The 274,603-nt window shown below is 52.3% G+C and overlaps 13 protein-coding genes and 3 long non-coding RNA genes across 24 annotated transcripts; 12 read left to right on the top strand and 4 right to left on the bottom strand.

Moving 5' to 3' along the window:
* The first annotated feature begins 1,028 nt into the window (after positions 1 to 1,028).
* CCM2L (CCM2 like scaffold protein) lies at positions 1,029 to 4,771 on the top strand. Its single transcript, XM_021527438.2, has 10 exons — positions 1,029 to 1,082; positions 1,345 to 1,512; positions 1,807 to 1,890; positions 1,982 to 2,165; positions 2,503 to 2,954; positions 3,040 to 3,175; positions 3,299 to 3,362; positions 3,584 to 3,731; positions 3,915 to 4,053; positions 4,256 to 4,771. The coding sequence occupies exons 1-10, from the start codon at positions 1,053 to 1,055 to the stop codon at positions 4,531 to 4,533; spliced, it is 1,683 nt and encodes a 560-aa protein (XP_021383113.1). The 5' UTR covers positions 1,029 to 1,052; the 3' UTR covers positions 4,534 to 4,771.
* Positions 4,772 to 7,619: 2,848 nt separating this feature from the next.
* HCK (HCK proto-oncogene, Src family tyrosine kinase) lies at positions 7,620 to 14,718 on the top strand. The gene is made up of 12 exons (XM_031506506.2): positions 7,620 to 7,860; positions 8,262 to 8,304; positions 8,568 to 8,667; positions 8,818 to 8,916; positions 9,058 to 9,161; positions 9,545 to 9,694; positions 9,997 to 10,149; positions 10,456 to 10,638; positions 11,073 to 11,149; positions 13,457 to 13,610; positions 13,834 to 13,965; positions 14,516 to 14,718. Exons 1-12 carry the CDS (start codon positions 7,732 to 7,734, stop codon positions 14,716 to 14,718), a joined length of 1,527 nt encoding a protein of 508 aa, XP_031362366.2. The 5' UTR covers positions 7,620 to 7,731.
* Positions 14,719 to 16,173: 1,455 nt separating this feature from the next.
* TM9SF4 (transmembrane 9 superfamily member 4) lies at positions 16,174 to 33,313 on the top strand. The gene is made up of 18 exons (XM_021527382.3): positions 16,174 to 16,257; positions 21,287 to 21,400; positions 22,854 to 22,953; positions 23,319 to 23,487; positions 23,566 to 23,695; positions 24,077 to 24,200; positions 25,017 to 25,135; positions 25,248 to 25,359; positions 25,779 to 25,849; positions 26,276 to 26,408; positions 26,908 to 26,989; positions 27,080 to 27,155; positions 27,492 to 27,575; positions 27,757 to 27,932; positions 28,248 to 28,311; positions 28,840 to 28,959; positions 29,409 to 29,498; positions 29,817 to 33,313. Exons 1-18 carry the CDS (start codon positions 16,174 to 16,176, stop codon positions 29,964 to 29,966), a joined length of 1,998 nt encoding a protein of 665 aa, XP_021383057.3. The 3' UTR covers positions 29,967 to 33,313.
* A 3,630-nt stretch (positions 33,314 to 36,943) lies between these two features.
* On the bottom strand, positions 36,944 to 43,916 carry PLAGL2 (PLAG1 like zinc finger 2). 3 transcript variants are annotated; one of them, XM_021527385.3, is made up of 3 exons: positions 43,855 to 43,916; positions 43,316 to 43,425; positions 36,944 to 40,677 (listed from the first exon to the last, which is right to left on the bottom strand). In XM_021527385.3, the coding sequence occupies exons 2-3, from the start codon at positions 43,402 to 43,404 to the stop codon at positions 39,456 to 39,458; spliced, it is 1,311 nt and encodes a 436-aa protein (XP_021383060.1). In that variant the 5' UTR covers positions 43,405 to 43,425; positions 43,855 to 43,916; the 3' UTR covers positions 36,944 to 39,455. The 3 variants fall into 3 exon arrangements, with proteins under 3 accessions (XP_021383060.1, XP_021383058.1, XP_021383059.1); XM_021527383.3 differs by lacking the exon at positions 43,855 to 43,916 and adding an exon at positions 41,476 to 41,871 and having other exon boundaries at positions 43,316 to 43,426; XM_021527384.3 differs by lacking the exon at positions 43,855 to 43,916 and having other exon boundaries at positions 43,316 to 43,508.
* A 68-nt stretch (positions 43,917 to 43,984) lies between these two features.
* Positions 43,985 to 49,444, top strand: POFUT1 (protein O-fucosyltransferase 1). The gene is made up of 7 exons (XM_021527439.3): positions 43,985 to 44,139; positions 44,670 to 44,791; positions 44,880 to 45,062; positions 45,536 to 45,648; positions 46,292 to 46,484; positions 46,996 to 47,238; positions 47,672 to 49,444. Exons 1-7 carry the CDS (start codon positions 43,986 to 43,988, stop codon positions 47,858 to 47,860), a joined length of 1,197 nt encoding a protein of 398 aa, XP_021383114.3. The 5' UTR covers position 43,985; the 3' UTR covers positions 47,861 to 49,444.
* Positions 49,445 to 49,783: 339 nt separating this feature from the next.
* Positions 49,784 to 61,625, top strand: KIF3B (kinesin family member 3B). The gene is made up of 9 exons (XM_021527386.2): positions 49,784 to 49,852; positions 53,033 to 54,471; positions 55,045 to 55,146; positions 55,781 to 55,903; positions 56,016 to 56,134; positions 56,364 to 56,477; positions 56,928 to 57,033; positions 57,241 to 57,419; positions 58,005 to 61,625. The coding sequence occupies exons 2-9, from the start codon at positions 53,089 to 53,091 to the stop codon at positions 58,099 to 58,101; spliced, it is 2,223 nt and encodes a 740-aa protein (XP_021383061.2). The 5' UTR covers positions 49,784 to 49,852; positions 53,033 to 53,088; the 3' UTR covers positions 58,102 to 61,625.
* Positions 61,626 to 62,904: 1,279 nt separating this feature from the next.
* ASXL1 (ASXL transcriptional regulator 1) lies at positions 62,905 to 80,792 on the top strand. The gene is made up of 12 exons (XM_021527388.3): positions 62,905 to 63,049; positions 67,599 to 67,681; positions 70,622 to 70,730; positions 71,807 to 71,927; positions 72,002 to 72,096; positions 72,435 to 72,528; positions 72,806 to 72,958; positions 73,354 to 73,517; positions 73,615 to 73,711; positions 74,160 to 74,265; positions 74,666 to 75,281; positions 75,990 to 80,792. The coding sequence occupies exons 1-12, from the start codon at positions 62,990 to 62,992 to the stop codon at positions 78,840 to 78,842; spliced, it is 4,551 nt and encodes a 1,516-aa protein (XP_021383063.2). The 5' UTR covers positions 62,905 to 62,989; the 3' UTR covers positions 78,843 to 80,792.
* A 1,538-nt stretch (positions 80,793 to 82,330) lies between these two features.
* Positions 82,331 to 146,146, bottom strand: NOL4L (nucleolar protein 4 like). Of its 3 annotated transcripts, XM_021527390.3 has the most exons (11): positions 145,778 to 146,146; positions 128,000 to 128,155; positions 124,312 to 124,423; positions 119,677 to 119,786; positions 103,366 to 103,507; positions 91,826 to 92,097; positions 91,234 to 91,419; positions 90,963 to 91,154; positions 90,753 to 90,875; positions 90,284 to 90,485; positions 82,331 to 87,475 (listed from the first exon to the last, which is right to left on the bottom strand). In XM_021527390.3, exons 1-11 carry the CDS (start codon positions 146,084 to 146,086, stop codon positions 87,276 to 87,278), a joined length of 2,004 nt encoding a protein of 667 aa, XP_021383065.1. In that variant the 5' UTR covers positions 146,087 to 146,146; the 3' UTR covers positions 82,331 to 87,275. The 3 variants fall into 3 exon arrangements, with proteins under 3 accessions (XP_021383065.1, XP_021383066.1, XP_021383067.1); XM_021527391.3 differs by lacking the exons at positions 119,677 to 119,786; positions 124,312 to 124,423; positions 128,000 to 128,155; positions 145,778 to 146,146 and adding an exon at positions 109,488 to 109,589; XM_021527392.3 differs by lacking the exons at positions 119,677 to 119,786; positions 124,312 to 124,423; positions 128,000 to 128,155; positions 145,778 to 146,146 and adding an exon at positions 109,019 to 109,185.
* Positions 146,147 to 153,135: 6,989 nt separating this feature from the next.
* On the top strand, positions 153,136 to 163,202 carry LOC110469041 (uncharacterized). Of its 4 annotated transcripts, none has more exons than XR_013340897.1 (3): positions 153,136 to 153,366; positions 160,946 to 161,056; positions 162,851 to 163,202. It is a non-coding gene; the product is annotated as an uncharacterized LOC110469041 (long non-coding RNA). The 4 variants fall into 4 exon arrangements; XR_004149134.1 differs by lacking the exon at positions 153,136 to 153,366 and adding an exon at positions 160,585 to 160,760; XR_004149135.2 differs by lacking the exons at positions 153,136 to 153,366; positions 160,946 to 161,056 and adding an exon at positions 160,585 to 160,891.
* LOC144247187 (uncharacterized) lies at positions 153,585 to 154,636 on the top strand. The gene is made up of 2 exons (XR_013340899.1): positions 153,585 to 153,762; positions 154,443 to 154,636. It is a non-coding gene; the product is annotated as an uncharacterized LOC144247187 (long non-coding RNA).
* A 993-nt stretch (positions 163,203 to 164,195) lies between the features above and the next one.
* LOC144247186 (uncharacterized) lies at positions 164,196 to 164,971 on the top strand. Its single transcript, XR_013340898.1, has 3 exons — positions 164,196 to 164,263; positions 164,647 to 164,768; positions 164,891 to 164,971. It is a non-coding gene; the product is annotated as an uncharacterized LOC144247186 (long non-coding RNA).
* A 2,772-nt stretch (positions 164,972 to 167,743) lies between these two features.
* Positions 167,744 to 173,316, bottom strand: COMMD7 (COMM domain containing 7). The gene is made up of 9 exons (XM_021527441.3): positions 173,180 to 173,316; positions 171,927 to 171,980; positions 171,741 to 171,843; positions 170,157 to 170,213; positions 170,039 to 170,076; positions 169,389 to 169,479; positions 169,221 to 169,270; positions 168,691 to 168,739; positions 167,744 to 168,144 (listed from the first exon to the last, which is right to left on the bottom strand). The coding sequence occupies exons 1-9, from the start codon at positions 173,261 to 173,263 to the stop codon at positions 168,068 to 168,070; spliced, it is 603 nt and encodes a 200-aa protein (XP_021383116.1). The 5' UTR covers positions 173,264 to 173,316; the 3' UTR covers positions 167,744 to 168,067.
* A 7,997-nt stretch (positions 173,317 to 181,313) lies between these two features.
* Positions 181,314 to 196,714, top strand: DNMT3B (DNA methyltransferase 3 beta). Its single transcript, XM_077787010.1, is given in 20 exon segments — positions 181,314 to 181,450; positions 184,984 to 185,110; positions 185,786 to 185,880; positions 186,907 to 187,065; positions 187,549 to 187,737; positions 188,840 to 188,998; positions 189,714 to 189,821; positions 190,562 to 190,703; positions 191,047 to 191,175; positions 191,589 to 191,633; positions 191,999 to 192,078; positions 192,362 to 192,474; positions 192,853 to 193,036; positions 193,279 to 193,363; positions 193,907 to 194,052; positions 194,201 to 194,291; positions 194,439 to 194,465; positions 194,468 to 194,652; positions 195,280 to 195,365; positions 196,507 to 196,714. Coding segments are annotated over 20 exon segments (2,397 nt in total). The 5' UTR covers positions 181,314 to 181,345; the 3' UTR covers positions 196,649 to 196,714.
* A 3,882-nt stretch (positions 196,715 to 200,596) lies between these two features.
* On the top strand, positions 200,597 to 210,553 carry MAPRE1 (microtubule associated protein RP/EB family member 1). The gene is made up of 7 exons (XM_021527394.2): positions 200,597 to 200,698; positions 201,320 to 201,443; positions 204,079 to 204,224; positions 205,436 to 205,640; positions 205,987 to 206,096; positions 206,780 to 206,932; positions 207,307 to 210,553. The coding sequence occupies exons 2-7, from the start codon at positions 201,323 to 201,325 to the stop codon at positions 207,361 to 207,363; spliced, it is 792 nt and encodes a 263-aa protein (XP_021383069.1). The 5' UTR covers positions 200,597 to 200,698; positions 201,320 to 201,322; the 3' UTR covers positions 207,364 to 210,553.
* Positions 210,554 to 243,369: 32,816 nt separating this feature from the next.
* LOC110469019 (BPI fold-containing family B member 4) lies at positions 243,370 to 253,859 on the top strand. Of its 2 annotated transcripts, XM_021527410.3 has the most exons (15): positions 243,370 to 243,496; positions 244,259 to 244,373; positions 244,810 to 244,914; positions 245,157 to 245,312; positions 246,874 to 246,937; positions 247,293 to 247,356; positions 247,789 to 247,880; positions 248,834 to 249,007; positions 249,761 to 249,814; positions 250,406 to 250,573; positions 250,675 to 250,742; positions 251,804 to 251,846; positions 252,333 to 252,396; positions 252,748 to 252,824; positions 253,375 to 253,859. In XM_021527410.3, exons 1-15 carry the CDS (start codon positions 243,385 to 243,387, stop codon positions 253,396 to 253,398), a joined length of 1,380 nt encoding a protein of 459 aa, XP_021383085.3. In that variant the 5' UTR covers positions 243,370 to 243,384; the 3' UTR covers positions 253,399 to 253,859. The 2 variants fall into 2 exon arrangements, with proteins under 2 accessions (XP_021383085.3, XP_077643206.1); XM_077787080.1 differs by lacking the exon at positions 253,375 to 253,859 and having other exon boundaries at positions 252,748 to 252,892.
* Positions 253,860 to 257,322: 3,463 nt separating this feature from the next.
* Positions 257,323 to 266,792, bottom strand: LOC110469020 (protein TENP). Its single transcript, XM_077787087.1, has 21 exons — positions 266,695 to 266,792; positions 265,188 to 265,274; positions 265,036 to 265,099; positions 264,329 to 264,397; positions 264,038 to 264,101; positions 263,066 to 263,161; positions 262,129 to 262,245; positions 261,822 to 261,915; positions 261,449 to 261,553; positions 261,168 to 261,305; positions 260,697 to 260,742; positions 260,385 to 260,445; positions 260,050 to 260,141; positions 259,753 to 259,929; positions 259,363 to 259,404; positions 259,074 to 259,238; positions 258,737 to 258,804; positions 258,414 to 258,459; positions 258,082 to 258,145; positions 257,907 to 257,983; positions 257,323 to 257,648 (listed from the first exon to the last, which is right to left on the bottom strand). Exons 1-21 carry the CDS (start codon positions 266,790 to 266,792, stop codon positions 257,580 to 257,582), a joined length of 1,839 nt encoding a protein of 612 aa, XP_077643213.1. The 3' UTR covers positions 257,323 to 257,579.
* Positions 266,793 to 274,603: the final 7,811 nt, after the last annotated feature.

Below are 274,603 nucleotides of genomic sequence, written 5' to 3' on the forward strand. Positions count from 1 at the left end.
ATTTTTAATTTTGCTGCAACATGAGATATTAAATTCATTTCAATAAGCCCTGCCTGTGGGATCCTGTCCTTGTTGGCACCTCCAGCTCACAGCTGGAGCTCCAAAGCAGGGCAGGATGATGCCTCTCTGTCCCGGACTGCTTGGGGGCATCATTAGCAGAGCAGGGTGGCTGTAGCAGCGCTGGTGTCGGTGGCCCTGGCCGGTGCCTGGCCCTGGCGTGGTGGCCGGCAGGGAAGGGGTGCACAGGCAGGATGCAGCATCTCGGGGAGGAAAAGCTGCCGGACGTGGCCACTGCTGGGCCAGCCTCCTCCCTGCCAGAGGCCCTGATCCCCCCCACCAAGCCCCAGACTCACGGTGGGTTTAGGCCCCGTGGGCAGCTGTGGGGATGGAGTGCAGGATGCAGCTGTGTGAGCTCCTGCCAGTGCTGTTCCCAGTGCCAGGGCCATTCCCAGTGCCAGGGATGTACAGTAAAGTGCCAGGGCCCCGTGTAAGCAGGACAGGATGTGGGCAGCGAGGGGTGGGAGCCCCCAGGGTTGCCCCATGTGGATGTGGCTGATGTGGGGTGATAGGGAAGCAGAACCAGCCCCAGCCCCACGAAAGAGCCCCACAGTGAGGGGTAGGGGCTGCTCCATAGCAAAGTCCCACAGGCACCTGCTTTGGTCCCAGCACCTGCTCCAGTCCCATCTCATCAGCCCACTTCAACCCCAGTCTGCCAAATCCCAGCCCCAGTCTCGGTATAAGTATCAACCCCAGTCCCAGCACCAGTCTCAGCACCAGCACAGTCCAAGTCCCTGCTCCAGTCCCATCTCAGCCAAATTCAGCCCCTGCTTCTGCCCAAGTAACAGATCATCCCATACCCAAGTCCCAGTCCTGTCCCAGTTCCGGTCCCAGTCCTGTCCCAGTCCCAGTGCCAGGCCAGCCCAGCCCGGTCCCAGCAGCCCCCAGGAGAGGCAGGAACTCACATCCCAGCTATCCTGGTGGAGTTTCCGACACAGGAAAGCGCCGCGGCGCCGAGCGGGGCAGTGGGAGCGGCCGCAGCACCGCGTCCTGCCATGGACAGCGAGGCCAAGAAGGGGAAGAAGGTGCGTGGGGCTGGGGCTGGTGTCCCGGGGGGTGGCAGGAGGGTGGGAGGGCGGGTGAGACACACAGGTTTGAGAGGCTCCGCACCCCTCCCACAGCACAGTGGGGAGAAGCGGAGCCACCCAAACAGTGCGAAGAGCCAGCAGAGAGGTGCTCAGCTGTTACCGCCCCCCCTCCCAGGGGCTGGGTGCCACGAACGCCGTGTGTGGGGGCCAGGGTTGGGTGCCCGGTGCTGACCCGTCCCCATGCCCGTTCCCCTGCCAGGGTTTCGTGTCGCCCATCAAGCGGCTGGTTTTCCCGAAGGCTGCGCGGAGGGCAGCGCTCCGCAGCAGCGTCTATCGGCGCCCGCTGCACTCCGTGCCCCTCTACCCCCCCGACTACCTGATCGACCCCCAGATCCTGCTGCATGACTACGTGGAGAAGGAGGTGAAGGTAAAGGGATCCCCAAAAACGCCCGGGGTCATTGCTTGCTTGAAGTGGGGTAATGAGGCCACCACACCATGCTGAGAGCCACACACAGAGTGGCCAGAAGGGTCCGAGTCTCTCCCTGCCCAGGCAAACACCCAGAGAGGAGGAGGGTGTGCTGGCGGTGCAGGGAGGACCCTCTAACTGCGGGGTGTCCCTGAACCCCAGGGAGATGTGTCCTGACCTTGGGGCCATGGTGGGGAGAGGGGGAGGGTGCATGCCCCAACTTCCCCAAGCTGCCCTGGGCTTTTCCCTCCCCAGTTTTTAGGTCATCTGACATGGGTGACATCGTCCCTGAACCCCTCCAGCCGGGATGAGGTGCTGCAGCTGCTGGACACGGCCAGGGTAAAAGGGGTCCCCACTCCCCAGAGGGTGGGCACCGGGTACCCCACACTGCCGGGTGCCCCACGCACACCCCCGCACTCTGTCCATGCAGCAGCTGAAGGAGCTGCCGCTGCAGACGACGCCAGAGCAGGACAGCATCCTCAGCCTCTCTGCGCGCTGCCTCCTGCTCACCTGGCGCGACAACGAGGAGCTGATCCTGCGAATCCCCACACACGAGATCGCAGCGGCCTCCTACCTGCGCGACGATGCCCTGCACCTCCTCATCCTTAAAACCGGTGCGGGGGTCGGGCCGGGGGCCACCAGCCGAGGCACAGCCGGCCCCGAGTGGCTGTGAGGGGCTGGAGCACTGCGGGTGATGGGTGTCAGAGTCTACAGGGCGGCAAAATCCCGCGTTGTCCCTGTCTTGGTGTGTGTGTCCCATCCTCTCCTACAGAGTCCCGGAGGGGTGTCCCCAACCCACTGGGCCTCCCACATTCCCATCCCACACCCCCATCCCTCTGCATCTCATTGGGCTGGAGGGACAGGGAGGCCAGGGCAGGGGCTGGGGAGGGACCAGGCAGGGTGGGCAGCGCAGCCCCCGCCCTGACGCGCTGCCTGTCCCCGTCCCCTCAGGCCTGGGAGTGGACCCGGTCCCCGCCGGGGCGCACCCCGAGGCAGCCCCGGCCGGCTTGCCGGAGGCGTTTCCCGCAGAGAAGCGTGCGGGGGGCTCGTGGCCGGAGGGGCGGCTCGGGGGCCCGATGGAGCGGCGGCACACGATCTGCAGCCTGGACTGGCGGGCGGCGCGGGGCGGGCAGGAGGGCCGGCAGGGCGGCAGCCTGGAGCGGCGGCGGGGCGGCAGCTGGGAGCGGCGGCAGCGCGGGCGGCCCTCGGGCAGCTGGGAGCGGCGGCAGCCGTGCGGCGGCAGCTGGGAGCGGCGGCGGGCCGGCACCGCCGGCGGCAGCTGGGAGCGCGGCACCGGCTTCGGCAGCTGGGAGCGGCGGCACGCCGGCAGCAACCCCCTGGACCCCCAGGAGCCCTGCCCTGACGCTTACTCCAACCTCATTATCCTCGCCGTGCCCAACAGGGTGAGAGGTCCCGGCGTGTGCCACCCGCCCGCCGGCCGCTCGCCCGCCCACCGGCACTGACTGGCCGCGTCCCTTCCCGCTGCAGGATGCTGGGGAGGAATCCTGTGCGCTCATCTGCCAGGTGTTCCAGATCATCTACGGCGACCAGAGCATCGAGTGCGTGGACCGCGCCGGGTACCACTACACCTCCACGCCCACACGGCCCTGGCTCTCCAGCAGGAGTGAGTGGCTGCAGATAGGAGTGGGAACATCAAATGGGATGTCATGGGGATGATGGGTGGGGGTACATGGACACATCGTGGGGGGTTTGTCTCTGCTATGAGGTCTCAGCTCTCCCTCCCCAGGCGAGAGCTGCCGCACAGATGGGACATACGGCTACGATGCTGACTACAGCTGCTGCAGCTCTTTGTGAGTCTGGCTCCCCTGGAGTGTCCTTGGACTGGGGTGGGCTCCACTGAACCGGTGTGGGATCCCCCTGCCCCTGGGTGGGTACCCCTGCTCTTGGCTAGGTGCCAGTCCCCACTGCAGTGATGCCCCAGCCCTACCTGATGGTGGGTGCTGTGCAGTGGGTGGGGGGCAGCAGAGCACATGAGGGGTGCAGGGACCCACTCATCCGTGTCCTCCCACAGCAATGGCTCCCACGAGACCTTTGAAGCGTATTATAGTGGCACCTCCTCGCCCTCCTTCCACCGCTCCCACCACAGCCTGGCCACTGCCTGCAGTGGCAGTGACCAGAGTGGCACAGGACTGGAGCAGCTGCAGGACTACATGGTGACGGTGAGGGCACAGGGATGGGCACAGGGACAAGCAGCAGGAAAGCAGTGCCAGCAGCTGGGGCAGGGGCAGGAGGCAGGTGTGGGCTCCCTGTGCCAGAAAGCAGCAGCAGAACACAGGGCAGGGGGCTGGGGGCTGTGTGCAGCTGGTGTCCCAAAGCCCAAACCTGTCCCTGTGTCACCACAGCTGCGCAACAAGTTGTCACCACAGGAGATCCAGCAGTTTGCCATCCTGCTCCGCGAGTACCGTCTGGGCACGCCGGTGCAGGAATACTGCACGGAGCTCCTGCGCCTCTACGGGGACCGCAGGAAGTTCCTCCTCCTGGGTGAGTGTCTGCAGCCACTCTGTGTCACCCTGGTGATGTCTGTGCATCCCTTGGGGCCATGAGGCTGGTGCTGGGTGTGCTTCAGGGGATGTCAGGACCCTGTTGCTTGCTGGGGCAGGATGGGACAAACCAGTAGGGCTGGCCTTGCACCCCAGTACTGCCCAGCTGGGCAGCCTCCCGAGGCTTACGGTGCCTATGACAGGAATGAGGCCCTTCATCCCTGACCAAGACATCGGGTACTTTGAGACCTTCCTGGAGAGCATCGGGATCCGGGAGGGTGGGATCCTCACCGACAGCTTCGGCCGCATCAAGCGCAGCATGAGCAACACGTCGGCCTCGGCCGTGCGCAGCTACGACAGCTGGTCCCTGCGCTCCGAGTCCGAGTCCTTCAACCGCATGATCACGGACATCACCCACGACATCGAGGCGCTGGCACGCGATGAGGAAGAGGAGGAGGAGGAAGAGGACAACTACCTGTGAGCCAGTGCCAAAACCCAGCTCGTTGGTGTGGTGCTGCACCTCCAGGACCAGACTCAGCAGGTGCCCAGCTCTGCCCCAGAACCAGGGGGGGTGAATTTGTCACCATGGGAGGGGACAGGCCTCTGCACTGCCCTGCCAGCTATTGTCAAGGCTGTTGGAATCACAGGGTAGCCATGGCTGTGGGAGAGACACATGTGCTGTAATTTCTGCAAATTTCAATTAAATGCTGGGACTGGGAGTGGAGCAGAGCAGTTTCTTCTGCAGCGGTTGCTGCAGTATGGGGGTGAGCTGGGGCAGGGGACTGCTGGGCTGGGCTGGGCTGGGCTGGGCTGAGCACCTGCCCACTCCAGTGTCACCTGGAGGTCACCACCATGTCAGGGTGCTGTTCCTGGCTGGCTCCAGGGGATGCTCAGAGCAATGGAGGGGGTCAGCGGGAATGTGCTGCGAGAGGAAAGGGCTGGTGGCTGCAGCTGGCCCTCTGCTGCCTGCGAGGCCTGTGCGAGACTCGTCCGGCAGCGGGCTGCGGGTGTTTCACAAAAGGAAGTTCCTGCCCCGGACCAGCTTCCTGCAGTCCCGCCCTGCAGCCCCTCCGCCGCCGAGGGACGGGGCCGTGCTCCCCGGCCCCCGGTGGACCTCAGCTGATGTTCCCTGGCCACCGTCCCCGAGCCGATTCCCCCTGGCCACTGTACCCCAATATCCCACGGCTGCTGGCCCGTGGCTGATGGCCCCGAGCCAACATTCCCTGGCCCAATGTCCCTTGGTGGGGACCGGGGTTCGGCGCTGCAGCTCCAGGGCGCTCTGTGGGCAGCAGACGCTGGGGTTATCGGAGCAATTTATTTTTTCTACCAAAAAAAATTTACATATGCAAACCCTCCTGGGGTGGGACGCTCTCCCACCCCGGCTGCTTCCTCTGAACGCGAGCAGCCCATGGTCAGGGTCACACAGAGCCGTGGGTCCCCTTGCTGATGCTGCCTCCATCCCGAATTCAGGGGTTGTCCGGGCAATCCAGGAGAAAAGCTGGAACATGCCGGGCTGGGTAGGAGCTTTGGCACGGGAATACCAGGGCCAGCAGGGACACCACAAAGCGCAGGGACACCCGGACCTCTCTGAGCTGTGCTTCACAAAGCCAGTCCCATGCACCCCAGTGTGTCCTGGATGCCCTCATGTCCTGCACCCCACCACGGATGCTCAGGGCTTTCTTTTCTCCTTCTTGGGACAGAAAACCGGGCTGACTCCGGGTCCTGTGCTCCCCCCGTGCCCCCCGCTCTCCGTGACCCTGCACCAGGCGGGGAAACATCCTAGGGGCTGCTCTGGGGAGCGGGACCCAAACTCGTCCGGTGTCCCGGGGACGGCGGATGGACAGACGGGCTCTGGCACCCCTCGGGGGTCCCTAAAGGCAATGGGGTCACCCAAAGCTGGGATGTCCTTGCTGGTGCGATTTGTGGGATGCTGATCCCCGTTCCCAGCGCCGCAGAGGAGGCACCGGCCGCACCCTCCCAGTCGGAGTCGGGGGCGGGGCCGCACCGGGAGGGGCGGGGCCGCACCGGGAGGGGCGGGGCCGCACCGGGAGGGGCGGGGCCGCACCGGGAGGGGCGGGGCCGCACCGGGAGGGGCGGGGCCGCACCGGGAGGGGCGGGGCCGCACCGGGAGGGGCGGGGCCGCACCGGGCGGGCGGCGGGAGAGCACCGGGCAGAGCGGAGCGGCAGCGGCAGCCGGGGCTCCGCGACGGGACTGGCAGCGGGACCGGCCACGGGGACGTGCCTCGGGGCGCAGCGAAGGTGAGAAGGGTCGGAGCCGTGCGCGGAGCTCCGAGGGCGGCGAGGGAGCCCCGCCGCCAGTCCCGGGCAGCCCGGAAGGTCCGACCCCCCCCGGGCCGGTCGCGGTCAGAGCGGCGGACCCCGGGTGCCCGGGATGAGGCGATGGCCGGGAATCTCACGGGTCCCGGTGCAGCCCCGGTTGGACACAGTGTAGCTCCGACGAGGGGTCCCTGCCGGTGGCTTTGCAGGGGCTGTCGGGGACCGAAGGCACGGGCAAGGGCAGCAAGGGCAGGGGGCTGCGGGCATCCTTGCTCTGGGAACGAAGGGCATCCTCATCCAACCTGGTCCTCATGGCTGGGGACAGCGCATGAGCCTTGGGACCTGGTTCTCCAGGGTGGGACACATCAGGAATGCCAGCTATGCCACAGGAGCCAGTGGGAATGACCCTTGGACTGCCCCGGGTGATTGTGCTCTGTAGGGCTGGATGCGCTGAGGCGGTGTGGGACGGGAACAGCAAATACCTGCAGTGGTGATGGTGTGAGCCATGTCTGAGTTTAAGCTGGGCCCCAGTGCGTTTGCCAGGATGGATCTGGCACAGTCCCCAGGCTGTGCCCAGTGAGGGAGATGAGCTGTCGTGGCTGCTCCTGCTCTGCCCTTGGGAGCAAGGCTGGCCCAGGCTTTGGAAAGACCAGGAGTGACCATGGTGTGTTATGTGACAGTGATGTTCCTCAAGAGCTGTGCTATGCACATCGAGGGTTCAGCCCTGAGCTTCCTCCTTCACTGTGACCACCAGCACCTTCTGCTTTCTCTGCACCCAGGTCCCCCTGGCCAAGGGAAGTACATTTGCAAGGGGTTTACCACTCTTGCTGCTTCTTGCAGCTTTTTTTTCCACTGAATTTCTTGGGGTGCTGGAGAAAGTTGAGCATTTGTCATTGCCCCGGACTGGATGTTTGGGGCAGCTCCCACCCAGCAGAGATCAGGGGAGCACAGTGTGGAGTGGTGGCCTGTGGTGGTGGTGGGGGCCATGGGCACCAGGGGTGCTCTGTGGGGACCCCCAAGCTGCAGCAAAGCTCACCAGGATCAGGGCCCCTCTTTGCAGAAGATTCTGAGTGTGACTCTCTGCTGCCATGGTGCCCAGTGCCTGCACCTTGTCCTGCATCCCACAAGGGCAGGGAAGCTGCTCCGTGGCTGCTGCTGGTGTCTCCCCAAACTTTACCTGCTATGACATCTCCAGGAGATCCTTTTTCCTCTGGAGTGTCCCTGGGCACCCCAGTACCCTGAAGCTTGGGAGGAGCAAAGTTTCTCTGTCCCAGCAGAGCACTGGGTTGGGCTCTGGGGCCCTGTGCTGGGTGGGAGCTGATGGGAACAGGGCTGGACTGGGGTTGGAGTGGGGCTTTCACCTCTGTTGCAATGGCCTCACTTCCCCTTCCTTGGCAGCAGCATGGGTTGTGTGAAGTCAAAGAAAGCCGGTGTCCAAGAGAAGATGATAAAAACTGATCCTGGTCCTGATCCTGGCCCCACCATCCAGCAGGGCCACTATGTGAGGGACCCCACAGCCACCAACAAGCGGGTGAGTGATGAGAGATTTCAGGGCTGAGCTGTCACAGGGGGTTCAGCCCCTCTTCTCAGCAGTGCCGCCAACGCTGAGAGTGGAGCCGGCTGAGGGCATTGGCAGTGCCCATGCCCCGGGACAGGGACTTGGCTATTGGGTGGGAGCCCAGGCCACACTGAGACAAAGCACAGAGTGGACCTGATGGGAATGCAGGAATTATGGAGAAAGAGAGAGAAAAATGAAGGTGTTGGGAGGGGGTGGAGATGCTGGTGCTGGCTGGGTTGTCGTGTCAGGTGGTGCTGGTGCTGCCCCTCGGGTGCCCTCCTGCTCCTGCCATTGCTGTTGGGGCCAAGACCCACCATGGGAAACGGGTCTCTGCCACCTGTGATGTCACTCTGTGGTCTTGTTGCACTTTCCAGAACAATCATGTCCCCAGCATGGCTGTGTCCCTGCCTGAGGCTGGTAGGTACAAAGGGGCTGCAAGTGGGTGCAGGGGGTTGGAGTGTGTGGGGGCAGTGTGGCCCAATCCTCTCTGAGCTAGGGTGAACATCTTGGAGGGATGGGAGCTCAGGGTTTCCCTGAAGGGCCAGATGTGACATGATGAAGATGGAGGTGCTGGGTGCTGTAGGGGTCCTGGCAATGTCCTGGCCAGTGTTCATGGCAGGAGTGGCCAGGCACCCCATCCCAGCATGGGGAGGGGTGCCCAGGGACCTCCCTTGCTGCAGGCCTGGGGGACAGCGTGGTGCTGGCACTCTACGACTACGAGGCGATGAACGCTGGGGACCTCAGCTTCCAGAAGGGGGAGAGGATGAAGATCCTGGAGAAGTAAGTGCTGCTGGCAGCCTCCTGTCCACAGTCTCCTGATGGCTTGTGTGGCCCTGTTGGGATTTTTTTCTGGAATTTGCCCTGGAGGAGCACCCTGCTGGTGCCCAGGTCCAGGTGCCAGGAGCCAGCCCAATGCCACTTCTGTCATAGGTCAGGGGAATGGTGGCAAGCACGGTCGCTGGTGACAGGATGTGAAGGCTTCATCCCAAGCAACTACGTTGCCCAAGAAAACTCGCTGGAGACAGAGGAGTGAGTCCATCCCTGCATGCCAGATCCTGGCTCCATGCTGTCCCACACTTCCCCACTGCCGCTGTTCCCGCTCCTGCCTCATGTCCTGCCCCCAGCCCTGACCCACTCCAGCATTCCTTGGATCATTTGGTTCTGCTGCAGGTGGTTTTTCAAGGACATCAGCCGGAAGGACGCGGAGCGGCAGCTCCTTGGCCCTGGGAACATGATTGGGTCCTTCATGATAAGGGACAGCGAGACAACGAAAGGTGTGGAGAGGTGTCCATAGCACAGTGGTGGGGAACAGCTGCCCAAAGGGCTTCCCTCATCCACCTTGGCCTGGAAGAGGAGCTCCTTCCCCAGCCCTGGGGATCTTCTGTGCTGCAGGGAGGGACTGGGAGGCCCATGCCCTGGCTGGAAGTGCCCCTGCCATAGCCTGTGGCACTGCCACATGTCTGAATCCCACGGCAGGGACAGGGGGATGTGTCCCTTTGAGGCTGCTTTGGGTGTTTGGTGGCTGAAGGGGTGGTGGCAGCAGCGTGGGATGGGTGCTGCTGGCTCTGCTGGGCGATGGCTCTGTGCGTGCCAGGATGGCCAGGTGCAGCAGGAATGTGCTCCCGTGGGAGATGCCAGCTCAGCCCTCCCTGCCCAGGCTCTTACTCGCTCTCGGTGCGGGACGGGGACGAGCTGCGGGGCGGGGCAGTGAAGCACTACAAGATCCGCACTCTGGACAGCGGTGGCTTCTACATCTCCCCACGGAACAACTTCAACACGCTGCAGGAGCTGGTCCAGCACTACAAAGGTGAGCCCTGGGGTGCTTGGCCGCCCTTCCCAAATGGAGCTTTGTCCCTGAGCCAAGCAGTCAGGCAGCTGGGGGTGTGCAGAGGCTGAGGGGCTCCTGCCCATCACCCCTGGGCTCCTGCTGCGGCTCTGACTGCAACATGCAGTGACTTCCAGACCTCCCCCTATTGCCATGGCTGGCCTGCTGGCTGTCACAGCTGTGGTGCTGGTGTCCTTGAACGCCCATGGTGGCCAGAAGTCCCCCGTGAAGCACAGTGTGGCCAGTGAGACAGGCTGGCTGATGGCCCTGGATGCTCTCCTCAGGTCAGAGTGATGGGCTGTGCCAGAAGCTCACCCACCCCTGCCGTGTACCCAAACCAGAGAAGCCCTGGGAGAAAGATGCCTGGGAGATCCCTCGGGAGTCACTGAGTCTGGAGAGGAAGCTGGGAGCCGGGCAGTTCGGAGAAGTGTGGATGGGTGAGAGAGAGGGGGAGGTGGCAGGGAGGATGATGAAGGTGACGGTGGAGGAGGAAGGGTGAGGGATGTGTGAGAAGGCAGAGGGATGGTGGGGTGGGAAAGACAAGGAGGGAGAGAAGCAGAGGGACATGGAAGTGACCCTGCCTTAATGCAGGGGCTGGTTGGGGCTGGGCAGGTGGGGACAGCCTTGGGCTGTGTGTGGCCTCCAACCTTCCCACAGCAGCTGTGTCTGCAGGGCTGGGACTTTGGCTCCAAAGCTCAGTGCTCGCAGGGCAGGGTGGGAATGATCTGTTGTGGCACCCCCAGCTACCTACAACAAGCACACCAAGGTGGCGGTGAAGACGATGAAGCCGGGCAGCATGTCCGTGGAAGCCTTCCTGGAGGAGGCAAACCTGATGAAGACACTGCAGCACGACAAGCTGGTGAAGCTGCACGCCGTGGTCACCAGGGAGGAGCCCATCTTCATCATCACTGAATTCATGGAGAAAGGTGCAATCCGCATCCCTGAGTGATGTCTGTGGCCAGGCCAACTGGCAGCACTCAGGTTCTCTGGGCTGGTGCAGGATCAATCCCCCAGGCTCAGCTGTGGGCTCTGAACCAGCTCCCAGGACTCTGGGAACAGTTCTGGCTCCTACCACAGCGTGCCAGTGCTCTGGGTCTGGGTGTTGGGAGAGGGGATGTGGTGACAGCACTGGGAGAGGAGGGACACCTAAGAGGGGACAAATGAGTACAGGCACTCTGCAAGGCAGGAGGGAGCCTGCAGAGGTGTTCCCTCATGGACTATCCATGGGAGTGGGATGGGGGATCAGGTGTGTTTCCAGAGTCCTCTTGTCCTGCTTGGCTCCTCAGGACCCTGTGCCACCCTAAGGGTGGGTGCAGGCTCCAGCTAAACCAACAGCCCTGGCACCATTCCCTGTCTGCAGGGAGCTTACTGGATTTCCTGAAGAGTGATGAGGGGAACAAGCTGCTGCTCCCAAAGCTGATTGACTTCTCTGCCCAGGTGAGGAAGGAGCAGACATTCCCCAGCTCCCAGTGCCCCTTTTCCCCCTGAAAAGGGTGAGTGAGGAGCCTGGGAACTTACCTGGGGCTTGTGCAGCATCAGCCAGGAGCCTGGACTGAGCAGTGCTGGGGGTGCAGTGAGGTTTTCCTGTGGGCAGCCGCTGCCTGCTCACCATCCTCATCCCGCTGACCTCGCAGGAGCAGGGGCGTGTGAAAGGAGAAGTGGCAGCTTCCCCCTCACCACACCAATATCTGCAGCACTCAGCTAGCCCACCTGCACCTGAGCAGTGCACAGCAGAGCTGCACAGATCCTGGAGAGGATTGGCTATTGACTTCTATGTGTGCCATGGTTCCTGTAGCCCTCACAGCCCGTGGGGTGACTGTGCTTTGAGGAGAAAGTGAGGAAGAGGATGGGGCTTGTTTCCACAGCTCACATTTGCACAGTCCCTTCTCTGGAACGTGCCAGTGCTGGTTGGTGTGGCCCAGCCAAGCCTAAGGCAATGTTATCAATTTCTATAATTGATAACTATTGATACTGCTAACTATAATTTCTAATTTGCTGCTGCTGTGACAGTTACCTACAAACCTTACCTGCAAACTTGGCCAAAGCCCCACAAACCCAGCATGGCCACACACCCACCCCATCCCACCCCCCCAGCACTGCTTCAGGACAGTGCCACGGTGGTGTGAAGCTCTGTGGGTTTAACAGGAATCCTGCAGCATGATCCTGTGTGCTGCCAATACCCGAGAGGCTGAGCCAGGCACAGTTCCCGGTCTCCTGGAGAGAGCACAGCAGGCTGTGTGGCCCCAGGGGAATGCCTACGGGAGGGCTGTGGTTCAGTAAAGTCACCAGAGGGCTGTCATGGGCAGGGGAAGGCAGCTGGAGAGGCAGGAGGACTCAGAGATCATTATTTCTGAGCTGACTTTGAGTACAGCAGAAGGGTTGCTGAGCACCTCACTCTATGTGCAACCATTTGCACAACCATTGAGTCCCTGCTGCCTCTCCAGTGCCCCTGGGTGAGGACTGAACCCAGGGACCCTTTGTGCTGAGCTCAAATATTTCACAGAGGCACCTGAGCAATTGGAAAGCCAGGATGGGAGCCCTGTGGGCTTAGACCAGGTCACTGTCTGCTGGAGCTGGCTGTGCTGGGGTCTGTGGATCAGCTGTGCCCTCCTGCACCATCTGTTCTCAGCAAGCTGGCTCGTGCCAACCCCAGCTCGGCCCAGGGCTCTGAGGGGCTGCTCGGAGAAGCTCAGGGGAGCAAAGGCTGAAGGGCTGTCACGGGCAGGCAGCAGCCTGGCCCTGTGCTGGGGCTGAGTCACTGCGGGCAGAAATGCATCTGCAGGCATGGAAATGATCCTTCCGCTCTTGCGCTGCCTGGTTACTTCTGTATTTAGTGGGGAGAGCTCTGTGAGAGCTGCACCTCACCCAGGCCAGCTTGTGTGGGTGTGATAAGGAGGGGAGGGTTTCCTCTCTGGCTGCTCCAGCCCCTTCACATTCTGGATTCTGGTTTGGGGTTTGGATGTGCACACACTGAGTCACCTCTGCCTGATCAGGGCTGAGACCTGCACACACAGTACTGAGTGCAGACTTCAGAAGGCAGAAGGTGAGGGGGATTGTCAGGGGCCATCCTGTCCACAGGCAGAGATGACTCTTCAAAAACTAGTCTGGAAGAACTCAGGCATCTTCCCCTATGCTTTTCTGCCCTGGCTAAGGAAGCTCTGGAATGCTGACTTTCACTGCAGCAATTAGTGAGCCATTGTGGGTGTATTGGAGACCCACATTATATCTTTCCTGAGCAAAGAATTATTTGCTCCTCCTCCACATCCTCATGGCTGTGGATGAAGCACTTACACCTTGCCCTGCAAACACTCACAGGCACTCTCTGGTGATCACATGAGCTCCTCAGCTGTCAATTCTCACAGATTTTCTCACACAGCAGCTTAAAGATGTCATGCTGGGCTGGTCACCCAAACCCCAACCTCTTCTGCAAGGGATTCCCTGCTCTGAGAGCAGTTTCCATGCAGGAAAGTCACAGAATGGTTTGGGCTGGAAGGAGCCTTAAAGCTCATCTCATTCCAACTCCTTGCCATGGGCAGGAACACTTTCTACTAGACCAGGTTGCTCCATGCCCTGTCCAGCCTGACCTTGAACACTTCCAGGGATGGATATCCATCTTCTGCTGTGGCTCAGCCTCCTTTCACCATTTTCTGAGCGCTGGCCAGAAGCAGTTGACTTCTTTGGTGCTGAGGGGGTGTGTGTTATTTCAAGCAGCCTGTTTGCATTTACTTTTTTCCCCTGTGACAGATTGCAGAAGGAATGGCTTTTATTGAGAAGAGGAACTACATCCACAGAGACCTGAGAGCTGCCAACATCCTGGTGTCAGCAGCACTGGTGTGCAAGATTGCAGACTTTGGGCTGGCCAGGGTGATCGAGGACACCGAGTACACGGCCCGGGAAGGTGCTGGGGGCAAAAGGTTGGGGGGTTCCCCTAGAGCCACTTGCCACCTTGGTGGTCCCAGCCCTGGGAGGGATGTGCTGGGTACATGGGCAGAGGGAAGCTCCTCTCATTTGCATCACTTCATTTGTTCCTCTTCTGCTTGTTTCTTGTTCCCCGTATTTCACCACCCATTTCTCAGCAGTTGGGGTTGAGCTCATGTTTCCCATTGGATGTCTTTGTCCAGGTGCCAAGTTTCCCATTAAATGGACTGCACCTGAAGCCATCAACTACGGATCTTTCACTATAAAATCGGATGTCTGGTCCTTTGGGATCCTCCTGACTGAGATCATTACCTATGGACGCATCCCTTACCCAGGTAAGGAGGTGAAATGCCTCCTCTAATCTGGTTCCAAAAGACACATCCCACCTTTTAGGCCCCATGCATGTGATCTGAGCTTCTCCAGCTCCATGGGAAAACACTGTAAATCCTTATCATTAGGGACCATCCTGTATCTTATTAATTATTTTGGTACCTTTTCTTCAATGGGAAATTACTCTGTAAATGCTACCACAAATGGACCATGAAGGATCTGGGGTGGCACAACAGGTTGTTCTGAGGTGCTCTGCCCCCACACTGACTTGTGTTCATTGGAAGCAATGGATCATCACAGACTTAGCATTTTAATTTATACAAAGTGATTATAAACCCCATGTGACCCGGGCCACAAAACTCCATCCTACAATAACCCAGCATCTCCTTTGTCCTTATTTTCCTGACCAGGAACAGCAGTTCCCCTTCCCAGCTCCTCTAACCCCTTTTCCCTTCCTGGAAACACTGCCCAAATGGAGAGAAGTTTTGGGTTTGGGGATTTTATGACTTTTAAAGACAGCGGGTGATGTTCAGCTGTCCCACCCTGTCTCCCCAGGGATGTCGAGTGTGGAGGTGATCAGGGCGCTGGAGCACGGATACCGGATGCCACGCACGGACAACTGCCCTGAGGAGCTGTACGACATCATGATGAGGTGCTGGAAGATCAAACCCGAGGATCGCCCCACTTTTGAGTACATACAAAGTGTTTTGGAGGATTTCTTCACTGCCACAGAGAGCCAGTACCAGCAGCAGCCATAGCACGGGATGCTCGGGGTGGACATTGCCAGCTCTTCCCTGTCTCACCTGTGCCCTGTGTCCTCTGCCAGCCTGGCCCAGGTACCACAGCCCTGCTGGAGTGGCTGGGCTGGAGGAAGCACACGATGGAGGGAGAAGAGATTTGGCCATACCTTGTGCCTTTCCCAGGAGCTTGATTGTCCGTGGGGCAGTGGCTTCAGGAAGTGCTGGCTGGACAGTGGATGCTCAGGCCCCAGGAGGATGGACAGGGATGAGGCCAGGCCTGCTTTTGCTGCAAGGAAAAACCCAGATCGATATTTTTTTTAATCCTTCTGAGATCTTATCACATCATTCTGCAGAAGTGCCTTAGTGTGCTGGCCTTGGCAAAATGCCCTGCAGTGCCTGTCTGTGCTCTCTGTGTGATTGATCCCAGGGGATCTCCCCGGGGCACGCTGCAGTGCAGCCCGTGGGCTCATCATCAGCAGGATCCTGGGTTTGGATGTTGAGTGTCAGGGTCCCTTGATCTCCTCTCTCCCTCCTGGGTTTCCTTCCCCAGTATTTTCATGGCAGCCCCTGTGCAAAGTGCAGGTTTGGTGAGGCTGTGCCGCAGGGGCAGATGGACATAGACAGCGCTTTTCCAGTCCATCCCTGCATGGATCCCCCTCCACTTGCCTTGGGAGGAACCTCTGGAGCCCAAAGCCATGGCAAAAGGAGCCCTCTTCCCCATGTCAAAGCTTACAGGCAACATTTGTTGTCTGCTGGGGCATTTGCAGTGTCAGCAAGGGCCAGGTGCTCCCTGCACTCTCACTTGATCTTATTGTTTATTTTTAGTATTTCATGAGGTTACTTGGGGAAAAGGAATAAACAATATTTTTTTAAGATAGCCGTGTACAGCAGGGAGACTGGTACCTGTGATTATTTTTGATACCAAGAGGCAAATGCCTTCGCTTCTGCTTTGGGATATTTTTTAATTTTTTTTTTTCTTTTTTGTAATCAATAAAGTATTTATCAACCTTTCCTCTCCGGGCCGTTCCTGCTGCTCCGCAGCCCGGCCGGGGGAGACGAGGATCAGTTGAGGTCCGGGGGCTCCAGAGCCGCGCAGACCCGCAGCGCCCTCTGAGCACGCCCCGGGCCGCAGGGACCGGGAGTTCCGGGACGGTCCGGGAGTTCCGGGACGGTCCGGGAGCTTCAGGACGGTCCGGGCGCCTCTCGGCCCCGCCGCCTCGTGCCCTCACCAAACATGGCGGCCGCAGCGTCGCGCCCGCTGTCCATGCAAAGGCCGCTGCCCTCAGCAAAGATGTCGGTGCGGACCGCCCCTTTCCCGGCCGGCTTCGCGGAGCGAACACCCCCGGGAGCGGAGACCCCCGCCAGAGCCCGTCCGGCAGGAGAGCTGTGCCGATCCGGGGCTGCGCTGGGCCCGGCCCCGGCGGCGCGGAGCGCGGCCGCCCGGCGCGGTGCTGCCCGGCCGCCGCGGTCGCCATGGCGATCGGCCCCGCAGCCAACCGCGCGCCGCTTCCGGTGGCGTCAGCGCCGACACGTGGATCCAAGATGGCGGCGGCGATGGTGAGTGCGGCGGGGCCCGGCCCGGCCCCGCTCCCGCCCGCTGTGCCCGGCCCGGCCCGGCGGGGCCTGCGCCCAGCGCGGTTCGGGGGCTGCGGTCGGGCCCGCACCGCGCTGGGGGGGATGCGGGCCCGGCCCCTGGGCGCAGGAGGCTGCTCGGTCCCGGCCGGGGCCTTGCAGCTGCCCCGCGTCTCCCGGAGGTGCCGCCTGTGGAGCGCAGAGCTCGGGCCGCTGCTCGGTGCCCAAGGGAGCCCAGCGGGTTCCTGTCCCGCCTGCCCCGCGCTCCCTCGGCTGCAAAATTGGCTCCTTTATGCGGTTCACGGCGGTGTCTGGGCAGGAGGGGCCGGGCGGGGGCTCGGAGCGTGTGGGATGCAGGGAGCACCGGCAGGTCCTTCTGCCTTCCCTCCCGAGGTGTCAGCGTGGGCCCGGGGCTGGTAAAAGCGCGGAGGCTGTTGCTGTATGTGGTTTTCACAAATGTTTGGTGGTGGTTGTCAGGTCCGGGTTTGAGCCGCTGCTTCAGTTTCCCGCGTCCCAGCATCTCTGTTATTCTTTGATTCATTGAATCCTCAGAGAACTGAAGGTGTTCCGGGTGAGCATCAGTGCTACCTCACAGAGGAGAAAACGAGCTGCTGAGATATTTGTTATCTGCTTTGAAGTCTTGTAGGAGTCAAACGGATTTCCTCCTTGCTTTCACAGGAGGATATTTTTGTGGCAGTGCATTGCAGGAATAGTGATGTGGATAAAGGATGTGTACTGATGCAAAGGTCGCTGCTGGCTGGGCTGTGAGGTGACTCATGGAGAGATTGGGAGAGCCAAGGTCTTCCTTTAATTTGCTTTAAGCATCTTCACACCCTGCTGGCTTTCCCCCAGGCAGGAGGGAGGGAGTGCTCAGCTGGCTCTGAGAGCTGGGGATGGTTCTACTGGGAATTTCCTCGTGGCTCTCAGTTATGTGAAGGGCAGAGAAGGCTGCCAGCAGCTCTCCTGGTGTCAAAGGAGCTCTGAAGTCAATGTGAATGCAGCACTTGCCTCCTTCTGAAGGGCTCTTGGTGTCTCCTCCAGGACAGGGATGTAATAAAGATGAGCTTATCCAAATAGTTGTCAGGATCATCCCAGGAGCCAGCCCCTGGAAGAGGGGATGAGTGTCAGGGTGCCATTATTTCTGTCCTGCTAATGTGCCTGAGGGCAGAATTAAAGTTACATGTGTGAGAGAGCGTGTTGGTTTTTTTGCTCCCACAGAGTAGTGGGTTGTAGCTTTCCTCCCTTTCTGTCACCACCATAAAAAAAGTTTCAGTAAATTGAATGGGATAGCTGTGTGAATCCATTTGGACAAATGGCTCTGCACAGGTAGTTTTCCCTGTTTTTCTTCAAAGCTGTCTTTGAAAGTTAAACAGCTCTTGATTATGGTTCTTTGATGCCCCCCCTGCCTTTCTTTGCCAAAAAGTGATGGGACAATGAATGATATCCATCACTGTCACTGTCTCTTTGAACAAATCCTGTGTTCAGTTCTTCAGTTCCTGTGTGGATTGGGAAACTCTTAAGACCTAAACCAATCGTGGTATAGCACCAGCTCTGTTCAGATGCTTGAAATTGCTGCTGCTTGAGGGTTTTGTCAAGTTGTTGGCAGTAGCCTGGGCAGGGATGTCCTGGGTGCACATGGCCAGGCCATGGAGCCTCTGAAGCACGCTGGAACTGTTTCAGAGTGCCCCAGGGAACAGCTGCTGCTTCCCCTTTCCCTTAAATAAATGTCAGACTCTGGCAGTGGTAGCTGGAGGGGCCACGAGTCCTAGGGAGGGACAATTGTGGTAATAACTGGATGTTTTAGGGCTTCTTCATGCTGAGGTTTAGAGAACAAGTCCTCTGTTCTGGCAGCGTGGTTTGTGAACCTTCTGCAAATTCACAGAAAGTGGCAACATTGTTATAAATCTTTCTAAATGGGATAAATCTGGGATTGTCTGCAAGCCCCAAGACTGACTCCAGAAGGGCTTTCTTGGAGAGGGTTTTTGTGTGAACTTTTGATCTGAGGAACAGGAATGGGTGATTGTGCTCCTGTAGTTACTTCTATTATTTAGATCATATTCTCCTAAGAAAGGGTGTCTCTACATGTCTGCATGTAGGAAAATATTAAGGCTTGGACAATCTGAACTATTTTTGCCTACTTGCAGCTGGGTTTTTCTCAGTCTGGGATTGTGCATATTTGTTGTGCTACTTCTGGCACCATTACAAGATTTCCTAGCACTTCAGATACAAGACTGTCATTTGTGAGGTTTTTTTTTTGCATGTTTTTGAAATGTAAATGGAAAAGGCTGTGAAGCTGTGTGTCCTGTTTGCTGGGCCTTGCCAGGGCTCTGTGGCTGCACTGAAACAGAGCTCCCTTCTGGAAATTCTGACCTGGCACAGGAGAGAACCCAGCTTGCAGCCATCCCCCGTGTGAGGCAATCACCTGGCCAGGCCCATGAGCTCCACAGATGTTTTGGGGGGTGTCCGTGTTGCCATTTCTAAGCTGCTGCCTTTGTTTGGAGAAAATGAGGCACATTTGTCAGTACAAGAGCAAAGGTCCTCATGAGTAATGCCCCTGGCTTCAGCTTCCCTGTGCTCTGCCAGCTCAGGAGCCTGCACTGGGCATTTCCTTCATATTTAACTTCCAAAGCTTCCCACACCTGTTGCATAGCAGCTTCCCCCTTTCTTGCTACCAACTGTTCTTTCCTGGCAAGGCTTTACAGAGTCGCCCTCTTGTCTTTCCTGTTGCCTGGTGCTGCCTGAGTCATCGTCATCTGTATGCAAAGACAGCCTGATTTCTGCCAAAATTGTCATCAAAAATGTCATCTTCTTCATGCTCATGTGTCTCCTGGGTGTCTGCCAAAGTTTTGTCCCGGTTTTTTCACCTCCCAGCCTGCTGGGGCACAGGTGGCAGTGGTGTGGTTTTGATTTTTGAGTGACATTGTGTAGGCCTGTCACTTCAGTGACAAATGAGATAAGGGCTGCAGGTTGCTGGAGTGCAGTGTGGGACAAGAGTGCAGATTCCTTCCACTGCTTCCCCTGTGCAGGAGACCTTTTCCTATTCTGTGGAGAGCCACTGAACGCTCCCTTTAAAGACTGGAAAGGCAGAATTTAGTGGAGTACAGAAAATAAGCCCCATGTTGCCTCAAGGCAGATCAGTATTGAAGGTCAGGCAGTTTTAACAAGAGTGTTTCCAAGCTGGGGCTTTATGCCTGCTCCAAGTGTATTTGGCTATGCTTAGAATAGATCTGAAAATCCCCTTTGTAAGAAAAAAAGATCACAGAATCACAGCATGGTGTGGGTTGGCAGGGTCCTTAAAACTCATCTCGTTCCATGGACAGGGAAACCTTCCACTATCCCAGGTTGCTACAAACTCCATCCAACCTGCTCTTGAACAATTCCAGGGATGAGGTAGCCACAGCTTCTCTGAGCAGTCTGTGCCAATGCCTCACCACCATCACAAGGAAGAATTTCTTCCTAATATACGATTGAACCCTACTCTGTCACTTTAAAGCTGTTCCCCCTTGTTCTGTACTCCATGGTCTTGTAAATAGTCTCTCTCCGTTTTTCTTGTAGGTTCCTTTTAGGTACTAGAAGGCCACATATGTCTGATGATTCAGTATTCATATTTTCTGTAGGTGCTAGCATTTGCATCTTAATTACATTTTAGACTTTCAACCCCCTGATACTTCGGCTTTTTTTTTTTGCTTTTTTTTTTTTTTTTTTTTTTTTTTTTTTTTTTTTATCCTGTTCAATTCCATTAATTCTGCGTGCTCTGGTTGGCTCTCACAGGTGTCTGGGTCAAACATACTTTCCTTGCCTCAGAATGAGACAGGAGGAAGGTGATGAAGAAGAGGTGTGGGGACAGTAAACACAGATTTTATTTTTTTTTTTCCTCTCCAGCCTGATGAAAGATGTCCATGGTAGAGCTGCTCTTTGTCACACTTGGCCTGTGGTGTGTTCCCTCTGGTATTGTCAAACTAACTGCTGGTGCTGAGGACACACAGGAAGAGTGGGGATTTGGTTTCCTACATCTGCAGCATTAGCTCAAGAGTTGTCCCAAACCCAACCAGGTTTTGTGTGGTTTTCCAGTGGTGCCATACACACAGGGAATTCAAGAGAAAGGACTGAAACTAGTAGTGCTGTGAGATTATACCAGAGCTGATGTCCTAATCCAGGCAAGCTGCTGGTGGCTAATACTCTTTAAAGATTGATTTTCATTTCACGGCCTTCCTGCCCATGCTCAGCTGGGTTACCTGAGGTAATGGGAGGGGCTGAGGAGGCAGCAAGGTGTGTTAAATAAAGGGTTTGCTGTGGCTGTGTTAGGGTCTGGGTTTTCCTGGAGTCCTGATAGAGTTAATTGAACCTTCCAGCCTGACTTGTCACCTTGCTCCCTAAAAAACGGCTGAAAAAGTTTTTGCCATGTTCCTGAGCTGTGCTGTGGCCTGGAGGGGCAAGGAAAGCAGAGTGGTAATGGAGCAGAGGGGTGAGGAGCAGGAGGGAGGGGTGATGTGCCTGTCCCTTTGGGTGCAGTCACTGGTGGCACACCTGACTCCACAGCAATTACTTTTCTGCAGGTAGTGGCCTGTGAGCATCTATCTGTAATCAGCTCCAGGGTAACTGCTGCTGTGCAGAGCTGACACACACCCAGTGCCAGGGCTACCTACAGCCCTCTTCTCTACTAGTCCATGGAGTTTTCTAACACAGGAAGCTTAGTGGGGGTGAGCAGAAAAGTAAAGTGATGGCCTGCTTGATGCCCCATGGTGCAGATAAAAGTGGCATTTTTCTTGTGGTTGAGCAAAGCCAAAGTTTTCCTAATTGCAGATGAAGAGGCAGAGACATGCTGAGTGGAAAGTGACTTGATGAGGGTCTCAAAACAAAGCTAAGAACAGCTTTTGTGAATTTAATTTCTGTTTAATCACCTGACTGTGCAGCCTTTCTAATGTCTGGGATGAACATTTCCAGTGTTATTGCAGATCTCTAATGTTGTTCCAGTGTTTCTGTTGTGTTTTACTGTTCCTTCTCCTTCTTGCAGGAAAGGCTGAGATACATGCTGGGCCTGCTGTTGTTGCTGCACAGCACAGACTCGTTCTATGTACCTGGGGTGGCTCCCATCAACTTCCACCGCAATGATCCCGTAGAAATAAAGGTAGGATAAACTCAGTGCTGTTAGTCTGTTTGGTTTGGGGTATTTTTATCTTTTGGGGGTTTTGTTTTTTATACCATAGCAGCTAAGATGGGCTAGAAAGTTAAATTTGGGGATCCTGTTGCTCAAATTTTGTGTTCAGATATGTCCTCTGCTTCACAGCACTTGGGTCTCAACATGATTTGTGTTCTTGCCCCTGATCTCTTCTACCAAATCCCTTCAGTAGTTGCACCAAAGTCCTCAAGTTGTTGCTCTGTTTGGGAAAAGGGTTCCTTTCTCACTGTGGCTTTGAAGTGAATTTAATTTCTCCAGCTTTATACTGACTCTAAAAGTGCTTATGCAGAGTGTGCCTTTAGGTGGAAGGTGAATGGTGGAATAAGGTCTGAATCAAACTTTCTCAATACCCAGTTTGCTCATGTTGTGCCTTCAGGGAAATCCATGAGAAGCTCTTCCCAGGTGGAGGTGTTTGTCCTTGAGCCTTGCAGATCTTTCAGCCCAGCCTTGCTGAGAGCTGTTCCTGTGCAGCATTGCTAGTACTCGATGACAGGGCTGCTGCACCTAGCCACGAGGAAGCCAGGCTTTGCTTTCAGACATCAGTGATTTATAGCTAATTTCATTTATTTTTCTAAAGCTGTGGCTTCTGTCTCAGCAAATCCAACACCCTTGGGACTGCTGAGGTTGGCTGCTCTCACATGAAGCCCCGGCACAGTTTTCTCTTTGGCCACAGACTGCCAGACATAGGCTATTTTTAAGCAAATGAGACTTGCCTGTGGCTACAGTAAGCTTCCCAGCAGAAGAGGGTTTTGGAATAGCTGTTCTCAGAGGGATTTCAGGAGCTAAATGCTTCCTCAAGTGCTTAGGCAAGTCAGTGTGTTTGCCAGCACTCTTCCAATAAACAAACTTGGCTGTGTTACAAAACACTTCTGTTTTTCAGAGGAACTGTGGTCTTGGCTGTTGTGGTATGTCTCTGCCCTTCCCTTGTACCCTGTGATTTGTGGAAACTCTCCAGGAATGTTTGTGATTGGTCACCTTGTTTTCCCAGACTGATGGCTCTCTGGCTTTCCTCGCACAGATTAAAATTGCTGAACTCTTCATAGCACTGGAGGCCAGACCTCTAGGTCCAGTGGGATATGAATTTTTGAGGAAATCTTGTATGAAATGTGACTCTTGAATCTCTTTTGAACTCTTTGTTGTTTCTTAGGACTCCACTGAGATACAAATTTGTGAAACCACCATGTTTTGTTCTTTGAGTGTTTCTCTGTGAATGAATTGCTACTGGAAAGTCTCTCAGGAACATCTGTTACTATTTTTAATAGTAGTAGTAGAAGTAGTATCTTCTGGAAGTGAGCTTTATGGAAGGTGTCTTGAAGAAAGCATCAGCTTCTGGATGATGCTGAGAGGACAGGAAAGTATCTGGAGTTTTTTCCTGGGGATAATCCTTTCATTCTTCTTGCAGGCTGTGAAGCTGACAAGCTCCCGGACCCAGCTGCCCTATGAGTACTACTCACTGCCCTTCTGCCAGCCCAGCGAGATCACATACAAGGCTGAGAACCTCGGTGTGTACCTGTCAGAGAGCGTGGGGGGGTGTTTAAAGGGGTAAAAGCAATTGCAAGTGTCACTTCTGCTGAGCTGAGAGAAGCTGCTTCTTCTGATTCACTGCGTGCTGGCTGTCTGCAAATGGCAGTGCCCATGTGTTGGACAGAGGAAGTGCCTGTCCTGAAGGAGAGCATGTAACCTGCTTCATAAGCAGGGCTTGATACTTCCAACAAAGTAGCTATTCTGACTTGCAATCTTATCCTTGTGGCTGGGCTAGCAGAGGACTTGCTGTGCAAGTCTCTGCAGCTGCACAATGCCTGGCAGCAGGATCAGCAGCAGGAAGCCTGGCAGTCTCCAGCCCTGCTCATGTTTTCCTGTTTTCCAGGTGAGGTTCTTCGAGGGGACCGAATTGTAAATACACCTTTCCAGGTTTCCATGAATGTGGAGAAGAAATGTGAAGTTCTGTGCAACTTTCCCAACAAGCCAGTCATCCTGAATGTGGAGAAGAGCAAGCTCATCGCCGAGCGCATCAGGGAGGATTACTACGTCCACCTGTGAGTCACTCGAGTATGGGTTTGTGTCAGGGGAGTTTGGTGCTGTGGACAAAATTGATCTGAAATCTGTGTTTTCAGCATTGCTGATAACCTCCCTGTGGCAACGCGGCTGGAGTTTTATTCCAATCGTGAGGAAGAGGAGAAGAAGAAGGAGAAGGATGTGCAGTTCGAGCATGGATATAGGCTTGGGTTTATGGATGGTAACAAGGTAGAGAACTGAGATGCTGTGTGAGGGTGCTTGGGGGGGATCTGGGTGTCTGTTAGAGGTCTGCCAGAGAGTATCAGAATTGGGAATACAACCGAAAGGTTTTATTAATAGTAGAAATATGAGAGAGGGGTCTCTTGTGGGCAGGAGAGGGTGGGTGGGAAGGTGGGAAAGCCAGGAGTCCTTGCTTTTATTCACTGTGTAACTTTGGACAGTGGTTTCCCCTCAGCAGAGCAAAGGCACCGTGCCCCCAAGACTGGCTGGTCTCTGGTGTTGGAGTCTTTAGTTTTCCCTCACCAAAGCTGTTTTCTGCAGTTGTTGCTTCTCAGCTTTGCCCCTTCCTCCCATAGGGTGCTGATGTTTTATTTTATGTCACTATTTCAGTTCTACCTGCACAACCACCTCTCCTTCATCCTTTACTACCACAGAGAGGATGTGGAAGAGAGCCAGGAGCACACCTACAGGGTGGTTCGCTTTGAGGTGATTCCCCAAAGCATTAAACTGGAAGGTAAGAGACCCTTGAGGAGGGGAGCAAGGGGAAGAATCGCCTGTATGGACAAAAGGCAGATGCCACTGATGTATCAGGGTGCCAGTTGTTGCCTCACAGGGCACAGAAATGAGTCTAAATTACAAGAATAATAAACCACTTTGTTATTAAGGAAGTACCAACAATATCCATGAACTGCAATCCATAGAAAATCAATTCCTGTAAAAAGATCTAAGTTTGAGGTTTTGGGGTTGGATTTTTTTGCACTGTGTCATCTGGTATGAGGCATGTCTGGCATTCTAGCTCTTGCTGTGGCACAGATCTCCCTGACTGGGACACTCTGTGCTGGTTCAGGGACACATAGGATATTTGGAACTGTTCTGGGGGATTGAAATTTAAAAATAATGCTTAGGGGAAAACACTCCTACCTCAGTGAGCCCAGTGGATAAGGGTGTCTAGAAGGGCAGTTGCTTATGGTGTGGAACACCCCATGCAGCTCCCCTCTGGCAGTGCAAGCACTGCTGTAGAGCTCTTGTTTCTCACCATATCATGTGGAATAGAGGATTTGTTCAAGGATTTGTCTAGATCCTTGGCTTCAGAACCTTTGGCTTTTATCCTTCCAGTTAAGGGGAGCCCTGTGCATAGCTTTCCTGAAAGCTTCTTAATGGTGCTCCACTGTTGGTCAGGAGAATAGTTTTGCAAACTGCAGAGCAGGTGAGCAAGGAGCAACTGCTTCCCCACCTGGAATTACTGCAACCAATGCCCTCAGAGTGATGCTCAGTGGGAGAGGTGGTGCCTGAGGGAAGGGCTCACTGTGTGCTCTGCTTTCCCTTACAGACTTGAAGGCTGATGAGAAGAGCATGTGCACCCTGCCTGAAGCCACGGGCTCTGCCCCTCAGGAAATAGATCCTACTAAAGAGAACCGGTTGCTCTTCACCTACTCTGTGCACTGGGAGGTGAGGCAGTACTGGGGAGCTGGCTGGCAGTGATGCTCCAAGTGTCTGCCACTGGAGTTGTGGAAGACATTGGGAATGTGCTGGTGTGAGAAGAACTCTCCTGTTCTTTCAGGAAAGTGACATTAAGTGGGCTTCCCGCTGGGACACGTACCTGACCATGAGTGACGTGCAGATCCACTGGTTTTCTATCATTAACTCGGTTGTGGTTGTGTTTTTCCTTTCAGGTGAGTGAATGTGTGGGGAGAGGAAGGCTTTACCATTATCTGCATGGAATTTTCTTTAAGGCTTAGCTGCAGGTAGCTTGAGGAGCATGTGGCCACATCTGAACCTGGTCAGAAGGAGCAGGAAACAAATTTAAAGCCTCCCAGTTCAATCAGTGTCCTGTGGGGTCAGGCAGTTACCAGCCTTTCTCATTCTGGGGTTATTGAGGGAGTAAAAAAACCCACAAGAAAGCCACAGTGCCCCATTTCTGCTGGAATACTGCCTTCCCTGCTCCTTGGGGTTTTGTTTCTGTCTTTGCTGATGACTCAAGACCTCCTCTCCCAGCCAGAACAGAATGTTGGTGGGAGCTGTGTAGTTGCACAGCGTGAAAGCAGCACAGCCATGTGGGAGCCTCTGAGCTGAACTCTGTGCTTGTTTTCAGGGATTCTCAGCATGATCATCATCCGGACTCTGCGGAAGGACATTGCCAACTACAACAAAGAAGATGACATTGTACGTGTTTGTTCCTTGGGCTGGGATTAGAGATGGGGAAGCAGAGGCCAGGAGGGATCTGATGTGCAGATTTGGCTGTATTGTCTCTTCCCTTGCTTCATGTTTTCCTTTGAGCCCTGGCCATGGTAATTGTGCTGTCACACACCTTCTGCCTGAACAATAACATACTAGTTAGGATGTCTTCAGGCCTAAGGAGTGACTGCAAATGTAAATGTTCAAGCTCTCTAAATGTGTGTCCTGGCACTGACAATTCAGGTGTCGACTGTTTTTTAGCCCAAGAGCAAAGAAGTTTCTTGGCTAGAGTGGTAAAATTCAGTAGAAAAACAGGATCCAGGAAAGTTAACCTCTTAGGGTGGCTGTGGTAGGACCTTAATTTCCACTGGTGTATCACATCTAAATAACCTCCTTTTTCTGTTGTTGCTATAGGAAGATACCATGGAGGAATCTGGTTGGAAACTTGTGCATGGAGATGTCTTCAGGCCTCCACAGTATCCTATGATCCTCAGCTCTCTCCTGGGTTCTGGAATTCAGCTCTTCTGTATGATCCTGATTGTCATCTGTAAGTGGCACATGTTGCATGGGGTGGCTGTAACATGAATGATGCTCGGGGATGTTTGACTTCACCCTGTGCTCACCTTAGCTGGAGTGAGGCCCATAGAGCTGCTTCCTGTTGCCATCAGCCTGGGCTGCAGAGCTGCTGGATGACATTGCCCAGCTAAAGGCAGCTTTGTGTGATTTTATTTCCTTTGCCAAGATGTGAGCCCTGGCTCATAGTGGGCTGGGAGACTTTTGTACAGGTGTGCCTTGCCTGCTGAGCTGCACCTGCTCCCATCCCTGGGGAGGCTGAGGCTGAAGCATGGTCTGTAGCTGAGATCAAAGCTGTGCCTTCCTCTCTGGCTGGTGCTGGAGGCTATGGATACGTTATGCTGTGGAGGAAATCAGGCCTGTGCAGGGATTGCAGGCAGCTATGGGCTGCAGATGGGACAGGCCCCTGTCCTTGAGCTGCTGCAGCACTTGTCCCTCAAAGCTGCTGTTCCTTGTCCTGTTTCCCTCTGCAGTTGTTGCTATGCTGGGGATGCTGTCACCTTCAAGCCGGGGCGCGCTGATGACAACTGCCTGCTTCCTCTTCATGTTCATGGGGTAGGTGCCTCCATGGCTTCCCCCAGTGCTGTCCTGCCTCTGCCCAGCAACATCAGCTCAGTGTTGCTGACTTGTCCTGTTTCTCTCCAGGGTTTTTGGTGGATTCTTTGCTGGCCGCTTATATCGGACTCTGAAAGGCCATCGATGGAAGAAGGGAGCATTTTGTGTGAGTCTTGGATGTTCTGTGCTGTTTATCCAAGTCTGCTGATGGCAAAAACGTGTGGCTAAGCTCCACATGTTTGTGCTAGCTGGACACAGTCTGGCTGTGCTGCATATTTACTGTGGGTTGAGTCCTTGTAGCTGTACAGAAAAGGCACCACCAGAGCACATACTAAAACAAAGATTGTCCAAGATCCTCCCCACAGCGCAGCTCTGTGTCCTTGTCCTATAACAAAAGGGACACTTCTCCACATGTGCCTTCTTTCAGGGATGGACTCATTCCATAGGAACATGTGGCTGATGAACCAGGTGCTTTCTCTTATGCTGTGGTTTCCTCTTGCAGACAGCGACACTGTACCCGGGTGTTGTCTTTGGCATCTGCTTTGTTCTCAACTGCTTCATCTGGGGGAAACACTCCTCTGGTGCGGTAGGTGCCACCCTCAGCCTGGGGCCTGCTGGGTGGGAGAGGTCACTGGGCGGACAGGGACTCACTTGGCTTCCCAGACCTTTCCAAGTGGGTGACTGGAGGGTTGACTGGGCCAATGACATCTGTCCCCAGTGCAAGAGAGCTGTCAGCCTCACTTCTGTGGCTCTTGCTGTGATTCCAGGTGCCTTTCCCTACCATGGTGGCCTTGCTCTGCATGTGGTTTGGGATCTCCTTGCCCTTGGTCTACCTGGGTTACTACTTTGGATTTCGCAAGCAGCCGTATGACAATCCTGTACGGACAAATCAGATTCCCAGGCAGATCCCGGAGCAGAGGTGGTATATGAACAAATTTGTGGGGTGAGTGATGAGTGTCTGGGAAATATGGTGAGTTAAGCCCCCTCCCTTTGGTCCTCTTGCGTTGCTGAGTGTCACCTGCTGCTCTCTGGACATGGAAAGATGGCAGATGGGGTTCCTTGAGACCACATTGATAATTTGGATGTGGTATGAGGGGAACTTGTAGCCGTGGTACGTGCTCAACAGTGGGAGCAGCTGTGCCATTGCCTGTGAAATGTAGTCATCTGGAAATGTAGAGCCTTTGCTTGGAGTTCAAGGAATTTTTAATGTCCAGACAGTTATATTGTGCTGCTTATGGTTTTTGTTTCTGCTCTGTAGGATCCTCATGGCTGGTATTCTGCCTTTCGGAGCCATGTTCATCGAACTGTTCTTCATTTTCAGTGTAAGCATTTAACCCACTTTCCTCCTCAATAGGATTCCTTTCATGCCAAAGCTTTTGAAAGGGAGGGAGCTTCCACTGGAGCAGTCTCCTATTCCTGTGTTCTCTGAAGGGGGTAGCTGGTTTCTTTCAGGCCATTCAGTAGTTTCCAGAGAGAGCTGTGGGACTCTCCTGGTGGTTTTGTAAAGACAAAATTTACTGTAACATTACATCAGGGAGGGGTCCTGGTCTTGAGACAGTCACTGTTCTGCTGCTACACCTTTTCACCTTGTATGGATGGGGAAGAATTTGCTGTTCCATTGCTTGGGAGATGCTGGGGAATGAACAAGCTATCTCAGAGGTGTCCTTGTGCACCTTTTTGCAACCTGAATCCTCTGAACTGACATTGTGAAATGCATTAGATCTGCGGTTTCATCTAGGTGAGGCTGAGGGGCTCCTCCTTTTCCCCTGGCTGGCTGCCAGAAGTTGGTCCCGTGTTCAGTGATAGATGACAGTAATATGGAAATAATTCCTTCTGTGTGTTTATTTCAGGCAATCTGGGAGAACCAGTTCTATTACCTTTTTGGCTTCCTCTTCCTGGTGTTTATAATTCTGGTGGTATCCTGCTCCCAGATCAGCATTGTCATGGTGTATTTCCAGCTCTGTGCTGAGGTGAGATTTCCGTGTTTGTAATTTGATTCGTGTGGCCCAGCTTCACAGGTGTGATTGTTCCCAATGTCTCTTCACTCTAAAGGGAATTAAAACTCCTTGGTTATCTGTTAGGCTGGGAACTGTGGTTCCATACCAGGAATTTTTCTGGGCACAGGGTGTTTTGTGCTGTTCCCAACCTGTTCCATTCCATCCACATACAAAACAAAATGCAGGACCGAAGGTGAGCCATGCCATTGTGCAGCAGGTGCTTTGAGCCTGAGTGTCAGCAATCACATCTCTTGGTTTGGAAACACTTCTGTGACAGAAAAAGATCCCCAGTCCCAAATTGTGGATTTCCTTTGAAGGAAGATGGGTGGTGTTCTCCCTGCCCTGGAATGGTCACAGCTTCCCTGAGGCAGTGCCTGGGGAGAAGAAAGTCAAGGGGATAATGAGTCTCTTTATCCTGTCAGGATTACCGCTGGTGGTGGAGGACCTTCCTGGTGTCTGGAGGATCTGCCTTCTATGTGCTGATCTATGCTGTCTTCTACTTTGTGAACAAGGTATTCCTCCTGGGTGAAAGTGCCACGTTCTTGGGGGTGACTGTGGGATTTGGGAAAGGAAATGGTGGGTCTGCTAAGTCCCAGTCTGCCTATGCCAGCCCAAGGCAGAACTCACAGCCCTTCCAGACAGGAGAGGAGGGTGTCAGTGCCCCGGGACTTGTGCAGAGCAGCATTCCCTGACCCCACCTCAAAGGGGCTCTCCCTTCAGCTGGACAAAAATGAAAGTTTTCCTCCCTTTGCCAGAGCTTCCCTTGCAGAGGTTGGTTTGTCATCTGTGTGTGTTATTTCGCTGACTTTTTTCATCCTCTTCTATTTCAGCTGGATATTGTTGAGTTCATTCCCTCCTTACTGTACTTTGGCTACACTGCCCTCATGGTCCTGTCCTTCTGGCTCCTGACGGGCACCATTGGCTTCTACGCAGCCTACATGTTCGTGCGGAAGATCTACGCCGCCGTGAAAATCGACTGAAGCTGGAATCCCCCAGCAGGAATCAGACACCTCTGAACACGTGTCCTCCCAGGAGGGACAGGGGCATCTTCTCCCAGCTCTTTTTAAGGAAACAAAAATCCAGTGGGAGAGTCACAAGAGAAATAATTAACTCCTCGATTTGGAATGTAACTTTGGCACAGTGTACATGGATTCTGGGCTACTTCTGCGGGGAAAAGGGGTCTGTAGATAACTTACATTTTAACTTTATTATCCTGTTCCATATTTGAGGGAGTTTTTTAGCAGAGAAATATCCCTCTGTATAAGTAAACCCCCTTTTTGCTAATCCATCCTTTTTTTTATGTTGATGATGAACGGATTTGAGACAGCAGTGGAAACACTTGTGAAATAATTTTCTTCCAGCCCCTGGGGTGCTCTAGGATTCAGGGAGACTCTTCAGACAAGTATCAGACTGGGTTTTTTTCTCCTGCCTTCGTGTCTGCACAGAAGAGGGAGCTTGACTATGGCAGAATAACCGGAGCCTAAAGGCTCACCCAGCGGGAGTCCGGCGCACTCCGGTCCCGGCTTCGGCTTGTTTACAATTTGCTGGAGGTGCCATCCAGAGCCTGGGAAGTGCAATTTCACCCTGAGAGAGCTTGAGCAACCTTCAGCATCACTTCTTCCTCCCTCCAGCCTCGGACAGCACAGGCCGCTGTGGAAGGGTGGGATTGCCTCTCCAGAAGGCAGGACGAAAGGTCCTGGTGGAAGTGACGGGGTTGTGCTGGAATACAGGACTGGAAGGATGCGTGAGGTAACTACAAGAGTTTGTTCTGTCAATAGCTCTGCTCTGGATGTGAGGAATCAGGGCAGGCTCCTTCCTGGGAATGCCACTGGGATCCTGAAGAGCCTGCAGGAGATGGCTGTGGTGCCGTGGTGTTAGTGCCAAGTGATGTGAGGCAGAGTTGGGCCCGAGCTGCCCAAGGGCAGTGCAGGCCATGCTGAGGGGGCTGGCACAGGCAGGAGGCCCCGTGAGCTGTCCCATGGCTGGGAGCGGGGCTCTCTCACTGGCCCTGTGCTTCAGCTGCCCTTGCTGCTCTCTGCTCCTCCTCTGAAATTCTCTACCTCCAGGGAACAGGAAAAGTGTACACCCCATAGCTGTATTTTGTTCTTCTCCACAAAAAACAGTCCAGGCTCTCCTGGATAGCTGACATGGGTTCTTCTTTTCCCATGGCTTGATGCCTGAATCGGCCCATGGGAAGCTCTTTTTAAAAGAGGTTAAAGTTGGGTTGTGGTTTGGTGTTTTTTTTTTTTTGTTTTCTTTTTTTTTGTTTTTTTTGTTTTTTTTGTTGTTTTGGTTTTTTTTTGCTCACTTCAGTGATGTTTATCAGTAAAAAGGTTCCATGTTGCAGTGAAGGCTCCCTCCACCCCAGACTTGCTGGATTCAGCCAGGACTACAATGGAGAGGGTTTTTTTGTGAGATCTATGAAAATTTTTCTTCTTGGAGTAAGGTCTTCCAATGACCAGCTGCCACAGGTCACATCATTCCAACCCAAAACTGTCCAAAGCCCTCCTTGCTCCCAGGGAGGGCTTTGGGGCCTTTTTAAACCCCAATTGCCATAAGATTCCACCAGGTCCGTGCAAGGGCCTGTGTCCCTTTCTGTCAGCCCTGCCTGTCATGCCAGTCTAATCAGCCAAGGATCATGGATTGAAAAAAAGAGGGGATGTGTGAGCCAACTGTGATGTGGAATCCTGTGTCAGTTCTGATTTGAGGTCCCTCTCTGAGATTTTCATTGATTTTTTTTTTCTTTTTTTCTTTTGCCCCTGCCCCAGTGGAGAGGCTCAGACAGCATTGATTTCTCTCCCTTCCCTGAAGTGTTTTCTCTGTATTCTTTGTAATTTTTAATTAATGTATGTATTCTTTGTGTCCTATTGTAAATAAATCTGCCATTGTCCTGTCATCCTGCTCTCTTGGATTCTCCTAAGCCACTTCTGGAGAATTTTTTTTTGTAACACTTGGCCTGTTTGACATCTGTGTCTGTGATGTGCATCTTCAGCCAGAAGCAGAGCTTGGAATACTCTGGCTTTCTTTGTAATATTTTTCTCCTGGTAAGCTAAGTTTCTCCCAGTGTGGCATGCCTTGAATGCTGCCATATATAGTAATTATGCCACCAGCTGAGATATTTGGATCTGCTGCTGCTGTGCTGCTGGGTAAGATCACTTGAGCAACTCGTGTCTTGTGTGAGGCATTGTTTGATGTGTGGCACTGATGGATGAGTGGCAGAACTGTTGGATGGCAGTGCTGGGCAGGGCTTTAGAGCAGCAGAGGGGAGAGGACAGCTCGGCAGGGAGTTTGAGGAGTGCTGCTGTGGAAGCTGAGCCCTCAGCGTTGGCTTCCAGCTCCATTGGCTTCCCAGGGCTCGTGTGTTTCTGCAGGGGGGTCTGTGGCAGGAGATCAGTGAGCCTCTGCTGGAGTGCTGGCTGAGGGAGGCAAAGCAAATTCCCTTCTCCTGAGATGGTTTGCCTGGCAGAGCAATGGATGTGATTCCCTCAGGTTACAGAGACTAGTGTCAGGGGCTGCTGAGTGTCTGTGAGTGAGACCAGAGCTGGCAAATACTTGAATCAAAACTCAGAAATTATCAGAATAGTCCCTTCTCCCTTTAAAAAGGCAAAGGAAGCTTCAGCTCCAGCACCAGGACAATCCATGTTGAACTTATTTCTCATTTTTGGCAGATGAGTGTATTCATGTTCTTTCACAGTTCTCAGCACCAGGGGAAAGCTACTGAGGAAAGGTCACGTTTTAATGGTGGCTGAATTAGGAATGAAAACTAGAACTGAAAACTAGATCATTCTTAGACAAGCACCTAACACTGATCATGGCTGTCAGCTTTTAATCCGTGTTCTGAAGGAGAATCCCCAGAGGGCCCTGTGTGCTTTGCCCTGTTTCATCTTCAAATGCTGCTGGTGTCTGCAGCCAGTTGTAGCTTGAGGTTTGGTCCTGGTTCTCCTGCCTGTGGGGAGCAGAGCATGTTGGGTTTTTTTGGGAGGGGGAGTGGGCTGAACTTGTCTGAAATGCTGCCACATGGGCTGGAAATTTTAGTGAAACCAAGTGACCAGAACTTTCTGTCTAACAAACATTATTCTCCTTGACAGGGGATAATGGTGTCTGCTGTGGCTGCCTCCCCAGTGGGGTGCTGGGTTTTTTTCTTGTGGGTCTAATTCTTTGCTTGGCAGAAATTTAAAAACCTCTGTGGCTTCATGTAGAGAACTGTGTCTTTGACCTGCCTTATGATTCTATTCTGTCTTAATCCAATCAAAACCCAAACTCCCCTCCATGAAGACATCTGGGGTAGGTGATCCAAATGCTTTTAATAAACAACTTCATTATAAAAGATGCTTTCAATTTGAACTTCATTTTGCAAGAGCTAATTTTAGTGATGAACCATACATTTCCTAATGGCACTTAATTACAATTTAAAAACCTTGTTTACAGCCCCCAAAACACTCCTTTAAAAGAGGTTATTCACTCTATGTAAAAGTGCTAGAAAGTTTGTTTTTAGAAAACCAGTTGAGCTTTAACAATGAGAAGTTTCTGGCTTTGGCAGCTGTAGCTGCAGGGAGGGAGGTCAGGCACGGGGCCTGTCCAGAACCAGAGCAAGAAGGGACAGTGTGAACGGAGGGACACTGTGGCTTTCCCATCCCCTGCCATGGCTAATCCCAAACCTTTCACCTTCCCATGTTTACAGACTCCTGTGGGAGATGGCAGAGCTTGTGCTGGAAGAGGATTATTGGCCTGACTTGTGGCTGCCAAGGCCACTCGGTAGCTTTTCTTCCAGCAGCAGTTTTGGAGCTTGGCTGCTCCCAGGGGTTCCACAGGTTCTTCTTTGTCCTTGTAGCACCCTGGGTCTCAAGAGTACATCAGCAGACAGCTCCGTGTTCTTCAATATCCTCATTTATGGAAAACACTGGTTCAAATGTTACAAATTCTAAAAATTGCTCCTAGATATCAGGAACCACTAAAGTGGGAAAGCTCAACAAAGCATCAAGGCTGAGGCACTCAGTAGGGTGAGGAGATCTGAAACTCCAGGGCAGCTTCTAATAGAAGTTCTGGGATGTGCTGCAGTGTGCAGGCTGCTACATCCTCACGTGGCATCCTGAAGTGGGCTCTGAGGGCTGTGAGCAAAGCTCATGTGTTACCTTCCAGTGCAAGACACTGACCACAGAGGGAGATGGGCTGCAGGGAGGTCCCTGGCCTGTTCACCTGGACACTCAGCCACACTGGCCTGTCCCAGGTGTTGGAGGCTGTCCCTGTTCTGCAGACCCTGGAGCTGTCCCCAGTCCACTCTACATTCCATGCTAGAGCTGGTTATCCCCTTGCACAGTAGTTCAAAACAAAGACACAAAAGTGAAGGATGGTTGGTTTGTAACAAGACACTTCAATATTGAGGATTCTTCCCCCAGCTGAAGAGCTGACCTATATGTAGTAATAAAAAAATTAATTCCAACTTCCCTAGTTATCTTTTGCAATGATTTTAACTTCCCTTGTCAGTGTGATCTGATAGAGAGAAGCTCCCTCTGTGTCATGTATCCTCTATTTCCATGCTGGTATTTAGGCACTGGTGGAAAGGACCACGCAGACCTGGCTTCAACCACAAGCAGAGAGTGAGGAAGATGCTTCAGACTCCTCCTGCAACCCACCTGTGCACATGGAAACAAAATGTACCTTGAACAGGAAAGCCAAGCTCATCTCCTGGTGTGGATTTGTGAGCAGCAGAATGTGATCTATTTTCTGGTCTCATTTCTGAACACCAGTTTTTGCTTGACCTGTCTGCATGCTATTGTGATTAGAGGTGTGTGGCCTGTGAGAAAACAGAGCTGGCTCCAGGTGGAGATTGCAGACAGTACCCCAGGAGAAAATTCCTTACCTGCAGCCACAAGAATAGCTCAGACCTGTAGGATTCCTAGGGGATCCCAGTTATTCACTAGAAGGAAGCAACTCCATCACTGGGTATAGCCAGAAGTGAGCCTAATGTGAGTGTGCATGGATTGTGCAGGGACAACAGAACCTGAGAGGTGGTGGGGAATAGGAATAGTGGTCCTGTAAGGCAGCTGGATTATTAGTAATGGCATTACCCTGGAAGCTTCCAGCTGCTTTCCAAGACAAGTTTAGTATGGCTGTGGCATGTTGGGTAAACAGGCATGGAAAGGGTGAGAGGTGCCAGAGCTGGGGATTCGGGTGAAAAGATTCTGGGCTTCCCAGATCCAGCAGACCAGGCAAAACCAAACCACCTTCTCTTGCTGCACAGGGGTTGGCCAGGATAGGATTCAGAGCTTCAGGTGGCAGCTCCCATCTCTAGGAACTGGGAAAAATAAAAGAAATAACTTATTGAAAAGACACAAATTTTGGATGAGGATGGGAACCTGAAGTGGTTCTGTTTGAACCATTCATTTCACTGTTCAGTGGCAGAACAGCTCCAGGGCTTGGGCAGGCAATTAACTAAAAATAGGCACCTGAGGGAGAATTCAGTCAGCCTGACTAACTGGGATTACAGGATAAGCAAGAAGGTAGAGTGATGGGAAGCACATCTTTGAAGATTTATTTGTGGAAATTTTAATTGCAGGCAGCAGAAAATGCCTCTGTGGAGTTGTTCTGTCCAGAGAACAAAGGTGGTGCAATGGTAGAGAAAGGAAAAGGGGATTTTTTCAGTGAACTGCAGGAAATCTTCCCAGCAGCTGCTGTTCACCTGTCAGCAAGGAAGGAATTAAAGAACAAAGAGCTGAGCTCAACAAAAGTACTGAAATCATCAATCTACCAGAGGCAAAAAGAGGATTCCAGTTGAAGTGACACCATTTTTCAACACTGAAGCTAAAGAGCAGCAGTGTTGTGAGACAGAGAACGGGGTCTGTCACAACGTGGTGTGTGGGTATTCTGTCACATAAAATTCAGTGGAAGCAAATGCAAGATAACATGTTGTTCTTTCCTACAAATTGATTTTGAGTGAGCTGTAATCCCAAGGGGAAAAAAGATCTTCAGCTTTTCACAGGATTCTGGCAATCTGAGCCTGGAAGGATGGGCAAGAGTTAACCCTCTGCTGCCAGGGAGTGGCTTGGCTATTCATTAGTTTTTATTTCTAGGGGGCATTAGGTCCTTGGCTTTCTGAGAATCCAGGGTCTGATTTATAAGGGCTGGCAAGTTCATGCTCTGCTCTTTTACAGACTGGAGGTCTATGGGTTTATTATCTTAGTTGACTGCACTGTTCCTATTGCTTTGGACACCCCCCAAGCCAGCCAGTTTAAAACATTCCTTTATTTAACTAAACCCTCCTGTATAATTACATGCTGTAGTTGCTGCCCTTGGGCTCAATCTGGTGCAGTTTTCCTTTTACAGGTGTGCCAGGAGCAGGGATCACAGTGGAATGGTTTGCTGGGTTCTGTCTGCCTGACTCACAGCCATGTCCTGGACCTGCAGCCCCAAACTCATGGTCCAAAACAAAAACCAAACCCAAACTCTTTCTGGGATGATTTTTTTATATCATATAAGCAGCAGAGTGGCTGCCACAAAGCCCTGCACATAACAGCACAGTACAGATTGCAGGCTGTGCTGCAGTCTCACAGCATGCCAGAGTTACCCTTGTCCCTCACCTCCAGCTGCATCAGCAGGAGCTTGGCTAAGCTGACTTTCACTGACTTTCACTGACTTGCCTGAGAGCTTGGTACACATGTCCTAGTGGACTGGGATTCTCAAGTGCTGTAAGCTTGGATGCTCAAAGTATTTACTTATGAACAGCTAAAAGTTGTTCACTATAATTTGTTCTGTGCATTGCATACTTGCTATTTCAAATGGAATTAGTCGTTGTGGTAGAGGAACTTTGAATCCATTTTCCTGTGCAAACACCTGGAATCAGCTCCAATGCTGTCTCTGACCACGCTGCCCTTGCTGGGTTAGATTTCCCTTATATTGACAAAGGTTACTGCAGTTCTGCTTGTTAAAGTAGCTGTGGAAAGCAAATCACACGTGCAAATCATAGCAAAATGAATTCCATTTATTCTTTGACAGACTACTGGTAGGAAAAAGATGCCTGGCTCTAAGTTTAGCTACCACTGCTAAAGAAATTCCAGTGATGACATCTGTTCAGAGTACAATGCAGGCAGGAAGCAAAAAAAGCTGAATGTTCTGCAGTAGGAGAAGGTGTGTGATGGCATTGCATAAATCTGATAATCCTCACTGGCAGTGAGTGATCAGTTATCACCATTTATTTCTCAAAAAATAATCCTCTCAACTGAAGACAGGGATAAGGCTTGCATATAATTGATAACAGTGTGAAACTCCTCTTTTAATTTGCAAAGAGCAAAGCAATAGAAGACAGGCCTGAGGTATTCAATGCTGGTAAACAGACTGGCTGCAATGCCCTGTTTACCTTTGCTAGGTTAGAGAACAAGAAGGCACTCGTTGGACTTGGAAAGGCAACATTTTTCCAGTGGAGAAAAGGAAAAAGTACTGCATTCAACTCGGGGAGATCATTGCCACAGGATATTGCTGAGGTAAATAAATCTTATATTACATTTTGATACAAAAGTCTTATTTGCAGCATTGCTGGCTAATCTAAAACAACCGATCTATGTTCTGGAGAATCAATGGATTGCTAAAGAGTCATTCTGGGAAGAATTACTAAGCTAAATTAAAATTAAAATTCTGGAGTAAAATGGAAGGGGGACAAGCTTGTGACCAAAAGAGGCACAGCTGATGTCACACAGTGGGATCATGGCTCAGCAGGAAGGAATCTGCATCAACTGAGGTGGATGTGCTCTGGGGAGACAAGGGAGGACAGCATCTGCCTTCACCCAAGGAGCTGAGATAACAGAGTAGAGGTAGATTTTGCATTTCCTAGATTTATGGAGAACAATATTGACAGATTTCCTGGTTTATATTGGCCTACAATGGTTCCTCCATGCTGAGGTATGAAGATCTGCCCATACATAGTCAAAAACATGCACCAGTGCAGAGTGACCTCCATATGTCCCCATCTGCAGTATAAGTGCCCAGGAAAACAGAAGCAGGAGACAATACAGGTGCTAAGTGACACCAGCAGCTGGCTGCCTCTTCCCAGTATAATAACCCTTCTGCCCTGGTAGGTAGACAGCCCATGAAAGAGTTGAAGAGGTAGGGCAGGGAGCAAGGGAAGCAGGACTTTAACTTCAGGAGGCAAGGCTTAAGCAGGAGAGAACAAAAAAAGCCAGTGGAACCAAATCCAAAGTGAAAAGTTGACTGCACGCCCCAAACCTCAGCATTTGTTAGAACTATTGGTGTTGGGAGAAGTGCTTCAAATACTCTGACAGTGAAGCTGGGACCAATTTTTCCTTGATTCTTGGATGTTATCACCATTGAGGTTAAAATATATCTTTGAGATTGCTTCCTGGATAAGCCAAAAAGGGTGCTGACCTCAATGAGTGCATAAAAAACTCCAAACCCCAGAAACTCATACTCTGTTCCTCATCCCAAGGGATCCTGTGGAGCAGGGCCTGCAGCTTGTTCTCACCCACGCCTGGTACGCCAGTGCTCGGTGTCCCGAGCTCCTCACCCAGCTCTCTCAGTGCTTTGGTTTCCAGATCTGTTTGCCTGGGGGAGATATTTAAAAGAGCTCTGTCCATACATCACACACCAAGCTAAGCTGTGAGAGCTGCTCCATCCCCTTCACTCGGGACAGCCAGCGAGAAAAGGCAGGAAGCTGCTGCCTGCAGGGGCAGAGGCTGAAGTGGTCCGAAAGCAGTGTATTTCCCCATGGGGGAAGAACATGATAAGTGAAGAGAAATCAGTGCAACCTGACTTCATTGTGTAAACAGTGTTCTAGCTACACCAGAGATGAACCCAGTGTATTCTGGTGCCTCTTATTTTTGCAATGGCAGAAACAGATTTGTGTTGTGTAAACAATGTTCACCATAACGAGTTTATCCTAACAGCTCCAAAGAGGTGATGTTGAATTCACAATGTAAACGGGCTTGTTGCTTAACACTGATGTGGAGTAAGCGGTGTTGGGTGATGGGATGAGAGGTAGCAGGGAAGGACAGCCTCTTCCCCATTGGCTTCATACAGAGTGGTATCCTGACTTCTTCTCCATGTGGAGGTGTTGGCTGGTTTGCCAGAATTGCAGTGTGGTAACATGAAATGGAAGCTGGACTCTTCAAAAGTTTAGCCCAGGATGAAAGAGTCTCAACTCCTTCTGAGGGACAGTCCCTTCCCAGAGAGGAATACAGCTCCAGCATTCTCAGGGAAGGTCAGTGCTAAGCGCGGCTCCTGATTCACAGATTAAAAATTAGATAAAATATATCCAGTCTATCAGCTGTAATCTTTTTGCTGTACAGGACTGGGACTTGCACAGGTTCCAGTCTACAAGTGCTCCCTCCGAGATCAGAAACCTCCTGTCTGACCCAGCTCTGCCAGAGCTTTCACACCCCCAAGGAAGGAAGAGTTGTGCGTTTTTAAGGCTCTCCACAAAAGGGTGACTGAAAGATCTGTTCTCCAGTGCTATTTCCAGCTTATTGGAATGCCTGGTGGAACCGTGGCAGCGTGGTTGTGCTCAAGCTGGAGGTGAAGACGGGGGGCAATGAATGAAGGGGCCCAAAGTTCAGCGAGGCCCCGGCTCCGGGAGACTCTTGAGGTTGATGTTGCAAAGTGGTGAGCAGTGGCTGCGCCTCCCCCTGCGAGTAGCCCATGACCAATCCCCCCGATGAGACAGGTGGATTGCAAGGAGGAAGATTTAGGGGAAGGAAGCCAAGAAGATGAGAAAAGTCCATGTTAGCAGCACAGAGAGCCTCTGAGAGGTTAGCAGGGCTCTTGGAAAGCAAAGCCTCATCCAGGGCGGGTGGCTGAGGCGAAGAGGACTGAGGATCACCAGATGAGAGAGACAGACTGCCAGGGAAGTCTGACAAAAAGCTGTCCACCTCTACTTTGGGTAGTTTCTCAGGCAAATATGAGGTAGATCCAAGCTGATACTTTGGAGGAGGTTGCGGTGGAGAGGAGATGGGAGAAGAAGACTCCAGAGGATAGCTCATTCCCATTGGAAGAGAATTAGGAACCAAAGAATGGGGCATCCCTGAGCTTGGCATGGTTTGGAGATGTGTGCTGTACATGCCCACGGGCAGCATGCCAGGGAAGCTCTTACCACCCATCATGTCTCTGGATGCCATACACAGGACAGGACTCAGCTCTTCCTTCACTGCCACAGAGGAGCTGCAGCTGAGCAGACCCAACATGTCCACTGGCTCCGTCTTAATCTTCAGCAATTCCTGGGAGTGGCTTTTCTTCATGTGCCTGGTCAAGTGGTCTTTCCTCCCAAACCTCTGAGCACAGTACTGGCACAAGAAGTCCTTCCGCCCCGTGTGCACGACCAGGTGTCTCCTCACGTCCTTGCGGGTGTAGAAGCGCCGATCGCAGTGGTCGCACGGGTGCTTCTTCTCCTTCGCCCCGCCGGAAGCCCGCCTGGAATGAGCTTTGAGGTGCTCCAGCAGGACCTGGGTGCTCTCGAAGGTCTGGAGGCACACCTTGCAGCTGAGGTCCCCGCTGGCAGCCGCATGCATGGCCAGGTGTCGCCTGAAGCCCAGTTTGGTGTTGTAGTTCTTGCCGCACTCGGGACAGTGCAGGGCCTCCTTGTTGGGATCGTGGGTCTGCAGATGGTTCCGAAGGTGATCCTTGCGGTGGAACATCTTCTCGCAGTACATGCACTGGTGGGGCTTCTGAGCAGAGTGCGTGGCCATATGCCTGAGGGGAGGAAAGCAGGGAAGGTCAGACAAACATCCAGCCCCTGAGGGAACACATGCTAGTTTTCCAACATTTTCCTTGTCTCCTACACTTTATGCCACAAAAATCCCAGATTTACCTCCATTAAACAAGGAGCACAATGCTTCAGGCAAAACCTACAGTCTGTCCCTGCAGCTGTCTCTCCTCAGCTCCTGCTCTCTGCTGAGGCTGACAAAGAAAACCTCCCTAGTTTGTGACACTAGGTGAGAAAACTTCAGTTCATCAGGGGGATCAGGCTGTGCCCAAGTCTGCTGACAGCCACTGTGGTCTGTCCACAGTGTTCCACCTTAGTATCTCATACTCTCCCACACTGTGGTTCACCTGGTTTCAAGTTCTCAGCTATCACTGTTTAATTATTTTTGTGTTGTACTTCACTACATAAATGAGAACTCAACTTCTCCATACTGGAGCAACAGCTGCCATGGAATTATCCCTGTGGTTAGAAGTAGGATTTATGAATGCAAACGCCATTCTTGCTTTTCATTTTGTTTTTTAATCTGTGAACTTCACTTTCTGTTTCTGTTTCCTCCTCAGTGAAACATAAAACAGCATGAGCTCAGGATATAGCATTAGCTGAAGTTCTCTGGAAGGCACCTAAAGAGATGCCAAGTACGGTAATGTCTAGGACTCAACCGCTTTGCAAGGTAAAAGGGCATTTCCCCTCCTCCAGCTTCTCAGAAATTCAAGCAAAGACACATGAGGGAGGGGATTTCCCCTCTCTTCTGGCACTTCTGAGCAGAGGCACTTAGAGATACCTACCTATAGAGCTTGTACTTGGAGGCAAAGGCCTTGCCACAGTGCAGCTGGGGGCAGTTGTAGGGCCTCTGCTCCGAATGGGAAAGTGTGTGAGTTCTCAGCTTGTCCCCGTGAGGGAAGGAGGGCTCTGATAGTTCACACTGGCATTTTCCCTGACTTTCGGTTTCTTCACCTCTTGGTCTGGGGACTAATTTCCAGCCTGTCTCTTCCTCCTCCTGCTTTGCATCTTGAATCCAGTTGGGAACACTGGGAAAAAATGCCGTCATGGCAGGTCTAGTAGAACATGGCCATGTCAAGCAGAACTCGAGCCTGTGGGTGTCTCGCTGTGATGTTGTCCTGGTGCAGTTTTCTGCTGGAGCCTCCTGTGACCAAACTGCTTTAATAGCAAAACTTCTTCATCTGAAATCACAGAAGGCTGGTGGTAAGATACTGCAACCTTCACCTGTGTACACAATGAACGTGTGGAGATGTGTGTTCCCAATCAATCAGTAAAATTTTGGGATAATATTGGGACCTCCAAGCAATAATATTTTTCTGTCTCTTCCCCCTTAACCTGCTACCTGAATAAAATTATGTTAAACTTTTCCTGAATTGCATTTTTTTTCCACTATTATGAGCCAGTGTTACGTCTTGGATGTCTTTTCTCCTGAAATATCATAAAAGGTGTCTCTCTGTAGCTCTAAATACCTTTCCCTGTGTGATTTGCAGATCATTTCTCATCCCAGTTTTTATATTCTCACTTGCTCTTGGTCTCTGCCTACATGGAATTCCCTCTCAGAGATTCTCACACAAACCATGGTTCTCTTGTATTTTCTTTTCCCATCCTTTCTGCTACCAACCTGGTGCACTGGGCAAAACCATCTCCAGAGCAAATCATTCTGAACCCCCACATGTGGCTGAACAGGGCTGAGGAAGAAAACTCACAATTATCATCAACATCACACCTTTTTCTGGAAGGCTGCTCCTCTTCAGGGTGGGATTACTCATTGTATTTTCACTTTCGATTGTGAGGCAGATTCTGCCTCTCTGGATCAGCAAGTTTTCTACCGTAATGAGCAATTTTAACACTTTTTTTTTTAACTTTGACGCTCTCATCCATTAATAAAGGAAGCTCAAACTGTTTCCTGTTCAACAAAATACACCTCCTGTAAGCTTTTCTGGCTTTCATGTTGAGGAGGTGCTGCAATAATCTCTCTTAGCAGGTTGCTCTTGAGTTGTGTGTTGGTTTTTATAGGGTTTTACTGCCAGCTTGACTGGTAAACGGTCAGCTGAAATAAAACCAACTTCTTTCACTCAATTTGGCCGCCTGAGAAACTCTACTTAAAATAGCATCAAACCCTCACTCCATGATTGCTTCAGAGGAGGAACTTCCTGCTGCACATCAACATGAGTGTGAGTTGTGGGCAGGATGTGCAACTGCGAGGGAACAAACCAACCCCCGAGAAAGTGCACAAGGAACGTTACGAAGAGCTGAAATAACAATTACTGTGACTGCACCATCACCCCAAATACCCTGGATGGCTCCCTCAGGGTGGAAAACACTGGGAAACAGGATGACTCTAAGAAAACCTATCACTGTGAGCTGTGGGAATGCCTGTTAAGAAAAAAAACTTGATTTTGTGCAGGCTAAATTGACGTGGTCAGAGCAGAACAATAAAGGACCAGAACTGCTGAGGTGCCACTTTGGGACAAACCAGCGTGGTGTGACAGCTGCTCTGACCCCTCAGGGTGCAGGAGGCCTGTGGTTCAGAGCAGTCTGTGTGCTAAAAATTTCTGTGTGCTAAAAGCATGACTATTTCACCTCTCTATGAAATATGTCCCAGAAAAGATCAGTGTTTTCTACCTCTTGCTCCAGAGCTGTGCAGGTATCCCGAGAGTCTCCACCACTTTCACCAGGGAACTGCTCCTTTCCCTCCGAAAAAGCTTGGCCATCTGGGCCAGTTTCAGAACTACCTGGAAGAAGACAAGAGTTCGAATGTTGATGTTTTTAACAGCAAGGTGCATAAACGATCACGCCGGAATTTTAGGGAATTCAGAGGTGCTGCTTCAACCGGCGGAGGTGCCGGGGGGTGGCCGCGAGGGGCAACTCGCTCTTCCCTCCGGCACCTCCGCCGCTCGCCTGGGAAGCCAACCGGGCGACCCGCACCCCCGGGAGCGCTCGGTGGAGAATGCAGCCCCGGTGGAGCGGGATCACACATCCCGCAGCCCTGAGGGCAGGGAGGCGGGCCCGGCCTACGCCCCCCCTCTACGTCCCGCATCCTCCTCCTCCTCCTCACACGCCCCCCTGTCCCCTGAGGGGACCCCGCCACCGAGGGGAGGGTACGGCCGTGCCGCCGCCCCTCGCTGCGGTGCCGCCTCCCAGGCTCGCCCCCCCGCGCTCACCCCGTTCCCCCGGGCCCCGCCAAGCGCGGCTCCGCTCCCGGCCCCGGCGGCGCCATTGCGCGGGGCCTTCTGGGAGTGACGTCACGGCCCGCGGCTGGCCGCCGGGGCGGCGCGCCGCGGGGCATGCCGGGATGGCGGCGCCGCGCTCTGCCCGCCCGCCCGCCGCCATGGCGGGGCCGCCGCCGCTCCTCGTCCTGCTCCTGCTGCTCCCGGTGGCGCCGGCGGGAGGCGGCGCGGCACCCGCCTGGGACGAGGCCGGGTACCTGCTCTACTGTCCCTGCATGGGTGAGGCTCTCCCGGTGCGGGCTCCCTGTGCAACTCCCGGTTGCAGAGCCTGGTGCTGCAGACCCCGGTTCACCCCCCGGCGCGGACCGCGGTCCGTTCCGCTCTGCATCCCCCGGTCCGTTCCCCGCTGCATCCCCCGGTCCCTGCCCCGCCGCATCCCCCGGTCCGTTCCCCGCTGCATCCTCCGGTCCCTGCCCCGCTGCCTCTCCCGGTCCATTTCTCGCTGCATCCCCCGGTCCGTTCCCCGCTGCATCCTCCGGTCCCTGCCCCGCCGCATCCCCCGGTCCCTGCCCCGCCGCATCCTCCGGTCCCTGCCCCGCTGCATCCCCCGGTCCCTGCCCCGCTGCATCCCCCGGTCCATTTCTCGCTGCATCCCCCGGTCCGACCCCGCTGCATCCCCCGGTCCATTTCTCGCTGCATCCCCCGGTCCCTGCCCCGCTGCATCCCCCGGGCCATTTCTCGCTGCATCTCCCGGTCCGTTCCCCGGTCCGTGCCCGGCGCGGTCCCCGCCTGAGCCCCGTCTCTCGCAGGTCGCTTCGGTAACCAAGCCGAGCACTTTCTGGGAGCCCTGGCCTTCGCCCGCGCCCTCAACCGGACCCTGGCCGTGCCTCCCTGGATCGAGTACCGGCACCACCGCCCGCCCTACACCAACGTGAGCCCCCGGCGGGGCGGGAGGGCAGGGCGGGGAGCTCTCCGGGATGAGCAGGGGACCGCCGGCTCACGGGCTCTGTCCCCCACAGCTGCACGTCCCCTATTCGGAGCACTTCAGGCTGGAGCCGCTCCGGCGGTACCACCGCGTGGTGAGCCTGGAGCAGTTCATGGAGCAGCTGGCGCCCCGGCACTGGCCGCCCGGCAGGAGAGTCGCTTATTGCTTCGAGGCTGCAGCGCAGCGGAGCGCGGACAAAAGCACGTGTCCCATGAAGGTGAGCTCCTCCTCAGCCCCGCGGGCACGGCTTTGTTCCTAAGGCCCTGACTGACTCATTCCGGTCGCCATTGATTTGCAAATTTAGGAGTTACCCACCGCAAGTTGCTCTGTGTGGCATTGCTTTCACCGCAATGGCTTGAGGATCAGGGATACAGTCTGTGCAAGCACACTTTATCACTTCAGATTTAATTGAAACAGTAGCTTATCTCCTGTTCGCTGTTTTCCAGCTGGTGTTTAAGCAACCTCTCTTAACTACAAGTTTGGAAGCTTTAAGACAAACTTTGCAACCTTCTCAGTGAACTTACCTTAATGTATTTCGCTGTCTCCTTCCTGTGGAGCTGGTGTGTCAAACAGGCTATTCCAGCTGCTTCCATCCTGGAACAGGCCTCTGCTTTGCTCTTCAGGATCTTGCTACATCCATCTTTCAGGTTCTCTGTGTGCACTAAATGAACACTTATCTTTTCTTTGCAGGATGGAAATCCGTTTGGTCCCTTCTGGGACCAGTTCCAAGTGGATTTTGATAAGTCTGAGCTCTTCAAGGGCATTTCCTTCAGTCCTGCATACAAGGACCATTGGATCCAAAGGTAGCAAAAAGATGGAAAAGTGCTGGCAGGTCATTGTGGGCATTTAGAGTCATTCATGAAAGCAGCTGGGACTTTACATTTTGGGGGAGAGATTGAAGTGGTTAGTTAGTAATATTAATGCTTTTTCTATTAAATATTTGCTGAGCACTTCATGTGGGTATTATTTTAGGTATGAACTCTGTTTAGGCTGATTGACTTCTGAGCCAGGAATATTTAATTAATCAAGTATTTATTAAATATGTAATTAATCGTCAAAAGATAATTTGGTTCTCATTTGGGGGTTATGAACTGTATTTGGCTGCTTACCTTGTGTTTTCAGAACCATGAGTGACTTTAGTGGTTGTCAGTAAGTTTGGGTGACAGAATTGGTCTAATTTGAGCTGAAAATGTAACATGAAGAGCTTGGTAGCTCCTCACTGCATGTTTGAGATTCGTCTCTTATTGTCTGTCAGATAAAAAGTCTGAGGTAAAATACAGTCCCTGAGATTTCTTCAGTTCAGATGGAAAACCAGCTAAAATTATCTCAGTTTGGAGCAATAAATGCTGCATTTTTTGGGGTGTTCCTGGTTTCTACTCTACCATTCACAGCAGCCTTCATGCGGGTAGGTCACATTTCACACTGCTGGGGTTTGGTTTTCTGTAGGTTTCCAGCCTCTGAGCACCCCGTTCTCGCCTTACCTGGAGCTCCAGCCCAGTTTCCTGTCCTGGAGGAGCACCGGCCCCTGCAGAAGTACATGGAGTGGTCGGATGCAATGGTGAAGAAGGGAGAAGCCTACATCCAGTCCCTGCTGCTCCGGCCCTACGTGGGAATTCACCTGAGGATCGGCTCCGACTGGGTACGGCAGCGGCTGGGGGCTGGTGACAACGGGGTGTGGACAAAGCTGCTCCAAAAGGAGCCATGCTGGGAGAGCCACCTGATCCCTGCTGGCATCCAGGAGCTCCCTGTGTGTTAGCAGTGGCGCTGGGATTCTTTCAGACAGGCAGAGCTGGGGGGACCTGGTGGTGTTTTCTCATGTGAATGTGGTATGAAAAAATGTTCTGGTGAGGTGGGGGTCAGCCTCTCCTCCCAGGGACAGAACAAAGGGAAATGGCCTCAGGTTTCATCAGGGGAGGTTCAGGTTGAATATTAGGGAAAAATTCTTCACTGAAAGAGTGCTTGAGCACTGGCCCAGCCTGACCAGGGCTGTGGTGGAATTGCCATTCCTGGAAGTATCCAGAACACAAGTAGAGGTGGTGCTTTCTGATAAAGCTTAGTAGGCATGGGGTATCTGTTCAAAGTTTGGAGTTGATAATTTCAGAGGTCTTCAGCTTTGATGATTCTGTGATTTTCTTCTCCTCTTCCAATAGAAAAATGCCTGCAACATGTTAAAGGATGGGACAGCCGGGCCACACTTCATGGCCTCACCGCAGTGTGTGGGCTACGACCGCAGTGCTGCGGTGCCTCTCACCATGGACATGTGCCTGCCAGACCTCCGAGAGATCAAACGGGCTCTCAAGCTCTGGGTGGCAAAGATTGAAGCTAAATCTGTTTATATTGCTACTGATTCCGAGCCCTACACAACAGAAATACAGCAGTTTTTCCAGGAAAAGGTGAGTCTTCCAGAAACCTCTTCTGGCAGGAATGCTTGGATAAAAATCTTCCTTGGCTTCTGGCCCGAGGCTGTCATGGATAGCAGACCAGCAGTTGTGGAATAGGTTATTCACAGCCAAATATTGGCATCTCAAAGTGAATTTGGCTCATAGTAATAAAAATCATCCTGTAAAATTCTTTTGTTTCCCCAGGAGATTGAAGAGCATTGTCTGGCATGGTAGTAAATATTTCCATGAAAAGGGTTTAAATTAAATAAACCTAAGTGATTTTCAGAAATGCTCTGACATTGATCTAATCATAAATGAGTTATAGGGCAGAGAAAGACAAAACTCATTCTCTTTCTGTTGTATATTCAATTTCTAATATTATGCCAAGACATTGGATTGTGATAATAGCTGACTGGATTCATCTGCTCTCCTCGTTTCTCTGCAGCTCAAGGTTGTCAGCTTGCAGCCAGAAGTGCCTCAGGTTGATCTGTACATCCTTGGCCAGTCTGACCACTTCATTGGGAACTGTGTTTCTTCCTTCACTGCCTTTGTGAAAAGAGAACGTGACATCCATGGGAAACCCTCCTCGTTTTTTGGCATGGACCACCCACCGAGGCTGCGGGATGAGTTCTGACCAGAGGAGGAAGAGTCTCCGTGGTTCCAGGGCTCTGAGCTGGGTCTTTGGTGCTGCAGCATTCCCTGTGGGAGAGCTCCTGCCCTCCAATGCTCCTCACAGTCCCTTCCAGACTGCTCTGTCTGATCTCTCCCGTGTTTCCAATGTGAGCTCAGACAGAAATTTAAATCATGTAGTTTATAGGAAACTATAAACTATATATAGTTTTTTAAGATGTAGCTTTTATAGCTCTCCATTCTTCCTACTTGGGATTCACCAGCAATCATGATGGAGCAGCTGCTCAGATTTCCTCCTCTTTTCTTTCTCTGTTAATTCTAAATTCTCACCTGGAGATGTTTTGAAGCCTCGTGTCCAAAACTGGCCATAATTGGTTCTCTTTGACTGTAAAACTTCTGTCAGGCATATCAAGTTCCCTGCAAAGGGCATGCAAGGTAAAGCTCAGGACATGAAATCTCTGGGGTTTATCAAGGACCACAATTTTCTTACCAGACTTGTGTCACCACAGTGTCTCAGTGTCCCTTCTCCTGTCCAAAGAGATTCCATCCCCCATGCTGTGGGGCTCTGGATCTCTTTGGTGGTGCTGGGGGAGTGCACTGGGACATGGTGTGACATGGTAGCTGCCTGTTCAGCTCCTCTGCATCAGCCTGGGGCAGGGTGTGTGCAGGGACATGGGAGGAGATCTGTCACAGCCAGGCCAGAACTGGAGATTGAGGGCTTGTAGCTTTGTAGCTGTTTATGTCTGTGGGAAGAGAAACTTTGAGCCAAGGTTATTAAAATAGCTGTAGTGGGGTTGGGTATGTCATACCTGGGTCTATGGTATTGTTTTGTATTTGTACTTTATAAGATGGCCCTTCTGAGAGCATTATCCTTGTCTGGGGCAGTTCTCGGTGGAGGTAATTCTGGAAAATTATTCATTGATGGGGAAACAACAGCCCAAACCCCTGTGTTTGGCCTGGTGTAGTTTGATGCTGGTAACACTGATAATCCCAACATGGTGAGGCTCAACTTGACCAACTTTTGGTGCTTCTGTAATTTCATTTTCTGGTCCAAAGACTTGAGTACAGAATGGTTCAATTTTCAAAAATGCCACTTGGGTGAGCCTGTGGTACCAGAGCTACTGCCTCCAGTGTACTGGTGCAGCCCAGCCAAGGCTGTTATGAACATTTAACTTCAAATGTCTCTTTATGGTGGTCTTATGGTGGTCTTTTCCTCCTTGAAATGTTTCTGAGCTTTGAAGGAGTTTGAGGGCTCAGGGGAGAGAGCAAAATGAGAAGGTCCCCAGCTGTCAGGATGGCAAAAACTCATCTCTTGTTTCCTCAGGGCTGGCTTCAAAAATCATGGGATTTGGGGGAAAATTACCCATTTTAGGGTCTTTGGAAGCTGGGCTTTTGAAGATTGAATCTCCTTGTGTCATACAGTTTACTGATCTTGTGTGATGCCCTTGGGGCTGCCTTGCCTTGCTGTGGAGCAGGGGAAGCCTTTCTCCACACTGTTGGGAAGACAAATATTAAATCAAAATGTTGGGTTGGGTTTTTTTTTAAATAAGGTATTTTTTGTACTAATAAAAACTTGATTTTTTACTCACTCGTAGTGCACCAACATTTCTTCCTCCATTGCAGGAACCTCTCGTACCAGAGCTGCAGCCTGCACTGCACTGCTGCGGTCCAGCTCTGATTAAGGGGTTTTACCTCTGAAACGTCTTTTTTATGATGGTCTTTTTCCCCTTGGAAATACTCCCGAGCTTCGGAGGATTTTCAAACCCGCAGCCTGGGTGCGGCAGAGCGGCGGGCCCCACCTGGCTGGGGCAAAACCCGGCATTTTCGGGATTGGCGGCGCGCGGGATGCCCGCGGCGGGGCCCCTTTGTCCCGGGAGCGGCGGCGCGGGGCGGGCGCGCCGGTTGCCGGGGAAGCGCGTCACGGGCGGGCGGAGCGGCCGCGCCGCTTCCGGGGCCGCGGCAGGAGCGGCCGGGCGGCTCCATGGTGACGGCGCAGGTGAGTCCGGCCCGGCCCCGCACCGCGCCCCGGGCTGGCACCCCGCGGGCCGCCGGCAGCCCGCTGCCCCCGGTGCCCCCGGTACCGGCCGCGGGCACGGCCCGGACCGCGCTGCGGCGGCAGGACCCGCCCGCGGCCGCGCTGCGGGGGCGATGCCGCGGGCGGGCGGCCCCGTTCCGGTGGCTGTCCGCCGCTCCCGGTGCTTCTCCCCCGCGGTCCTGCCCCCTCCCCACCGGCGCTGCTGTCCCCGGGCTCCGCTCCCTGCAGCGCCCGGTGTGGGTGATGCTCGCTCGGGTGAATCCGCGGACGAGCCCGCGGTCCCGGCTCCCCGGGGGAGGGAGCAGCCCTGGGGTGCCGTGCTGGGGTGACAGCGGTGACCAGAGGTGACCCCGAGTGAAATCAGGGCTCGCGGGTGGCACCGCCGGCCCGGCTCCAGCGGCAGCACCGGGATGCCCTGCCCGGCCTGCGGAGCGTTTGGCAGGGAGGAAAAGAGCAGCACGGAGGGTGGTTTGGCTCGGGACGGAGGGAAGGACATCATTCAACCGTGACATTATGAAACCACAAATATTTGAAAGATTTGAATGGCGAGAAGCAATGGAATGTTTTCAGTGGTACCTCGGGATGTGCAGAGATGCAAGGAAAGGGTTTGGGCAGTTCCAAGAAAATCTTTCAGAGATATTTAAGGCAGGAAGCAGAGCAGCTTCGGGATGTCACCTGTCAGGGCAGGTGGCTGGGTGAGCACAGTGCCTGGGGTACAGCTGTCCAAGACAGCACCTCCCAGTCCTGGAAGTTTTTGAGGAAAAGTGGTTGCCCCAGCTTGTATTCAGGTTGTGGCATTGCTCATTTTTTCAGGCATAACCTTTGTGTCGACTGAAATAAATAAAAATGCTTCAATTTCTGCCCGTCCTCCCCTCTTGGTCATCAGGGGCACATTTGCAAGTGCATCCATCTCAGCCTTGACCTTGACCTTGACTTGCAGAGACCTGGTGCAGATCACTTTAGGCTGAACTAATTTAATGAAAAAAATTCCCAGTTTTGATGGGGAAGAATGGGTGGCACAGCAGCATTCCCAGCTTTCTTGCCATTCATGTCCAGCCACTCTGGCAGTTCAAACATTGCCCAGGAGTTTCTGGGGAATACAAACACTGCCAACTAATTGGTTTTATTTTCCAGTTACACACTTGGATAAATCTGAGAAGAACCATAATTTGTTATGCTTCCAGTAAACTTCACTGCAGTAGCTAAAATAATTGGAGATGATTCAGGATGGGTTGTTATGAAAATAACCCACATCAGGGGTAAAATCAGTTGGTTGTGACTATAAAAAGAGGCTTGCAAGTGAAGTGGGGAAAGGTGTCAAAAGCTGATGGTGAGGAGGTACACCCAGAGGAGCAGCAAATGTGCAACATAATTTCCGTTCAAGTAATTTTGAACAGAAATAATTACCTCTGGCAAGACTGACTTAACTCTGATCATTTAATATTTGTCATAGTTGCTTACAAAAGCGGCACTTCTCACCAGAATAGTATTTTAGATATTCAATATATAAAACAAATCCTTGTCAGAACTTGTGCCTAATTCGAGTATTTGCCAGTGTGAACATGCAGATACGTGACACGGTGGCTGTCATGTGACCGTGTCAGAAAATTGTCTCTTGTGAACTTGAATTACTGGAATGTCTCTCAGAGCTGTGGAAGGGGAAGCGTGTGTTAATGTACACAACTCCTCAGGATGAACAGAGGGACAGTTGTTCTTTGTGATTCTGCCAAGATTTGTCCTCGTTTCACTTATTCTTTCTGTGTTTGTGCTCCAGAATTCGTGTTTGCTGTGGGTCAGACAGGAAGGTCACCTTTATCTGGAGCTGTCAATTAGGAGGGGAATGGTTTTGTTCAGTAGCTACCCAAAATTCCTGTAACAGTTTGAACTCACTGTACAGGGTGTGGAGGGAATTCTGAATGAGTGTCCAGTGTCCAGAGAAGCAATCCCCCCACAGACCCAAGGAAATTCCCAAGGCCATTTTGAGGTTTCTGTACAATTCTTAACCATGTTTATCTGTTACCTCTCTTTTACTTTTTGCCAGTCTGACTGTATATTGAGCTGGAATTGTGCTTCCTTTTCCATCCAATAGCTCTAGCCCTGCAGTTCTCTGCCACCTTGTTGGAGAAGCTCTCCTGAGACATGCAATTACCAAGTGAAAAACAATTAGAGAAAAATTCCTGTTTCCTGCTGATCCAGCTGGGAAGGGAACAGTGAACACATTCCAAGGAGGCCACACCTGAACCTGTGCCAGCACTGCCTGGGCTTCCCTGTGTGTATTAGTTTTACACTTAGTTCTAGTTGGCAGAGGGACCTCAGGGCTCTTCTTGGAAGACATTTTGGAAATAAAAAGGGTTCATAGAAATTGCATGGCATTCCAAGTTGTGCCATTGAGATCTGCCGTGTGAAGCTTTAGCAGACTGTTTCAGCAGTTTAGGAACACAGGCTTTTTGCTCCATTTTCAATGGCAGCTCATCTTGCTGATTGACTGGAGGATGCAGCAGTGTGTCCTCCCTCTCTACCCAGAGTCATGAACGAGCTGGATCTGTGATCTGGGTTTATGCAACATGAATTTAGGTTGATGGTGAGTCTTGTAAACCTGATGCAGCTGGAACACCAGAGCAGGAGTGATGTCAGTAGGTCAGCCTAGCTGAGCAGGGCTGGCTTTTTTGGGGAATCCTGATAGAAGTATATTGCCAGAAGAAAGGATAATAGCAGACTTGTGCTCCAGAGAGAGCAAGATTGTATAGATTTTCAGAATGGGAGACTTAAAACAAAAGGCCGGACTGCAAAGAAAATTATTGGCAAAGTACTTCTCATAAATAGTTTTTAAAGGTTTATTGGTATTTTTAAGGGTCAAGAAAAGGATCTTTACCAGCTGTAACGGTGTGATCTGATTCGTTTTTGCAGCAGAGCTTGTAAAAATGATACCATTTGATGCACAGCCTTTGGTAAAATAATTCAGTCGCAGTACAGGCCTTTACAGGGTTTTCATGTTGTACATTATTCTAGTACTTCAAAATCCCTTGAAACTTAATGAACACAAAATGCTGCTCAAATTGATGAGGTGATTCTTTGGCTTTGTGAAAAGCTGTCCCCTGCAGAAAACTGCCTTCAGACATCCTTGCTTTGTTTTTGTTTCAGCTTTGTAGCACGGGATCATCCATCAAGGGGATCACAGCAGCCACAGCCCCGCCGTCATGTCCAAGTCCAAGAGCTCCGAGTCCGTGCGGGTGGTCGTGCGCTGCCGGCCCATGAACAGCAAAGAGCAAACTGCTTCCTATGAAAAAGTTGTCAATGTGGATGTCAAGTTAGGGCAGGTCTCAGTGAAGAATCCACGGGGATCATCTCATGAACTGCCTAAAACGTTCACCTTTGATGCTGTGTATGACTGGAATTCCAAACAGGTCGAACTCTACGATGAGACCTTCAGACCTCTCGTGGACTCTGTTCTGCAAGGGTTTAATGGGACAATCTTTGCCTATGGGCAGACTGGGACAGGGAAAACATATACGATGGAAGGGGTACGTGGTGATCCCGAAAAAAGAGGGGTCATCCCCAATTCATTCGACCACATCTTCACCCATATCTCTAGATCTCAAAATCAGCAATACTTAGTTAGAGCGTCTTATTTGGAAATATACCAAGAAGAAATCAGAGACTTGTTATCAAAGGATCAGTCCAAGCGGCTGGAGTTGAAGGAGAGACCAGACACAGGGGTTTTTGTTAAGGATTTGACCACCATTGTTACGAAAAGTGTCAAAGAGATAGAGCACATCATGAATTTGGGAAACCAGAACCGCTCCGTTGGTGCCACCAACATGAACGAGCACAGCTCTCGATCTCACGCCATTTTCCAGATCACTATCGAGTGCAGTGAGTTGGGACTGGATGGAGAGAACCACATCCGTGTTGGGAAGCTCAACCTGGTCGACCTGGCAGGCAGCGAGCGGCAAGCAAAGACTGGAGCACAGGGGGAAAGGCTGAAGGAAGCCACAAAAATCAATCTGTCCCTCTCAGCTTTGGGCAATGTTATCTCTGCCCTGGTTGATGGCAAAAGCACACACATACCCTACCGGGACTCCAAGCTGACCAGGCTACTTCAGGACTCCTTAGGTGGCAATGCCAAAACTGTGATGGTGGCCAATATAGGCCCTGCCTCTTACAATGTAGAGGAGACCCTGACCACACTGAGATATGCCAACCGTGCCAAAAACATCAAGAACAAGCCACAAGTGAATGAGGATCCTAAGGAGGCTCTGCTGCGGGAATTCCAAGAAGAAATTGCTCGACTCAAGGCACAGCTGGAAAAACGGTCTATTGGCAAAAGAAAGAGGAGGGAAAGGAGGAGGGAGGGTGGGGAAGAGGAGGAGGATACTGAAGAGGGTGAGGATGAAGGAGATGACAAAGATGACTATTGGAGGGAGCAACAAGAAAAGCTGGAGATTGAGAAGAAAGCTATAGTCGAGGATCACAGCTTGGTAGCAGAAGAAAAGATGAGGCTGCTGAAAGAGAAGGAGAAGAAAATGGAGGACCTGAAGCGAGAGAAAGAAGCAACAGAGATGCTGAGTGCTAAAATCAAGGTAGAATTCTTCCTCGTCATACCCTTTGAAAGCAATTTCCTTAGGCTGTGGGGAAAATAAAGGGTTTCCCAATTTGGAAAGGTATTTCATAGAAAGTTTCCAGGATAGTGATTTGTGTTTAGGTTGGAAGATTTTGAAATAAACCTTTTCTAGCCAGAAGTTGAAATTTCCACCATTAATCACATATTTCAATATTCATGAGTTGTTTCATTGTTCTTATGTGCTGATCTTAAGCAATTGGCACTGTAAAAGACAACACATCTTTTCACAAGCTGTGGAACTAAAAATGTTTCCTTCTGTCACAGATCATTAACAAGTTATTTACAGGGGAGCACACATTTTGGTTCTCCTGCTTTGCCACACATTGCACTGGCGCGTTATTCTAAACAAGTAACTGTTGCATTAATTCCACAGTTTTATAGGAGTTTTAAGAAAAAGTGATTCATGTAGCAGCTGCCTTGAAAGAGAAGGTTAAATAAGGGAGCTACCCTGAAGACGTTGTATCCATAGGAGAGAAAGTTACCCTCTGAGTAGTTACTGAGACAAACTTCTGACCCTGGTTTTTCTTTTCAGACAATGGAAAGCAAGCTACTGGTGGGAGGGAAAAATATTGTGGATCACACAAATGAACAGCAGAAAATCCTGGAACAGAAACGACAGGAAATTGCAGAACAGGTACAAGGGAGGATATTTGTTACTTTATATAAAAAGCCTTGCTTCTGAACTTCTGTAAAACATTGTGTCAGGGAAATTACCAGAAAGTTTTCCCAGGGTAACCCAAAAATTGGTTTAATGGCAATCACTTATTGAAAAGAAGGGTGAAGGGCTTGTGTCATATTTGTCATTATTTGAAATATGTAAAGAAGGTTTTTAAAAGTTTTCTTGCAGTTCTTCATGGTAAAGATTTACCTTCTATCTTGATTGGAGCTCTTTGTAAGTGAAGAAATGTTCGTCAGACCTCTAAGAGTACCAGTTCAGCCTTTAGCTCAAGGGAGGGGTCTTTATTCTGTACTAAAAGTTTATTTTTTGTTATGATGATTCTTAAATATAATAACCAGTACAAACTGATAAAAAGGAAAGAAAAAAAATTCTAAAAATTACATTTTATTCCTTTAGTTGAAGCTTGAGCCTTGTTCACACTACCTGATTTTAATAGCAAAATAAGGACAAATAAGATGTCTCTGGTGTTTCTATGGCAAGAGATATGAAGAACTGGAAGGAAATCCATCCTGAGCATTGGTTTCACGTGTGTCAGCTGGAGTTGACAAGGTAATTGAGGTCTTTAATGCCATATTTTCACATTCTTCAGAAACGTCGGGAGCGAGAAATCCAGCAACAGATGGAAAGTCAGGATGAGGAAACACTAGAACTGAAGGAGACCTACAGTTCTCTTCAGCAAGAGGTGGACATAAAGACCAAAAAACTCAAAAAGGTAAATAGAAAATTATTCCCTGTCTACCAGGCTGGGAATAAAATCAGCCTGTGTGTGAAAGCGAGAGGAGCTTTGGCAAGTGATGGATTTTGGCTCTTGTTGTGTGTTCCAGTTATTTTCCAAGCTGCAAGCTGTGAAGGCAGAGATCCATGATCTCCAAGAAGAGCACATCAAGGGGCGCCAGGAAATGGAGCAGACCCAGAATGAACTCACCAGGGAACTAAAGCTAAAGTAAGCCCCATCACTTAAGTAAAGTAAGCTATTAACTGTAACAGAGAGGGTTTCTCAGGGCAGGAGTGGAGGGACTGCCTTGCACATACTTGTGGAATTAGAATTAACCATGAGAAAACAAAACCATTCCTCCTTTTCCAGGGTTGTATTACATCAGTGGGAGAGGAGCAGTGAGGAAAGTCATTGCTAATTCTGTTTCTTGTATATTTCTCATTTTTGTTGCATGTAGGCACCTGATTATTGAAAACTTTATTCCCTTGGAAGAAAAGAATAAGATCATGAACAGATCATTCCTTGATGAAGAGGAAGACAACTGGAAACTACATCCCATAACTCGTCTGGAGTGAGTGTACTTCTGCTCTTGGGGTGGAATTACAGGTCACAGGAAACCCTCTAGCTGTCAAGAACAAAAGAGGGATTGAACTGGCCATTTAAACTGACCCTCTAGAGTTCACAGCTTCTTGATGTGTAATAAAATAAAACAAATCAATTTATTCCTCTTAATAGGTGCTATAAAATACGAATGTACAGTTAGAAGAATTCTTAAGAGATTATGATTTTTCTAATAGACAAACCCAATAATTATATGTAAAATATATATAATAGTGCATTCACCCTTAAAATAGCAGTGCATTCCTATCATACTTCTTTCCTGCTCCTATAAACGCAGCCTGTGTGGTTTCTGCTGCGTTGAAACAGATTTCTGCATGGAATTTGCAGATGTTGTAGCTCATAAACTCCAAGAGGAGCCTTTGGTTTTAGGGTATAACAGCCTGAGTCTGTTTTTCTCTAGTAACCAGCAGATGATGAAAAGACCAGTATCTGCTGTGGGGTACAAAAGGCCCCTGAGCCAGCACGCCAGGACGTCCATGATGAATCACACAGCAGCTCGGTACAGGGTAAGCCCAGATGTGGTTGAACCTTTGCTTCTTCACCCTGTGATCAGGGGAATGTGAATTCCAGAGGGGATTGTGTGTTCTTCTTTGACATGTAAATTTGTAGTGTCCTGCATACATTTATAAAGTACTTCAGATTAAGTTTCTGGAGGGCAAAGTAACAGTTTGTGTGAAAATATGGAGACTTTGATACTGCTTTTCCTGTCTCAGGCAGAGAACATCGTGTTACTGGAAATGGACGTGCCCAGCCGGACAACGAGGAACTATGAAGGTCCAGCTATTGCTCCCAAGGTTCAGGCAGCTCTGGAAGCAGCTCTGCAGGACGAAGATGAGATCCAAGTGGATGCCTCAACCTTTGAGAGCTCTTCAAATAAAAAATCAAAAACCAGGTGAGTTGGACTTTCCCTGAGCAGACTGGCCCACAGGAGAGGTGCAAGTACAGTTGGCTATTGGTCAGCACTTCTCATCAGTGAAGTAAAGCTGAGCTTCATGGTAAAGCAGACAGAAAAAGGAACATAGAATCATTAAGGTTGGAAAAGACCTTTAAGATTTTAGTCCAACCTCCAACTGAATCCGACCATGCTACTAAACCTTATCTTGACGTGCTACTTCTACTCATTTTTTGAACACTGCAGGGGATGGAGATTCCACCCCTTCCTTGAGCAGCCTATGCCAGGGCTCAACCACTCTTGCAGTGAAGAAATTTTTCCTAATATCCAGCCTCAACCTCCCCTTGTAGAACTTGAGGCTGTTTAACCTTGGCCTGTCACTAGCTGCTTGGAAGAAGAGGCCAGCCCCTATCTCACCACAACCTTCTTTCAGGGTGTAGGACAGGACAGAAGAAAAAGCTGAAACTGTTTATTAGAGAATAACTCCAGTTAAAAAAAATCAGCTTTTTGCAGATTAATTTTGGAAAGTAACAGGTGACATTGTTAGAGCTTCTCTTGTTTATATATTAATTTTTCCTTCTTCAGACCGAAAACTGGAAGGAAATCAGTGGGATCCGCATCAGGATCAGGCACTCCCACTTCTCAGCTCTACCCACAGTCACGAGGGCTGGTTCCAAAATAAAATCAGCAATGGCTCTCCAGGGAGGGAACAGCCTTTACCTTCTGGGAGCAGAGACAAGGACAAACCTGCAGAGAGAGCTCCTGGCCAGCCTCCAGCCCCTTTCCCTGGAGATGGCCTTGTTGCTGTTTAACTGACTCAGGCCGGTCCAGGGGCACTGAGCCATGGGAAGATCCGTGCTTGCAATTCAGCATTTGGCCTCTGTGGGAAATGGATTTTAGTTAGGAAATCAAAAATGCATGAGGTATGTTACAGTGTGTTAGGAGCAGTGGGAAGCATGGGGAATCACCTCACAGCGTCACCGTCCTCCTCCTGCACCAGCCCTTCTGCTGCACAGCACGTTTTGCCTGTTGGGCACTAAGAAGACAGAGTTGAAAGTCACCTCCACAGAACCACCACTCTGCAGCTCCACAGTGAGAACCAAAAGAGGCTGAAAAGCAGAGGATCTGTTCAAACTCGACAAGGTGCATGGTTCTTCCTCTTCCTGCTGGAGAAACTGGCATCACCACGTGGGGTTCAGGCATTGGTCTGAACAGGATGGCAGTGGCCAGCGGGTCCTCACCACCACACAGCTGTGCCTCCCCAAGGGCTGTAGGACAGAAAAGGGTCTCAAAACTATGTGGTCTCTAGAAAGGAAGCAGTAGAATCTGAAGTCCTTTCTTTGTTTACAGGCATAAGTGAGAGCTCCTCTAAGCTGACCTACAGACCTCCCCTCTACCAACAGGAACCACCTTGTCAAGGAATACCTCTGCATGCCAGTGTTGGCTCCACAGCTTTCCTCCTCTCTCTTGCCTCCATCTTTACCCCTGGCATTTAAAACCAGTGTCCATATGACATCTTTAATGGCATTTGGCCATTTTTCTCATGCCTCCCACTGTCGATGGAAAACGTAGCATTGGCTCAGAGCTCTCCTTGCCAGGCTCAGACTCTCAGCTGGGCAGAGCACTGGAACTTGGAGCTGCCTTTGAGTGCACTCCTGGGAATTTGGTCCCTTCCCTTGGTGTCTAAGGAGGTTTAGCATTCAGTGCCTCTTGTGCCTCATCTGTTTCATGTTAAGCAGCTTTCTCTCTGCACCTCCCAGCCCACTCAGAGCCTGCTGGGAGTGAACCTGACCTAACCGAGGCTGGTGATGGAAGCTGGTGTTAATTCCAGGGGTTTTACTTTGAAAACAAGGGAGGGAGAACTCCTGCTTTCAACAGTCTCATTGCAAAGCTGCCCTATGACTAAAGCAGGCTCGTGTAGCAGGGCAGAGGGAGGTGGAACTCCACGCTAAGGACAGAGTAAGGTGTCCCAGTCTAGTGTCCCACAGCTCATCCGTAAGTTTTAGTTCACTGTATATTGAGACTTGGGATGTTACTTTTTCTGGTTGCTCTTGGCTGTCATCCTGTGAACATTTTTACCTGTTTTCCCTCACCGAGGACTCCCTCCAGACTGGCATGTGTGAGTGTGTGAGGACTTGCCTGGTTGTAGACATGCTCTGATGTGTGGATTCTGCCTTGTGCTCGTTAAGTGTCCACGGAGTGACTTCACCCAGGCTGGAGAGCTCCTTTCTACTGACCCCCTGAGCAGGAGGAACTGAGTGCTCAGCACAGCTCACCTGTGCATCCTGCAGGCACGGTGCCCAGGTGAGCCAGGTGGGCCCCTTAAACACCAACTTGGCTGCTGCATTCCACGGACTGCTTTCCTGGGCCACAAGGTTAAAGTATGTATACACATATATGCACACATACATATATATAATAGTTTTGGTGGAGGAAGGAGGGATTTACTTATAACTGAGAGAGCAGGCACATGACCAATTTCTTTCAACCTGAACGTGGAAACCCAGCATAATCTTTGTTTTCACAAAGCACTGTTTATATCCAGAGAGCCTTTTAACTGGCTTTTGTTGCATAGTATAACATCACCTTCTCTTCCCTCTCTTCCTTCTTTCTCTCCAGCACATAATCTTCTGTACTAGGATATTTTAAAAGATGATTGTATGGTTTAAGTGCTCAGAGAATTGAAATTAAATGGGGGAGGAGCTTTAAAACCCTGAGACAGCAGCACAATATATAACCACGTGTTTGTACATATCTATGTACACATGTTTTATGTGAATAATGCATACACAGACACATCTGTGTCCGCACATGTGCACACTTTTCCTCAGTTGCTACTATTCCACAGGGAATTCTATTCTATATTAAACTCATATGCTGGAAACTGCCTTTGTGGCAGGGCTGGTACCATGGAGCTCTGCAGTGCAAACCTGTTTTCATGTTGATGAGCCAGCGTCAGAAAGGCTCTTCTTTTAACTCTGTAGAAATTCATTAGCAAGGTAAAAGAAACTCAGTAGAGTGGAAAAGAATAAATCTGCATATTTAGTCATTGTATGTAGATTGGGGCTTCGGTGGAGATTTGGTCAATGTATTCATGGGCAATCTCGGCCTGTTACAGAAGCCTTTGGATTCTCATTCCAAAGGACTTAACCCTCACCAGATGCTCAGTGGCACTGATATTAAGATACATTGTCTTAAGCTGTACAAAACATACTGAGCTCTGGGTTGAAGCTTTTAAAAAACATTCCTGCTGAGTTTGCCCTTCTTTGGTGTTATCTGAACCATCTGGGCTTCCTGCTGGTTAACCAAAGGCAGGAAATCCAGCTGGACTCCTGGAAGAGGCCCTGGGACAGCCTTGCACCATCACCTTTTCTTCATAGGAATGTTTAACATTCAACATAATTGTCTTTGCTCTGATCTGTATAATGGAATCTTTTTTTTTAAAAAGTGGCATTGCAGCAGGAGTCAGCCGTGGGAGCAAGCGCCACCAGGCACTGAAGCATAGGAATTAAAGCACTTTCTTAAATCCTTAACTTAGGTCTAGAGCCTTTTTAAAAACATTTGCATGCTGCTTGAATCTTCTAAAACATACCTCTGCCAGAGCACCTGGGGCTGCGCCGGTGCCTTATACAGATCAGAGCAGGCAGTGTTCAGTCAGTTTGAGGTGTGTGAGTCTGGCCTCGCTCAACACGCAGCACTGGAGTTTCAGTGAAACACCTGTGTACCTGGACCTGTCCTCTCTCCTGTCTGTGCTGGGCAACGGGCACCAGTCTTTAAACGGTTCAGTGGAATTCTTGGGGGTCTGTTCCTGCTGTGTTCAAACACAGAGTGGAAAAGAGAACCTGCAAAAGCCATAATTAGTTACAGAGACGGAACTGAAATGAGAACGCTGGTGCTGCCTGCTGCACTGTGCAGTGGAGGGTTGACTTGCTGGGATCCAGGTGCTTACTGCCTTCTCCAGACTTTTGAAGAGGTGACCCAGGATCCTTCTATGGGCACAGCTGTCGGTGACAACTCTCAGCTCCTTGGAGATACGCCCACCTCCGCCTTCTCTTAGGTTATCTGTAGAAAAATAATCTGTCCATAGTTCTGTCCATAGTTTTACAGCTTATATTTATTTGTATCATCTCTTTTGTCTAGGAATGTAAAATGATCCTAAAATACAATGTGTAATAAAGTCAATAAGATTTATTGCATCTATCAAAACATGTGTTTTTCATTGTTATTTTGGGGCAGGACTCGGTGGCTTCATGTTTTACAAAGCGTCGCATTATTTTTCTTTCATTAAAAAAAAAAAAGTCTGCACAAAGTAAGTTGAAAAAATGTAATTATGAGTAGAACCACAATGAGTATTGTAATGTGTGTGTGTGTGTGTGTGTGTGTGTGTATACAAGGTGCTGATGCCTGCAAGTGGCACCTTGGGAACGAGAAGTGCTGGTGAAACCCTGCCAGAATCGCAGTTCAGGGTGTGCCCCTGACCTCGGTTTTATCTTGCTTGTAACTGCAATGGGTGGTGCTGATTTAAACCAGCCTTTTATTGGTGCCGTGGGAACAAGGAGCCTTGTAGTATAACCACGATGTCCAGGGAAGGGAAACGAAGGTGGGGAAGAGTCTGTAGCACATGTCCTGTGAGGAGCGGCTGAAAGAGCCGGGAGTGTTCACCCTGGAGAAGGAGGCTCCAGGGTGACATTAGCACTCCACCTCTGTGAAAGGAGACTGTGAAAGGAGCCAGATGTGAGTCAGGCTCTTCTGCCAGCCAGCAACAAGAGAACACAGTGTTCAACTGTGCCTGGGGAGGTTTAGTTGGACATCAGGAAGAATTTAACAGGAAGGGTCATTAGGTATTGGAAGGCGCTGCCCAGGGAGGCGGTGGGAGGCATTTAAGGAAAGACTGGACGTGGCCCTCAGCGCCCCGGTCTGGGGAACGTGGTGGTGTTGGGTCACCAACACTGATCTCAGAGGTCTTTTCCAGCCTAATTGATTCTGTGATAGCCGGGATGCTGGAACACCAATAGCCGCAGCCCTCAGCCGCGGGGGCTCAATCTCGAGCCCTCAGCTCCAGCTCGGTCCCTCAGCCGCCCCCGGCCCGGGCGGTGCCACTTCCCCACGGCGGCCATGCGGCGGCGGCGGCCTCTCCCGCCATGCGGCGCGGCGGCCGGCGGGACTTGTAGTCCGCGGGCTACAGCGGCGCTGCGCTGGAGCTACGCATGAAAACTACAACTCCCGGCGGTCCTTGCGGTTTGTTTTCCTTCAAACCAGCCCCAGGCCCGCCCCTCCAGGCCCTCCCCTCCGGTCCCTCCGTGTCCCGCCGCGGCCACCGTCGCCGGGCCCCGCCGCCCCGCCCCGCTCCCGGCCCTTTGACCCCGTTGTTATGCCGGGCCCGAGCCGCCGCCGCCGCCGCCGTCTCCCGTAGCGCCCGGAGCCGCCCCCGCCTCGCGCCCCGCCCGCCACGCCCGCCGCGCCCAGCCCGCCCCGGCCGCCGCCGCCCGCCTGCCGCCCGCGCGCCCAACGGTCCGCGCCCAACGGTCCGCGCCCGCCCGCGCGGGAGGAGGAGGAGGAGGAGGAGGAGGATGAAGGAGATGAAGCAGAGGAGGAAGAAGGAGCGCACGTGGGCCGAGGCCGCCCGCCTGGTGAGGCCGGGGGGGGCGTCCAGGGAGGGGGCGCGGGGGCCCCACCGTGCCCCGGGGCCTCCCCGCCGCGTCCGGCCCCTCCCCGAGTAACGGGGCGGGCGGCGCCGCCATCGCTCGTGAGGGGCTAAAAGCGGGGGCCGGGCCCGCCTGGAGGGCGCGGGCCGTGCTGCCGGTTCCCCGCCCGGTCCCGCGGCTCCCCCACCGGCCGCTGTGGCCGGGTGTCCTGCGCGGTTGTTTTCCCTCCCCAGCCCGGTGGGAAGGAGGCGCGCCCCGGGCGGGCGAGCGCGGCCCCCGGCCCTCGGTGGCGAGCTGCCCGCCCGCCGGGCGGGGCTGCAGCGGCTCCCGGGATGGGACGCGGGAGGTGCCGGCCCGCAGCGGTTCCCTGCGTGCCGGGCAGTGCTGTGGGGACGGTTCCGCTCATTCTCTGCCTTTCAGATGGTTTTAAAGCTCCGTGGGAGGGACGGGAGCCTCCGGAGAGGGCACGGCCGCTGTCAAAAGTTTCTGGTTTAATTACCGAGGGTGCGGGGTCTTTCTGTGCACCGGCAGCGCCCGAGGGCAGGCGGCGGGTGCTGGGCTGCCGCAGCAGCAGCTGGACTGAACATCCTTGAGTCAGCCTATATTTGGTCACTTTTGGGTTTAGGAGACGTGGCCATGGAGATGTCTCAGTCCTTTTGTCTTAAAGAATCTCCTTGTTGAAGGTTTCAACTTCCAAGCCCAGCTCTGCTCTGGTGGTGTCTGTGGGAATGCCGCTGTCATTGGACTGTTGCAGTGGGAGGAAGGTGACTTCCCTCTGCGAAGCCTTTGAGCCGGATGTGTCTTGAACCTCAGTTATGAAGTAGGAAATCTAAAAAAGAAAAATAACTTCAGTTTCTTTCAGTGAGTGAGTCAGAGGTTTGATTTAAGGGCTGCATGCCGAGGTGTCTAGGCTGGCTGGGTGGTGTTTGGGTGGAAGGAGCTGGCTCTCTCCTGGTGACCCAGTGACACAGGTACAGCAGTGCCAGGGATGGAGTGAGGGATGATCCAGCTACTTGGATGCGAGTGGATCCCATGGTTCCTCCGTAGCCCTGTCAGTGGTGTACAGACATGTGCTCCTTCTATGTAGCCCCTGGACTTCTGCAGAAATGGATTTATAGAGCTTGAGGGTGGTTTGTTTCCTTGTTTTTTCTGTGTTGGGTGTTTGTTTTGGTTTTGCCAGCCCAGGTTATGTATTGAAGCATGTAAACATTCAGAAGGAGCAGTGTGGCTGAGTCCAGTGAGGCTCATGTCTTGTACTGAGGATGTTCAGGATAACTCTTGGTGCTTCTAAGTAAGATTTTTTTGGCTATTGGAGTGTTTTCTTACTGCTTGCCAGGAGAAAACCTAATCAGACAAGCATCTGACTTCCAGCAACTTGCATCATCTTTTGTGTGTAAATGATAATATTTTAGACTCATGTGGCTTTGCTTGAAAAACTGGAGGAGGGCATAAGGCAACTACTGTGGAACTTCACAGCAGGAGCCTGGTGGTCTCATCCTCCATCCTGCATTTCTTCTTGGGATCCAGGTTCTTTGAACCAGGTGTGTCACTGCAGATGGCAGGGATGCTTTCCTGGCAGGTGACCCTGGGGGCAGAGGCTGTGTTATGTGACCTTGCACAAAGTCAGCTCACTGAAACCTCCCGAGCCCTGACAGGTGAAAAAAAAAATCAGTATTTGTAGGCTGCCTAAAGCAGCACATGAGACTGTAACTCTGAAGCAGTCACCTAATACATCTCCTCACCCTTGTGTGATGGGGAAGGCATTTCTTCACACAGTCCCTCTCACCTGTCTTCTGGCCAGGACCTTGGGCACGGTGGGTGCATGAGATGTCTAAGCCTCAACAGCATCTTACAGCCATTGATGAACCAGAAATAGAACGATCTCATACTAGATTATCCACTTAAAGAGACCTACAGTTGCGTAGCTGCACTCCAGCTTGCAGGACTGATTGTAAATCCACTAAAAATAGAACTTTATTTCACACTAGGCTTACACATGCTCCCTGTCAAATGCTTTTAATTTCCCTCTCTGACGTGTGCTGGTGTATTTTGTATTCTGCTCAACATTTCTGAGAATCACAGGCAAAAATGTTCTTCAGTGTTGCTCCTCCTACAGAGCCAAAACTCTGCACGTTCCATAAAATAAACTTCAAAGGTTCATCTGGATGCCCAAAGCCATGGCAGGATCCCACAAGTGCTGTCAGAGCTAGATGACCAGTAAATTGAGGAAGTGATATAAACTTCCATGATTAGGGGCATAGGAACCCTCAGCTACCACTGCTATAAATAGTGGAGGGGGAAAATTCTGTTTTGGGGTAAGGTATAGCCAATATTGAAGTTGTAGCTCTGGGTGGAAGGCTGATTTGGTGCTGGGAGTGTCAGGTTGGAGAGGGATAGAAGGCACAGTGCTGGAGACTGGGATTTGGTGTCTAAAGCTTGCAGGATCCTCTCCTCCAGTTCTTCCATTAAGTGCTCTGTATACTTAATACAGCTCTTGATTGGAAATTGTTCCCCTGAGCATAGATTCTTTTATCTGTATGTAAATGCTCCTTTGTGCTCAGTTTTAGGCCACATACTTCACTTGCTGTGTCTGTCACTGGAGAGAGGTTTGAATAATTCCCTGATTTTTTGCCACAGATATGTTGTATTTTGCAAATCTCACTGGCTCAGGAGCAATGAGTTTCCCCGTGTCAGCTGTCTGCAGCCTTTGAGTGATGGGGTGACAGCTCAGGAGGGAGACATGGAGACCTTGTAACCTGTGGAGGGAGAAAAAAGTGTGATGGAACTGTTTGGAATTTAATTAGTTTACTCTCTCTGAATATGGCTCATCACTTGCTTTGATTTTTCTTTACACTCTTTGTGTTTTCATTGGGTTTTAAATCAAGTTAATTCTCTAATTCTCTTCCCCATGAGATTCTTACCTCATTCTCAGAAGCTTGTGAGCTTCAGGCATCTGCAGAATACTTGTTGGGTGGATATGATTTGAGAAATTCCATTTATAGAATCAAGGTTTAGATTGGAAGGACCTTTAAAGATCATCTTGTTCCACGCCCCTGCCACAGGCAGGGACAATTTCCAGTAGTCCAGGCTGCTCCAAGCCCCATCCAGCTCAGCTGTATCACAAGACAAGTTGAAGTGCAGAACTGCATTTGGGTTTTTCATTACTTGTAGAGGGTGGAGATGGTCTGGGGTGTAAACGTTGGCCTGCACAACTTTGGGGTGGTTTTGCTCATGTCCCATTGGCATGGCTGCTGCAGTGACTCATTTCTAGATGTTACTGATAAGAAATGGGGCATCTAGGTCCTTCCTCTGGCTTCCCACACGAGTCAGACTGAGAGACAGCACCGTGTTGCTGACTCCTAAAACGTGGGGACAAATGACACCAGGGCTGTACATTGTGTGGCCATGATGCTGGGGGAATTCAGACCATGGTTATGATCAGGAAGTTGCTGTTTTCCATGTCTGTTCCAGGCTATGGCCTGTGCCTGTCTCAGCCTCTTTTTGCTCGTGGCCCCAGGTCTGTGGAGCTGGGTGCCTTTGCATTCCAAGAGCAGCACTGTCTGCTGCCGGGGAAGGCGCAGGAGCCGGCGCGTGGTCAGCAGCTGTAGGGTAATCTGCTCCCAAAGAAACTGCGTGGTTTACATCTACTGCAGCTTATTTTTGCTCATTGTTTCCTGTTTATGTGGATAATCTTCTTATCCACAGAAATGTCCGGTCCTCTCTTTGAATCCTTGAGTTTTTGCTTCTAGACATTTTGGAGCAGTAAGTTCCACAGGCTTAAAAAAAAGAAAGTAATAGCCTTTTTACTTATTTGTATATAACTGACAATTTTATTCTTGCTATAATATATGAAAGGATGAGTTGTTATTTATTGTGTTGCTTTTTAATATCTGATTTTCTTCATTTTATGTCAAAGGCAAGCCCTCAAGTCTTTTTAGTGTCTCTAGCCAGTTTTTTTTTTCCCAAATACTTTACTGTTTTTTTGTCCTTTTCTGAATTCTGTCCTTCTCTGACATGAATTCTGACTCTTAACTTGTGGTTCCCTTCTTGGGATGGAGTGAAGATGAAATTAATTCAGTAATCTAAGGAAGGTACAGTATTGGATTGTATAGCTGCACAGTAATACTTTTAGTGACAAAAAAACACTGGATGCTTTGTGGAGAGGTAGGAAAAGGTTTTACACTGTTACGGGTCACTGACCACTGTTCAGTTTGGAAGGTTTATGTGGCAGCAGCTCCATCTAATGTATAGTGAAGTCTGGTAAAGCTTCCATTGGGGTCAAGGCCCAATTCTGCTGCTTTTTCTCCTCCATGTTTGTATTTCAGTTAGTTGGGGAAGAGATGAAGGTGAAGCCTTTTGTGGCTTTGACTCATGTTCAGCAGATCTTGAGATAGCCTGAAACTTTCCTGTGTGTCTTTGCAAGTGAATCAAGTTTGAAGGGGCACATTATTTGGTCTAGGCCACAGCTGATGGAGTAGTTCTGGGAATGCACAAGCCAATTCTGTAATGACACTTGGTCTTTCTGTCTTTTCAGGTGCTGGAAAATTACTCAGATGCTCCTATGACCCCAAAACAGATTCTGCAGGTCATAGAGGCTGAAGGTCTAAAGGAAATGAGGTTAGTATTGATGATTTTGTCTAAACCAGTGTGCAGCATGGGGGAGGCAGTGTATGAAGGCTGGTGTTACTTCATACAGTTCTGCCTCATTCCCAGCCCACTTTGCTTCCCTTTTTTTCTTTTCAGCCTGGTAATTTCAGATGACAGTACAGACATTTATATACAGATTGTGAGCTTTTTTTTTTTTTTTTTTTCCACTGATAATAACTGGAAGATGTTCTTGGATTTTTAGATAATATACAGAGTCCCTTCATCCATCTATTGTGAAGTAAATGCCTCTTGCAGATCAGGCCTCTGCGTTGTGCTGTACTTACCACTCACTCTCATGGTTCTCACATAAGTAGCTCCCAGCAGTTTCTGCTATTGTGACTTGAGTTTGAGAGCAGTTTATCTCCTCTGATGCTTCATTTCCAGAGCAGACATTATATTTTAGAAGAGACTTGTCACTGGCTTGTGCTCAGATTCTTGAGCACCAGGAGAGTGCAGCTCACATCACATGGTTGTGGCTCTTGACATTGTAGGAAGAGATGCCCATCTCAGAGTGGATTTCATGTGGAAAAGAACCTGATATAAAGCCTTAGAAAGGGCAGAAGTGGGAGACTGCTTTCCTTGGTTAAGTTCCTGTGAGCTTCCATCTGTTTCCATGACAGTAGTAGAAATACAGAGTGTCTTGCAGCTCAAAGAAAGTGGGTAACTGTGATAGTCCAAATGCCTCAGTTACTGCTGCCTGGCAAAAAAAAAAAAAAGGAAGTTTGAAAAGCTGCTGTCCAGGGATAGACTTCTAACAAACCCAGATGCAAGGACTGTTTCTAGTCTTGCTTCTCCCTCCCTTTGGTTCTGTGGACTGTTTTTCACTGTGGTGTTTGCATTTCCCAAACCTGTATTTTACCCAGCTACAGAAGGTAAACTGATTTCTTCTGGGACCTAAATGTTAGCTTGTTTGTGCTCCTTGTTTGTGTGAAATCAGGAAACAGTTGGGGTGTTTTGAATAGTGAAAATCAGTGATGTCTACATAGGTGTTGGGTGTGGGACCTGCTGTTGTTTGGAGAGGAATGAGGCTGATGTGTGCTTCTGCATCAGATTTGGACCTGTTGGAACACCCACCTTGCATGGGCTTACAAGAAGACTGGGGAGGGACTTTTCACAGGCCCATGTAGTGGTAGGACAAGGGGCAATGGACTTAGGTGAAGGAGAGTAGATTTAGATTGGATATTAGGAAGAAACTCTTCCCTGTGAGGGTGATGAGGTCACGGTGCAAGTTGCCCAGAGATGCTGGGGCTACTCCATTCTTGGAAGTTTCCAAGGCCAGGCTGGACAGGGCTTGGAGCAACCTGATCTGGTGGAAGGTGTCCCCCCTGCTCTGTGATGCTTTCTGAGATCTTCTCTGGTTTGGATATGGGGAGTGGTTTCAGTAGAATTCAGACAGATTTTAATGAGGATCTTCGTAAGAGGAGCTTTGCTTTAATCAATCTTCTACATCTCTCTCATGTAAGTCCTATTACCTAAGCAGGCAGTTGAAGATCTCTGTGTGCAGGCTGTCCCCTGCCAAAGATAATAGCAGGGCTCTTCACACACATAAATTATCCTGTGCTTTCCCAGTTTTTACAAGTGACCTGTCACACTGTGTAAGTAAAGACCAGACTTTGGAACATGTGTCATGTTAAATCCCACAAACCTAACTCATTCCTTTAAAGGTTGATGGTTTCCCTTGGGATATCTGCTTTTCCTTCCCTGGCCATTAATTTTCTGCTTTAAGAAAAGATTGTTTTCTTCAGAGCATGATTGTTTGCAGAATAAAGGCAGTGAGCCTGCCTGGCTGAATGTGCAGCGGGCTTTGCTGGTGCTTGTATAGAAGCTCTTCCTGAAACTCCATTTCCTGAAGGAAATAGCTCAGTGCCTTGAGATGTTTTTCCTTCTGAATCAGTTCTGAGGTGGGGCTCCCTGGTTGGGGGGTCATGCTGCTCTGCTGGGAGGGCTGTGTTCCATACCAGGCACTGACGTTCCCATGAGCCAGTACTGTGCTGAGTTCAGCTCCTGGTAGAGTTTTAACTGCTTGGTTTTTTTTCTTGTTTTGGGGAAAATTACTTAGTGTGCTGTTTTAAGAGAGCTCTGTGGCTAGTGAGTGTGCTTGTAGTGTCTGGTAAACACAGAGGGGAAAATACTATCTTAACAGGAGAGAAGGCTGGAAATTTTGTTCACATGATCTGAAAGTGATACAGGGTAACTTTGCCTGTTGCTGTAGCATGTGAAGAAATATCTAAAACCTAAGAGCCTACAGTGTGGAAACAAATTGTTCTATGTTTTCAAACTGACAATGATTTTCTTTGAAATATTTTATCTCAGTCCAGTTTTCAGTTTCACTTTTAGTAGGAATGCAGTCAATAGTGCTGTAATGTGTCTTCCAGACAACTTTCTGCCCGTACATGTGGGACTTACTGGAAAACACCATATTACGTGGCATAGCAGTTCCATCATTGTGAGTGTAGGATGGGACTTTAACCAGGGAGTTATGTAGGAAGTAACAAATGAGAGCATCAGAGCCTTTGTATCGAGCTCTGCTCAAGTAGTTTGGTCAGTGACATATCAGGGAGACATTCCAGTAACAATAAATCTGGGGGTTTTATAAAGTCAATCCAACATTGAAGGATTCCAGGAGAGGAGGGGAGGAAACAGGTAGTAAAAGTTAGAAATGTCTGAAAACAGATGAGGATAGCTTTAAAATTAGTGTCACATTTGCTGTTTGCTGTGATGTGTAAGGCTGATGTACAGGTCAGAATGAAACCAGTGACACTGTTCTGACTGAAGTGCCTGTTCCATAAAGTTAATAGCATCACCTCTGTTCCCCTCATCAGCTAAAGGATGCCCATTTAACCAGATCTCTCAGGCTTTTTCTTGATAGTCTGTTTCTTAAGCTCTCTCCTTTCTCTGTCTCTGTTGCAGTGGCACATCTCCCCTGGCCTGCCTCAATGCCATGCTCCACTCCAATTCCCGGGGAGGGGATGGGCTCTTCTACAAGCTCCCTGGACGCATCAGCCTTTTCACACTCAAGGTAAATGCTGAGCTCTGCTCCCAGCTGAGGGTCCAGGGGTGAGTTCTGCTCCTTGTGCAGGGTTGAGTGTTACCCTGTCTTTGAGCATCACGAGCAGTGAGATCATCATGTGAGAGAGGGTCTGGAATTCATTATTTCCTTGGACCTTTCAGCTGTATTAAGCCATCCATGATGAATTCCTTAAAAAAAACCCCAAGTATTATTTCTTGAATTGCACAGGCAAGATGAATCCTCTTACTGCAGTACCTGGTGTCCAGCTCAGGTGGCTGCTCATCAGAACAGATCTGTGCACTCCCTTGCTGCCAGCCACAAGGGAAAACAGCCAACCAAGGATTTGGTCTAAGAGCTTGTAGTGACAAGTAAAATCTTGATAGGCAAATGTATTCTTCTGGCTGCTTGTTCTGTGTTCCGCTACATTCTGTGTTATTTTACATCAATATTTTCCTCAGATCTTGAGATCTCTCTGGAATACTTTTTTTATTTTTAGTTTACTGTTACAGTAATATTAAATATTGAAAATGTTTATGGTCTTGAGCTTTCCTTTTGCATTGTTTTGTACTGTTGGATTCCCTGATAAATATCAACTTGATAGATATTAGCTATTTAATTTCCATCTTTTTTCTGCTGTTAGAAAATGCTGTTGAATTGACACATTTTGCTGAAAATAGATGGCATTTAAATGACTTTTATTGTACAAGTAGGAAATACATCTCCTAAGCTTGCTGTCTTAGTGTTTGGCCACTCTGATGTTACTTGTTCTTTCATAGTGAGATGCTTCTCTTTAATGTGAAGTCATTACTTACAGAAAATTATGACATATTATGAACCTTTCTGTTACATTAATTATTATCAACCTGGTATTTTGGATATGTACTTGTCTAGGAAGGGGCTATGAAGTGCTTCTAATTTAGGTGACTTCTGTTCTGCCGTGAGCCCAAATATGCTTTAAAATACCTTCTGCATCAAGAATTAAAATAGGGAAAAACTTGAAGGTTAAAGGATATCCAGTTAACTGGTCCCATTGGCATTGGGAGAGAGGGAGGGCTGTAGCCACCCCAGTTCTGTTCCCCCTCTAGAAAGATGCCTTGCAGTGGTCCCGGAACCTGTCAGTGCCAGAAGGGGAGGAGCTGGAGGACACAGCAGATGCCGAAAGTTGTGGGTCCAACGAAGCCAGCACTGTGAGTGGTGACAATGATGGTAAGTGTCTGGTGACATTAACCTTAAACTCCAGGACCTACTTCTTTGTCTGACTGAGAGCTCATCTCTTTCAGTGTCTCTTGACGAAACTTCTTCTAACGCCTCGTGTTCCACTGAATCTCAGAGCAAGGGACCTGCTACCAGGGAGAGCTACAGAACTGCTTCCCAGGTAGGAAAAAGTGAGACTAATGGGAAAGATTAAGCCTCTCAAGGGGAGCTTTCATTACTGTTGGGGTGGTAGGACAGGGACTATTTGTGCATAAGTTCCTCAGAGATAAGTTACGAGTCTATCTCGTTGGACAAGAAGTGGCAGGATGATGAGGTATCATGTATAGGAAGACAATTTTGAATTCTCTGGTAGTCCTAAATGTAGTGTTGCCTGAAGATTCAGCTAGGAGGAGCCAGGCAGCTCTTTAACTGAGGAACATACTGCTTAGAAGATTACTATACTCTTCCATAATGCCTTCATTCCCTTGTTTTGTTTTTGATTTCTGTTACGGTCTGCAGACAACCAAACAGAAGAAAAAGACAGGTGTGATGCTGCCACGGGTGGTGTTAACCCCACTGAAAGTAAACGGGGCACACATGGAGTCTGCCTCAGGTGAGCATGGCTTTGGGGGGGCTCCTAATGACCTCAGAGATTTTTCTCAGTCAGTCCCCAGTCATTTGTGTTTGCCTGAGGATTTCTGTAACACCTTCTTGAGAATGAGTGAGATTGTAGAGCTGTGTGTATGTTTAACTCCCTCAAAATAGTTGGTACCTGGGCAATACCCTGTAGGAGATTTGTTAGTAACAGAGAATTCCTGTATGTTAAACTGCTCTCCCAGTTGGGTTTTGACTGTTCTTTGCATATTTTTATGATGTTGTTTTGCATTTAGGCTTCACAGGAAGGCATGCTGATGGGGAGAGCAGCAGTACATCCAGCAGCAGCAGCAGCTCCTTGGCGCTGTGCAAAACCAGCCTGCGCAGCAGGACAGAGATAAACAGGGATCCTCCACAGCTGCTGAGGGGCATCCGGAAGCCCACAGCTGGTATGTGCTCCTGGGTAAAGGTGGAAGAATAACTGGTCATGCTGAAGTCCATGAGTATCTGAGAAAAGAGCACCAGGAGGCATTTGATGACCTGAGGTCACAAGCCAGGCTTTCCACCTTGAGTGTTAGTGACAGAATTGTTTAAAAGTTTGCCGGGTCTGAAGAGCTGCATTAAGAATTGTACCTGAATGTGGCAGAACTGTGACCTCATGTCAGAATTCCAGATGTGGGTTTATTAATTACTGCGCTGGGGAGTCATTCTTCACACTTGAATACTGCAGTCTTTATCATCTCTCTCGCTTCTTTTGTTGTAGCTTGACACAAATTTCAGCCCATAATGCTGAAATACTTTTTTACAACAATGTTAATTTTATTTGCCTGTCCTTAAACTCCAGGACAAATGAAACGGAATAGGGGTGAGGATATTGATTTTGAAACCCCAGGCTCCATCCTTGTCAACACGAACCTGCGAGCGCTGATCAACTCCAGGACCTTTAACGCACTTCCATCACACTTCCAGCAGCAGCTGCTTTATCTCCTGCCTGAAGTCGATAGACAGGTACGAGCACTCAGGTGTTCTCCCTTCCCTGATTACCTCTTCAGTGTGGAACAGCTGGAGCAGATGTGTTCTGTTTGTCCTGGGTCTGTCCTGCTAGGTGGGGGCTGATGGGCTGATGCGCCTCAGTGGCAGCGCTCTGAACAACGAGTTCTTCACCCACGCTGCACAGAGCTGGAGGGAGCGGCTCGCTGATGGTGAGTGGCTTTGCTTTCCTGAGTGTCTGGGGAATAGCTGCTCATTTTGTAGAACTTTTGGTTTTCTTTTGCAGCTAATGAGTGGGAACTTAGTAGAGCTTTGCTTTGTATCTAGCTGTATTTCCCTCAACTTTTTCTTTTTTTGTATTTAAAATCAAAGATACAATTTCTTTTGGTACTATAGGACCTTCAGCATTAAGTGCTCAAGGTGTAAAGTAGTGCCAGGCTTATTTTGACTTATTTTTCCTTAAATGGTGGCCTGTCTGTTAAAACATGTTTTTTTCTGGAGCCAGAGGTAGCACATGGATCCAGAGTGGGATGGGGAGCAGGGTGTTAACAGTAGTCTGTCTTTCATATATTTAGCTGCAGTACTGTTCAAACACTAGAGGCTGTATTTGCAGAATGAGTTTTGTTTGGAACTGAATTCCAGTCTCTTGCTTACATGTAGGTGAATTCACCCACGAGATGCAAGTTCGAATCCGGCAGGAGATGGAAAAGGAAAAGAGAGTGGAGCAATGGAAAGAGAAGTTCTTCGAGGACTACTACGGGCAAAAGTGAGAAATGTCCTGTTTTATCCATGTTTTATGCAGGTGGCTGAGTTTCTGTTTGTGGATACCTGAGCAGATGTAGCATAAACTCCTTGAAAAACACAGGTTGTGGGATGAATTGTTCCAACTGTTGTTCTGGGAAAGTCCTTAGTGGAATTGGCTGAGTTCAGCAGAATTTTGTAGCCCATCTCTTTAGTTTCCAAGAAAAGTTGATGGTATTTTCCATCACAAATTTTTGGGACCTTTTTCTCATTCCATGTCATAGCAATGTGGAATGTGTGGGTTCTCCCCTTGCAGGGTGAGTTAATGAGGCTTTGATGACTCTCTGCCCATGTTGGCACTATTCAGTAACACTGAAATTGGGGTGAGCTTTAGCTTTTAGCTGACTTTTGTGTTTGCCTTATAGGTTGGGCTTGACCCAGGAAGAATCCCAGGCGCAGAATTCGGTGCAGGAGGACGCTGAGAACAGGACAGAGCTGTCTGTTAAAGGAGAGGCGAGGCTGCCGCGCGGGCCGACCACGCGCCAGAGGGACGGGCGCTTCCGGAAACGCTCCCGGGCCGACCTGCGGTGCCGGGCCAGGAGGAGCCTGTACAGACTGCGGGAACCTGAGCACACCGAGACTCCCAAAGAGCCTGCTCCCGTGGGGCCAGATCCCTCACTTCATAAAGAGCCAAAGCCTGAGACAGACCTAAAGAAAGATGATCTGACCAGCCCCTCGGCCGCAGGATTGAAGACACAGAGTACCGAACTGCACCTCTCTCCAGAGACTTCCAAATCAAACAGCAAATCAGAAGATCCATCATTGGCAGCTGCCAGCAGAATTCCCAGCTTGCCACAGGAGAGCTCTGCTCAGGAGTCCAAGGAGCAGAAGAGGAAAAGCTTTGAGGAGGCTGCCTCTGCGTCCTTCCCCGAAAAGAAGCCCCGGCTTGAAGATCGTCAGTCCTTTCGTAACACAATTGAAAGTGTTCACCCAGAAAAGCCACAGCCTACTAAAGAGGAGCCCAAAGTCCCACCCATCCGGGTAAGAAAGAGCTTTAGAGCTGCTGTGTCTCAGGGCTGCTGTGCTCAGTAGTATCAAAACATTATTAAAATGTCAAGTGTTGCCATCTTAAGGGAAGGAGTCAAAGGGTTTCATTGGTAGAGCTGGTGAAGTGCCTCTGACTGCCATGGTTTGCTGTAATATTTAGACAGGCAAAGAATGGAAAATCATCCCAAGGTCTTTGCACAAGAGCACAGGGTAACCTTGACTTACTCCCTTTATTTGCATTTCTGTGGCTACAGAAACACTGCCTGAAATGAGCTGACTGACTGCAAAAGACCTTGAAATCGTGTTCTTTATCCTGTATGGTTTCTGAGTTCTTTTCCTTTGCTTTTTGATAGAATCTTAGTGTTCCTCCTGACTTTTCCCATTTTGACCAGGATAACCATTTTGGTAGTTTCAGGGCAGTCATCCTGGTGTAGAGAAGACCAGTTTAATCTCTGAAGACATGAATATAAATAACTTATTTCATATTTGCCTGCAGGCTCTGGTAAAACAATATTAGTGTGAACTGAGCTTTACAGATCACAGAGCAGAGGTTGTGGGACCATGCTGCTTCTCTGTCCAAATTAGTTTCTAAGTTGAAATTTTTCTTGAATTTTTGTGCTAAGAATGGTGATGAGCAGTTGCCAGTAAAACACATTTCGCTGGAGATGGTGTTAGAACTTACCGCATTTCCCTTTCTTTCAGATTCAACTTTCACGTATTAAACCACCCTGGGTGGTTAAAGGTCAGCCCACTTACCAGATCTGCCCCCGGATCATCCCCAGCACGGAGCCCTCCGGCCGGGGCCGCCCCGGGGCCCGGACCCTCGCAGACATTAAGGCCCGTGCTCTGCAAGCCCGAGCCCAGCGCGAAGCCGCCACCGCCGCCATCGGAGGAGGGGGCGGCCCCGGCGGGGGGAGAGGCGCCGATGAAGGAGGCGGTGGAGGAGAATCCAGCGGCCGTTCCCAGCACAGAAGATCCAAGAGAGCTCATGGAAAACGTGCGTCAGATCTACAGCGAGCACAGCTACAGCTGTCTGTTCATCTGAGCGGAGGGAAGGCTGGCTCCAGAGGGGCTGCTCAGGAAGCCAGCGTGAATTCCTGCCTCTCTTCCAGACAAGATCACTCTTCCCCAAAAAGCGAAAGGAGCAGCATTCCGGGCTGTGCCACAGGGTCAGGGGACACTCAGCCTGGTGATGGGTCACCCAGGAGGCCATTCTGTGGTTCTCTGACTGTGTCATCCTTGGACAGTGCAACTCCTGAGGGGCAGGAGGAGAGTCCCGAGCAGCTCCTTCATGATCCAAGGACCGAGCTCCCATCTTGTGCTGCATCACAGGAGAGCACAAAGCTGGGATGTGTGGTTCCTGTGGCGACCAGTCTGTTATGTTCTGGGGGGCAGGGAGCTGGGGTCAGTCCCACGGAACACAGGGCTGTGGTGGAACCCAGAGATGTTGGTGCTCCCACCATACAGCTGGATGTAAAGCAGAATTCCTCCTGTTGTCCTTTTCCACCAGAATTGTCATCAGGTGTCACAGAACACCATGATCCAGAAAAGGTGTCTGGTTTTAGATATAACAACTCCCAAACATTTCTGGAAAAGTGTGGTGCTGATAATACTTCCAAAACGGTGACTGTTGGAGTGAAGAAAGTGATGCCTACAGTGTGTGATGCTGCACAGCTGCAGACAGGGAAAGGCAGTGATGGCAAGCAGAGTAATGAGGAACAAAAGGCAGAGGCTCTACTGCAGCCCTCTGTGCATGGTGACTTTATTTCTCAGAACAGGATAGATACCTCTGAAAAACTCCTGCAGCCAAGGGAGAGCTGCCCCAGAACTGAACCAGAAAACACACATCAGCCCATGGGAGAGACTCAGGAGTTGAAGAGACGTGGAGATGAAGAAATACGGAGTACACACAGTGAAACAACAGACACTGCTTCCGATTGGGAAGGGGACATGGCTGATGAGAATGTGGAGGTGGAGATGTGTTTCAGAAGTGTCAGCTGTAGGGAGGTGGCTGGGAAAGGCTCTTCCTGTCATAGCAGCAGTGAGAAGCACAGTGGGATTAGGTCAAAACCATCTGTGGAGACGGAGAGTTCAGCCTGTTCTGGGGACTTGGCTGCACCTCAGAGGTGGCGACTCCAAAAAACCGAGCGTCCAGCCAGCTCTGCTCAGCCCATGTCCTCCATCGAGACCAACAACCCTTTAGTGATGCAGTTGCTGAAAGGGAAGCTTCCACTGGAAGAAGTTCTCCCAGTGTCTCATGTCAACATCAAGCTGGAAATTGCACAGCCAGTGCTGCAGAAGCAGTCAGAAAGCCTCTCCCTACAACTGGACAGCAGTCGCTGTTTTGGCAAAGAATCTTCTCCAGATGCAGGAATAAAGACGAGTGCCCAAAGCAGGAGCGATGATGTTCACTCAGTGAGATCTTCCATAGATCCCCAGGAAAAAAACTGTGGATCAGGAGCAGCGTTGCCTAGAGCAGAGGGTGTAGAGGATCAGGCTGTCCCAGAAAAACATTCCAAAGTTAGTTCGACTTTAAGCTGCCAAGACCAACTGGCAAACGTGGCAAGTGCCTCTCTGAAGTCTGAAGATGTGGACCCTCAGGAAAGAACATTTTCTTCCTGTAGCTTTGAGGAGCAGAAAGAGTTGCCCAAGGTCCACCGGTTGCCACAACACAACCCATTAGGAGGTGTCACGGCAGGTAAAAGCCCAGAGAAGCTGAATGCCTCTGCAGAGCCTCGGTTTTTATCTCCAGGTGTAACTTCTCTTGGACCAAACCAGGCAGGAGGTGCATTAGTCAATAAAAATTATGGTGGGGTTCAAGGCAAAAAGCTCTTTGGTTCTGGTTTTCCTTCCAGCCCCAGCGTGAGGCTGCACCACTCCAGGGCTTTGGAACACAGTTCAGCCATGGAAACCTTGTCCCCTGGCAAACAGATTCCCTTGGACAAGGGCTGTGCACTGGGAGAAGGAATCCCAGCTGCCAGGGAGGAATGGACTTCAAAGCAGCACAGCAGCACCCCGGGAGGGATCAGAAGTGAGAAGGTGCTGGTGTGTGGCAGCCCAGCCAAGAGTAATGCGGAGAACCGGGGGGACGTGGCCCAGCAGCCCACGGAACTGGCCGGGCACACACAGAGAGAGCCACTGGTCGTGGACTGGCCCTTCTTTAAGTTTTCAAGGGATCCAGGAAAAGGACAGTGTCACCCTTTGGAGCCTTCATCCATCCCCTCTCAGCTCAATATCAAGCAAGCGTTTTATGGGAAGCTTTCAAAGCTGCAGCTTAATTCCACCAGCTTTAATTATTCATCCAACACTCCGGCTTTCCCCCGAGGCCTTGCTGGGAGCGTGGTGCAGCTCACCCACAAAGCGAACTTTGCTGCGAGCCGGAACACGGCCCTGGCTGTGCAGATGTTTGCTGACAGCAGCAGCGTCGACGAGATCTCGTTCCAGTGCTCCTGCAGCCTCAAAGCCATGATCATGTGCAAGGGCTGCGGCGCCTTCTGCCACGACGACTGTATAGGACCCTCTAAGCTCTGTGTATTGTGCCTTGTGGTGAGATAATAAATTATGGCCATGGGACAGGTTGTATATTCAGTGTGTGTATTTTGATAAGGACTGATCCTAATGCCTGTACACAAAGTACACAAAGTACTCTCTGTTCATAGTAGAAACGCTGTTACACTTTGTTTTGGTGAGGAACGTTGAGCTGCCTTCCCACGGAGGTCGACAGTGCAGAGCTCATTCCTGCTTATGGGGACACCCTGCTCTGGGTGGGCTGTGCCCCATGGGAGCGATCCTGCTGCTTCCTGCTGTCATGGAAATTCCAGCTGTGCTCTGGTATCACGCTGAGGCTGACGCCGGGGGGAGAGGCCGTTCGCTGTGGCAATCCCTGGACCTTCTGTGGAGGAAATCCTTACATCTAAAGGAACTGGAAGATGGTGTTTGCCATTTCAGGGCTGCACAAGGTGAGGCCCTACAGTCTTCCACTCTCCCCTTCTGCCATCTCCATTCCCAGTTCGTGTGGGAGGTGCTGCTGTGCAGTGAGTGTAAACAGAAGAGCTGCCCTGCAGGGATTATCCCATGCAGTCTTTGGATGCTACAGCAGGATGTGGTGCCCAGGGATGTGCTACAGCCCACCATGTGCCACATGGAACCCACGTGGAGGATGCAAGATGAAGAGGAAAAATAATGTTGGGGCAAGTGCCAAGCAAATGCCTTCTGCTGGCCTGCAGGAAGCTGTGTGGCTGGGGAACTGTTCCTGGCTGAACTGGCCCAGCAGCTGTGCCTGCCTCCTTTGGCCAGCTTCCACAAACTGCTGTGGAACACGGGAGGTTCCCTGGAGCTCAGTGATGGGGTCAGTGAGCTCTGCACTGCAGTTTTGTGGTGAGGACTTGAAACCCCACAGCAGCTGAGCACCTGCGAGCATCGAGCTGTGCATCTGTGTGACCATCACCTAACATTTAAAGCAGTGTTCTTTCCTATTTTTTACTTTCTTTCTTTTTTTTTTTTTTATATTTTCATTCTTGGATGTATAAAGTGAGTTACTTGGCTCCTGTAAGTATCCTCTCTGCATCTGTTTGATCATATATTTATATGTTGTACACAGTACTGGCCAACTCTGTAAATGGATGTAATGTACATAGAGCATAAAGGGTTCTTTTTTTTTTTCCTTGGATTTCCAGGCTCTACGGCAGATTTGCATTCAAGTGGTGTTAGTTATTGTCAGAGCCACTGTATTCCGTCTTGCCTGACGTGAGGCTCACCACGCTGGGGTCTTGGTTCCAGCAGCCTCCCCGTGCCCCTGGTGCCCGGGTGGACTGTGCTGTGCAGGCTCAAGGATGACCAGGTGGGATTTGCTGAGCCGAGCTCACTCCCCCATTGCTCATTTAAGCTCTTGCCAGTTTTTGCTGCACCTGAGCTCCCAGGGCATGGCTGTACCTGCACTGCAAGGAGGTGAATGAACATCTATGTGCATCCAGAGAGGGAGAGCAAAACTGCAGTTCTCTTCCTCTTTGGAGCAATTCCTAATCAAGAGTTAATTGCTTCAGTGAGGGGGAGAAGCCGCTGGCTTATTCAAGCGGGCAGTAGCAAGAATTTTAGGGAGTTTATTTTCATTTTTTTCTTGTCCCTTTTCCAGTTCCATCCTACCTCCCTTCACCATGCACTTTCTTTCAGCCGTGCAAGTTCCTCTTTCAGCCACAATCGTGAGGGGTGGAACAAGTTCAGTCCCCGAGATGGTTTTATCCTCAATGCATCCACCAGCCTCATCCCACGAGAATGAGAGCCCGGTGCAGCGGCACCCCGGCCTGGGCAGGGCTGCGGTGCCGGTGGGGGCGAGCAGAGGTGTGGAACCTGCTTACCAAAGATGGGGAGCAGAGCAGGGGGCTGGCTCTGCCTCCTGGGGGGCCACTGCAGTGTTCAGCTCGGACTGGTCTGGGGGGCAGAGCCCTCGGGGGGGCCTGCTCGTGTCTGTCCCTTGTGCTATTGGAAAAATAAACACTGTAAAATCTGCTTGCGTGGTTTCAGTCCTTTTTCTGAAATCCTCCTCCATTCTAAGGCAATGTGGCTTTTCCTTTCCTCTCTTTTAACTGCAGCTGTTCCAGAGGGGAGGGGCTGTGTTGCTGCTTGGCTTTGTTAAATCTGGTTTTATGCATTTAGAGAGCACTGAAGATGGTGCAGCTCCTGCAGAGATGCTGTGTGGCTCTTGGGGAACGGACACCCTGGAGGCTCTGAGAGCCACGGGGGTTGTGGGACACTGTGGGAGCCCTCCACAGTCACAGGGGCTCCCTGCCCTGCTGGGGTGACGCCTGTGGGCAGCAGCACTGAGACTTTTCCCAGTCTCAGGGCAGGTCCTGCTGTTACTGCCCTCATTGTTGGATAAATGGATCTAAAAATGTTTCTCGAGAGCATAAATATGATACCAATTACAGGTGATTGAAACTATTTGGAAACTCGCTTTATGGCCGAGTCCTTTCTCTTTTCTGGGCAGTAAGGAAATAACATGTATTATGATTCATGTGTCTGGGTTCTGCAGGGTGAGCAGGGTTCTCCTGCCTGGGGCTGTGGGAGTGCTGAGATCTGTGTGGTGACACAATCCCTGACTTCCTGGCATTCCACAGCGCTGCCATTGCAGAACAGCAGCGATGGCCTCGCACACGAGCTGGGGCTCAGGCAGCAGATGGTCCAGCACCAGTATTTGGGGTGAAAAAAGGCTTCTGTGGTTTTTGGTGGTTCATTGATGTTCTGACTCTGGCAGGCTGTCTGCACATAGAATACCTGGATAATCTAAAAAAGCTAAGTACAAGGAATGCAAAAAATGGGTAGAGTTGTTACTTAGCCAAGCTTTAAAACTCAGTATTTAATCCTTTCCTGATTTATTGGGGTGGGAGGTGATGGCATCAGGATTGGCTGCCTCTGGAATAGGGGAGCTTGGGGGTTTCAAGAGTAAAACCCATTAACATCAGAATTTCACAAAGAGCAATACACTTTTGTCCTTTTTTGTCTCTCTGTGATATTTATGTGCCAAGTAACAGATTTTGTTTCTCCCAGCCCGGCTGCTGTTCGGCTCTGGCTCTGCCGTGCTTGGTGGGGCCATCTGCAGGCATGGGGACATCCTGAGTCGGTCTGGCCAGGGGGCTGAGGAAGCCTCAGCAGGTGATGCCAACTGGTTTGCAGCTGGTGTGGCCCAGCACTGCTTATCCCTGTGGCTCCCATGCTCCCTGGGAAATCTGGAAGCAAAGGAGCCACAGGCTCAGTCAAACCGATGGTGTTGGACACAAAACTGCTGGTGCTGTGCTGTCAGACATCAGTGAATCCTGTGGATGCTCCATTTGGGATGTGCTGTCCCTGGTGATCGTTACAAGCACAAACATTCAGCTGGGTCCTCCTGGCCTCGCAGCAAATCCCAGAAAGGGGCAGCCCACCTGCCTGCCCCACCAGCATCCCCTGTGCAGCTGCATTTCCACAGAAGCTGCAAACCCCTTGGACCCTCTGGGTCTCCTGATGATCAAACCAGGAGATGGTATCTATACAGCGCTTGAAGAGGAACATTTATGGATGCAAAGGTTTATTATACTTAGTGAATAAAGCTGATAACGAAAAATCAGTATTTTCCATGAGGGAGAACTTTGCACAAACTTCAATGAAAACTTTTTTTTTTCTTTTTTCTTTTTTTTTTTTTTTCTCACAAAAACCAGACACTTCACAAAATTAATTTTGTCAAAATATAAGTTAAGCATAAAACTGGTGCCTTGCCCCCTTTGTGAGTGCTGCCACTGCTCTCTCTGGTACCCGCGCTGTTTGTTACAGAATGGAAAGCACAGCTTACGTCAACAGGAATGAGAGATGTTTTGGTTTGTTTTTTTTTTTTCTTTTAACACCTAAATTTAGATCCCGCTCTGGTGACTGATGGCACCAACCTCTCGCACAGGGCTTGGGGCGAGGGGCAGCACTGGGGCCAGCAGCACCCAGCGGGGCTCGACAGTGGAGGAGAAAGCCCTTTTTGTTATACAGTGTTTATTAAGTAGATTCAGTCTTATATATGATATACAGATTCAAAAGAAAAAAAAAAAAAGGATTCCACATACTTATGAAATCAGTGCATTTAGCAAGTAATACCATGGAGATAACAGCTCGATTAACAGCTCATTGGTCTTTGTTAAGTGAGGGGACAGGGAGTTGGCCTGTGCTAATCATTCCACAAACAGAACAGAATTAAGTTGCATCACATATATAATAGACACACATTCTAAGAATTAAAATATTAAGCCACATTTACTGGAAAAATCCACAGTATATAACACAAATAACTCTTATCAAGCTTGTTGAGGAGGAAGTGCTCATCTGCTTAAGAGCCACATGAAGTTGCATAGGTGCCTATCTGCAAAAATATCATTTCCAAATGAATCAATTGATTAAGCAATAAAGTGTCACCTTAGAAGCTGGATTAAGTGCCATACGCTTTCTATCTGAGCCCTCGGGAAAGCACCAGCTTCCCAAAGAGCCTCTTCTGCCTCGCTGGGAGCCTCCCATGGGACCGCGCTCCCACCTCCACCCCAAGCCAGCAGCCGGCTTGGGTGAGCTCACCCCCTTCCCTAAAGTATTCCCAATTCTGCTCGGGAGTGTTTTCCCCCTGCTCCCCCCACTGCTCCCCTACATCAGCTGGACCCTACGGGCAGCACCGCCCCCCTGCCCGTGTAGGAGGAGGAGGAGGAGGAGGATGAGGAGGCAGCAGCACTGCCCAGATCTGGTGCTTCAGAGCTCCAGATCAGCTTCCAATTGGAATTGCAGCCGATCTGTAAAATTACTGGGAGGAAAAAAAATACAACAGCTTGTGCAAAACCCAAAATTGCTTAAAGGGTGTCTGGGTTTGGTGGGGTGTCCCTCGGGGCGGGCGCGTGGCGGTGGGTGGGTGAGGCTGTGGCTGGGTTAAGCAGACGAACTGGGTGAGGGGCAGCTTCCTCTTCAACAGCAGGTCTGGCAGAACACACGGGGTCGGGAGTTCTGTACATGTAAACAGTACACTTTCACTGAGTCCAAAATTAGGAGCAAAAATACAAAGGTTCACATTGGTCTTAGGTAGATACAGGCGAAGAACTGAGCTGTGCAGCTCCGAAACAACCGAACAAAAGTTTCTAAAGCACCACTAAATTATATAAAAATCAGACCATGGACGGATTGTAGTTGGTGTCTGGTGAAATACTATGCTACCTTGTAAAAAGTTTTACAAAAAATTACAAATCAAAAGTATATTAACCCTCTGAGTTCAAAGCAGCATTTTTTTTTTTCATGAACTGGTACTAAATCCGATGGCCGCTCCGGGAGGGAAGTGGCCCTTGGGATCGGGGAGGTACAAGTTACATCTGCTCACAACCCTGGGAACGCTCTCCCATAGAGAAACAGCATCATGGGAACCGCACATCCAGGGCAGGATGGGTGTGTTGAAATAAAACAAAATTTAAAAAAAAAACCAAAACCAAACTCTTTGTTTTGACCAGTGATCAGCTTTTCTTAACCGAACCCAAGACCATCCAGACCATTTGCTAACCCAGCATTCTCCTTCCACCTCTCAGATATCCAGAAAGCCGGTGTATTCTGCTCCTGCTTCTTCCTCCTTCTTGAGAACCTGGACTAGCAATTCCTGACCCCGTCCTGCCCAGTGAGAGCACAGGAATGTGGCTGTGAATAGTCCTGGAGCACAGGGAGCCACTGGAGCACAGAGCAGCTGCAGAGCATGGAGATGTCTGTGGAGCTCATGCCAAAGGAACAAGAACGCTGTGGCTCACCAGAAAAAAAAAAAAAAAAAAAAAAAAAAAAAGAAAAGGGAAAAAAAAAAAGAAGGGGAAAAAAAAAAATCCCTGACAGAAATTCGGAGTCAATCCTGTTTGCTTTACAACTTGTCTCAGACGTGGCTGTCACCAGGGCTTTGGGAATCTGAGTCTACCATTCAGCTGCAGGTTATGAACATCAGGTGCTGGGCACCCTCCTTCGCGACGTGGCCTCGGTGTCCTCTACAGCAGTTTGACCACGTGTGAGAGCTCCTGAACTTCCACATGTGCTGAGACAGGTTCAGAGGTGATCAGGAATGACTCGGATAAATGAAACTTAACCCAACTGTGGCTGTTGGTGGTCTGTCCATGTGCCCCCGGGTTACCTCTGTTTCAGTACAAACTGATGGCAAAGTTATGGCTAAAGGTTCCGCTGCCTCTGCCGAGGAGGGAGGCGCCGGCGCGGGTGGGAGACCACGGAGAGGGAGAATCCCGGGACAGCGATTGTCTCTGCCTCTCCTGCCTGAACGGTAAGACTTTCACAAATGGCTGCAGTTACAGATTTTGTCAAAGGTTTGTTACTTCATGGTATTCACACAAAAATAAATATTTACATAAATTCCAAGTATGGGAGGATGCAGTGGACAAACCAAGCAGGCTTCTGAAGTGCTGGGGAAAGCGTTAAGTCTGAGCCCTGGCTGGGGGCTGGCATCCCCGGGGCCCCCTCCCCATGCTCCGCTGCTGCGGGCAGGAGGGGATGGGTGTGGCCACGATGCTCCCGGTTCCAGCATCGGGTCAGGTCTAAGAGCCACCACCACCTCGTCTCTGCACTGACCCCTCAGCTGCACCCCGTGGCGAGGGGCTGGGTCCCTTTTCTCCAAATGCTACGGAAAGTTTAAGGTTTGGGGAAAACAGTCAATGCAACGGTTGATCCCTTCTGCTGTGGGGCCAGGCACACTTGGCCTCAGGAGCCAGAAGCTTTTTCTGTTCTGAGACTAAGAGCAGGGTAAAGTTTTGCTTTTCTTCCAGTGTGTGGAGCATCATGGGGTACAGAGGATACAGGGGAACTGCCGGGGTCCGCTCCTGGCCAGACCAGCAGCTGCTCAAGCCTGTGCCACCAGTGTTGGCCCCTGGAGCAGCTGCCCCCAGCCGCTGGCTCCGAGTGGCCAAAAATAAGATAAAAACTGGCTCCAAACCAAGAAAGTTTCTACCTACAAAACAGCTTTACACTTATCAAATTTCTATCTCATGGTGTGGACTTCAGCCCAGCTGGGGGGGGGGCTGCACGGGACAGGGAGCAGCGGGACCCTCGCTGGTCTCTGCACAGCTCCAGAGCACGTTGCATTGCTGGGCTGGGCTCAGCACCCCTGGCCGGAGCGAGGTCCCTGGGTTAGCAGCACTGGCAGTAGGTATTGCACTGAGCAAAACGAAGTGCATCGTTGTGGGGAAGTGGAAACAGGGCAGAATGGTCATTGGACTACGGTTCTTCCACACTTTGGGAACTGTGGGCTTGTTCCAGGACTGTGAGCAGGGAGGGGGAAGGATCCTGGGCCCCAGAGAGGACTTTGTCAGTTCTGCTGCTCAATGCTGCCGGTGTCTCCCTCAGAAGCCGTCTGTCACCACCCCAGCTCACCTCAGGGTGAGCCCTGGGGCTGCCCTGCCTCACACCCCGCGGGACCCGGGCGGTTCATCCCCCGTGCTCCCGGGGCTGGCTGCAGACGGAGCGGAGCGCGCGGCCGGGCGCAGCAGGACCCAGCCGGAGGTTCCAGCCTCCTCGGCACGATCCCCATGTCTGCAACACTCACTGACCCCCAGGACCGGCGCCGCCAGTCCTGGAAGAAGCCCACAATGGAGTGTGAGGTAGAGTACGGATGGTGACCGCAATACAGTGTTTCTCAGGTATCTCCTTCCTTCCTTCTCTTATCTGCAATGACTTCAATGAGTGCGAGATGTCCTTCCAGCCGGAGGTCTGCTGAGCTTGCCGAGTCTCTGTGGGAGGTTCAGACCCCACTGCTGCTACGGGACCTCTTAGAACAAAGGCCTAAGCAGGACGCTTGCGCTGCTGTTCAGCTCCCACCTACGCTCACTGGAGGGTGAGCAGCCTCGATGTCAAGGGCTGGATGGTAAACTTGCTCCCTGTGGGACAAGGGTTAACCAGAGAAACAGGCAGAGCTGCCTGGAAATTAGTAGTGTAGTGATATGGAATGTGTTATTTCACAGGAATAAATTCCTTCAGACAGACAAAAAACTGGCAATCTGTACAAACTCAAAAGAATCCATTTTCAGAAAAATAAATTACTAAGGGGAGAGGAGGGTCCATTTCTCAATAAATATGTGATTCAGCTCACCTAAGACTTGGAAATTATCCAGGGATGGGAATCTAACATTTGGGTCCACAAAGGTTATTCTAAATACATCTGCAGCCCCAAACCTCCCCAGGCTCCCTTTTGCCCTTCAAAGTCCCACATCCTTCCAAGCTGCAGGGTTGGCTTCTGGTCGGCCGGAGGCACGGGTGTTGGTACGGTTCCAAAACGTGTCCTTGTGCCTGAAGTCCCAGGTGCTTGGAGTGTAAAAGAAAACAGGTCTTTTGGATCCCACCTTCTAAAACTACATGTGCCCACCACGTGGTGGGAGGACGATGGTGGTCCTGAGCAGGACACCGCTGGGAGCCTTTTTCTAGCAGGTATAAATTGTCTTGTCGACCGAGGAGCGACGCAGACGCGGGGAGTCAGTTCTGCTGTAAAATGAGGTTTTCCAGTTCGTCTGCAGAGCGCAGCAGGAACGCCGCCGACTCCCGGTAGCCGGCGATGAGCTGCCGCACGGCGCTGATCTCCGTGGGGCTGAGCTGGGCCGCCTGCATGCCCCGGCTGGTGCTGTTGGAGGGGGCTGTGCTGGAGGCCCCACCTTTCATGCTGAGATCGGTCGGACCTGCCAAGGAAAAGTGAGAGGGAAGCTCAGGCACAGCAACCTTTCCCATGCTCATCCTGTTGTGATTCCACACCTCTGCACCACTTGGAAGGTCCCCACAGCGCCCAGATAACGCGAGGAGCTCCCGCTCCCACAGACACCAGAGCAGCCACTCACTGCCTCTGCAACAGGAACACAGGTCCGGAGGAGCCCGCAGAGGTGCTCCAAAGGTTCGAGCACCTCTGCTAGGGAGACAGGCTGAGGGAATTGGGGTCGTTCAGCCTGGAGAAGAGAGGCTCTGGGGAGACCTCAGAGCTCCTTTCAGTGCCTAAAGGGGCTCTAAGAGAGCTGGAGAGCAACTTTGGACAAGGGCATGGAATGACAGAACAAGGGACAATGGCTTCAACCTCACAGAGGGCAGGCTTAGATGGGATACTGGGAATAAATTCTTCCCTGTGACATCGGTGAGTTTCTGGCACAGGTTGCCCACAGAACTGCGGCTGCCCCATCCCTGGAAATGTTCAAGGCTGGGTTGGACAGGGCTTGGAACAATCTGCTCTAGTGGAAAGTGTCCCTGCCTGTGGCAGGGGGTTGGACTGAAGTCAACTTCAAGGCTTCTTCCAAACCAAACAATTCTGTGATTCTATAAAGAGGTCTCAGAGCCAATATGACAAAAATCCCATCCTGCAGCCTGGCTCACAGCTCTGTGAAGAGAGGGTCTGCTGGGAGGCAAGCCAGCTCCTGTTGGCACCTGCACCATCAAAATCACCTTCCAGATTCTGGTTTTCCCTCTGCATATGGGGATTAATATCCCACAAGGGCTGTGCTTCCCTGGTTTATCTTGACAAGTGACCCCAGAAAGTTAAGGCAGGGGAAAGAGTGGACTTATTTCATGTTGGATTAAGTAAGAGAAGCAAAACAAAGAGCAAGAAACACACAATCAATTGGAAATGAGAAGTGCCAAGAGATGTAATAGAGATGTGATAGTAGTCAGGGAGAGGATGCTGCTGAGGCTGCAGCCTGGAGGGAAGGAGAGAAGACCCTGAACTTATCCCTGGGCTGTGAGCTGAAGTGCTGCAGGCGGATGGAGCAGTTGGTGATTCTGGAGAAAGGCTTTGGGATGGCTGTGCCCCTGCTGGGTGGCCTGATGCAGCCATGGGACACCAGGGACACGGAGCAAGGACTCAGTGTTGTGGCTGTTTGCAAACCAGGATGGGAGAATTCAGCTGCCTCCAAGTCCAGGCGGGGGGCACTGGTGATGGTGGCAGGGAGGGAAGCTCATTGCCCTGGGTGGAATGGAAAGCATTCAAGGAAAGCAATGCTGGAGCTGCGGGAGGAGCAGCACCAGCAGAAGTGTTCCATGCCAAGAGAACCAGAGCTTCAAAGTGGGGGAGGAGGAGGAGAAGGAGGAGGAGGAGAAGAAGGAGGAGGCTCTCATGCGAAAGCAATTTCACTGGGCAGAAAAGGCAGCAGTAAACTGTGCCTGAGCTTCTTTCCCAGCTCACCAAGGGGGAAGGAGCTGGGAGCAGGGATGTGGGCTTGAGCAAGAATTGCCTGAGGTGGGGGATGGAGGGTGAAGACACTTCTGGGCAGCAAAGCCCTGCGGGGCCTCTGCTCAGAGGGAGGAGAAGATGCAGCTCCTTGCAGAGTGCTCTTCCCTCTGAAGGACTGGGCAAGAGCTTGGGGAAAAGACAGCTGCAAAACAGAGATTTAAAAATCCCCTAGAAAGAAGGAAGGTGAGGTGTTGCTGGGTGCTGCACCCAGGGCCTGTTTGCTCTTCCAGGGACCTTCCTGCATGTTCAGTGTCTCACATGGAGCCGAAGGAGGGTGCCTGGCAGTGGGGACCGGGTGCCTGTGCTGTTCTGGGGAGGAACCATTGCTGTGAGGATTAGGTCTCAGCAGCTGGAGGCCGGGACAGGATCTTTATTCAGGGTTAAGAAGCATTAGGAAGGGATGATAAGAGTTAATCCCAGACAGGCATCTCTCAGGCCTCCGGAAATCACATCCTTCCAAATCCTGGCTCCCGTCGGGGTGGGCTGGGGCAGGAGCCCAGAGTGCACCAGGACAGGCAATGGCAACCCAGGGATTGCAGAAGGCCTGGACAAGGACTGGCAAGGGATCCAGCCCCTGCTGCCACCACTGTGCAGGACAGTGCCAGAAGGAGCACTTGGTCTCATCCCATACCTCTCTCTCCAGGTGTGGACGAGTCACCAGGTACCTTGAGGCCCTTCTGTGTGCCCTGCTCTGGCCCAGGATACTCTGCTCTGTTCACTTCCTCCTAATCTCAATCTCTGCCTACAAACCCCTTCCACCTTCCTGCCCTGCAGCATCAGTCCTGTTTTCTCAACTGTTCCCAGGCAGTCCCCAGCCCCTCAGAGCCCTCCTTAGCTATGGCTGTGCCCCCCACCCTGTCTCCATCCCTGAGAGCAGAATGGCTCATACCAGCACGAGATCGGGGCAGCGATAGGCGCCTGCCCCTGTTAATAATTAACAGAGAATCTGGTATGAATTCTCCTTTTTTTTAAGTGACACTCCTTCCCTCCACCAGTGCCACCCAAACCGTCCTTCCAAGTGCAGTTCAACAATTAACCACCTGCTGATGACGTGAGCAGAGCCACCAGACAGAAGGGACAAGAGGGGATTTTGGAGCAGTTCTGTGCAGCGGTGGGAGAGGTGCTGCCAGGACTGGGAGAGCTCTGTGGGAACAGCCCCTGCCTCTCCTCCAGCCACCAACTGAATCCCACCGTGGGGGATGCCAGGAGCCCCTGGTGCACTGGGGCAGAGGCGAAGGCAGGGTGGGCTCCCTGTGCCCCTGGCACAGCCACTCACCATTACTGTGGTTGCCCGTCTGGAGGGATGCAGGGGGCTGCAGGCTGCCCCCCAGGGACCCGTAGCCACGGTAGCTGTAGTTCAGGCTTCCATTGATGTAGACTGGGTCTTGGGAGTAAGATGAAGCTGGCAGTGAGTAGGAGGAGTGGGTGATGGCTGTGGAGTCTCTGGAGTGCTGCTTGTCTAGAGCGATGGGTTCGTCCTGCACAGGGGGAAACACAGATCTACTCCAGCGAGGAGCCTGGCTCTCCTGAGCCTGTGGCCAGCAGGATGGACAGTGCAGGGATGCCTGGTGTCCTGTGGCTGCAGTGTGCCCAATCCAAACCAGCATTGCCATCCCCATTGGCCCGAGTCTCAGGACACACCACAGGGTTCTGTTCTGCAGCCCCTCAGAATTTCAGGCTTCTGACCCCACCATAGGACACTACCAGTTCTGTTCCCTGCCCACCCCCAGCTGCCAGCACTGTACCTGGGAGGTCTGGTAGATCTCCAGCCGCATCCTCTTGGCTGCTTTCCGCGTTTCACTCTCGCAGGCGGCGGCCAGGATGTTCTCCGCCATGGCTGAGGTCAGGTGAGGCGGCGTGGGCCTGGTCTTCAGGGACACAAGCAGAGAGGATGCTCAGGGATGTGCTGCCCTGGGCACTGGGACTAAGGGCAGGGCACTGGGGTGGCCACTCACCATCTCCATCCCGTTCTTCTTCATGCGACGGCAGGACTTGAGGTAGGTGCGGATGCGCTTGCGTGCCCGCTCCTGGAACTCGGGGAACTGCCGGCTGCAGGACTCAATGATGGCCTGGATCTTCTCCTTGGGCTGCTTGGAGATGGGAACCATCCGGTCCAGGTTCTCATCCACAAAAAGGCGCACGAACATCTGCAAATGAGAAGACAGGTGGTGTGAACCCTGAGATGGAAGGCAGGTGGGCTCACCCTCCCTGTGGAGCTCTCCTTACATTGAAGGCCTTTAGCCTCTCCGGGTCCATCCCCTCCGAGTCATTGATCTTATCATTGTCTTCATGGTCGTCATGGTCATCATCATCTTCATCAGCTGTGGGGGCCCTGCCGACAGTCAGGTCCTCGGGACAGCCGCTCACCTCTGTCTTGATGGAGTCATAGCTGCCAGAGCTGTATGGTGGGGACTGAGAGGAGACAGGGGTTACCACCAGCAGCTCTCACCTCATGCACCTGCCCTTTCTCCTTGTCTCGCCATGTCTGTCCCCTCTCCTGAAGGTCCCCCTGCAACCCAGGGAGATGAACCCATGGCCAAGCTCCCCTGCGTGCCACCTCCTGCCTGCTTTGGGCAGGGGGAGCACGGTGACCTCAGCAAGCCTGTGATAACCTGGTGGCCCAATGACAGCTCTGGCTGCTGGGGCCACGGCTCTGCCTGATCCTGTGGGAAACACTGCCTGAGCCAGCATGAACGAGCTCCTGTCACATGGTGGCTGTGGCACAGCTGGTCAGGGGCGAGGTGAGCCCACTGCAGTGCCCAGCTCTGAGGCAGCTGGGGTGTGGGGCATGGCTCTCCCAGGGCACCCCAAGCCGTACCTCTGCTGTGGTCTTCACCCCGTACTTGACCCTGCTGCGCAGCCCGTCGGCACTGCAGCTGTCAGACTGGTAGGAAGGGGTGATGTGGGCAGGCGTGAGCTTGTCGCAGAGGTTGATGGGCTGGTCGTCAGCGGAGGCCGTGAAGTCCATGGGGGCTGTGGTGCCATTGCCGTTCATTTCGGGGAAGGCGCTGTCGCCCTGCGTGCTGCTGGAGGTGGAGGGGTTCAGGGTGGAGGAGCCATTCCCGCTGCAGCTCTCTGATGAGGAGTCATCTGCAAGGAAGGATGTTTGTCACCCCCTTGGCACCCTATGACCACCTTCCCGAAGCTGCTCTGGGCTCACTTGGTAGCTGAGTTGTCACTGGGAGCCAGACTGGCACTGCTGCACTTTGGGCCCTGGGATGCAGCAGATGGAAGTACAGGTGCTGGTGTCCATGCCTGCAAGACCATGGTCACAGGGATCCACTCCCCCATCCTCAAAGCACACCAGGTGCTGCTGTGCCCCACGCCTGAGCCACCCATCCCTCTGCAGGTGACAGTCCCCACGCCTCTGCCCTTGGCCATGGTGCCTGGGCTTGAATAAGAACTTTGGAATTTGGTCCTTTTCAGTTTCTGTTTGCATTGCAGGGAGGAGAAAGGGGCACTGCCTCTCCGTGCCAGGTCTCCTGCCATCCTCCTGGCCCAGTTTGGGGCTGGGTGCAGTGGGAAGTGACAAGTTCTAGCACTGCTGGTTAAGGGACATGCAGTTCTGCAGAGTGCTGGGTCATGGGGATGACACACAAGGACAGGCTCACTTGGGGTGGAAAACCCTGAATCCACGGTGTCTGGAAATAGCATTAGGAGCTCTGCTCACAGCTGGCACCACCCAGCAAGGTTCCTCCTTGGCATGCAGCTGCAGGGAGGGGACAGGGGCTGCACGATGTCCTTCCTGTCTCAATCAAAGCCCAAGTGACCTATACACTACATGGACACTCCTGTTTTCACATGCCCTAGAGCTATCACCACAGCACATACAAGACCTATTCCCCACCACACAAACAGGTCAGGGCCCTGACCATGGCGGTGCCATGCACACCCAGTGCACAGATCTTGGCTGCATTCACACCCCAGGCCCTGGCACCATCCCCCTGCCTGTGCCTGCTCCCACCACGGCGGCTCCCGAAGAACAACCCAGCAGTGGCAGAGAGCCCAGCACTGCCTACACCCACCCTGCCTGCACCTGGCCAGGGAGCCCAGCCCTGGGGCCAGGCACGACATTTCAAACTGCTCAGCCTGTTCCCTTCCCTCCCCCTCGCCGCAGTAAATCCTTTATTTCATTAGGTGCCTCCGCGAGAGGGAAAGGGCGAAGCACGTGGGAGCCGCTTCCTGCGCCAGCGTGCGCCGGGCGGTGAACAAAGAAGCTGTCGGCAGCGAGGAGCAGATGGCCGTCCCCGCGCCCGGCCCGGCCACCGTGGGACAATGGGCCGGGGCTGTGGGGTGGCCGCAGCCCCGCGCCGATGGCTCCTGGCCCACGAGCGCCAGGTCCAAAGGTGTGCAGGCGCAGGGCGGCGGGACGGTGCCCAGCTGCTGCCACCCACCCTCCTCCTCCTCCTCCTCCCCCTGCCAGCACCTGTGGGAAACTTTCCTGCGAGGCTGGGCGAGTGCTGCGGTGACCCTGCGGTGGCCCAGGACTTTGTATCCCTTAAAATAAACACACTTGAGGACACTCGGGCATCCCAGCTGACCGCGGGGCCGGCCGGGACTGCGGCCGCGTGTCCCCAGTCACCCCGCCACGGGCGCCAGTGCTCGCTGCCCAGCCTAGCGCCTACGCCAAGGCGGCTCCTGGCCCCATGAGCCCCTAAATTAAAAGGTCCCTACTGGAGTTCCCTGCTCAGCAGAGCTCCCTCCCCCTCCTTTCCCTTGTGCTGATCCACTTATTCGTCTGAGCGATGACCAGAGCTGACCTAATCCCGGGGTGGTGTTTATGTGCCGGGTGCTCCAGGCCGGTGGCAGGCGTCACCCGCCCCACCACGGGGCTGGGTCCTGGCAAAAGCCCTCGGTGCCAGTTCTCTGTGCCAGGGAGTGCAGGGCTCCAGCCAGCACTTTTCCAGGGGCACCCTCCCAGCCACCTATCCAAAATGAGCTCTCCTGTCCCAGTGTTTGCAATGGTGGGGCTGCAGTGGGTGGCTGCATCCCAGAGCACATCCACATGTTCCTGCTGCATCTGGAGGGGCAGGATGTTGGGGGCATTGCCACCTCCTGCCCCCACACCCCTCCTGGCCCAGGCACTGGTCTGGTGCTGAGTACCCCAGGATTTTGCTGTCCCTCAGCACAGGTGAAGGAGCAATGCTGGCTTGGCTGTGGCCCCAGCAGGAGCGGGCAGGTGGCCGGGGGCACAGAGGCCTCCCGGCCCAGGATGGCGGCTGTCCCTCCCCCAGCACTCCTCTCTGCGCCAGGGGAGATGGGGCTCCCAGAGGGAGGCTCCAGTCTCATCCAGCGATGCCTCTCAGAAGGATTAAGGAGAATTATTCCCATGCAGGGAGGCACGAGCTGTAGGCCAGGCCCTGCCATCGGCCTGGGCACAGCCACAGCAACAGCGCTGGGCCAATCGGCACCGTGGCCAGGATGATGGTGGGGACCTCCTCCCTCAGCTCCCCTGGCATGGCTGCCTGCGCCAGCAGGGCTGGGGCCCACCATGGCACAAAATCCCTGCCAGGCAAGGGCACCAAGAGAGGTGTTACCTGAGAGAAGAATGTGCAGGTGCCCTGAACATCCCCAACCTGATCTGCACATCCCCAAACCTGTCCTGGGCATCCCCAACCTCCTCTGGGCACCCCTGCAGGGATGAAAGCATCCTCAACCTGTATGAGCATCCCCAGACATCCCCAATCTGCCTTAACTACCCCCACTCCCTCTGGGCATCTCACTCTGCCCTTGCCCAAGCACCTCCAGCCTCCTCACAGCCTCCAACTCCGGGCCCCCCATTCCTGCAGGCAGTCCTGCACTGGCTGCTGACACCAGAGAGGATCCTGGGGGTGACACCTGGACCGCCCCGATTCCTCCACGTCTCAGGTTTTCTTTTGTGTCACACAAAACACACACAGCAGCAGCTGCACGTCAGGTTTCCACTCGATGCTGCTGCATTTATGAACCTTGGGTTTGCTACAGGCAAAAGATATTGCAAACAAAGAGGAAGATGCCTCTAGGAACCTGCTAGGTGGGATAAGAAAATTAAATGGGAATCTAATATCAGTAGTCAGCACCTACTAAAAGAACAATTTAATTTATACAAGGATGGATGTACGTAAATAATGAGGTTTTTAAACCCATGAGCTACAGTTGTTTTCTTACTCACATATTTTTACATGTTATGCTCTCCCAGAACTCCACACACAAAGTGGTAGGTTAATCTCACTATTGCGAGCAAAGAAATGGCCACAAATTCAAACTGGTGAGTCCTTGGGTCCAAGTGGGAATGGCCTCAGCCAGCTTGAAAATGCAGATGAGCTCAGGAGGGAGCTGCAGTCTCCTTGTTGGGATGGATTGGCCAGGGATGGGGATGGGGCTGCTCCCTGGGCAGCTTCACTGGGGTATCTCCAGCCCACAGTCATTCCTGAGAAGAGCTGGGGAGTGGGACCTGGGGGAGAGGGAGCAGGAACATTCCCACCTTGGGTGCTGGGACCAGATTTAGGCTCCTGCGTTGCTTTGGCAGCTGTGTCAGGACTCTGAGCAGTGGTGGGGCTGTGTTGACCACACTCCATTTCAGCAAAACCCGCCAAGCTCCGGAGCTTGGAAAGGTTTTCCGCATCTCCCAGCAGTGCCCAAAGCACATGTCAGGAGCAGGGCTCCAGCAGCAGCAGGCGAGCAAGGCCAGGCTGCGCAGCCATGAATATATTCATTATCAACCAGCACGAGCCTGGTGAGCTCCCTGCTCGCGGCTGGAGCTTGGCTGCACGAGGAGCCCCTCTAATGAGGATAATTGGGAGCCCCCCTGCTCCACCCCCGTGCCCTAATTGAAGCAGATGGAACTGCAAAAACAATGTCACTTCTAACCGGTTTGATCTTTCGGTTGGAAAACGGGACTATTTCGTTCTCCTGTTTAATCCCCTCGAGCTGGGGCTCCATGGGCTGCATGGAGCTGGAGCAGCCCCTGGCACTGTGCAGGAGAGGTGAGGCTGAAGAGCCCAGCAGAGGCAGCTGGTCCTGAGCTCCATGGAGTGCTGCCCTCTTTGGCCCCTCTGCAGAGGCCAGACCATGACAAGACACGTGGTGAGGCTGGTGAGGTGGCTGTGGGGGAGCAGCCTGGTGCCTCTGCTGCAGCCCCGGCATCTCCCCAGCATCAGCCCGGGAGAGCAAGAAGCAAAATGGCTCCTTGGGCCGCGGTGCTGGGGGAGGAGGGGATCAGTCACTTATTAAATGAATTAATCAGGGCTCAGCGTTTTCATTTTGAAGAGGCTGCTGGATTATCCTTGATTTCTGTGGCGCTGGATTTGAGGAGATCAGGAGGGGAAGGGGCGATTTCCAACACCTGCTCCCCGGGAGATTTTATGGTGGGGAAGTGGTTTGGGTTTAACGTCTCTGCCGGCACAGGGCACCACACCACTCTCCAGAGCAGAGTTAAAGATGAATGGGGCAAATTGTTCCTCCTCCTGTCACATCTCCAGAGCGGAGACAAAACCTCTTTTGACTCAGGAAACAATGAGCTTATGTAAGAGCCAGCGGCCCACGGAAACCTCGCCGCAGCCCCGCACCGTGCAGTGGGCCAGGGTCCACCCGGCTCTGCCCACATCCCGCTGCCATGGGACCCCTGGCTGGCCTTGGGGCAGCCCTCCCTCAGCTGCTGCCCACCTGCCTGGGCGGTTGTGGGTGTCACAGCCATGCCAGGTCCCACCAGTGACCCTTGGGGGCCCCATGGGCCATCATGGATCCACCAGCCATTGCCCTGCCTGCTATGGCTGCATGGGTGATGGCAGTGGTTCTGCCACACCTGAGTCTTCCTGTGGCTCACGGGTGGGTCTGTCCCATTTCCAGCCTGCCATGGCACCGGAAAAGGATGGAGCTGCACACCCAGCCTGGGAGTGGCCATCAGGAGGGCATAGAGCATCCCACCGCCGCCCGCCTGGAACAACAGCCAGGAAGATGAAAAGTGCCATAAATTATTCACTCACAAAAGAGACAAGAAGGGAGAAGAAGGGGAGGAGGAAAGCCTTCGAGGAAGGGATACTTAATACAAATTAGAGAAACCGAGTGGGAATGGGGGCCCCATGGGGGGGCCACTGCTGGGTGTTAGAGCCACACTCATTAGGGGCAAGGGACCACCACTGCAGGGATCCTACACCCATGACTGGGTGGTGAGTGGCAGCAGAGGTCCTGGCCCTGCACTGCTCACACAGTCAGAGCACGGAGCCCATTTTCTCCAGGTCCTGCCCAGCATTTGCCTCCAAGATGCATAAGAAGGAAAAAAGCAACGTGGCTGAGGGCTGCAGTGCACTGGGGCTGGCCAGGTTCCAGTTAAGACGCTTTATTTCCTGTCTTCCTTCGCTAAGGCAAACCTCGTTATGTCCCAGACAAAGTGTCCACCCTGCACACTCCCTCCCTGGGTCCCTGCCTCGACCAGAGCCCTTGACGAGCCAGACATCTGGCAGGGCCGGACACAATGCACGTCTGCAGGGAGAGCTTGGCCGGACAAGGCAGCGCTGTGCGGCCGCCTCCCTGTCCCCTGCCATGAAAGGTGCCCCCCAGTGCCGTCTCCCCCCGGCTCCACTGCCCAGCCCCAGGGAGCAGCTCCCTCCGGCACTGGGATCTCACCGCGCCAGCCCCGTGCTGGACGTTTTCCCATGCACCAAAGCTCGTCAGTTCCCGCTGCACAGAGCTGCCTTGTCACAAACACTCTCTGTCCCTCGGTTTTCCCTTCTCCTCCCAAACACTGTTCCTTCCCTCCCACTGCTGGTCCTCCAGCCACCTTGCAGCTCAAGGAATGCTTGAGCAAGGAGCTGGCCCTTGCTCACACTGAAGAAGGAGGTGGCACAGACCAAGCCTTTCCTTGTGCCACTGCTGCTGGCAGCCACCCGGATCCTGCTGCAGGGAGGGGACATGCCCTGGCCCCATGCTGCCTGGGCACTGCCTCTCCCCACGCCAAACAAACGAGTTTGGTGGGTCTGGGCCAGATTCATGCCAAGCTGGTGCCTCCAACACAGATCTACCACCAGAGAGACCATGCTGTGCACCCCCAGTCCTTGAGGGACTGTCCTCTAGCACTGTGGGGCTCACCCTGCTCTCTGCACTCACCCCTCTGGTTGGGGGCACTCAATTTGGGGAGGAAGGGAGGGGCACAAGTGGTGCTGGCTGCCCATAGCCTGGTGATCCTTTCTGCTCCAGATTAAGGAAGGGAGCCTCAAAATCCTGCTCTGTGCACCAGCAGGATGAACTGACTGACTCGGCAGTGCCTGCACCAGCCATGAGAGAGCTGGAGCCAAGCTCAGTGTACCAGGCTGGGAACACCACCACAGTCTCACAGCATCCCTGCTGCACTCCCCAGCCTGGCAGCAGGGAAGGACAACTTTCAAAGGACACCAAAAGGAGGGTGTTTATCATGGGCCAGGGCCTTTGCTTGGGAGGAGCAGATGTTGCCCCTGGAAGAGGTGACGGGAATGGAGTCACCAGCCCAGACTGCTCAGGTGAGCACGTTTGTTGACTCCTGCTGTGGAGCCAGCGTGGCAGGGGGACACCCTGGAGAAAGAGGAAATTTATCCTTAATGAAAATGAGATAAGATTGTGTCTAGCTGTAGTAAGGCCTGGCAGCTGATCCTAGACTTGTTTAAGCTGAGGCTTTAGGGGGCCAAAATTCAACACTGGCGAAAGAAGCCCTGGAAAGGATTTTGCATCCTGGGCTAAGCAAGTGTCTTGGGGCCCACAGGCCACCTCCTGCACTAGCCAGCCAACAGCTGCCCATGGTCTGCTGGGCTCTACCCTGTGCTTTACAAAGGGTATTTGTATTCATGTGGAGCAGGGCTAGGCTGGCTGAGGAAAGCCCTGGGAGCTGTGTGACACCCAATGCTGCAGCAGTGACCCTGTGAGGGCAGTGAGGTGGGCACCACTGCCCCATGGTCAGGTGCCAGCTGTCCGAAGTGCAGCTGTGGAGTGAGACATCACGTGGGAATGGAGCCTGGCTTCTGGTCAGCAGTGGGCAAGAGGCTGCTCCTCCCCAAAAAGCTTTGCTAGACTGGTGGTTCAGGGGAGCTGGTGATGTGCAGTACATCGTGGGCATCTCATCAAGTGCCAGCAGTGTGACCCAGAGCTGTGGGACATGTGCCATACCAGCAGAGTGCTGGGGGACAGCTCTATGCCATCCCTGATATCCCAAGGCAAGTTGTCCAGAGGAGTGACACACCCTACCAGCCCTTGGAACCGAATCTGGAAATAATGCTTGTCTACACGTCCTTGAGGTCCCTCCTTGTAGCACTCCTGAGGAATGTCCCCAACACCCAGAAGCCTTCCCAGCCAGCTGCCTCAAGGAATGCCTCCAAGAAGTGTGTGCCTTCACAGTTAAGTAGGTTAAGGAAGTCCTTTCTCCAAGGTCTGGATTAGCCACTGCTGCTCCGGGCAGAACAGACTCAGCAGGGATGCTGCCAGTCAAGCGAGGATGGCACGTGGTGGGAATGTCAGCAGAAGGGGATCAGTCCAACATGGTGCCATGAAGCAACCCCATGTTCCCCACACAGAGTAGCACAACATACACCCAGGAGTTTTCCCTGCTCTTCAAAAGAGGCTAGGGAGCAGCAAGCCCTGCCTGTCGGCTGAGCACTGCTCCTGGGCAGTAGAGCAAGATGTACAGCAGGATACACAGGGACAAGGCAAGGTGGATCCTGTTAGTGGGCAAGACAGAGGCTCTTCTGTATGAGTTCAAGCACTTTTCCATGTCACACACTGAAGTTTGGGGTCTGACTCCTGCTTTACTTTCAAGGGCATTGCACTCACCAGAAAGTCACAGCAGGCCTGGGGTGGAGCACCCAGCACCCCTGTGGTGGATATCCTGCTCAACCCCTCACACCAGATCGAACTGGGAGGTCTGTAATGCAGTGCTTGCCTGCGGAAGCAGACAGGCTCTGAAGATGGACAGAGCCCAGCTCAAACTGCCACAGCAGAACAGTGCCAGGGCCTAGGACCTGCACTCGTGCATGGGATGCCTTCAGGAATGGAGGTGGGCTCAGCCAGCAGGATGGCGCAGTATCCAAGGTCCCTTTGCTCCCGGTGTGTGCTGGCTCCCGCAGATGTGTCCCTCCAGGATGTCCGGCACAATAGCTCCGCTTCAGCAGCAGAGTTTGTGTTGATCTTGCTGCTGCTTTGGGCAGCCGTCGGCTTCCTGCGGGCACGTACGCTGTGAGCAACATCCGACTGGGAAGGGATGTTGCTGGGAGCTTCATGTTTTCCGTGCTGGGGCCCGCAGGATGAGTAACAAAGGAAAATGGAAGGAGCGAGCGTGTGTGTTCAGTGCTGCTGCTCAGGGCTGGCCGGTGTGTCCTAAGTCCCACCGTGTGCCCACTGACCCAGTAGGGACCCTGGCTCTCCTGACAGTGCCTGCTCTGTCCATGACCCACCCACGTCTTTTGATGTATTTTGCTCTCCCTGCAGTTCCAGGGCTGACACCAGCTGTAGCATGGCTGTACTGGGCCAAGGTTTCTGGGCACCCAGGACAATGAAGGTGTTGGCTTTTGTCCCAGCTGCTTTTTAGGCCTCCAATGATTTAGCAGGTACCTGTTTATCAAAGCATGGGACAACAATTCCCTGCTCTCCTGCCTCTCTGGATTTCAAACATCACTACTCCATGCCACAGAAGAACACTTGCCACTCCCAGGCCTTGAAAAGACATGGAGCTGGTGCTTTGGTCCTTTAAACAAGACTTTTTTAACAAGCGTGTCAGACGATACTGCTCTCCTACTAGGCAACTCTTCATTAAAACTTTATACTTTAGCAAGCCTTTCACTGAAGACACACTCCAAGCATTGCACCCATCAAACAGCAGCAGGCAGGACCAATTTAGTAACTCAAAAGGTTTTCCTGAAGGTGGAAAGTATCCAGTCCTGAACAAGCTTCCAACTGAAGGATGTGGTGTGCAACCAGATCCCTCTGCAGCTCTAGGATGCCCAGAGCTGAGCCTAGCCTGGCTGCAGGGGATGTGTGTGGCTCACTTTAGCACTGGTTGGAACTCCACAGGACTCCTGCGGGGAACAGGGGACAACTGGACACAGGAGATGTGGGCAAACCTCGAGCTTGGGAATACTGGGGCTGCCCCAGTGCAGGCACACTGTGCCAGCAGCTTGGCCAACTGGGCTCCAAGAAGGCTCCACAGCTTATGTGGGCTGATTACTCACATTTTTTTCACAGCTTTAGCAAGCTTGTGTGAACCCGGAAAACACATTTGTTTCCAAAAAAAAAAAAGAGCTTTCATAGGTTGAGAGAAAAGGAAACTGAAGCGTGGTGGAGACTTTGATTGTGCACATTCCTTTCCCCACAGCAGTAATCTGCTTTTCCTCTCACAACATGCTCCTCTGCTCCGTGCTCTTTTCCCTTAACCACCCACAGCCCTCCTGGGTTACTCCACTGTCCTTCCCTTCCCGCTCTTGTGTGTGCTCCATTCCTAGTGGGAGCACTGGTTTGGCAGAGGGACTGACAAGAGGCAGCATCAGTCTGTATTTAGAACTCTAATACAGATCATGGACATTCCCACAGGCACAAAACCTCAGTCCACAAAATGCTTCTGAAGTGTGACAGCCTGGTGAAAATTGCAATTCCTGTTTTTTTTTGCATGGGTCTCATTTGTCACCCTGGGCTTGGCTTGCTTATTTTTTTGACACCATCACTTCTGATCCACCAAAGTCTACCCAGTTCAGCTGATGCTGACACCAGGGACACTTGCATTCCTATGGGACTATTTCTGGTTTATTTCTCATCACTTAACCTTACAAAAGAAATTAAAGGAGCCAAGAAGAGCCCCAAAGAGGACACCTGCTTCTGAAGGAAAACCACAGGGCATGAAAAATTGGAAGCAATTCCTAAGAGGGCGCAGAGAGAGAGGATTTAGATTTAGTGAGAACATCTTGATTTGCCTAAATACCTGAGTCCCCTATTAAATTACTGTCCCGTTGAATAATAGTGTTCAGCAAAGGGATCAAAACTGTGTCATTCTAGACTGGAAATGAGACTTGGGAATTCAGTGGTGAGCGCTAAGTCACAAGCCTGAAATGTCCCAATGGGAGAATGGCAGAGTTCAGGGGGTACAGAGAGACCCAGTCAGGTTGCAGGGATGAGAGGCAGGGCTTCTTGGGGTAGAGGCTGCAGCCTAGCCCTGAAGAGCCAAAAGCTTCCATGGGAGCAACTGTGTCACCACCAAAACATTCTTCCTCCTGCCAAGACACAGGCCCCTGGGGCCCTGGGCAAGCAGAAGTGCCCGTCCCACTACCAGGATGCAGTGCTGTGCAGTCAGGTTTCACATCCTCACCAAGGCTGCCTGGCTCCGGGGCTGGGGCTGGCTAGGGAAAACCAGCACTTTCCCAAAAACTGCAGATTTGCAATGGAAATGCTACAACTCACCAGACTGAAGAAAGCAGTAGCCTTGCTGTCGCTGGGACTGAAGAGAGCAGCGTCCCTGTTGCCCCTTCGGTCTCTACCATCCCTGCCACTGGCCACACCACCAGCTAAAAGCCACCCCAGGGAGACCTGCTAGCACAAAAGCCTTTTCTTCCTTTAGGGGTGGTTTTCCAGTCCCCTTTCTTAAAGCAGGACCAACCCAGTTGCTCCTCAGATTCCTCTGCTCCTCCCTGCACTCCCAGCAGCAGCCAGGCTGGGACAATGAGGGATTCAACCTCTTGAGCAAAAGCCAGTAACAGCCCAACCACTGAATCCTCCCAAGCATCACAGCGATGAACTCTGACTTGAACTCGTACTTCTAGCACTTATTTACTTGCTCTTGTATTTTAAGTTTGCATGTTTCACAGACGCAACACACCACCGCTCTTCACAAAACTCTTCTTTCCCACCCAGCCCACGAGTGCTGCTTTCAGCCCTTCCAACCACCCGCCCCGAGGGAGGAGACACCCACGTTCACCCTGCACCACATCACTGTGGCTGCTGCAGATTATTCACAATTTCTTGCCTGGGGGATGCAAGACCTGTCAAAGGTGCAGTTTTCCAAACACAAAACCTGTGACTGCTGCAAAACCTTGGCATCCTCCCTGTGCTCAGAACTAATAGTGCTCTCCTCATCACCTGGGAAGAGGATATGTAGAACAGAATCCTCCATTTAGAAGGGGATTTAGTGACCACTTTCTGGAGGAGCTAGGAGACAGCTCCAGGCAGAAGGACCATCAGCGACAAGCTGGACAGAGCCCTGGCTGAGCAGGAACCCAGAGGCTAAATTGGAAGGACTAGAAGCCAGCTCTGAGCTGATATGAAATCCATCCCACAGGTGGGACACCTGATCAGAAAGGACTGGTTAATGTTTAATCAGTCACAAAAACATCCTGTGGCAGAGGCGTGGGGCTCTTCCCGCTGCGGGGGACTCACCATCCTCATGGCCGTGCAGGTTCTGCGGGCTGCGCATGCTCTCGTCCTGGCTGGGGCTCAGGCTGGAGTTCAGGTGCTGGTCAGCTGAGATCCATGTGGAGTCGTTCATATCAAAGTCCTCGCTGCTCACCGATGTCTCATCCTGGAGGCAAGCAGGAAAGGGTTAACTCATGGAGCTATTTCCTTTTCTCCTTTCTCTGGCTTTAACATCTCCTCACCACGCTCCTTCCTAAAAACAATTGGGTGGGCAGCTGCTGTTCCCCGCCCTGAGAAGCCTTGCTGGCCCCTTGGGCTTCCCAAGGCCACAGCAAGCAGCCTTTCCCTGTGCAGGGCGAGGTGGCTACCCCAGCGGGGACCAGGGCTCTGCTTCCTGCCTGAAGACTTGCCTGAGCAATGGCACTGTCTCTAATTGAGGACAATTAGAAAGAGCTCACATCCTGTAGGAGCGGATGGCTGAGCCCTGGAGTTTACCCTTTAATCTCCATCCACCCCAGCGTGCTCCTGGCGAGGCAGCGGTGTGGGGGAGCTGAGGACAGGCAAGAAATGGCTCCATAAAACAACTTGGACTTTTCTGAAGTCAAATCATCTGCTACACAAGGAATCACCAGAGCACTGGCAGCAGCAGGAGCTGCTTCTGGGGCATACCTGAACACAGGTATGGATCCCCAAAGATCCACACTGCCTAATGCTGCAGAGAAGGCTCCTCCAGACCTCTCCAGAGGGATATTGCCTCTGTTTCCTGATCAAAAATGACAGCACACACCTTGGGAAGGGGCTGGGGGAGTGAGGTCCCCAGTGAGACAAGGACACCCCAGTCAGGCCAGGGACCCCAGCCAGCCGCCTGTTCCCTGACGATGGCATAGATGACATTCCTCGCTCCCACTTCTGCAGCTCAAAGGACATTTTCTCTCTCCCTCTCTCCCTTCTCACTAACCTTTACAGTACTTCGAGACACAGCCCTTGGATTGCTTCCAGTGCCGGAAAGGTCAGCCACAGGATTTCAAAACCATCATCATAAAGGCAGCACTGAGATCCTGAATGAGAGGAGGGGCTGTGGGACCTCCCCAGGCTGAACTCTCCCAATGCAGAGCTCGGGAGGAAGCAGATACATGTTCCTGTATGGACACGGTCCTTCTGGTGATCCCTTTATCTGCCTTCCTCTCCCTGCTCCCCTCCCAAAGCCAGGGGCACAGACAGCCCTGGGGTGCAGAGGAACACCGAAAATGTTTCCAGTTTCCAGAACTGCTTTCAACTCTGCTTTCCTTTGATTGAAACATTTCAAAGGCTTGTAAACCTCTCTGCTCTTGTTTTTTTTTACCCTCCCCCTGGTCCTGAGATAAAATACAATCCCCGCTCCCTTTCCGTGTAAGCAGTAATTGGCAGCACCCCTCCAACCTACGCCTGCTCCTCATAAAAACGGCCCTGTCTGGCTGCCGCTGGCTGATAGTTTTTTATTGTGAACAAACAAATGTCTTTAAAGACAGGTTTGTGCTTTTCCTCCCAGCTCCTTGTCCCTGCAGACACATCTGCTGGCTCAGGGCTCGTGCTGGCCCCAGCCCGCTCCCTCCATGTGCCTCCCGGGGAGTTTCCTGGAATTTACAGCTTGTGAAACCCTGCACGCACCAAGGGACAGACTGATGGGCAGATGGACAGGGCTCAGCAGCCCCGTGCATGCCCCCCACAGGGACACCCTAACCCCAGACCCACCAGGTGTCCCTGAGCAGCCCCCCTGTACCCAGGTGGAGCTGAACAGGAGGTAGGGACAGGCACATTGTCCCTGGCTCAGCACAGCTCCATTGCCACACCAGCCACAACGCAATCCTGCCTCTCCAGAAACTCCATCTTGTACGTACAGGAACAGAACTGCAAAGGTCTCCCTGTTGCAAACTATAAATAGTCTCTTTATTGTAAGCATTTGCAGGGAAGCAGCCACCCTAATATCTGGCCTTCTTCACAAGGCTTACTCAAGATTACTGTCAGGCTTAAGAGACAAATGCAAATGCCAAGGTCCCTGCTGCCCACAGTCTCTCACCTGTCCGGTGAGGAGGAGGAGCCTGGGGAGCGACCCATGATGTTTTTGGGTTGTTCAGATTCAGGTGCAGAGGACATCCAGCCTCAGCACCCAAACCACAACCCAGGAGGCATCATGTTCTCCATGCACTCACACATGGGGGAGAAGCACTGACACAAAGGATGCCTCGCACGCACATGCGATGTAAAGTGCTTTATAAATGTGTACCATTCTCTTGAGGTGCAATAACATTTGCCTATTATTAGAAATACTCTGGCTATCAAACTAGAAACTGATAAGCTATAAATTACTCAAGTTAAACAAGGCTGTCACACATTCACCAGTCCAGGATTCAGCCACCAGCAGAAAGTCACCCCCTGCTTTCCAGCCAGAGCTTTCTGCTTTCCAACACTATTATCTGTGGCCAAAATGCCAACAGGATGAACTTCCCAGCATCTCGCAGCTCCCACTGCACAGCCCACCCCAACAGAATGCAAAGCCAAACGTGCAGGTGGCAGCAGGAGAACCCCTCCTGGCAGTGGGAAGTGTGGAGAGAGCATCCACTGCCTGCTGAGTCTGGGCAGCCACCCGGCTCTGCCCACACCACAGTGCTCCAGGAACTCCTCACACCTTTGTGCCTCTTTACTAAAGAAAGAGAAAAGCCCCAGCCTCAAGAGTGGCTCTGGCCATCCCCATCACTCCCGCTCTGGCATCCTGCACTAGCCCTTGGCTGCATTCCTCACTGTTTGTAGGGACACCAGAGGCCACCAGCAAACTCCTGTCTCAGCACACCCCTCGGAGACCAAAGGCTGAACACTGTGACCTCCAAGTGCTGCCCATGAACTGCTGGCACTGCCTCCTCATACCAGGGACAATCCCAGGGACAGGAGGCCCCAGCAGCAGCATCCAGAGCAGTGGCTGCCCAGCCACAGCCAGGAGCAGAGAGACAGCAGCACAGCACAGAACAAATCCAGCCTCAAAGCACAGGACACCAGAGCAGAACCAAAATTTCTGGCTAGGTGGGAGCTCTGAATCTCCCTGGATGCCAGTAACCTGGCTGAAGGCTGAGCCTTGCAGTGGGCTTCCCATCCAGCCAAACAAGGAAGCGTTTCTCAACAGCAGCAACAGCCACGACTCGGAGCAATACGGTAAATGTAATCTACCCTTCCACCCTCTTTTGGCTTGCAAGTCAGGCAGCTCATTCTTTTTCCTCTCTGGGTTCTCAGGAGAATTCCCTCTGCTAATTTCTTCTTTCCTGTAAACAAACTTCAAATGAAACTTTCATTAGAAAACAGAATGCAATCCATTACCAGTGCCTGTCTCAGGACCTGCTGCCTTTTCCCCAGTTCCACACCACTCGTGGCACAGATGGAAGTGCCAGTGGCACACCAAGACCAGAGCCAAACCCTGAACCCCAGCACTGCGGCTGCCGCCCTCGTCCTTCCTGCCTTTCCCAGCTCTCCAGAGAGATCTCCTCACCCCGCAGTAAAGTCCCATCGCTTTGTTTCCAATGTTCAAGGGACTGAGCGATCAAGGGTCAGGCAGCAGAGCTCCTCTCTGCAAGGGGAAGTCAGATCCTGCTGCTGCACGCACAGGGCACACCCAAACATCGGAGCAGGGCTCCCAGCACCACTCAGGGTTTGGAAAACAAAATCCTTGCTTCTCTCCTTATCTACAGTCCAACATTCACAGCTGCTCTACAGACATTCACAGCCAATATTTTCTACGCAGCAGAAGCAGACACTCACATGTGCAGGGCTCACACTCCACATTTCTGTCCCACTTTCCATTCACGATCTTCAAGCACTGTGCCTGCAAGTGTCCGCTAAGCTTCCCAACTTCGCTGCAAGTTAGAAAACTACTCCTTGTATTATAAAGCTGGAGATCCCGGGTACTGACAGCCACCTTAGCTGGTCCAAGAACACAGAGAGTCGCTGGCAGGTCCAGGAACCTAATCAAGCCCCCCAGACTGCAAGGCTGTAATTGCTATACAATGTTTCTTCACCGAAGCTCTTCCTCCTGGAGAACAACCTCCCACAGCAAGGGCTGGAGCAGGGCAGGGGGAGAAGAAGCTACTCTTATAACCTCGTAAATATATGCAAGACTATCGGTAACCTGCTTATTTTACAGCCAGGCTCAGTTTCTCGGGGACTGCCTTCCAATCTCTCTCCAGTCATTTACATGCTGTGCCTCATGTTTAATATTCCAAGCTCCGAGTCTCAGGACGGTTTATTTTCTCTCTTTAAGTCCTTTTATTTTAAAGCATGTCCTTTCACGCCACAGCCTACTATCCCGATGGGATTTCCTTCCGCGGAGCAGGAACCGAGGCTGTGTGCCGTGCAACCTCCCAGGCACAGAGCCACGCTCAGCTTCCCACCAGAACCAGCCGTGTTTTTAGAATCAACAAAAGGCAACGCGTGACTGCCAGCCCCCAGAGCTGCTCCACTGCCACGCCGGTGCCGTGCACGACCTGCCCGGCACAGGCAGCCCCCAGACCTGCCAAACCTGGCCAGGGCAGAGCTCCCTGCGCCTGACCCCCGGCAGCGGCGAGCAGGGACGAGCTCTCAGGAAGGCAGCCTCATCTCCGTCTCAGCCACTGTTTAAACCCAGCCCTCTGAGCATGCCAAGAAGGTATTGAACCAGATTTGACCCTAACTTAACCAGTTCCGCGCAGAGAAAGGCTTACTAATGGAAGATAAAACACTCCGGGTCAAAGATTGGTACTGCAGCCACAAATGCTGTGGTGGACATCGCTTCAAAGACCCGAGAAGCACACGGGTGTACGCGAGCTGTGGCGGCGGTGAGCTGTGACTGCGCTGCCTACTCGTGTGTACGATTCCCACACCAAAGAGAACATCCCCGGCGCTCTTTGTCAGGTCACTTACGTCCTTATTTACCGCGATTGCTGCTGATTTCTACGGGACCCGGCAAAACCCGAGTAATTTCTTAGTTCCCGAAAATGGGCAAAACAGTTAATTTTAACGGCAAACGGCAAATGGAAGAGGAAGGGAAGCTCATCCCTTCGCCCCCTCCCCCTTCCCTAAGAGCTCTTCTGGGAACCCCCCGAGCATTCCCACAGCCCCGAGGCGCGGGGAGCTGCCAGGGCGGGGGGCGGCCCCGCACCCCTTCCCGGAGCCGCTGCCCCGTTCCTGCTGTTCAGCGGGGAGGTGCTGAACGCGGGGCAGGGGGGACCGGGCTGCACGGCTCCCACCACCACCCTGGAGCCCCGCACCTGCCTCCCCCGCACCTGAACTTGCCCACAGGCGTTTGCTTTTCCGTGCGAGGTGGGGACGGTGACTGATACCGCGCGGTGTGAAAGGGCACTTTGCTCTTCCTCCAGCACCGGGAAGCGAGTGTCGGGGGGGGACGGACCCGGTTTTGGAGGCGGTGGCCAAGAGGAGCAGCGCTGTGGGCTGAGCGGCCGGGGGTGCCCCTGTCCCCACCCTCCCCGACGGCCACGGGACCCCGGTAGGACGCGGTTCCCACGCGTGTGTCCCCGCAACAGCGAGGTGCGAGGCGCCGGGCGAGAGTCCCCGTCCTACCCCCGCCCGCAGGTAAATAGATACACCCACGATGGAGCCCTGCCCGCGCGTGTGCGGAGCTCAGCGTGCGGCGAGGATTGACACGTAAGTAGGGCTTTACCTCCAGGGAGGCGGCTATTTCCAGCACAATCCCCTCCCGGGGTCGGGGTTGGTGGTGATGGCGGCGCGGGGCCGGTGCCCGGGGATGGCTGGGGCCGGTGCCCGGGGATGGCCGGGGACGGAGCGCTCCCGCCGACGCCTCCTCCCACTTTCTTCGGCGCTTTTGTGCTCTTCCGGGCGCGGGGGAGCCGCGCCGGGCGCGGGGAAGGACGCGCCGCCCTCCCCCCCCCGCCGCCGGGCAGCCGGGCGGGCGACCCGCAACTTCCCGGGGCCGCGGGGCGGCCGCTCCCCCCGGAGTTGGGGCCGGGCCCCGCGGCCACCGCCCCCCCCGCCCCGCCCCGCCCCGCCCGCCGGTGGCCCCCCCCTTCTCCCCAGCCCCGCAGCGCCGCGGCCGCGTGGAGCCCCCGCGCATCTCCCCCCGCCCGCCGCCCCGGGGCCGGTACCGGAGCCCCCCGCGGGCGGGCGCCTACCTGGAGCGGAGCCCGGGGCCTGCCGGCCTGCGCCAGCCCGGCGGCGCGGCGGGGAGCGCGGGGCGGAGGGACGGAGGGACGGAGGGAGGGGGCCCGGGCTGGCGGCGCTCCGGAGAGGCTGACAGCCAGCTGCTGCCCGGGGAGAGGGGCCGGCGCTGCGGAGCGCGTCACTCCCGGCTCCCGGGGGGGGGGCCGGGGAGGCGGAGGGGGGCGAGCGGGGCCCGGCCGCGGGCGGAGGGGGCGGGGGCGGCGGGGGAAGGGGAGCGGGGCCGCGGGGGGCGGGCGCACCGGGCCGGGCGCGGCGGGGGGCGCGGAGCCGCGCCTGGAAGAGCACATTGTGGAGGGCCAGGAGGGCCCTTCCCCGGGAGGAGACAATGTCCAGGGCCGGGAGCCTGCTGGAGAGCGCGAGAATGCGCGGCCGGGGCACCGTACGGATCGGCCAGGAGGGCCGCTACCCGCCCGGGCATCCTCCGCTCCGCACGGCCCGGGGGGCTGCAGCCGATCCGGGGACCCTCCGCTCGGCACAACACCGGGGGCTGCCGCCCGTCACGGTCCGTCCCGGGGACCCTCTGCCCGCCCGGCTCGGTGCGGCCCCGAGAGCTCCGTCCCCGGGTCCGCCCGTGCGCGGGTGTAAGTGCGGAGCCCCTGCAGCGAGCCCCGGGCGCGGTGGGTCCCGCAGCCCCTTCCCTGCGCGGTGGGTGCCGCGGTGCCGAATCCTTTTGTTCCCGAGGATTCTCCCTCGCTCCGCGGGAGCAGAAGGACCCCGCGCTGCCGGCAGCACTATCACCCACCATCGCAGCCTCCGAACGCTGGAGCAGGGCTGTTGGGAAAACAGCGGCTTGCCCAGCACAGCTCTGGGCAGGGCACCGGCTGCCAGATCCCCGGGAGGATGGGGATGCTGCAGCCCAGCTCTGGCAGAGCAGCACTGGGGGTCCCGGCATCCCCCAGGCTGGTACACGCTCCCAGGCTGGGCTTCGAGGGCAGTGGGTCAATGACCTCTATCTTAGTTGGGGATCACCATGATGGGATGGTGATCCCCACGACAGTGATGGGCGCCAGCACTGCAGCATCCCCCTCCCCAGCACACCTCATGTTTCACTATTTAATGGTTACAAAGAAAATGGTTTATGAAGTAAACGAAGTGTAGCAGTTCAGTGTTGAGCCTACAATAGCATGGTACCAGAAATGGTGCCAGAGCCAGGATTGAACTGCCAGGTTTGGGTTTATGGCTTGTTAGTGAGATGTCCAATTATGATGTTATCTGTTCCAGTGTTAACCACCTCACTGCCAGCGAAGAGGCAAGGGAAGAGGGTGGCTCAGGAAGATCTGAGGCTAGAGGTGAAAATGGGCATCACTCACTACTACATTTCCATCTCCAGTCTGATCCTGGAGCCAAAGGCTGAAATGCAAGTACGGAAGCCCTGGGGGCCTTCCTCAGGAGGTGAATGCCTGGGAGGCCAGCGGGCTGTGAACCCCCAGCCACAGGGACTTCTCTGCACTCCCAGCTCCATGGCTGCTGCTCCTCCCTGAAGCTAAAATAAAATCCTGACCATTTAAGGTGAACAGGAGCCTTGCTGAGAACCTCAGCAGAGCGGGCTTTAACCCCTTCCCATTGCTGGGCTTTGTTTACTCCTTGCACTTCCTTTGGCTTCAAGCTAGACCGGCTTAAAGCCATTTGAGGGAGCACATCCCCTGGGACTGAAGTGCCTGTCCCTCCATTTGGTGAGCTTGCAGAGGCCAGGATGCGAGTTTGAAGCACAGTCACTATTCCGTGCTGCCTCACCATGTGGACACTCTTATTTTATACTAAGTGCCTTTGTGTGGGTTAGCTTAATCCACTTTGGAAATGGATTAACCTAAATTTCACATCGACAAACTTAGTGTGGAACAGCCGGGTCCACACAGTGAGTGAGGGAGGAAGAGCCATTCAGCAGGAGCTGCTGGGCAGGAGCTGTTCCCTGCACAGGAGAGGGGTCCTGACCCCAAGGGGGGTCACTGCTGTTACAAGTGGGGTCATGAGCCCGACAGAAATGCAATTGTTTGTGCCAGCACACGGGGTCATGAGGCTGGCAGAAGTGGGGCTCACCAGCGGAAGAGGGGCTGCCTCCAGAAACAGCCTGGGAGGCTCTGGGAAACAGCCCACCAAGTGCCTTTCTAGTGGGTATTTTTCGGATTCAAGTTGTCTAGGGGGAAATAACTGGCAATTAGATATAGAATTGGTAATAGTAATTTATCGAGTTGTCAGGAACAGGGGTAAGTGCCTTACGAGACTACACATTAAAAAAAACGCACACCATAACAAACCAGTGCTCCTGTTACTATATCATATATATAATATACATCAAATATATTATTTATAAGTCACTTCCTTCTCTCTCTCTTCACAATGTGTTCATTACCTCTGGTACCTGCCAGCCCTCTAACATGGACACAGATCTGCCCATGCAGAGAGCTTGGGGCTCCCTGTCTGACTGTATTGGTCCAGCAGGGTCCTGCTGGATGCCACCAGAGCTGAGCTGCAGGTCCTGGGAAGAGCCATGTCCCCACTGTGACAGCACCCACACCACAGAGCCTGCCTGAGCACCAGGCAGTGATGCTTCCAAGGGCATCACTAACAATGACCTGACCTCATCTGTTGTCATTTCCTAAGGCAAGGCTCCACAAGAATGCCAGGACTGCTGTCAAACCCAGGAATACACGACATTTAAGGCGCTGCAGGAGCTTAATTGAATGGTTGTGGTGCTATGGATTGTGGGCACAGGGATCTAGTGGTGGGAGCAGGGAGTGCAGGCTCTGGCCATCACGCCAGAGGAGTCACTGACTCATGGACGACCTTGTGCGAGTCACTTGATGTTCTTGTGCCTCTGAAAAGTAGGTTAAATAACAAACGGGACCTCCTGCATTGGGTCCTCCGTGACCATCAAACCCTGCTGAGGAATAAGCAGTGAAATGCGATTTTCTCGGGGGCAAGGCCAGGAAGGAAATGGGCAGCAGGGACTGAAGGAGGGCATGGCATGAGGGGTAGACACAGTTTTTATCCAAAAAGTGCTTTATCTGCCACCCAGAACAGAGTCAGGGAAAAAAACAGAGCATAAAGATTTGGGACATTCATTATAGACCACGTTCCTTGTGGGCTAAGGGCTGTATTCCCCCTTCATCCTCATCACTCCTTCCTTAGAAGCAGCAGTAGTTAGCATCTGGCATGGGCATGAATAAAAGGGGTTTTTCCCTTCCAGGAGCCAAGACCAAGAGAAGGAAAGGAAATACAGCTCTGTACTTCACAGGGTACACCAGTCACTGCCAAATACAGGAGCAAGAAAGAAGTTGTTTCTTTGGATAGAGTTTTGTTTTGGAGTACAGGGAATGGGTGTTTGATGGGATGGATCCCTGACAGCCAAATATCCCCTAACATTCCTTTCCACTGCCCAAACCCACAGCCCCAGTAGTGATGTCTGCACTACTCTGAGGACAGCCCTCACAGCTTATCTCTTGGTCCCCCAAATCAGAATTGAGTAACCATACACAGAACCCACACTAAACCCAGTTTTGGTCATTCTCAAGCACTGCACACGATTCAGAATCCATCCTTGTGAGTAAAACTGACTCCTCAGCTCCTTCTGTGCACACACAACTCCTGGTGTGGGTGTGAGGGGTGTGTGCAAGCAGAGAAGGTGCAAACCTGCCTGCGCAGGTTGAACAGCAGTAGAAACAAAAGCAAGCACACAATTCAAGGTTAAAAAGCTGAACCACACAGCTGCATCTTCTGTAATAACGGAAATCATTAATAACAGTTTGCACTCTCAAAGTAGTTGTCATCCAAGCTCTTGAAGAGCTTTATTAGTGAGCAAGACCTCAGAAGTCTCTCTAAGGTATTATCCCCTTTTTAAAGGGAGAAGGCAATTAAGAAACAGCCATTTGTGTGACTTGATCAAAGTCAGTGTACAGCACATCAGCACCTGAGCTTTGAGATGATGCAGAACAGCCCACCTTGCACAGCTTTCCACAGGAACAGGACAGATCCAACTGGATCCATGAGACCACTCCATGGATGTTGCAATAGCATTTTCCTCACTCTGAGACTGACATCTTTACTTTTTCCCCTGGAAATATTTCCCAGCCCCACTTTATAGACCCTGAACCAAAACCTTGTTTACAGTTCTTCTGGGAACAGCTGCCTTTGATGCTGGTTAGCACACAAGGGAATGGGCAGCAGCGCTCCATGCCAAACAGGGAATGTACTGGGACAAATGAGGAATTAAAGAGAGGTAGTGTGGCTTCTGGTCCTGCTTATTCAGTGTTCCCAGAAACAAGCTCATGCAGCTTGGCTGCAGCAGGCTTCTGATACCAAATAACAGGCACCAGGATAGGTGTGTGTGGTGGAGAGTAATCAATCCCAATTTAATTTTCCATGGATGGAGCTGTGTGACAACCATAGCCCCACCAAGAGCCAGAGAAACGTCTAAACATCCACCAGCCAGTTCTCCAGGACCTTATCTGAGCTACACAACACCATAGGGAAGTGAAGAGAGAGTGGGGAAGGGACCCCTGGCGCATGAGAACAGACTGGAGCTGTCACATAGAGTAACTAAAATTCACCTGAGTACTTCAGCGGGGTGAACTGTGCCCAGCACCACTAGAAACAGGCAATGCCACCTCCTTTCTTATAGAAAACAGCATGATTAGGCCCAAAACAGCAAAAAGTCAGAGCCTTGGCATCACTTCTCACTGGAGACAAGAGCTACAGTGGCAGGACTGACCCCAGCCAGCCCACGTCGGTCTCACTCTGTTTGCTCACAGGACACGTCACACTGAACAAACACCGAGCTCACCTGGAGCACTGGGAACAGTACTGACAGATCCACACAGCGGGAAATAAAAGCTGACGAGTTTTTACTAGCTGGGAATGCCAGAGTTAATTCCCAGTAAAAAAAAAAAAAATAAGTTGCCCTTCACTGAAAGCCACCCATTCACACCAGGGTGAAACCAGGCTAAATGGATCGGTCATCTGACCTCCTGCGTCTCATGAGCCTTTAGGCCAAGGATGAAAGTGTTGCTAAAGCATCTTTGCCAGTAAAGAACACTGGTGTGACAGCTGGACCTGGCTTTGCCTGGACTAACTCTGTCGTTAAGAGCAGATCCGAAGTTTCCCAGGCAAAGCCGGCTCCCGGCGGCAGCAGCTCTGTCCCCACTAGAGGGCTGCGCAGCCAGCAGCGAGCGAATCAATCTGCTCCTAACTCGGTGTCTCCCGGTGCCTGCGGCCGGCGGTCCCTTCTGTGCCTAAGGGTGCGTTTAGGGAACTTCTCTAGTGCTCAAAAATTAACTTCAAAATCAGCAGCAGGAAACAAACATCTTCCCAAACCATACAAAGCCTCTTGAATGAGAGCTATCTAGAGCTCAAGTCAAGTTGATCTAGAGATTTAACACCCTCTTTAATGGTCTGGGAAGTACCTTATCATCCTCATGTGATGCAAACGCATCATCCCACTTCCTTTCAAGTACTGCCGGCTTTTGCCTTCCTCACCTCTGTGAACACACACAGCGTTTCTTCAGGATACTTTCATGAAACACTCAGCTAAATCCAGGTCACAGGGCTTGTCCAGCAGCTGCCAGCTCTGCCAAATTTGCTCCTGGACTATATAGAATGCAATGCCTGCAATCTCACTACTGAACTTCCAGACTGAAAGTAAAAGCCTAGTGTGCCTTCCTCTGCAGCTGCAGGCTCCTCTCCCTGCCTCCTGCACCCCCAGGACTGGCTGGAGATGGCTCCAAAGCAGAAGGAAGCGAGTGAGCTGCCAGGGGAAGATGCATCTTAGTTGCTCTCAGAGCCTCTGAGACACTGAAGTGAGCAAGCACAGTAATGGGTAGGCCAGAGAAAAAGGAGGAGGAATTCACATTGCCAACCAGCCTCTTGCCATGAGGGTCTGTGAGCTCTCAAATCCTGCAGAGGCTTGATCCTCACCAGCACCAGACAAGACCAACTCCATGCACATCGGTGGGATTTAAGCCCCTGCACCCCCATTCCAGGATTATCCATCTATCTGAGCTAAAACATTGCTTGAAATAGTGCTCTGAAAACCACCTCAGATCCACGCACCATCACACACTCCAGGCTTACAGGGAAATTACTGGATGGATGGGATGTGTGATGATGCAGGACAAGGCTCTGTCCCTCTCAAACACAAGTCAGTGCAGCAAAGCCATAGCAACAAGGAAAACACTCTTCTTATTTTCCATCCAAGAGCAGCTCCTGCCATTCACTGATTGTGTGACCTTCTGCCAGCAGCCATTGAAGCAATCTTTGAAAACATTTCTGTATCATTTAAACCTGGTTACTCGGCCCTGGACTGTTCCTGCCAAGGTAGCAGCAACAACTCTGGAGCAGAGAGAGAGAGCCTGGCATTTCAGTGCTGGATTTGTCTTCTTAAAATCTTTCTATTCCTCCCGTCACCAGTGGAAACCCTGCCCAACAGCAGCATAAAAATTAAATCCAAGGCTGAGGTTGAGTAACACAGAAAAGACTGTCTGAAAAATGGCTGCAATAGAATAACCAATCATTTTAAAATGCTAATATTTAGTATTTGAAAATGAGGTGGAAGGATCATTATAGATAAATATCAAATATCTTCTATTAATTCCTTTTTGTTGCTAGATTGGGAAGGTCAGGAGTTCAGAGATTCTTTAATGCCTTGGAAGATACCATGAAATGGGGCTAATTCAGCACTTTGGAAAGGGTAAGGGGTCTGATTTTTCACACATGTGAGAACTGGTAAAAAAAATGGGGATAAAGGAAGATTGCCACCCCAGAAGAACCTGCATGTCCTACTGAACCCCGTATAAGCAACACGGGCCTCTGATGTTTTCCACTATCCCAGAACAGATGTTTTGACTCCAAAAAGATATATATAGAAATATATTCTGTGGGGACTCTACATTTTGTGAGCAACCACATAAAGAGCTTCTCTTCTGACAGTTTTTTGTCCCTAAGTAGGGATAAAATGCTTTTTTTAAGGTTCTTCTGCCTGTGCTTCCATCTGGAGACACTGGTGCCCTAACACTGATGTGCTTAGCAGCACTAATAGATTACACGTACACGTACTTTTTTTTCCTCCCTGAATAATGAAGTTAAAAGGCCCCTTTGGCATAAATTCACTCATTGTTACCCCAAGTGAAGTGAGTTTCTCCTGTTGCTGTTGCATACAAATAATTGCTTTTGGCCAAAGCCAAGGGAAACACGAGTCCATTGCTTAATTTATTTCTATTAACACCATCAAATGTTCGTGAGAGGAAGGCAGCAAAGTGGCACAATGGCAGCGCTCAGCAAGAGCAGCCTGGGTATGCTGGCAGATAAAACCCTTGCAGGGGATATCTGTGTAGAGCAAAAATTTTAAAAGCACGTTGAATTTTCTGCCTGTTTTGCATTTGCATAAAAGTCAGAATTATTTCTACTGTCTTTAGAGGGCTCCTTCAGTTGGCAAACACCTGGAACTCCAAAAGCTGCAACACCTGAGCTGTGCAACCTTAATCCTAACCCTGGGGAAAGGACAGCAGCAGCCTGTGTCACACAGCCCCTGTTCCACAGACCATGCTCCACACAGACTGCCAGGCTCCTCAAGGAAAAAAGAATGGCACTATCTTCTTTCCAGTGCAAAGTATGAAGAATAAAATCAGCAGGGAATGCTTGTGGAGGGATCTGACCCCACTTATTTGCATTATTACACGTATTATCTTCAGGTAGCCTCAGCATTAGCAGCTCCAGGACCAGCCACAGCTGCCTCAGGAGTTTTCACTCAAGTTACACCAGGGGAGGTTTAGGTTGAATCAGGGAGAATTTATTCACCAAAGGGGTTGTCCAGCCCTGGAACAGGCTGCCCACTATCCCTGGAGGGATTTAAGCCATGTCAATGTGGCACCTGGGGACATGGTTTAGTGGTGGGCTTGGCCATGCTGGGGGAATGGTTGGACTCAATGATCCTGAAGATGTTTTCAACCTAAAAAATTCTACTGATTCCCCAGAGGAAGCCAGGGAATGTCCCATGCCAGAAGGGACTGCACTCAAATCCTGCTGGATTTTCTCCAGCAGGTCCAACCATCTGAATCCTCTCCAGACTTTTGTCATGATGGAAAATTTCAACGCTTCAGAAGTCTGAGCAATAGGACTGATCCGTTTTTACTTTGCTCTCAGGAATCAGTTTCAGTAACACAGTGAACAGCAATTTTTACTTCTTCCAAACAGGTTTTTCCCTTGGCTGCTACGGCTTGAAAAGCTTTGAAAGCTGTGTTGCAGTGTAACGACAGGAGCACAGGAGAAGGAAAACTTTAGAGGCAGGGAATAACATCAAATAATTTGATTTATGATCTAAACCAACAACTGCTGGTTGCCTCAGCTGGTCCCTTTTTGTTCCCACATGACATATGCTTCTATTCCAATCTCTGCAAGCTTCAGGAGTATTCATGTTACCAGCACGTTATATCGATCTAGTGACAGTTCCAGTACAAACTGCTGCACCAAAATTCAGGGTATGAACTCTAAATTACCAACCAAAGTTCTCAAAACAAGCATCCCTAACCAGGCAGCTCAGAAACTCAAGATCCACCCTGAAGCCTCCCAGCTACTGGGTGGTTTGCTATCCTGGGAGTAAGATCAAACTGCTAGGTCAGTTTGCTACCTGTATAAACTGGATGCAAGAGTTTAATGAAGCTTTGTAGCACACTTCCCTTAAGCAGCTTCAGAGCCAAGAGGAACTGGTTGAAAATGCATAAATGGCTACAAGTCATTTATACAAACCACTCGGTCCTCTGTATGCAGCAAACTTATCTTGAAGCAACCACCTCGAGTGCTGAAAAGCACAGCCAGCTTTCATGGCCCTGAGTCCTTGACCTTGGTGGAGAAAAGGATTGCAGGGTCTGCCACAGCAATGCCACTCTGCCAGCAGCTGCACCAAGTCCCAGCAAACAGTGCACGACCCAAAGGTGGTTGGAACATGTTGGCCTATTTATCCAGAAGTGGTCCCAAACCAGCAATCAGGTGCCACAAAGGGGTACATCCATCCACTCCATGTGCACAGCTCAGTTCAGCCCAGTCCAGTCCAGCCCAGCTGTCCTCCAAATTGTCCTCAGTTCTACTGCCTAACCCATCATGAGCACAAAACCTGGCACATCAGCCTTTAACCTTTCAAAATCTGAAACAAATCCTGAAAGTCACTCAAGTGTCAAACAAGTGCAAAGGAAAAAGCTCTGAGATGCAGGAGTGCTTCCCACCAGATGCCATTTTGTCCTCCAGTGACAAGGTTTCACAACAGAAGTGACTGAGGAGCTCGGTATCCCTCCAGCAAACCCACACTTGGCACTTTACACCCTGGCAGTGACGCTTTAGGAAGCTGCTGGATAAAAGCCCCCATTGGGTGCTCAGGCTCCCAGCAATGTTTTCCACCACAGCACCATGCAAACGCTGTCACATCTTGCCACTGGCAGCAATGTGTGAAATCAAGTTCAGGTTTCAGTGTGCTGGAAAGAAATTCCAGCACTGGCTTCCAGTGCAGATTGTGGGGAGCAAGTAAAACATAGTTTTCTTTTTATAGACTGTTTCCATGGTGCACAGAGGTTCCCATAGCTAATTCTGCAGCTGCAGAACTTCAGAAAATTGCACAGCCTGGGTAAAATCCTGTGGCAGGGTGCCCCATACATCCCCAAAGCAAAATCCAGTGGCTTAACACTGTCACCAAACAACAGAGCCGTGTCCCACTTTGACATGGGAGCGGAGCGGCTGCAGCTGAACCCCCTCAAGTTGCTGAGCAGTTTAAGAGAGCCCCAGAGGAACCAAAGCCAGGTCTTTAGCAGACCCCGTCTGCTAAAGCTCCCAGACATCAGTGGGAGATAAACAAATTACAACTTGCCATATATATTTTTAAAACAATTTCTTAGAAGTGCTCTATGTCTAAAGAGCAAGCAGACTTTTACAAGGAATAACTTAACCAACCCCATCTCTGTCTCTCTCTGCTGGCACAACTCTGAAGCAGCTCAGCTTCCAGGAGATCCAGGATACACTGCCTCCCAACTTGCTGTGCTTGATTAGAGCCTGACCAGCTCCGACAAACCAGCCACTCCCAAAAACATCCTCCCGGAATCAAAGTGCCCCTCCCCATTCTCTGTTCAGCCCCTCGGCACAGGCAGATCCCAGCACGTCACTCACCTGCTCCTGGGAATTCATCACCCGCAGCTTCATCTGCTTCAGGTAGGTTGAGGTGAGGGGCATGTTGTAGTCAATGATCCCAGAAACCAAGGAGGAAGGTGGCTCGCTCTCTGAAGAACAGAGGAAAAGCTTTATTTAGATGAGGGACCTGCAGGTAATGTTGTAACTCAGGGGCATTCAGAACTTCAAATCCCTGGCAAAAGCCACCTGCTGAGAGAAGGCTCCTCTAAGAACATGACCCCACCAAGAACATAATTACAGAACAGATGTTGTCTTGGGGAAAAAAAAATAAAGAAAGAAAAAAAAGCATTGCTGTCATCTGTGAAAAAAATGACACATAATGTATAATTTGTCAGTGTCCCCCAAATTTGAGAAAGAAATTGAGTCTTGCTGAAGCCTCAGAAGTACTTCCAAGCACATGGGATTTATGCAGGGGGTGATGAACAAGGATCTATTTGCAGCTTGCTTCAGCATTGCAAAGTCTTGCCAATTTTGCTGGGATTCCCTCAGGTAGGAGTTAACATTAAGGCAACGTATTAAGTATCTCTATCTGGTGATGAAGCTTATTTTTAACATCCTCATTAAAACACAAACTTAATTTTAGAGATCTTTAATTTAAATTGTTCCTGTTGATTCCTCTGGCTGCATCACATTGAACTCTAGAGATGGCTCCAGGTTTGGATGCTCCTGCAAATCACTCTGTCTGGCCAGGTCGAGTCCACAAAGCAAATTCTTAGTGATTTCTCTGAATTCTCAAAGATATTTTGGCTCTGCCACCACCACTATGGATCCTGCAGGACACAGAACATGAAGGATGCTGGAATGATCTGTTCCAACACTGAATTTGCAGGCTCGCACAGTGGGTTTGTCCAGGAGAAAAGCTGCCTTTGTCCACAGGTATGGCCGATGGCTACAAGTAAGATTTCTTTGCCCTCAGCACAGGCAGATGCAAATCTGGATAATTAATCCAGCCTTCCAGCTCATGTTGAAGGGATGTGTGGTACCAACTGGACAGGGACCTTAAGCAGCAATGGGGGAAGAAAGATTCCCAGGAGCTAAAGGTGAACTTATGGTGGGAGGTTTCCATTCCTGGTTCTGCATCTCCCTTGCTGGCTTGAATTTTCTGGGGTCACTGGTTTCACAGGCATGTGTGACAGAGCCCCTTGAAAAACAGCCTTCACAACATGTTTTACAGCACCTCAGAAAAGCCATCAACCCAGTCTTAATGGGCCTGCTACTCAGAAATGCTGAGTGTAAAAAAATCCTGTTGGAACGCAGCAGACCTGAAGATGCTCCACACCTCTGGAAACACATCTATCATGCCTGATTGAGAAATTACGTGGCCCCAAAACTGCCTGTAATTGACTTAAACATCACAAAGGTCTTTGCCAATCTTCTCTATCACGACATTGACTGGGCCCATGGAAATACAATGCTTTTTTCTCAGGTTCATCTAGTCCATTCCTGGCCAGATAGAGCATTCCTGCCTGTGGGTGCAGAGAAAGCTAGTGCCATTCAAGCCACCAACTTGCCCAAATATGAATGTCCAGAGCTTTTAGGAATCTTGTAAACTGATTCCTCCATCTTTTCTCATAGCTGTATGTCAGCAGTCTCTGTCACGCTTTGACCTACAGATTAGGAGCACTTATATGTCTCTATAACACCCAAAACCTTTATTTTGCTGTGCACAGATGCTGTGCTGTGATGAAAAGATGCTAAAATCCCAGTGCAAGGGGAGCTTTCCACAAGAACAAAACTTGCCACCTTCCCCAGCTGGCTGAGTCCCTAAGAGTTTGGGAAAGCATTTGCTAAGAGTAACAGGGATCGAGCTGCTCTCTGCTGAAGCACAGGCACGGATGAGGTGAGTGTTTGGGATCTCTGAGGATGATACGTTGCTCTCCTGCCATTCCCCACTAAACTGCTCAGCACTGCAGAGATGAATGAAGCTGACCAGGAGCAGCTCAGCAACTTCAGATGGGGAGGAAGAGGGAGGTAAGTGATCTTTTAGTGCTTAGATTCTGCCTGAAACCATTCTGATGTAAATTTGGAACAATCCCATTAGAGGCCATAAATTTAATGTGAATTTGTGCAACTGCACCACATAAGGGCTTGAGCCCAAGAAACCAAACACTTTCCCCCCCCCTTTTTTTTCTAAGTTATCTGGGAAAGAAAGAAAACCTTTGTTTTAAAAGGCCTGGGGGGCTCCACAGGAACAATCCTCACATCCTAGGTCACAAGAGGAAGCTCCTGGAATCCTTTAGCTCATTTTTCAGTTATCTCTATCACATGCCCCACATGCTGGACACACAGATGGAAGAGGCAGAAACGGTTTTGATCCTAGCTTCACATTTTTATCACTCCACCAGAATTACTCCTAATTTAATAACACTGTAAAGAGATCCCAGTGAAGTCCAGTGACGTTCAAACTTTCCCACAAGCAAGACAATTTGCTTTTATGAATTATGTGGGTGCCCTGCAGGGTTTGATGTCAGATATGTTTAATTAAGGATTTTTGTGATCACAAATTAAATGTATTCAGATTTCTTTCACAGACAAGAGAAGTAAAAAGAGATGGGAATTACTCAAATGTTGTCATCTTACTGAGTTAAACTTTACCTGTATGTGCCCCTATGTGTGTATGCACGTGCATACACCTCAGGAATTCTTCTATGACCCCAGTGGTTTTTTTAGGTGATTTGCTCCTGATAAATTCCTGAATAGTGTTAGTGAAATAAGACACCCTTCCCCAGGAAAAGTAACCTTATCTAATCTACTCAATGCATTTTCACATGTACTTAGTCACTATTTAGGTACTATTCAGGCAGAGAAGCACTTCTGTCCTTTCATTCATGGGGGTTAAATAAGACTTTTTACCTGTGGGATCCTTTGTATTCCTGACTAATTTATTTTTAAGAGAACTGCTAAATGCAGAAGCTTTAGGAAAATAATCAATATCTGATATTAATTTCTAAATTTGTTCAGGACAGATGGATGTCAGCCTTGATCATGTTTCCCACAGCCAGGACCACAGTGGGAGGGATTTCCAGACCCAGGTGTTCCCTGAGCTGCCTCTGAACTGGGATGGGTGTGTGTTGCTGGGATGGTGGGTGGGTGGAAGCCCCTGAAGGAAGACCAGGTTGGATGGGGCTCTGAGCAACCTGATCTAATGGAAGTTGTCCCTGCAAGAGGCTGGGGTGAGACTGACTTCAAAGTTCCTTCCAAGCCCAACCAGTCTGTGAATCTGTGAAGGAACAACAACCCTTTTTATCAGCTGCCTCCTAAAACAGGATCCTAAGCTCTGGAACTGGCAGCTCAGCTACTGCCAGGCATTTAGGAAGATATCCTGGTATGGGTGAAGCCAACAAGTGACATCCCTTTTGGCCTGACCCTTCCTGTCCAGGAGCTGGATGCTGCTCAGAACGTCACACAGAAGGAAAGGGTGCAATCTGTGTGAAGGTCAGGTTTGCTCCCAGCAAAGCCAAAATTTTCTGGGTGTAATCGGAAAGAGCGATCAGGCCCTTAGCTGGCAGAGTGGGAAGTGCTGTGGTAATGGAGCTTCAACTAATAGAATTCACATAGAGCTATTTGGGAGAGTTTTTGAGAGTTTTTAAAAAAGATAATGAGTACAAAACATTTCAGCCACTACCTCTGGATAGATGGCACATAATCCACTTACACAAAACCTCTGGGATGTCCATAGCTCTGCTCCCAGCAGTAAACAGTTGGCAATCAGCATTTAACACTAGAAATTCTCTATTGTTGCACCTTTTGTTCCTTAAATTCTGCTTCTCTTCCTGGTAAGAGCTGCCAAATGAGCCACTTTGCCTTGCCACTTTTGAAACAGACCAACTCCCTGCAGTTTGCTTAGTTTTTGGGTTTTTTTTTTGTTTGTTTTTTTAAAGAAGCAATTTTGATGGCTGAAATCAACATCACTTTGCACTTGCTTTGCACTTATTCATGAAAACAAGTTTGTAATTCAGCAAACAACCACATAAACATTTAACCAGCTACTCTAGAAGAGAACCCAGTCCCATCTTCTTCCCACTCCTGCTCTCTCTTAGACCTAAGAAGCTGCAGATTGGATCTGTCCACAAAAGAACTATAATGAGTCAACCACCTCAGTGGCCACACTAATTGTGTGTGTACATAGGCACAGTGTAAATGTGACTGCCAAAACACTTGCCATTATCTAACTCAGGATCACGTGCTTATCTATTAATTTAGTGTAAATTGCTTCTTTATCAGAAATTCAGCTATTCAGACATATTCTGTGTATTTCAATACAAAATTACCAGTTCCAGGGAAAAACCTGAGGTTATTTTTTTTTAAGGCATTGAGGTTCCCACCCTCACATGGTGGGTGATTGCAGCCATATCTGTGGTATTTCTGACCCATGTTTTGGGCTGCACTGGGGAAGTCTGGAAAGAAAGCCAGGCTGCTTCTGCTCCCTAAACTGTAAGAAGCAGGTTTAAGCAATTCCTTCAGCTTGGTTATAAAATGAAAAATAGCCCAGGTTAGGAAAACCCTTAGGTTACGATGTATCTCCTGGGCAGGACAGTATCTGGCAGCTGTTGTGGCACTGTGCTGGTGCAAAATGCAGAGTCAGCTCTGCTGGCAGAAGTCACTCGCCTTTACCTTTGGGCTCGAGGCCATTGGAGTTGAAATGCATCCTCTTCTGGCATTCAGTGCAACTCATCAGGAACCTGGTCACAGCTTCTCTCGGGAGGAAAGCATAGGTCTCTGCAATCTGAGGAAACAACAGAGAGCTGTATGTCCTGGGAGAGGGAGAATGGGGTGGAGAGCATAGGAACCAAGGGCACACCTCGTAGCCACACGTTGTCCCCTCCAGCCCTAAATCCCTCCCTCCAGAGCAGCTCTTGGTGGGGGAACTCTTTGGGAGGGTAACTGGTGTGCCAGTGAAGCACCAAGACACAAATGAACAGACCTTTGGTATCCCTGCATACCCATGCCTTCCCAGAAACTCATTCCCTCTTGGAGTCGTCTGGAAGAGCAAAGCTATGAATGTGTAAGAATCAAATGTGAAAGTAAGGCCTCGTCAGCTCTGTTTGCATTGTTAATTACCATCACACCACTAACCTGAAGAATCCATTAATCTTCTGTAAGGGCAGGTCACTTTTTCCCACAATGACAATCAATTACTGTTAATAATACTTTGCACATCTGTGACATATTTTATCTAGGGAATTGAAAACATTTTTCCAAACAGTAATGAATTAAGTTTCCTGAACCTTTGTAGGATATATATTTTACAGATGAGGAAAAGCTAAGGATAAATATTTAAAACTTGAATGCTTGAAGTTAAACACTAGATCCAGACCTAAGCACCCACAGAAGGTGTCCGGCAATCCCTGTTATTCCAATTAATTCCTGCCAGCAGTAATTTTACGGTATTTCTAAAGATCGAGACTGGGTTATTTGGAGAAGGAATGAGTCGATTTTAATGTAGACAAAGTTATTTAAGGCCATAAAGGACCATCACATCTTGGAGTCTGACCTATGTAGCATAAGTCACAAAACTTCACCCAGGTTCTCCTGCAGCCCAGTGGCAGTGGCCTGTGGTTTGCCTAAAACATCATCCAGGAAGCCATCTGGTCTTAATTGGAAGGCATTAAAAGGTGGAGAGCCCACCTCTTACTTTGGACTGGCTCCTATGGTTAATCACCCATCCTGTTTGGTCTGAGTGACTTGTCCAAGCACTGCAGTTCCCAAACCAGGGGCCGTGACCCCCACAGGGGTCACAGCACTTACAAGTGGGGTCATAAAGCAGACAGAAATTCAATTGTTTGTGCCAGTCCTCGGGGCTGCGAGCCCGGCAGAAGTGGGGCTCAGCACGGGAAGTGGGGCTGCAATCAGACACCTCGTGGGTGAGGGCTGGTGATGGGGCTGAGCTGGGAGGACGGCCCAGGATGTCCTGATCCCCCTCCTCTGGCCAGTGGGCATCGTCCTCCTGCCTGACACAGCTGATAAATAATTCCGAAATTCTAGAAGTCCACATTAAATACAAAAATACCGAAATTCCACTCATTTTTCTACCCAGAGGGTAGAAGCAGAGCAGGGGGGCAGGGGCAGAGGCTTTGCTGGATCATGGCTAAGGCAGCGCCGTGCCCAGCTCTGCGGTGGGAGGGAGCCGCATCCATCTCCACTGCGCGGCAGCAGAGCCCGGGCTTTCACACGCACAGAATGCCAGATGGGTGGAAAGTTCAGGCAGGGACCTCGTCCCAGCGCTCAAATGGAGGCTGCACTGCCTGGTCCTCATGGGATTCTCCTCCTATTTAGCTGAAGCCCCAGTGAGCTCTGCTGTGGCCGAGCGGATGCCAGCTCAGTCTTTGCCTCGGTGCGATATTTATCGATGCACAAGCACAAGGGATTCCCGCAGAAACGCTGGAATGAGGGGCCTAGAAATTGCTGGTGGCAGCCGTGGTGGGGTGTCACAGGCAGGGAACTGTCCCCGCGTGCTGCCTGACACCTCAGCCGTCTCCCTGCCTCTTTGGCTCCAGCAAGCCCACAGTCTCTGCTGCAAATGTTCGGCTAATTTTAGTGATACAGTTGTTATTTCTCAGCTGATTTGATGCTCTGCAGAGCAGACAGCTTCCTTGATGAGTTATCTCCCATCCAAACTCCCTTTCTGATTGCCTCCCTCCAGAGGTCATGGACAAGGGCAAACTCTCCAGTGTCTCTAATCAGAAGTGGTGGGGAAAGGGAGCAGGGAGAAGGAGGCAGGGAACCCTGGAGCCTCCCAGCTGGCCACACAGCAGCGTCCCTTTGTGCACCCGTGCCAGGCGTGGCATGTGCTCTGCAGCATTTCACCTTCCAGCTCAGGCTAACAAAGGCACTCTGGGCAGCAAGGGCAGGAGTGAGGGCAGGAGTGAGGCTGGGCAGCCCAGCCAGCAGCGTCCTGCCAGGTCAGGAGGGGATACACGCTGCTAATGTGATGATCTCAGCTCAAGAGGGAGATGAGGGGTGGAGCGTGAAGCTCTCTGACTGCTGTGAGCAGGCCTGGGAAAACAGACGGATCCAGCCTGCTCCCCTGGGGCTGTGCAGGGCACAGATTAGTCCTCCAGAGAGATGAATTGAAGGAATTAGGGAAGGGTCGGAGTGGTCTGCTGGGGAAATGAGCAGAAAGTTCTTGAATTGTGGTCATGCTGCTGGGGCTGCCCCCCCTGGACCATAGAAAGGTCACTTGCCCCCAGCCAGGGAGGGTCAGTGTGTGCCCCAGCCCCCAGCCTGCGCTGTGCCACAGGGGCAGGACTGCAGTGCTCAGGGCAGGGAGCGATGCCATGAGCTCTGTGTGCAGAGCCCTGCTCCCTGGGGACTCTCACCACGTGTGGGAGGCTGCAGGGCACTGGGCTGCCTCACCAGCACTGCCAGGCAGGAGAGACTCCAACCCTGTGCTGACTCTGGCAGCACACTGAGCTGTGCAGAACCTCAGGCATCATCACGGAGATGAGGGCAGCCTGCAAAGACCTCTCTGTGACATTGTATACACCAGAGAGATGAGCTGCCAGCAAGCCAATTCTGTCTCCAAGCGACCTGGTCCTTAGGGCTGTGGGATTCAAGGGAGTAGCTTGGTTCTGGACAGTAAATTCAGCTCTTCTTGTAAAAGAAGAGCCCAAACGTTTGCATTGAAGAGCTGTGCAGAGTCAGGAGAAACAGCAAGCTCCCTGGAGAAGCACACTTCAAGCTAAATTATTCCTGACCTAACTAGAGTGGTGTTTCAGGGTGGATAGAGCTGATTCTTGGCATCCATAGAACCAAGGAACCAAGACAAGCCTTAGCTTGGTGCCTGCCTCCATTTTGTAACGGAGGAAACCCAGGATGGGCAGGAGAGGAGGGAAAGGCCACGGCCATGCCCCAGTCCCCCTGTCTGGCTGCTCCTGACCTTCAAGGCCCACAAGAGACATTTCCCTCTGGCTGAGGAAGACAGGGAGGCAGATGACTGACAGCAAGCAAGGGACCGGACAAACATTCTCTCATCCATCACTAATACTGAGGATTTCTCTTCCTTTTCCCTTCAGACACGCACAGTGTCTTTGTATGATTCCCCTGCTCTCTCCTCTCCCGGCAGCCGCGCTGTGCTGCCGCTGGAGCCCGGATTCCCGTCCCCGAGCACAGCTGCTCTGCCTTTAAACCCCTCCTTCCTCACGCCTCCCCGCACAGGCACACTGGGCTCTGCCTCGCCTCTGCCTCCCGCCAGTGGCTCTGCTTCTACCTGTCCTGTCGTCCCCGTTGCCGAGGGCCTGTCCCTCCCGCAGCCCCTCCGCTCCGGTGCCCGCCCTGCCCGGGGCACGGGGGGGACTCTCACCGCTCGGTAGGTTTTCTTCTGCCCGGCATGTTTGGGTGCTTTGCCCGGCTCCGACGAGCTTTCCACATGCATCGAGTAGATGATGTCAAAGAAATCTTCCACCACAGCCACGCGTTTGAGAGAGATGCCCTCGGGCTCCGAGAGTCCATCTGCCCCCTACAACAGTGCAGGCAAGTTGAGTTAGTGTCAGCGATGGGTGACAGGGGTGACGAGATCGGCCCGGGGCTAACGTGGTTGGAGGGGGCAGAGTGGCTGTGCTCCCGCCTCGGGCTGCCTTGGGCATGGGGGATGTGGGGGATAAATTAAACATCGCTTCAGGGAGGATCCTGCTGTAGCCAGGACAGTGGCGGCTGCTGCTGTCGTGCTGCTAAAGCTGGCAATGAAATTGGGCCAGGAATAAAAACAAGGGAAGAGTCCAGAGTGGAGTCACAACTGATCAAGAAATTCAATTTCTGTAATGTGGGATGGTTTTGCTAGGCGGGGAACGGGGGGGGGAAAGCTCTTTAGACCTGCACATGGTGCTAAACCATCCTGGGAAGCCCTGAGATGTGAGGTACTCCTGCTGGCTGCAGTCCCTGTGGACATGGATCAGCCAGCAGGACAAGGTTTCACTGTGATGCCAGGATACAGCCCCTAAAGGAAGGAGCCAGCATCCCCTCCTTCCCTGCACTGACCTTTCCAAGGCTCCCTCCCTCTCACAGACGCAGAGCAGCTGAGCGCTGGCAGCAGCAGCACAGCTCTTTGTGTGTTCGGATGTGCTGGAGAGCAGGAGGCAGTAATTCTGCCACACGACAGTGGTGACAGACTGATGGGAGTGGGAAGTGTGGGGAGCAGTGCTCCTCCGAGCTGACTGGCACCAACGGTGTCAGCTCACACTGGCAGGGTATGCTGTGGGAAGGGGAGGCAGCCTCTGGGACCCGGCAGCTGCTATCAGCACTTGGCACAAAGCACCAGGGCAGGAAGGGCTAGTGGGAGGTGGTCAGTGGCTATTGTAATGGCAGGGGGGACCGAGAAAAGAACGGACTTTGGGAGGTCACTTAGCTTGCTCCTTGAAAAAATGCCATTTTTGCATAGACAAAAAAATTTAAATATTATATCTGTCTATATCTATATGTACCTAGATATATATGTATTACATCCCTTTAAGGGCTGCTTTCCAAAAGGAATGCATGGATGTTGTCCAGTGGGTACCCACCAGGCTGCTAAGCAGCAACCTGCACATCTAAATTACCTGCAAACTACCTTTTTCACCTGCATTCACACATCCCTGAGGGCAGGCAGAAGCTGGCAGGGAGCTGTGGGCAGGGTTTGTGGGCAGGGGTCTGCATGCAAAGGGCGCAGCCAGTCTCCAGACCTGCGTTTGTGTTGTCCTTGGTTGGGCTCTGTGTATCTTACACAGTCTATAGATTGAATAAATGCTGTTCTTTAAGCCACCAGTGAAGGGCCTCTCAAAAATCAATCACTTAGTGGGTCCACCTTCTGCTGAAGCTGCCCAACATCTCAGAGGAGCAGTCATTTAATGTACAGCACTGCCTATTACAGTTGGCTCCTCACCCCAATTTCGGAACAGAGACTGCCTGTCCTGGGCACACGCTGCAGCGGGACGGTCGCTGAGCTCACCCGGGACAGGGGCACGAGGATTTTCCAACACAAACCACCTCTCCCCTCCCCAGGGAGCCCCAAGCCGGGTCTGAAGGTGGCTGTAACAAAGAGAATATTGAGAGCGAACACAAGGGGCAGGGTGGCAGGGCTGCGTGGTGGGGGTCGGGAAACTTCGCCCCAGGGAGTGTCTTTGAGGAATATAGATCTAATTTCTTCTGTCACCGTTCAGAGAGTTTCAGTTTAATCGAGGGCATGGGTATTCCCCTGCCAAGGAGGAACGGGCATTAGGAGGCTTCCTACTGACCAATAATCCTCAGAGCAGGGTTGAAATGAGGATAATTACAGAAACAGGACAAAGGAAAATGCAGCAGGGGAAAAGCACAGTCAGATCTAACAAGCAGAGCCCTCAAAATTAAGGCTGTAACCAACCCTGTATGCAAATCATTGTTTCCAACCAGTTAATATCCTCCTCCTGCACAGCCAGCAAGTCCCTGTTTCCTCCCTGGTTTCAGAAAAAATGCAGTGAAGGTAACCTCAGGGTCTGGGCATTGCTACAGCCTCCCTACAAACCCAGCAGCGCTCTCCTCTCCACCCCGGCTGGATGCCGGATGCCGGAGCTGCCTCCTCAGCATCCCACTCCCTGCAGCGATCCTCCATCCCCTCCTTAGCCTTGTGACTGCTCTCCCCGTGATGATTATTTAGCTTTGGGAAGCAGGTGAGATGCAAGCAGTATCAAAGCCACTGGATATAAGAAGCTGTATCAAGTCAGTGCCTCCAGGATTAGGGAGGTTTATATCTGGCAATATATCCAAATGTTGACCTAGGATTTAAGAGGACACATGTGCTGTAAAGTACCTCTCCGAGGGGCCCACGCCCCTCGGGTTCCTCCTTCCACACCCAGCATTGCTCACCAGTATTCAAGGCATGAGTCAGAGCCCATAATATCTCAGAAAGGCTTAAAACCCCTCAGGTTTAAATAGCAATAAAAATTCAGTTGGGAAGCAGAATGGGGAGAAGGGATGCTTTTACCCTGTCCTGGTGTTGGGGCTTTATTAGAAGTCACCTGCCTGCACAAGGAGTAAAAGATTTCAGGAGCAAAGCTCAGCCCTGACAGAGGTGCTTAGAAGCCGATGGCATTTCAGGTGCTGAAAAGTCCCTCTACCACCTTCCAGCCATCCTCCTTTCTCCTATATTTGCCCAGCACAGGTCTGTCTCTCCCCCTTCCCAGTCTCTCCGTCTCTGTCTCTGTTTACTGTGCCCCACGATTCTCACCCCTCTTTTCCTCTCATCCTCCCCACCTTCCCAGAGCTGTGAGCACTCTCTCCTCTCAGCTCCTCTCCTCCATCAGGTCTTTTTCCTCCCCAGTGTCCTTTGTCTTCCCCACCTCCTCTAGTTCCACATCTCTGAGCACCAAAACCCCCGGGACCCTCTGCCCTAGGACCACTCTCCTGGGCCTCGCTGCCCCTGCACCTCCCCTGTCCCTGCTCCACCCCGCCGGCCCCGGCCACCTCCAGCACCGGCGGATCGCTGCCGGGAGCCGCCTCCGCGGGCCGAGGTCGCCTCCCGTGCCCGGCCCCGGGCGGCGACAGCCATTTCAGGCAGCGCTGTCCCGGGTGCGCCGCGGGCCGGGCAGCGCTTCCCAGGGACCGGCCATGGCGCTGGAGCCCCGGCACCTTTGTTCTCGGCAGCCGCCCCGGGCACGCTCGGCCCCCGCCCGGCCCGGGACGGGGGCGGTGCGGCGGGAGGGGACGGGGAGCGGCCGGGCAGCCCCGAGCGGCGGCGCGGGGTGACATCTGCCGCGGCGGGGAGGGAGGCAGGGCCGGGCGAGCCCCCCCGCCCGGGCCGGGCTGGGGCCCGCCGGCAGGTAGCGGGTAACCACGGCAACCGGCGGTAATCCGCTCCCCCGGGCCCGCCGCCGCCGCCCCGCGCCCGCTGCCCCCGCGCCCCGCCCGGCGCGGACCGGCCCGGGGCAGGCACCGGCGGCCGCGGGGCCCGCTGTGGCCGGTCCCGCACCTCGCCGAGCCTGGGACGGGCGGGCAGGGGCGGGCTCATACCACCCGCGGGCACCGCCATCCCGCTGGAGCTCTGCTCACTTGTCGAGCCCCACTGCAGCCCTGCCGCACTTCCACAGCCCCGCCACACCCCCACACGGACCTGCCCTGGCTCCCGCAGCCCTGTCAGGCTCCCATCCCACACGGACCTGCCCTGGCTGCTGCAGCCCCGTCAGGCTCCCACACGGACCTGCCCTGGCTCCCGCAGCCCTGTCAGGCTCGGCTCCCACACGGACCTGTCCTGGCTGCCGCAGCCCTGTCAGGCTCCCACACGGACCTGCCCTGGCTCCCGCAGCCCCGTCAGGCTCCCACACGGACCTGCCCTGGCTTCCGCAGCCCTGTCAGGCTCCCATCCCACACGGACTTGCCACGGCTCCCCCATGGGCCTGGCATGTTCCCACATGGAGCTGCCATGGCTCCCACATAGACCTGCCAGGCCTCCCTCAAGGACCTGCCATGGCTCCCGCAGCCCCATCAGGCTCCCATCCCACATGGACCTGCTCTGGCTCCCACACAGACCTGCCAGGCCTCCCTCAAGGACCTGCCATGGCTCCCAAAGCCCTCCCAAAGCTCCTAGGGCCCTGCCATGCTCCCACATGGATCTGCCTTGTTCCCACATGGCCCTGCTGTGGCTCCCACACAGACCTGCCGTGGCTCCGACAGTCCTGCCATGGCTCCATAGCTCTGCCATACTCCCACACAGCCCTGCCATCGCTCCTACACAGCCCGGTCCTGCTTGGAGCCTGGCAGCAGCACCCACACATCTCCATGACCCACCTCCTCCATCCACCCAGCTTCCTCTGCGCTGTGTCTCCACCAGCCCCTGTGGCCATTCCTCAGCAGCCTAGCCTAGTGTGAAAACTGCCAGAATGGGAGATTTTTACAGCCAAACTGTATCACTGATGAGCTAGCCCTGTTTTCTGTGGGGCAGCAGATCCACAGCCAGCAGCTGCCACCTGATCCAGTCCATGCTGCCCACGGTGACCTCCACCCCAAGCCCCGGTGAGCTGCCACCACCCCAGCGAAACCAGACTCCCAACCCAGGCAGCTCTAGGGAGGCTAAGGGATGACAGCAGGTTTCATGCACAGGACTTCTCAACCCTGCCCAACTTCTCAAGCCCTTCCCCAACTTGGACTTGGGTTTGGGAGAACCTGGGAGCATTTAACCTGAGTTCTCCAAAGCCTGCATGCTCCCAGCTCCTCTTGAGACTGACTGGGGTAGACACTGCCAGAAGAACTGGAAACTGCCCGTTCTGGGCTCCAGCACCACGGAGGGTCTTGGCTCTGCCCTTGCATTGCCTGGCAGGGCAATATCTGCCTTCTCCAGTGGGACTGGCAGTTCTCCTGGGGCCCAGGAAGCTACCCCACATCACAGCTCTGCAGGGAAGCATCCCTTCTCCAAGGGGGTTATGCTGGAGGGCCATCAGACTGGGACTGCTGGAGCAGGAGTGGGATGGGAGGGAGTGCCGACTGCTTCCCCATCTGCTGTGCTCAACAGCAGATAAAACACTGCCCCGGCCCTCGCGCGAGGGGCCGATACCAGCCGAATTCAGCTTCCTGTGAGTCAAAAGCCGCTTCCTGCCAGCAGAGCCCTGCCTGATAATGGCTGTGTTCTGCTCTCTGCCCGGGAGCAGACCCTCTGGCCTCGCCTCTCCTTGCACTTCCCACATGAAAGTGTTCCCTTCTGTATCTCCCAACCACAGCATCTCCCCACCCCCGTACAGAGGCGCACGTTAAACTAATTTCCTGCTGCTGGCTGGAAGGGCCACTGTCACCCTCAGCCCTGGGACAGCCGAGCTGGATGTTTGGGGCCAGCCGTATCGAGCTGTCCCTCAAGGTCACCTCCCCTGCACACAGAGACAGGCCACGTCGCTTGCTCCGCCTGTGCTCCAGCTGCTGCTGGCTGTGGGACGCAGCCGCTGTCCCCAGCCAGGTCAGGATCAGAGTTCTTCTGGCCCCCACTGGAGTCACCCCATGGCATGACCGTGGGTTCCCCAGCTGACACCAGCAGCAGTGCCATTCCTGTGGCACTCACCCATCCCTCGACCTTTCTTCCAGCCCTGGGTGGTTCCTTCTGCTGCACAAAGGAGGATTCCTGTTTTGATATGAGGAAAAGTGGGGTTTGGGTTTTATCTGAGCACTCTGCTGCTCTTTCCTCTTTGAAGTGTCTTTCTAATTTTCTACAAGTTTTATTTTGTTCTAAGGGAATTGTTGGTCTTCTGACAAAAATGCTCAGCTGGACCAGGGAGTGGATGTGCACAGGACAAAGCAATTGGGACCTACTGGGGTCAGAAACTGTGACATATAGGATGGAATGTAATCCTGCCATGACACCAGAGACTTCCTATCAAGCACTCCAGAGATCATAGAAACATAGAATGGTTTGGATTAGAAGGGACATTAAAAAACCATCTTGTTCCAATCCCTCTGCCATGAGCAGGGACACCTTCCACTAGACCAGATTTCTCCAAGTCCCATCCAGCCTGGCCTTGAACACTTCCAGGGATGGGGCAGTCACAGCTTCTCTGTGCAGCCTGTGCCAGGCCCTCGCCACCCTCACAGGGAAGAATTTCCTCTGAACACCACAATTCTTCAAGTCCATCTCCCTGGGCAGCCCATGGCCCCCCAGTGTCCACCTATGCCAGCACTGTGGCCACCACCAGCCCACAGCCCACCTCTGCAACTACTCCTCCTGCACAGGCTTCAGCACCAAAACAGACGTTTTATTTCAATATGGACTCTTACAACTTTTGATCAAGAAACTGTTCTTGGTACTTCTCATCTCTGGGAAGTCAGCCCTTGATTGGCTTCTATATTTAGACTTCTCCAGGGCTTTAGGAAGTTCACTCCTCATGGTATTTAGGTGTAGGATGAAAGCAGCTTTTGCGGGGGATATGTTAAACCACAGCAGGCTCCCTCTGCTAATGCTGCGAGGAGAAAGAGGAGCTAGATTCCTCGAACTTCCCTCTTCCTCTTGCCCCTCATGCCAGGGGCACAGAGCGTGCCTTAGAAATAGGCACCAGGAAGACACTGGGCTGAAAACAGTATCAGCTGTATTGCTCATAATAAAAGAACCCACAAGAAGACGATGGGAAATGCTCTGACTGACAGATTTTGTTCTTTTTTCTCCTGGAAATATTTTGCTAGGGACTTTTTCTGATCATTTCAGGTTGAAAAATGGGAGAAAAGCAGTTGCTAAAATGCTGATGGTGCTTCCCTGTGCTGAGCATTTCGTCTTGTGTCTTGTTGCACCAAGCAAACAGGAGCCCTATCCTGCACTTAGATCTCCAGCTCCACTCACTGCAGTGAAAACAGCCCCAGCCCTCCTGAGCAGCTGAGCATCCCTCTGACCCAAGAGAGCTCATTTCTCCTGGGGAAACTGAGGTACAGGAAGAAATAATTTTCCCAATACTCTGTGCTGACTCAGGCCGAGACTGGGGGCATTCACATTGTTTCTCTAGCCAGAACTGTACACAATACATTTTTTTTTTCCCAAAGTAAATACTTCCTCATGAGGGGAGCCGGGTGCTTTATTTTTAGCGGGCAAACACAGCTGAGGTGCATTTCTTTCACGGGGCACAGGCGCCTCCTCAGAGGGAGCTGCTCTTTCAGCCGCCGCAGCTGAGCCATGGGGATGGGTCCAGGCCTTTGCTCTGACCTCGGCTTATTCCTCTCCTGGCTCCCAGGCCTGGGAATGAAAACAGAGCAGCCTGGGAGGGGCAAGCCTGGAAATGGCAGCTCTGCCTCCAGCTGTGGAGAGGGCCCAGGTGCAGGGTGCCAAGGGGAGGTTGGTGTGCTAGGGGTCTGGTGGGTGGCTGGGGATGGGGCTGCCACCATCCCAGGGCTGCCACCCATCCCAGGGCTGCCTGTAGGACAGAGGAGAAGCCCAGCAGGAAGAGATTCTTGCTCAGATGCCTGCTTAGAGACTCCTTGGATGCCTGCTCTGCCCAGGAGGCAGAGGACATTTTGCACGGCGCAAGAGAGCAGAGCTGCCTCCCTGCCAGCAGCAGGCTGTGCGCCGGCGGGGAAGCTGCAGGAGCAGCTGGATCTGGCAGGCAGAGGCAAGCACAGTGCTCCCCAATAAATGTGACCCTGCACCTGCTGGCTGGGAGCGAGGGGGAGCTGGCTTTTTTAGTGAAAACAAAATACTGGGTGCTGTGGGGCAGCCTGAGCACTGTTTCACTTGGGTTTGGAGAGAAAGGTTCCTGCAGCCTCGTGAGTGGAGCTGGTTGACCTTCCTGGGAAATTGCTCCCTGGGGCTGTGGACTTCCCACTCCCTGTGAGCTGGTGAGCATCAGCCTCCTCTCCAAGGTGTAAGGGACCTGAAAGGGATAAGTGCCATGCTGTGGGTGCCAACAGGGAAGATATCACAAGCATTACTATGTGGGGATTATTATAATGTTGCAGTGTTTCTTACTGTTTTGAAATTGGCGGGTTTCGCACAGAGGAACTGTGGATGCTGTGTCGCTGCAAGTGCTCAAGTTCAGGTTGGACAGGGCTTGGAGCAACCTTGTTTAGTGGAGGGTGTCCCTGCCCATGGCAGGAGGTTGGAATGAGATGATCCTTAAGGTCCATTCCCACCCAAACCCTTCTAGGACTCTATGATTCTAAAATGTGAGTTTGGTAGTTTTTAAAAAATATATCTGCAAAGGTGGACAGTGATTTCTTAATGTTATTTGGATCTTGGTTTAGGTGATTTAATGGAGAATGCTATTGGAATGGAAAAAAAGGGGGGAAATGGTGCTAAACTGCATTTACAATCAGAAGAGTTTTTATATTCCATAGCATCCTGAAAAAATATAAAACTAGGAATCTAAAGAATACTGGCAATATGTAACTGTAACACAAACTCAGAACATGTCTAGAGGTGGCTCTTCCTTGAAGTAACTTATCACTGTGAGCGATCTCCCCAGCACCAAGCACTAATCTAATAAAAATCACTACCAAAGCAAAATCCTTTGAGTCAGAGGGGGGACAAGGCACTGTAACAAGTGATGAGATGACCTGTCACAGCAAGGTGACCCCTCTATGCCTAGGAATAGACCCAGCAGTGTCAGGGCAGCCAGGTGACATCATCACACCTACAGTGAGAACGTGGTGATGTCAAAATGAAACTGAGGAGGAGGAGATACAGAGCAGCAGCAGTTCAGCTTGTCAGTGGTAAGAAAAATTATGTAAAATCAGTTACAAATGATGCTACAGTGAATCAAGGTCAGGCAGGGCTGAGAGGCTGAGCCCTGGATGTGTGGCATCCCGGTGCCAGCTCCCTGTGCCCTGGCAGCTCCCAGTATGTGGGCCACTGTCGGAGACTCCCACAGGAACAATGTGATGTGCCTCTAGGGAAATGCTGACAGCTCAGCGGATGTTGGAGGGGGGGTAACAGGCCTGCACACCCTCCCCTTCTGAACCAGCCTCCTCTCCAGGTCAGGGCACAGCAGGGATTGAGCTGCAGCACACCACAGTGGCTTCAGCACAGCCCAGCCCTGACACCGGAGCCTGGAAACACCGGTTGCCACAGCCAAGCAGCACCACGTCTGCTCCCCACCCTGGGTTCAAGAAATGGGGACATTGTGAAACCATAAGGGTCACGCTGGGCACTATCATGCCTTTTCCCACATGGGAACACAGGAAAATAGATGTCCACTGCCCTCAGTGAGAGCAGGCACTTGTATTTATCCTGGGCTCACTTGTATTTATCCTGGGCTCTGGCTCTGCAAGGCTGGAGGGTCCTATACAGGCAGTCAGGGCAGGGGCCACAGGGGACAGACACAGATGGAACTCTATTCTCCCCTTACATTTAGGTAAACCCCCTCTGTATTCTGATTTGTGTTCATCATAACCACTCCAGGTGAACCTCAACCCTTCCAAAAGCCAAACTTGGACTTGTAAGATAGGGCCGGGATGATTCCCCACTAACCTGGGATGACCAAGTGGAATTTTTTTGAGCTCTTAACTGAGACTACATGTGGGGGGAGCAGAAGTCAACCCTGGTCTTAAAAACTGTGTCGTGGTAATCCATCCACAGAGATCCCTCTCCCAGGTGTGACACTTCATCCCATCACATCTGGTCTCAGTGCCACAGCACTGCAGGCTGGACACGAGGGGCATATGGAGTGGCCTCACATCTGGCTCTCCCTGGCCCTTTGTGAGTCTGTGTCTCCAAACAGGGATGCTTTTGGAAGCAGAAGAAAGGAGGGGCAAAGCAAGCGGGGCAGGAAAGGCAGACGATTAATACAACCTGCCCTCTGTGTGAGGAATAAATTGGCAGCTGACAGGTTATAATCTGTGCAAGCAGGATCTTCACAGGAGAGGTGAAGGCTCCATTGGGGGCCAATTGGATGGTTAATTAGGAGGACAAAGCAGAGGATTCGTGAAAATGTTTATGAAACAGTGCTTGGCAAGGGAGCCCCTGAGAAACGCGCAGCAGAGAGGAGCTGCTTTGGGCTGGGAGAGGAAACACGAGGGTGAAACAGCAGAACGAGCACTGAGAGGGAAAACAGCCATGCAAATGTCTGCGAGAGGAGAGAGGACGGGGATTCCCAGGTGCCCTGTGGAGGAGTTCAGGGGAGGACCCGAGGACACCGAATTTTTCTAGATATACACGGGCTGTGTCCTCCCTCTCCCTCCTGCCTCTGCCGTCCCCACCCTGGTGCGGTGGGGAGCAGCTCTGGGTGCCGGCAGGCACCGCTGCCGCAGCCAATCGGCGCCGCTGGCCGGGCAGAGAAGGGCACGAGGAAAGCAATTAAACCGGAGCTTTGATTGGGCTCACAGATGACTGCTTGTGCTAGAAATGCCTGAGCTTCTTTAAGCGCCTCGGCGGTGGCTGGAGCCGGCCTGATCCCCCATCCCCTCCTCGGCGCGTCGCTGCTGCGGCAGCGGGAGCGTGACTGATGCTCTCTGTCCCACACACGGCTCTGAGAGCTCAGAGGTAGGAACCAGTTGCTAAGAGACAGGACTGTACTTTCCAGCCCACATCCAGACCTTTGTCACCAGCTCAAGGGCTTTCTGCCAGATCCAAACGCCGGGCGCAGGTGAGCGGGAGCAGGCAGGCCTCCTCCCAGCGCCCTCCCAGCCCCGGGAGCCACACAGCCAGCGTTCAAACTGAAGATGGAAATGACAAATCCAAAAGCAACCCCAAAGGACCAGCTTCCCTGGACTGGCTGCTTGTCCCAGTGCTGTGAGACTGCAAACTGGAACACCCTGCAGCACCTGGGAACCAGCATGGGTGGTACCTGCAGCACCGACACCCAGGAGGTTTAGGATGTCACCAGTGTGGATGAGTGGATGACTCGGTATTTGCTTTGGGATCCCTCCTTCAAACGCAAGCCAGGAGAGGAGTCCCAAACTTTAGTCTCCATTTTTTTGGGGGGGTTCCTGGTGAGTTTGGATTCTCAGCCCAAAGCAAACCTCTACCAACTGGAAAGCCTGAACTTGAGCCACAGAGACTGAGTGACCCCTTCTTTTCCAGAGCACTCCCTCCCTCTTGATGAGGAGCAAATCCATCAGAGCCTTTGCCCGTCTGTTGGAAGGGAAATACATTCTCTGGGGCTGCCAAGCCAAAGAAGAGCAAGGACAGAGAGAATCCACTCACACAGCATTGTCTTCCTGGCTGTCGCTCCGTGAAGGGCCCTGCACCGTGCCAGGAAGACACAACCAGCCTCCACTCCTCTTCTAGAGGCTGCTGCCTTAATCTGAGACATGAACACTGTTACCCAAACCTCTGCTCTGCTCTCTGCTCTCACACACAGCACAGACTGTCTGCAGTTATTTCTCCTCAAATAAATTGCTATTCTTTGGCACCAGCCATAAAAGTGGAAGCCAGTAGCTTTCCAACAAAGACAACGATTTTGGCCAACAGGTACCTGCCCTTGCTACAATCAGCTAATTAAACCAGACACTAAAGCTCAGGGGTGGCTCTGGCCCATTCTCAATGTGATTCTTTAGAGGTGGGCACAGCTGATACGAGATCAGGGAAAGATAATTAATGATTTGCACTTAAGAAAGATATATTAATATGCATCCCTCTGTCATGACAATGCCAGAGCATCCATGCTGACCAGGTTGGGTGGATGGACACTCCACCAGTGCTCCTCCACACTCCTGGGCTTTCCCTGCCTTTTGCTTGTCCACAGTGTAAGTTCACAGACTGCTCATATCAAGCCTAACATAATGATAAAACTAAAACTGAACAAGTTGTATCAGAAGGAGATTACTGCTGAGAATGATCCTGAGAAAGTTCTCACTGAAAGGACTGTGGCTGCCTTTCTGGGCTCTGCTGCAGACTTTAGTCACTGACTGAATTCCCCCTTCTGCTGTGGTCAGAGCCAGCCCTCTGAGCAATGGCCCACGAGGAGAGCTGAGAACAGCCATGTATTGTCCTTACACCAGTCCTCTCTGCTCCTCTTTAACAAGGCCCTGAGTGCTTGGACCCTCTTCCTGTGCAAAGGTGGAACATAACCTGGAGTGTGGGAACAACAGCCCCTTGTTGGACCTGGGCTTCTTTCCATTTCAGCCTCATTGACCAAGGCCTGGCAGAGCTTTGGTTGTTCGCTTTTGGACCTTCTTCAGAGTGACACCCTTTGAGAATTACAAATATGAAAACAATTGTAGGTGAAAGAGATAACTTTCGCATAAAATGTTATGCGAAAAACACTTCTCCTCTCAGATCAGCAATGCCATGCCTGTTTCTGGAATCATGTAGGATGTGCAGTGTAAATGGCAGAGACTTATTTTTTCACAAACTGTTTGGTCAGACATGCATTGGGAACTGGAACCTTTGCTGGTGGAGCTCCAGGTCTTAAAAATGCTGGTGACTGAAGCTAGCACACACGGATGAGGGTAGCTTGGATGGTGGGATCTCTGGGACTGGGACTTGGTACTAACAACCACAATGGGACTGCCTCTAATCAGGCTTGTAGGCTTGGCAGAAATGCTGGTTTTCCCCTTGTGATTAGAAGTGGCTGCAGCAGGCTGTCCTGAAAGGGCAGGAGTGAGCAGGGAGTGGGCTTTGCTGCCAGATCTGCTCCCAGCAGTGAGGAACTTCATTCTGCCAGTCTGTGTAACTGCAGATCATAAGAGCTCTTTAAATTCACCTTGTTAAGGCTTTAGCTACTGCCTGGTGAGGCTAAGCCAGCTCTTGGGCCCAGGGGATTGGGTGTCACTGCTCTCTCTGACTCCTACCACAAGCAGCTTCAGATGTGAAATCTGTGACTGATGCTGTGCAAATTTGGAGCTGAATCTGGAGAGGATGCTAATGTGGGAGGTTTTCTTTAGATGGAGTTGAATGGGACCATATACCCAGGCCAGAATTGTTCCAGTCTCCTAAGGGCACATTTAAATGTGAACCTGCCATCAGTTCCACTCCTTGGAAAAGCTGGTGCTGCCCTGTGTGCTCAGGGTGGGATCTCTCCACAGGTGAAAGCTCTGCATGCTCTAAGTAAGGCTGGTGCAATGGGAGTAATAGACAATTTCTCAGATAATACCCTCAGGCCCATCTGCCTTGTCTAAGACTCTTCTGAATGGTCTTGATTTATTTTTTTTATCACTTGAAGTCCCCAGAAAGTCTGAGTGGTTATTCACGCCGTGAAAACCTTCTGTTGACTGATGTTCTTAGAGGTTATAGATGTGCAGCTTTTTGGGGCACTGAATATGGGCATTGAAGGGTACTTGTATCAGGAAAAATGTAGCCTCTATTAGCTGTTGGAGCAGCATCTTTCTGACATGCCCGGCTCCTCAGCTCCGGCATTCTGCCACTGTGCTGTGCTGTCCCACGGCCTGGCACCGCAGCTTTCACAGCACAACACTCCCTGTCTCTGGAGCTAAAATGAATTTAAGGATAGGCTGTGCTGTGAGATTTATCTGCTGTCCCGTGGGATAGCTTTCCTGCTGTCCGCGAAAGCCTCCATCCATTTTGCATTTTGGACTTGCCAATTATATTTCCAGTGCTCCCCCCACCCCAGCATCATTCCTCGGGTGAGTTTCACCAGGCAGGATCCTGAAATAATTTTGAACATCTGGCTCCAGGGGAGCCAGCACAGGTGAGCTGTACCGGTACAACAGCAGCAACCCACTCGAGCAATGCCCTCACCCTGTCAGCGATGCCTACAGAGCCCCAGAGCCTCATGTCAGCGCTGCGGGGGACGGGGAGAGAGCAGCAAAGCAGAATCAAACGTGGGCAGTGCTGCAGAGCCTGCCTGGTCCCCACGGCTCCGCGCAGCCCCCGAAGGGCCGGGCTGACGCCACGCTTCCCCTGCTCATCCCGCAGCCCCCCAGCCTGCACCACGGCCTGCCAGCACCAATCTGTCCTGGCCGCCACGCCGGAGTTGTGACAAGCTCCCACCACACACGGCCAAGTACAGCATCGATTTAGAGAGCAGCTAACGCCCGAGCCGAAGTCTGAGGAGAACCCTCCCCTGCACACCCGCTGCTCCGGCCACAGCCATCTGCTCCGCCGGTTGTCACCGAGCGCTGCCCATTTCCCTGCACCGTGGCTCCATCTCACTCCACTTTTGTCTGGGAAAGACTGTCTAAATGATGCTAAATGCTTAGGACAAGAGGGACATGAGATTATAATGAACTGCATCTTAGCACCTTGTCACGGACAAATTCTCCCACAGTTCTTAGCAAAGATGGGGAGAAGAATGAGTGCTGCCCATCCAGTGCCAGGATTAGGTCCAGCCCATGGATAATGATGGGGTTCACACCTTAGAGTGTGTCAGCCATAGGAAAGAAGGGCAGATCTGAGCACTTTGGGCTGTATCCATTGTCTGTGCTGCAGCAGCACACAAAGATACCCTCCTCCTCCTCTTCAGTACAGCCTAAATGTATTTTTTTCCAATACCCTGACCTAAAGGATGCAGAGTCCAGCCCATGTGTGAATAGGGCTGTCAGGCAACAATGTCCTACACCGCTAAACTGCCTGTGTTTATCTGCGTAGGGTTTTTTTAATTGTATGTGTTAAACGTCCAGCATCTTTGGGACGTTCATCTGGGAAAAAGAAATGTGAACAGTCTCTGTGCCAGACATCCGTCCGCACTGCTGTTCCTATTCCCAGTGCATTCTTTGAGAAGACCACCATCTGCTCTGACCACCACCTAAGGCAGATGCCCCCTTCTCAGTGCACAGTCCCTGCTCTCAAGCCACCCAAATCTGATTAGGCCTGTTCTGATGAGAGGCCTGGAGGAGGGCAAGGGAAAGTTACTCAGGAGAGAAAATAATAACCACATGTTAATTAATTTTTGACTACGGATGCGCAGAAAATACACAAACCAGCACAGGGTGCATAAGCCAAAAGGAACAGTTCTACTGGCTTGCTGGGGGGGTGGGGGGGGGGGTGTGTGTGAGATTATTTTGAGGGTTTGGGATTATCATTATTATTATTTTCCAGAGGAGGAGTGGCCCCAGCCCTGTCAGGGAAAGGAAATCTTATCCCCACTGCTGCCCTCTACGTGCTCTTTACCACCTCTTTTCCAGCTTTCCCTCCTGGTCCCTTGGATTTCCTGTGGTGTCCTGCAGTGAGAGCAGAGCGAGATGCACCCCCTGCTACCCCCTCACTGCACTCGGGGAGGGGGCTCTGCCTGTCCCTGCAGCAGGGGACATCCCCAGAACGGTGCTCACCCAGCAGATGTGCTTGGGGAAGGGCGAGCGGACAGGACAAGTGGGATCAGATTGCTGAGGAGCACAGCCAGGGGAAAGCAACCAAAACACTGCTCCAGAAGTATTTGGGAAAAGCAGCTGAACAGACATTAAACCAGAATCCAGGCGTTATTGTCCAGCAAAAGCCGCGTATCAGCTTCAATTATTTGACTGTGTGCCTGAGAGCAAGGAAATACACCCCAAACCCAGCCCAAACCACCACGGATGCAGAGAGCACTGAATTACAAGGAGCTGAAGAAAATCCTTGACAAGTAATCTCTAAATTTGAGAGCCACTTCAGGCAAAACCAAACTCTCAACTGCACCCATCTGAAATGGTACGTGGGATTCCTGGCCAAGAGGGGCCAGGACCAAATGAGCAGGAGGCAACAACTTCTACAGACCCCACTCTGGAAGGTTTTGGGGACTGTGATGACTGGTCTCCCTTTGCAGTGGCTCTGCAAAGTGCTCCCAGTCCTAACATCTGGCAGGCATCTAGGCACTGAGAAATAAGCTGTATTGCCCCTTGGAAAATTCGGTTGTCCCCTAGGGTATATCTGCTTGTGTTTGCTGGTTTAGGGGAGTCTGGGTGTAACGCCTGTCTGTAGCCTGCAGGGACTCTGCCAGGGAAGATGCGGGGGCCTAGGCATGCTCCTCGCTGAAACTTCATCTGTGCAGAGGCCCTTTGGGAATATGCGGGCTTGTGCCGGCCTGGTTGAGCCGCTGACCCTCGGGACTCCCTCCCGGACAAAGGGGAGGGAGCGTCTAGCGAGCAGCGGGGTCGAGGGAGTCTGGCTCGGCCTCTCTGGGGTACCATGACTCTGCAGCATTTGGAAGATACGGGATAGAGTCGCTGACTGCATGGAGAGGACCCGGGAGGGAGGGCTGGATCTTTGGAAGGGGGTACAGCTCTTAATCTGCCCTCCTCAGGGGCTCCTGGCACAGGGGGAGTGATAGAGGAGGGCTGCTAAGAGGTCTTAAAAAAAAAAAAAAATCGCAAAGAATTTTTTGGGGCATTGCATGGGGGAGGGGGGCTGAGAGGGGAGAAAGAAAGGAGCCTCTGAGCACCACGAAGGGAGAGGGAGAAATAATGACCCTTCCCCCTCCCCCCAATAATCAGGCGGACCAGATGGGAGGTAAATAGTGCGTTTAGAAGCATTTGCCACAGATGGGCTGCCCTCAATGGAAGCATCCTCCAGCCACATCAATGCTGGAGTCTGTGTGCACAGAAAACACTGCACCCTTCAGAGCAGCAGCAGCGGCAGCAGCAGCAGCGGGAGAGGCGGGGAGGGACAGGGGGAAAAAAATCCCTGCCAGAGCCCGCCGGTGCCCGCGGTCCCGGCGGGGCGGAGAGGGGCGCGGGGGATGGCGGGGGGCGCGGGGCCGGGACCGGGGCAGCCCCACCGGGCGCTCCCTGCGCGGGGCCGGGGCCGCCAAAGTTGCGCGTTTCCCCCCGCGCCGGGGAGCGGGACACGCTCGGGACGGGAACAATGGGGCGGCGGGGCAGCCCCGGGCGGCGGCGGGAGGAGGGAGGGAGGCGGCGGCCGGTGCCCCGCTGCCCGGCCCGGCCGGGCGCCGAACAATGAGGCTCCGGCGGGGGAGTTCCCGGGACAGCGGCCCGCGAGAGGGCGGGGGGGCTGCCCTAATCCGGGCTCTGCCGCTGCCCGCACCCCCCGGGGCACCGGCTGCGGCGGCCGCGCCGGGCGGGCAGCGCCGCGGGACGCCGGGGCCGGGCTCAGCGCGGCGGCCGGGCTCGCCCCGCTCCGCTCGGCTCGGCAAGACTCGCCCCGCTCCGCTCCGCTCCGCTCGGCACGGCGCGGCAGCGGGGCGGGCAGGGCGCGGCGGCGCGGCGGGGGGGCGGGGGGTGCCGGCGCCCCCTCCCCGCCGCCCGCTGCCCTTGACTGCAGCCCTGTCCCCGGCCGTGGGGCGGATGGGAAATGCCGGGCGAACGTGATCGGACAGGGCGGGGGGGCGGCGGGGCCCGCACCGGGCGGCGGCGCGGCCCCCCCGCGGGGGCAGGTGCACGGCGGCGGGCGCGGGGCACCGCCGCCCCCCCACCTCCCCCGCGCCGGCAGCGCCCGGGGAAGGCGGCAGCACCGGATGGGACGGGGACGGGGATGGGGATCGGGGGGGCAGCGGAAGGTGCGAGGCTCCGGGCGGGCGCCTCTCCCCATCCGCATCCCGGGCGGGTCGGGGCGGCGGGGGCGCGGCGGCTGCCCCGGGAGCGGCGGGGGCTGCGGGAGCGGCCGGGCCCCGCGTCGCGCCCCGCATGGGGCATGCGCGCTCCCGGCGGCCGGCGGGGCTGGGCCGCCCGGTGCTGACGGGACAGGGCCGGCGCGGCGGTGGAGGGGACCGGGGCCCCGGGGGTGCCCGCCCCCACCCAGGGCAATTCCATCCCCCCTCCCCGCCCGCACCCCCGGGGAGGACAAACAGACACGGACAGGCAGGCAGACAGACAGACACAGAGCCCCCGGGGCACGGAGCGCACTAACCGTTCCCGTTTTCACCGGCACATATACCACCACTTGACCCATCTTCGTCGCCTCCCTGGTGCCGTTTCCCAGGCGGAAGCCCTTGGACCGGACCCAGAACTGGAACTTGCCTTTCTCCCCCCCGCCGGAGCCGCCGCCGGAGCCGGTTCCCCCCTGCAGCACCTCGGCGATGCGCTGGTACTTGCTCCGGGTCACCGTCTTGGTTTTGGCCGAGTCCCCGTAGGTGCGCAGGCACCAGTCCCGGAACTGCCGCCCCAGCTCGCTGTCCCCGGGGCGGCTCCCCCGCAGCAGTAACGGCGGCTTCGGCATCGCCCGACCGGCGGCGGCGGCGGTAACGGCGGCGGTAGCAGCAGCAGCGGCGGCGCCCGGCCCCGCGCCCTGTCCCGGAGCGGGCGGAGGGGCAGCGGCGCTCCCGGGACGGGCTGCGGGGGCGACGGGCGGGATGGAGCGGGGAGCAAGAGGCGCAGGAGGGGTGGTGGCCGCTGTAATGGGGAGGGGGGGGGAGCACCGGGGCTCGGACAGCGACCGGAGGGAGGTACCGGCGGCGCCAGCAGCAGCAGCAGCCGCTCCTGTCACAGGATCACAGGCGGCTCCGGCTCGTCCCCCTCCCTCCCTCCCTCCGCCCGCCCGCCCGCCCGCCCGTCCCTGCCTCCTCCGCCCCCCTCCGGCCGCCTCCTCCTCTCAGCGGGATCCCACCTGTTAGAGCGGCCTCGCCGCCACCGACGGGTCGTTCCCCCCCCACTTCAAGCCCCGGCCCCGGGGCAGCTGCTCCCCCCGCCCCGGCTCCGGTGGGATGCGCTCCCCTGCCTGGGCCGCCTCTTCCCCCCCCCCGCTTCCCCGCTCCCCGGCCATACGGCCCCGTACGGCCGGGGAGCGGGATAGCGGAGCGGGGGGCGAGCGGCCGAGGCGGGGTAGGGGGTGTCGGTGGGCGCGGGTCCCGGTGCCGGTCCCAGACAAAGGGCCGGCGGGGCGCGGGCGCACGTGTGCGGCGGGACGGGCCGGCGGGGGCGGAGGCGGGCACCTGCCGAGCCGCCGCAGAGCCGGGGAGGAGCCGCGGGGGCAGCGGGAGCGGCGGTGGGAAGGTGAAGAGGGGGGGTCCGCCACCCGCCGCGAGGACCGGGATCGCCCCGCAGCGCCCTCGGTTGACCGGAGCGGCTGCGGCTTGTCCCGCCGGACCGGGAGAGCCGCACCCCGCCCCAAGCCCGGCCCCGGGGCAGCCGCGGTCCTGCCGGCCCCTGGAGCGGGAGACAAAGGCCGGACCCCGGCCCCGGTGCCTCGCTCCGCTCCCCCGCCCTCCGCATCCGCCTCGCGCCCCGCAGCCGCGGCTGTCCCGCGGCGGGACCGAGCGCCGCCACTGCGGGGCGAGCGGGGGGGGTCGGGACGCGGTCCCGGTGCTCCGGCCCCGAGGGGGCGGAGGCGAGGGCGGCCACGGCGGGCCCCGGGGGGGTGAGATGGGGCGGCCCGTCCCGGCCGGCGGCTGCGGCTCGGGCTCTGCCCGGCGCTCACACGCATGTGCCGAGATGCTGGTGGTGCCACACGTGTGCTCCCGGTCTGTCACATCGCTGTCATATGTGTGCTCCATGCCCACCTGGCAGTGCCACGCGTGTGCTCCTGCTCTGCCCATCAGTGCCACACATATGCTCCCGGTCTGTTCGTTGGTCCCACGCGTGTGCTGCTTGTCCATCAGTGCCATGCGTGTGCTCCTGGTCTGTCCATCAGTGCCACGTGCATGTTCCATGCCCACTCAGCAGTGTCATGGGTGTGCCATTCTTCTGTCAGTTGGTGTCATATGTGTTCCATGTCTGTCCATCAATGCCACATATGTGCTCCTGGTCTGTCCATTAGTGCCACATGAATGCTCCATGCTCACCCAAAAGTGCCACGTTTCTGCTTCTGGTCTGTCTGTTGGTGCCACCACACCAGTTCCTTGTCTGTCCATCACTGCTACACATGTGGTCCCAGTCAGTCCTTGAGTGCCACACGTGTGTTCCATCTGTCCCATACCCATGCTCCCTGTCCATCAGTGACCTGCATGCTCCCAGTCTGTCCATCCCTGCCATATCTGTGTTTTCTGTCCATCAGTGCAGACATGTGGTCCCAGTCTGCCCATTGGTGCCACCTATGTGCTCCATGCCCACCTGGCAGTGCCATTCATGTGCTCCTGCTTTGTCCACCAGTGCCACATGTGCTCCATGCCCACCCAGTAGTGCCACACGTGTGTTCCATGCCCACCTGGCAGTGCCACACATTTGCTCCATCCAAAGGGGCACAGTAGTGATCCATGGTCAGCAGTAGTATGGCTGCCATGAGGATGTAGGAGCAGGAGCTGGGAGACTGTTGGAACCTGGAAGAGGAATTTGATGTGTCAGGGAGTTCTCTGAGGCCAGTGCTGGAGGTGCTGGGTGTAGCATCAGAGAAGCCAGGGTGCATCTGGCCACAGTGCCACGTGCCAAGGCTGGAGATAGGGGAAGATGAGGGCACTTTGATGGCTGAAGGGCAATTTTCTTCACTGTCCCTTGTTCTGTGCCAGTCAGATGGTGTCCATCCAAAAGACCTTGAAGTGAGAACGGAATGCTGCAGGAGCTGAGCCACGAGTTAGCCATGCCAGAGGGGGGGGTATGGTGAAACCAGGGGATGTCCATGACACTGGAGCATTGGCATTACTTGTTGCAATATGCCACAGTAGATCGTGTTGACTGCGCCTAGACAGACAAAAAATTCTCAAAAAATTCTCAGTGTCACCATCCAGTTTGCTCTGGGCCCAGCATGAAACCATTGGAGAGGGACTTGGGCAGCTCAGAGGGTCTTCTCTGTTGTGGATTTTCACCCCCAGGCACGTTGTGCAGGATGCCTACAGGAACTCGCTGGTGTGCTGCGGTATTTCTGATGACTGCTACAAACAGGATGGACATCCTCTGAAGCCTCAGCCAGCCATGGAAGCATGACTTTATCCAGAGATGGCCGTGAGGAGCGGTGAGTGGATGGAAATGGAAGAAAAGAAAAGGGTGTTCTGCAGAATTTGTGTTCAGTGGGCAACTTTTTCACAATCAATTTGTGGATAAAGTCAGGCTTAGCTCTCAGCCTGCTCCAGTCCCTGGGCATACACTTGTCCCAGACAAAGCAGTGACTGGCTGAGCTGTTGTTCAGAGTTGTCTGGAACAAGTGAGCCTATGGGGGATCCTATGAGAGCTTGAGTCAGCATTGTGAGAGATGTGGGGACCATTGGATGGTCAGGAGAGCCAGGGTAAATTCTTTTTTCTGGAGTCCAGCCACTTCGCAGGAAATGTTGAGCAAGGAAGGGAGTGAAAGAACATTTTCCTTCTGCTGAGGAGTTGGTCTACCCAGAATAGATGCTGCACTTTTCACCATGAGCAGACTTCCTCACTGAGGTCACCACTGAATTCCCCACCATGCAGTTGAGCTACTGAGGAGCCAGTGCAAAGCAAATGTCCTCTTGCAGCACCATAGGGGCAGAAGTCTTCTCCTACCTCAGCCCAACCACTGGAAGGTTTGGGGTCCACTTACAAAGCAATGCAGAGGGTCCCTCTCTGGTGAGCATGTTCATGAGTTCCCCAGTTTGTGAATGCAAAGCCAGTCACACCAAGAACTGATGTCCTCAGAGTGAGGATTCAGGGCAGACCATTCACACCTGGCCTGAAGGTTCAGATCGATGTTTTAGATCAAATCCAGCATGGACTCAATGAGGGTTTAACTTGCACTGCATGAGCAATCTCATGACACTCCAGATTAGGATGCATGATGTTGAGGCACTCTTGTCCTTAAAGGAAGGGGAAGAAGAAAGTGGAATTGTTTGCTGAACTTTCAGCTGTTGGTTCAGGCTGTCAGATACTGGGTGTGTTCAGCAAAGGGTCTCTGCTGATGGCTTTTTTATAGACAAACATGGTGACTCCAGGGCCATTGCTAGTTATACTACATTAAAAAAAAGTTGGATTTGGGTTTTATCTAAACACTCTGCTGCTCTTTCCACTTTTAGGTGCCTTTCTAACTTCATACAAGTTGTGTTTTGTTCTAAAGAAATTTTTGGTCTTCTGACACAAATGCTCAGCTGGACCAGGGATTGGACATGCACAGGGCAAAGCAGTTGGGACCTACTGAGGTCTGAACAACATAAAAGATGGGAAGAAATCCTGCCATGCTGCCAAGAGGCATCCCATCAAATACTCCAGTGATCATAGAAACATGGAATGGTTTGGGTTGGAAGGGACCTTAAGACCATCTTGTACTAACACCCTGCACGGGACGGGGACACCTTCCACTAGACCAGGTTGCTCCAAGCCCTGTCCAGCCTTGAACACCTGGTCTTGTTGGTCTTCATCTGGACTTGTACTTGAGTAGATCCAAAACTGGAACTATTTACTGGCTGCCCCTGAGAGTTGCTGGGTGGGATGAGAGCCAGGCAGAGGAGTGGGCAGGACAGCACCCAACCCATCCTTAGACATCATTTAGTGCCAAGCCACACAAAGGGAACTCAGGTGTTAATAACCATCCCTTCTGCTGGCATCCAGGAGTGCTTTCTTGAGGAGGGACAGAGAATTTTGAGGTACTTATGGCATCACCATGGATGATGTTTGGCTCTGGCAACTTTACATTCACAGCTGGACAGCCAGGGGTACCTGGGTGTCTCAACTGTCTCTACAGACAGTGTGAGACAATGAGCACCCACAGAAACCATTCATCCCCAACCTCTGAACACTCCCTGTGGAGTGAGATGAATTCTCACTGGAACTGCCTTATTCTTCCCATCGAACACAAAGAGTAACTGATCCACCAGCAGGATGGAAAGGGGAAATGACCCCAGATTGTCTTGGGAGAGTCATGTCAAGGAAGGCATAGAAAAGTATGAGGGCTCTGGCAACACTTTGGACTGCCACCTGGTTCTGGTGAGCCACTCTGAGAGAATTCAGCCTGAAACTAGTGCGGAGAGAGTTTGTTGGATTGTTCAGGAGAGAGGAGAGTGTCTTACAGAGATGACTCAGCTCCCTGATCTCTGAGAAATGGATGCTGAGAGAAGACACATTTGTGGAAAACCAGAGATAGACACAGGGGAGGGACATGGGCTAAACCCTGGCACCACCTTAGGGCAAGATGAGTGAAAATGAACAGACCATGAATATCCCCGTGTCTGAAACAAGGAGATGCTGACCAAGCATTGGAATCATCAGGGTCCACAGGAGTGACCTCAGAGAAGAATTAGGACAAGAACCTGGTGGCTGCAAAAAAGAGCTTGGTCAGGTTCTGGGTGACATGGCCCAGTGTGGCTGCCTCTCACAGCAGGCACTGAGCACTGCCAGGGGTCCCACTGTGGTCTCTGTGCCCAATGTCAGAAATCAAATTTAATTCTCCTGTAGCTTTTGCTAATTCTAAGACCAAACAATGAGGTTCCCCCAAGTAGAATTATTCTTCACTTTAATCAAAACCCAATTTAGATCCAGGTCAGATAATAAGTCAAAGCAGCTGAGGGAAGTCAGCAAGGAGCGTGGATTCCTTCTGAAGCCTCTTGGATTTCTGTCTGTATCACAGCACCAAACATCATTTGGTTGGACTTCTGCTTGGAAGAGGCCTGGGACTAAGAGAAGCAGAGCAGCCAGAGTCACAGATTGAGAGGGGATTTGTGGAAATAATAGACATTTTTCCCACCTTCTTCTTCAGTCTCCAGTGTCTCTTCAGCAGGCTGGGAATCAAACCACGTGGCCACTGGATTGATGTGCTTGGGGGAAGAGCCACAGAGGGAGTGGGGTAGCCTGGCGCCGTGGGGAAGAACCGAAATACCCAGCAGCTGCCAGAGCTGTGTGGGAGCCTGGGCAGGAACAGCCAGGGAGCTGCAGAGCAGGGCTGAGCTCCATTCCCAGAGCTGCGTGGGGAAGGCTGATGGCACCTGCCCACATCCTCTGTGACTGCACATGATGCCACGTCTCCCTCAGTTTCAAGACCAGCAAATTCACCCTTCCCTGCTTTTTCTCTCCAGGAGAAAGAAGGGAAAAAAGAAAAAAAAAAGCCAACCGGGAGACCACAGATTTCCAGGCTAGGCTGTGCTAAGGCGGCACAAGCTGTCAGCAGCGCGCCGGGAGCAGCGGGAGCAGCCAGGAGGAGCTGGGGTGCCCTCGGCAAGCTGGAGATCTCATTGTCTGCGTGGCAGAGAGCAAGAGGGAAGGAATAGGGACCAAAAATAGTCTACCAGTTGAAGGAGTAAGACTGTTCCTGTGACCTCTCACAGTTGTGTTGGGTTAACAGTTGGACTCGACGATCTTAGAGGTCTTTTCTGTCCTTTGCAGCTCTGTGGTTCCTTGATTCTCTAATGCTGTGCTGGGGGGTCTGTCTTCCTCCACCAGTCCAGAGCAAGGTCCTCTCCATTTTTCCAGGTGTGATCTGTTAGTCCAGGCACATCTGCTCAGGCCACCCTATCCAGCCCCTTTGCCCTCCTTTGAAATCCTCACCATGGGTACACTCCAGCAGCATCTGCAGCTGCAAACATCTGGATGGGTTTTTCCAATGAGCCTGCTCTGAAATCAGGGCATTGCTTTCTGCAGGACCCCTGGGCACAGCTGGCACAGGAGGGGAAAGCTGGGGTGGGCAGCTCTGATCCTTCCAGAGGACCCACCCGTAGGGGTCTGGCCTTTGGCTTACAACGTTTAAATGCCAATGTTGGAAGGAATTCCTGGCAGGTGGAGAAGACACCTTGTGCCTGGGGAGTGCTGCCTGCTCAGCAGGCCCCAGGAAAAGCTGGGTTCACATTTTTGGTGTGTTGGGGGACACTGCGGTGCTATTTCTGGGTGAGATTTAATGGACTCAGGCTGAATCCTGGGAACTTGTACAGCAGCAGGAAAATGAAATGCCAGCTATTCCTCAGTCTGGCTGCATCCCGCCTCCAAATACTTTAAAGGCTTTGACCCAGCTGTTAACTCAGAAGTGGACACTGGTCCATGTGTCTCATCCATCCCTCCTGCCTAGCTGGGTGCCCAGCAGGGTCTGTGCTGAGGGCCCTGTGTGGCTGTTGATGGCAGAGCTGCTTGTGGCTGTCCCTGAGCAAGTTCCTGATGCCATCCATCCTTTCCAAAGTCTGGTTACCAGCACAGCTGAAAAGCCTCACTTGCAGCATCACCCCCAGGAGATGCTGAGCTTCAGCCAGCCATGTGGGACGGGAGACAGCAGAGCCCTCCCAAAGCCATACCCCATCCCATGGGATGCTGCTGATTCTCATCCAACTTTCTGTGTCAGACAGCACTGGGGCAATTTCTCCTGGATTAATTTGGGGTCCATGTGATTAGGCTTTTGCCTGATTTCCTCAGGGATGTCCCAAGTGTGGGATGGCCTCAGGATAAATTGGATTCTGTGCCATCCTAGGGCTGAACGGGTTAATTTTTGTGCTTCCCTCCCCAGCTCGCTGCGGACTCTGGCTGGGACAGAACATCTGTCTGTTGCTATGGCTGCAGTACACTTGAAGGGGATGACTGGATAATTATTGCAAACATCCATCCTGCCTGGTGTGCTCCCGGACCCTCCCTGCCCCAGCCAGGGCAGCGGCCGCTGCTTGGGCCCAACTTCCCTCGCAGGGACCCTACCGAGGAATGGTGAGTTGGCATCACCTTTTCATTTGCATAATTAATGTGGCCGAGGCTGCAGGGCTCCTGGGAAATCCGACGCAGAGCAGCAGAGATGAAATGGCACGGAGGGCTCCAGCCTTCTCGAGGCTCCTTAGAGCTCGGCTCCTTGCTGACTTTGGAGCTATAGGGGAGTCGTTCTTCCCCTGCCGTTAATTCACCTCCCACTTCTATCCGAGCAGATTGCTCTGGGCTGAGCCTGCCGTGCCTCCTTCAGGCACAGGCTCCCACCTGGCTGCTGCTGAGCAGGACCCTGCCAACTCAGCACAAACCAGACCCCTGGATTGTCACACCATCGGGGGCTTGGGAAGCAGCAAGGTCCTGGGTCACAGCGTGGACCCCAGGCTTTCCCTGGTTCTCCCCTAGGTAGGCTGCTGCTGCTGCTGCTGGCACTCTTGCCTGTGTTCCCTGCCTGCACACCCTGCCTCTGTTCCCCTGCTTGTGCTCCCTGCCTGGGCTTCCTTCCTGCTCTCCCTGCCTGTACTGTTGCTGTCTGCAGTCAGAACCTTTCTGGGTTCAGCTGTGCCCACTGCTCACTCTGCAGCAGCTGGACACTGCCCTGTGTGTGTGGCTGTGGTGCCAGAGCTGGATCCTCAGCAGAGCCTGCTGCCAGGATCCCTGGCCTCTGGTGGAGCCCATTGCCACTCAGCACCCGGTGATCCACCTGGGATCCCTGGCCTCACCTTGCAGCTGCATGTGCTGGAGCGTGGCATTGCCTAGCCCCACTTCTCCCAGTAATTCCTTCCCCTGCTCCTAGGAGTCAGCCTGCCCCAAAATACCTGTGTCCCCTTTGTTCTTGGGGTTGCTGCTGTTCTTTTGCTTACTGGCATTTAACCCTGCCCAAGATCTCACACTGGGGGTGTTCAAAAATCCAGATCTTGCCCTGTGGATTGTCCCTGTTTCAGCAAGTCCCACCTCTAAATTAACAGAGCAAAAGATAATGCAGAAGTTCCCCTTCCAAGCAGCCACTACTGTTCTGTTTAACTGGGAACTTCAATGCAGCCATTGTACATTTTTTTTCTGTTTATCAACATGTGGTGGGTAAGAAGCCCAAGTGGAGCTGGGACTGGGATGAGGGCAGACCTCCACAGCCACTGGTCAGCAAACAGCACCAAGCTGGGACCCTCAGCCTTGCTCGCTTTCACTCTGCAGGGATCCAGGTAGGCTGTGCAGGACAAGGCTGCCTCTTGCTTTTCTCATTACCTCTAACATTGTCAATAAATAATACTATTTTCACACAGTGCTTTGGATCTGCAGAGCAGCTGTCAAGCACTCACTGGTATGGAGCATTCCCAGAGGATCCATAGTTAAGGTAGAGAAGATGGAGGCAGGTCATGGGAGCATAGATAGGTAGGGATGGAGCCAGGTCATGACACACACACATCAGGCAGTGCTGCCTCTTTAAAGTAGGAAGCAAGATGGCACAGAGATGGAGAGATATGTGGGCTACTCCTGGGTCCTGTCTGATCCTTATCATCCCAACATTTTTGTGTATGATTCAACAAAGTCCTTTGCTTGCACAACTTACTTGATTCTCATCTCTGTGACTCAGGTGCAAATGATCTACTCACATTTGCAGTGAGAGAGTTGAGCCCTGTGGCTACAAAACCCCAAACACAAAAGACATCCTCACTTTGATTCAACCTGGAGGACAGAGCCAGGTGTTTCACTTTTGGAGGCCCTTGCAGAGGGAATGGGGTGAATGAGTGTGGCAGGTGGGTAGGTGTCACATGAGCTCTGTGACCTGGCTCCCAGGCACAGATGAGGCTGGCATCTGCGTGCCACACATGCAGAAGGTCTGTTAGAGTGTGAAGGGCTCCCGGAGTTCCCCTCTTCCCCCAGGAGCTCATCATATCCTGCCCCCAAGGAAACTCTGGGATCTGCTCTCCTGAGTCAGGCCTTGGGCAGCCAGGGCAGGCTGGGAAGGAGGTGTTCTGCTCCACAGAGCAGGCTGCAGGGAATTGCAGGCGCTCAGCACCTCTGAAAGCCCTGCCATAGGGTGCCCAAATCTCCTGGGAGGAACCTCACTGCTGGCTGCCTATGCTTGGAGGTGACTCGCCTGAAAACACACAGGGTACCCAGGAGCTGCAGGGCTGTGGGAGGATGCAGGCAGGAGGATTGCTGTGACAGGCAGAAAGATGGTGCCACTTTCTTCTTGCAGTGGGGTATCTGCGGCAGCCTGGAGCAGGTGGGAGGCTTCTCCTCCAGCCCCTGTGGGGACAAGCTATCTGTGGTCCCACTCCTATCCCATGGCAGAGTGTGAGGCATGCATGGTCTGACAACAGTGTCAGTCCACGGGTGACACCTGTGTCCCCAGGCCAGCCCTTAGAGGAGAAAGTGCTCTCGGGGGCAGCTTTGGTTTCTGTGCTCCCCCAGGACTGCAGGCAAAGCCATGGCTGAAATGCAGAGCTGTGCCTGGCAGCAGGGCAGTGGCTGCAGGGGGAGGAGGAGGAGTGGGCAAGGACACTTGTCCCCCAAGGACAGCCCTGGCTTGGAGCTGGCGATGGGGACTGGTGTGGGGATGGAGGCTTGCCACCTCCCCTACCTCCTGGGCTTGGCCCCATTTCCAGCGTGTCTTGGCACCATATGGCGCTTGCTTTATTTGTTCTGCTGCGACTTGGGAAGGAGGGCAGTGTTTCATTGTCTGGCAGAGGAGGTGGGACGCAGGCACAGGAATATGCCCGTGTCCCGTGGGATCACTGCCTGAGCCAGGCGCTCCACATCTCGTCCGAGCTGCGGGTCGGTGTCCTCATCTTTCCAAACAGAGGGGTTTCCCCGGAGAGTCGCTGCCAGAGATTCACCCACCCACGTGGCGTCGGAGCTGAAGCAGCACCGCGTGTGCGGGTGCGTCCCGGTGCGGAGCACGACCGACCCGCCACGGGACGCTGCCTGTAGGAGGAAAACGTGGCAGCGCTGCTCCTGACTCATTGCACAGGCAGGAATCCTGCGACAGCGATGCCGGGCTTGCCCAGCACCAAAAAGTGACAGCATGCTCCACCCACCCCGGCTGCGGGAGCAGGAGCCTTCTCCGCATGCCCGCGGTCTGGAGGAGCCGCTGTCCCGTGCCCATCTCCCCGTCCTGCTCCGTGCCACTCCAAATCTCATCCGAGCGCCTCGCCTGCCGCCCCGCGCTCCCCCGGCTCTGCCTTTCCCTTCCTTCGGTTGCCCAGGGCTCAGCCCGCCCCACGGAGCTCTGGGATGGGGAGGAAGGGGAGAAAGGCTGCTCGGAGGCTGAGGCCCAGCCCTCCCAGATTTGCATATTTTTTACTGGCTCCCAAACAACACGTTTCTCCGGGGAAGTGAATGCGTCGCCCGCTGTTCCCGAGGGTGCTGTGTGCTGGGACAGCAGCCGCTCTCCGTGGAGGGGACGCGGTCCCGGCACCCACCGCGGTCCAGCTCCACACGCCCGCACATCTCTGCTGCCGCAGGAAAAGCCTTTTCCTTGGTGGTTTCAGAATTCACGGGCTTTAATGCTGCTGCCCTGGGACTAGGTCCGGTCCCTCTTGGCTCACAGGAGTCCCGGAGGCGGCCGGGCTGCAGCCGCCTGCGCAAATCTGCTCATTTCTATTTTGCCACTAGAATTTCCAGCATGTCCCTCCTCTCGTGTATAATTTAGTCGCATGACAAGGAACCGCGCGAGGAGGGGAAGAGCATGGGGAAACTTGCAAAGTCAGCCATGGAGAGGGAATCTGTGTCAGGAAGCATCACAAAGAGAGCCGGGGGATTGGCTCCGGTCGCCTCCAGCGGCTGTGTGTGTGCCAGCCCCTCAGGAATCGCCCGGCGGCTCCTTCCCTCCCTGCGTCCCTCTCGCCTTCCCTGCGCTGCGGCCGGGCTGGGACAGCCCATCGCCGTTGCCATGGCTGCGGTGTGCGGAGGGGGGGCTCGGCCGGGTGCCCCCGCCGGAGCATCCCGCGCCTTCCTCCCGCCGGCCCCATCGGATACGCTCCGGCCCCGCCACGGCCAAAGCCGCGCCGTGGATTTGACACCCGTGGGATTAGACAGGGCTGTGCCCGCGGGAGGAGGAGAAGTAGAAGAGGAGGAGGAGGAGGGAGCAGGGCAGCTCCGGGCTGGGCGGCCGCCAGCCGCCCCGGGGAGGGCCGGGAGGGCGGCGGGCAGGTAGGGCGGGCAGGGCGGGCGGTGCGAGGGGGGCCGGGGCCGCTCCCCAGGGAGCGGGGGGGCCCCGGCGGGGCGGCGCGGGGCACAGCTGATCCCCGGCCGCAGCTGATCCCCGCCGCCCCGCGCCAGCTGCCGCAGCGTGGGCGCAGCCGCGGTCCCGCGTGTCCCCGCCGGCACCGCGCACCCCGGCCCGGCCGAGCGTGGAGCCCCCGCGGCGGGGGGAGCAGCAGAGCCCCGCGGCGGGGAGCGGCCGGTCCCGGTGTCCCTGCGCTGTGCGGGACCGGCGGCGGGAGGAACCTCTCGGTCCTGCCCGCGGCCGGGGCCGAGGAGGAGGGAGTGGGGGCTGCTCCGTCCCCGCAGCCCGGACCGCCCATCAGGGAGCGGCCGGAGCGGCTCCTGCCTGAGAAAGGGGGGCGGCGTGCAGCGGGGAGGGGGAGGCCCGCGCTGCGGGCAGCTGCCTCCAATCCCTCCAGCTGCGGCCCCGGGAATGGCCCTGCCCGGCTGTGCCCTCCCCGAGCTCTCCCTGGGGCGGCGGCTGCAGCCGGACACTGGCCTTGCTGCGAGGAGGCTCGGGGAGCGGCCGTGGGACCGACCATCTCCGGAGCCGGGACGCCGGGAGCGAGGGCGGCAGCAGCACAGCGGGCCGGGACCGCGGGTGTCGGTTCTCCCAGCCCTCGCTGGGAGCCACCCCCCGCCCGCCCACGGCTGCCGGGGCAGGCGGTGTGTGCCCCAACGCGAGCCGCGGTGTGTTCGCTGCCCCCGGGACCCTGCGCACGCACTCGGGGATAATCGAGCAGCGCTCCGCCGGGGGCGGGCAGCTCCCGTTCTCCCGGGGCGCGCTGGGTCGCGGTGATGCGTGGGGTCGGGGCGCAGCGAGCCCCGGCAGTCCTGCAGTGCAGGAGAGGGTGTCATGGCCTCTGCGGTGCCACCAGGCTCCCGGTGCTCCCCCCTGTGCGGGCAGGATGCAGGCAGGGTGCCTCCGTGCTCCCGATTACCATCTTGTTTGGAGCCGAGGCAGCGGCTGTAATCTGATGCTCTCAAAGTTGGTGTTTACAAGGGACATGGCAGCCATCAGAGGCTCTTCTTGTTCTCCTGGTGAAAGCATATTCCTGTCTCCGCCGCGTGTGGCTGCTCCGTGTGCCAAGCACCGCCCGGGTCACACTGAGCATCCTGCAGGAACACCTTAGAGGGTCAGAACCTCCAGAGCTGCTGTGCTGTCTGCCCAGCGGGGTCGGGACCCCCACGCTGGGGGCTTTGGTGGGACAGTGGGTTCAGACCCTCTGGTGCAGTCGGCACTTGGGGCCAACCTGCTCTGGGTGCCTGCAATGGCCGTGTGCCGTCAGGAGCCCTCCTGCTGGACAGGGGGTGCTGGGAGGAGGGCGAGCTGGCTGCCCTCGGGACTCATCAGCTCCCTGTTGACAAATCCTTTCACTCTCGAGCAAGCAGAGCAGGACAGAGCCCGGCCCGAGGATTCCCAATACCGCTCCAGCCCTGCAACTATGCGTCCTTGCTGGGAGCCCACAGGGCACCCATCTCCCCAGCTGGGGGGCGGTCTGGTGAGATGCCTCCCACCTGAGTCCTGGCACCCCCTCAAGCTGCCCTCACAACCCGAGCACCGGCAGCCCCACCCAACAGGGCTCATCTCCAGAGCCAGGAAACGCCGCTGGCATCTGTGCCCTCATCTTTTCACGGGGGCTGCAAATCGCATCGGTCGCGGCACTCAGAGCCCGGTTCCAGTGCGGGTGCTCCAGCAGGGTCCGGGAGCTTTGGCACGGCTCCCACAGCACAGCATGACACGGGACTGTGCCTGATGAACAGATGGCACCAGTGCAGCCACAGCCAGGTTTGGTGGCAGAGGAGAACCTGCTGCCCTGTATCCGGGCTGCTGCAGGAGTAGGGACCTGCGCCCCGGCCCTGGGGAGGGCCCCAGGGATGCTGTTTGCAGAATGCTGGCTCCAAGGGCAGGCTCTGCTCCGGGCAGGTCTGCGAGAGCCGTGCAGGATCAGCAGCAATAAAAGCTCCATGAGCCCTTTGTGCTGCACCATGTCTGGGCAGCACTGCCTGTCACAGGGCAGCAGAATCCCTGTTTGGGGGTTTTGTGTCTCCAGTCCATGGGGGTCCTGGTGGGAGGAGAACACAGGTGAAAGCCAAACCAGCTGCAATGGGGGAAGTGCTGGTGATGGGAGCTTGTGGGTGGGTGTGGGGACTGCAGACACCTGGGCCAAGGCAGGAGGTTATAAGGCAGGTTGGAAACCAGGGCACGTCATGGCAGGGAACAGCCTTGGGAGGGGATGAGGCTGGAGCTGGAGCACACTGAGCTTGGAGGCCACAGTGAGTGAGCTGCAGTTATTCACGGCGCCATTATTACAGCCACCCATTTCCAACACCCTCGGCGAGGCGGGAGCACAATGTGCTCCAAGGAAATGTGATTGTGGGTCCTGCCCCTTGGCCCGGTGCTCGCTGCACTGTGCAGATGGAGCTGGCAGCGCCTCGGCTCCGCTGCCTGGAGGGAGAGCGAGATGGCGGAGGGGAGGCAGGACTCGTCCTCACGGGCACAGGCAGAGCTCTGCGGGAAGGGACAGAGCTGGCGCCATGGGGGACAGACACAGCGACAGGGAGAGGAGAGGCGAGGCAGCCCCGGGCTGGCCATGGTGGCCACTCTCCCTGATGATCCCTGCCCCAGCCAGGAGTGCTTTCTCCTTCTTCCTGGAGTGGAAGGAGTGATGGGCGCGTCACCTGCACGGGCTGGATGTGTCACCGGCCAGCTGCTATGGTTGACAGTGCTGCGCTTGCATCTCCGTGTCCCACAGCTGTCCACGGCTGGCCTGGCTTTCCCCTCTGATCTATCTGCTCGTGGCTCAGAGGTTGGTTTCTAGGCAGAGCCTTAAAAACCACATGCATACAAGTACTAAAAAAAGCATAATTTTATTCAATAACTGCATTGTGTGCTCAGAATTTGCTATATGTGAGATGGAGCAAGTAGAAAAACTGGTGGAAAGGTGGGTGCTCCCCCTTTCTTTCACCTGCTCTGACAGTGCTCTGTCGAGCTGCTCCACGCCCGCAGCCCGGGGAGGGGGGCTCTGGCTCCCCCCCAAGTCCCACCCCATGCAGCCTGCCCAGCACGTTGGTTTCTCTGCACCCAGGGGGGCTCCAGAGAGCCCAGCATCCCGTGCTCCTGCTGCCTCCCTGGAACCCGGCCCTGCTGAGGCCACCTGCAGTGGGACAGGCACCCTCCGGCATCCCCCGGGGTGTGTATGGGGCGGAGGGGGGTGGGCTAATATCGATAAATCCATAAATACAGCTAATTCCTCGGTAGTGGAAGCTGAAAGTCCCAGCCTGCTTGGCTGGGAGCAGACGCCGTGAGATGTCCCCCAGAGAGGTGACGGGTCTCCTCGTTATTGTTATGATTATTTTTAATCTGCTCTTATCACAGCCAGCCCGACTGAAGAACTGCCTGACCCAGCGCAGCACAGGGCGTGTGCGGTGGGACGGGAGCTCACTCCATTACGAGCCGCGGGTGACAGAACGGAGCAGGGATGCTTGGGTTCAGTTTTATTGCTTTTGAATAAGTCCGGGGGCTCCTGGCCACAACCCGGAGCTGAGCCAGCGTGGGGGGCTCTGCCGTAGGCGGGGGCAGCCGGTGCTCGGGGCTGGGGCTGCTGCAGGGGCAGTCCAGGGGGGGCTGGGGTGGGATGACGGGGGTGACGCCCGGCTTTGGGGTGGGCGAGGAAAAGTGTGTCTCCGGGGCTCCCGACTGGGAAAGCGCTTGTGGGAACTGCGGGGGAGACGGTGCTGCTGGCAGCGAGAGGCGGGGGGGTCGAGGTCGGGGGGCTGCCTGCCGGGCGCGGGGAGGGAGGGTCCATGGGGCCGGGAGGAGGATTGGGGAAGGGATGAGGGAGAGGAATGCGTCGAGGAAAGGGGACGGGGGAGGGAGGGAGGGATGCTCGGGGACTGAGGATGCAGGGAGATATCCTGGAGGAGGGCGGGCAGGATGCCCCGGGGAGAGAGGGCGGGGGACGGGAGCGGTGGATGCGGGAGCGAAGCCCGGAGAATGGAGGGCGCGGGGCGGGGTGTCCGGAGGGTGGGACTGGGCGGGTGCGGGGAGCGATGGGGGTGTGCGGAGGGTGGGACTGGGGGGATGCGGGGAGCGATGGGGGTGTCCGGAGGGTGGGACTGGGCGGGTGCGGGGAGCGATGGGGGTGTCCGGAGGGTGGGACTGGGTGGGTGCGGGGAGCGAGGGGGGTGTCCGGAGGGTGGGACGGGGGGGATGCGGAGAGCGAAGGGGGTGTCCGGAGGGTGGGACTGGGGGGATGCGGGGAGCGATGGGGGTGTCCGGAGGGTGGGACTGGGCGGGTGCGGGGAGCGATGGGGGTGTCCGGAGGGTGGGACTGGGTGGGTGCGGGGAGCGAGGGGGGTGTCCGGAGGGTGGGACGGGGGGGATGCGGAGAGCGAAGGGGGTGTCCGGAGGGTGGGACGGGGGGGATGCGGAGAGCGAAGGGGGTGTCCGGAGGGTGGGACTGGGTGGGTGCGGGGAGCGATGGGGGTGTCCGGAGGGTGGGACTGGGGAGATGCGGGGAGCGATGGGGGTGTGCGGAGGGTGGGACTGGAGAGATGCGGGGAGCGATGGGGGTGTGCGGAGGGTGGGACTGGGCGGGTGCGGGGGGCGAGGGGGGTGTCCGGAGGGTGGGACTGGGGGGATGCGGGGAGCGAGGGGGGTGTCCGGAGGGTGGGACGGGGGGGATGCGGAGAGCGAAGGGGGTGTCCGGAGGGTGGGACTGGGGAGATGCGGGGAGCGATGGGGGTGTCCGGAGGGTGGGACTGGGGAGATGCGGGGAGCGATGGGGGTGTCCGGAGGGTGGGACTGGGTGGGTGCGGGGGGCGATGGGGGTGTCCGGAGGGTGGGACTGGCGGGTGCGGGGGGCGAGGGGGGAGCGTGGGCCCTGCGCGGTGCTCTGGCGCCCTCTGCCGGCCCGCACCGCGCACCGCAGCGGGGGCGGGCCGGGGGGCTCCGCCCGGCGGTGCCGCGAGTTTGTCGGGTCTCAGCAGCGGGGTGGAAACGGAGCCGCCCTGCCTGGGGATCCCACCCCAATCCCGGCCCCGCGGGGGATGCTGAGCCGGGCGAAAAGGGCTGCCCGCTTTGGTGGTCCCTGGGGAGCGTTGCCAGCACCCACCCGTGTCCCAGCCAGCCCTGCAGATGGGGGGCGGTGGGGTGAGGGGGCAGGGACAGTCCCCAGCCCCGCGGGACGGCGGGTCGGGCCACCCGGGTGCTGGCGTGACGCCGACTTCCAGCAAGGGAAGGGCCCTTGACCTTGCTTGCAGCCTTCACATTTTCCCGCAGGAATGTGAGCTGAGCGGTGCTGTGTCCCTGTGGGCAGCCATGGCCTCGGCCACCCAATGTCTCCTGCCTGCACCCTGGCTGCATCCTGCTCCTTATCCACATCCCAGCTGTCGATGTGAAACAAAGCTGAGAGGTGGGGACATGATGGGGGTCATGCACCGTCCTTTCTATGCTGCTGCCATGGACACCGGCTGCAAGGTGTAGCCTCAGGGCTTGGTGCTGCTGTCATGGATATGGGACTGCTCCGAGAGGAGGGATGCTATGGTGCTGGGGCTGGCATGGGAATCCTCCCCTGGTGTTTCATAGCTTTCCATTCCCACTGGGGCTTGTTAAAATCTCGTTTCCAAGCAAAGCAGCTCCCCAGTGCTGTGGGATGTGGCAGTGGCACAAGGGTTAACCCTGCTTTCCCTTTCTGTCGGTGCCTGGTCTGGGATAACCTCGTTAGCTGTGGCAGTGATGCCCCTGGGACAGAGCAGCCCTATAAACTGGAGCTGAGTGCTGGGAAATGGGCTGGGCTGCCTCAACGCAGGGCTGGTGGGTGCTCCCGCCCCCATGCACCAGCCCGTGGCTGCTCAGGGTGTCATGGAGAGGAGAAGCTGTATCAAGCTCTTGGGGACAGGATGGATCTGTCACTGCAGGGTCTGGCATCCTTTGTGAAGCTGTGCTGCAAGGGAGTAAATGCCATCAGCCCTGGAGAGGACACCCTGAAGGTGCTGGTTGCTGAGAGGGGCTGGCCAAGCCCTGATCCCACAGCCTGGGGGCTCTTCTCTGTCCCCCAGGACTCAGCTCTTCTTCCTCAGCCACTTGCAGTGCAGGATCACACAGGGCCCTTGTCACCATGGCTGTGCCAACCATGCCACCCTCAGCCCCACGGGGGGCCTGGGGATGCCCAGCCACTCCCTCCTGTTGGGTTGTTCCTTGGATGGGCTGAGGAGCACCCACCCCCTTCCTGAGGCTGGCACTGGCATGGGTGCCCAGGCATTGTTTGTGCCTGTGCTGTTGTGCCACAGGCTGGTTTCTGGTGGCCACCTCCCCTTGCTGTGGGAGAAGATGGGTTCCGTATGCTGGAGCATTCATTCCCTCTGCTGATCGACAGCCTGTGGTCTGGCTGAGCAGCCCCAATTGTTCCCAGTGTGCTTGGACAAAGAACTGCCTAGAGAGATGGCAAGGCTTAGGAGCAGACGACATGCTAGGAATATTTCCACTGCCTTGGACACCACCAGTCTCTTCCCCCACCTCCTGCAAGAATGAGAGGCAGCAGCTCCGTTTCACAGGCAGGCTGGGACGCCTTCCCCCTGTTCTGAGCAGAGTGGTGCAGAATCCTGTCCCAAGGCAGGCTGAGGACTCATCCCTGGGAGTGTGTCCTCAGCTGCATGGTGCTGTGCCAAGTGCCACCCTCGCCTGTGTGCTCTGGTGAGGAGACAGCAAACGCCATAGGAACCCCAGGGAACCCCACGCAGCCCCTGCAGGTCCCTGTCCCCAAGGATCCACGTGGCACAGCAGGGTGCTGGTGCTGCCCTGGGGCCCTCCAGCGTGCTCAGGGCTGCTGTTCCCAGGCAGACAGAACAATTTGGGGAGCTGCAGTTCACAGCTGGTGTTTTTGCTGGGTGCTGCATCACCCGAAAACCAGGAGGAATTGGGGAGGGGGAAGGCATGGGGTGAGGAAGGGCAGGATTGCCTTCAGCACTGGGCTTGGGGCCCTCACCTGCTCTTTCTGCTCCTTGGCTTGTCTCACCTGCTATGGTTCCCTCCTAGCTGTGGGCCAGCCCTGAGATTTATCACTGTTTTGCAAACAGGAAGTTTGGGACAGGGTTTCACACCAAGCTGAAACTCCTCGGCATGGAGCAGCTCCTGGTGAGCCTGTGGAAACCAGGATGTCCCAGAGGAGCTCTATCAGCTCCCACATGACCTGCTCAAGGTCAGGCAGAGCCAGCAGTGAGGAGCCCCAGTTCCTTCCTTCCCTGCCTGCCCGTGGGCTCACAGGCATGAGTGGAGTCCACATCTGCTCTGCTCCCTCAGAGCAGAGGCTTTTGTTCTCAGGGTTCAGAGGATTCCTCCACATATGAAAGGAGCAGCAGTACTGGCATTTCCAGTAGGGAGAAGATGCTTCATTTGAAAACATCCCAGTTTCCTTGGTCATTAGCATCTGACATGGCTGAGAATCACAACATCATTGAATCCACGCTGGGAACTGACAGAGCCCAGAGCGCAGCTCCTGTTCTGTGCTGCGCTGCTGGCGCTGGTGGGGATGAGCGGGAGGATGCCTGCGAGCACAGGATGCCCGCTGCAGCCTGGCTGCTGGGGCCACTCTGCCACCTCCCCTGTGCCCAGGAGACACTGCCTGGCAGCCCGGGGCGTGCGGAGGTGGCCAAGGCAGCAGAGAGCCCGCAGCGCTGCGAGAGGGGGCTGCACACGCAGGGAGGTGACCGCGTGTGACTTGCTGCCCCTGCCCTGCTGCGCCAGGAGGGCCCACGCGTGCGTCCCCCGAGCGGGGACAGGGACGGGGGGCTGCGGCACGGCCAGCCCGGAGGAAATGGGCCGGGAAAGGGCTCGGGGAGGCAAACGGCCGGGGAGGAGTACGGTTAGCTGCACCCCAGGCTGTGAGAGGCCCTGTTTCCCCCGCGCCCGCTGTCCCGCCGAGATTAGCTCTCGGCTGGCTGGGCTTGACGGGCAGGCGGAAGGGGCCGCGCACGCCCGCGCGGCGGGGCCGCCCGCAAACACGGGGCAAAGCGGGCACCGGGCCGCTCCTTCCCTCCCGCTGGCTGTGCCGGCTGTGCCCGCCACTGCCAGGTGCCAGCGCAGGGCTCTGCGCATCGGCCATCCCCCCGTGCTGGTGGCGAGGCCGTGCTGGGCAGGAGGGCCGCGGCTGCCACGCTGTCTCCCGGAGCCGTGCTCGCTCCGGGCCGGCCCCACTGGGAGGGTGACCCGATTCATCACGCTTGGCGTCACCCGGTGCTGCCAGGGCTGGCTCCCCCTCCAGCCCTTCCCCACGGGGCTGCCAGCTCGGCTCAGGCCCAGCCAAGCGCGGGGGATGAAAGGGCTGCCGGGAGCGCTGGTGGCAGCAGCAGGGTCACGCCACGGCGCAAACGCCGCCGAGCAGAGCTGCCCGTGGGGACCGCGGGGCAGCACCGAGGTGACCCCTGCGCTCGGGGTCAGCGGGCTCGGCGTGCGGCAGCCCCGAGCGGCTTAATCCCAACCGGGCAGGGGGAGCAGCGCAGGGGGATGGCAGATTCCTGACCCGCAAGCAAGCCTGGCATCTTCTCCACAGTGGATTCCTGACCCACAAGTGAGCCTGGCATCTTCTCCACAGTGGATTCCTGACCCACAAGCGAGCCTGGCATCTTCTCCACAGCGGATTCCTGACCCACAAGCAAGCCTGGCATTTTCTCCACAGTGGATTCCTGACCCGCAAACGAGCCTGGCATCTTCTCTGCAGCAGATTCCTGACCCACAAGTGAGCCTGGCATCTTCTCCACAGTGGATTCCTGACCCGCAAACAAGCCTGGCATCTTCTCTGCAGCAGATTCCTGACCCACAAGTGAGCCTGGCATCTTGTCCGCAGTGCCACAGCCACTTCCCGACATGACCCGATAGGGCTGAGTGGTGTCGCCCTGGCACTGGGAGGGTGAGAAATAATGGGAACAGGCAGCAGAAAATGTAAAGCAGAAAAAAATCGCTTTTGTCTTGAGAAAGCAGCAGCCATTTGGACTGCTTCTTCCTCCCTGAAATAGCTTTTCCTGCCACCCAAAAGGAGACAGAATATTCTGTAGAATATTATTTCAGAGGTTTTCGGTTTTGTTTTTTCATTTTTACAGTAAGGATGTAAAAAAGCTTGAAATGCTTGTGACTGACCTGATATGTGGGAAAATAAATAAATCCATTCCCAGGTTTGCCAGCAGGATTCCCCAGTTCCCAAATATATGGCTCAGCCTGTGCCCGTTGTCGTTTTCAGTCACTCCTGCAGCACCACAGGAAATGCAGTGAGTGCAGGGACACTCAATGCTGGGTTTGCTGCAGCTGGAAACCACGGGTGAAGCTGTGAGTTGCAGGGAGCTTTGTGATGCTTTTCTCACAGAAATGATCTGTTTGGGATGAGTTTAACTGGAAGCAGCTGCTGCTGCAGGGTCCCCCAGAGCAGACTGGCAGGAAGCCACGGGACAGAGAATCCCTTCAGGTGGAGGCTGAAAACAGAGTTTCTTACTGGGATATTCCCTGGTAATGTGGTTTATTCCCTTCACTGGAACTGCCGAGCATGCCAGGGACACAAAGATGCTTTGGGACATGCTCTGTAAGAGGAGCTTTCTTCATCCCTGTGCTGTGGGAGAGGCTTCAGCCAGCTCAAACTGCTGGACTACTCAACAGTCTGGACATGAGAGGAGCCTCAGTGACTGTAACATTGCCCCAGGTGGGTTGGAGCACCCCTCTGCTTCCTGATGAAGAGCTCATCCCTGCCCTCAGACAACTGAAGAGTCGAGCTAATGGCACTTCATGGGGTTTGGACATATGTCCACCAGGAAATGGGCTGGGTCCGACTGTGCCATGTCACACAGGCTGCAGATTAAAGAGCAACACATTCAAATGAGATTTATCTCACCACCCCCCAAGATGTCCTCCCCCGCCAATGCGCAGAGGCAGCTGTTTGGTTGTTTAAGATTTAAAATCACCTACCACTGAGATACTTTTCCATAATGAGGCACAATTGGGAAGAAGCAAATCAACATATTTCTTAATACAAGAGAAGGGAGAGGCTTGAAGGGAGCACTAAGTGATTCCCCACATTAGATGCTCTCCTTGCTTTCATCATCCTCTCTTCTTAATCCTTCCAAATTTCAAAATGATTCTTTGCTCCTGTTTCTCTTTTTCTCACAAAGTCAGATTCTGATACAAATGAAGCAGGATGGGAATGGGTTTATTTCTTTGCTATTTTAGTAAAGGTATCCACATTACTTCTGACCACAGTTTCTCATAATAGTATAGTTAAAAAAAAATAAGAAAAAGATGAGTGGACTTGTAGATGCTTTGAAAAAGCTGAAACTTAGGCCAAGTTTCAGGTTCTAAAGGATTGATGGGTCCTGCTGGGCCATGACACCACTGCTCATTGCACAGCTTGTCTTCTCTTATCAGGGTGTGAAGAGTCAGCTGGGAAAGAGCAGATCCGCAGGCCCATGAGGAGGAATTAAACATCCCAGACAGATGTCGGCTCAGGTCTGTGCAGTTTCAGCTGAAGCTTTCCAGGCTGGCTTTGACCCGTTCCATTTCATGCAGAAAACTGTAGAACTGGGGCAAAGTTAACTCTGAAGAAAAAAAAAAAAAGAGGCATTAAGTCTTAGATTTCAGGTTACACCTCCAACATTGGCAAAGCTGTTCTGGTGCTACCACGGAGCAACTCACGTTCACCTAAGCTGGGCAGCATTAGCCACTGCGATTCCCAGCAGCTGGTCCTTGTGCTAACCAGGCTGCCAGGGGGGACAGGCTGGGATCTGCCCTGGGATGGGATCTCCCAGCTGTATTCCCTGCTTGGGAATCATTTATTTTCCTCCTCTGCCCTGCTGCTCTGACTGCTCTGCACTGCTCTGTGGCAGATCTGTGTTTACTGAGGCACAGATGTGAAGGTGCCCAAAAGTCAGTGCTCGTAAACATTTTTGGAGTGCCTGTGACAAGGAGAGACTGGGGCAGGAACAGCCATAGTGATGGAGAGGCTGAGGCAGGAGTAACCACAGTGATGCTCTTGCAGTTATCCCACCCTGGTTCTGCCCCCAGACTCCCCCACCCCCAGCAACACCCCGAGCCCCAAACTGCAGCTTTCCCATCCTTCCCTCTTGTCAGAAATGTTGACTCACCGACATACACATTCTCCAGTTGGCTCCCTTTTTTAACCACCAGCTTCAGCTTGGAGAAAGGAAAAGCAGAAGTAGTTTAGTTCAGAGACCTGTATCTGAGCACCAGGAGAGGACAGCAGAGCAGGAGTCTGCTGTGAGTTTGCTGCACAGCACACACATCTTTGACAGGTTTTTCAAGAAGTGCCACTGTAGGAACAGATATCCTGGGCATTGGAAGATCTTTGGAAGTCCTTGATCCCACTTTCCCTGCCTCCCCAAGATGGTTGACCTTTGCTAAACTGAGCTTTTTGAACAGCTTTTCAGAATGGGCCACGTTCCTGTGATACCTCACATCTTCAGAGGAAAACCAAACAGCAGCGTGTCTGCTGGCAGCAGCACTTGGAGACTGAAGATGCAGTCACAGAACCTGTTCATGTGAGACCCACAGAGCTTCCCTCTCCTTCCCTCACAGCCAGTGCTTCCCACATGCCTGGCTGGAGCTTGTTCCTCAACTGCCCTACAAGCTGAACTCTGTGATGTGGGAGATTTACCTGTAAGAAGATACTTCCCACTTTTTCCAGCTCACTGCTCCCAGCAGTCACTGTGAGTCAGAAAGAAGGCAGATAATCTGTTAGTTAAGTGGTGAAATAAAACATTATTTAGCCAAGAGCTGCTGCTGGGTTTCCCAGCCCCTCCAGTTTAAGTTGTAGCTCTATTACCTCCAAACTTCCACTCCATGTCTATCAGCTGGTTAATCATCAGTGTCTGACCCAGAGCCAGGCGTGTTAGGGTAGGGGAATTCACCTTCCACTACAAGAGCAAAAGACACACCAGCAATTAATTCAGAGGGGCCTCTGTACCTGAAACTTCAACAAGAATCAGAACGAAGGCAGAGGATGGCAGAAGCCCAGAGTAAAGAGAGAACTAATGTGGTCAGGAGGGCTTTCAGAGGTGTTTGAGTCCTGCTAGGATTTCCATCGGCCCTGTCACTTCTGCAAATGAAACTCACTGGTTTTGTTTTAGCACTGGTTCAGTGTAACAATATCTGTGCAAAAAGCCATGTGTTCATGTAACTAACTGCATGACCTCAGGGCTCAAAGCACGGGAAGCACAAAAACATCACATGAAAACCACACAGCAGTGCAGGAACTGTGACACTGATGGGGGAGAGGCCCTGGCAAACCAGAGGTGCCATCAGACAAAGTGCTCCTTATTAGTTTTCTGAGGATATTCAGTTCAAAATCCCAAGCTGGTTTTGAAGAAAATACCCAATGTGCCAACGCGTATCAGGAGCACTGGGGTTTTATGAGTTCCCACTCACAGAACTGACATTTTGTTAGCTTAGTAACAAGCAAAAATATATGAATACCTGTTCTGCAAAATAACTGGCTTTCTCTTCACTGAGGCCTGTGGAGGGAAACAATATGAGATTACTATATGTGATAAATATTAATTATCTTTTATTTAGTGGAAATCACATGACCTACCTAGGGCAATAAAATCCGCTCTGACTTGTTCAGAAGACAAATTCCTCTTCAGGGCACCTGAACAAACACCACAATGAAAAAAAAAAAAAAAAATCACTTTTTAATGAGTCAAACCAATTTTTACTGAGTCAAATAGAGGCAGGGACGGGACCCTACGCGCGAAAGCCTCTGTTTCTGAGCTGTGTTTTGATGCAAACCACAGCTCCTCGGAGATTGGAAACCCAGTCGTGCCTGCCAGTATCTCTGCAGATGCCCGGTGCTTTAAAAGTCCGGGCTCGGGGAGTGCCGGGGAGAGGGCGAGATCCCATTGCAGGTATCCATGGGAACAGCGGCAGCGGTTATGTTTTGAAGCTGCTGCTTTCTCTCCTGTAGCCGCTTTGCTTGTTAAAGGAGAACTGTTAAGGCTGGCGGGCTGCTAATTTGACCTACCTGCTGTGTTTGGGATGATGGGTGTGAACGTGTGCATATAACACTTTCCCCCGCTGCGCCTTCCCCCTTTGTTCTGGGGCCCCGGCAGCACGGGGACCTTTACAAGGATTCTGCTCTCTGAAGCCAAGAGCAGGAATCTCATAAATTCAAGGAGACTGCCAGCCCCACGTGGCTTTCCGCCTGTGTAGCACAGATGCAAAGTGATCTGCTGTGATCTGTTCTGATATCGTCCGTGGCATCCCAGAGCTGAGGGAAAGTTACGATGGGAAACGACAAGATGGGAGCACCAAGGCCTGAATCAGGATGGGGAAAAAAATGCAAATTCCGCACTAAATCCCCACAAGATGGTTGCAGGAAGGAAAATTGTTGCTAGTCCTGGATAGGAAAAGTTGCTTGAAGCAGTAGAAAAAGTGTAAGACAAATTCAGAAAACAGTTGTGCTCAGCATCAGGGCCGTGAAGGAGGCTACAGGGAACCAATGTCTGAAGGCTAATAGCAAGGGACTATTAATAACAGGAGGGATCAATGGGATGAATGTGCCGTGGAGTGTTTGATGCATTATCGTGTCAAACGGCAGCCACAACATCACAGTAATCCTATAAAGTGGTGGAGTCTGGGGTATTCCAGTGGAATCCCCCCAAACCTCTTCGTCACCGTTTATGAACGAGAAAGAGCTGGACACAGTAAGTGTTTCTCTAGAACTGCAAAGTCAGCTGTCTCCTTCACATGGTCTGGAACTGCACCAGTCCCAGCCCATTCCAAATGCGTGTGCACTGTCTTATTTCTCTCCAACAGCGCTTGGCCTTGGAGGAATTACAGCACTGGGTCACTTGGGTGGAAGTTCCTGCAGAGATCGCTGCCAACACGAGGCTGCCCCGATCTGGCAAAAGGCATTTACAGGTATTGCTTAAACCAAGCACTGTCACGGTGTTGTGTTGCATTTAATGCACAGATATTTAAGGGAGTTTACTTAAGCCCGTGAAATGTGCATGCAGGCAGGGTATAAAGAATACAACAAGTCACCAAACAGAACTTTTGATTCTTAAGTGCTAAGCACTGTATTAGCTACCATTAACACTTATTGTGCAAACCAAGCCCTGCGGGAATGGCTGGGACAGATTGGCCTCAGGGCAGGATATGCAAATACATCACTTACCGTTGGGTACCAGAAGAATACTTTTGACAATGTTTTTCAGGGGGCCCAAGCTGATTTTATTCATGGTGGCAAAGTCTGAGAGCTGCGTCAGAAATCTTTCTACCTGCTCAAGAGAAAGAGTAGTAACAAAACCCTTTCTCTGTTTCTGACCAGAGCTGCACTCGCATCTCTCCAGTTCTGCCTTACCTCCTTGGGCTCTGTCAGAAAGCGGAAAAGCACTTCAGTCAGCGCTGAGAATTGCTGTGAAGAAACAGGAGAGTGTTAGACTCAGATATCAGCACCTCATCACCCCACCAGCACCACGATGAGGTGGTGATGTACTCCCCTGACCCAGCTCCACCCGCCTCCACAACACTGGTTCCAGAGCTGGACCTGTGCTGGTGCTCTGTCCTTGGCATTACGTGATGCCTGCGGATGGGATTTGCTCAGGATGCTTTTCAGAGCCTCTCAGGGGGTCTGTGCAGCTGGTAGCTGGCACTGCACAGAGCTTTTGTGACTTGTGGCTAATCGGAAGCTGCTGTTCTATCTTGTGCAATCCAAAAACTGCAAGTGGGAAAAGTTGTGAACATCCAGTCTCATGGTTCATAAACCTCACGGGGTAACCAGACTGACTGGGGAAAGGAAGAGAACTGATTAAGGGTCTAGTTGCTGTTTTCAGTGTTCTGGATGTGCAGCTGGCAGGCAAGGATGGAGAAGCTGCCCGAGTGGCAGCACCCTCCTCTGCTGGCACCAGCGCTGGCTGTGACCCTGTGGGTATGCCCAAAAGTGCTGTTGGCTGCTTTGTGGCTGCAGATCTGTCCTGCCCTCGGTCTCAGCCATGTAGCAGAGACGGGCCCAGGCTGATATCCTCAGTCCTGGCAAGCTGGGCTGGAAAAGCCTCAGCGTTTCCACCAACTTCAGTCCAAGCTGCACACCCGGTGTCGGTGGCCTGGAGGCAGATGGTACCAATGACCAGAGCCGTTCAGCTTGAGGCAGGAAGTGCAGGGTGGGAATCTGGGGTGGGAATCTGGGGTGGGAATCACAACCCGAACACTGTGTGGTCCCACCACAAACCGCAGTTCTTGACAGGACTCCACTGCCCACCAAGCACGATCTGAGCCCTCCACCAGGAACTCCCCAGTGTCGCTGCCCATGGCAGGCAGGTGAAACTAGATGGTGTTTAAGGTCCCTTCCAGGCGAAGCCCTTCTGGGATTCCATAATTCTGTAAACATCCTTCCAACAGCTCCGGCGGGCGCGGGGCGCGGCCGGGTCGGGGCTGTACCGCCGGGCACCGGGCCCGTGGGGCTGGAGCCGCGGTGGCACCGGCACACCGGCACCGCTGGGTCGGTCCCAGCTCCCGGTGCCGGCCCGCCCCGCCCGGTTCCGCGTCCGGGGCTGCCGCCGCCGCCACACGCGCCCTCCCCGCCCCGGCGGAAAAGCACAGCCCGAAGCGGCGCACCTGGGCGCTGAGCTGGTTCAGGTTGTGCATGTCGCCGCTCACCGCCTCCGGCACCGGCTCGCGGGTGAAGTTGAGCAGCCCCATGGCGGCCGCGGCTCCGCCCGCCCGGGCCCGGCCCCGGCGCTGCCGCCGCCTCAGCCTGAGCATCGGCGGCCGCACTTTCCGCACCGCCGCTCCCGCACCGCGCCGGGGCCGTGCGGGGCCGCTCCGGCCCGGGCAGCACCCCGGGGTGGCCCCTGGGACCCCGCAGCCCCAGCGCCCGCCGGGGGTCGGTGGCGCCGGGGGCTGGGGAGCTGCCTGGCAGCTGAGTACTGTCACGTTTTTTACTCTATAAAAACCTAAAAAAAAAAAAAACCAAAAACCCCACCAAAAACCTCAAAACCATGGTTTATAAGGTGAATAATGGGTTTTAAACTTTTTTTTTTTTTTTTTTTTTTGGGTTTTTTGGTTTTTTTCCTCCGAAAATTCCACTTGGGAACTGAAACTGCAGTGTGCTTTTCACTCTCCGACTGCTGTTCCCAGCACTGCTCGCTGCTTATCTCGGGGTGATGGGTGGCCGAGGGACAGGCAGCCCACATCCTCAGACTGGACTCCATGGAATGAGCAGATGTCGGGCAAGGAAGCAGCAGCCTTAGGATGAGCCAGCCCATAGGCAGAAAGTGCCCAGTTGTCGATGGGGTCAGGGTTCCATAGGGAAATTTCAGACCCGATTCTCGACATAATCCATATGCACGAGGTCTCCTTGGCTCAAAGATGTCTTGTAGGAAGGCAGAGGAATTGCCTTCTCATGCTGTTACACAGTCTTGTTTCTGTTCGGTCTTGGGAGAAAGGCCTTGGTCCAAGAATATTGAAACTTGATTTATTCCCGCAGAGGACAATGGAACTGATTCTATCCTGAAGGACTTTCTTGCCTTAAATTGCTATTTCACAGCTTCCCAGGAGCAGGAGCTCTCCAGGATTCCACTATCAGTGTGAAGTGTCTGATCCATTTTATCAGGGAAGGTGTTTCATGTCTGTCGGACCATAGGACAGTGTGTAAAAACCTTTGTGGAAGGTAAAACTTCGACAGCCCACAGGTGTTCTGGTTTATTACTGACACTTGCTATTGCAAATGAGAATATTGGAAATTTTATAGTGCTTTCATTGTGAGACTATCCCGCAGTGGTATAAACAAGGAGATAAGCAGCTAAGTACCACTAATGATGGGGAGTTAAGAGATATTTCCTGGTTGTCTGGCTGGAAATAGCTTCCAACTTCCTTTTCTTCTCTCTCTACCTCCCAGACCAGCTGGGAAAATTTCTGTTTCATAGATCCAAGGTGGGACTGTGCACCTCGATTTTTGGGGTGAAAAAAAAATGATACTAAATATTTAGGACACCTTTAAACAAGGTAGATTTATCATATTGGAACAATGTATTCGTTTCTGTGGTGAATCGTCCAAGTCAGCATGTTTAAACCATGGGAAATCCTTGTGTCTAAAAATGAGTTAATCTGAACTAAAACTCCTCGAGGGAATGGGATGTAGGGGGTAGCACTGGATACCAGTATGTGTGAACACAGAATTCCCCTCTGGCTTTAAAATGCTGCATACAGCCCTATGCAATTTTTCCCAAGTGTAAATTAGTAGTTGCAGTTAATTATCGCACATTTTCACAGCTATCACATTTTCCCTTGTACTCGGTGTCCGAAAACTTGAAACCAGACACGAGTCAGCCTTGTGCCTGGTTTGCAGCCAAGGTGAGGAGCAGTCTGTGGCGGATCTTTCCTTCCCGGTGTCTCCCCAGGGTGATGCTTTGGGAGCTGATGAAGGGATGTGCGAGCACGCCGCAGGGACGGCAGGACGGTGACACCGCTGGTGAACAATTTCTCAGGCAGCGAACCGAATTCTTGAGGAAAGCTGAGTGATGGGATTCGAGAAGAAGAGTCTCGGCTGACGTACGTGATCACAACATCCTGTTCAAACAATCACCAGGGAATTTGGTGATTGCTCCTGCGATACCATCTGTGTGCCAGGCGTGTGCCATGAGCCCAGCTATGGCACGGGCAGCTCTGCGCTGCCAGAACGTGCTCAGTTCTCAAATCAAGAAAGATTTATCGAATAAAAGGGCAGGTTGCCGGGTGATGGCCGTAGTTATGGGGGTGTCTGGCCGGGGATGGTGCTTGGCTCCCCAGCAGCGCCCCAGGGCTGCCCTAGGGGTGCAGGCAGCCATCAGCCCATGGGTGCTCCTGCCAGGCCATTCTCATGCAGAGCACGTTGCTGATGGACTCATCAGAGCTGAGGACGAGCCAAGGGCAGCAGTTTGGAGTTGCAGGTATGTGCCCTCATTCACCATAAATACCCAAGTAAAAGCAGCAACCAAAAAGCAATGGGGACACACGCCCCCACAGGAAAAATCCGAAAACAGCGGTGCTCTCCAAACAGAGCAGAGGATCCATGCGCCCTACTTGAGATGCATTTTTCGGTTTCATTTCACTATCAAACTTGAAAAGCTTCCTCAGCATTTGGAGAGTGTTGCTCCGGGAAGGATCCTTATTACGTATTCCCAAGAGATCAAATCCTGGGGTGTCCCCATCATGTTCCTTGATGCCATTACCTGTGCCAAGCTCTCCCAGCCTTTTGCAGTTGCTCCCAGGTCAGCCTTGCAGCTGAAGTGGGGAACATTGCCTGCATTTGGCAACCTGAGAAACGCCTGGAAAAGGCAAGAGTTTGTGAAGAAGCCGGGGGGGCTTTCACCCAGCTTGTCAGAGCCCACCTGCTCTCTGGGTGTTCTGCCCACCTGCAGTGTCTGCCTTGGGCTGGAAGCACTAAGAGAACATCTCTAGACACAGTCTGAGGGATGTTGTGACTCCTCCCGGCTGCCCAGCTGAAACTTCTGAGGAGTTAGTTCTGTCCCCCTGCATAAATGAGATCTTTGAGACCAGGATTTCAGTTTCTTCTGCAGTTTAATGCCCCTTCCTCTCCCCATCACACTCCTCAACCTTTGGTCCCAGGCAGACACTGCTGCAGGAGCAAGTGGTGCCAGCCTTTCATGCAGAGGTGGAGCAGGGCTGGGAACTCCACTGCTGGGTTCTGGCATGCTCCTGCCTTGCAACTACAGGCAAAACATTCCCTCTCTCCACCAGCTCCTCTGCTCCTGAGCAGGGACCATAATCCCTGACCCGGGCAGGCAAGAGCAGCTCTGGACCTGGCATGGAGGGAGGGGGCTCTGCGGGCAGCCACCCCCTGGGAGCAGCGTTCCTCTAGGTAGAAGTGTATGTGCTGAGGAGGGTGGTTTGGGGAGGCCTCGTCACTTCAGATTAGGCTGTAGCAGGCGTATCCTGTTTTCTAGGAAAAAGAGGATTTTGTGGCCAGCTTTGTTAGGGAGGCATTGAAGATTTTTCTTTGTGTGCCTTGGCGTTTGAAGTTTGCAGGCGGTAGCTGCAGACTTTCTAGATGTTCTGGTTACACGGATGACACTTATTTTTAACCTTATTTTTATTAGAGGTTTGTATCATGTGGGCCTGGCCAGCCCACAGGAAGGGCTAGAAACTTCTTGTAGGAGGGATAACATTTCCTATCTCTGTGTAAACAGCAATTCCCCCCAGATGGGAAAAACTAGCCCAGCTGTAAGGCATGCTGGGGCTGTATTCCCACATGTGGCAGCAGGATGAGGCTGTCCCACAACGGGAACAGACCTCACTTCCAGCAGCCAGAGCCCTGCTGAGTGGCACAGCTCTCCCCAGACTCAGGAGAGGTGCCAGGAGAGGTGCCAGGAACAGGAGATCTGCTCTGGGGAGCCGTGGTGAGGAGTGACTGCTGCTGAGAGCTGTGATGGAGCAGCACTGGTGGAGCTGCTGGAAGGGCAGGCAGCCAGCGCGGGGCTGGGGTGAGGGCTCAGACAATGAAGATACTCATGGAAGAGGAGGAGACATCCTGTGAGACGTGCTCTGATGGGGTCTTGCAGTGAAGAAAGCTGTGTATTGAGAATGACATTACTGTGGGCTGGGAAAGAGCCTCTGAGCTGTGTGTACATCCTGGGAACCACAAGGCATGAAGGCAGCAGGAGCATCGCTGCTGACTTTGGTGGAAAGAGAAGTTCCTTCTGCTCTCAGCCCCAGCTTGCAACTGTCCAAGCTGATTTAATGGTGCTGGTGCTCCTCCCTGCCTGCGAGAAGACTAAACAAGTGCTCAGCCGTTACTGGGACATGGGAATCTGGGACCCACAAGATCTGGAGGTGACAAGGTTACACTGCTGACAGCTGTAGGTAATGACACACATTTATTTATTTGTGGAGGATCTCCAGGAACGCTGCTGTGATACATGGACTAGGTCCCAGATCAAACCCTTGGGTGCAAAGCAAAAGATGGGAAATGGTAGCAGCCAGAGCAGAGGGTGGCATTAGTTTGCCTGGCCAGGGTGACAAAGAAGAATTTTAGGGAGAAATTTGAAGTGGGAGAACTGGGTGGACAGGAAGGAGCTGGGCCTGGTGCCATACCCCAGGGGTACTTCAGAGAAGGTGCTGGCTGAGCAGCCTTCAGTGAAGAGAAGGATTCAGGGTTGGGAGTGAGGAGTTATGTGTGGAAGAGCTGGCATGGTTACTAGGAAGCATGTGAAAAATGAGGAGTCACTTCCAATGGGAATGGATGCTGCCAGTCCTGACTGTGTGCTGGTGACAGGGAATGGCTCCTTCAGCTGGTCAGTCCCTGGCTCTATGAATTTGGAATACCAGCCAGCCAAAGGAGCACAGCCAGATGGGGGAATGGTTCTTGCTGGAATGACATTTTGCAGAGAGGACGTGCTGCTCTGGGCATGTGCCCAGGGGTGGTGAGGGACCCCCCAGTTCTCCCTCCATGCTCACATAAGCCCTGGCCATGCTGTCTGCTCCTTGCAGCTGCTCCAGCTCTGGAGTGGAGGGGCTTTGCCCACACAGCTGTGTCCCATCACTGGTCTGTGCTGGAAAGCCACAGGGCGGGTGGGAAGCAGTGAGGGAGCTGCTTTGGTACCCTCCTGACAGAAGCTGCTGATGCCAGCCCTGGCTCAACAGAAGAGCCTGGTGCAGGTACCTGGAATGTGTGGCAGGAGCCTGGGTATAAAATCCTCTGTAGAGGTACCTTGTTTCCCATGAAATGACAGACACATTCTCCTGATTGTTATAAATAAACTCTCAGCATCTCTCTGTGGTGTGTGTAGCAGAGACAGGAAAAGTATCAAGCTTTGGCTCATCGTCTGCCAGAGCTGCTTTGTCTGGTATCAGACCTTTCCCACAAGCAGTTTGCAGAGCCTTGCTCTCCTGAATTAAATGATAACTGAGGGGCAGAGAGGGAAAGAGGGCGTTTCGGCTGGCAGGAGATTGATGGCAGGTCAGTGAGGCCAACAGCAGCAGGAAGGTTTCCGTAGAAAGGGAGAGGAACCAGTGGATGCTGGAAGGGCTGATTCCACCCTCACAGTGCCCTGGAAACTCTCATGAGCACAGCTCTCAAAAGCATTTCCCTTTCCTAAATCTGGAAAAACAAATGGGAGTATAATATATTTATTTGTTTTAATCTACTTGCCCGAGCTGCGAATTGCTTTAGGTTTATGTGGTGCATGTTTGTTTGAATGGTGATGTTTTGTATCCTCAGGGGCTTATTCAGAGTGGGTTTCTCAGCTCCTCCTGTTCACTTGCAGAGCATTTTTTACATTTGCTGCCAATTTTTTCATGCTTGTGTTCTGCAGGGATGGAGGTGTGGTTTGGGGGAACCTGCTGTACAGGCCTGGGGCTGGTCCTGCAGATTTCAGACACTTTGGCTAACTAAAATTTCCTCCTGACCTTGAAAGCTCATTTCTATCACACCAGGATAATCATATTCCTTTTCTTACTGTTCCACACTTTTCTGCTGAATCTAGAAGTAATAACAGGCGAGCAGGGAAGATTATACCCCACGTGGACTCCGGATGCTTTGTCTGGGGCAGGAGAGGCGCGGGCTGTGTCCCTGGCCCCGGCACAGCCCTGCAAGTGTCTTGCCTCTGGACGGGAAAGGGAAAGAACAAACAAAAACTGAATGTAAAACTTGTAGGGCTTTGTCTGCTCACGGTGCGCTGCGCAGGGTTGTGCTGCATGGGGCTGTGTGGGGCACGGTGCTGCTGGAAACCGGTGGGCAGAGTGGTGGCTCGGTGGGTGAGGGCTCTGCCCAGCCCTGGGGTGCCAAGGGAGTCTCCTCTGCCTCGGGGATTGAGCTGCGTGGGGCTCCGAGCCCCGGAGAAACGATGAACCCTGGGGGATGCTGGGCGGTGGAGGTGATACCAGGACGCCGGCGGGTACCAGGGGGTGGGGAGCCCCGGTAGGGTGTGAGACACCAGAGGAATGTGGAGCCCCCGGAGAGGGATGCTGAGCCCCGCGGGGTGATGCAGAGCACCGGGGAGGGTATGCGGGGAGCCGTGGCAAGGGGGATGTGGGGCGCCAGGCGGTGGTCCCAGGCGATGTGGGGCAGTGGATGGGACACACTGGGACACCAGGGGGTGTGGAGTAGCGGTGGGGGAGGATGTGGCGCCCCGGGGGATGCGGGCCCTGGGAGAATGCGGGACCCCGGGGGCTGCGCGATGGACTTGGGGGGCCTGGCGGGTGCGGTGGCGGTGCGGGCCCCGCGCTCCCCTCCCCCGCCATGGGGCGGCGAAGGAGGAGGAGGAGGAGGAGGAGGAGGAGGGGCTGCCCAGCACGGGCAGGGTTAAAGCGCCATGTAACCGGAGCGCGGGGCTGTCGGGGGCCGGCCGGGGCGCGGGCAGCGGCGAGCGGCGGCGCGGCCCCGCTGGACGGCGCGTCCCGCCGCGGCGCAGGTGAGCGCCGGACCAGGGGGACCGGACGGTCCGAGCCGGAGCCGTGGCACATCCTCGTGGGCGGCTTTGTTGTCCGCGGCGGTGGCGGGGGACAATGAGGCGGGAGGGGAAGGCGGCACCGGGCACACCGGAGCGCCGCGGCGGGAGCGCCCCGGCCGGTCTGGCGGTCCCGGTACCCGGTAACCGGGGACTCGCGGCTTCGCCCCGGGGTCTCGGCCAGGGGACAGAGGGTGGTGGGCCCGACCTCCACTTGTTGCCGGCACTCGGCTCTGGGGCGTGTTGTAGGGATCGTTGCTCCCACAGCTTCGGGCATGGTCCCCTAAGTCCCCCTGGTCCCGCCCACCCCTCCGGTCCCGTTGCAACTTTGGGAGTTTCCCGCGGAAGCGCCGCGAGCCCCGGGGGCGCGTCCCGGGACTGTCACGGCGGGGCCGGTGCGGGACCCCCCGCGACCCCGGGGCCGGGCCGGGGCCGGGCCGGGCGCTGCGGCGGGAGGGTCCCCTCGCTGGTACGGCCAGTGATGGCTGCGGGGTCGGGGGGGCCGGGGTCCCCCTGCCCGGCTCGGCCGTCCCGGGCAGCGCCGCCTCCAGGCCGGGGGCACCGTGGGGAGCTGCCGGGGGTACCGGGACACGGCGGCGCTGCTGCCCCGGGCAGAACACCTTTGTTTTCGGTTCTCGGTCGGGGATCTGACAGCGCATCTTCCCTCTCTGTTGGCAGGAAAAGAGATTCCAGGCGGCGCCTCGGGCGCGAAGCCTCCCCGGGGCCGATCCGGAGGGACGGGGTGGCCGGAGCAGGTATCGACCGGAGGGCTGTGCTGGCATCCGCCTCCTGCCGAGCCCGCGGGAGCCTCCGGGGAGGGGAGATCGGCGGACAAGGAGGAATGAACTCTTCGGAGTGGCCCCAGCGTGGGGCACAAGTCCCGGGAAGCCGGGAGAGGGGAGCGGCAGGGGGACTCCTGGGCGAGTGGTGGTCCTGGGGCAAGAGGTAGCCCTGCACCGACCTCCCTCGGAACGGGAGGGCAAGGAGGGGGTGGCTGGAGTGTGCTGCCCTGAGCAGAACTAGTACTCTCCTGCCTCAGTTTCCAGTTTCCAAATTTTTAATCAGCTGAGGAGGGAGGGTTGAGGCCGGGTATCCCAGTCCCGCCTCTGGGGGCTGCACGGACCTGGACGGGCGGCCATGGGGACAGCGAGGTGTCATTGTCATCTTTACGTCCTCTTGTTCAGGGGGAGAATGAAGCGGTGACGACTCCGGACAGAAGACTGACCACCTCTGAGCGGGCCTCACCTGTGCACCACAGCCCCCACAGCCCCCGGCTACTGCCCGCCGGCAGCCCCTGCCCCACGCCGAGGGCTCGGCCCGGCGCGATCCCACCGGGATGAACATGGTAAAGAGCCCGGAGCCGCTGGAGCAGCGCTTGGCGGGGATGGTGGCTGTCCGGGACAAGTCTCCAGCCTGGTCTGCGCTGGGAGAGGAGGGGCCGGTTTGTGTTTTGTTTCTTTTCTTTAACCCAGCTTTGCTGAGAGGCAGCGGGGAGAGCCGGGGTGGGCGCCGAGGGCTGCGGGGGGAGCGGAGCGGGGCAGGAGGAAACCGGGGGAAATGGAGGGAAGTGCCGGAGCGGGAGAGCAGAGAGGCCAGGCACAGGAAGCGGGCAGGGGGAGCCTGCCCTTCGCCCCCTGCCCTTCCCAACGAGCACATCTGCGAAATCGGCGCCTTTCTTACGGAACTGCCAACCCAGCAACTCCTTTCTTCCCAGGATTAGAGGGAAATGTTCGGTTTGGGGAGACTTAAAGGCCATTAGTGTGCACCACAGCCCAGAGCCAGCCCGGCCATTAGGGTCCTTTATTTCTTTTTGTTATTCAAACAGGGCTTGGGCGATGGCTCCATCCCAGCCATGGGTAAAGCTTCCCTCCAGCCTTTTGATATGCATGCCCCTGTCTGGAGGCAAAGTCCGAAACCTCCCCACCTCCTGGGGACATGCACCTGATAACAGGGCGGCCTCTTTTCCCAGCAAGGAAAACTGAAACCAGCCAGGGCCAGGCTGGAGGAGCAGCCCCGGGAGCAGGGGCAGGGGTCCAGTCCAGAGCATGGCCCGGCCAGGTGAGCCCTGCCCACCCTGCCCTCTCTGCCAGGTGAGCCCAGCCATCCTGCCCACTCTGCCCGCTCTGCCCGCTCCAGGCTGGCCGGCAGCTGTGCCCAGGCAGGGACCAGAATTCTCTCTAAGCAGTTAATACTGTGGCATGGTCTTTAACCAGTTTGGCAAATCTTAAAGAAACTGGTGTTGCAAAATGAGGGCGGGCTGTGGAGTCAGCGGGTTCATTGTCTTCTCGGGTGGGATTTGGCTGCAGGGCACGTCCTGGTCAATAGGCAGTGCCGGGGCTGCCACTGGTGCTGGGCTCTTGGGGAGCTTTCTGCACTGGAGCTGGAATTGTGCATTATTTGCCTCCTCATGGGTTCCTGTCTGGAGTTCATGACTGTGGAGCACCCGGTGTGTTTGCAGGGCGCTGGGCAATGCAAACACTGCAGGGTTGGTCTCCTGTGAGCCAGCCCATGTGAGGGCAGTGCTCTGTTTCTTATTATTAATGCCCTGAGTGCACATGTTGGAGTGTTTTTGTGAGGGGAGGCGAGGACAAAGAACCAACCCTTCCTCCCGAGCAGGAGGGGCTGAGCTCACAAGGATGTGGCTCCTGCAGGGACCCTGGGTGGTCAGCGGGCAGCAGGATGGGCTCCTGTGGCTTCAGCACTTGGTGCAAAGAACAGGAGAAGGGGTGGGAATTGCAGCCCTGCTGCATAGGTTTAGGACTTTGGGAGAGGCACTTTTAATGAGCAGTTTGTGCCATGGTCTGCTGGGATGTCCTCAAGTGATCCTGGGCAGTGCAGCTGGAGAAGGGCACGCACCAAGCAGGGAGCTGACGTGCCCGTGCTCACGGCAGGGCCTGTGGCTGTGCACTGCACCTACAGAGCTGTGACCTGTGAGTCCCTGCTCTGCCAGCCAGCTGTTCCTTCCAAAGGGATAACCCTTTTTTCCCACTTTATAACTGGAATAAAGGCCATGTGGGAGCTCCCTAAGCACGTGGCAAAGCTGAGCTTGGGGCATCAGGTGCTCAGTCCTGGCTGTGTCCCTGCTGAGACCTGGCAACTGTGTCACTTAGCCCTTCACCTCCCCAGTGCTGGGTGACAGGACACCCTTGCCTGGTGTGCGGGACATGAGGCAGTTGTGGGGCTGAGGAAGGAAAAGCCATTCTGAAGTGCAAGTTTGAACTTCCTGGACTCAGGCTTCTGACAAAGGAATGAATGCAGAGGTCGTCTTGAGAGTCCCAGTGGAGTTCTGTGGGTGCAGATGTTTGGGAGGGCTGGGAGATATCCTTGCCTGCTTCTGTCCTCCCTGAATCTTACCTGCCTCATGCAGCTCCATCTCCTTGTACCCTTTGGTTCAGATCACCCTCATGCTGGGAGAGCAGCCTCCCTGTGGGGATTCCCAAGGGAGATTCACTTTTTGGTGAGTTTTGCTGGTTTTGGTGGCAGCATTGCTGCCAGACATTGCTGCTGCTGCTGCTCAGCAGCATCGTGGGCTGGGGAGGGGGAGCAGACCAGGAGGAGATGGCCCTGACCTGGCTGTGCTGTGCTGTGGTGGGTTGCTGCATCCTGGAGCATCTGGGGCCGTGTGGGACCATCCCTCTGGGCCGGGGGCAGGCAGCGAGTCTGGGCAGCTCCCAGGAATTGTTTGCTGGGTCTGGGAGCAGATGTGCTGCAGCAGAGGGATTTCTGCACACACAGCTGTGGGGGGTTATGCAGCTCCTGGTGCCATTCCTCTCCTCCCTTTGTCCAAGGGGGAGGCAGTATGTGCACTGAGGTGTCTACCTGTGGAGGTGGGTGCTGGACACCTGTTTTCCTTTGTGTTTGAGTGTTACAGGTTTTTAACTCTGCCCTCTGCGTCCAAACCATCCAACTCCAACTGGTCTTTGTTTGTCAGAGGTGCTGACAGATGATTTCAAAGCAGAAATCTCAATTGTTAGGGCAGTAGTTGGAGGCGATGCAGAACGGGAATGACACAGAAGGGGCGGTGGGCTGGAGCTGGGGTCTCTCTGGGGCTGAGAGGGGTGTTACTTTGGCTTGCTAACAGGGCTGTAGGTGGGCAAAGCCCTGTGAGCTTCTTAGCTCTTGAGTTATGTGCTGCTGAAATGAGTGTGCTGCTGAAATGAGTGTGCTGCTGAAGAGACAAGTTGCAGCACAGACCCATAGCCCGGCAATGAGGCAGCATAGTTCATGGCATCCGGGTGCCTCTGGGAGAGCTGGGAGCTCCCACTCCAGAAAACAGGAGCCAGGGAGGGCACCCAAGGGAAGGCAGCAAGCAAGGCAAGCCCCAGCTCTGCAGGGACACCAGGGCAGGGGCTGCCAGGATGCACAGCCCCTTCACCTGGGGCAGGGCAGCTGAGGCCAAGAGCGGTCAGGAGGAGTTTTCTCTCTCAGCGAGAGTTTGATGCAGGCTCCAGGACTTTGTCCCCCGTGGCGGGCTGCCTGCCTGTCCTACTGCTGTGGGAACAGCCCACCCACCTCTGGGCGTGCTGGGCAGCTGGAATACAGGGAGACCAGGGAGGCTGGTGGCCCAGGGGTGGGCTCTCCCCAGGGGTGGGCTCTCCTCAGGGGTGGGCTGGCCCCTGGTTTTTACAGGGTGGGCGGGCAGTGCAACTCCCCTCCAGACAGGATCTGTCACAGTGAGCTGGGGCAGCTCCGAGCCAGCCTACAGATGTTGGGCAAAAACCTGGTGTTCCCTAAGGATAAGTGGGTTGCATCTGGGACCTCAATTAGATGGAGCTGGTTGGCCTCTAGGGTCACCACATTTCTGTGGAGGTTATGTGCAAGTGCTGTTTATTTCCCAGGACCTTTACTTGCATCTCCAGTCAAATCCCTCTAAGGGCACAACAAAAGCTGGCTCAAGGACCTCACTCTGTCTGCTTTGCCCTCCCCTGGGCTTCCTTGCACAGCTGAATTTCCTTTCCATTCTGGCTTCTACAGGCGACCATGAAAAAGGACAAGAGCCATGGGCAGGATGAGGCAGACTGCAGGGCAAAGCTGATCCTCATCAACGGGGACAATGCACCTGGTGTTGTACTGGAGGCGAAAGGGAAGCGCAGCACTCCAGGTGAGGGTCACCACACTGAGCCCAGAGTGCTCCAAGGATGCACAGGGTTGGGGATGTCACAGCCTCTGTCCCAGGCTTTGCTGGGGGATGAAGTGCTGTGGTTGTGGCCAGAGTCCCCATCATGACCCCAGTGGATTTCTGTGATTGAGGAGCACATCCAGGCCATGGTATGGTGGTGGGTGCTACACTGGGATGCTGGCTCGCCCCTGATAGTTTAACCCCCACGGAGTGAGGGAAACGGGGGGGGCCCTCCAACCTGAGGGGTGCCATTGACCTGAGGGGCTGCATCGCTGCTCCTGGGATTCTCCAGTCAGGGTTCCCAAAATCCACCTCTTGGGTTCACAAGATCCTGCTTTAAATGACCTGGTGACGAGCCTGGAAGAGCTGGCATGTGGCCTCCTTGTGCCTCTGAGCTTTCAGATTCAAGGGAGTAGATAAGAATAACCCCATGCTTGCTGCTGGTCCCTCCCAGTTTTAGGACAGGTGTGTGATCTGGGGCTGTGGTGCCACAGTGGGGAGCCCTGGGGACACCACTTGTCTCTGCCTCCAGCCACATATCTCCGAGATGAGGTTTTGGTGTCTCCAAATTGTGACTGTGGGAGCAGTGGGAAGCTGGGGCATGCAAGGACATGGCCAGTTGGGCTTGCAGAGCCTGAGGCTGCTCTGTCTTTGCAGATTCCAGGGGCCTGGGGCTGAAGAAGGAGAAGAACAGCAATGGAGACCTCTCCAAGGAGGACCTGGCCTGGCCACTCAATCTGCCAGTGCAGAGGGTAAGTGAACACCTAGGGTGTTTTTTTGGGTAGTGTGTGGACAGCATCTGATGCCAGGATCCTCATCTCATTCCCTCTGGGCTTTTCTTGTGCTCAGCGCCAGAGGAACAATCCGGTGATGAATGCAATACTCACAGCGTAATGTTTTAATTTTTAAATTCCTGCTTCTCATGATACAGCAGTAGGAGGGGGTGGTGTGGGATGCAGTGATGCCCATTACATGTTGCAGCAGCCTAATAAAATGATTTTGCTGATATTTTCTTTAAAGTCTTGACTGTATTGATAGACTGAAACATCTCATGCCTCCCACTGTTGGGGTGAGCTGCTTTTAGCTGCCATGGGGCTGGACCCCAGTTTCATCCACCCTCTTTTGTTGACTAGGTTGACAAACCTCCAGGGTCTGGAAGCATTTTTGCCTTCTGGCTTTATTGTTTTGAGTTAGAATTAAAACCCAAGGTTGGAGATCTGCCTGAGATGAGGCAGTTTCCAAAAGAAAGAGCCATAAATCCAGTGGGTGAACATTGAGCTTTCCCACTATGTTTAGTTTGGGGGCTCTTACTGCAAAATCTCATTTAATTTTGAACCTCTGTAATGCTGAGTGCAGGCAGCAAGTCTGGGCTGTACTGTACCTCTGACCACCAGGGAAGGGCTGCCCTGGGTGCTGCTGCAGGGCTGGCTGTGAGAAAGAGCACCCATGGGAGTGTGAGAGCATCCAGGGTGTGTAAGTGGGTCCATGCTCTGCTGTGGTCTGTGGCTCTCCTGGCACCCCAGTCCTCCCAGCTGTGGCTCCTGCTGTCTATCATTCTGGGTGCAGTGGGCTGCAGCAGTGGGGCTCCTGAGCCTTGCAGAGATGCTGTGGAGCAGAAAGTTGCCCAAAAGGGCTCAGCACAAGGTGCTTCCAGCATCTGTCTCCTCTCACCTTCCCCGGGGCACTGCCTGTGGTGCTCAGCCCCATGAGGCACAGAGTGTCCGTGTCCCCATGTGAGGAGGGCGCACCCATGCTGTGGCCCCTCCCTGTTCTGGTAGTAGGTGCAACTTTGGGGCAGTGCTGGGTGGGAGAGCAGCCTCAGGCAGAAGCCCACCCTGTGCCTCATGTTCCAGGCAGGGCGGACCCGGCAGGAGATGCGGATCAAGGAAGCAGCACGCAGCGTGGAGACTCTCAGGGACCTGCCAACTCCTGTGCGGGTGAGGCTCTGGCAGGGCCAGGGCTTCCCTGGGGCTTCCCGTGGGCTCCAGGGGCTTGTACTGCTGCTGTGCCCTGGTCAAGTGTCTTGAGAGATGGTGCAGCCTCCCTGTGCCTCAGTTTCCCCTGTGAAGGGGATGTGTTTGTACTGTATTCTGCCCCTGCTATGAGCTGGGTGCATTGAGCACCCTGGGGGGGATTTGGGACAGGAAAAAGGGAGGGGGCAGTGGTGCACCATTTGCTCTGGGTCTGGCAGGTAAAAGCAGAGCAGTTCTCCTGCAGATGCCCCCATTAAGGCCTCTACTCTATTCATGGCTGCAGTGGTGCCCTCACTCCCTGGCTTCCCCTCTCCCATCCCAACTGCAGGGCTGGGGGATGACATGGGGTTGTGTGTGATGTGGGGAATGGGGATGATGTGGGGCAGGTCTCTGCTCCCCCTGTCCCTCTCCCTGCTGCATTCATACTCCTCTACCTCCGCCATGCAGAGCTCCAGGCGCCGCTCTGCCGTGCCCACACCTGTGACCATCGACCTGACAGAGGAGGACTCCCAGGACTCGTCCCGGAGCAGCAGCACACTCTCTGGAAGCAGCTCCCAAGAGGGGCAGAACGGCTCTGCTGACCTGGGGGCCGAGGAGGCAGAGAGCAGAGACATGGGCATGGCGCTGGAATACCAGGTACGGAGGGGCTGAACTCTGCTCCTGCACCCAGGATGGTGTGGGGCAAAGATGAACGTCTGTGACTTGTCCCTAAACAAACTTGGAAACCTCAGTGCTGTTTCTCCTGCCCACCCTTCCCTGCCTGCCTGATGTTGCCAGGCTGTCTCCATCTATCAGGCTTGGATGCTTTGGGGACCAGCCCCGCCAAACTGCCACTGGTGCCACACGTGAGACACACATGAGTGTGCCGTGTGCCATGCCCTGCTCAGACAGGCAGTTGCATGTGCAGAAAACATTTCTGTTGGGGATGCTGGAGAGAACCGAAGCTGCTGGGGCTGCAGAGCAGGATTCAGCGCCTGCGGGCCGCAGGGCAGGGCCCCAGACTTGCAGGAATTGGGCAATTGCATCTTGCTGCATAATTAAGTATGTAATTGCAGAACAAAGCTGGGAAGGAGGGCTCTGCAGGCAGAGAGGTGACTTTTCTCTGTGTGAGGTTCCTTGCTGTGCACAACTCAGCGTGGCCTGCGATGGGTCACACCAAAATTCTTGGCTTTTCTTTTTCTTCTCTGTTTTCGTGCTCTCTGCAGCAGGAACAAGAGGAGGGTGGGTAGGTGTCCTCTCCCTGGGGTGCAGCCATACAACACAGGCTGAGCTGTGAGCCCTGTGAAGGGGCTGCTCTGTGCCAAGGAGGAGCCTCATCTGCTGAGAGCACCCAGGGAACAGCCTTGGTGCAAGGCTTCCCCGTGTTTGCAGAGACCCTGGGAGGGCAGGCAGGAGTGGACACGCACGGGGCTCGTGCCAGGTGGGCTGTGCAGGATGGAGCATGCACCACGCCGTGTGCCAGGCATGGGCTCTGTATGGGGCTGGCACACACAGGCCTCCCCACCAAGCTCAGCATGGATCAGGGCTGGGATACAGTGCTGCCAGGGGGGAATGGCTTGGCCCTGTGCTTGAGGGAGTGGTTGCAGTTTTTGGAGATCACTGCACAGAGGCTCTACACTCATGACACACATGGCAACACACCAGGGCTATCCCCTCTGCTCCAGGGCTCTCCTGCACAGCTGCCCAGACAAAATGGAGAGTTTGGAGTTTTGGCTGATGTGTTGTGTTGTGCTTTCAGGATGGGAAGGAATTTGGAATCGGGGAGCTTGTCTGGGGAAAGATCAAAGGTTTTTCCTGGTGGCCTGCGATCGTCGTCTCCCACAGAGCCACGGCCAAGCGCCAGGCAGTCTCGGGCATGCGGTGGGTGCAGTGGTTTGGAGACGGGAAGTTCTCCGAGGTAAGCCTGCTGCCCAGCCCGGGACACCCTTCCCAGCACGTTTCTGCCCCTCCTGAGGCTGGCTGTGGGGGTGTATGTGCTCCTGCAGCCTCCCAGGCCTCCCATTGTTTAGTTAACCAGGCCCTGGCAGGTTCTCATGGCTCTGGTGTCTGTAACTAATCTCTGTAGGCTGGTGACAGCATCCAGACATGGGGACATCTGCCTGACCACTTCACGGGGTTTTGTCCATGCGCCAGAGCTTCTCTTGTCACTCCCTGCCTGGGGAGGGATGTCCCCTCAGAGCCCTGTCACCCTCACAGAATCAGTATCCTGAGCTGGAAGGGACCCACAAGGATCTTCAAGTTGCACTGCTTCCCTGCACAGGACACCCCTAAAGTCCCACTATATGTGTCATGCAAACACTCCTGGAGCTCTGTCAGGCTCCTGCCATGACCACTTCCCTGGGCAGTGTGTTCTAGTACCCAGCCATGAACCTTTTCCTGATATCCAGCGAAGATATCCCACCCCTGCCATGCTGCAGGCAGGAGGGGGGAAGTGCCGTGCTGGTGTCACGCCAGCAGTGCCGGCAGAGGGTGCAGCCCACCCGTCCTTGTCACTGCTGCTCCTGGCAAAGCTGCCACCACGCTTCCTCCTGTGGGGACTGCACAGTGCTGGGGGGACATGGCCCAGCAGGGCATTCCCATCTCACAGGTGACATCTTGGTGCTCTCTCCCAGGTTTCTGCAGACAAACTGGTGGGACTGATGGCCTTCAGGCAGCATTTCAATTCCTCCACGTTCAACAAGCTGGTGTCCTACCGCCGTGCCATTTACCACGCTCTGGAGGTAGCCACCAGGGGTGGGCGGATGGGTGAGGAGGTGCCAGCTGAACCAGCTGGGCTGTGGGTGGCTGGTGGGATGGGATGCAGTAATACCCTCCTTTCACTGCTGAGATTATTTCCAAGTGCAGCTGTGGGGCCAGACTCTGCTTATCCTGAGGGTTTAGGGGTAGCTGCTGCGCCAGGGTCTCACTGCTCCAGAACCCCAGGCCAGTCTCCCTGTGAGGGCTTGGGTGTGGCAGCATCATGGCAGCAGGGGAGTGCCAGGATGGCCAGAGGTGTCCTGGGTCAGTGCCAGATGCCCTTTGAAGTCAGGGCTAGTGCTGAGCACCTGTGAATCCAGTCCCCATCCAAGGGATGCACCACATGTCAGCCTATGGGGCTGCAGACCCACAGGCACCTCTTCTGCCTTTTCTTCCTGCCACTTGCCATGGAGCAGAATATGGGCAAGAGCTTTGGCTGGCCTGTCCCTGCTTCTGGCTCCGAGAGGGGGCTGGTGGAGGACAGATGGGCTCCTTGCAGGGATGGAGGCACCCTTGGCTATGGCCAAGGGCACACCCAGAACAGGAATTCATCAGCTGCCACCATCCTGGGGCCACCGAACCCCTGTGTGTGTGTGTGTGTGTATGTGTGCTGGGTGGGCAGGGGGCCTGGGGCTGTGACCCTGGCAGGCTGTGGCTGCGCCGTGACAGAGACCACCCTGTCACCCTGTCACCCTCTCTGTCCCCTGCTGCCCATCCTCATCAGGTGGCCCGGAGCCGGTCGGGGAAGACGTTTACAACTGGCCCCAGGGAATCACTGGAGGAGCAGCTGAAGCCCATGATCGACTGGGCAATCACTGGCTTCAAACCCCTGGGGCTCAAGGGACTGCGGCCACCCAAAGGCTCAGGTGAGATGGTGGCATCAGCTGGCTGAGGGCTGGTGGAGGGCTGGCATGGGCTGGGGCCACTTGGGGCTGGCCCCAGCTGAGCCTGCTCACCCTGTGCAGTCTAGTCCCAAGGTGATCCTGGGGCTTCTCACTGGGCCCTCAGTAGCATTGCAAAAAGTTGGAGCAGCCTCCAAGCCCCATGGAAATTGGACATGGCAGAGCCTTGTGCCATTTGTGAGGACCCAGGTGGCCAGGAAGGGTCCTGCTGTGGCTGGGGTGAGACCTGGCAGGCCTTGGCAGGAGGTGCCCTGGGCCAGTCCTGAGGTTGGAGGCTTGTCCTTAAGGAGGTTCCTTTTCCTTGCAGAGAATGGGGTGCTGAGGAATGGGACAGAGGAGGTGGTGTCCCTTGAACAGTGCCCCCCCACCAAGAGGCTGAAGACCTATCCCTACAACAGCAGCAAGGAGCAGCGTGTGGAAGAGGACCAGACCCGAGGTAACCAACAGAGAGAGCTGGGGAGTGGCTTGGCCTGGGCTGTGCACCCCAAGAGCACTGGGAAACCATTCTGGCCAAGGGCTTGGCTCTTCCCAGGAGCCTGGTTTATGAAGGCAAAAGCTTTTGTGGTGTGGTGGTGCTGGTTAGTGCCTTACAAGACACCAGCAAGCCCAACTGCAAGATATGGGCTGGGCCCCACTAGTGGCTCAGCTTGGAGCATGACCATGTGCTGCCATGCTGAGCTCTAATATCTCCATCAGTGAAAGGATGTGGGCTTTGCACCAAAATCTCTCAGCAAAGCTGGAGCAGTTCTAATGTGAGAAACAAGGCACCTGTAAGCAGACTGCATTTAAAGTTTGTAACATAAGGAATGATAATGTCTTTTTTTTTTTTCTCTTTTCAAATTTATAAAGAGCAAATGGTTTCTGAAGTTACGAGCAACAGCGGGAAGCTTGAAGGTAAACACTGGCCCTGGCTCTCCTTGGAAGAGGTGTGAGGTGCTGGGGGTGCCAGCAAGGGTCGTGGCTCCCTTTTCAAATACACCATGTAGGAGGGGGACGGGGTGCAGAGTGGAACAGGGTGCTGAGTGGGGCACAGAGTGCTTGGGGGGACGAGGTGCTGAGCAGATCCTCCATGGGAGCCACAACCACATCTGGATGTGGTTCCAAGGGCAGGCCCCATTTGGGTGTAGTTCTGAGTGCAGGCTTTATCCAGACATGGCTCCAAGGCGAGGCTCCTGCCTCTGCAGCCTGTGGTGGGTGTAAGGGGGCCCTGCCCTGGGTGCTCCCTGCCCTGGGTGAGTGCAGCTCTCTCTGTCCCACAGAGAGCTGTTTGTCCTGCGGGAGGAGGAACCCGGCCACCTTCCACCCACTGTTCAAGGGGGGCCTGTGCCAGACATGCAGGGTAAGTGATGCTGTGCTGGGGCTGAGCGGGAGCCTGGGGCCAGAGGATGGGGCTGGGACCCAGCCAGTGCTGCTGGGACAGGGCTGGCTGTGCCAGGTGCTGGCCATGCTGTGTGTCCCACGGGGCTGTCCCTCGGCGTGTCCTCACCACCTTGAAACACTGAGGATGTGCATCTCCAAAATCTTGGCATGTACTGAGAATGGAGCAAATCTGTGTTTTCCACTGTCTGAGCATGGTTCCTGATCCTCTGTCCTTCTCTGCCTCCTGGATGTCCTTTTGCTAGGATAGATTCCTGGAGTATTTCTACATGTATGACGAAGATGGGTACCAGTCCTACTGCACTGTCTGCTGCGCAGGCAAGGAGCTGCTGCTCTGCAGCAATTCCAGCTGCTGCAGGTGAGCCTCCTGTCTCTGCTCCTGGGGCTGAGGGCCTGGCATCCTTCCCAGGGAGCTGCAGGAGCAGGGTCCTCCATGAACCTGGGCAGGGGCTGTGCTTCTCCCCAGCTGGCTGCCATGCAGCATATCCCAATACAGCCTACCTACCCTTACTGAGCCAGGTATCACCTGAATAAGCCCTGTGGAGATTGGCAGGAGACTTACCTATGCCTTGGTCACCAGCTTGTGTTAGCAGCTCTAATAACCAGGGTACTGCCTGGAAAAATATCCTGTACAATGGTGGGGGCTCCAGTCTATGGCAAGGGAGACTCCAGGAGAAGTTGGGGTGACCCAAAGGGGTTGTTGAGGTGACAAGCACAAGCTGTTGTGGTTTGGCAGGTGCTTCTGTGTGGAGTGTCTGGACGTGCTGGTGGGGAGAGGGACGTCGAGCAGAGTAAAAGAGCAGGAGCCCTGGAACTGCTACATGTGCCAGCCCCAGCAGAACCACGGCGTGCTGCAGCGCCGGCAGGACTGGAACACTCGCCTGCAGGACTTCTTCACCAGTGACAAGGGACAGGAATATGTAAGGGCTGGGGCTAGGGAGCCTGATGTGCTGGGATGTGGGGAAGAGGGTTAGTGAGGGCAGGGCAAACGATCTGGACTTCCTCTTCCCTCTGCTTTGGTCTTGGTCACCCACCCCTTTCCAAGGGTGCCCAGCTCTTGGTCCCACAGATGCTCTCCTGAAGGTGGAGGTGCTGCATTCAGAGCCTAATGGGACAATGCAGCACTGTCAGGGCTGGGGCTTCATGGCTGTTTCCATTGCAGGCTGCACCCAAAATCTACCCAACAGTTCCTCCAGCCAAGAGGAGGCCAATTCGAGTGCTCTCGTTGTTCGATGGGGTGACAACAGGTGAGGCAGTAGGGAAGCACTTCTGGGCAGCTCTCAGCACTGGGCATTGGGGATGAATCATTCCATGGGCTCAAACCTGTCTCTAAAAGCATGGTGGGGAAGAGGGGGTGAAAGCAGGAAGATCACCATCAGAAGAGGGATGAGGGCAGGGTCTCCCTTTCCTGCTGCACAAGGCTGTGGAGGAGGGGAGGGATGGAGGGGAGGGTATGTGTTGGCATCTCACAGAGGTGTTCCTGCTGTGCCAAGTGTGATCTGGGGTGGCTGGTTCCCTTGAGAAGCCAGAGCTGTGGGGACACCAGTAACCAGTACTCTGAAGTGCCTGAGGGGCAACTGGTTTGGCTCAGTTCACTCAGCTCTGGCATTCTGCTTTCTGGGAGCAAACCTGCCTGGAGGAATGGGTCAAATTAAAGTTTACTCACCCTGAAGTGTTGTTTGACTACACCCACCTAGGACACCCAGGAGCAGCCACATCGAGCGGCGCTGACGAAGGAGACTTGGAGGCTAAGGAGAGCAGTGCCACCTCAGACCTCTGCCCGCTGGCAGGGTACACAGTGCTGAAGGACTTGGGCATCCAAGTGGAGAAATACATTGCCTCAGAGATCTGTGAGAACCCCATCGCCACGGGCAAAGTGCGGCCTGAGGGCAACATCACCTACGTGCGTGATGTCAGGAACATAACCAAGAGAAATGTGAGCTCTGCTTCTGTGGGACATGGCACCACGGGGGCATGGGTCTCACCCCACCAGCTCTGGGACAAGCTTGTGCCCTGCCCCATCGGGGAGGAGAGACATGTTTCTGTGGCACTCCCTAATGGTCTGGGTTGTCTGTTCTCTGCAGATTGAGGAGTGGGGTCCTTTTGACCTGGTGATCGGTGGAAGCCCCTGCGACGACGTGTCCCTTGTCAATCCAACCAGGAAGGCCCTGTTTGGTAAGGCTGCTTTGCCTCTGCTGGGCTGCATACCTTGGGATGTTCCTGGGCCCTGGAGCCTCCTTACAACCTGGGGAAGTGGTTCAGCCCCAGGCTGTGTTGCTGATGGGCTGTCTCCATACTCATCTTGGTGGGGAGGGCAGCCAGGCCCCCCAGCTCCACACCCCGTGCCCCAGCTGGTCCCAACCTGCTGCTCGGCTTTCTCCTCGCAGAAGGAACCGGGAGGCTGTTCTTCGAGTTCTACCACCTGCTCAACTACGCTCGTCCCAAGGCAGGCGAGGAGCGGCCCTTCTTCTGGATGTTTGAGAATGTGGTGGCCATGAGGATCAACGACAAGAGGGACATTTCCCGGTTTCTGGAGGTAGGGATTGCTGACAGCTGTGGGAAAGGCGTTGGAGCAGGTGACATTTGCTGGGCTGTGCAGGGTGTGCCGGGTGTGAGGGTCTGGCTATGGTTTCCTGTGGCCCTGATGCTGGAAAACCCCCTGCCTGGTGCACATGCCAAGGAATCAAGTTTACTCTTGGCTCTGGATCCTCCCCTCTGGCTTTCATCAGGTCAAACCCAAGCACAAGTCCTCTGGGGGAGGGGTTTTGCCATCCTTGCAGAAAGCATCTGTTCCCAGCAATGCCTGTTATTTCTAGGAGAGGGGGGGTCAGGGCTGGGAAGGAGTTTTAACTCTGTGGTAGCCAGGATGGGTTGTGGGACCACTGGTGTAAAATCACCATTGAAGGCTGGTCCTGGTCCATAGGAACCAGCATTGAGCACCCTGTGATGGTTGATAGCTGCTGGCCATGGCCACGGCCTGGGAGCTCATGTGGCCACCCAGGCCGTTCTCTGGTGTGAAACAGGGTTTGTGGGAGCTACATCATTTTGAGGATATCCTGACAACTTTTAAGTCCCTGCAGTGCAGTGGGAAGGGCTGTCCATGCAGGAGAGAATCAAGTCAACATATCCTCTAACTTTAATTTCCCCTCTTTTTGGCTTGCAGTGTAACCCAGTTATGATTAATGCGATCAAGATTTCAGCTGCCCACCGAGCTCGTTACTTCTGGGGCAACCTCCCCGGGATGGACAGGTCAGTCAGCCTGCTGTCCTTGGATCTCTCACTGTAGTTTTGGTTTGTTTTTTAGTGCCCATATATGTGGGTTTTTTTGTCTCCCTGGCTCTAAGCCCAGCTCCTGGTAGCAAGAAGCCACAGCTCCCACATGGGGCAGCTTCCCTGCAGTGATGTGCACACGATAATTAATGCTCTTACTAATAAGCAATGATGAGTCTGCAGGGGAGAAGCGTAGCAGCATCCCCTGCCCTGGCCCTGAAGGTTTTGGAGGGAGGAGTGATAGGGTTGCTCAGGGTGCTGTGGTGGGTCTGGCTGGGGGTGCACATGTGGATTGCCTTTATGGTAGGGCCCAGGCTGATGTGGGGGTTCTGTATGGCAGCCCTGTGCCCCCTCAGTGCAGTGGTTGTGGGTTTATGGAGGGGAACTGAGTGGCTGCTGTGGCTGTGGTGGGTGGTGTGGGGGAGCTCACACCACAGCCAGCAGTTGCTCTGGCAAAGCATGAGTGCACCCTGCTCAACTGCTGGTTGCATCCCTAGCATCCTGAATTCATGACAAAACACAACAGAAATACTGGGAGTAGATAAATCCAATTACAAGCAGTCCATTACACCACATATGTGTGACAAAACTTGAAGGTTTTGCACCGCTTCTAGCCAGTAAACACAAGAAAAGGGATAAAATACTTGTTTGCTTATTTTTAAATTGCCAGTATTTGTTGGAGTTAACACTGTGCTGAAGGCATTTGAAAGTAAAATAACAATTCCAAGCCTTTGTCATGTGAAATGGCTGTTGGACTTTCATCTGTCTGATTGTAAGGGAAGTGCCCAGCCCATGACTCAGAGCGACTCAGTCCCATCTCCACGGAGTAGCCCTGGGGCAATGCTTGCAGAGGTGCTGCTGAGCAGAGGCAGGTGGGATGTGGATGCCCAGGCACAGGAGCCTTGCCAGGAAATCCTACAGGTGCAGGGCACTGGGGATGGTGGGAAGCCACAGCCTGGCCCCATCCAGAACTGCTCAGGTCGCGTGGGGCTGGAGAGCTGAATCCCCACCCATAGGAGACTCCTGATGTCTTTGGGTGGCGTGGGAGTGGTGCTGCCCAGGGAAAGGAATTCCTGCTCCTGCTGTGCCTCACCTGCCCTCTCCTGCCTCTGCTCCACAGGATCTTTGGCTTCCCCCTCCCCTACACGGATGTCTCCAACATCAGCCGCGGGACTCGCCAGAAGCTGCTGGGGGGATCGTGGAGTGTCCCTGTCATCCGGCACCTCTTCTCCCCACTCAAGGATTACTTTGCCTGTGAATAGCAAACGGAGCGTCCCTCGTCTCTCTGGTAAAGACGCACAGCACCGCCGCTGTGGCGGGAGAGGGACGGGCACGGCCACCGGAGCGCCAGGGCCCCGTCCCTCCCCGGCCACGCGCGGCGGGATGGCAGCCTGGCCCCGCCGGGAGAGCCGAGGAATGTCTGTAACCAAAGAACCTGGCAGGGCAACTTCTTTAAAGGGACTAACAGTGATACGTAGGAAATGATGGACAAGCTTTAATTACCCAGCACACGAAGCTCTATGCATCACTGATGAGATGGGAGTCTCAACCTCCAGAGCATTAACTATTCCTGTTTAGCCTGGAGCTGGGAAGTCACCACTTGCTGAGCAGCCAGTGTGCGGGCAGCTGCTGGGGAGCTGCAGGCAAACCTGAACTACAGTGAATTGGTGCTTTTCCTAAACAAACAAAACCTCTTGAAGTAACTGCCAAAAACCCCCAAACCGTAGCAGCAGGTGTAAGGGATCCTGCTCAGGTTACACACTGAACACAGGATCATGCAGAAACCAAATCTTTTTTGTTTTTATTCTTTTTGATAAAGTTTAATTTTCTTGTTTTAATGTCTATTGCTGCTTTAAGGCATTACATAAGAATGTGGAGATTCCTAGACCTGAATGTAGCTGAAACTGAACTGTGAGGTGATAGAATTACTTTTCTAGCTAGAACTAAAGAAATATTGTTTTATATGTTTGGTTGTAGTTTACAAATATTCACTACTTCCTTTTTAAAGCATCTAAAACCTCTCCTTACATTTTAAAATCCTGCTGAATGGTTTGAAAGCTTACACAGTAACTGGAGCAGGGAGGCTCCAGGGTCTGTAAAGGAAAATATTCTTGGAGCATCCATTTCCCCAGTGAATGTGGTATATCAGCAGGAAGGACAGTGTAATGGTCAATGGCACCCTCAAATCTCAGCACCCCAAATGTCATGTAGGATGTCATGAACCCAAGCAGTGGTGACAGGGCATTCCTTCCAGGGAAAATTCCACCCAGCCTTTGTGGAGTGCAGGGACCAGGAGTGCAGCACTGCTCTTGCCTGTGCCCATCTCATGCTGTGCACAGGGAATGGGACAGTGAGGCAGGAAAGCACTGCCACTGCTGGGGGGTCTTGGGGCTGTACCTCTCCTTCCCTGTGCTCCCATCTCCCTGTGCATCCCTGTGCACAGAGATGGGATTGTGTGCCTGGCCCCAGCCTGGCAGCACCCTGGGGGCTCCTGGGGCTGTACCCCAAAACTGGCAGCTCCTGTGGCTGCCACTGTGCTCACTTTTGATTGCCTTCTTCTACTCCCCAGCTTTGCCAGAGTGATTATCATGCTTTCCATGAAGTTCTGGGCACGCTGAGCCTGTGGCCAGCAGGAAGGTGCAGGTGCCAAAACCTTCCGCCAGGTTTTCTGTAGCCACCAGGCTACTGTTCCAACAGGCATCTCTGGGGATTCTGAATTCCAATGCACATTTCAATGCACTGAAACGATTCCCCCCTTGGTCCCTCTGTCCTCCCCTACCTCTGCTGTCACCTGGCTCTGGAAGAGCCCTTGAGTGCCATCTCAAAATTATTCAGGTTCAAACCATGAGCCAACCCTCCACCCAATCAATGCCAGGCTGCCTTGCTCTCTTGCAAGGTGCTGCACAGCATCACTGGGAAGAACTTTTCTCCCAGCTTCTTCTACCTCGCTGGCACCCCTGTCCTTGTGGTGGAGGACAGCAGCCTCCCATTTTCCACCCTTGCGTGCAGTTTTCCATCCCAGCTCTGAGAACCATCTTCTCTTGGTCTCCAGTCCAAGGCTGTGCTTGGGAATGGGGACACCAAGGGAACCCTAGGTAGTTTAAAATATTTTTTCCCCTGTTTTAAGCTGGAGGTTACTCTTTAGAGAGAACTCTATGGGGGGTTCATTCTTGGTGACTTGTTCAAGCCACATGCCTTAATTAAGAAAACTCTGAGGAAAGCCAAGCAGGCTGGTCCAAGTCACTGCTGGCACATCCAATGCTTGACAAGTGCTTGGGGACAAGTAGCACCCTCTTGCCACCAGTCCCTGGACTGGGAAGATGGCAGGGTGGGTTCTGTGCATGCTGGAGGTGTTTGGGAAGCCTTGGCATTGCCAGCACTGCACCAGCTGCTTTTGGACTCCTCGCCAATCTGTGATCCTTATGTCCAGCTGGACCCCAGCCACAACACTAATTCCTCATCCCAGGTCCTTGCAGTCCCAGTTTGGAGCCCAGTGTGGGGCCTGAGGGCAAGCAACCACCCAGTGCAGGGGCTCAGGGTGACAGCCCTCCTCTGCTCTGGTGGGCTTGATTTTTCCACACTGGGCCAACACGTGCCCTCCACTCCATGGCATCCCTGATCTTATGTACTCCAGATCTCACATCCTTTCCTATCTGATCAAAAGGAAAACAAATAGATGAGGGAAAAAAAGGACTTGGGGAAAGTAAACAAAGATAAAAGAGGAATGAGAATTGTCTTGGCATTAAGCTCTCTTGATGAGAATTGTAGTAGACAAGTCTTCCTTGAAATGTTTTTCCCTGTAAGAGCTGCCTTTTATTTTGAATTTATGAAATGTTAAGGGAGGGGCATCTCAGAAATTCCTTTTTAAGACTTTTTTTAAAGGTTTCTAACTCTCCCTGGTGCTATTTTTTTAGATTAAGGATTTCTAATGTTGAACATGTTGCGGGTTTTTATACAATCTTTTAAAAATGAGAGAAATGTATCATTTTTAACACATTTCACAGTTTTTGTATCCTGGAGTGTGGAAACTCGCAACTCTGCCTTGTCCACATGATTTCACTGGTTTCCATGTGGGAAAAAAAATGTCGACAGTTTACCATTTATGATGTCTGATTAAAAAATGAGTATTTCTGTACGGCTGGACAGTCTTATTGGGTGAATAAACGGGGTTCACAGTGGGAGGAGGGGCACAGCCAAGGACCCGAGCTGCCCTTCTCCTGCCCCTGAGGTGACACCAAGGTGGCTGGTGCTGGTGTGCCAGGAGAGCTGGAGCCGTGCCGGGGATTGGGGTCTGGTTGTGCCGGGGTTCGGGGCCAGGCTCTGCCAGGGGTTGGGGTCCGGTTGCGCTGAGGGTTCAGGGTAGGGTTGTGCTGGGGGTTTGGGGCTGGGCTGTGCCATGGGTTGGGGTCTGGTTGTGCTGTGGGTTGGGGTCTGGTTGTGCTGTGGGTTGGTTCTGGTTGTGCTGGGGTTCAGTGTCCAGTTGTGGCGGGGATTTGGGGCCGGGCTGTGCCAGGGTTCGGGCCGGGCTGTGCCGGGGTTTGGGCCCAGGCTGTGCTGGGGCTTGGATCCGGTTGTGCCGGGGTTTGGGTTCTGGTTGTGCCGGGGGTTCTGGGTCCGGTTGTGCCAGGGTTCAGGGCCAGGCCGTGTCAGGGGTTTGGGGCCGGGCTGTGCCGGGGTTGGGGCCGGGCTGTGCCGGGGTTCGGGGCCGGGGTTGGGGCCGGGCTGTGCCGGGGTTCGGGGCCGGGTTGTGCCGGGTTCGGGGCCGGGGTTGGGGCCGGGCTGTGCCGGGTTCGGGGCCGGGGTTGGGGCCGGGCTGTGCCGGGGTTCGGGGCCGGGGTTGGGGCCGGGCTGTGCCGGGGTTCGGGGCCGGGGTTGGGGCCGGGCTGTGCCGGGTTCGGGGCCGGGGTTGGGGCCGGGCTGTGCCGGGGTTCGGGGCCGGGGTTGGGGCCGGGCTGTGCCGGGGTTGGGGCCGGGCTGTGCCGGGTTCGGGGTCCGCCCGCGGCCCCCTCGCACCCTCGTGCCCGAGCCTGGCGCGGCCCCTCGGGCACGCGGGACCCGCGGTGTGGGCGGGGCCGGCGGCTCAGCCAATGGCGGGCGAGCCCTCGGGCGGAGTGGGCGTGGCGTCTCCATAGCGACGCAGCGCTCGCCCCGCCCCCTGACAACGGCTGCCCTCCCCGTGCCGGCGCGCGGCGCTCCCCGCGCGGGCCGTGACGTGCGCGTGACGCAGGCGCGCAGCGAGCGCGTGACGCGGTCCCGGTCGGCGCGGGCGGGGCCGGTTTGAACGCGGGGCCGACGGGGCGAGCGCGGCGCAGGTACCGGGCCGGGGCCGCGCCGGGGCCGCCGGCCGGCGGCGGGGAGGGCCCCGGGCTCGGGGAGCGGCCCGGCGGGGCGCCGCCGCCGTGGGGGCACTGGCGTGTGAGGCCTGCAGGGCCGGGCCGCGCCCCTCGGCGGGCGGAGGTGCGGCGGGGACCGGGGGTGGCGGGAGCGGCGGGGAGGTACCGGCCGGTGAGGAGCAGGAGCGGGGAGAGCGCGGGCCGTGCCCCGCTCGCAGCGCGGGCGGCCCTGCCCGGCGGCAGCTGCACCGGCGGCTCCGCTTTGTGCCGGCGGGGCTGGGCGGGGGCCGGGCGCTCGGTATTGATCCCCGGGGAGATACCGGGAGGGCTTCAGCCGGGGGCGCGGGGCAGAGCGGTGAGTGACTTGCCGCAGCCGGGATTCCTCTCGGCGGTTCCCACGTGAGCGCCTCGGTGCTGGTTTTCGGTGGGAATTCCCGCAGCCGAGCCCTTTGCAGGGTGGTGCGGGAGGGTCCTCCCAGCTGCCGGCAGCCCGCGGCTGCGTCGCGATTCCTTCGCCGATGGCTCGGGAAGGCTCGAAAGGAAGCGGCTCCACCGCAGCCCAGCGTCGGTGTCGCTCAAACCTCTGGTTCTGTGTTTCAGAAAATGGCAGTGAATGTGTATTCTACTTCAGTGACCAGCGATAACTTGAGCCGACATGACATGCTGGCGTGGATCAATGAGTCTCTGCAGCTGACGCTGACCAAGATTGAACAGCTGTGCTCAGGTACGGGGGTTCTCCCCGAGGGCAGTTCCACGTGGGATGCGCACCCTGGTTCTGTAGAGGTGCAGCTGCACCCTCTGTGCTGCCCTGCTGCAGCTGTGCTCCTGGCTGAGTTCCTGGTGTGAACAGATTCGTGGTCAGTGTTACGATCCATTTATGGTTGGAGTGTTATTGAAGTGGTTGTTAATAATGTCAGTGTAATGAAAAGGCACGTTCTCATGACTTAGTACAGCATAGATGCTATAAGGAATGGATGTTAATGTGAAAAAAAGACTCTGAGGAAGAGGGTGTTTTCCCATGAGCAATTAAGCATTTAGTCTTTATGGGTAGAGTAAGTCTTACAAGTGTAACTGGCAAAAACAATTGTGATTTGTTCTGGAAGAGTACTGGAGTGTGAGGAAGACAGAGCAGCGACACGTGGGGTCATGTGCAGGACTTTAAAACTCCTCTTGGTCCTAGACCACATCTAGTCTGTGTCAGCCCAGCTTACCTTGCTTGAACCAACTTCAGCACAGCTGAACCTCTTATACAGTAGTAGGCAGGAAAGGGGAAGTGTCTGTGGTACAGAAATGGAGTCAAGTGTCATCGTAGGGAGGAGTGTGTGGGAGGAGGAGGCTTGTAAGAACAAATAAAAGATAATAGTCTGCAATAAGAGTTGATAAAAACCCAAGGCTAAGAATGCAGCCTGGGTACAAGATAATTTGGAAAATACAACAGGCAGTCGGTGAAAAGTGGAAGTTTGGCTCACACAGTGACTTTAAGATAAGGTGTTGCTCATGGAAGGAGAGATGTGGAAATTGGCGGTGAAATACAAGGAGGGATTAATTAAAAGTGAGTTTTTGGACTGTCAATACAAGCTGTGGCTGAGTCCATGGAAGAAACAATCCCAAAGATTACAGAGAAGCAAGGGACTCACAACAGGCATTTGACAGGTATTTGTAGTGGCTTTTGTCTAGTGAGATGATGGACAAGAAGTGCAAGGGTGAGGGAGCTAAAGGTCTAAGATCACAGGAGGAAATGAAGTGATAAGCACTGTCTGCTTTCTGATTGGCACGTTAAACTCTGTGGTGTGCAGGGTTGATTTGCATGGGATTGGTGTGAGCCTTGAATGCTGTGAGAGCTCTGTGCTGAAGTAAGGATAATTATTACTGGCTCTGCAGAATTCCAGCTCACCTGTTTTTGGGAAAAGACTGAGAGCTGTTGATGTGGTATGTCCTGAGTAATGTCCCTTTTCTGCATCTGCAATAATGCTTCGTGCCTTGGCAGGGATTAAGTGGCTTTTGCTGTCATAGTCCTGTGGAAGCTGGAGTTCCCAAGCTTGTTTTGCTGTCTTTGGCAAGGACAGCAGAGACAGCAGCAGTTTGAGGTTGCATAAATTGCACAAAACCTGCCCTTTGACTTACGCTGCCATCCCTCTGTTTTTGTCATGCTTATCTCTCCGACTGCCAATAGTGAGCAAACCCCTGGCTTTTGGCAAGTCCTCTTGTTTGAGTTGGGATTGGAGCTCTGCAGCAAGTGAACTGAGAGACAGTGGAGAGCAAACAGCAAGAGCTGGTTTGTTGTTTTTATTTTTAATTTGCACCAGTGGATGACATCAGTGTCGTGGCTTTCTGGAAGCAGGTGAAAGTGGGAGCGCCTGCAGAGTATCTTGATAACACAGTGAGCACTTATAGGATGTGGTTGAGATGAGCAGAGTAGTTGAGGGCAATGCCCTTCTATATTCCTTCTTGGCCTTCAGATAGCTCCCAACAGCTTGTTGTGTAGCTGTTGGATAATTTAGGTTAGGGTTCCCATTGCTGCTTCATTCATTAGTGTTGGTGTGAGAATAATGCTCTGAATGTTGTGCTTGTGCTTTTAATGGTTCTGTATCATCACTGCAGAGTGAGGATCTAGTTTAAAACCACTTTTTATTTTTAATGTGTATATTCTACAAATATGGAGGTGGTTGTCCACTCTTTGTGGCTAGGCTGAATCACTCTTTCCCTCTTACTTCAGCAAGTGCTGAATTGGAGGATATGAAGGATTTAATTTAATAGGAAGAAACACTTATTTTGGTTATTTGATCAAGGCCTGCTTTAAATATAATTATGCTTAATTAGCCTCTTATCTTGGAGAGCACTTTGAACTATGTATAGTTCTGTTTGTAGGAGGTAAATGTATAGGTTGTTTGTAGGAGGTAAATGTATTACAATTTCAATAATGGTTAAATACAATTTTTAGAAGAATGATTTTTCTGATTTAGTTCTATTAGTATTGGTAAGAGAAGATTACATGCCTGTTAGACACTTGTAATGTCTCAGACCTGTGCTTATATCTGTGAAGAAAGGAAAGTCAAGTTATTCTTTAGATTTTTTTTCCCCCCTTGGAATTATGGAGTCAGGTTTGCTCTTATTCATAAGAGTTCAAGTCATGAGCCCAAAAGTTTGGTTCTCCAGCTCCTTTAAGCTTATTTGTGGCCATGCTGCTCCGAAAAGGAGATTGAAGGTTCCTGTTTCCTTGCCTTTGTTGCCTTTAAAGGGCTTGTGTGACTGAGGAGTGAGTCAGGTCAGTTTGCTGACCTGACTGGAAAACTCATGAAGGTTAGTGAGCTGAGGTGACTTAATTCATCCCAGCATTTGTGTTCTTTTCCTTTTGGCAGGTGCTGCATACTGTCAGTTCATGGACATGCTCTTCCCAGGTTCTGTAGCACTCAAGAAAGTGAAGTTTCAAGCAAAATTGGAACATGAGTACATTCAAAACTTCAAAGTTCTACAAGCAGGTTTTAAACGAATGGGTGTTGACAAAGTAAGCTGGGCTTTAACTGATTCTCTGCTTTCAGTGTTAGTGTAGATGGGATGAACTTCATGATTTAAAACTGAATAAATCTGGGTTTGATTTTGGTTTGTAAATCTCAAAACCTTTTGTTTTGGTTTGTCTTGGCGTCCTCACATAAGTTAGGACACATTTAACTTTATTCCAGCCAAAGTCAGGTTTCCAGTTCTTAATGATGAGATGAATGTTACCCTTTTAATTCTGGGAAACAAAATAATACTGAAATTTCTATGAGATATGGTTTGCTTGAGCTTCCTCTTTGGATCATCTTTGTAGGAAGCATGCTTCCATAACCTACTGCTGTGATAGTCCTAAGGATTCCATATTTCTCTTTACAAGTGTATAGAATTATATAATCTAAGACCATCAAATCCGGTTGTTCCCCCAGTATTGCCGGGCCCACCACTAAACCATGTCCCCAGGGGCCACATCTACATGGCTTTTAAATGCCTCCAGATATTAAAATACGTGATTTTTAGTAGTGAGAATGAAATAGTGAAAAGACTTATTCAGGTGGAATGACAGTTCTGCTGATGGAAGGGGGATTTATTCAGGTAATAGTTATAGACAGTGTGTGTGGTTGGATGCAGAACATGCAGGGTGTAACATTTTTCCTTCTTTAAGATGTCTTATTCCATGGATGGCACCTACAACACAGAGTCCTCTGCTTGGGGACAGTGCAGTCTGTCCACATAACCCATCTGGTTAATCAGCCTGGTTTTCAAAGGCCTTATGAAAAAAAAATTCTCTACAAGCAAAACTTCACTATTTTCTGCATTTTTTAATAGTCTTTAGTTGTACAGCTCATCCCAGAGAAGCTGGAGTCTGCTATTACAGTGGTGTTTAGTTCTTATAGCAGTTCTGTACTTGGTCAGTTCAGATGCATCAGACCCAGCTTCATGTGGATAGGAAGTTTTGTCTGTAAACTTGGTCTAGCAGAAACTTTGCAGCAGAATTATTTAAAATTATTTGGACTGTAAAAGGCAAAGCATGGTTGGTTCTTCAGTCCAATAATTACAGAAATCCTGTTATTTGACATAGTTGTGGTCAAGGGGGATTTTCCCTAGACTGGACAATAATTAATTTTGGATATCTTTTGAGTGCATTAACTTTAAATCTTTATATAAAATCCCAGAGAGGTTCTTTACCTGTAATATGATTGTGACTATTTTTTTTTTCTTCAGATAATTCCTGTGGACAAACTAGTGAAAGGAAAATTTCAGGACAACTTTGAATTTGTTCAGTGGTTCAAAAAATTTTTTGATGCAAACTATGACGGGAAGGAGTATGATCCTGTTGCTGCTCGACAAGGCCAAGACACAATAGCACCAAACCTTGTTGCTCCAGTTGTGAACAAAACCAGGAAATCTCTTGGTACTGGCAGTGCAGGTAGAGAAAATAGTTGAAAGATGATCTAGATCATGAAAAACTCTGGTAAATGAAGGCTGGGTTGCGATTTAAAATAAGCGTATGGGATTTTGCATCTTATTTCAGAGATGCCAGGCTCAAAGACTGAGGCTGCTGTAGTACCCAGGTGTCTGGAAGCTACAGAAAGAACAGTCCTCTACAAGAGAGAGAATGGCAAGGAATGGTGCCATGTGTGCCAAAAAAAAAGGACATGTTACATGGAGTTAGGGAACATATTCAAACTCTTTCATGCCTAAGCATGTTTGGAGGGGGGATAGTACCTTTGTGGGAGGGAGAATTTGAATTAATTGATGAATTGATCTTGCAGCCCCACAGAGGCCCATTGTTGCACAGAGGACCCCAGCAGGTCCCAAAGCTGGGCCTGGGATGGGCAAAAAGAGTGGAGGAGATGATGAATCGGCAGGATTGATCGAGCAGGTGTGTAAGGACAACCCTGTGACTGACCTCTGCTTGATAGAGTTATGTGCAAGTTTGTTTGTCCAATACCACGGAATGTCTGGGTCAGGCAGATGGAAGAAAATGATCTGAAACAGCTCATTTAAAATCACCTAATTGGAGCCCTTTGTTATAATGGTCTTGCTCTCCTGATGGTAGCAAAACCTTTCCTGTAGCACGTGTGTGCCCAGACATTTCACCCCAGTGTGGGCTGTGTCACACATAGCAGGGTTTGTAAGTATTCCCACAGCTGTGTTGCAGCTCTCCCAGCATTCCAACGGAGCTATGAGCAGCTGCTCCTTCGCTGAAATCCGCAGTGCAACACAACTGAACCTGCTGTCAGCAGGAGAGTTGTTGTAAAAGAATGTGCAAGCAGAGAGAGCTGCAGGCAGTCAGTGCTTTACCTATTTCATGGAATCAGCCTTTAGTCTTTCCAAGTGGATTTGTGTGTGTTTGACTGGGTGTTTGTTGTGGTAGTGGTACTAAAATTTGAGAAATTGCCCTTTTCTTCCTCTCACAGTCCCCCCTCCCCCATATCTTGGTTACTGCTGAAGTGCTTTGCATATCAACACCCTTCTGAGAACTTTTGGGACACCCCTTTTGCATAGATCCTACTGAATTCTATCTCTGGTGGATGTTTGATTATTATTGATGCCCTTTGGCAGATCAACGTATTGAAAATTACTGTTGAAGATCTGGAGAAGGAGAGAGACTTCTACTTTGGAAAATTGAGGAACATTGAATTGATCTGCCAGGAGAATGAAGGGGAGAATGATCCAGTGTTGCAGAGGATTGTGGAAATTCTTTATGCCACAGATGTAAGTAATCTGTTATAGACTGGGTTGCACAGTTCTTCCTGCCCTTGTAATTGGAAGCTGGTTTGCTTTCCAGGCCTCCCTCTAGTTCTACATTTTTTTTTCCCTGTGAGGTTTATGGCCTAGCTTTTTCCTGTAATAAAGCATCAGATAACTTAATTATAGTCAGACAGCAAACAAGGTAGACCTTTCATGAGTACTTTATAACAAGTAGATCAAAGATGAGGAAAATACTTCTGGTAGTACATACTGACACTGTAAACAGTGACTTAAGGGTGTTTTACCTGAAGTAAGAAAACAAAAAAGGACCTACATAGTAACCAGGAGGTGGTTTGACATCAGATTTTCATTAAAGCACTTGTTTTCTTCCCCTTCAGGAAGGCTTTGTGATACCTGACGAAGGAGCACCACAGGAGGAACAAGAAGAGTATTAACAGACCACATACTGTACCAGCAGAGCAGCAACATCAGAATTCTTTGCCCCAGATCATGTGCTTAACTGTAAAATACTCCACTTTATTCTTAGAGGACTCACTGGTTTCTTTTCATAAGCAAAAAGTACCTCTTCTTAAAGTGCACTTTGCGGAAGTTTCACTTTTACAGTGGGTTTGAGTTAGGAGCTCTTTCTCACGCTGTAGCAGAGCAGTATTCACATCGAGGTGGTATATTTAGGGAGCAAGAGGCTGAATATTTGGAACTTGTTGCAGAATGGTTTGCTGGTAAAACACTGGTTTGTGGGAAGACTCTTTTGTATCTAAGGCGGCGTGCAGTAGAGAAATTAAAGACTGACTTACAGAAAGATTGAGTTAATGTGAAATTGCAGAACAGAAATTATAATAAATGCCTTAAGAGTATTTAAAATATGCTTCCATATGCCAAATTGAAGTAATGTGATGGGAGATTTTATGTGCTTCATATTGGGGTAGACGTTTGTTTAACTCCATTCACTGCTGTCCGAGAGGCCTTGTGTGGCAGTCTCACTGTGTCAGCAAGTGCTCAAAAGGGGCTATTAAAACAAAACTCCATTCCTATGTAAAGCTGCTTACTAAGTGATTAGTTCTCGATGAAATGGGCCTTAACGTTGCCTGTCACAAGATTAGAGGGAGTATGAACAGCTGAGACACATAAATTACCTTGAAGAGTGCTGAAGCCTTTTTCTGTGGCATTGTGGCTTTGCCAAAACGTACTGTGTTTTCTGTAAGAAAAGCAAAACAAAGGACACACAGTCTTACTGCCTAAAATGTCCTTCAGAAGTGATTTTTCTTCCTGGCTCTTGTTTTTATTTGTTCTGTTAGTTTTCATTTCTGTTGGAATCCCTTCTGTTCTCTCACTTTTCCCATCCCAAGGAATGCTGAACACACCCAATAGTTGTAACAGGACTTGCACTGTGCAACTGGCTTTGAGTGAAAGTGAACTGAGCACATGAGGATGATATTTTTCTGTCTGCTTTCTTTTTTTTTTTTTCCTTTGAACCAGGGCATATTAGTAATAACACTTGCCAGTTCAGGAGTCTTCTGGGGTAAAAACTAAAAGATGCTGGCTAACAGAGCTAATGTTATTGTTATTGCAGAAAATACAGTACTGAGACTAACTTAAATATTAATATTTAAAATACTTTCCTTACCTGTCCTTTTTGCTATCATGCCCCTCATTACTGTTGTGTTTGGCAAGATCCTGCAAGACTTCTGACCCCCCTTCACTACTGAGATTGATCAGTCCTGTTGTGCTTGTATTCATTTGTTTCTGGTGGTAGCTTGTCCTAAAATGTGTGTAGGAGAGCATTTTATGGTAATTGTGTAGTGCATGAATCTTTGTGAAGTTCAGAGAAAAACCCAAATTCAGTGAATGCCAAAAATGCAAGTATCTAGCCATTGTTTAAAATTGCAGTGGTGCTATTTCTCTTGTGGCCTTTTAGACTTCTGTTGCCCTAAAACTCCATTTTACTGAGAAACCATATTTGACTTGGATTTTTCTTGACAGGGTTTTTCTATTTTAAGCAGTTTCTAAATAAAGTTCTGTATTTCAAGAGTGTCATGTCTGCTGGAGTCTCATGCTTTCAGATATGATTAGGCAGAGCTGAAGCCTGTGATAGTTTCATGATGAAGCTTGCAGGACCTGGAATTTCAGCTTCCATTCCCCAGCCTCAGGCATTGCTAACCTCAGTAGCAGTAGTCTTGGAACTTTGTTTGGAGTATGCTGGCACAAATGGTTGTTTTGGTTTTTTTTTGTTTTTTTTTTTTTTTTTTTTCTTTGTGTTTTCCCTCCCACAAGTTGATGGGATGTGAATGTGGTGTTGACTTCCTCCTCTTGGTGTGGGAATAGGGATGTGTTACAGGAATGCTGTCACATGATTTTACATGTGTTTAACGTGTTTGGAAACTGCTAGAACACTGGTTACAAGTTACAGACAAACGAGATGTTAATTGTTTCTGTCACCAGGCTCTGTGAGCAGACTGACTGTAAACTGAGTTGATTTGTTTGACTTGAATTGTATTTCTTAGATGAGCTTAAATGCTTCTGTCACAGCTGTGTGCACAGACCAGCATCTGCAGAGAAGTGCTCATGGGATGTATCTGATCTTGGAATGGAAAGTGATCCCTGCAGGGCTGTTCCTGTGCTGGGGAGCACTTTCCCTGCCCCTCAGGGCTCTGTAGGTGCCTTACTGAGAACAGGCACTGCTGGCACTGCCTGCTGCTGTGGCACAGCTGGGGCTGGACACAGACCCAGGGTTTGATGCACATAAAATCTTCTTTCCCATTACTTCCTTGCTTTGAAGTCGGAAGCATATTTTTTTCGACTCTAAATATTCCATTATTCCAGCAACTCAAAGCAAAAAGGTGGCAGCAGAATGTGGCTGAAGGTGAAGATGACTTTTGGGAGGTCAGAAGTTGTGCACTGGGACCTGGTTGCTTCAAGTCTCTTTTTCCAAAAGGATTTGCATGTGTGGAACTGGGAAGCAACAGGTCATTAGATGTGTTGATTTTGGTCAAAGCAAGTAAATGGCCTTTCCTGCTAAGAGAAGGCTGAGTCAGAATTGCTGCTGATGTGCCTTGGGAGGCCAATGGATGTGTGGGCATACTGAAGGTGCATTATAAAGCTGAATTGCAGTGGCAGTCTGGTCAGCCACACACTGCTCAGATTTCCAGTTGCTTACATCACTTCTTTGATACCAAGATGAGTCATAAATAGAATGGGGACAAACTCATGTAGCCAAGTTATGGCTCCATTATAACATCTTGGCATAATCTGGTTTTTAATGTCCTTTTTGGGAAGCAAATTACAGTAGGCTCAACTCAAACCCATAGACTTAACATAGCTACTCTGTTACCCTGGTACAGTATATGCTGTTAAATGCTCACCTGCTGGAATGATTCTGATAGCATCCAACCTTTCCTAGTATCTTAGTTCTATCAGTTCTTTGAAAAACAAACAGAATGGAAGAAGCAAAAGCTCATGTCTCCTTTCTGTACCAACATGTCTTACTTGCAGGTGGACTCGTGGATGTTTTTTTTAACTTTTATTATTCATTTTTTAAAAAATTCCTGGTTTGCAATGACAATTCTTACTGTAACTGGTAAAAAGCCTTCAAATAAAGGCCAGAAATTTTCTTGTTGTCATATCATATCACAGTTTAATGTGGCTGCTTGAGCACTCGGTCATCTCGTAGGCTGTCTGGTTGAATGTCCTTTCACAGGAACAGGCTCAGGGGTGGGAGCTGAGGGCATCCTGTCAAGGATAAGGCTGGAATCTGCTGCTCACAAGGGAAAAGTATTTTTTGCAAGATGGAGTGTAAACTTGAAGGGCTGTACCGTGGATTTCTGATGGTACACACCCTGTGCCTCTAATCCTGTACTAGTACAAGAAAAAGGGGATAATAATGTGGGCTGTTATTGCAGGGTGCTGGTAGAGGGGGGGAATTTGTCAGGACAGCTGAGGAATTACTGATCTTGTAATGTGGAGGAAGTGAGGTGAGATGGAGCCATTGCCAATTCATAATAACCACTTCTGGTTGGTGGCAGTGTGAAAAGGCAGCGGGTGTGGAGGGAGTGCAGCACTGCTCTGGTGATGCTCTGAATGCAGGCAGCAAACCCAAAGCACCATCAGCAGGAAGGAAACCTGAGTGGCCTCATGAGTGAGATCTCTTGGGGTGAGAGGTGTCTGGGCCTCTTGGTTCTTCACAGAAATTCCATTTGGAGAGTTAATGGGCCTGGAGTGAGTGGAAGGAGGGATGTTAAACATGCGTGACCAGAGAACGTGGTGGGTGTGTATGGGAGGAGAAATTTGGGAAGGCTGCAGAAGAGGATAAATGCATAGGGACAAAATGGTGCCACGGAGTGGCACAGGGAAAACTGCAAACAGGAAAACTGGTGTGGGAAAGCAGCCCTAGGGAAAGGAAGGAACAGTGCACTGTTGTGTGGCTAGAGAGGAGGGATGGGTGCACTGGGCAGGAGGGAGTAGTCCTGTGCTGCAGGAAGGGAGCTGGGTTTGAGACAGGCAAAGTCCAGCCAAAGAAAGGCAAAACAAATGGGATTTCTTTTGAGTAACACCTGTTAAGCTGAAGAGTCAGGCTCTCTGAAAGAAAATGGTATATTTGAGGCCGTGCAGATGTAAACTCAATGAGACAATCTTTATCTTCCATTTAATCTTTTCCTTTTAATAGAGAAGGAACAAAGTTAAACTAAACCAAAACTTTTAAGATCAAAAAGGAAGTTTTCAGAAGGCAACCCTAGCTTTGAGGAGGCAAAGGCTGCTCTCTGTAAAAATGATTCTTCTCTTTTTCAACACAGCTGGCTGGCTTTGTGAACTCCGGCCTGTAAATAATATATCTTTAACTTTGATATGTATTATTATAGGTACAAATATTTATTTAAACTGTATAAATATTGAAACAGGATGACAACATACAATAATATTAAATATTATATATAGCTATGTTATATACATTTCTATTATTTATATATAAATATATATATGTATTTATATATAAAAATTCTTTTGTCTGACCTCTCAGAGCTGTAGGACACAGGAACTGGTGTAATTTTTGTTTTCAAGTCCAACAGATGTTTTGCAGACATTTTCCTCTTAAAAATATTTCATAAAATGGTTGCCTGTCAATCTTCTCTGACTCTGATTTGTCCCCAGGGTATGCATAAGGATGAATGGACATTCAGGAGGCATTAAATCTCAGTGGACAGCATGGATATAAATCTTAACATGTCCAAAGCTCTGCAGGTTGATATTTATGGAGTGATGAGCAGATGAGGTTAAAATGAGGGATGGTGGAGGTGGGTCCGTTTCCAAGACCCCAGTACAAACCTGTGTTTAATCTCAGTTTTTCTCTCAAGGAAGGGCGTTCTGGGAGAGGGGAGGAAATGGCAGGAGAGGTTTGGCAGCCTCTCCCCCAGCCACCTTGGAGCCTCTCCCTGTGAGCTGTGGGTGCACAGGGAGGTGGGAACAGATGGAATGTGCTGCTGCAAGGGTGAGTGGCACCCCAGCAAGTGACAGCCTCTGACAGGGTGCTGCAGCGTGGGACACGAAGAGCTGCTGCTAACTGGTTTCCTTTTGTTTCAGGTAAGGCTGATCTGTGTAAAACATCTTCACGCTGGCAGGAGCTGTGAGGGGTTACCTGGGCTGGGAAAACTTGGCAAGCAGAGGCCTTTCCTCAGAGAGAGGGACAGAAAGAGTGACCTTGGAAAAATCACTGAATGGTTTGGCTTGAAAAAGCCCTCCAGGATTATTGAGTCCCATTGTCCCACCGGCACTGCCAAGGCTACTATGTCCCCAAGTGCTGCATCCACAGAGCTTTTAAGTTCCACCACTGACCTGGGACAGCTGTGTCAGTGCCTGACAACCCTGCCAGGGAAGAAATTTCCCCTAATATCCAACCTAAACCTCCCCTGGCACAATTAGAAGCCGTTTTCAGCACATTTACTGTACTGCCGCTGGTTCCCCCATTCTGCAGTGATGAGATTCCCTGTGCTGTCAAACTCCACATAATTCATTCAGCAATCAGACTGTTTTTTAGTCAAGGAAACTCTCAGACAGGGGTCAATGTCTGTCTTTCACAGATACCTCTCCTGCTCAACAAGAGGAAAATATTATTTCTGATCACTTACAGTAAACAACAAACTGGCTGGGAAACATCTCTGGAAATACTTGAGGAGATGAATTTCCTCTCCTCCTAATTTATTATGTGCCTCTTATGAAAAATATTCCTTTGCTTCCTCCTTCAAACATTCAATATTTAAAGGCAGTAGCATTCAGGCTCGAGGCTTCCAGTAGTAAGGCAACATAACAACTGCAACCTGTGATTCCTTTTCGACCAATTTAGGAAAGTTTTTATTAGTGAGCAGTAATCACAATGCAAGTTTAATACTTCAGAGTTACACAGTGGTTTGTGCTATGTGCAAAATCACTGCAGATATGTGTGCAAACTGGAAAGCAGTATGTCCCAATAGCCAATTTAAAAAGAACTGTTTGTCATACCTGTCTAGGTGTGTAATGGCCATAAACTGCACCATTCAGGCTTCTAATAAATGGTTTGGAAACTCTGGAAGTGTGCCGCAGGGCTCTTTTGGGGTTCACTTTTGATTCATCTATTACAGCCAGCCATGTCTATGATCTTTTGTTCTCAGTTATGAATTACCTGGTTAAGTCTAGGTCTGAATTTACTATGCTTGTTTTCACAGATTTGAATGGGTTCTGCAGACAATGGAAGAAATTACAGATAATATTAACAATAGAGGCATCGATGACACTTTCTGAAGGCTGGCATTGACTGTGATGCTTCACAGCCTGGCTAATGACACTGTCCTCTGGAATGAAAGATGAAGCTGAAAGAGTAGCAGTTGCAAAAGTAATTTCCTGATGTATTAAAAAAAAAAAAAAGTAAAAAAAAAAAGGTAAGGAAAGGAGCACTATTTGTTACCAGTGGTAGGCAGTGTTTATTTTCATGGCCATCTTCCATAGTTCCTCCTGTCAGCACAACAGAACCTCAGTAATTAATTCTCCTTCCTTTGGTGCTATGCACATGATGTCACTGTCTGTCCTGCAGGAAGGGTTTGGACTATGTGCAACCTAAATTCAGAAGCAGGGATCCTGTGCTGGAAAGTCATAGGGTATTTCTGAAACCCAACCCTGCAACCAGAGCTGCTGGGATTTGTCTTCCACTTTAACTGGTTCTCTTGTGCTACCAGGAAATGTGTTTGCTCCTTAAGCATTCATTTCTCCATCAAATAGAATACATGAGCATCCTCCCTGATGGAATTGGCTTAATAAACCAGTTCCTCATTTAAGAATGTCTCTTATAAAGTAATGGATTTGGTGATAAATGACTCCTTCAAATGGGTTCTCTTTTGGGTTTAACCAGTCTGGTTAGGCTATTGTATATGAGACCATGAATGTAGAAGATTGTGCCTGTTACAAAGGCAAATCAGGATATAAGTTATGACAGCTATTTTCATGGGGTCTGGATTTAGAGGTAAAATGGCATATTCAGGAAGATTGAAAGAACTGAGGTTAATCCAGCCTGGAGAGAGATTGCACTGGGGCTGGAGGAGGAGACTAAAGGTGTAAGAACCTCTTGCAAAAAGAGTCTATGACCATGGTGAAATGAACTCATGGAATTAAATTCTGCATTGACCACTTTTCCCTTTCTTATACTAAAGGCAGGGCAAGACTAGAGCATGCATTTCTAAGGAAAAGTGCAAGTTTGATAGATATTTAGCAGAAGGATAAAGATTCCAGTTCCACCATAAGTAGGTGTTGGATTGCATCCTTCCTCTGCTGTGAGGCCCCTCCATTTCCATTCTTGATTCTGTGCTTCAAAAACCAAACATTTCTGATTCTTTAGGGATTATAAGGGCTTCCAGTGAAGTGAAATATGATGATATGATATATCCCCCCTGCTGCCCCTTACTTCATTCCACCCCCAGCTTTTTCCTTGGCCTTGTACCTCTCTCTTCTTCATCCAGAGTGGAATCTTTCAAGGAGATTTCAGGGTTTGCACAGCTGGGTGCTGAGACAGCAGGGACAGGGCAGTGTCACAAGGTGGGAGTGTGCATGGACTGATGGTTGCATATATCTGAGAGAAATTATTTTCCTTTGTATTGCTGCCTTTTAGGAACTGAGATGGAGAACAAACAATTTTTCATTAATTTCCTAGGAGGGTCTTTTTAAACAGGATCATCTCAAACACACTCAGGTTCCTACTGGCTGACTGAAGTGTTCTAGGCTGAGCACAAGGTCACAAGGCTGGATTTTGGAGAGGTGCAGTTGGACCCTTGATTCCTGTTTCTCTCCTTTTTGGCATCATTGAGCTTCAAGCTAATATTATTTGTGGAGTTTTGCTTGAACTTTTAGTTTGTCTCTAAAGGTTATTGTGGCTGAAAAACATTTGACTTACAGCACTTTTGGGACAGAGCTTATCCAAGAGCAGAGGCACGAGGAAACCTGTTTGTCACTTTAGGTGACAGTGAAGTCTAAAGAGGCAGATGGTGGCAGCCTTTGCCCAAATTCTGAAAACAATCTGCTTCTGCTCTGCAGCCTGGGGACATTAATCAAGGGCTACATCAAAAAATGTGGGTCTGAGCAATGTCAGTTTGCTGGGTGGAACTATTGCCCACAGAAGCTGTGGCTGCCCCATTCCTGGAAGTGCACAAGGCTGGGTTGGATGGGGTTTGGAGGAACCTGGGATAGTGGAAGGTGTCCCTGGCCATGGCAGGGGGGTTGAAACTAGCTGAGGTTTGAGGTTCCTTCCAACTCAAACCAGACAGTGATTCTCTGATATTTACAGAGTTTTCTGCATCTTCTGGGGTCATGCAGTGTCCCTTTCTTGGAAGTCAAAGGAATGTTGCCTTTTTCAGTTGGTTTGTGATTTAGGGATGTTACCAGCACATCCAATACTCTGCACGCTCTGGAAATGGCTGTGAGTGCCTGAGGTTAAAAGTGTGTGAAGCCACCATGGTTACTCCTGTGTCACAGGATCTCCCTCTGCAGACCTGGCACCAAATTCTTTGATATCTGTGACAACAAATGTGTCAAGATCTCCTCCCTCGCTGTGGGACAGCTGTGCCATGGCCTTGGATTACTGGTGGGATTCTGCTCCAAGGGGGCAAATGCCTCCTTTACTCCAGGACTCTATGAGTCTGTGCCTCCCTTCTGGGAAAGGGTCCCTGAGCATTCCTTGGTGTAAAGCAATTCTGGCCTCTCCTGGGAACTCTGCAAATTTTTTACTCATGGAGAATTTCAGGTCACCACTCATTTCTCATCTGTGCTTTGCAGGTTATAAGTTTATTTAATTTTTTACTATTTTCTGTGAAATGATGTGGAGACAAATATATCTAAAATATATTTATTTTATGCAGAAATTATGTTTATCAATCTTTTGTAGCTTTCTTCTAGGCTTACAGCTATGCATTTATCTCTGGCCAGGAGACAATCTTTCATAGATTCTCTCCAAGAGCCCTGGACTTTGAAGGCCTCATGTAAGACAGTGTAACAAACTGCTATTGTGGCTGTGTCTCAAATGGGCTGTGAATCTGGTCTATAAAATTGTCCTTGGATATTTTTATTGCTCATAAGATACTAGCACAATATAAATATGGATAGCAGTCGATAAGTGGGACTCCTACTGCTCTCCTCGTCCTGTACCTTCCCATATCAAAATGGGAATTGTACTTTGCTGCTGCTTCTCCTGCATCTTCTGTGTCCCTTGGAGATGGTGGCTGCACCCCAGGCCAGCAGGGACAGCAGGGCCTTGATCATGATCCTTCTGTAGCTCTGGGCTCTACCCAGAATAGGCACTGCCCCTGGAGGCTTGTGGATCCTCACACAACCTTTGCTCTCTGGGCTGTAGAGAGGAATCCTGGGGGAATGTTGTTGCTCTGATGGCCTTTCTTCAGTGCCAAGGATGCACCTTCAGCTTCTGTTTGTCCCAAACCTCTGTATGCACAGAAATACTGTAGCTCCTCTAGTCCCCTTTGGCTTTTTATTCTGTTTTTCCTTCCTCCACCTTCAGTGGTCAGTCCCCTCCATGCCCTCCTGTTTTCTGTTTTCCCTCAGACTCCCCCTGTGCTGTTTATGTCCCATTGGACTCTGAGGAAGCAGAAGCAGTGGACTAAACCAAATGGCCTCCCCTGCCATATCCTCCCCTGAAAACAAGGCATTCACAGGCACTGAGCCTCCAACCACAACATCCTTCTCTGGGATCCTTCCTCTTTTGCAGGTGTTCCTTGGAACTGGTAAAGTTCCACCAAATAAAGTTCATTCCTCAGCTCTGCCTTGTCTCCTGCTCAGCCACTGATAAGATCCATGATGCTTCCTTTGCTCCCATTGAAATCACACAGGCAGGCTCCTGCAGGACAGGTCTGTGCCTCAGATCTGGGATTCCTGCATTGCACAATGGGATCAGGCCATGCTGCTGGGATTTTAATATTATCCTCCTTCCAAGTCGAACATTCTAGTACCAAACTTTCCCACCATTTCAGCTTCCCCCTTTTGTTTTTGTTTTTCCCTTTCCAATTCACACTCTTTGATTGTGTCTCTCTTTATTTGCATTTCATTCCTATTTCTTACTTTTTCCCTTCTCCCATCCCCCTTCTGTGCTGTTTTCAGCCATCCACCAGCACCCAAACACTGATGAGATCCAGCAAGAGTCCAGCCTCATGGTTGATGTTTAAGATGCTTTAAACCACTCAGAGCAGTCTGTATCTGGACTGCCATAAAGCTGGGAGATATCTGCCTTTTTTTTTTTTATCTACAGCTCTATTGTTTGTGCTGTTCTCCTTGCTATTTCCTCCCTGTTTTCCCTCTTGGGGATGTGCTCAGCAGTTCAGCAACACGGGCTGAGCAATGTGAATGTGAACACAGCTGAACAATGTGAAATGTGAATGTGAACATGGCTGAGCAATGTGAATGTGAACATGGGCTAAACAATGTGAAATGTGGATGTGAACACGGGCTGAGCAATGTGAAATGGGAGCGTGTCCCTGGGACACATCCTGCGCCGTTTCCCAGGGAAAGGGGCCGGCGTTTGGTTCAGGGGTCTGTGGCCCTGATTAGGTAGCCACCTCAAAAAATCCAAATGGTGCAGGATGTGTCCCAGACTCAACCTGCTCCCACCTCAAGCTTGTGCTGCACTGACAGTCCCAAGCACACCCTACAAACTGACATCAGGAACCTGGGGTGTCAATTTTTGTTTCCCAGGGAAAAGGGCTGCCATTCATGCTCAGGGGCCTGTGGCCCTGACTAAGTAGCCACCTCAAAAAATCCAAATGGATGTGTCCCGGACCCAACCTGCCCCCACCTCAAACTTGTGCTCAATTGTGTGCCTGGTAACTGGGGGTCTCTGCAACGGGGGGTTTTCCTGTCCAAACAATTTTGCAATAACAAAAGATGTGAATGTTAAATCACTGCTTCCAAGAGTCAAAATCCTGATTGCTGGCATCTGGCCTCCTAAATGGCTGGGTTTGATGGTGGTGCATATTGTAATGTTGAGTCTTCTGTGGCTGTCATGTTCTATCTACCTGTAAGTATTTTGTTATCTTACTAAAAAATCCTTGTGCATCTTCTCTGGCATCTGTATATGTGGACTCAAGGGAAATGACATGGGCACATGGAGGCTGCTTTGCATGTGGACTTGTTGCCTTTCTCTCTGAAAGAGTAATTTTTCTGTGGTGCCAAACTTGTGTTTTTTAAACCCAAAGCCCCTGGTGGGCCCTTGATGTGCAGGTCTGAGCTTGACATTGGTGTAACACTGCCACTGTCTAAACCCAGCTTCTTTTACTCTGCAAAATGAAAGTAATGATTTTCCTCTTTGTGGCTGTAGCAGAAGAGGATTTCCACCAGGTGGTAATGTTGGGCTTTGCTTTGTGCTCTGACCAGCCCGGGGTTTGTGCAAGGCTTTCAGTGAAGGATCTGGGAAATGGGATTATATGTTGGGATTAACCTGGGTCATCTCTGTGGAATTTTTTTGGTTTGTTTTGTTATTTACACATAAGCTTTGCATATGGGGGAATTTCAGCCCATGAGCAGCTTGCAAATTCTTGAGTACTCACAAATGTTTAGAAATTGGCTGTTAAAATTGTTTCTTTGGGCCCCCTTTGCTGCTGTTAAAGTGTGCTCCTGGATCCTTTCAAACCACAGGCTGTTTTGGGATTTTTAGGAACTGAGCAAACCTGGGAAGGTGCTGCAGGGCCAGAGCTGCTCCTCAGCCACCCCCACTTTGTGCTCCATGGCAAGGGAATGGAGAAAGTGTCAAAAGAGGTTCCTTTTAAAAATGCCTTTTCTGTTTGCAAAGAAGTTTTCTCTAGTACAGGGAGGCACTAATTTCCTGGTATTTTGGTACATGGCTAAGGTGTGAACTTCTTGCCTGGGCCCCTTTTCAAAGCCAAAATTTGATCTTGGTTTTTAACCAGTTGTCCCTGTGCTTCCTTCTCCACCTGTGCTTACAGCATTCACCTATTTTTTCACTGATATTCTTGTTTTTGGCAGAAACTCTGTTTCTTCCATTAAAGTACCAGGTGCTGATCTCGAGAGCGCTGCTGGGTGTCTGAGCATCCTGCTCAGGGGGTTGTCCAGGACCTGTAAACCAGAGAAATCCCTGTCTCTCCAGGCAGAACAGCCTGTTTTCTCCTGGTCATTCCCATTCCTTGGCAGGTCATGGTGAGCAGCTGCTTCAGGAGGCTGGCAGGCCTCTGCAAGCACCATCACTTACATTGACAGGCTGTTATTTTTCTATTAGCACTCTCTGATTTTAGGCTGTAAATCACTGGGTTGCCAGAGCCCGGGCCTGGCTGTTGTCCTGTCCAAGGGATTGTATGAAGAGCAGCTGCATTTGACTTCTCCTTCCCAGATTTTCCTGCTTGCAGGAAGAGCACATGGTGCATCCTTCTCCTGAGTGACCCTTTCCAAATCTTGTTTCTCTGCTGCCTTTTCTGTATGGATTATGTGAACATGCATCTTTGTCTTCCGTTCTCTTGCAGTTTTTAACAGCTCCCAAAATTCTACTGCCTCCCACTGCAAAAGGAGATTTCCTCTCTATCCCATATTCCTCAGCAAAGAGTGGCAGCTCTGTGCCAGGTTTCTCTGGTTTTCCTTCTAGAAATAGAGTGGAGGATTTGCACAGAACTTGTGTGTAGCACTGGTTTTGCATGGAAGGGAGGTCAGGAATGGCACTTGCTCTTCTGAACTCCTGTTTAACCTGTATGTGGATCTAATTCATTGAGCTTCACTGTCTAAATCTGTTTAGGTCAGAAATTTGTCTGTGACCACTGCAGAGGTTCAAAGTTTGGATATTTTTATAAATTCCTCTCCTCTGATCCTTTCTTTGCCTTTTTAAAATCTAACCTCTCCTCTTTAATATTCTTTGATTTTCTATAACTTTCCCTGTTGTGCCCTCTTTATTTGCCCTGGAATTCCTTTCCTCCATGCAGCCTGTCAGGCACAGGGACCTGTCCCACTCAGGCTTGGCTGAGGATCTGCTCCATGGCTCATGCCCTGCTGTCATTGTCATGCAGAGCTGGAGATGTTCTCTGCTCAGAGGCCATCAGTGACTGCTTTACAGAAAGGCATCCTCTGTTTTCATGGTTCCCCAGAGATGAATTTATTGGCAAGACACCATAAAAGTTCTTTTTTTCTTCTGCAGCTGAAACTGAACACGCTCATAGTGCCTATTATTTCTGGCACTTGCTGTTTTATTAGTAATATTGAGATTTGTGTCTTAATCAGTCAGTTGATGCTGGTCAGCATTCATGGCTGTACTGCTCTAGTAGGAGGGCAGAATTGTGATAAGATTGATAGAAATTTCTGCAATGCCTGCTATATTGAGCCCATATCCTGTCAGGCTTCTCTTGTAACCTTAAAATAATTAAGCAGCCTTCATGCAATTAGTTTTTCTGCCTCCTGATTCCTTGTCTTTTTGGCCTCATGATGTTTGTTGCATGTTAATGGGGTTTTTCCTGGGCTGTACTTGATGGATTACATTTGTCTGCAAATAATTCCTGGCAGGAATATGTTGGATCACTGTCCTGTTGTTGATGCTGGTTCCAGTACAGTGAGCAACTTCACGTGCCACACCTTCCTGGTGGGTGAGAGGAGAAATCCTTTTCAGTGTGCCTGCAAGAAGATAATGATTTAGACTCTGCATGACCAGGATTTCAGTATGTGCTGGGCTTTGAGGGTCTTTTCCTTCTCACAGGCACTACAGATGGCCTTGGGGCATTGTTCTTTCTCCTTTAAAATTGTTACAGAGCTCCCAATCCCAACAAGCTGCATCTAGGGCTCTCCTAATCCAGTGAGGAGCCCAGCACCTGTCTGATGGCTATCACAGCAAGAGCCAGTAATGGGTTTGCTCTTTTTGCACATTTGTGGATTTGTCTAATGAATAGTTCTGAAGTCCTTCCTTATAAAGAGCTGGTGTGTAGCTGATGGGATCTGGATGTGCTCCCTCCTCTGGGGGATGGCTCACCTGAGCCCCAGCCACATGATCTGTCAGGCTATCCTCTGTTTACCCTGGATGAGCTGTGTGAGGTGCAGGTTTTCCAGCACGGGAAGCAGGAGCTGATCTCCTGATGGGATCAGCTCTGTGGTGACATTGCTCCAGTCCTGAAGGCACAGGTACCTGCTCCCTCCCTCCCTGGGCTGTGACACCACCAGCTCTGCTGGAAGCTTTGGTTGGTTCACACACTCCAGTTACACATTGTCCAGCTCACCAAATTACATTTACCCTTACGGGATTTGAAAAATATGAAATTTGTTTTTCATCAGTGCTGATTAACACATGGAGATGATCTTTGCTACATTATGCTTTATCACTCTTTTGCAGTCCAGGCCGTCTCTGGCCTTCTCTGGGCTGAGACCACAGAGAATATCTGAGGAGGTATTACAGAATCACAGAATATTTGGACCCACAAGGATCATCAAACCCAACTCTTAAGTAAATTGCCCGTACGGGGGATTGTGGTTTTGGAGAAGTGCCCACTAGAAATAAGTTGAAGAGTGATAGGAAGGCATCCAAATAAAAGCAGCATGCATGTTAATAGTGTTCCAGCAGCAAAGAACAAGCAGAATTAAATGGGCCATGTTTCTAAGAAATATTTTGACTTCTAGAAGACTGAAACATGAGCTAAATCTACCCACTTGCACATCGAAACGTAAACAGCTTGGTGTGGAACAAATCTCCTGCCACATCGATGGAACAAATTTAGATTAAAGCTCTGATCATGACTCAATGCTCTGATGTACATGTTCAGAATCTTTTCCAGCTTCCAGAGGCATTGCCAGCACCTGAGTGGGGCTGTTATTTGCAAATGCATCATGCTGTTTGCCATGCATTTCCCCAAACAGCTGATTTTGAGGAAGTAAGGGGGTGGTTCCTGTTCCTGGTATTTTAATGAATATTGCTTGGATGTGGAGCCTGTGCTGAGCTGATGGCTCTGTTCTGTTCCCTGTGGAGCCATTGGAAGCTGACTCCAGTGGAAATGCTGCAGCCATCCTGTCACACATGCCCCTAAACAAGGGATTTGACTTTTCTGAGTTCTTTTAGTAGTGGATTCTGTTTCTCTTAGTGCTCTTGGAGCCAATGGGTGGTATTAAATGCAGCATGCTAAAAGTAGAAAAAAACAATAGAGGCTTTCATGATGAAACACGACTTATTTCCAGTGCTCAGACAGTTACTGAGAATCCAGAGGAATCCACGAGAAGTATTCAAAAGAAACAGAAAGTTTTTGTATGAGCTGCAAGTGCTCTGGGATGAACATGTGCTGGGTGGGCTCTCACACCAGACTCCCATTTCCTGTTTTCCTGCTGCAGAGACTTGGCTTTCCTTGCCATGAAAAGCCCAAAGGAGGGCACTGCCCAGGCCAAAAGGCATTGCCCAGTGTGGTTCTGGGCTTTGGGTAAGAGCTGGAGCCAAGACAGGCTCAATCCAAACCCAGCTCACTGTCCCAGCACTATTACTGCTTCTCCATGAATCCTGCTCCAAGGCAACAAACCCTTTCAGAAGTGAGGAAGCATCACCTCCTGGTGTCCTTGCTTCTCTCTCTGCCTTGTCTTGGACAGCAGTATAACTTTCTAATTCTGGTTATTTTATATCCCAGTAAAGTTGTTGCAGAATCTGTCTTTGCATGACATTCTCTTGTGCTTAATCTTGAAAAGAAGTAATGCCCCTCAAGAAGTCCTGTCAGACTTCAAACATGTTGAATGTACTTCAGATAAAAGCAGGACTGTGATGGTCCATGGGGTGTGATTTGAAGTGTAGGAGCTTTTGGAATGTAATGATGCTTCTGACATTTGCAGACAACCCCACCAGCAGAAGGTGAAAAAGTCAAGATAAGAACTGATTCTCTCAAGACTCAAAAAGCTGCTGCTAAAATTTTAAGTTGTAACGAAACCAAAATGAGCAAAACTGGCAGAAAAGTCTGAGGAGTGAAGTAGCAGCTGTACAAAAGGTGGGAAGGGCTGGTCCTGTGCTTCAGCCCACCCACTGGGCACAGAGGAAGGAGAGCAGACAGTACATGAGTCACTGTGTCCTCCCTTCCAGGTGATTTTACAAAAGCCATGTGAGCAAAAGCCTGGCATGACCATCCTCATCGTCAGCACTGAGGAAGGCTGTGGTCCTGCTCCATCAGTGGTGAAGGAAGAAGGAGATCTAATATTTGCTGTGAACTACAATAATTAGATATTGCTGTCCACTGCTGAAGTGATCGAAGTCCTCATTTTTTGTTTTAATTTTTATTTTCCTCCCCACAGATCACTTTCTTGCCGTTTCCTGAAGTTGCAAAGAGTAAACTGTCAAGAGCCCCCATAAACCATTGAGCTTGTCCTTAGAGAAAATCTTAATGAATTAATTTTATTTTATCTGTTCAGCAGATTGCCAGTGGTTGAATTTCATCCCTTCAGAGCTCCTGAGATCCTGGACGGTCACTTGAAGAACATATCACACATTTTGCATATAAAAAGTCTCAGGCTTATCATTACTTCAGCAGCAGCTGTGATGTCAGGGGGTGGAAGCTCCTGGGAAGAGAAGCAGGTACAACCCCATGGAAAAGTCACCTGTTAATAGGAGCTGGCCCTTTGTGGAGTAGGACATTGATTCGGTGGCAGAATTATCTCACCTGAGCAGATATTTACCTTCCAGTGTTTTCTTAGCTGCTATGACCCAGTTTATAATTAACTTGGGATTTGTTTGTACTCTGTATTTTCTTATTTGAAAGTGTGGGAGGATGCCTGGCTCCTACCAAATGGTGGTCTTGGATCAGTTGTGGGAATTCAGGAGCAGGACTGGAGCCCAGCTGAGGTGGCAGCAGGTCCAGGGCTTGTGCAGAAACTGAAAGAGATGAAGCAAGGCAGGGGCAGAGCAGGCCATGGCCCTTAGGGGTCCCTGACAGACCTCACAGTAAGTTAAAAAAAATATAAATACATCAATATTTATCTCTGCTTATTTTTCGTTGCCTTGTCCCCAAAGAGTTAAGTATTTTGGCCTCTAGCTTTTGATCTCCTAAGATGTTGCAAGATCTCTGCTCATGAGCTAACAAATCTGGGTTCAGCCTCAACTTAGAGGCAGACACATTTTGGAGTTACTGCAAACAAAAATTGACTTCAGACTGGCCAAACTACAGCTAAAATCAGTGTGAAAATGCTGCAATTCTCATCAGCTTACAGTATAATTTTTGACCAGGAATGCTTGCAGTCAATTTTCCTGTTTACAGTAGCTGCAGCTGTTGGTGAATGTGCCCTGACCTGGCTGCTGAGCCCAGGGTGCAGGTGGGGCAGGTCTCTGGAGCCCCCAGCACCAGCAGACCATTCCCAGAGTGCACCCTTGGGCAGGAGCCACCGCAGCCTTGCCCACCCCTGGCAGGGTTTTTGGGTGCCTGGTGTGGGTGTTCCATCCTCACAGTGAAGGCAGAGACATTTCTCAAAATAGATGATTTAAAAGCAGGACTCAGGGAGAACTGGCTGAGCAGGTTGCTCAGAGCTGTGCAAGCATGACTCTGCCTCTTGTCTGAGAAGGAATTCTGCTGAGGGCAGGCACAGGATTGCTGGAAAGAGCAGAGATCTGAGAGTAAGAAAAGGATGCATGAGCTTTGTTATCTTTATCAGTGGCTAAAACATCTCCTCTCTGGCTTCGTGCCCTTCTTCATTTGGGTTCTGTGGCATTGTGGCTGTTGAGGGTGGTTGTCTGTCACAGCTCCATCTCATGGCACTGCCTCTGGAGCAGGATGGGGCCACAGGGTCTGAAGGATGAAACCCACAGGTGAAACTCAGGGCAGTGGGGAACAGACCTGGGCAGACACATTTGTACAAGGGAGCAGCTGGCATGAAGAGCAAATAAACCATTTGTAGAGGCTCATCATCCTTCCTCTGAGCACTTGATCCTTAGAATGCTGGCAGTTTGTTATTTTTATGGCCTAAAATCCCGAGCAGCCCCTCTGGTTAGAGGAAGGTGGATTGCTGGGTGCTGTTCTGCTAATGCCTGTGGGATGCTGAGGCTTTGGGATGAGGTGGCTGGCCAGAGACCTGCAGCAGGAGCTGCTGGGAGGGCTGGTGGCCCTTCTGTGCCATCACCCTAATTGCCAAGGATGCAGTCGTGTTCCCAGGCATTATTTGGTAATTATACTTAGTAGGCCGTAGGGGACAATTAGGAAAGCTTAAACATGTGTCAGCTTCCACTTCATCATTTCTGCCAGCACCAGCAAGGCTCGGATTGCAGCTTAAAAAGGGGCAGCACAGGGGAAGGGGGAGCAGCTCCCTCAGCCTGGCACAGAGGGGCAGCTTTTGGGGAGCAGGTGGTCACCCTGGGAGCCTGACTGGTCTGTATGGTTGTAAGGAAATAAAGGGATGCCTGTGACTGCTGTTAACAAGAAATTCATGTTGCTTTTTTTAAGCCTGAGCTTTACTTGTGTTGAACACAAAGGTAAACACCAGTGGTGGAACAATGCTGTGTAGTGTGCCTTGGTTTTTTATTAATTCATGTTTATTGGCTCATGCTGGTGGGAGAGGGCAGGACTTTGGCTTGGTGGTGCAGCTGGGGAGGTTTCAGGTGACTTTGGCCTTTGCCTGGATGAAGGGGAGCCCAAGAGGTGCCTCTGGGAAGGTGCATTAGCTCATGGGCCTTGCATTCTACTTTTCCTAACACTTTAGGGCATTTTCCTGATCTTTTTATGTTCCTCATTGCAATGTGGGGCTGTTTGTATCCAGATCTTATCACTCATCTTCCCTGCACTAACCACATTTTTCTCATCCTTAGAGGTAAGAATAAAGCCAGGGGGTGAGGTGTGTAATATCCTATAATTGTAACTATATTATTATGAATGTTTTGTACATAATGATCTTCCCTTCATGATTTGGGGAGTTGAGAATCATAGCAGCACATAACATCAGGAGCATGGTGGGCTGGGTTTACAAGGCACACCCTGAGTGGCAGCTGGGTGGCTGCTCTGTGAGCAGCTCCTGCCAGAGCTGGATTTTGGAGTGGCTGTCTCTGGGAAGGACCTCTGGCTTTCTCCCTCCACAAGGGAGTGTCCCTGTACAGACTGGAGTGTGTTAAGTAAAAACAGAGGCTTAACCGTGTGCTTCAAATAGCAGCTCAGGGCGGCCCTGTCAACTATTTCAGTCCCTGAGCTCACGGGTGTTGTTCCAGAGGAAAGCTGGGATCCAGCTGTGGCACAGGACCTTAGGGAGCACACCTGGCAGTGCTGGTGGTGAGGTTGGGATCTCCCTGGATCCAGACTCTGGGCTCGGCAGCAGGCTCTGGGCAAGGATTTGGACCAGACTTTTGGCTTGGAGGCCATGAGAGCCCTGAAACAGAGCCTGGGAGGGGAGCAGAGCCCACCTGCTCGCTGAGGCTGCCCTCTCCTGAGGCAGCACTTGAAAACACTGAACTGGGTTCCAGCCGTCTCCTGATGATTTCTCTAATTGCTCTTGTCTGCTAATGGTTTGTTTTCTTCCACAGAAGTTCTGCTTTGACTGCAGCAGTGTTGATGCAAGTGTGGCAGCACGTTAAGCATCAACGTCCCGTGTAAGCTCCAAGCCAAGGCACAGCTCGTTTCTGATGGCATTCCCTGGGGCCAGGACGAGGAGAAGAGGGGTTTTTCTCACTCAGCTCCGTGATGCAGCCATGGAGCCTGTGCTCCTGAGACACCTTTTACAAAGCCTCCACGGAAACAGGGCAGGACCCTGGTTTGTCTCCCTGGCTGTGGCAATGTCACCTGTCTGGGGCTGCATCAGGTATTGTAAACACAGGTGAACCCAATGGGAAGAAATGACAATGTCTGACTCAATTCAGAAGGCTGAATGATTTCTTTATTATAACTATGCCAGAATACATTAATATACTATATAAAAAGGAAGATACTAAAACTACATACTACTTTCTCTAACACAATTTGTGACACTCTCCCAAGAGTCCAGCCCCAGGTGGATTGGATTGGCCACCAGGCTCAAACAATCCTCACCAGAATCCAATCAAGCACTCACTCCAGGTAAACAATTCTCCCAACACATTCCACATAGGAAAAACAAGGAGCAGAAATAGAAATAGTTTTCTCCTTCATTTCTCTCTGTGTACCTCTATGAAAAATCCCGAGAGGGAGAGAAATGTGCTTGCCACAATCAGGGGGGTCCCTGTGGGAGCTGTAGGTGTGTCACAGCCTGTGTGTGAGCAGCGTGTTACCCTCTGTGCCCCAGCTCTGCAGCAGGAGATCTCTGCTCTGTCTGCACTGCTAATGAATAGCAGCCCCCCTGGAACCATGTGTGACAGCACGGCTGAGACCCTGCCACCTCTGAAAGGAAAACAATTGGGCCTGGGTTTCTCCCTGACTTAAGTTTAAATCTCGGAGCTGAAATGCAGTAACATTCTCATGTTTCCAGCTGCTTCTCCATTGGACACAGGAACTGCTGTACCACAGAAATTGTAAATGATGCTTCTTTTCAGGTGTCCTCGTGTTGCTGGTGATGCTGGTAGGGAGGTGCCCTGGTGCTTTCCTGACCTGTCAGGGTGTTTGTTATGGGCACCCCATTTGCAATGTGCCTGTTCCAGCTGCACTCACACCTGTCACCACCTTCAGGACAGAGCCTACCACGGTGGAGTGTTTGCTAATTGTTTAGACAAGTTATTGTGTTTTGAAATGCTGCCCTAAAGTGACAAACTTATGGAAAAGGAGGAAGGAGGGAATGGACTATGTTCTTTATATGTATATATTAAATATATACATATATACATATATTTATGTAAAAATATATATAAAAATACACACACACACAAATATATATATAATATATTTTCCAAAGTGGCTGTCACCATCCAGGTACATGAACATCTAATTGTGGCAGTACTGAAGCTTAGGCATGTAAAGATTAGCCTTCATCCTAGACTGCCTCCTTATTTTCTCTTGTATCAGTTGGCTGATATTTCTGACTTGATTTTGTCTGTAAATTGCTGAATGCCTGTTACCTAAATATAACTTTGAGATGAGCTATAAAATGTCTGGGTCTCATGGTACATCCAGTCTTTAAAAGTTGATTGGAAGAGCTATGCTGGTTGAGAGCCGAGCCTGCTTTTTTAAACTGAACTGAGAGGTTTTTTAAAACAAATATCTCTTATATATCAAGTAAACCTGTTTTGACACATAATTAAGTTAATTTAGGTGCTTTAGTGTAGTTCAGCAGCAGCTCAAAATCATGGTCTTCCACCTGGGCTGATATATTGATTCTTCTGGTGCTCCCTCCATAAATCTCCTCCTGTTTCTCTGCAGTTGTAATTGCGTTTCAGAAAGGGGAAAGCATGTGTGTGCCCAAGCCACCCATAATTACTGCTCTGAAATGCCTGGGGAGGTAAGTGTGAGCTCAGTGGCTGTCTGAGGCTGAAGTTTCACAACACTTTCCTGACATTTTCTGCGAGCAGCTGTGTGAGAGCCGCTCCCAAAGGCTGGGGCAGGCAGGGGACAAAGCTGTGACAATTCCAGAACCTCTTTTGCACCAGCTCCTGCCAACGTGGCAATGATGTGCAAAGCCTTTATCGAACAGCTCTCCTTCCTGCTGGATGAGAGGGGAGGATTGCAGCCATGTGCTCTTGTGACTGGCCTAGAAGGTCATCTTTTGTTTTCCAGATCAACCTCCTTCAAGATCCCTTGGGAGCTTTTGTTCTTGAAATCAATTGCAAGTCCACAGGGATGTTTTCTTCCCTGATTGCTCCTTTTACAAAATTGAAATTATACAAGACAAGAAGGTTTTTTTGTTTCTTTTTAAGTTTTTTTTTGTTGTTGTTGTTGCCTTCCTCCCCCCCCCCCCTTTTTTTTTTTTTGTTGTTGTTGTTTTTCCTTTCTAAATTCCCCTTTTTTAATTGTTCTTTGCTGGAACAATTGCTTATTGTATTTCTGTTGATTCCTAAAAGTCAGGCTGGGCATTAGGAACCTTGCATATACACAGACATCAGTTGGCTCTTAGGCTGTACTGTTCATGTGCCAAAACAATGTTTATGTATATTGTATGAAAATGTAGTTGTCTGGGGGAGTGAGCAGTAAAATTCCAAAGCTCTGATGTGTGTTTCTGCCTACACCTGACCCGGGTCTGTTTATCTCCAGATGATGCACCAAATCCATCTGTTTTTCCACACTGAAATAAGGTAATTTTGCTAAGAATTGACTAAAGGCAGTCTGTTGTCACTGGGGTAAGAGTTCTGTGTTATAAGTGCACATCTGCTTTAGCAAATACAGAAGAGTTTTGTTAAATATCTTCAGTGAACTTTTCTGGTTCTTCCCTTCACCCTGTGCACTCGTTCTCATCAAATCTTGATGTCAGACTGGGGAGGCCAAATGAGTTAAATCTTTGTGTTTGTTAATTCTCAGAGTCTCAAAGGTGGAGAGATCCCAGCACTCAGGATCTAAGAGTGTTTGCTGCCTCCCCAGCACAGGTAATCCTCTGGGATGCAGGGTGTATCTCCTCTCATTCTCTATCCCAGGGGAAATGATATTCTGGGAAAGCTCATTTCCTACAGACTTTAATTCAAGTGATGGGTGATGGAACTCCAGGATTTAAATGCTCTCCAACTCTGGAGTGTCTGGCAAGTCCAGCTGACATGCTTCCAACATCTGTGTGCAGGACCAGCCAGACTTGGGAGTGCTTACTTGCATTTATGTGGGCCTTGAAAGGCTTCTTAAATTGTGTGAAGTTCATACAATGGGGAAATAGATTTTTCCTGCCCACCTAAGCAAGCCTTTAGTGATTAATGCTATAAAATAAAAGCAACAGCAACAAATTCAGTTTTATAATGCGCTGTGGATTTCAGGTCCATGAAAAATGTGTTTCATAAAGGAAATTTTTCCTCCTCTTAGCAGTGTTTCAAAACCACCTTATCTCCAGAAAAACCCCTTGCCTCCACAGCTGCATTTGGATGCTAATGGGATACATGGCTTCATAATTCTTTGTCTCCTTGCATTTGTGCAAAGTTAAGCTCTGTTGCAGTGCAGAAATGTTCTGCTGGAGAAAAGCTGTGCAGAGGAGCAGCTTCGCTCTCTGGCTGTGAAATGAGTTGAGTTTTCTCACCTGTTTTTCTCAGAGAGACGCATTGTGTGCCATAACCACAGCCAGAAAAAGGGAATCCTGAAGGGGGAGTGTGAGTTGCCACAACCTGCAAGAGGCAGCTCTGTGTCATTTTTGAGGGCACAGCAGGATCCAGGGGCTCTCCCACCCCAGGAGCCATCAGTGACCTCAACGCTCCTCAAGTGACAAATGTCCAGCCCAGCCAGGTGGGTCCCTGCCCTGCCCTGCTCAGTCCTGCCCGAGCTGGGGGCTTGGCCCAGCCTTCCAGGGGTTTATCCTGAATCCACTGGGCTGGATGTTAGCCAGGGCTTTGTCTGGGAGGTTTCAGAGGCTCTGTTCCGAGCTGTAGCCAAGCACGCTCCTGCTTGGAAATAATGGCACACTGTGAGTTGGGACATTCTTCCTGCTTATGGAGCCATCCAGGAACGGCAGGCATGGATTATATGACTTGAATGCTGCACTATTTATGATGTGTGTTCAGCCACCTGAATCACGTTGGCAGTGTTCGAGCTTTGCCTGGATAATTGATTCAAATGTAAATTGAATGAATAAATCCCGAACAGCTAAAATATGCCCTCTCTTTATCTTGATTCTTTTTTCTTCTTTGTGCTGAATGGCATAGAAAATAGGGAGTTAGAATCTCATAAATAGATATTTGACTTCCTTTGTTGGAGGCAGGTAGAGTGAGGTTTGTATGGTCTGTTTAGAAATGCTTCACAGTTCTGTTTATTGAATTACGAACCTGTTTATAACTTGGCTTCTGTATTTCTGGTCAATAATCTGCTTGTGGCAATGTTTGTGTTGCTCTTCAATGGCAAGACCAGGTGGTTATTTATTTCAGTAAGTGCACATTAGTCAAGGGCAAAGTATCAGAGAAATTATTTTTGTTGTTGTTTTTATTGCCTTCAACTGAAATATTGTGGGGAATGTGTGCCCAGCTGGCATCAAAGGCTGCTTTGGTTTGGGAATCTGCTGACAGGGACTTGAACTGGCATCAGGACAAGCCTTTGTGAGCTTTTTGTGAAGGTTTTAAGCTGTTTTCCCTTAAGGCTTCCTCGTTTCATCAGACAGGGCTGATGTGCTGACTAACACCAACAAAGCAATGCTCTGGAGCTTTCCCCCAGCCTGGGCGTGTTTAATCAGCAATTCCACAGATGGCAGCTCCTGGGACTGGTGTCCACCCTTCACTCCTTTATCCCCAGAGACTGCTGCTCCTAGTTCTGCTCCTGAGCAAACATTCAGACAGTGTGTGGAATGAAGTGCTTGGCATTCCTCAGGCTATAAATACTGGGGCATTTTTCTCTTTCAGGCAGGAATCCCAGTGGTGCCCACACTTGCTGCTGCCTGGTCAGGATTTTGCTCTGTCCTCATCAGCTTCCCCTTTGCTCTGGCATTAAAAGAATGGAAACACCCCAAATGGATCATCTCTGTCCCTTGGGACTGTCACTTCTCACTGGCAGCTCTTGCTGTCAGACCCTTCAGAGGCACCAGCACTTTGCAGCACGTGTTAAAACACCCACCTGCCTCCCCTCACTGTTCTGGTGCTGGGGTCTCTGGGAGCCAGAGCCCACTACAGTGTGACCTCCATGGAGTGTGGCATCCATTAAATGTGTTCCTGCTCCTGCACTTCTTCCCTGTGTCCTCAGTGTCCGTGTGAATGTCCAGACCTGTTTTGCATCTCATCAACTTCTTGGCTTAGGAGATGTCCTCTGGCAGAATATCCCATGTTTTAATTGCTGATGTGAACATCCATTTCCTCCTGCCAGTTTTCAGAAACCCCAAATCCCGTTTCAGCTGTGTCTGCCACAGTCCTGTTTGCTGGAGGGCTGGTGCCTCTGTGATTGTTTGATTTTGCTTCTCTTCCTGCTCACCTCACCATGGTGCTGCTCTGGGGTGATGGGTGCAGGGACCCACTGTACCCTGGGGTGTCTGCAGTTCTGGGGTGTCTGCAGTTCTGGGGTGTACCTGTACCACTCCCAAAGACATTCCAAGCTCCATCTTTCCATGACCCTTCCATCCTTTCCCCCATCTCAGTCTCCTGGCAGCACCCAGAACACCCAAAGCTCCCCTGACTGTGCTGGACTCTGTTGCTTCTGCAGCTGTACAGGAAGAACTTTTCCTATGCCCTGCATCTGCTGCCAGCTGTTTAGCATCAATATTTATATATATATATATATATATATATATATATATATATATATATATATATATATATATAAAATACAACTTCTTGTTTGTGCATTTTGTTTATAGGGGGAAAATTGCAAATAAAAGAGTACACGTCCAAACTTGCCACTATCCAGAACTTGAACGTCCCTCTCCTATCTCTGCTGGGCTATTAGGAATGGGAGATTTGGTGACTGGCTTCAGAGACCAGCTTTGGCTATTTAGAAAACATCCATTCAATAAATCATAAGGGGAGCAGCTGCCGTTCTCTGCTGAGCCAAGGCACATCAGATAAAATATTGCTCATTTATTTGGTTTGGTAGAAATAAAGTTGCTGTAGTGGAACATCATTACAGACTGTTCTTAATTCACCTCAGGGCTATTTCTAATAGCAGCACACAACTCTCCTGTGACAGCCTGAGTGAATGAGATGGGTGTTTTGATGTCAAGCTGAATGTAAGAAAGGTTTTAGGAATCAAAGCTTTGAGAGAGAAATAACTACTGTTTGTGCTGTGATATTGGAAGAGGTCCCTGTTTTATTATTAGCACTATAGCTATTGAAAGCCCTGACACTTGTTCCTGGGGGATTTGAAGCAATTCAAGCCGTGAAATACTGTTTCAGCTCAGCCTTTTACAAGTCACTGCGTGTCGGTGAAGGCGAAGGTGGCTTTGATCGCTGGTGGAGGCACCCAGGGCTGGCGTTAACTTAATAATATTAGTTTGATTCTCTCAGCTGTGTGGCAGCTGGGAGCCCTGCAACCACCCAGCCGTGGTGCACAGCAGATATCTGCTGCTGGCCAAGCAGGAGGGCTGGGGAGAGGCTGTCCAAAGCCTCTGAATTCAGACCTGATGCTTTGCACAAAGACAGTCGGTGTCATGCTCAGTAATGGGGCCGTGACATCTGTAGGGATGGTTCCTACTGGTCTGAAAAGATGCTGGAGGCTGTTACTTTAACAATTTAAAAAAAAAAAAGTCTTGAGAAGCCTTATCTTCTTGCATCAGGGCTTGGCAAACAAAAGTGAGAATCTTGTGGTTCTGAAATTGCCACTGTATTGCAGCGGGACAAACAGCCACTGCCATGGTGTTTGCTCTGCTGTGTCCCTAATGCCCACCCACCTGGGTGAGGCAGCAGGTGTTCCACCTTTGTTTGGTGTGGAATGCTGCAGAGAGGAGCCTTGGATCCTGCTGTGCCACAGGGTGTTGCTTTGCCCTTGCTTGTCTTACTTATTTTCTAAAAAATAGAGGCAACTGGTGGAAAACGTGTATTTGCTCCAGCTCCCAGAAAAACAGCTTGTGTTTCTGAGAGTGTTCCAGCTCACAGCGCAGGAGCAGAGCTGGATTCCTGTGTGTGAGCTGTGTTTGGCTGCTAAACCCGTGCCCTTCACTGGCATGGAGGTGCAGTGCTGCCCTCGCTGTCGCTGACACTTGGTCAAGGCAGCAGCACCACCCCTGAGTCCTCTGGGCTTTCCTCCTGAGCATCTTCACCAGCGGCTCTGGAGGGCCCCGTGTCAGAGGCACGTGGGGAATTCTGAGTGAGTGACAGGATGCCCGTGGTTCCTGGGAAGGAATGGGCAACAGGAGGGAAGGATTTGCAGGGTGCTTGTGTTACCAGAGTTTCACATGCAGCATATTTCATGTGCAGACGCTCTCCTGCTGCCCATGGCCATGTTGAACACACCCCTCCTCTGACAGCCCAGCTAGACCCTGCTTACAATAACTTCTGCTGGAAGAGAAAAAACAACTGCATCCTGAAATAGCAAAGCTGAAGGAGCAGAGCTCTCCTGCCAGCTGCTGCCAATGACCTTGATTCTGTGTGTGGGGCCTACAAAGTGTCATAATTCAATAAGAATATTTATACTGAGCTGCATGGCACAAGCTCAAAGATTCCCAGCTCCCCATTTCCATCTGACTAATTTCACATGGCCAGTTGGGGAGTCAGTTTTTTATTCAGACTCTCTGCTCCAAGTAAACCTCCAGAGTGCTTCTCTCCTGTACATAAAAGTTGCTCAGAATAGTAGTTATGGAGCTGTTTAGTTCAGCTGTATTTCCATGCTATCGGTGACTTTAACAGCAGGCCCCTGCAGACGGTGTCCCTTTGATGCTGGGTGCTGTATGGCACATTAAAAATCCTTAACTGGGTTCTAAAGCCTCACTAAAAACCCTACTGGGACTTTGATGTTGAGAAAATTCCACTCAAAGCGCCCAAATGCTGTGAAGCTCCCCAGCCTTATCTCTGAGGCAGGACAGAGAGTGGCTGCCTCGGGCAAGAAAATATCAGTGGCAGCAAAAACGTGTAGTGATTATTTACAGTCTGAGCATCTGCAGTCAGGAGAGGCTGTTGGAAATTACCAGGTTCCGGTGATGCTGTGAAAAATCCTGTTCTTCATTTTGAAGACAGTGTGGAGGGCTGCAAGCTGAGATTCAGTGTTTGGGTATCAGGGTGATCCAGCTGAAACATCTTGGCAGAGCACGTGGTGATTTCACAGGCAGATTCCTGTTGTAAGCACCTGTGCCCCCAAATGTTTACAAAGGTGATTTCTTGCTCAGTGATGGGATGCCAAAAGCAATTGTGGAAGCTTATTTAGGTTTTAATTAGTATTGCAGTGGGTTTTGAACCATGATAACTTCGTTGCTGCTGTGCAGGTGAGGGACACAAGGTTACACAGAATGGGGGGTGGCTGGGGCCTTTGGCATGAATGTGCCAATGAGTGTGTCCCTTTGTGCACGTGAGGAGCTCTGCTGTGGAGCTTATTAATAGATGTCGTTAACAGATCAGTCTGTGCTATCAAAGTTTTGCTTTTACTGTGTGAATGAAATCATCCTTGAGCCATGTTGTTTTTGTAACTTGGAATCATAGAACAGTTTGGGTTGAAAGGGACCTTCCAAAGTCATCTAGTCCAGCCCCTCTGCCATGGGCAGGGACATCTTCCACTACACCAGGGTGCTCCAACTGGACCTTGAGCACCTCCAGGGATGGGGCAGCCACAGCTTCTCTGGCCAAGATGTGGCAATGTCTCACCAACCTCATTGTAAAAATTCTCCCTCCTTATCTCTGGTCTAAAAGTTTCCCTCTTTTAAGGAACAAGGCCTGTAATTTCCGTAAGAGGGAACTTTTAAGGAAAGGGTCTAAAAGTTCCCTCTTTTAAGGAACAGGGTCTGTAAGTTCCGTAAGAGGGAACTTTTAAGGAAAGGGTCTAAAAGTTCCCTCTTTTAAGGAACAGGATGCTAAAATGTCTGTTTCTATCACTCAGAATGTGTGTCTGTGATACTGTATTGTGAATTATCTGGCCCTGGCATGTGCCCCAAGCCCCTGGGTTGTGTCCATGCTCAGAGGTATTGCACTCCTTGCCATGTGTCAGGTCGATATCGAATAGCTCTTTTAGTGAAAGGGGAATGAAATGGTCTCTCTCTATTTTGTCTTTATTGCTTTTGGTGGACAGGAATCGATCTGCCCACACGGGGAGTCGCTTTAAGGAGCTTCATCCGCTCCATGAACCTTCTGTGGAACCTTCCCAACCAGTGCATTTTCCCTTCCAGCTCCAAAACCCCAGCGTTCCACCAACACCTCCCTGCCACCCTGCACTGCCGCGTGCCCCCTTCCCTGGTCACCGGGGGTGGCCGGGGTCCCTGCCGGGGGTCCCTGCCGGGGTCCCTGCCAGGGGTCCCTGCCGGGGGTCCCTGCCGGGGGTCCCTGCCGGGGGTCATTGCTGGTGTCCCTGCCGGGGTCCCTGCCGGGGGTCCCTGCCGGGGGTCGTTGCTGGTGTCCCTGCCGGGGTCCCTGCCGGGGTCCCTGCTCAGGTCCCTGCCGGGGGTCCCTGCCGGGGGTCCCTGCCGGGGGTCCCTGCCGGGGGTCGTTGCTGGTGTCCCTGCCGGGGTCCCTGCCGGGGTCCCTGCTCAGGTCCCTGCCGGGGTCCCTGCCGGGGTCCCTGCCAGGGGTCCCTGCCGGGGGTCCCTGCCGGGGGTCCCTGCCGGGGTCCCTGCCGGGGGTCCCTGCCGGGGGTCCCTGCCGGGGGTCCCTGCCGGGGTCCCTGCCGGGGGTCCCTGCCGGGGTCCCTGCCGGGGGTCCCTGCCGGGGGTCGTTGCTGGTGTTCCTGCCGGGGTCCCTGCCGGGGGTCGTTGCCGGGGTCCCTGCCGGGGTCCCTGCCGGGCCCTGCCCCGCGGGGCCGCTCGCCGCCAGCAGGGGGCGGTACAGCCCAAGGGAGCCGCCCCGAGCTCCGGGGACCGCGGGTTCGAGTCCCGCGGTTCCACCCCGCGCTGCGGGTCCGTGTCGCTCCCCCTGCTCCGGAGGGTGCTCCGCGGCCTCTCCCTGCTGCTCCTCTGCGCTACGTGGTTGTATTTCACTATAAACCCTCCAGGTTAGCTCTGGGCCCGTGCACCCCCTGCACCGTGCGGCTGCTCCTCGCTCCCGTCTCTGCTTCCCCTCTGCGGGAGCCGAGGTGCTCGCCCACCCTTTGCATTGGAATTTCTGTTCCGTGTAGGACACGGGGACCCAGGGAGGATGTGTGAGATATGTGGCATCTCCCCGGTGCGTAGGACACGGGATGGGTGCTCACAAATACCAGCACCAGCTGTAGGTGTGAACTGGGACGCTGATCCCCGCGGGGTCGGAGGCAGGACAGCCGCCTACCTGTGCGGTGTGACCCTGTTCTTTGCCCTCCAGCCTGCTCGGGATTTTCATGCCTCTTTGTCCTTTAATGCCTTTTTGTCTCCTCCTTTCAGAATCACATCGGTTGTTTTGATGTTTCTGCCCCAAGACAGAATCGACACAGCATCACCAAACTGGTGGGAGGGAATAGCACCTGGGTGAGTTAGACCTCATCCGTGCTCGTCAGGCTAATTAACTCATCAGCAAGGTTTGTTTAACATGAACTCGCTCTCTGGTCTCGGCTGCAATTTCTTTAGAGCAGTCGGTGTCTTCCTGGTTATAAGCATTTATTTCCATAACGCTGACTCCGAACCCTGCCTGCCTGCAGGGCTGTAATTTATCCCCCGAGGAGCATCTGGACAAAGCAGGGTACTAATTCTGCCACCTGTGCTGATGATGTGTCCAATGAGACCATGTCAAGTCTCTATTAAAAGCTGTGAATAAGACAGAAAGCCTGAAATCTTTGCTTCTAGAAGATGTATGAATGTAATATAAAGCTGCTGCTAATTCTTCCCAGGGATTAATGGAGACTATCAAGGACAATTTCACTCAATACTGCTTTTCTTTTTGTAAAGCAAGGCTTCCCCAAACCTCAGGCAAGACAGAAACATGACTTTGAGTCTGTGTCACTATCCTTCAGTCACACAGAATTAGCTGTCTTTATTTAAAAAGTCTTCACTGGCACCACAGTGCCAACACTTTCTGAGACAACAAAATGGACAGAAATCCATTTTCCAGCCTGAGAGGAAGGCAAAAAATAAATTGGAAGAATGAAGAGTGAGGAGGAATTGAGGCGTTCACACACTCGCAGTGTGAGTGATTGGAAGTGATGGGAAGAAAGCAGGAGAGGGATTCATTTGCTTAAAACATAGAACTGGAATTGACTTTGAGGTGCACATTGCACCACTGAAGAACTCAGGCTACCGTGGCTGTGCTGGGCAGCAGCAGGGAGGGAGGGAGGGGGAGATAAGAGATGTTGGTGTAAGTCAGCTACAGCAGAAGCCAGGGATGGCTCTGGCCATGCACCCCAACCACAGGGCAGACAGCTGTGTGTGCCCTGTGGTCCATCACTGCCAGCTCCTGGCAGTCCTTCAGGAAGGTCACACCTCTTCTGCTCACCAAGTGTGCCTTGTGTGGGGCCAGCTGAGAAATGATACCCCAGGGAAACCTGGAATGGGCCAAACCTGAAAGTCCAGATGCAAAACACCCACCCAGAAAGGTGATCAGGGCAGCACTTTGGCTGCACTTTGGTCTTTGCAGTGACAGATATTGATAAAATATTGCAAAACCTGGTGAAGCCAGTGCCTGCCCAAAGCAGCTGGGAAGGGATTTGCAAGGCTGCCTGGGCTTCCCTGGGTTCCCTGTGAGCCCTCCAGCCTGTGCTGCTGTCAGTGCTGTGTTGGGGAGCTCTGGGCAGGGCTGAACACCCATCTGCAGAAGTGGCTCCATTTTTGCACTGCAAAGTATCCAGCGAGTGATGCTTTTCTGTGCATTTCTTTTCCATCTCACTGTGCTGCATCTGCCTGATGAAGTTTGTCACTTTTTGGGGGCTGATAACATTATGCTCCTTCTGCTTCTGCTGGCGTCTCAGAAGAAGAAAATTTCCTGTCTATAAAATTCCTGGAGACATCGATTTGTGCTTATCTCATGGCAGTGACTTTACTGGGCTTTGCTGTTTATGCTCAGCATTGCGGATGCTTCCAGAAATCAATGCTGCTGCTCTGCCTCCTCCTGCCAGGCAGCTCTGGGAGCTGCTGCCCCTACCTCTGTGTCCTTCTCCCTGTTTCCCCTGCCTGGGCTCTCTGTGGGGCCCTTGCCTGAGATGATGTTCCTGCTTCTCAAGTTGCCCGTGTAGGAAACTGCAGGGCTGAGTGATCAGACAGGGGTGCAGCTGGAGAGGAGGGTTCTGACGTCTGCCCACGCACGCCCTGCCACGGGCCCGGGCTTTGTGTGCCAAGCAGCAGCCCCGGGTCAGCCTGAGCTTGGCAAGGCTGCCTGTGCTGCAGGAGTGATGGGTATTAATTAAGCTGCTCTGCCCTCCTGGGCTGCTGACAATGGGAGCTGCTAAACCAGCTGTAAATCTGGCCCTGGGGATTGTGGGTTTCTGTCAATCCTGGGCTCAAGTCGAGTCCCAAAAGTTGAGGAGGGCTTGAGTCCTTCACTTCTTACTAAAGCCTTCCAGGTCCTTTCTAGGAGACTCTAGTTTATGCTTTGGCAAATCCTATTGCTTGAAATTAGTTTTGGAGCCTGGCTCTGGGAAGATTAATCCATCCCAAACCAACCAGAACACAGGTGACTCTATAGAGACAGTGCTGCACTAATGCCGTGTTTCTGGTGCTGAATTCAGCGTTTTATACTGCACTGGGGAGCTCAGAGACAGTTCCTTCCTTCCACTTCCCTGAGCAATTTCATTAACAGGAGTGGGAAAAAAAAATCTCCCCTGAACAAGCCAGCTCGCAGTGAGGCAGAAGAATCAGAGCAGTGAGTGCCACTTTTCCATGAGCCTGTTTTCCAGGCTCTGGACTGAGCTGCCCCTGGCCGAGGTGCCCGACCCCTCCCAGGGCAGATCTGCTATGTTGCCATATTCCCCAGTAAAATACTGGGTGGGGAAAACAATTCCTCACCTGAACTTCAGCTTTTCAGAGACCAGGCTGCAAGTCCACACCAGCTGCAGTCAGCACTTAAAACTTAATTTGTTCCCCCCTGCCCTTTCCCAGTTTCTGTTCCAGCACAGCAGTTTGCTGTGTCATTTTCCTCCCCCAAGTGCTTCGTCCTTCCCCTTGAGCTGCTGCCTTCTTGTTGGCATCAGGGAGTTACTCCCATCGACATCTGGGCTGAGCAGTTCATTAATGTTCACAGCATCCATTTGGAAGCAGTCATGGGCTCCTAGGAGGTGTCCCTGAGAGGGAAAAGGCTGAACATCTCTACAAAGCAGCTCCAGCACAGGCTGCAAGTCCTGCCACCAGATTTAGGCTGTTTACCTCAAGAGGGAGGGTTCAGTGTATGTATACTCTAAACAAAGAGTTACTATTTGCCCATTAAAGAATTTTAACATTCTGAGGTTACTCTTTTTGGTTTTAATTTTTATTTTTTGTTTGTCACATAGCAGTGAAAGAAAGTTGTGCTCCTGTAACCTGCAAACCTCTGAAATGTCTCAAAACCACCATCTGTCATTAAAATGTAGTGCAAAAATTCTGATTTTATTTAATCTTCAGCATTTCTCAGCATTTTAATTTGACCTGCATGGTGCAATTCTCCTAGTTTTCCCTAGGCTTCCATGGGTCTGAATATTAGAGAAAAAATGAGTTAATTTAATAATATTTAATAAATTATTACATTTAATTACTTTAATATTACTCTTCTAAAGATGCTGTTGCTTTTTAACCTGCCTTCTTGCAGAACCACAAGCCTGGGGCAGTGCAGGATGCTGGAGGCTGCTCTGGAGCATTTCTTCTCTGTGGGTGTTGACCTTTCCTCGAGCCCTTCTGCTTTCCAGCAGTTGTGTTGAGACAATCTCTTCTACAATTTCTTGCAATGCTTTATTTTAATATATCTTCCCTTGTCACTGCAGGACTGAATCCAGCCTCCTGGTAAGTGATATCTAAATCACTGCTGCAAGGAGAGGATGAAATATGGGCGCATGAGAGGGGAGACAAGGGATGTGACTGAGGAGGAAAAAGTCACAGAGCAAGAAGAAATACAGATAGGGAGTGTAAAAAGGGCTGTGTTCCTCACAGCTGCTGTCAGGGCTGTGGCTCAGCTGTGGTGCAGGGTGTGTGCATGGACACGGATCCCCCGGAACAGCGAGAGGATCCGACGGGAGCTCCTGGCTCTGCTGAGCATCTGCACCTACACAGTGATTCAGGTGCTTATTGCACACACAGGGACACTCTGGAACCAGCTGGAAATCCACACTGGTTCCTGCTCAGCAGCTGGCTTTTGCCAGCAGGGATATTCCTGCACACAGCTGGAGCAGGCTCATGGGCGCTTCACTCTGGGTGTGCTCATGGTGGCTGCTCAGCCTGCTGCATTTGGATCTGTGAAAGGGGACAAGAAAGGAGCAGAATGCATAGGCTGCCTGTTAAGGCCATCCAGTTCATGCCCTGGTTTTGGGACTAGGCTGTCACCAGCACATCAAATGCAGTGCTGGTTGAGTGTTAAATAAAACAAGTTTCTGTGACAAGCAAAAGTTTGCTCCATTGAGACCGAGCCCAGGGCAACACATGCTGAGGGACTTGGTGCAAGCACTTTGCTGCTACTGCAAGAACACACCTTGTGGAGTATTGAAGAGAATCCTGAGTATATTTTTCTGCCTTCTGTATTCCCAGGGGACAAGTAGCCTTAAACTCACTGTCGTGGTAGCAGCTTTCTCCTAACTCCAACCTGAACGTATCAGCTTTGTTTGTTCCTGTGCCAACCTTGTCCCTGAGCCCAGGCACCTCTCCTCTCTCTCCTCTCCTCCTCTCCCATGTTTGTGGAGAGTGATTGTATCTCTGCTGCTCCCTGTTCCGTGAGGCTGGGCACACCAGCCCCTCTCCAGCTCCCCAGCTCTCAGCAGCCCTTTGCTGCCCAGTTTCCCCCACGTCCATCCCAGCTGAACGCAGGTGACCAGACCCAAACGAAGTGCCCAGATAAGATCTTCTCGGGGCCCTGCACAATGGAAACTTCTGCTAAGCCCAGGCAAGGCATCTGCTGAGGGGTGAGAGCCTCACTCCTGCAGGATGAGACTTTCCCTTGAAATCCATGTTGCTGCTACTGGTGTTCATCTCCTGTAAGTGCTGCTTATTCAAAACTGTGTTAATCGCTGGCTTTGTGCATTTCAATACAACTTCATTTTTCACATGGCATGTTACAGACCTATCTGAAATCAATCTAAGTGCCCACCTCTATCAGATCTCTACAACTGTCAGCATTGCTTTTTGTCAAGAAAATATTTTCCTAGGACACCATTTGAAACAGGAATAAGTCTTTAAAATCTCACACCTCCTCAGGGATGAGCAAAAGTAGATATTTTCCTACTCTAAGTCTCCTGGAACCCAAGTTCCTGTGCTCTGTGTGCTGCCTCCTTGCACAGGCAGCCCCATCAGCCTTCTGCCAGGACGCTTCAGTAACTCTCACTATTTCCTAAAAATGCTGTTTTCCTCAAAGCACAGGGATCCCCACTGGAGCCACCGTTGCAGGGCATCCTGTTTCAGATAGATTGGGGGTGGAGGGAAAAGCAGCATCTGAGTGATGTGGAGGCCACAGGGGTCAAGTCAGCAGTGACACTGCCTTGTATAAATCAAGAGAGGTGGCAGCTGGGTGTTGCTTGCAAGGAGCAGCAGCAAAGGGATGGCTGCTCATGGGCCAGGGAGGCTGAGTGGAAAAGGCGTGTCTGCTTGGCTGCAGATTTTATATAAGGGCACTTCTTTCATCTCAGCTGTGGGGGAAAAAGGGACATCACAGAGTCTTGAGGAGTCCAGAGGAGCCTGAGAGGAGCAAAGAGCCCATCCCAGCTGGCTGCAGCTGAGTCAGGTAACATCCTCTGTGTGCTGGCAGGGTGGTGGCAGGGTCCTCACTCTGGGAGTGCTTGACTGCTTTGGTTGGAGATTGTGCTGGGCAATAAGCTTCTGATCACCCCCCTATGCCTGCTATGTCATAATTAAATTTATGTTACTAATTATTAAGTTATATCATCTAGATGGCTTATTTTAATCACTTGTGCTTTAGTTTTGTGCTTTTGAAAAGTAGAAGGGACACAGATAATCCTCAGATGCTTCCCTTGGCAAAGCCCCTCACCAAAACACCTGTAAGTGTATCACAGGGATACAGAAATAGCTTAAACATGAAGTTTGGCTTCTTTTGTGCGAACATTTTGGGCCAGTCACAAGGGATGAGGAAAGGGCTTTTAATAAGCCACACGTGGAGCCTGTCCATGTGTGTGGACATGAAGAAGGTCCTGTTGCTCTGGGCTTGAACAGAGTCTCCTTTGATCTGGATAAAGAGTAAAGGAGGGATTCCTTTCTTGACTTCTTTCCTCATAAAGACACTGAGGTCACTTCTGAGAGTTTTTTTCCCTCACTGTCCCCTCTGATGTCTCCCTTGCCAGCAGGGGAATCTTCTGGAGATGATGGTTTTGAAGCTGTTTGGAATCATCTTTTTCTGTGGCCTCCTCTCGCCCTCGCAGGAGGTCTTGTCTGGCCTGTCCTGTGCTGTCAGCCCGCAGGCGATGCAGAATGGTAACTACAAAAAACACCTCAAAGCTGTGTTTGCTTTGAAAGCTCTCTGGGACTCTGATGGGGAGTAAAACTGCCTGAGTTTTACTCCCCGTCATCTTTATTTCATAATTCCTCAGGGCTGCAGACTTTGCTCAGAGCCCCTGAGAGCCATCACCAGATTCATGGGTCAGGGAAATCTCTGCTCCAGAACTGGGGCATGTTTCAGCTCCAAGCAGCCACATAGAATTTCAGAGCTAGATCTGGGTTATTTCCTCTGTTTTTCTCAGTTTCTCATTTCCATATTGGAGCAGCTGATATTTGACAAACAGCTGCTGTGAAGTAGCAGACATAATAATATTTGCAATGTTGAGGCTTGTTTCAAGTAGTTTCTGCTAAAAAACTCCAAAAGCCAAAAGCAAAATAAACAGGCAAAAATCAACAAATAAAAACCCCTTTGACAAAGGGGAAATGAGTTGTGAGTGGAAGCCCAGCCTCTGAGTGGGGTCACTGGTGGCAGTGCACAACCAGGCTGTGATGTTTGAATTGGAGTCTGGGATGCTTTCCGCTGTTGCTCCTCCTGTTTACTTCACCAAGGGCAGCTTTGTTTTATTGCACCAAAGTTGTAAAATACCATCCCTGTGTTATTTGACTGCATGGAGACAGTTGATGTCTCCATGAGGGGTTTTGGGGAGCGGGGGGACTTTGCTGTGCCGGGATGGATCTGCCTGAGTGGGGAGAGGTCAGTGCTGCCCATGCTGGTCCTCACACACAGCTCTTTTCCAGTTCTCTCAGATGCCATCATTCATAATGGGCTCATCCACCAGCACCTGCAGGGTCTTGTTGTTCCAAACATCATGGGTGAAGGGAGTCAGCTGAACTCTCCCACCAGCATCACAGAGTAAGTGCTTCACTTTGAGTGCACCTTCAGCATCAGTTCTGAGCAAGACGAGCTGAGCTGCCCCTGGCATGGCTGGCCTGGGCTGTTGTCCTTGTTTTATTGTGGTACTGAAATTCTGACCCCACAGTGTTGTCTGTGGGGTCGCAGTGTGGGTGGCAATGGACACTGCAGGTTGTGGGTGCAGACTGACAGCTCTGCTGTGCTGTTAATGCCTGGCAGCACTGAGAGAGGGAAAAGGGACAGCAGGCAGCTCTCCAAAGTCAGCTCCCACCCCAGTCTGGTTCTAGGCTGCCTTCTTGTAGTCAGCTGTCTCTTATCCTTGTACCTCCAGCTGGAGCTGGCTGGGGTGCTGGGGGTGCCGTGGGTGCTCCCTGGGTGCAGCTGCTTTTGCTGGAAGGTGTTTTGAATCCGTGCCAGCCTTTGCTGTTGTTCACAGCCTGCACCTCATCAAGGTCCGGGTGCCCCGGCTGTCGGTGGTGCTGCTGCCAGGGATCGGGGTCCAGCTGACCATCGGGGCAAAGCTGCAGCTCAGAGGCAACTGGTGAGTGGGGGATTCGGGATGGGTGTTGAGGGAAACCCCTACCCTGACATATTTGACATCTCTTAAGGATTTTGAAGTGTTTCTTATCTATAATAAAGTCACAGAGCAAAACAGACACTAAAAGATGACCTGTGGCGTTGGTAATAGTCTGCAGGACATGGAGAAGTCTGTTTCTCCTGGCTTTGGTGAGTTTCTGTGTGTAGAGGCTGAGAGATGGAATAATCCCATTTGCTTTTTTGCAGCTTGGTTGGCCTGCTTTCAGAACTCATTGATATCTTAGTGGAGGTGAACATTACTGCAAACATTAAATGCACGAATTTTGAATCTGGCACATTCCAGGTTGTCACTGAAGACTGCCTCTGTATTCTTGGGGCCATAAAGATCAAGGTCCTTTCTGGGTAAGTGCCCCTGGATTTATGTTTTCATTATGTGCAATCCTCTCCTCTTTATTGATATGGACAGTCTGCCAGGACACAGACAGTGCTCAGTGATACAGAGCCAGGCCTTGGGGATGGAATTTCTTCCCTATTGCCAATGCCAACTACATCAGTGGAATGAGGGTTAATTTGCCCTGTTTGCCTGTGGAGATTTTAAGGTCTGAAGCATGAGGTTTGGTACCTTTCCCAACACACTTTCTCTGGATTTAGCTAGAGAATTGATCTCCAATGAGTAGGAGTAATAGGGCTGGGAGAATTCCAGGAAAACAGGACCATTACTTTCCCTGGTTTTGTACTCTGCCTTTGGCTGCTGTCCCAGGAGAATGCCTGGCATGTGGAGTTTCCCTCTGACTGCTGTGGTTGTGTGTAATTCCATGCAAATGTCTCATCTCTTGCTCAGTCTTATTAAATTCTTGACAGCAAGGATTTGCTGACTTCATGTATTGATGAAAGCAGCAGTAAATTGATAATGGGAAATATTTTCTTCTATTGCTTTTGAATTACTCACTTTTCAGGTTCATCAGAATTCTCCTAATTAATTTTTGCATTATGTATTGTATTTCAATCAGTGCAGCAGCTGCTTTGAAAAATGCAGTGTGAGTGAACAAAGCAACACGACTCACCTGCTCTGGGGGTCATGGTTAATTTTTAGCAGGATTAAAGTGATGGTTTGCAGGAAGTGAACTCCTAGAGGGGCAAGGGAAGTGTAGATATACACAAATTACTTCATGGCAGCTCTTCAGATCCATTTGTAGGCAGAATTAAGGCATAAATAACAGGTGCTCCATGAATTCCTGCTGTCTGTGTCTTGCCAACTCAACAGTCCAGAAATATATTGATTATCAGACAAAATTGCCTCTGTGCTGCTGCAGGCATCACAGGTCCTGAGTGAGTTGTTCAGCAGCAGTGTTGAAATGTCACACAGCAGATTTCTCCTCTTGTTATTCCAGATGCAAATTGTTTGTTCCCAGTAACTAACATGAAGATATTTCCTAACAGCTCCCTCTTCCCTTAACTACAGCACTGATTTAAATACCTGAGGGAGATACCAAGCACAAGGTTAGAGTGTGAGAGGCTCACTCCTTTCATGCAGTGAAAGCTCCCTGAGAGCTGAAGGAATATTTTCTTCAGAGAAGGGGTTGTCAAGCATTGGAACAGGCTGCTCAGGGAAGCAGTAGAGACACCACCCCTGGAAATGCTTAAAAAAATGTGGCTATGGCACTTGAGGACGTGGTTTAGTGGGGAACATGGTGGTGGTGCAGAGTTGATGGTTGGACTTGATAATTTTAGATGTCTTTTCCAACCTTAATGAGTCTGTGATTCTCAGCAATGAGTCCAATTCTCCCCTCAGTGGCTCTTTTTTATCTCCCGCCCCTGCTCTGGTGAGCATCAGCTGCAGCATTGGCCCTGAAGGGATGACTGAGGGCATAGGAGAATGTAAAATGAAGGCTGGAGATCTTTTTGTCTCCTGTCCTGGAGCTTTGTTTGTTCTGATTTGTAGTTTTTTCCCTTTCTTTTCCAGCTTACTCACCCTGTCAGTGAATGAGCTGGTGCTTCGCCAGCTGACAGCGACTCTGCCCGCTTTGGTATGGCTGAGGATTGTCCTCTTTTCACAGCTGAAACACAGAAACACTGGGAAAAACTGTGTTATCTTACACAGCAAGATCCACTGTCTGTCTGTGCTGCTCTCCCACATCACTGCCATGGGGCTGGGGTGTCCACAGAGCTGCTGCCTGGAGGGGGATGCCTCAGATGTTCCCCAGAACAAAACATTCCCCTTCAACTCCAGGGATGTTCCACTGCCCCAAGTCTTTTTCTGCATCCCAGCTGTGTCTATTGCCATGCAACTTTTTCCCTGATGGGGAAAGGAGGGACTCTGGGCAGGCTGTGGGTGATGGCGTGAGGGGGTTTGAGCAGTCCCATTTCTGCTTGGTGTTGCAGCTCTGTCCCGTGGTTGATATCGTGATGAACCTTGTGAACATCCATCTCCTGAGCACTCTCAATGGTGCGTTGCTTGTGGAGGGTGAGGCACTGCTTCCCTGTGCTTCCCACAGCGGGAACAAGAACTTTATCCCACATCAAGCCCCTCAGTGCATCAACAGAAGTCCAGCACTTCTGCAGGGCTGTTGTTGAGCCTGGAATTCAAACACCAGCATTCCAATGAACTTCTCCCACCTAGGCCCTCCTTATTCCATTTTTACCCATCACCTTTGGATTTTTCTTATTGTCTTGGATGCTCTTTTGGTGCTATATCCTAAAGGCAGATCCCACCAAGCTCAATTTGGGGATGTTCTGGCCTTTTGGAGTAGAAGCAAGCACCCCTCAGCCCTGAATGCTTGGACCTGTTTGTGGGTGTGGGGGCTGGTGGTCCCTGGGGTCAGGGGAGGCTGTGCTGCTGCTGATTCCTGGTGCTTAAGGATCCTTTTCCTGTGTGCAGCGGTGATCCCTGTCGGCACAGCAGGAACCATCCACTACCAGCTGGCCAGCATCCCCTATACCTCTGGCAAGTTCCTTGGGCTGGATTTAGATGTAAGTTAATGCTGGGCAGCAGGAGCCTGGGAGCGTGGCTGTGTGCTGCCTTTCAGTGTGCTCACCTCATCCCATGGGAGCTGTAGAATCCCACGAGGAGCTGGACTGATGATTTGTCCTGGAAATGCAGCTCCTAAGTGCTTAGATCTTTATCCAAATCACCACTAAGCAATTGTGTGTGCTTTTATTCTTTCACTCTCTATGCCAACCTACCCCAAGTGTGCCTGAGGCTGTGTCTGTAGCTGCTGGGATGAGCAGTTCTCCTTCTCATGGGATGAGCAGTTTTCCTCATCTCCCTTTTCCTGCAGACGTGGCGTTGGTGCTTTTTGCTTTTGCTGTTCAGTCTCTGCAATGGGTGAATGCTAAACCAGGGTAATAGATGTATTTTTTGCTTCTGTCCCACTATGGGGAAAAAAAAAAATTAACAGCAAAAAGCAAACTGCTTGCTAACAGGAGAGCTTAAAAAGGCCAGAAGCTGGAGAGAAGCAAGTGGGACATAAGCACTAAAGAGGAGCAGGGGCTGATAGCAGGTGCTGCCGCCTGTGAAACCCATGCTGCTGCACTGGCTTTGGTGCAATGACTTCACTGGGAGGAGCCTTTGCCCCCAGGCCCCCTGGATGGTCAGAATCAGCCTCCTTGGCAAAAAGTTGGTGTCAGTGTGGGTGTCTGTGGAGCTGGGGGAGGTCTGGGATCACCGGGCAGCACTGTCACCCCTCGGTGCTTGGAGTGAGACCCGAGGGATGAAGTGAAGCAGTGATCTGTGATTTGGAGAGAGTGTGTTATTAGCTAATAGCCTTTATCAGCTCCTGCCATCTATGAATCAGAGGGAGCTGCTTTCCAGAAGCTCCGAGGAGAGGAGGGAGGGATGCTCAGCTGGCACCCCCGCACTCCTGTGAGATCTCAACATGCCTCGAGCCTTTGAGGGCTGCTATCTGTGTCACCTCTCGTTGCAGGGCGTGGTGAAGCAGGTGGGAGGCAGCACCATCCCCCACGACTCGTCCCCCTCTGCTCTGCCTCCTCTGATGGACCGGCACCTGCTCTTGGTGATGCGGCAGAGCTTCCTCAATGCAGTCCTGTCCCTCCTGCTGCAGCCGCCGCCGCAGACCTTCCCCTGCACGCCGGACATCGTGAGTGCAGCAGGGCCCGTGTTTCCTGCCCGAGTGACAAGGGACAGGCATCAGCCTGGCCTCGGGTCTGCTCCGGGAGGCTCTTTGTGCCTGTCCCTGGGTGTGTGCACGGTGCGTGTGCCAGAGGCTCGACCCCAGCGCTGCCTCCCTGCTGCCCTTCTCAGAGCTGTAATAGCACCTGCACTGCCCAGCTGTGCTCTAGGGACACCCCTGGGGACACCAGCTGAGAGCAGCTGTGTGCTGGTCATGCCATGGACTCCTGCAGGCTGCGAGCCTTTCAAGGAGTCTGCAAAGCGCCGTGGAGAAAAGACATTGCACGTCTGCAGGGCCATTCCCGGGCTGTTTGCACTCCCCGTGCCTCTGATCTCGACTTCCAATGGGAAATGTGAGGGGTCCACACACTGGCACGTGTTGAAAGCCTCTGGGGGATGTCACCTTCCACGTTTGGGTGCTGTCACCTTAACGACTACCAGGAGTCACCCAGACTGCTGGGGAACATTGCAGAGAGAGGGGGCAGCCCTGGCAGGATGGGTGTTGTTGGAATTGGCTGGAGGGCTCAGGGTGCCCTGTGATGGGGCAGCCCTGGCAGGATGGGTGTTGTTGGAATTGGCTGGAGGGCTCAGGGTGCCCTGTGATGGGGCAGCCCTGGCAGGATGGGTGTTGTTGGACTTGGCTGGAGGGCTCAGGCAGGATGGGTGTTGTTGGAATCAGCTGCAGGGCTCATGGGGGCTGCTGGTGCTTCTGTTCCCACAGTTCTCTGGTGCCAGCCGCCTGCGTGAAGCCGTGTGGACCATTGCTCCTGCTGGGGTGAGGAACTTGTTCTGGCACAAGGGTTTGTGTAAAGTTCTCCAGGATACACCTGGATTTGCCATCATGTCTCTGCCAAAGGTCCCCAGTTTTCTGCTCCCCTCCTCTTGCACCAGCAAGAGAGCCTGTCTTGCTGCCCGGCCAGCTGATGGGAGTGGGAGAAGGGACTAGGGGTTTGCACAGCCCTGCCCAGTACCTGTTCTCCTGTGTGCCATTGTCTGTTCCAGCCTTCTCCTGCTCCCTGAACACAGAAAAACCTTCTTTCAGCCTGTAGCCATTGACATAGAAAGCTGATAAATATTTCCTGTTTCCTTGTCTGGTATATCCCATTTCTTGGGCACCCTCTGACACCCACAGCCCCCTCTGGGTCCACCTTGCCTTCCTCATCCCTTCTGCCCTCAGCATGGAGAGCTGATATGTGCTGCCAGACCTATTTGCTCTGTAAATTTGGCTTGTCCAGGGTGTGTGTGACCTTGGGGAGACCCTATGGAGCTATGGGGCTGTGAGAGTCTGCCCGAGGACTGCCAGTCCCCTGCCTGGCTGGTGCGTGGAGTGCCAGCAGCCACCTCCATGCATCCCCAATTCCCACAGTGCTCTGCCTGCAGTGGGACTAGTCCTCTGAGCATCAAACTCGTGTTGAGAGGAAACCCACTCATCCTCCTGGAAGAAAACAAAGCCAGTGTCAAGCTTTTGGTCCTGATTCAGCTGTTCAGTAACCGCTTAGACGGATCCATCCTCAACTTCCTGCTGCTGAAGGCTGTAAGTGTGGCTGGAGCTGCCCCAGGGGTGCAGTGCAGTGGGTGGGTGGTGGCTGGCGTGGGGATGTTGCTGTGTGCTGAGCTCTCCCTCTCTGCTTGCAGGACCTGGCTCTGAATGTCCGTGTGTCCATTGTTGGGGGCAGGCTGGTGCTGCAGCTGGCCTTGGGCAGGTGAGCTGTTCCCTCATCCAGGTGGGGACATTCTCTGTGCTGCAGTGTGAGCTCTGGGGCTCCTGACTTGAAATGTTTTCTGTGTCTGTAAACCAGACATTTCATCTGAATGTGAGAATTTCATACCTGACTGATGGCATAAGGTAAATGGGGTAGTTCAGGAAGGATTGCAGCAGTTGGAAAGTTTTAAGAGGCTGGAGAAAAAGTGTGTCAGTTTTATAACAAGGAGGAATGAGGTAACCTGAATAATTGTAAGACTGTCAGCTTGACTTTGATCCTGGGCAGTGGTTCGAAATCCCTGATATTGGACATGAATGATAAAGCAGTAAAGGAAAGTGCTGTCATTAATGCCAGTCAAGGTATGATTAAAGATTGGAGAGCATTCCTTATAGCGGGAGGTTTGAGGATTTGGGGCCATTTAGCTTGTCAAAGAGCTGGATTTAGAAGCAAAATTGGCATAGCTTGTATGCAGCGATATAGGGAATAGAAATGCGTCAAAAGGCTTTTAATTCAATAGACAAGGGTATGACAAGATTCAATAGAAGTAGAAAAGAGAAATTGAAAGTGGAAATAAAGCATCCATTTTAGGTATGGATAGTCGTGTGATTACAGTGATAGATGAGGAGCTGTAGCAAATTCACCAGACTGTGTGCTTTTACATAGAATCACAGAGTGGTTTGGGTTGGAAGGGATCTTAAAGATCATCCATTTCCAGCTCCCCCTCCCACAGGGTTCCAGAAGCTCTGCTCTCAGTTGGCCAGGAGCTGTCTCCTTCCTGAAAGTGAAGGGAGGGAGAGGGAAGGCGCAGCCAGGAGCTGTGTGTGCCCTCCTGCAGTGCTGCATCATTGACAAGCAAATTTAAATTAGGTTAAGCTTTTATTTTCCTATTTTCTTTTCTCTCTTGCAAGTGCCAGCCCCTGTTTTTCATGTCACAGTGCAGGTGTCCCTTTGTGGGTCTCTCTGCCCAGGGGCTGAGTGTGCTTGGAGGTGGCTGGGCTCTGTCTGTGAGCTCTGGCTGGTGCCTTGTGTCTGACCTGCTGTTTGCTCTCCTTTCCCTGCAGCACTTCCCTCTCCTTGGAGTCTTCCGATGTTGGCATCAGTAATGTAAGTCTCTAACACTAGTCTGGGCTTTACTGGGCAGGGAGGGCAGCCAGGCATGATGCCCTGTGGCTCCTGGGGAGGGAGGGAGGCAGGCAGTGACTGTGGGATGCTGTGATGGATTACCCCTGCTGATGGTCAGAGCTGTTAGCTGCTCTGTGGTGGAGGTTGTAGCAATTCCTTTGTTGCTGGGGTTTCTTTTTCCCATCTGCCTTTTCTAATAAAGAAATGTAAAGCTGAAATCTGTTTGTTTGTTCACCTCTGCTTGGGCAAAGCTCGCATTGAGCTGCAGCAGAAGCATCACGAGGCAGAAGTTTTTCTAAAGGAAGGACTGAATACAAATTGAAGAAGAAAAGTAGATTCACTTTAAAGAGCAGAGGGACTGCTCTTTTGCTGTGTCAGTGGACAGTGGTTTGCAGTCCCAAGGGTCCTGCTTGCTGCTGGCACGGGCCAGGCAGTGCTGCTCACATGGTTGTTCCTTCTTTGATTCAGATCTCCCCCCTGAAGTCCCACTGCATCAGCTTGCTTGTGGAAACATTCCTGCCTGTGATCAATGGTAAGGTGACCTGGCTGTAATGCTGGGAGCACTTTGAGTTCTGGGCAAGGAGGGAAGAGGGGGTCGTGTGTGTGTGTGTATGTGTGTGTGTGTGTTGGAAGATGTAAAAGGAGTGCTGGAGCCATTAAAACCCCAAAATACCAATTTTGAGGATGTAGTTAAAAGTCCAACCTTATATTTGCACCATCCCACCCCAGCATCAGTTCTGGCAACAGTCAGTGATGGAGAACCTAAGGAAAGCCAAGCACACAGTGATGGCCCCGAGAAGCTCTGCTCCCTGTGCCCTCTCTGGAGCAGCTCTGTGGTGGGGTGGGCTGGCTCAGCATGTGAGGACCTGTCTGTGCCCTGCAGGTGCCCTGAGCATCGGGATCCCCCTGCCAAAGGTGCTGCGCATTCCTTTGGTGAATGTGGATTTCCAGATAAAAGCGGTGAGTGCTCAGATGAGCTGTTCCCTCCTGTAAGGCTCCAGGGCTGTTCACAGGACCCTGCCAGTGCTGCCTGGGTGTGCAAGAGCTGTAGAATTCAATCCCTGAAAGACTGAAAGGGCTGCTCTGCCTGACCTCCCTCAGGTCAGGGAATGCTCCTGAGGATGTGAAGCCCACACAAGGTGTGGCCCCAGCTGCATCATGAGCAGTGCTCAGGCACTGGGGCAAGTCCCAGTTCCCTGTCCAGGCCCTCTTTTGTTTCTGAGGAACTCAGTGGGAGCTGCTCTGACGTGGATCCAGGCATTCAGACAAGCCCTCTCCAGTGGCACCATTCAAAGAGTCTTGGATTGCCCCAAGTTCCAGCCCTGTTCACCCTGGAGGTGTCCTGGAGTAGCTGGGAGATTCCCCAACACCCCCAAAGAGTTCTGTGCCCTCCTTATTGCAAACTGGACACGAGGACTTTTGCAGGAGGGTTCTGTCTTTGCTCTGTGCTGTGAACCAACATCCCTTGACGGAAGATAATGTGTTTGTGTTTCTCCCTGCTCTCCTCCAGGGCATGATGGTGTTTCTGGTGTGAGCTGCAGAGCCTGAGGCACGGAGAGGACTGTGGGGACAGAGAGAGGAAGAGAGCAGTGAGCATGGAATGCCAGGACCATCATTATCTGCTTTTCTTTACTGAATTTGATTCAAGATTCTTGATCATATTTAAGACACTTTAAAGTGAATTGGCTTGTGTGAGTACAGTTTGACACCTGTGTAAGCCTAACCTGACTGGCAGCTCTGTGTACAAATATTTATTTAGAGAAGTTGGTGTGATTTGGGGGTCACAGTCACAGCAGTTGAATGTGGTGCTGCAGTGGAATTGGGAAATTTGTTCTGAGGTAAAACTTTTCCTGATAGAATGAAAAAGTGCATTTGCATGTGGCTTCTGAAGTGAATCTCCCCATCCTTGTCTAGGAGGGTGTGAAGCACTGAGAGAGAGCTCAGAATACATCTCATGTAACTCTTTTAATAAATGTTCTTTTTTAGTGCTTGGAATGAGGTTCTGGTTTCTGATGCTTCTGGGGGCGAGTTTCTGCCTCCACTCTGGGATCTTGTTATTTTGTGACAGTCAATATGTGGAGTTTGGCTTTGAAAAGTCTTCCCACTTGAACTTCCTGAGAAAAAAATTGAACTTTCAGTGGCTCCTCCTGGCTTGATAACCTGCTGACCAAATGCTAATCCACAAGCAGAAATCAAAATTAAATCGAATTTCCAAAGGTCATGAAGCATTTCCTAATAGAATCTGAAGGGAAAATTCCTTACCAGAGGACTGAGAGGTCTGAGCCCTGGAGAACACCCATGTCTGCTCAGGCTCACATCACAGCCTGCTGCTCTCTGCATGTCACAATGACAAGAATCCCAGCGTTTTGGATTTTAAAAAGTCCAAATTATTCTGTGTTTAAAAAAATTACAAATCTTGGGTTTTAAATGGCCTCTCCAACACCAGTTTTTCCCAGCACTGGATGTAATTATGAGTGTGTTACCTACTCTTTGTGTCCCCAGAGGCTGTGGCAGTCTGGCACTGAGCAGGTGAGGGATGGGGCAGTATTCCACTCTGCATTTCTGTCTGAAGGTGGGAACAGCTCAGCATCTGTGGGGCCAAACCTGTGGCTGCTGCATGAGCTCCCAGCATCGCTGTGAGATGCTGCAGAGGAATCACAACAGAGGAGCTGCTGGACCCTCTGGGGGTCCCTCTTTGTGTGAACTGGCCACTGCTCTCCTGAGCTGTACCAAACACAGACCTGGTGGCACACACACTCACCACATGGGCTGGCCTGGCTGGTGGCCAGCAGAAAAGCTTTGGGTGGGTTGAATTCCATGCTGACATTGAAGATGGGTGTCCTGGTGAGTGTAAACAGCTCTTTCTATTCCCAGCATGGTGCAGGCTGCTGCTGTGCTCCCCAGAGTCTGTTCAGCTGCTGGTTATACAAACCTTGTCCAGTCCCTGGGCAGAAGTGCTGCTCCTGTGTGGTGACAAGGTGCTGCACTGAAGCAGAGGCTGGGTACAGCCCCAGTGCCAGCTGAACCCCTGTGGAGTGAGGTGCCAGCAAGAGAGAACGCTGTGGAGCTTTGGAAGCTGCTCAGGAGCCAAATCCTGTTGCTCGTGTTCTCTGACACCAGTGTGCCCTCAGGGCTGGCAGAGCAGGGTCTGGGGTCTGTGTGACCCTGTCACCTGGAGAACAGGATGGGTGACAACTCCCCAGCAACCTGTGCTGGCATCTGCTTGGTGCCACTTCAGGGCTCCTGCACTGCTGGGACTTGGTGTCTCCATCCATCCCTTTTGCCCCCAGGTGGCAGAACAGGCTGTGTTAATACAAGGTTTTGTTCTGGTTCCTGAGCAAACACCTTCCAGACCATAAGTAAAGTTTAGGGCCTCTTTTCATTCCCATTTGGCCATCACTTCTGTGTGTATTCTGCTCTGCTGGGAGGCATTTATTTCTCTGGCACATTATAGAGGGCTCTGTGATCTGGCACTGTCCCAGGCCTCTGCTTGTCTTGAGAAAGAAAACAGTATGGTGAGAACATGTGATGAGAGCTTGTGGCTGCATGGAGAGCTGGCACAGCAAGCCCAGGGTCACAGAAGAGTGGTAAAGTCATCTTGTGCCCCTGGAAAAGGCTTTTCCTCTTGGGGTCTGGCCTCCATCGTGCTGCTCATCACATGGAACTGAGGGGAAGCAGCAGAGGAGTGTTTTCAGCATCTTCTCAGCGTCACTTCTGCAACTTGTACATCTAATGTTCTGAATTTCTAGTGGCTTCAGGAGTATATCCAGAGCAGGAAACTGCAATGCAGAACCCTTAAGAGCTGGGCTAATCCTGTTCAGGAAAGTTTCTTTAACACTGAAACCCTGACAGGCTGGAAAGTCTTCTGCTGGGTGAGCAGCAGGAGGGGCTGCCAGGGCCTGGCTGTGCTGCTGGTGGCTTGTGGGTTTGTTGGAGCTCTCTGGCTCTTGCTCCAGCAATGACCCTGGCAAAAGATTGATTGCTCTGCTGTTTTGTGGGGGCTGGAGAAGAGGTTTGTTCCCCCTGCTCCAGGGTTTGAACAATCTATCTGCTGCATGCTGCTCCACGTGCCAGTAGTGAGGGAAGCTGGGGGTCACCAGGCAGCTCCTCCTGCAGGAGTGCCCAGGAAAGTGATGGATTTGGTGTTTGCCAAAGGGGCTAATGCCAACAATTTTTTCAGTATTCTTTTTCTCTGGCTGTGCTGGGGGTCTCAATAAATGGGGTGACTGGAGGGAGAAGCAGATGACCCTGATTCTCCAGCATGAGGCAGCTCTAAGCCTGTGGCTATTCCCAGGTGGGGCTGGCAGCTGTGGGTGCAGCTCCTGAGACTCCATGAGAGGCAGAGTCATGCAGTGAAGCTTGGAGCCAGAATATTCCCTGCCAAAGAAATGCATCTTTTTACTACTGTAGCTTATTCCTTTTGGGAAACTGGTTTAACATATATTAGTCAAAGAATAATGGTTGCAGCTCTACCAGGACGCTTTTATTAGGAGCTGTTCCTGCTATGGCCAACCTCAGACATTAACATCATTAGTCAGGTCCCCACTCCGGGCATATAAACCTTCAGGATTCTTTACTCCTTGCAGTAAATCAACCTGGCTTGTTTTGTTTGCTTTTCCTATTCCTGAGCCTTTGAAATAGAAGGTTTTGAAGTGTTTCTCAGCAGCTTCAGAGGCTAGAAATGATGGGTATAGTTGTAGCAAGTTGAAAGCAGATGTAGATGTAATTAATAAGGTTTCATGGTTACGTGAAGCATCACCAGGGGAGAGCTGAGGTGGAACCTGCATGGTCAGGGACAAGGATTCTCCTCCTGGGCTGCATGGTCAGGGACAAGGATTCTCCTCCTGGGCATTAGCACAGCCTCATGTTCATCCTGTCTGGGGTAGGTGCCAACAGCACCCAGTGATAAAATGACTAGGGCAGCTTTTGAATCTCTATTACCACCACCCTCCCCTTTTGGATGCCTGTGTCTGCTGTGGGTTTTTTCCCCCATTTATGCTCCTGAACAAGCAGGGGATGTGTTTGGTCAGTAGGGAAGAGCATCCCAGGGCCAGCGACCACGGCGCCGGCGCAGTCTGACGCCTGCAGTCACCTCTCATTCAGCATCTTCTCTGTGATGAGCTTTCTCAGAAGCAAAGTGTTGAAAATATAACTGCCTTCAGGTCTAAAATTAGAAACCATTCTGCAGACTGATTTCCTCCCCCTCCTCTTCTTTCTGACCCAGGAAACTCACCAGCTGTAATGTTCCCATAGTAACACGAGGCATGGAGGAAAAGCAGAAAGATCTCTCGTTGTAGGGATGATGTTGTTCTGCAACTGAGAGGCACGGGTCTGTTTTGCATCCTTGTAAATGAGTGGGATTAATTAAATGTAGGGTCTGGACATGATGGGCAAAATTTGTCTGTTTATAGGTAAAAATTGTTGAGGGGGAAAGAATGTCAATAGTCACACCAGCAAATGCAGAATTAAAGAGAAATGTTTAATTAAAGCACGTAACGTTGTTACAATCCATTCTCTGTGCAACAAAACTACCAGGAGCAGGGCTGGAAGAGAAAGGTGCTAGTGCAACACCATTATTATCCAGAATATAAGCCCATGATGTTTTAGTAAATCAAGAAAGAAGATTTTCAACATTTCAAACAGTGGCAAACCACAGAGCACGATGTGAGAGTCAGCTGAATGATTCTGCCACTGTTCTACTCCAGACACTGGACTTCACTCCCAGGTGTTTGCCTCTCCAATCCTTGCCTCTAGCTGGAGGTTGCAGGGGATCAAGACATAATCCTGAGTGAGGAAGGAAGGAAGAAGGACTGAGCATAGTGCCTCTGTGCCTCCATCAGCCCACACAGGGCTCCACCATCACCACCCACGGCTCCCACCACTGCCTGTGTCCCTTTTTAAGGCAGTGGAACTTGGTCCTGCAAGTTTCCGGGCCTGGATGATCAGGCTATGATTTATTCTGGAGCTGGGAGGTTAGCATTGCTCCCAGGCTTCCTTTAAATCAAGCACAGCAGGGAGCAATTTCAACGTCTTATTTCTTACCTTGTGAATTGTGATGTTGACATCGGTGTAAGTGAAACTGGCGATGTGGGGCAGGAAAACCCCTTGTCTCAGGACCTCTGAGAGAAAGAAAGAGGGAAAGTTGCCAGCTGGGTGCTGCCTGGGTCCATGCTGAACTTCCCCCAGGGCAGCACCCGCAGAGCTCCCATCTGCTCACTGTTTATCTGGGCTGGCACCTCCTCACGGATTGTGGGCAGGAACAGCTCCTCCAGCAAGGCAGCCTGTGGGGGACAGTCAAGGTCAGCTCGTGGTGTGGGGCTAAAGCAGGAGGAGAGGGGCAGAGACCCATGAGAGGGTCCTGATGCTCAGTGCAGCTCTTCCCATCCCACAGGGATTCAACTATCCCTCCCAGCAGATGCAGCAAGAACCCAAAGTCAGTATTCCCATATTTCCCTGCTGGCACCCACTGCCCAGGATGGCTGGGGCAGCAGAGGGGGACCAGGCTCTTCGAGGATGGTACCAGGAGTGCCCACAGCTGGAGGCACCTACCAGTATCGGACCCACATCAGAGGTAGCCAGGCTGAGCTCGACATCCCTGGAAAACAAAGAGCAGCAGAGGAGCTGCAGGTGCTGAGCTGCACTAAGCAGTTTCTCCTGCTTCTCCAAACTCCCCATCTGGGCTCAGGGCCTTTGTGGGAGTGTGGAAGCTGCAGCTCCCACTTTTCTCCCTGGCCATGTTTCTGGAATTTCTGGGGGAGAAGCTACGTCTGCAATGCCCAAACTCTAAAGGCTAAAACCCTCCCCAGACCACTTTGCCTGCCGTGACTGGGACATGTCCCCTTTGGGCTCCTGCGGGGCAGATGGGTCATTACTCTATGGCTGCCACAGAGATGATCATCCTCGTGTCGGCGACGCTGAGGTGGAGCCGGGCAGTCACGTCCTGTGAGGGGAGCAGAGGGCAGGATCAGTGAGGAAACAGTCCCACTTTGGTTTTGGGGGCTGTGATGAACCCGTCCAGCTGCTGCCTCCCTGCATCCTGCATGATGCCCCACGGGCAAACGCTGCTGGACACGGGAGCACTGGGATGGGAAAGGCTGAGCCAGCCCCTGCAGTGGCTGCACTGGGGCCAGGGCAAGGGGCAGTGCCTGTGTGCAGCAGGGACACGCTGTCAGCACACTCTTCCCAAGCTTCCCAAGCTTCCACACTCACCACGTTGACACTCAGGAAGCTCTGGAAAAGGGCTGATCCTGCTCCGATCTGGGCAGTAAGGAAAAGCTTCACGATTGCTTTGTCTTCCTCCAGCACCACGTGAGGTGAGCTCCGGGTCACGGCTTGAAGCACCACTGGCAGGTCCTCTTGGAAGAGGGAGCCCATCTGCCGAGGGAGTGGGGTTGTTTCTGGGCATGGCAGCCATCCCTGCACCCCCAGGGTGACAGAGCTGGGGGACACTGCCTGAGTTGGGCTTGTGCCTCTTGGGGTTACGGTGACGGCGACACACCTGAGTGATCCTCTCAGCCAGGGTGGCAGTGGTCAGCGAGCTCTGAAACACAAGGCACAGCTCGTGATCAGACCCATGGGGCTGCTCCAGGGCTCGTGTCCAGCGTGGCCATGCAGCCTCTCTGATGAGCTCCATCCCACCCCTGGCTACGTGCAGGAACCCTCCTCACGCCAGCCCATGCCAGCAGCTGTGTGCAGGTTACTCCTCATGGCAAACTCTCCGTGCTCCATTAGACCAGGAATATTTTTAGGAGCTTTGGGGTGAGGGACTGTTACTCCTGCAAGTGCTTGGACACACTCTGATTTCTATGGAGGGCTTGTGGTTCCTCCAAGACTTTCCTGGGGCAGGGCTGTCCCTCCCCCTCCTCCCTTCCTCCCTTGTTCCACTCACCAGGAGACTCACGTTGAGGGCTCCAGACTCTTCCAAGGCAGAGAATAAGCTGGTGTAGAAGTGCTCAGAGAAGGCCAGGATGAGGTGGGAAGGGCTGGACCTCGCTGGCTCAGGCATGCTGAAAGGCACAGGGCTGACTGGCAGGGGGATCACTGTCCCTGCCACTTGGAAAGTTGTCTGCAGGGACACAGGCAAAGAGAATATGAATTTCAAGAGTCTCAGGGCTGTAGCACTCGATGGAAGCAGCTCTTCCCAGGGCTGGAGATGGGCTGTAAGAGCTGGAAAGAGAGGACTTACTTGCAAAGAGATGATGATTCCTTGTTCAGAGTACATGGGGGCAGCCAGGGGCAGGTACTGGACTTGGCAGCTTGGTGTGATGGGGAATGGAGCTGCAAATGGAGCAGAGGGATGCTCAGGAAGAGGAGGGAAGGAGGGACAGGCTCTGGAAGTGTCTGGATTTTCAGAGTAAAAAAGAGAGGGAAAGAGCTGGGTAGAAGGAGCAGGTCCCCTGGGAGATGATGGCAGCAGGGCCTCTGCTGCTGCAGGGTAGGAACTTGTCCCACCTCATAATCTGCTCCAAAATGCTCCTTGAAACCCTCAGTCCATAGTGGGACTGAAAGCCAACTGCCCACCTGCCAGAGACATCAGCCGTTCATTTGGAAAAAGCAGCAATTTGGAGACTTCCAGGCAAATCTGTGGAATAAAAAACAGAAAGAAAAGAGAGGTGACAGAGGAACACGGGGGTCTGTTGGCACTGGGTGTCCCCAGAAAGCCTCTGAGGTGGGTGTTGCCACCGCTGGTAGCAGCAGCCAGGGGACGATGGCAGTGTCCAGTGAGCACAGAGCTGTGGGGGAAATCTAGAAAAGCACCAGGTAGACATAAAGTGCTCTAATTCTCACACACTTGTATAATGCTGTCTTATGCCTTTACAAACTTTATCTTACTTTTTCAACGTTGATCTGCTTGTCCACGTCTGATCCCGAGGATTTGCTGGGTAAAAACAACAGAATAGATGTTAGGAGAAAACTAGATCAGTCAAAAGTGTATGAGTGTCTTTTATCTGACCCGAAAGGCATCCAGAGACAGAATTACCACTGTTTTCTATCAAGCTGTGATTACAATTCAGAATCACAAACCACTGGAGAATTGCCACTGGACTTACATTAAAAGCATTCCAGCTGCACAACTCTAAAAGTACCACTCCCTTGTGACAGACTGAAATTCTCTTAAAATGGGGAAACCACCCCAAAAATAGAACAAAGCTCCTCCCACAAAGATAAACTTTTAGTGTTGACCCTTTTTTAGCTTTGAGGGAAGTGAGCAATTCTCAATCCAATGGCTAGAAACATTTGTGCCTCAGTTTCTTCTTTCACCCATTACTTGAATCCCACAAGGAGGGAAAATGTGGGGCTGACCTGTCTGTCTCCTCAGTGCTGTGCACCTCCTCCAGGGTGGGTTTGCAGTCAGAGGTCACCAGCTCCAGGTTCCCTTCGGGGTTCATGTCCACGTGGAGGTCTGCCAGGATGGACAGCCTCATCTCCTTGGTGGCTGAGCTGTGCCAGGGAGGAGAGGAGAAGGCTGGAGCTGGGGGGTGCTCCTGGCCACACTCCCCCCGGGCCACCCTTGCTCCTGCAGGTGCCTTGTGACTTCAGGCAGGAGCTTGGGCTGGCTCCAGCCCGTCAGCCCTGGCACTCACGGGGCAGGGGTGAGGCCAAGGTCCACCTCGATGCTCAGCCGCATCCCAGTGTCGGGGACCAGGGTCAGAGAAAACTTGTCAACTTTGACAGAGATAATTTGGTTCCTGCTGGAGCAGAAAGGAAGGTGTTGGGAGACCAGCACAGACCCTGAGAAAACCCAAAAGTTCATGAGATCTGCACGGACAAATCCGTGCCCTGAGAGCAGCGTGGGTTCTGCTACTGCTGGACACTGACAAAGGAGCCAGGACCTCATTTCTAAACTTCCTGGTCTGCAGGAGGATTTTTGTTCTCGCTGGCAAAGTGCCTTTTGTGCCAATATTCAAACACCAGTGTGAGCCAGGGGTATGGCAGGTGCTAGAGAGGGCAACTCACCTGCTTGGGGAGGCAGGAGATGGGGCTGGGGCTGGCGGGGCCATGAGGTCCCTCCTGAGCACCGACTCTGCATGTGACTTGGAAACTTCAGCAACTGTGAAACAGGGCAGATATTTGATGAGAGCCTCTGGAGCTTGTGTCCTGATGGACAGACTGACACCCATTTCCATCCCTTCCTATCCCCCTGCTGCTAGCAATGGGCAGGGGGTGAGGCAGGTCAGCTGAGGAGTGGCATGAGACTCTGGTGCCAGCAGAGTGGAAGATGTCACTGCCTGCTGCTGGCACGGAGCTGTGGGTCTGCACTTACGGTATCTCAGTCCAGAGGGGGTGAGGATGCCACCACAGTCGGGTGACCTGGTGGTGTCAGCTGGGACCAGGAGGCTCAGGAAGATGCTCAGGGTGCGGAGCATCGCCGTGCAGGCACCTGGAGGACAAGGAGGAGAAAGAAGAGGAAGAGGAGGAGGAAGAGGGCACCCACAGCAGCCTGGTCAGAACAGCCCTTGCTTGGCCACTGAGGCACAGAATGACAGATCTGCTCCTTGAGTGGGGTTCTGGTGTGGAGCTTGTCAGCTTTGGTGCAATAGCAGCCCACAGCTCTTGTGTGGTGTCTCAAAAGCACTGACAGAAGGTTCAGCCTTGAAGAGCCTCTGCAATCTTGTGAGCTAGAACAATGCCTGCAGCGATATCTCACTTACTGAGGAGCACAGAATGGCCACAAGTGGTATAAAAATAGCAAATAAACAGAAGCTAAAATTAATAGAGGAAATAATGGAAGTTATGGAGGAGTTATAATGCCAAATGAAAAGGTGAAAGTGTTATCTGTCTCTGAAAAACATTTGGGAATCGTTTATAATGCCTGTAATGCTCTTACAATGTTATGGAGACAATAATTCAGAAAGTTTAACCTGCAGAAAACATACATATTTATCTCAGTCTCTGCAGAAAGCATCATTTCTGGTGAATGCTGACCCTTATGGAGACACACAAAAGTAGGAGCAAAGCCTGTATCAAATTATTCAGTTTGCAAAAGTATCTTTACCTGTCCTGGCTGGTCTCCCCATTCTTCTGACTCAGTCTGTGTCTCGCCGTGGCCACGCTGAGAAATTCTGCTGGTTTTATATATCCTCCCAACCAAAGCTGACGGGGCAGGAATTGGCTAAGAGGGCTGGGAACCAGGACACTGGGGGGACACTTTGATTTTTTTTCTTGTACCATTTTTATTGTTTCTCCATAGAATTGATTACTTTGGCCGTTGACCTGGCGAGGTGAAGGATTGAACAGCAGGTCCTGGGGCAGCTTGTCTTCACTGTGGTGTTCCTGAGGAGCACAAAGAAAGGCCTCTGGGTGGAGGGTGCCAAGAAATCAAGCATTGTTAGAAAGCAAACGTGGATTTCTTTGCTCTGCAGTCACCCTTTCTTCTGAACACCACAGGGACAGCACCTCTGTGTCCCCCTCTGCTATGGACACACTGAGAGAGCTCAGGTTGTTCAGCCTGGAGAAAAGAAGGCTCCAGGGAGACTTCTGAGGCCCTCCCAGTGCCTAAAGGGGCTCCAGGAGAGCTGCAGAGGGACTTGTGACCAGGTCATGGAATGACAGGACAAGTGGCAATGGCTTTAAACTGACAGAGTGCAGGGTTGTGTTAGAAATTCTCCCCTGTCAGGGTGGGGAGGCCCTGGCACAGGTTACCCAGAGAAGCTGTGGCTGCCCCATCCCTGGAAGTGTTCAAGGTCAGGCTGGATGGGACTTGGAAAAGTCTAGAGGAAGGTGTCCCTGCCCATGGCAGGGGTTTGGAACTGGATGAGCTTTAGGGTCCCTCACAGCCCAGACTATTCCAGGATTCTGTGGGAGGCTGCTGTGGTTTGTGTCACTCTCCCGGCTCAGGAGCTCAGACCAGAAGGGATGAGATTTGAACATGACCTGAAGGAGATCCTGGCAATTTATTAAGGACATTCTTGGGTTCCATCAGGGCTGGGTAAGTCTTTTGAAGGTAACAGAAGAGTCTCCATTGGGTTCAGTGAGTTTTAGACCAGACAGAAGATCTGAAATGGCCCATGTGCAATAATCCTTTCTCTCTTAAACCCATTCCCTATCAAAAGCCCCTGGCAATATTTATTACAATTGGCTGAGAATATAGTCAGTGGCATCCACTCTCTTTGATAATATCTCTACAAACACTGAAACCCTTCATGGGAGGGAATAGGAATTCCTCTCCTTACCATGCTCGATGTCCATCATGTTCTTCTGGCTTCCTTTTGGCCTGGAGGACAGAGAGTGGACCACCTGCAAGCACCACAAACACACCCTGCATGGCCTTACCAGCTCCCCTTTGTGTTCTGACTTCCCCCCATCCCTCCCCAGTCTTGTGAGCTCAGCATGACCAGTCTCCCTGAGAGGGCTGAGCTGCCCATTTTGGTCTGGCTGCCTTGGCAGTGGGGTGAGGTGTTCAGGGCTTGTTGAAACACCTGCAGCCTGGGCAGCACCATTGTCCTTTGTGTGATGTGAGGTACCTGCTCTGGTTCCAGGTGCATCTTGACACGTCCAGAGCCCTTGGCTCTCCCCTGCACGGCGTTGCTTTCCTGCTCAGCATGGCAGGGACATGCCAAGAAAAGCAGCATTCCAGCCACACTGTGCATTTCCATCGAAGGCATCCTGGAAGCAGTGTCAAGAGAAAATATGAAGATGGAGCAGCCTGCCAAGGAGGAGCAGGATTTACACTCCCATGCTGATGCAGGCAGTCCACTGAGAGGCAAGAAATGTGTTCAGCAAAGTAAATCCATCGAGAAGGTTGTAACCCTCAGACGAGTCCCCTGCGGCCATGGGAGGTGTTTTGTGGGATCTGACATTGGCAGGGACGTGGACACAGCCTAGAAAGTCTCTAAGAAATGAGTATTTGCTGTGTTTTAGAGCAGCAGGTGGGAATTTGCCCCTGTGATTCCTTTTTCCAGGGCAGGTGATATCGCCAGCTCTCCCTGAGATTGGGGATTTTCTGGGGAGCGTTATTATCTGTTCCAGCAGTGCAAGGGCTGGGGATAAGCTGCCACCACGGTGCTTAGAGGTGGATTTTCTCCTCCTGAAGAGCTGTTCTGGACCTGATGATGCCTGTGGAGGCTTAATTAGATGTCAACTCACAGCATAATGACTGATCAAGTTACTAGCACAAAAGTGTCTTTCTGGCATGATGTGCTCCTTGTCGGGAGTTATCCATAAATCTTACACTCCTGTTAGATAAGATGTAAATCTCCTTGTCTGGGCTTAGCAGCGGGCCACCGAGCACAGCTCTGGGAGGGAGGTAATGACGGATTAAACCTCATGACAAGTTTTATACAGAAATGAAGAGAGGAAATAAATTACTTTGTGCTGCATTACCTCACCAGGCTGAGCTCCCAGAGCTGGGTCCTGTTGGGTGGGGTACCCAGGAGGAAGATGGGGGAGGACACAGGGGTGGCCACAAGTCTAAGGGACGGCCAAAGGGACGGCAGCAGGCTGGAGGAGGGTCTGGGCAGCCTGTTTGCAGCCTGGTGGGATGTGTGGATGTCCCATGGTGGAATTAGGACAGGGTTGGGGCTCAGGAGCCCATTCTCTGGGCAGGGGAAAGTTCTTCTCATTCTCACTCTAACCCTCCTTGAAATCAATAAGAATATTATTGAGATTATCAAGGTTTTCACTGGGTTATCCCCCAGCTGAGCCCATGCCCTCCCCCAGTGTTTGCACAACCCAATGAACCTTTGGGGAGCTGCTCCTCCAAGAGTCACAATTACATGCAGGTCTGCAGAAGGAGAATTTGCCACTGCCCATCTTGGGTTTCTTCTTGCTCCCACTTCTGTCTGTACCATGTAATTTAGCAGATGAGGTTTTTCCTTCAGACTTGGTGCACAAGTCTCTGTTGGCTGGGAGCTCTCGTTTGAGACCCGAGACAGAGAGCTTACCCAGACTTTCAGATTTATCAGTGAAATTATTTATATTGGCATATGCTGGAAACCCTCAGAGACCAGCTCAAACAACAGTATCACCTCTGCTTCTTTTGGTTCTCCTCTTTCTCAGTCAGGTTTTACAGACTGTGCCTTACCTCTCTGTGGAAGATCAGCAGGGGTCCTGGCTGTGTTGGGATGGGGTATGTTAACAGAGATGTTTTATATGAGGCGCTGCAACCCCTTGCCCTCCCTGGGGGGTTTGTGCTGCAATCCTCATATTCTGCAAATCCTCCAGCAGTCTCAGCTGCTCTAAACGGGAGGGATGTTCTGCAGAAAATGGCAGAGGAAGCCATGAAGAAAAAGCCCAAGCCCATGAAAGCATCTCGGGGTGAGTGATGAGCCGCAGCCTCGTGTCGCCAGCCCGGAACCGGGGACAAGCAAATAAAAGTGGGAGGTTGGGAAGTGTCAGCCCGGAGGCAGCCACGAATCACTCCCTGCTAACAAGTGGGATACTAAAGCCGGTGATTTTCTGCATGGTTGTGTCTACAAACACACAAAGAAACTGTGACTTAAAGGCAACAGAGCGCCGCAGCTCCTGCCTCAGCACGTCTGGGGCAGGTGTTGGAGCTCTGCAGTGTGGGGGGCTGCCCAGCTTTTGTCATGATGTCCCAATAAAACCCCAAATTTCTGGGAGATCAGAGCCAGTCCTCCATCTGCCAGATCCATGCTGGATGTGGGCATGGAGATGTTTTGAATGCCAAAACTATGTTTTCCTATTTTTTTTCAGAATTAGACTGTGTGATTTTTCATTGGGAAGAAACATGTCTCTAAATTTAAAAGTAGATTTAAATTGAAAGTTTGAACAAGAAGGGGACAAAAAAAGGTAATGAGAATATCAGCAAGAGGTGGCTTTGCTGTAAGCATCAAATCCTGGGCACCAGGCTCTGACTGTTCCCCTTTACCCAGCTCTTTTCCTCTGTCTTTCCTTCAGGCTGAAGGTGAAAAGTCTCTGTGTCCTGGTGATCTTTCTGGTGTTCTCCCCTGGCTCAGGGCTCTTCATGGCTTAATCCAAATGAGAATCACTGGGAAAAGGTGAATGTGAATGGGAGCCAGTGCCCATGGGGAGCATGGCTGGGAGATCTGGGGCTCACTCGTCCCTGGGGTTTATCCTGTGCCAACCAAACTTTGCTCTGAGCAGCTTTACAGAAGAAAACATGGAAACCCCTCTGGTTGCAAACCTGATGGTTGGAGGGTGGCTGGGGCAGGACAGGAGCTCCCACATCCCCTTTGCCAGTGTCAGAACCAGCCCCCCCCACAGGAAAGTCCCAAAGGACTCATCACTGCTTTGCCAGGATTGGCAATTCCTCAGGGCACGTCACAGCACTGTTAGATGTTTCAGTCTTCAGGTTTGCATTTCTGCAGCACACAAATACTATTTGCAGTTCTTTTTTTCCACTAAACAAAGATTTTATGGACAAATTCAGACCAGCTCTAGTGCTATTCCACGCAGTGTACATATTTGTCTGCTGTGTATGCTCACACTGTCAGAGCTTCTTTTAGGGATGTAAACCTTCAGCTTCATTTAAAACCAGAAGATGGCATTCTTGTGAAAAGGTTTGCAAAGAGAGAAAACACATTTTGTTAGACACGAGGCAAATTTTGCTTTAATCCATAGCAGATCAATTTCTTTAGCGAGTGACTTTCCCACCTTTTGATCTTCAATAAATAATTATTGCTGGGTGCATGAGGGCTCTGAGGGTGACATGTTCTCCCTGCCCAGAGTGCAGCCCAAGTCGTGAGCAAGGTCCTTCACAGCACCCTTCAGAAAGTGCTGCCAGCTCTGGTAAGTCCCTTCCTCCTCCCATCCCTGTTTCCCAGAGATCATCTCCTCCTCCCTCTCCTCCTTCTCCTCCTCCACCTCCTCCGCCTCCTCCTTCTTCTCTGTGCACTGTAACAGATTTCACAGTTTTGTCACACAAAGGAGCTTTCAGGCTGGTGAAAAGCAGCATTTCCAGCCATTCCTGGGTTTGTGCAGCAGTTGCACTGGTGCTGCTGGAAGCCTCCTTGTCCCAGCCTGGCGGGAAGGGATGTGATGCTCAGACAGAGCTGCCCTTGGGGTTGAGCAAAGGCTTGTCAAAGGGCAGACTTGCAGCCCCCTAACATGTCATAAAGTCAGTCCATTCTAGTCAGATACCTGTGAGGATCAGGCCCTGCTCTTTGCTCAGCTTAAGGCAGGTTCAATCCGGAATAACCCAGTTCAGCCAGGGACAGAGGAAACTGAGGCAAGCCCTGGTTTGTGTAACCAACAGTGGAGGCTCCTGATGTTTGTGGTCTGGCAGCCTCAAAGCTTTTCTCCCACCAGAAGTGTATCCTGAAAATGAAAATGTTATTTCAAGGAATAACAAATGATAAATCAGTCTCTTAAACTGTTTTCCCACAGGTATAAATCCCTGCTCCCAACGTGCATTTGTGGGAGAGTTTTGGCCACCAGTAACTCTCCCAGTGTGACACCTGTGGGATGGGAACCTGGCACGTTCCTCCTGTCCCCAGGACTGTCAGGGGCTCTGCTAGGACAGTCACTTGCCAGCCATTCCATTGCAGTGGACCTGGAGGGGGAAATGTTGGGCAGTGCCTCCAGCTGGCTCTGCCTGCCTAGTCCTTCAGAGGCAGGAGGGTCGTGCCTGCATGCTCAAAGGATGCAGACAGCTTCTCTGAGGCCTCTTGGAGCATTGTTCCTGTCCTCAGAATCAAACCCCCTGCCTATCACAGTTCTTTGCCTTTCTGAAATCTCCAAAAATCTACACATCTCCCTTAACCACGCCTAAACCCAGCTGAAATGGCAGTAAAATTCCCCACCTTGCAGCATCCATTTATCTACTTAACTCATGTTAAGTAGATAAATGCCAAAAGTAGAGACTAAACTAAAATACACAAACCCAAGAATTCCCACCCTGCTGATTTTCCCTCTGAGTATTCCCCAAATCCTTTGGTAGGCAGGGAAATGCTGGAGTGCCCACCACGGCCGAGCTGTCTCTGACAGTGTCTCCTACTCATTTCAGGGGTGCTGTGTGCAGGGATCCTGTCTGACCTCCTGGGCAGCACCTACATCATCAGTGGGGGCAAGGCAGGGACGCTGCCATGGTGCTTTTGCTGTACCCTGGGCCACCCCTGGACTTTGTGCCATTAGTCCATCACACACAAACACAGAATCAACTGTTAAATCTCACCCAGGTGCTTTTTGCTGATAAATCCACAGAAGATGCTGGAGCTGGACATGCCTGTCGCTGAGACCTGAGGGATGGGGACTCAGTGGCTGCAGTCCTCAATCCCCAATGTGGCCAGGACTCATGGGAACAGATGGGGAGGGAGCAGCAGGGTGCTGGTCTTCCTGGAGTGTCCCTTCCTTTCTTTGGCTTTCCAAGAGTTTGACTCCACAAACTGGAATAAAAAGACCTCATGGCCCATAGTGAATCTGTCCTGCCATGCACTGTCAGGTCCAGCTGGGCATGGCTGGGCAGAGGCTGTGTCCTGAGAGAGCTGATCCCTAAATAAATCATATTTGCATTGTCAGGATGCATCACCCACACCTCCCACAAGGTGAGTGCAAGAAAGTGACCCCCTGCTCCCAGGTGCACATGCTGTGAGGGGTGGGGAGTGTGCCCAGGGATTAGGACCCCAGAAGGAGTTAGGTTTGGGCTGCTGTTGGTATTTATCAGCTGCTTCACTGACATTGATCCTGAGTGTGTAACTCACTGACTCTTGGATAATTTCTTGTCATTAGTAAGTCAATAAACAGCTTTGGTCCTGATTTCATCGAGCTGACATGATTTGAGCATCTCTTCCTGGTGACAGGAAGCTGGCGCTGAATTGAGGATATCTTTGGAAAGACTGCTGTGTTTTTAGGAAATTACTCCCAGGAAAACCTGCTGGGAAGGCAGGCTCTGAGAACCCCATCTGTTCTCCATAGAGATTTGTTCTGCGTCGTGTGTAAGGAATCATTTTCCTTGGGAGTCCTCAACAGTGAGGAAGGAGCTGTGAAACCAGCTCCCCATGAAAACTGGGCTTTGTGATGCCTCTTTTCATGTCACTGCAAGCATGGGCCAGATTTCCCATATTGTTCTTGTGTCAGCAACAAAAAAACAGTTTGAGTCTCAATCCTTTGAGCAGAGCAAAACAATGAATCCAAATATCTGTCCACAGCTTTCCTAGAGAATCCGAGGCTGGGAATCTCAGAGAGAACCTAGTTAATTTTTCCTGAAGCAGCTCTGCTGCTGAGCCACACTATCATGTCCCTGGTACTGGTGAGCTGGGGTGGATGTGCAGCCTTATCCAGCGCTGTTCCCTGGAGCTCTACACGAGCTCAGAAGCTCTGATCCCTCAGCAGCAGGGATGTACCAGTCTCTCAGTGGTCCCAGAGGGATGGCAGAGCAAACCTTGGTTTCCTCAGGCAGACAGGCCATGTCTGCATGATGCCATCAATGGGAGAACAGAGCAGATCCACCTCATTTTCCAGCCATGGTTAGGACATTTCCCCCAGCCTGCTCTGACTGGAGCCTGCTGATGTCAAGGTCTCAGGCTCTTCTTGGGAATATGTGCCCCTTACTGTTTGCCTGACAGCTTCTTTTCAGGTGATCCAAGCACAGAGAACTGAGGCAAACATGTCTGTTCACACTCTGAATAGAACCAGTCCTATTCTTCTCCCTCTGACCAAATCCGTTCTGGTTTCTGTCCTCTCTCAGTAATTTGGCTCTGTGCTCTTGGGGCTTTGAAAGTCACTTTAGCGAGACCTGGACACCACCATGTCATTCTCTTTATGGGACTCTGCTTCAGTTTTTCCAAAATATCCAATGGTCAGAGACCTCTGCATTCAGCAGCCACTGGGGAGAGGCCAAGTTACTGTCATGCCTGAAAGGTCACTGAGCAGGAGCTGTTCCCAGAGCTGCCATCCTGCCCCTTACCTGTGCACTGACCAGTATCGGGGCTGTTTCCATGGTAGTTCAGGTTTTGGACAGTGGCTCCCAGAGCATGAAGCAATTCAGGATGGATGATAACTTAATACCATCTTGTTAACACCCTCATCCATCTTATCAAAGATCATGATCTCACCATGACAGCCAGGCTTTGTGCTCCAGAGGTCCTGGCTGATCAGGTTGCAAGGAGAGTGACAACTCCTTCAGTGCTTTGATATCTTTGCCACCCCTTCCTTGGCCTTTAAGGAAGGTATTTTTTCAAAGCTGAAAATAATGTGTGTCCAAAGCTGGCTAATCTGCTGGAAATATTTATTTCCAAGTTTACAGAAAGTATTAACATTGAGCAAGCAATTTTTCTGGATTATTTTTCAGCAGAGCTGGGGAGCAGCCATTGCCATTCACTCCTGCTGTCAATGAGCACATCAGGGAGTGAAGAGTTCATCCCAGTCCCCTCAGCATTCTCCCTTCAGCACAGACAGCTTTTGCTGTGCTTGTTGGGATGTGCCCCATGCATGGGGACCACCTTTGGGCTGGGGCCCAGGGAGGAAGGTTTATTTTCCCTGCCCCAAAGAGCTGCTGCAGTGTCTCTGTGTCTCCTGGGCAGCAGTCAGGGCAGGGACCTGGAGAGAGCTGCAAGGAGGAGGCAGAAGACCCTGGGCAGCTGCAGCACATCTGTTACATGGGGTGTGTGCCCACAGTAGGATCAACAATCCTTCCAGAACTTCAAAAAACCCCAAACCAACAAGTTCTGGCCTGGGAGCTTCCAGGTCAATGGTATCAGCCTTTCAACAGTGTCCTCCTGTTAAAGCACATCCCACCTCCAGCCCTCTGGAGCACTCCAAGCAGAGGTGATGGACTTGGAAGCAATTCCATGCCAGTTAGATAAGGGCAGCATTTCCCAGTTAGGTGGTGTCTCTCCAAAAAGTTTGTCAGCTCAGGGTATCTGTTGGGCTGTGACATCTGATCAGGCTGTAGGCGAGTTGGATGGGAATGCTGGGCATGTCCTGGTGGCCTGGAGAGGGAACACCTGGCTATTAGCATCTCCACAGTCTGTCTTTACTGGAAAAGGTGCTGCCTGGTCCTTAATTTATCATAAAATGTGGCACATCCCCACACTTACTGCTTACTGCTCGGTACTGCAGCCCTGAGAACTGCACAAGTAAGAGCAGCCAGGGGTGGCCAGTGTTTCGACACATGTTTCAGTCAGAACATCAGTTTTATTTAGAAGAAAGAAAAGAAAGAAAGGTATTTTATCAGGGCATGACATCTCAGCCACGTCCGCATCTAGGCAGGAGGAAAGGATGATGTACCACACGAGGCACCCCGAGCTGGCTGAGTCTGCTCCTACAGGTCGTTGCTCAATGATTTACCTAACTCCTAGCATCTCCAAGAAAATATTTGCAGTGGAAGTCACCAGAAACAAGACTTTGTTTGTTTTGCTCCCCACCAATTATTTTGGATGTCCAAAATGACATCACCTGCCTTTTTCCTGCTGTGAAGTTCTATATATGAAGATCCTGGATCCTCTTGATCTTCAGAAGACAGGGACATTAGCTGGAGAAAGAGCTTGGTCAGGTAAGAGCAAACTTATTCTTCAAATGTGTGCTTCTTGCTTCTGCCTCTGCAAACCCTCAGTGTTCCTTTGGGAGTGTTGGCCTTTTAACAAAAATTGTTATTCTTGCCTGCTGTCTGCCTGAATTATGCTCTGAGAAGTAAATGGTGCCTTTCAGTGCAAGTTTCTCCAAAAGAGATGTGCGTGTTCATTGGATTTGCAGTCCTTGCAGAAGAAAGGGTATTTCAGGGTTTTTATAAACAATTATCACTTCAATTATCTTTGGTATAACTCGATTATCTGCCATAGATTTCTAGCCAAGGTGAATTAGACCTCTCACACTTGTTTTGATCCCTTTTTGATGAGTTATTTACATTTAAATAGATTTGGAGCAACGAAGTTCATTTTGGTTCTTTAAAAAAGAAAAATAAGCTACTTCAAGTTGTAGATCCTACATAAATATTTCAATGGCACCGAAATGTTAAAGTTTACTTTCTCTTTCTTACAATTCTATCAGGAGTTTCCATGCAGAGGGAAGCCTCAGAATCTGATGTTTGTGCAGAAATCATGACATTCTCCCTGGAGGTTCTCTCCTTGCTCGCTATGTTCGTGTAGTTGTACTCTGTAGATGTTGTTGCTCTTCTTCCAGAGACAATCATGTTGTCAGAAATGTCTTGTTTTCCCCTTCTGTAGCATGCAGGATGTTTCTTGGAGAAATCCCCATCCAGGATGGATGAGTCCCAAATCAGACAGCTCAGTCACGCCATTGCTCACCAGCACTGGCTGGGGGGTCACAGCAGGGACATCCCAACAAGCCTTTGCTCTCCCCTGAACTGCTCTGGCCATTGGTCTTTGGAGTAACTGGTGTTGACACTCCAGTTCCTCCTGCAGAAAAGTGCCACCAGGAGGGTTACTGTCCATCAGCACCAGCGTGATGAGGAGGCAGGAGAGATGCCAACAGCCTCCTCCCCAATTTTGTCTCCCCTGACAGGCATTCCTTCTTTCTCCTTCCTCCTTCCTCCCTTCTCCTTCTCCCCTCCATGGGCTGGTGCTCGCTCTCCCAGCACTGCACTCATGGCAATCACTTCCCACAGTTATCAGGACCAAAGATGTCCGTGTTGTGGACTGTTGTCCTGCTCAACAGCCTGCTGATCCCTTCACAAGGATTTGTAATCCCATTCTTGGTTGCCAAACCAGATATGAATGGTAAGTGTACAAAAGAGACTGTATTTATCCTCCTTGTGAGGCCAGTTCTGTTCTTTTTGTCTTTTGACCATACTCAGAAAATCAGAAGCTGGTGCAGATCTGCCCAGCAGTAGGGGCAATGCAGGTAATTTGCATTTATGAAGCACTTTGGAGAAGGCACTTCAGTTACTTTACAGAGGATGGTGCCACCACGTTTTTGTATAAAGTGGGAGAGGGGAGGGGAGGGGAGAACCAGGCTGGCACACCTTGTATGCTGAGTCCGTATAGCTCACAGTGACCTCTGCTCCTGTTCTTCAGGTTTTAAAGATCCACCAGCCAAAGCTGTTCCCCAGAGAGCTCCACGTGGTCTCCTTAGTGGCAATCTGCTTGGTGGTCTCCTTGGCAAGGATGGAATCACTGGGGGTCTCCTGGGCAAAGAGAGTGCTGTCGGCAGTCTCCTTGGCAAAGATGGTGTTGTTGGTGGTCTCCTTGGCAAAGACGGTGCTGTTGGTGGTCTCCTTGGTGAAGATGGTCCTGTAGGCAGTCTCCTTGGCAAAGACGGTGTTGTTGGTGGTCTCCTTGGCAAAGACGGTGCTGTTGGTGGTCTCCTTGACAAAGATGGTGTTGTTGGTGGTCTTCTTGACAAAGATGGAGCTGTTGGTGGTCTCCTTGGTGGCCTCCTTGGAGGAGGTGGTCCTGTTGGAGGTCTCCTTGGTGGAAACGGTCTCTTGGGTGGAGATGGTCTCCTAGGTGGTCTCCTTGGCGAAGGTGGTGTGGTTGGTGGTCTCCTTGACCAAGACGGTATCCTCGGTGGTCTCCTTGGCAAAGGTGGTGTCGTTGATGGTCTCCTTGGCAAAGATGGCCTTGTTGATACTCTCCTTGACACCGTCCTTGACCTTCTCATTGGCAAAAATGGTCTCCTTGGCAAAAACGGCCTCATTGGCAGCCTTCTTGGTAGAAATGGTGAAGAACTCATGGGGTGAGTGCGAGCGGGAGATGGTGTCCCTGAGCAGCCCGGTGTGTCTGAGCCATGCTGGGGAAAGGAGGTCCTGTCCTGGAGCCTGCACACCCAGGGCTCCCTCCCTCCTCTCCTCGGGTGGGTTCATAAATGGGGGCTCATCTGTTGGGAGTTTCTGCCTCTGCCTGGCATCTCAGGGTGCCTTG

The sequence above is a fragment of the Lonchura striata genome, chromosome 17 (genome assembly GCF_046129695.1).
Source record: "Lonchura striata isolate bLonStr1 chromosome 17, bLonStr1.mat, whole genome shotgun sequence".
Lineage (NCBI taxonomy): Eukaryota > Metazoa > Chordata > Aves > Passeriformes > Estrildidae > Lonchura > Lonchura striata.

Coding starts and splice junctions, on each gene's coding strand:
- CCM2L (XM_021527438.2), top strand. CDS start 1,053: ATGGACAGCGAGGCCAAGAAGGGGAAGAAG. Junction 1,083..1,344: donor AGGCCAAGAAGGGGAAGAAG/GTGCGTGGGGCT, acceptor TTCCCCTGCCAG/GGTTTCGTGTCGCCCATCAA. Junction 3,363..3,583: donor TACAGCTGCTGCAGCTCTTT/GTGAGTCTGGCT, acceptor GTCCTCCCACAG/CAATGGCTCCCACGAGACCT.
- HCK (XM_031506506.2), top strand. CDS start 7,732: ATGGGTTGTGTGAAGTCAAAGAAAGCCGGTGTCCAAGAGAAGATGATA. Junction 9,695..9,996: donor GCTGGTCCAGCACTACAAAG/GTGAGCCCTGGG, acceptor TGCTCTCCTCAG/GTCAGAGTGATGGGCTGTGC. Junction 10,150..10,455: donor GTTCGGAGAAGTGTGGATGG/GTGAGAGAGAGG, acceptor TGGCACCCCCAG/CTACCTACAACAAGCACACC.
- TM9SF4 (XM_021527382.3), top strand. CDS start 16,174: ATGGCGATCGGCCCCGCAGCCAACCGCGCGCCGCTTCCGGTGGCGTCA. Junction 27,156..27,491: donor GGAAGAAGGGAGCATTTTGT/GTGAGTCTTGGA, acceptor TTCCTCTTGCAG/ACAGCGACACTGTACCCGGG. Junction 29,499..29,816: donor TCTTCTACTTTGTGAACAAG/GTATTCCTCCTG, acceptor CTTCTATTTCAG/CTGGATATTGTTGAGTTCAT.
- PLAGL2 (XM_021527383.3), bottom strand. CDS start 41,738: ATGACGGCATTTTTTCCCAGTGTTCCCAACTGGATTCAAGATGCAAAG. Junction 40,678..41,475: donor TCCAAGTACAAGCTCTATAG/GTAGGTATCTCT, acceptor TCCTCCCCTCAG/GCATATGGCCACGCACTCTG.
- POFUT1 (XM_021527439.3), top strand. CDS start 43,986: ATGGCGGCGCCGCGCTCTGCCCGCCCGCCCGCCGCCATGGCGGGGCCG. Junction 44,140..44,669: donor GCTCTACTGTCCCTGCATGG/GTGAGGCTCTCC, acceptor CGTCTCTCGCAG/GTCGCTTCGGTAACCAAGCC. Junction 44,792..44,879: donor ACCGCCCGCCCTACACCAAC/GTGAGCCCCCGG, acceptor TGTCCCCCACAG/CTGCACGTCCCCTATTCGGA.
- KIF3B (XM_021527386.2), top strand. CDS start 53,089: ATGTCCAAGTCCAAGAGCTCCGAGTCCGTGCGGGTGGTCGTGCGCTGC. Junction 57,034..57,240: donor ACACAGCAGCTCGGTACAGG/GTAAGCCCAGAT, acceptor TTCCTGTCTCAG/GCAGAGAACATCGTGTTACT. Junction 57,420..58,004: donor AATAAAAAATCAAAAACCAG/GTGAGTTGGACT, acceptor TTCCTTCTTCAG/ACCGAAAACTGGAAGGAAAT.
- ASXL1 (XM_021527388.3), top strand. CDS start 62,990: ATGAAGGAGATGAAGCAGAGGAGGAAGAAGGAGCGCACGTGGGCCGAG. Junction 67,682..70,621: donor GAAGGTCTAAAGGAAATGAG/GTTAGTATTGAT, acceptor TCTCTGTTGCAG/TGGCACATCTCCCCTGGCCT. Junction 72,959..73,353: donor CATCCGGAAGCCCACAGCTG/GTATGTGCTCCT, acceptor CTTAAACTCCAG/GACAAATGAAACGGAATAGG.
- NOL4L (XM_021527390.3), bottom strand. CDS start 146,086: ATGCCGAAGCCGCCGTTACTGCTGCGGGGGAGCCGCCCCGGGGACAGC. Junction 128,156..145,777: donor TGCCGGTGAAAACGGGAACG/GTTAGTGCGCTC, acceptor GCACTGTTGTAG/GGGGCAGATGGACTCTCGGA. Junction 87,476..90,283: donor GACGGGCAACCACAGTAATG/GTGAGTGGCTGT, acceptor TTTCCTTGGCAG/GTCCGACCGATCTCAGCATG.
- COMMD7 (XM_021527441.3), bottom strand. CDS start 173,263: ATGGGGCTGCTCAACTTCACCCGCGAGCCGGTGCCGGAGGCGGTGAGC. Junction 171,844..171,926: donor TTCTGACAGAGCCCAAGGAG/GTAAGGCAGAAC, acceptor TCTCTTGAGCAG/GTAGAAAGATTTCTGACGCA. Junction 169,480..170,038: donor CCAGTTATTTTGCAGAACAG/GTATTCATATAT, acceptor TTGCTCTTGTAG/TGGAAGGTGAATTCCCCTAC.
- MAPRE1 (XM_021527394.2), top strand. CDS start 201,323: ATGGCAGTGAATGTGTATTCTACTTCAGTGACCAGCGATAACTTGAGC. Junction 204,225..205,435: donor AACGAATGGGTGTTGACAAA/GTAAGCTGGGCT, acceptor TTTTTTCTTCAG/ATAATTCCTGTGGACAAACT. Junction 206,933..207,306: donor AAATTCTTTATGCCACAGAT/GTAAGTAATCTG, acceptor CTTCCCCTTCAG/GAAGGCTTTGTGATACCTGA.
- LOC110469019 (XM_077787080.1), top strand. CDS start 243,385: ATGATGGTTTTGAAGCTGTTTGGAATCATCTTTTTCTGTGGCCTCCTC. Junction 243,497..244,258: donor CCCGCAGGCGATGCAGAATG/GTAACTACAAAA, acceptor GCTCTTTTCCAG/TTCTCTCAGATGCCATCATT. Junction 251,847..252,332: donor CCGATGTTGGCATCAGTAAT/GTAAGTCTCTAA, acceptor TCTTTGATTCAG/ATCTCCCCCCTGAAGTCCCA.
- LOC110469020 (XM_077787087.1), bottom strand. CDS start 266,792: ATGAAGAGCCCTGAGCCAGGGGAGAACACCAGAAAGATCACCAGGACA. Junction 264,398..265,035: donor ACATCTTATCTAACAGGAGT/GTAAGATTTATG, acceptor CATGCTGAGCAG/GAAAGCAACGCCGTGCAGGG. Junction 260,446..260,696: donor AGCAGATCAACGTTGAAAAA/GTAAGATAAAGT, acceptor TTTATTCCACAG/ATTTGCCTGGAAGTCTCCAA.